Raw genomic sequence first — 288,358 nt, forward strand, 5'->3', positions numbered from 1 at the left:
GTTTGTAAAGCATTTTATTATGCAGACTGTACAGTACAGAAGCTTAAAGGATAATTGAACTGAAACAGCTAGTTTGAGACTATGTTGGTAAGCGGGTTCGAATAAGATCCCCTAAGTGTAAGTGAGGGAGTGAGATCACCTCTGAGTAGAGGGGGTCTGTTATAGAGTCCGTACCTTCTGGGAACCCCACTGTGACAGGGGTCTTGGGAACAACCTTCCTGTGTTGGAGAAAGGAAGGTTGAGGAGAGGACACCAAAAATAGATGAATGAGCAGAAACAACAGGAGGGGGAGAGAAACAAACAAACACAGGGCTAGCCTTACATCCACCTGCCCACAGGCCACTGACCCTACATCCTAAACCGTAAACCTTACACAACCCCAGTAAATCTAGAGCTACTAGCTGTAAATGCATGCGTACTCACCTCAATCACCAAACCAGATCTAAACTGTTAAAATCCACCGGAAATGTGTTTGACTCAAGGATTCATTATTTCAATAAGAAAGAGTTTGCTTCTTGCCAAAGATACTCATGCATTTAAACTCCTTGGTATATCAAAGCAGACTGTGAAAAGAGTTATCAGACCTTCAGGGCTTTGAGTCTTCACATCACACACACTGAGACAGTAACTCTAAGATAAGAGTTCATTACTAAAACTTTCTTTATGAAGGTCAATTGATTTGTTTTCTCCAAATTTCATTACAGTTTAAAATGTTCAATCAGTTTAAAAGGAAATGTACATTATTCAATACATCATTAAGGTAAAATTCGAAATAATAAACAATTCAAACAATAAGTAATCAATCCAACTTAGGCTAATCAAATGGTAATTCAATCAAAAGAAAACTAAGAACAAAAAAACGAATGCAATCAATGAAAACAAGAAATATAGTGGAGTAGCGTAGTTGACGGTGTATGTGTCTTTCTGTTCTGTGTGTCTTTCTGATACAAAAACTCTGAGATAAGAGTTAATTACTAAAACTTTCTTCATGAAGACACCATCGGTTATTAGGGCACCATGCTGCTACAAAGAGAACATTAGGAGTCTCTTCTGAGTGTGCGTTGACGCGGGCACTCATACACATTCACAAAAGTCATTGATTAGGCTGTTATCAGAACACTAGACTACAAAGTGAATAGGGATAACACAAACATTCCATTGATATAGCTGTGAAAGAGACCCAATGCAGCACTTGCTTCTTTGTTTACACTCCCACTCATCGACAGTATCAGTCCTGTCTCAAAAATGTTAAAGAACCCCATACCCTTCCTCCAACCTCTCTCCTACCCTCTCTGAATCTACACTGAACAAAAATATAAACGTTAACATGTAAAGTACTGGTCCCATGTTTCATGAGCTGACGTAAAAGATCCCAGAAATGTTCTATACACAAAGAGCTTATTTCTCTCAGATTGTGTGCCCACCTGACAGGTGTGGCATATCAAGAAGCTGATTAAACAGCATGATCATTACACAGGTGCACCTTGTCCTGGGGAAAACAAAAAACTAATTCTGATTGGCTGAGCCTGGCTCCCTGTGGGTGGGCCTATGCCCTCCCAGGCCCACCCATGGCTGCACCCCTGCCCAGTTATGTGAAATCCATAGATTAGGGCCTAATTAATTAATTTCAATTGACTGATTTCCTTATATGAACTGTAACTCAGCAACATCTTTGAGATTGTTTTTAAAAATGTGATTCTACTGCTTGCATCAGTTACCTGATGTGTAATAGAGTTCCATGTAGTCATGGCTCTATGTAGTACTGTGCACCTCCCTTAGTCTGTTCTCGATTTGGGTATTGTGAAGAGACCTCTGGTGGCATATATTGTGGGGTATGCATGTGTGTCCAAGCTGTGTAATAATAGTTTAAACAGACAGCTCGGTACATTCAGCTTGTCAACACTTCTTACCAAAACAAGTAATGATAAAGTCAATCTTTCTTCCACTTTGAGCCATGAGAGATTGACATGCATATCATTAATGTTAGCTTCCCAAGTACTTTGTGCTGCCCTGTTCTGAGCCAATTGTAATTTTCCTAAGTGTTCCTTTGTGCCACCTGACCACACGACTGAACAGTAGTCAGGGTGCAACAAAACTAGAGCCTGTAGGACCTGCCTTGTGGATAATGTTGTTAAGAAAGCAGAGCAGTGCTTTATTATGGACAGACTTCTCCCCATCATAGCTACTGTTGCATCAATATGTTTTGATCATGACAGTTTACAATCCAGGGTTACTCCAAGCAGTTCAGTCACCTCAACTTGCTCAATTTACACATTATTCATTCCAAGATTTAGTTGCGGTTTAGGGTTTAGTGGATGATTTGTCCCAAATACCATGCTTTTAGTTTTAGAAATATTTATAACTAACTTATTCCTTTCCACCCATTCTGAAACTAACTACAGCTCTTTATTAAGTGTTGCAGTCATTTCAGTCACTGTAGTAGCTGACGTGTATATTGTTGAGTCATCTGCATACATAGATACAATGGCTTTACTCAAAGTCAGTCAGTCGCATGTCGTTAGTAAAGATTGAAAAAAGTAAGGGGCCTAGACAGCTGCCCTGGGGAATTCCTGATTCTGCCTGGATTATGTTGGAGAGGCTTCCATTAAAGAACACCCTCTGTGTTCTGTTAGACAGGTAACTCTTTATCCACAATATAGCAGGTGGTGTAAACCCATAACACATATGTTTTTCCAGCAGCAGACTATGATCGATAATGTGAAAGCCGGACCGGACCAAAAATAATCGCCCATGGACATTGAAATCAAGTCCAGATTGCACTAAAAAAGACAAAAATAAGACTGAGGAGTAAAACAAATATGGAGTATGACAAAAAAGACATCCAGAAGACGTCGCCTAACATCAAATGCTTAGTGGGTATACATTACATCCCCCCCAACAAAAAAATACAGCACCCCTGGAGCAAATTCAGGTTTAAATGCCTTGCTCAAGAACACATTAACAGATTTTTCACCTTGTCAGCTCGGGTGTTCATACCAGTGAACTTTCGGTTTCTCTAACGCTCTAACTGCTAGGCTATCTGCTCTAACTTCTAGGCCACAGATGGCCCCGAGTATAGAGGAGGAAAGAAGGAGAGGAGGAGCTGGTGGAGGCATGGTGGAGAGAGACAGAAACATGGCTGATAAACAACATGTAGCCTGCAGTGCATGGCTGAATCTGTGGAGTGCAACCCAATCCAGGTCCTGGGTGGTCGAGAATGAAGAATGGCTTTTGTTTTACTTGAGTCCTTTTAGAAAATAAACGGCCTGTAGATGTGATCGGCGGAGGAGATCGCATTGCATATCAAACACTAGGCTAGAATCTAGCTAAATAGTTTGTTTCTAGCAAGCCTGCCAATATGACAAACAAATTCAAAAATAGCAGTTGCTAGAAACAGCTAGTCAAACTAGAAACATGTGGGAGGATTTGACAGCATAGCGCCTCTTGCGTCATGACTGCAACAGTAGGGCCTCGAGAAATTCATGTTCATTACTCACCACGTTAGGTCATCAGATGCTCAAAAAAAATATGTCTCTGCAAAAACAAATAAATGCTAGCTAGGTTTTTCCTCGTTGGACCTGCGTTTACAATGTATCCAATTTCAGTTTGTGTGGTTGTTCGTTTAGCTTTCTGTAACTTTGTCGCAAGTATGGTCTGCATGTGTTGGCGCATATTGCGTCATAATTGCAAAGTGTCCGATATCTTTTCCAAGTGGCTCAAATAGCCACCCAACGAGTCTGTTACCAACCCTTAGTAAAGTTTTGGCAAAAAATGTTTGACCAGATAGAATGCTATTTTACAGTAAACAAATTGACAACAGACTTTCTGCACGCTTATAGGGAAGGGCATTCAACAAGCACAGCACTTACACAAATGACTGATGATTGGCTGAGAGAAATTGATGATAAAAAGATTGTGGGGGTTGTTTTGTTAGACATTAATCGATCATAGTCTGCTGCTGGGAAAAACTTATGTGTTATGGCTTTACACCACCTGCTATATTGTGGATAAAGAGTTACCTGTCTAACAGAACACAGAGAGTGTTCTTTAATGGAAGCCTCTCCAACATAATCCAGGTAGAGTAAGGAATTCCCTAGGGCAGCTGTCTAGGCCCCTTACTTTTTTCAATCGCTACTAACGACATGCCACTGGCTTGGAATAAACCCAGTGTGTCTATGTATGTGGATGACTCAACACTACACACGTCAGCTACTACATTGACTGAAATGACTGCAACACTTAACAAAGAGCTGCAATTGGCTAAGAACAGGGCAGCACGGCTGACCCTTGGATATACACAGAGAGCAAACATTAATAATATGCATGTCAATCTCTCCTGGCTCAAAGTGGAAGTGATATTGACCATCACTACTTATATTTCTGAGAGGTATTGACATATTGAAAGCACAGAGCTGTCTGTTTAAATGACTGGCACACAGCTCACACACCAATGAATACCCCACAAGACATGCCACTAAAGTTCTCTTCACAGTCCCCAAGTCCAGAACAGACTATGGGAGGCGTACAGTACTACATAGAGCCATGACTACATGGAACTCTATTCCACATCAGGTAACTGATGCATGCAATAGAATCAGATAAAAAAAATATAAAAATACACCTTATGGAACAGCGGGGACTATGAAGCAACACAAACATAGGCACAGGCACATGCATACACTCACATGATAACATATGTACTATACACACACATAGGCATGGATTTTGTGTTGTAGATACAGTGCTTTTGGAAAGTATTCAGACCCCTTGACTTTTTCCACATTTTGTTAGGTTACAGCCTTATTCAAAAATGTATTAAATTGTTTTTTTCCCCTCCAATCTACACACAATAACCCATAATGACGAATCTAAAACAGGTTTTTAGACATATTTGCTAATTTATTCAAAATAAAAAACTGAAAAACCACATTTGCACAAGTATTCAGGCCCTTTACTCAGTACTTTTTGTAACACCTTTGGCAGCGATTACAGCCTTGAGTCTTCTTGGGTAAGAAGCTACAAGTTTGGCAAACCTGTATTTGGGAAGTTTCTCCCATTCTTCTCTGCAGATCCTCTCATGCTCTGTCAGGTTGGATGTGGAGCGTTACTGCACAACTATTTTCAGGTCTCCAGAGATGTTCGATCGGGTTCAAGTCCGGACTCTGGCTGGACCACTCAAGGACATTCAGAGACTTGTCCCGAAAGCCACTCCTTCGTCGTCTTGGCTGTGTGCTTAGGGCCGTTGTCCTGTTAGAAGGTGAACCTTTGCCCCAGTCTGAGGACCTGAGCGCTCTGGAGCAGATTTTCATCAAGGATCTCTCTGCACTTTGCTCTGTTCATCTTTTTCCCTCGATCTAAACTAGTCTCCCAGTCCCTGCCACTGAAAAACATGCCCACAGCATGATGCTGCCACCAACATGCATCACCGTAGGGATGGTGCCAGCTTTCCTCCAGACGTGACGCTTGGCATTCAGGCCAAAGACTTCAATCTTGGTTTCATCAGACCAGAGAATCTTGTTTCTCATCGTCTGAGAGTCTTTAGGTGCCTTTTGGCGAACTCCAAGTGGGCTGGCATGTGCCTTTTACTGAGGAGTGGCTTCCGTCTGACTCTACCATGAAGGCCTGATTGGTGGAGTGCTGCAGCGATGGTTGTCCTTCTGGAAGGTTCTCCCATCTGCACAGAGGAAGTCTAGAGCTCTGTCAGAGTGACCATCGGGTTCTTGGTCATTCCCTGTACAAGGCCCTTCTCTCCCGATTGCTCAGTTTGGCCAGGCGGCCAGCTCTAGGAAGTCTTGGTGGTTCCAAACTTCTTCATTTTAAGAATGACGGAGGCCACTGTGTTCTTGGGGACCTTCAAAGCGTCAGACTTTTTGGGGTACCCTTCCCTAAATCTGTGCCTCAACACAATTCTGTCTCTGAGCTTTACGGACAATTCCTTCGACCTCATGGCTTGGTTTTTGCTCTGACATGCACTGTCAACTGTGGGACCTTATATGTGTGCCTTTCCAAACCATGTCCAATCAATTCAATTTACCACCCGAACGGAGTCCGATCAAGTTGTAGAAACATCTCAAGGATGATCAATGGAAACATGATGCACCTGAGCTCAATTTCGAGTCTCATAGCAAAGGGTCTGAATACTTTTGCAAATAAGGTATTTCTGTTCTTTAGTTTTAGAAATTTCCAAACATTTCCAAAAACCTGTTTACGCTTTGTCATTATGAGGTATTGTGTGTAGATTGCTGACGACTTTTTTGTATTTAATACATTTTAGAATAAGGCTGTAATGTAACAAAATGTGGAAAAAGTCAAGGGGTCTGAATAATTTCCAAAGGCACTGTATGTGGTAGTGGAGTAGGGGCCCGAGGGCACATGTTTCTAAAATTGTATAACTACCTTAATTTTGCATGACCTGCAGGAAGAGTAGCTGCTGCCTTTATGGGGATCCATAATAAATATAAATACAAACAAGTACAAATACAACTTTCCCGTTTTCTGGTTGTAATGTCAATTTTAGAATGTCCTTTTAGCCAATCAGAAACGAGTATTCAACAATGCTGTGGTATAATGTAGTGTTAACGGAGGGAACCAACCATGCCATGGGCCAGGAAGGTCTGTTTCTGGAGATTGAGTCACTGCAGGCTAAAAGCCTTTCCTTTCTACCACCCCATATCTCCCAATTTAATATAGCCCTGTAACTCATCACATCAACGCCGAGGCTTATAGAACCGTTCGTTATAAAGAAAAATCCCACAAAACAATTATTACCTCTGCACTGTTTATTGTGTCAACATTCTGGTTGGGGACCTTTCTCAAGACAGATATAGTTCATAGTCCCCCCAAATTTCTAAAAGATCAACTCATACAGTTAAGATTAAAGCTGGTTAGTTACATTAATATTAGCTTTACTGATATACAGCTCTCCTGACATTGTGTCTTAATTAGAATTAGAAAAACGTTATTGTCCACGCAATGTGGACAGTTGTCTTAAAGCAGACATTAAACACCATCAGGAGCACAGCATCCTCAAGATCATTAAATCAAATCAAACCAAATCACATTTTATTTGTCACATGCGTCAAATACAACAAGTACGAACTTTACAGTGAAATGCTTACTTATGAGCCCATTCCCAACAATGCAGATAAAAAGAAGGACAATTTGCAAATAGATAAAAAGAAAATAGTAACACCATAAAGTAAAATAAAGTATATAAAGCACAAAAGTGCTACAGTGCAAGTTCAGTTTCAAGTTAGTATACATTTCATCATTGGTCGAAAAACGATACTTATTTAAAAATACATCATCGCCAAGATTGAAGGGCACCTGGTTATCTACATGATTCAATAATTCCTATGTACATACAGTACATCATGATCCATGAACATTATAAGCACCTATGCTAATGAAAATTGGGACAAATGACTTTTTATAGATATTCTTAAAGGTCCTCGGCATCCTGAACTGCCTCCCAAAGGGGAGCATTTCAAACTCTGGGAATAGGGGATGAGAGGGGTCATTAGCAATAGTTAGTGCATTCCGCTGAGTGCTCGGCACATACAGTACATGTTACTGAGCAGCCTTTGAGATTTACCAACTATCTTGCTGCCCATATATACTACTCTGGACAGTTTTGTCCTGTTCTTGGCACTCAGGTTGCTGTAACATGTGGTCATGTTGAAGTAAAGAATACTATTTCAAGAATATGATGGCTCACACCAAAGCTGTTTAACTTCCTGAGCAGAAAAAATCACTGCATTGACTTCTTAAAAATATAGTCAGTGTTCACAGTAAAATTCAAAGAGTTGTCAAAAAACAAGTAGTATTTAAACGGTCAACAGGTTGACATTTTACCAGATGCTCTTATCCAGAGCGACTTACAGGCGCAATTATGGTTAAGTGCCTTACTCAAAGGCAAATCGACAGATTTTTTACCGAGTCAGCTCAGGGATTCAAACCAGCGACCTTTCAGTTACTGAAATACGGGAACTCAAGTCCTTTTGTTCTCCCCATCTAGAATACTTCACTATCAAATACCGACTGCATTACCTCCCGAGAGAATTCTCTTTGGTCATCGACGGCTCTCAAGTATCTACAATGGACTTTGTGCAAACTGGAAACCGCATATCCTGAGGCTGCATTTATTGTAACTGGGGACTTTATGAAAGCAACTCTGAGAAAAATGCTACCGAAGTTTTATCAACACATTGCCTGCGCTACTCGCTCATCAAGAAATTTTGACCTTTACTACTCTCCCTGGCTACAAGGCCCTCCCCCGCCATCCCTTCAGCAAATCAGATCACGCCTTTATTTTGCTCTTTCCTTACTATAGGCAGAAACTCAAACAGGAAGTACCTATGGTAAGGACTGTTTAATGTTGGTCTGACCAATCAGGAAGTGCATAGAGGATGTTGTTCTCACTCTGAAGATTAGAATTTACCCAAACCAAAAAACGTGGATAGATGGCAGCATTTGCGCAAAACTGAAAGCGGGAACCACCACATTTAATCACGACAAGGTGACTGGGAACATGGACGAGTAAAAATAGTCCAGCTAGGCCATCCGTAAGGCAATCAAACAGGCAAAACTTCAGTACAGAGACCAAGTGTAGTCGCAATTCAACGGCTCAGACACAAGGTGTATGTGGCCTGGACTCCAGACAATCACGAATTATAAATAAAACCAGCCATGTCGTGGATACCGACGCCTTGCTTCCGGACAAGCTAAACACCTTCTTCGCCCGCTTTGAGGAAAACCAGCGCCGATCACGAGGACGTGTTAACCCTCGAAAAGGCTGCCGCTCCAGACGGCGTCCCTAGCCAGGTCCTCAGAGCATGTGCAGACCAGCTGGCTGGCGTGTTTACGGACATATTCCATCTCTCCCTATCCCAGTCTGTTGTCCCTACATGCTTCAAAATGTCCACGATTGTACCCAAGAATGCAAAGGTAACTGAACTAAATGACTATCGCCTCGTAGCACTCACCTCTGTCATCATGAAGTGCTTTGAGAGACTAGTCAAGGATCATATCACCTCCACCTCCACCTTACCCGAAACTCTACAGCCACTAAAATGTGCATAAGCCCCAACAGATCCACAGATGATGCAATCGCCATCACTGCAAACTGTCCTATCCTATCTGGACAAGAGACTACATCACAGTCTTCAACATTTTAGCGCCTCCAAGCTCATCACTAAGCTCAGTGCCCTGGGTAGGAACCCTGCTTTGTGCAACTGGGTCCTGGACTTCCTTCCTGTTGTAGGTAGGCAACAACACCTCGACTACGCTGATCCTCTAAATGGGGGCCCAACAAGGGTGCGTGCTCAGCCCACTCCTGTACTCCCTGTTCATCCATGACTGTGTGGCCATGCACATCTCCAACTCAATCATCAAGTTTGCAGACGACACAACAGTGGTAGGCCCGATTACCAACAACGACGAGACAGCCTACAGGGAGGAGGTGAGAGCCCTGGCGGAGTGGTGCCAGGAAAATAACCTCTCCCTCAACGTCAACAAAACAAAGAAGCTGATTGTGGACTTCAGGAGACAGCAGAGGGAGCATGCCCCTATCCATATCGATGGGGCCTCATTGGAGAGGGTGTAAAGTTTCAAGTTCCTTCGACGTACACATCACTGACAACCTGAAATTGTCCATCCACACAGATAGTGTGGTGAAGAAGGCGCAAGAGTGCCTCTTCAGCCTCAGGAGGCTATAGAAATTCTGCTTGACCCACACAAACTTCTACAGATGCACCACTGAGAGCATCCTGTTGGGCTGTATCACCACCTGGTATGGCAACTGCACCGTACGCAACTGCAGGGCTTTCCAGAGGGTGGTGCGGTCAGCCCAATGCGTCACTGGGGGAACACTGACTGCCCTCCAGGACATCTACAGCATCCGGTGTCACAGGAAGGCAAAGAAGATCATCAAGGACCTCAGCCACCCGAGCCATGGCCTGTTAACTACGCTACCACCTAGAAGGCGGAGACAGTACAGGTGCATTAAAGTTGGGACCGACAGACTGAAAAACATCTTCTATCTCCAGGCCATTAGACTGTTAAATAGTCACCACTAGCTGGCCTCCGCCCAGTACCCTGCCCTGAACTTTAGTCACTGTTACTAGTCGGCTACCACCCTGGACCTTAGAGACTGCTCCCCTATGTACATAGTCATTGAACACTGATCACTTTAATAATGTTTAGATACTGTTTTACCCACTTCTTATGTATATACTTCATTCTTGTGAAGGGTCATCCTATATAACTACTGCTGTACATGCGTTTTCTATTCATAGGTAAAGTATGTCACGTCTGTAATATGTTAATGTAGCTTCAGCTACTCACTAATATTACGTAGGCCTTAAATAAGACGGGCTGTTCCATGTTGATTTTGTCACACTCACTTAAATGCAAAGAATGTTCAAACTCATTCAAAATCATCTCCAAACAACCCAATAAAATATGCACATCATTGACATTTTCCAGAGGAGCAGTTACTTTAATTTCCTCATCCCAACCACCCGAGAATTAAGGTTCTTGGACAGAAGGAGCTGTCGTTCAGTACCATGGAAGCTACGTCAGGGGGCCTCCTTAAAGATTATATTCCCATCTTAGGATCCGCCCCTTTTTTCCCAATTTTTGCCTAAAATGACATACCCAAATCTAACTGCCTGTAAGGCCCTGAAGCAAGGATATGCATATTCTTGGTACCATTTGAAAGGAAACACTTTGAAGTTTGTGGAAATGTGAAAGGAATGTAGGAGACTATAACACAATAGATCTGGTAAAAGATAATACAAAGAAAAAAACAACTGTTCTTTTGTATTTTTCTGTACCATCATCTTTGAAATGCAAGAGAAAGGCCATAATGTATTATTCCAGCCCAGCAGTGATTTAGTTTTTGGCCATTAGATGGCAGCAGTGTATGTGCAAAGTAGTAGACTGATCCAATGAACCATTGCATTTCTGTTCAAACTTTTGTATCAAGACTGCCCAAATATGCCTAATTTGTTTATTAATAACTTTTCATGTTCAAAACTGTGCACTCTCCTCAAACAATAGCATGGTATTATTTCACTGTAATAGCTACTGTAAATTGGACAGTGCAGTTAGATTAACAATAATTTAAGCTGTCTGCCAATATCAGATATGTCTATGTCCTGGGAAATGTTCTTGTTACTTACAATCTCATGGTAATAGTATTAGCCTACGTTAGCTCAACCGTCCCGTGGAAGGGACACCGATCCCAAAGAAGTTTGTTTCTGTTGACCACCTGCACTGTACCCAATTCATGGAAACTATCCAATATTATACCTGTACCAAAGAAGCCTGGAGCTACTCTTGAATGATTTTAGACCAGTGGCACTCACCTCCATCCTGAACAAACGCATGGAGAACTAATCACCTTACAGCTTCTGTGGATAATCCAGGTTGCTTATTAAAGTCACAGAGGTTCATATGATGCAACTCTAACATTATGCAATACTCTGGCCAAACATCTCCAGCAATCTAAGGCTTATTATGCCAGAGTTGTATTCATACATTTCAGATCTGCTTTTAATGCCATGAAAACACATTTTCCTGCAAAGACTCATTGAATGATGGGTTTACCTTAAACCTTAACGGTTTACCTGCTGCTGCCTCTGCTCTTCCTGCCTACCTGTAATCATCACGGCAACACCTCCATGATCTAAAGGTCACAGGTCACAGCAGGTTTAGGTTGGATCAAACCCAAACGGGACCAGGACATGTGATTCAGAGGGGTTGGGTTAAATGCAGAAGACACATTTCAGTTGAATGCATTCAGTTGTACAACTGACTAGGTATCCCCCTTTCCCTTATCCATGCATCCTCATACTTCTCACCAGGAATACTTCAATCAACTGCAGCTGGAAACATACAGTTTAAGTCGGAAGTTTACATACACCTTAGCCAAATACATTTGAACTCAGTTTTTCACAATTCCTGACATTTAATCCCAGTAAAAATGCCCTGTTTTAGGTCAGTTATGATCACCACTTTAGTTTAAGAATGTGAAATGTCAGAATAACAGTAGAGACAATTATTTATTTCAGCTTTTATTTCTTTCATCACATTCCCAGTGGGTCAGAAGTTTACATACACTCAATTAGTATTTGGTAGCATTGCCTTTAAATTGTTTAACTTGGGTCAAACGTTTCGGGTAGCCTTCCACAAGCCCAATAAATTGGGTGAATTTTGACCCATTCCTCCTGACAGAGCTGGCGTAACGGAGTCAGGTTTGTAGGCCTCCTTGCTCGCACACGCTCTTTCAGTTCTGCCCACAAATTTTCTATAGGATTGAGGTCAGGGCTTTGTGATGGCCTCTCCAACACCTTGACTTTGTTGTCCTTAAGCCATTTTGCCACAACTTTGGAAGTATGCTTGGGGTCATTGTCCATTTGGAAGACCCATTTGTGACCAAGCTTTAACTTCCTGACTGATGTCTTGAGATGTTGCTTCAATATATCCGCATAATTTCCCCTCCTCATGATGACATCTATTTTGTGAAGTGCACCAGTCCCTCCTGCAGCAAAGCACCCCCACGACATGATGCTGCCACCCCCGTGCTTCCCGGTTGGGATGGTGTTCTTTGGCTTGCAAGCCTCCCCCTTTTTTACTCCAAACTTGAAGATGGTCATTATAGCCAAACAGTTCTATTTTTGTTTCATCAAACCAGAGGACATTTCTCCAAAAAGTACGATCTTTGTTCCCATGTGCAGTTGCAAACCGTAGTCTGGCTTTTTTATGGTGGCTTTGGAGCAGTGGCTTCTTCCTTGCTGAGCAGCCTTTCAGGTTATGTCGATATAGGACTCGATTTACTGTGGATATAGATACCTTTGTACCTGTTTCAACCAGCATCTTCACAAGGTCCTTTGCTGTTGTTCTGGGATTGATTTGCACTTTTCGCACCAAAGTACGTTCATCTCTAGGAGACAGAACGCGTCTTCTTCCCAAGCGGTATGATGGCTGTGTGGTCCCATGGTGTTTATACTTGCGTATTATTGTTGGTACAGATGAACGTGGTACATTCAGGCATTCGGAAATTGCTTGTGGACTTGTGGAGGTCTACAATTATTTTTATGAGGACTTGGCTAATTTATTTTTTCCCATGATGTCAAGCAAAGAGGCACTGAGTTTGAAGGTAGGCCTTGAAATACATCCACAGGTACACCTCCAATTGACTCAAATGATGACAATTAGCCTATCAGAATCTTATAAAGCCATGACATAATTTTGGGGAATTTTCCAAGCTATTTAAAGGCACAGCCAACTTAGTGTATGTAAACTTCTGACCCACTGGAATTGTGATACAGTGAATTATAAGTTAAATAATCTGTCTGTAAACAATTGCTGGAAAAATTACTTGTGTCATGCACAAAGTAGATGTCCTAACCGACTTGCCAAAACTATAGTTTGTTAACAAGAAATTTGTGGAGGGGTTGAAAAACAAGTTTTAATGACTCCAACCTAAGTGTATGTAAACTTCCAACTTCAACTGTATGTACGTCTGGGTAGACGGAGGGTGCAGATAATTACGATTAGTCTGTTTGGTGTTACTGTGTAACGCCCTGGCCATAGAGAGGGGTTTTTGTTCTTTATTTTGGTTAGGCCAGGGTGTTACATTGGGTGGGAGTTCTATGTTCCTTTTTCTATGTTTTTGTATTTATTTGTTTTGGGCCGCGTGTGTGGCTCCCAATCAGGCACAGCTGAAGTTCGTTGTTGCTGATTGGGAGTCACACATAAGGAGCATGTTTTTCCTTTGGGTTTTGTGGGTAATTGTTTCTGTTCAGTGTGTTTCCTGACAGGATTGTTTCTGGTTGTTTTTGTTTAGTTTTTTTGTAAAGTGTTCTCTTTTTTTAATTAAAATTCTAATGATGAACACATCCTCTGCTGCACCTTGGTCTAATTCTGACGACAGCCGTTACATACTAGCCGAGGATTAGGTGAGGGAATAAAGTCTGGCTGTTGACTGGTAGTTTCTGCAGGGGGTGTACATGGGTTGGTGAATGCTGTTTTAATGGGGTGCAGAGTCTGGTGTTTGACAAGGTGTGTGTGTGTGTGTGTGTGTGTGTGTGTGTGTGTGTGTGTGTGTGTGTGTGTGTGTGTGTGTGTGTGTGTGTGTGTGTGTGCGCGCGCGTGTGCATCCCTGTGTGTGTGCGTTTGGTTGCCAGGTGGGTGGGTGTTAGGTTGTGGTGGCCGGTTGTTCAGGGAGTCCAGTTTGCAGGGTCCATATAAATGCAGAGAGAGGAGGGAGGGGGAGGGGGAGGGCGGCGGATAGGAAGTCCTCTCACATCACTTCCTGTCTTTGTTCCAACCACTCTATTTTCAAGGCTTGGAATGTAAATCCTGTCAAGAGGTGAAGGAATTTAAAACAAGTTCATTATCTCCTATGTCGGGAGTCAGGGGTGGGGGTGGAACAGGCTTCTGAATGTATCTGTGTGTGTGTGTGTGTGTGTGTGTGTGTGTGTGTGTGTGTGTGTGTGCATGCGTGTGCGTGCATACATACGTGTGTGTATGTGGTACGTGAATGTATTTGTGTGTGTGTGTGTGATAGAGAGAGAGAGAAAGAGAGAGACAGAATGGGAATGGTCTGGTATCACACCCTTTCTGTATCCTGTACCACCCCTTCTGTCCTTGTGTCTCAGGCCAGGGCACTGAGGCATGCCAAGCCCCACAGTCCCACAGCGCGCTAATATAAACACCCCTAAAAAAAGTGTGTGTCCCTTAAAACATGTAAAATTGGTAGTTTCACATGTGAAATAACCATTTTCACATGTTGAGCTTAAATTTCTCACGTTAACACCACTTTTTCACATGTGAGGAGAATAAAATGTTTTCACATGTTAAAACTTTCACGTGAAAATCGGATATGCAGTTTCACTTGTGAAAAACATTTACAGGTGAAAATCTAATTTGCAGTATGCCATGTAAGAAAATCTCACTTTCACATGTGGTTTTGCAGATTCACATGTGGATACATTGTAAACGCAGGTCCAACGAGCAATGTTTCCACCAGTGGAATTAAGAGCGGCCAAATGTGGGACAAGGGAATGATTTTGCGGGACTTTTGCAGAACAGTGGACAGAATACATTTTTTGGGGGCAGGTTAATGGAACACGTTCAAATGACGACATATTTCTGCTATATGAAGGTCACTGCCTGTTATTTAAGAGGCAATGCTTAGTTGCTACATCCATTTTTTTACCTATAAATGTATGATATGTACCCACTGATTCTTGAAGAAAAGAACCTATAAATACCTTATGACCTTAGTTCAACTGTTGTACCCCATCAGAACCCAAAATATACGCTTGTTGTACTCCAAGGTAGGACTGCTCTCCTACTGTATGATTAGGGGGTTTTAAGTGGGTTTGTCTCCTCTGGGACGTCTGACAGGGACCTGTCTCGGGGATGAGGCTCGGCGCTCGACAGAGGACAGATTTCCGGTAATCCTCCACTCCTCTACAGAAAGACTGCTGTCTTTCAGCAGCACAGGGATTTGTGATTTGAGGCGGGATACATGGATATACTTTTTCCAAGTTCAGTTCACATTGTGGGAGAATGTGTGTTTTGTGTGTGTGCCTGTGTACCATGTGAATTTGCTCAGCATATTGTGTATGCATCCAGTGTGTGTGAGTTGTAGTCATGTTCTTCTATTTTAAGTGCATTGTAATATATGAGCATTTTTGACAGTGCTTATTTTCTATGTGAGTATGTGTTTGACTGTGTGTGTGTGTTTGTTTGACTGTGTGCAGGGCTCTAAAGTGCGACCACTGTGGTCGAGTATGGTCTTCAATATTTTGCTGTGCGACCTGACATTTTAATTTGGGAGCACCAGTGCGACAACAAAAAAATCGGCCTAATTTTTGTAATGATTAGGCTTCGCCGTACCTCTGTTTCCGAGTGCCCTAGATACATTTTTAGCGCAGATTCGTTACCGTGGTGGTTGCACCATTACTACTGAGAAAACAGCTTGTCTGTAGCCCAAACCGTTCAAAAGTTGTTAGCATATTACCACCGCTAAGCTTTAAAGTGGTTACTTTACCAGTATGTCCAAACATTTGAGGGCACATAAAGAATGGTAAAGGTATACCTTCTTCAGGAGATCAATGATCATAGCGATTAATGAATGACGAATTTGCATGTCATGTCAACACACACAAATGTAACACTCTTAAAAAGACAGTGTACAATTTTCAACACTGCTTTTTACTCAATGTAGAAACCTAATATTCCACAAATTACTTTATAATTTCAGTGGCAGGTATTTGTATAAACATTTGAGCTTTTATAATAAACAAATGTCTTGACAGAGTTATATATTAGTTTCTAGGGCGCAACATAGTAGCTAGAATTCATATAGGCCCAATAAAGTCTGTATCTCAATCAGTACAAAAATCTTATTTGATGGTGCTCCTAAATTTCATGTGGTGCTCCTAACTTTTTTAGGTCTGGAGCCACCAGTGCTACCAATGAAAGGCTTTAATCTCTACCATAAGAGCAATGACTGTGTGTGTGACTGATATAGCACGTGTTATGACCCATGATTTCTGTAGGATTAATAGTCCCTCGGGTGAACAACCCCACATGGAAAAAACCCTGTGGATTTAACAACAGCTGATGGCTTGTTGTTCTTACCTGTGGGAGTCAATCAGCCTTCCCTTGTTTTTACCTCCTTCCCTCCATTATCTATGCTCCCTCCTTCCCTCGCTTCCCAGCCCTCGCCCTTTTCCTCCCCCATTTCCTCCCACTCTTCCTCCCCTCCACAGTGTGCTCGCTAACAGCCAGCGTTTGGTTGTTGAGGTGTATTTGTTGACAGCCTGTCACTCACACACTGTGGGCGCATTAGGCCCAGGCTGCTAATGTCTTTGACATGTTTAAGAGAGCGCCTTGCCCCATAAACGGACTGAGTAGCAGGCAGCTCTGGTCAGGACCATGGCCATGACAAAGAAGGCCATTTGTCAGGCATGTTTTCCAAGGTGTTTTGCTACTGTGTACACAGCCAGGTCATCTACTTTAACAGTCCTACCCACTGACTGACTCAAGGTCTTTAGGCTCTGTGTGTCAGAGAGGCCTTTTCTTCTCCACCAGAGAAGTCATGGGGGTACCGCCTGAAAGGGCACTATTTCTAATTTATAGTGTACTGTTGACCTGGGCCTGCATAGTGCTCAAAAGTAGTGCACTATATAGGGAACAGGGTACCATTTCAGATGTTGTCTGCATCAGCAGTACCCTCTGCTCGCTTTACTTTACTTTACTACAATAGTCATTTACAACATTAACATTTATTGATCAATTTGATGTTATTTTAATGGACAAAAAATGTGCTTTTCTTTCCAAAACAAGGACATTTCTAAGTGACCCCAAACTTTTGAACGGCAGTGTATATTATTATTATTATATACTGAACAAAAATATAAACTCAACATGTAAAGTGTTGATCCCATGTTTCATGAGCTGAAATAAAGATCCACAGTATATTTTACATTAATTAACTTTTTTGTTTGTTTATAGTCCAACCCTTCAGCTACCCTCAACCCCTTCCATCTATCTCTGAAGACCATCCAGTTTTTATTTCTAATTGCAATATATTTTTCCATTGTGCTGTTTCACAAACGTTCTGAACCTTTCTTTTCTCATTGTTTCTACAGATTGTAAATTAAAGATAGTAAATTAAAGATAAACATTTTTACTTAGAGTATTATTATATTATTGATCGATTGACTATGACTTTTCAAATCACCTAGCAGTGCTATTTGCAGAGTTAGCTCCTGGTAAATTCTTCAGCCATTCTTGAACCTGAGACCAGAAGCAAGCTACATATGGGTGGTACCAAAACAAGTGATCTAATGATTCTGTCTCTTCACACCAAAATCTGCAGAGCTCAGATGGCTGTATCCCCATATACAGTATATATAACATTCTATTGGTTGCAAGAATTTTGTATAAACATTTAAATGGAAAACCTCTTAAGTTTTGAATCTGCTGTCATTTTGTGTATCAGTTCATAAACCATGTGCCATGGAATCTCTTCCCAACTTTTTTGCTACCTGTATGGCACAGCTGTCCATTTTTTGGTCCTTAAATTAAACTAGTATACTTTTTTATTTATCATAATTTTCTTTAACCAATTTTGGTCTTTAATGCAGGGCCGACAGACAAGTTCCTTACCTCCTCCCCTTTCCACTTGCCTCCTCCATTTTTGCGGTAATGCTGCAATCAGTTGGTTGTCATTTTGGATAGAGCAGACATTTCACTATATTTTTGTTAATTGCATGTGTGACATACTGTAACTCCACCAGTCCTATTTATGATATCATTTACAAAGATTATACCATTTTTTTAAAATAATCTAAAAAAATTATGTTTTTTTAATCAATTAGTATATTTGAGTTTCACCATAATATTTGTTGTAATATTTCTTCTATATTTTCTGGTGGATTAACCTGAAACTGCAACCAGCTTTCTATGGCTTGTTTTAAAAATAGCGATATTTTGGAGATTATTTACAGTGAGGGAAAAAAGTGTTTGATCCCCTGCTGATTTTGGTACGTTTGCCCACTGACAAAGAAATGATCAGTCTATAATTTTAATGGTAGGTTTATTTGAACAGTGAGAGACAGAATAACAACAAAAAAATCCAGGAAAACGCATGTGAAAAATGTTATAAATTGATTTGCATTTTAATGAGGGAAGTAAGTATTTGACCCCTCTGCAAAACATGACTTAGTACTTGGTGGCAAAACCATTGTTGGCAATCACAGAGGTCAGATGTTTCTTGTAGTTGGCCACCAGGCTTGCACACATCTCAGGAGGGATTTTGTCCCACTCCTCTTTGCAGATCTTCTCCAAGTCATTAAGGTTTCGAGGCTGACGTTTGGCAACTCGAACCTTCAGCTCCCTCCACAGATTTTCTATGGGATTAAGGTCTGGAGACTGGCTAGCCACTCCAGGACCTTAATGTGCTTCTTCTTGAGCCACTCCTTTGTTGCCTTGGCTGTGTGTTTTGGGTCATTGTCATGCTTGAATACCCATCCACGACCCATTTTCAATGCCCTGGCTGAGGGAAGGAGGTTCTCACCCAAGATTTGACGGTACATTGCCCCGTCCATCGTCCCTTTGATGCGGTGAAGTTGTCCTGTCCCCTTAGCAGAAAAACACCCCCAAAGCATAATGTTTCCACCTCCATGTTTGTCCATGTGGGATGGTATTCTTGGGGTCATAGGCAGCATTCCCCCTCCTCCAAATACGGCGAGTTGAGTTGATGCCAAAGAGCTCCATTTTGGTCTTATCTGACCACAACACTTTCACCAGTTGTCCTCTGAATCATTCAGATTCTCCAAAATTAAAATAGCCCAGGCATTTATATATAAATTCCAGTCGTACTTTAAGGCCTTTTTAAAGTCAGCTATTAATACCGGACCTGATTTCCCAGATTTTTCAGTGTTCTATTGTTATCTCCAATGTATCGTCCATGTAAAAATCCTGTCTGATTAGGATGAATAATATCGGACAATACCTTTTTAATTCTATGCGCTTTGCATTTTGCAAAGAAAATTCACAACACTGAAGTGTAAAGGGTCTCCAGTTTTTTAGGTGGACTGGATCTTTATATTTACCAGCTGGGTCCTGTTTCAGTAATAGTGAAATCAGACCTTCTTGCTGAGTATCTGATAGTTTACCATTTTTATAGGAGTATTTAAAACATGTTAATAACGGACCTTTGAGTACATCGAAAATATTTGATATACCTCAACTGGTATGCCATCAAGCCCTGGAGTTTTCCCAGACTTGAAGGCTTTAATTGTATCTAGAATTTCCTGACTCTGTAATTAGGCCTTTACATGAGTCTTTCTGTACAGCTGTTAATTTTACACTTTTAATAAAAAAATCTTTACAATTAACTTCAGTTAGTGGAGATGGAGGAGACTGAAATGAAAACATATAATTAAAGTACCTTGCTTCCTCTTTCAAATGATCATTTGGTGACTGCTCACTTTAGAATGACTGACATTGGACAGGGAGAAAAAAAAATTATGAACCACTTTTCTGTAAATGGCTCCAGATTTCAGAGGTATCTGAGACGTCCCATGTCGGATCAATCATCAGGTTCATTGAAATCTGGCACAAGTTCTTCTTTCAATAATAAGTACAGTTGCATAATCTAATTTAGAGGCAATGGCGGATGGGGGCCTGGAGACTATTGCGTAACTGTCGCTCGGGAGACAAGACGCTTGGTTTCTAATTGTGGTTTGGCGTAAATCTCTTTCTGAGTGTCTCCAACTGTCTGCTGTGGATGTGTGCGTGGATGTGTGTGTGTCCTAACCCATCTGTCCTTAGTTAGAGATCCAGGCTAGACAGTCCACTGACGAGGGAATAATTAAGACATTGACAGACTGTAACAGCATCAGGCTGGTTGGTATTCTCTCATCTACACACTGAAGCTGCTAAACTAACACAGCGCCTCATCTAAATACACTGATCCCAACTGAAATCAGGCTGTACAGTAAATATTTCTGGGAGTATGCCGGGTCTATGTAATCACTGGCGCAGCTGTATACAATTAGGATCCTATGCTGCCAGACTGTCCCCTCCAATAGACCGACTCTTATAGCTTCTATAGATAAGGTGGAGGAGTTAGCACATTATTATGCCAGACAGCAAGCATTCATTCCACTGTGTCACAGACTAGGATACAGTTGCACTAAGATCAGTCTTGTGTTTACTCCCCTAATGGTTAAGGTTACGATTAAGGGAAAGTAAGCTAATCCTAGATATGTGCCTAATTGTTAAGGCCCAATCAGAGGTAGACCTGAGAAATGCCCCTAGCTGTCGCTCTATACTCTCTCTGTAACAGTCGTCAGTCCCATGGTCAGCTCAGGCAGAAGAGATGCAGCACTGTACGGCACGTAGCTGCAGTATAATAAAATCTCATCACCAGCAGCAACCCCACTACTCCTCTGACAGTCAATCCTGGGTCTACAACATACTCTCCTGGAGGATCCATTAGTTTAGACTCTGGCTTCAGCGCTAGTTACTATCATTACAGTCTGAGTGGAGTGTAGAGTTCCTCCTGTCTAGTGGAAACTACTGATGTGCATCTCTGGACACCTTATCTCGTTACTCCAAACATGTTCCATTAGTCATTCTTCAACTACTGCCCAGTCTCTCCACATAACTGCCACCAAACCTGTATCTATAAACCATAACTGAACATATCAACTACCTATCTGGATTTGATCTCTAGCCTATACATATACAGAACCCCTCTTTGCTACACCTGCCATTGATTCACAACAGCTTTTCTATTCTTACTGCCCCCCCCCCCACACACACACACACACAAACATTTCCTGTAAAATGTACACGAACTTACTGGCAGAAACTGACCAGTAGGTTACTGTAATGTATTTTACAGTGCAGCTACTGTAATCCATTTTACGGTATTCCATTTTACGGTACCACACATTTATAATGTAATCTAATGTACAGTATATTACTGGAATTACCCAGTGTTCTTTTCATTTTTACATTTACATTTTGGTCATTTAGTGGGCGCTCTTGTCTTTAGCAACTTACAGTCAGTGCATTCAACCAAGTTTGATTAAAAAAAAACATATCACAGTCATAGCAAGTAAAACGGTTATGTTACCGATACTGAAAATGTTGTTCTAGTTAAGGATACATTGGTCTTCAAAATAATTGTAATTACAACAATTTTATGATATATCTCTGACTATCTGGTTAGTGCCAATACAATACTACAAACACAGTACAATACAGTAAAAGTGACAAATTATTTCTACAGTATTTTACTGTAAGTACAAGGGATTAGAGCAAGCAGGTTGGCTCTGTGCATTTCCATATTAATCAATACTAGGTGTTTTATATCACTTGCACATCTAGAGGAGAGTGGTTGACAGTGTATGTGTCTTTCTGTTGGGGGAGGGGCGGGGGCTGCCAGTTGCTGAAAGGAGGTGACAGTTGTGGTTTGTCGGTGCTGTGTTCAGGTTTGGTGCTGGTGTTGGGGCTGGAACTGGGAAAACCTGGGTTGGTACTGATGTTGGGGATGAGACTTCAAGTCGTGCTGGGACCGGGACTGGAGACCAGGGGCCGGATTCACAAAACCTTCTTAAGAAGACATTTCGGCCATTCTTTCCTGAACTATAGACTTAAGAAGAAATTTAAGCAAAGTTGCTATTTCTCATTAAAGCTATTGGAAATGTTCTTACGTTTTTTCCTGTTTCTTCCTAAGAAGAAAGTTAAGAAGAAATGGGATTCTTGAAAATAATGCTTTAAGATTTCTTCTTGGAAATGTACTTAACTTTAGGACAGCTAAACCCTTCTCTTGTGCAGACTGGGCCCAGGGGGTGAGCATTTTAAAAATACATTATAACTAAAAACATCAATGTAAACCTTAATTTGAAAAGCTTTTAATAACATATTTGACGATAATAAATATTATAATAATATTTTTTGAAATGGTCATAAAATCAAATGATGACAAAGCTAAATGTATTGATTAGAAAAGTTATGAAAATAACAATAGTCAAAAAACAGAATAATCAAACAGGAATATTTAGTGATTGAAAGCTTACCATGACACTGTACATTAAAAGATGTCAATTCTTTGGGTAGCTGCTAGAGAGAGGGAGAACCCACAGAGGCCTCTCAGAGATCGGATGGATCCTCTACATGTCCCTGACCATGTTCTACTGAGGCAATATTGACTACCACAACACTCTATCATGTACTTGGCTGACCTTTTAAATGGAAACTTAAAAATAAAGACCATGAGATCTTGCCCTCTTTCAATCATCCTGCAAATCATGATTGCCCTGAGATTCCTAGCATCGGGATCCTTTCAAGCCTTGCTTGCAGGGACAGTGTGAGTTAGTCAGTCCTCTGTGAGTCGGGTGGTTTGTGCAGTGTGTGATGCACTGTGTCATCATGTGCAAAGATTCATCAAGTTCCCATCAACTGCTGCTGAACAAATAAGCACCAAACATTTTTTTTTTGTTGAGGTGGATAACTTCCCCAATGTCCTTGGTGCTTTGGATGGGACCCATGTGACAATAAACGTCAGTGATGATGACTAGCTTCAGTCAAAACATGCACCCGACCAGAATGTATTATTTCAGTAGGCTTTATAAGTATCTGATGTAGTCTTACCATTTATCGTGATAGGGTCCATGTGATGAGGAAGAAATGTATGATAATCGAAAGTACTTCCACTCTATCAATGTGCAAGTAGTCTGCAATGCCACACTAGCCTTCACAAATGTTATTGCCAAATGGCCCGGGAGCAGGCATGACTCCTTCATTGTATCAAATTCAGCCCTGGGAATCAAGTTTGAGGAAGGTCAAATTCCTGATGGATGGCTATTAGGTAAAGAAATCACTAACCCTTTCTTTTCTTTACCTGACACCTGTGGAATTGTTTTATGGTCCACAGCACACTTAAAATAGTGTTGCTTCTTAAGATATCAATTTACTACTTTGTATGTTTGGGGTTTTAGGTGATAGTGGCTATGAACAAAAAAACATTGCTCATGACACCAATCCTACACACTAACAACGATGCAGAAGAGAACTACAACCACGCTCAGATGAAAACGAGGAGTTTAGTAGAGAGATCTATCGGAGACCTAAAATCCAGATTCAGATGCATTGACCACTCTGAGGGAGTTCTTTTATACAGCCCAGAAAAAACATGCAAGATCATAACCTCAGCATGTATCTTGCACAACATCTGCATACAAAACAGGATGCCACATCCCAATATACCTGACATTACACCAGCTGTACCTGACCAGGATGTTGCCGCTGATCACAATGCTGCTGGTAGATGCAATGCTGGCCTACAAGCAAGAAATTACCTCATAAGGAGGAGATTCACATGAAAAAAATTGTATGTTTGTATATCGAAACAGATTTATTTTAGAATTGTAATCTTCAAGTCTTTTTCGCTTCTCCATGGCAAACTTTTCCTTCTCCAGGGCTAACTTTTCCTTCTCCAGGGCTAGCTTCTCCTTCTCCAGGGATAATCTCTCGCCTTCCGCAGCTCCTCCTGCACCCTGCGCAGGGCCGTGACCTCCCCCCAGGAGCGTCCTCTGGACAGCCACCATCTCCTCCACACCAGCAAGCCTCCTTGCCCGTGGTGGCACTGGCTCGTACATTGAGGTGTCATGATGGATAAGGATCTGAAACAGGCACATCTCCTCTGTGTCTTCAGTGATGATCTGTTGAGAAAATACAATGAATCTGTTATGGGAATGATGTGTTGTAGGCCTATTATAGAATAATATGGATGGTGGATCTGGTTCACTTAGGAGCAGGGGGAGGAGTCAGGGACAGTAGGGGGAATGGGAGGGGTGTTATGGGCAAGTGGCGGCGGGAGAGGGGATCAGGAATGCGTCCTTTTTATCCACGCCAGACTTGGTGCAAAACTATGCCCACAAGAAACTTAGCAACTTTCAAAGCTGTGCTGATTGGTCAGAGTTCGGTTGTTCACTGTGAAAAGTAAAGGCACGCGAAAGAAGAAAGAACGCTAGAGACAGAATCCCCACCAAAACAAAACATTGCCATCCCATACCTTGTATTTTCCCGAATTTGGATATGAAGTTGCATTAAACTATGTAGCTTTTTAGTGAGTGGCTGCAGCTAGCCTGACTGACCAACTGGTTAGCATTGACATCATGGATAGTTGCATTGTTTTTGGAGGTAAGTAAGCTGTGAATTATATCAAGTGTTATCGCTATTTAACAACAGCAATTGGGATTAAGCTGTTTATTAGTGTGTGTCTGTCTATTAGTGTGTGTCGTCTAGCGTTAGCTAAGTGTGGTTATCTACATGTTTAGGAAAGGACTATTGAGATACTTACCTACATGGCGTTTGTGCTAGTTGGCAACTAAAAGAGATGCTGCATAGCTAGCTCTAGCTGTATGTGCAAAGCTAACTTCATTGATTCACTATTACTGACAATCATGTAATGTTAGCTATCTACAGAGTCACTTGTTTCTTGCCTTTCGTTTAGATAATTTCAAAAGAGGCCACAAAAATGAACTGAAAACGTTCGCGGGGATTCCCTCTCTAGCATTCTTCATCTCTCACTTCGTTACAGGGAACTTCCAAACTCTGACCAATCAGTACGGCATTGTATGTTGCTAGATTACTTTTGGCATCTGTAGAAGTGCCCCTCCCCTTTGCACAGGTTGCAGGGTAGTAATCGTTTGCATTCTGATGTGGGGTGGTTGCCTTTGCAGTTTTTACAGAGGATGGCGAAGCAGGCACTGCGGCCAGATGGTCCAGTTAGCCGCAGTGCCTGCACAGCTTGGGCATACCGCAGTAGTGGATGGAGCCCCTGTTGTTCCTCAGCGTGATGGTGCTGGAGTTATGTTGGTATAACTGAACAAGCCATTTTTTTGCCCCAGTCCAGAGAACTCCAGGACTCTCCTGGCCGTTGATTTGATAAGGGCAAACCTGCCGAGCCAAACCTGGATGTCAAAGTCTTGAACACATTCGTTATGGAGTTGAACAGTGACTACCTTGTTTCCTGTGTCTGAGAGAGGGTGTACTCTGAATTTGTTAATCGTGGGTACATTTTTGAAGTTCCTAAATGCTACCCAAAATTAGAAACTGCCCATACCTCTCTGGAGAACTGCCTTGCTGAAGCCAGGAGGGTCATGCTGTTTCCTGGTCTGTTGGTTCCGGTTGCCGCTGTTTCTCCATATCCGTTTGTGGTGGACTGTGGCACTACCCTGTGGCCTGCACGGTCGTGAAGTAGATTTGTTTCTTTGGGTCCTTCCTCCGCGATTGTAGCTGGGTCTGGTCTTGGGGGTTGTCTAGTCACTGGTCTACTCCGTTCATGCAGGGGGAGGAAGGACAACCTCAGAGTAAGCAGTCACACCTGGTAGCCCATGACCCGGAGGTCAATGGCGGATCTCCCCTGTGGTCTGCTTGCTCCAGGTGTAGGTTGGTGTCTTTGGTCCTTCCTCTGTACCTTTGGTTCTGGTGGTGATTTGGTCTGGTCTGGTCTCTCCTGTTGGTCTGCTCTGGGTGGTTGGTGGTCAGCTGGTCCTGCTGGAGTCAGGCCGGACCGTGGTCAAGCCACTGTTATCCTTCCAACTTCCCCAGTCCTTCCGGCGATTCCGACCTTGTCTGCTGGACCAGAGAGAGACAGCGCCAGCCACGGTCAAGCCATTGTTAGTGTTGCTGTCTCCTGGGTCTGCCCAAAGAAAAGGCTAGTGAGAAAAGAGGGTAGAGAGTGGGACACAACCCTGGAAAATCTCCAGCGCACAAGCCGTAATGAAGAGAAACCAGAGTTAAATATCTTTAATTACATTTTTCCTTTCATGGCAGAAACATTAACATACATACAGGGAGTCATGCAACAAGGCAATAGGTACATGAACTAACATTCATTGACTTGGGGGCAGTTACTGTCTATCATTCAGACATTGACATATGTGTAAACACTAAGAAATCTAGAAACAAAGAAACAAAGAGCAGGGAGGGTATGAGTTTCAGATGGCTTCTTAAGGAGGGTGCAGGTTCTAAGGAAAGACAACACAACATAATACAACACTACATATACGATATTAACTGGGGTTTATAAATGGGGTGGCATTATGTTGGTAGGTCAAATTGCGGGGGCAATAGTCAAGCAATGGTCTATTGGGGGAAGAGAAAAATAAAAAAGTATTTGTGTCTGATGGAAAGGGGCGGGTGAGGCTACATTGTTCCATACTGTTGTGCTTTGATCTGTGTTCAGTGGGGGGGGATGATGGTGACTGTGTCCCTGTCTGTGATGTGCTTTCTGAGGGTTTTGAATGACCAGTACTGGCTTGTGTGTGTGTGTCTGGAGCTGTAGGGAGGTGATGACTTTTTTTAAGGGCTTTGTAGTGTTTCGGTGAGTCCCATGAGTAAGGGGTCCTATGGTCAAGGGTACAGAGCCCTAGTGGTCTGCTCATGGTGGAGAAGTAGAAAGTGTTGAAGATGCTGGCCTTACTGTGTTTTTTTCTGTATTTTGGAGATAATGTAGCTAAGGCCCTGTACTGCTACCATGAGTGGGATGTTAGGTATCCCCTCAAAATGCATACTGCCTCCAGCTCATTGCAAAGTTGTTTGTGACGCGCTGATAAAGCCTGCCTTCCGTTGCCTATGCATTTGCTGTTTGAGATGCTGTAGTAGCAGCTCAAAGGCTCTGTATCTGTATGCTATGAGCTACACGTGTGATACATAGGATAGGCCTACATAACGAATATACTGCACACAATTTAATTCCAGTAAATTATACAAATTAACCTATAGACCGGCATTACTAGTCAAATGTACACTATTTCCATCGACTGCTATTTTCATCAATGAATAGGCTAAAAAGCCTTATTTGGCAATGGGATTTTTTCTTGCAATTTTATTTATCAGCTTTTCTATTTTTTCCATCTGCCAAAAGCCAGCTATTCTCGGCTAATGGAAACTCTGGTCTGAGCCCAAGAGACTGATACGTCACCAGTTCTTGAGCTCAGTAGCTTCTCCCTTTCCCTTGTACAGGAGAGTGCAAGCTAACCATCCCTGTACATGCTACTGTAAACTGTCCCCAGACTGACTTAGAGGTGTTTCCAAAATGCTACGTAAAACTCAGTAGGGAGCCCAACTGGACCTGGTGTCTTACCTTTGTTTAATGAGTGCACAGCCCGGATGAGCTCATCCAGCGACAGGCCCATTTCCTCCTACAAGTCGTGTTGTGGGATTGGCGCTATGTGGCTGTGGCTGAGGAGTTAGTCGATCAGTGTGTCATCTTTCGTCTTAGGTGAGTACAAATTACTGTAGAAGTCTGTAATGATGTTATTGATGGCCTGATCGTCAGTAGTGTCTGTTGGTCATCTTTCAATGCATCTATTGTCTGTTTCTTTCATCTGATTTGTTTGAAAAAGTATTTGGTGCATTTCTCTTCCTCTTCTAGGTGTTGGATTTTGCTTGTGTGTTTGATTTTCTGCTGTTTCTGCCTGTGTAAGAGTGCGAGTCTGTGTTTGGTGTCTGCTATTTCGGGTGCCAGATCGAAGCCTGCTTGCTGTAGGTGGGATTGGCTTGTAGTCGTTGGTTGAGTTTGTTCAGTTGTTCTCTTTTTACCTTTTGCTATTGTTTTGCCTGCCTTGATGTAAAGGTGTTTAGTTCTCCTCTTGACCATTTCCCACCACTCGATGGCGGAGTCCAAAAGGTCAAGGAGAGAGGTCCAGTTCTTCAAATGCGTGATGCATTGGTTGTTGAATCTGGTGGTCAGTAAAGTGGTGTTCAGTTTCCACAGTGCCTTTCCTATAACAGTCTGTGTCGCTGGGAGGTGTCTGTGGTCTGAGAAGAAAGTGGCTGATGTGGTACCTGATGCTGTGGGGGTCTGGTCCAGGAGGAGGAGGTAAATCCTGGAGTATGACTGGTCGTCAGAGCTCACCCAGGTGTAGCAAGGCACCAGGTCCTTGCCCAGATCTTTTAGTTGGTACTCATTATAGACTTCTACAGTAAGTCCAGAACAGACTATGGGAGGCGCACAGTACTACATAGAGCCATGACTACATGGAACTCTATTCCACATCAGGTAACTGGTGCAAGCAGTAGAATCAGATCTAAAAAACAGATAAAAAATACACCTTATGGAACAGCAGGGACTGTGAAGTGAAACCCACACAGGTACAGACACACACTTACGCACACACACGCTAGCACATGCACTCTACACACACGTACATTGTAATATTGTTGTATGGTGGTATTATACATTTTCTATTGTAGTCTATTGGTGTAAAACTGTTATATGATGTACTGTTTTCTTTTGTTTTATGTGTGATGTAAGTGCCTTAATTTGTTTGAACCCTAGGAAGAGTTGCTGATGCATAGACATTAGGAAATGGGAATCCCTAATAAATACAAATACAAACTTTTACATTTTCCCACAATGCACCATCATTAATACTGTAAAACAGATTTATGGTATTTTACTGTGCATTCTACAGTGTTTTACTGTTGAAATTACAGAAAGGTCTTACAGTGTACTGTAAAGCAAATGTATGGTATTTTGCTGTATTCAGTTCATACAGTATCATACTGTTGATCAATACAGTACATTACTAATAAAATGACAAAAAAGGCCAACAGTGCACATACACTGCACAGTCTTTCTAATGAGTGGGTTTGTAAACAATGGGATACACCTCCTGGAAATAATAACACAAAGCTGTAGAGTGCCAGATATTATTGATGACAAACCACTACAAAAGTTGACAGACAATGGAATATTGAATAGCCAACAAATACTGTATGTCTTTATGTAACTTCATATCTTGCCTAGGGGCCTTAGTGTCTCATAACAAATATTTGAACAAAACTATACATTAAGTAATTATTCATCTGAACTAGAAGAGATCATTTAGGACTATTGTGGTGTGAATGTCCACACTTCACACAGCCTCCTGAAACAACTTTGGGGAATGTTTTGGCTCAAATTCAAGATGGCTGCCACTGTTCCAAACGCTAGCCTCATTGAGAGAGAATGGATTACTATGGTAAATAAGCCTATCACTGTCACATGTGTTTCTGAGGGAGCAGTTTGGGAGGAATGTGTATAAAATTCCATCTCTCCCTGGCCGTCGATGACAGTTTCTGACGAGGACCGTTGGCAACGGCAACAAGGGGAAGAAATGTGAACGGGACGGGAGGGAGGCCATAAAAAGGCATGTTTAAAATATGTGCTCACATTCTAGCTATGCACAGAGCTAGGGACTAAATTAGTCAAGGCTATTTTCATGTATTTGTATGAGGTCTAAGCATTTTTACTGTAGGGGTCCTAGGCATGAATGGTAAAACCAACATTGCAACTGAACATTGATACACTACTGACAAACTTCTCCATAGTACTACTTCACCGGTTTACTAGTTTCCCTCACCCTATCCTAAAGACGACAGAGAGGAAGTAAGATGGATAAATGAGGGTACTTCTACACTCAAAAAACTGCTGGGTTAAAACAACACGGTACTGGGTAAATAGTGGACAGAACACACATTGGATTAATTTTGACTCAGCCAGTTGAGTCACAGTTGGGTTATTGAGCTCATCGAGTCAGATCAGAAGACTGGAGGCGTGGCTTAGTAAAGGTGTGGCTTTCAGATGGTTCCTTTTGGCCACCTGTGAGAGTAAATGTCATTCTGGTTCATCTGTTATTTTGTATTGTCTACACCTGTTAAGGTTGAGCTGTCACGTTTGACTTGGACTGGCGGATAGGTGGAATCAAGTGCAGGAGACAGAGGTGCTGGAGGTGAGTGTCTTTTAATGATCCTACTCACACACACGCCGAAAAGCACAGGGTGCTATACAAAGTTCCAGTAATTAGTTAACTGCGCCCGTACAGCACAAACAAAATATACTTTCTAAGGCAAGGAGCGCAGCCCGGTAAATCCTTCCACAAAAACAAACTGTCGATCACACAACGTGGACAATAAACAATCCCGCACAAAATCCCAACTGAAAACACACATTAAATAAGTCCCCACTAATGACATACACAAAACAGGTGCGGAACAGACAGACAAAACTAAACGACACAGAAACAACGATCGGTGGCAGCTAATAGGCCGGCGACGACGACCGCCGAGCACCGCCCGACCGAGGAGGGGCGCCACTTTCGTTGGATCCTGTGACAGTACCCCTCCCCCGACGCCGGCCTCGGGGACGGCCCGGAGGGCGAGGCGCCGGCCGATCCGGTCGGCGACGGTGGAAGTCCAGCAGCATAGAGGGGTCCAGAACGTCCGCCGCCGGAACCCAGCACCTCTCCTCCGGACCGTACCCCTCCCAGTCCACGAGGTACTGCAGGCCCCCTACCCGACGTCGGGAGTCCAGGATGGCTCGGACTGTGTACGCCGGGCTCCTCCCGATGTCCAGGGGGGGCGGGGGGGCCTCCAGCACCTCACTGTCCTGCAGCGGACCAGCTACCACCGGCCTGAGGAGAGACACATGAAACGAGGGGTTAATACAGTCATACGAAGGAAGTTATAACCTGTAACACACCTCGTTTATCCTCCTCAGGACTTTAAACGGCCCCACAAACCGCGGACCCAGCTTCCGGCAGGGCAGGCGGAGAGGCAGGTTCCGGGTCGAGAGCCAGACTCTATCCCCCGGGTTAAACACGGGGGGCGTCACTGCGGTGGAGGTCAGCGCTCTCCTTGTGCCGTTCGCTCGCCCTCCTTAAACATTCCTGGACCGCGTTCCAGGTCTCCTGAGAGCGCTTGACCCATGCCTCCACCGCAGGAGCCTCTGTCTGGCTCTGTTGCCATGGCACCAGGACCGGCTGATACCCCAGCACCACCTGGAAGGGTGACAGATTAGTGGAGGAGTGGCGCTGAGAGTTCTGGGCCATCTCGGCCCATGGCAGAAACTGCGCCCACTCCCCTGGCCGGTCCTGGCAATACGACCGCAGGAACCTGCCCACATCCTGGTTGATGCGCTCTACCTGCCCATTACTCTCGGGGTGGAACCCCCAGCCTCTCCATAAACGATTTCCATACCCTGGACGTAAACTGGGGACCTCGATCAGATACGATGTCCTCGGGCACCCCATAGTGCCGGAAGACGTGAGTGAACAGGGCCTCCGCGGTCTGCAGGGCCGTAGGAAGACCGGGCAAAGGGAGCAGACGGCAGGACTTAGAGAACCTGTCCACAATGACCAGGATCGCCGTGTTCCCCTGAGACGGCGGGAGATCCGTAAGGAAATCCACCGAGAGGTGAGTCCAGGGCCGCTGTGGAACAGGGAGGGGCTGTAATTTCCCTCGAGGTAGGTGCCTAGGAGCCTTACACTGAGCGCATACTGAACAGGACAAGACATAACGCCGGACATCCTCAGCCAAGGTGGGCCACCAGTACCTCCCCTTCAGGCCCCGCACTGTCCGTTCCACCCCAGGATGACCCGAGGAGGGTAGAGTATGGGACCATCGGATCAGGCGATCGTGAACACCAAGCGGAACGTATTTCAGGCCCACGGGACACTGCGGCGGAGTAGGTTCTGATCGACCCGCCCGCTCGATGTCCGCATCCACCTCCCATACCACCGGTGCCACCAGACAGGAGGCGGGAAGTATGGGAGTAGGATCGATGGTCCGCTCCTCGGTGTCGTAGAGACGCGACAGTGCGTCAGCCTTCTGGTTCCGGGAACCTGGAATGTACAAGAGAGTGAAGTTAAACCTCGTAAAAAACATGGCCCACCTCGCCTGACGGGGATTAAGCCTCCTCGCTGCCCGAATATACTCCAGGTTACGGTGGTCGGTCCAGATGAGAAAAGGGTGACGTGCCCCCTCAAGCCAATGTCTCCACACCGTCAAAGCCCTGACCACGGCTAACAGCTCCCGGTCCCCCACATCATAATTGAGCTCTGCCGGGCTCAGCTTCTTAGAAAAGAACGCGCATGGGCGGAGCTTCGGAGGAACGCCCGAACGCTGCGACAGCACAGCTCCTACCCCAGCCTCGGACGCGTCCACCTCCACTATGAATGGCAGAGAGGGGTCCGGATGCGCCAGGACAGGTGCATTGGTAAACAGAACCTTCAGACGATGGAAGGCTCTGTCCGCCTCTGCTGACCATCGTAGCCGCACTGGCCCCCCCCCCTTCATCAGTGAGGTAATGGGAGCTGCTACCTGGCCAAAACCCCGGATAAACCTCCGATAATAATTAGCGAACCCCAAGAACCGCTGCACCTCCTTCACAGTGGCTGGGGTTGGCCAATTACGCACAGCCGTCACGCGGTCACACTCCACCTCCACCCCGAGGTGGAAATGCGATATCCTAGAAATGAGACGGCTCTTTTGAAGAACTCACATTTCTCAGCCTTGACGTATAGGTTATGCTCCAGCAGCCGCCCAAGCACTTTACGCACCAGGGACACATGCTCGGCGCGTGTGGCGGAGCAGATCAGGATGTCATCGATGTACACCACCACACCCTGCCCGAGCATGTCCCTAAGGACCTCGTCCACAAAGGATTGGAAGACGGTGGGAGCATTCTTTAACCCATACGGCATGACGAGGTACTCATAATGGCCAGATGTGGTACTAAATGCGGTTTTCCACTCGTCTCCATCTCGGATACGCACCAAGTTATACGCACTCCTGAGATCCAATTTCGTGAAGAAGCACGCCCCGTGAAATGACTCTACTGCCATAGCAATGAGAGGTAAAAGGAGAGCAAAGGAGAGCTTAGTATGCGTCTCTGTGTGTGGAGTTTTTCCTGTTTCCGTGTTTCCTGTTTCCGTGTTTCCGGTCACAACTTGCAGACTTGTTTACGCTGCTGTGCGTTTTTGTTGCCGATCTTACTTTGATACCTGACGGTTTTTTACTTTTTCATTACCGTATATTTTTACTTTTTCCCTCACTCAACTTTTTTCATTCAACTTTTTCACCCCGGAGGTTTTATCTGGACATGGTTCGTCAGGACTTCAAACAGCCGAAGCTAAGTAACATTAACATGATGCCTTCTAATTGCAGTCGTTGTACTTATAATATACAGGAGAACGATCGCCTTACGGCAAGGATAGCTGTGCTGCAAGCCCAGCTTCAGACGCGATCGTTAGGCAAGGTTAATTTCAGTGTAGGAAAGGATGAAACAGCGTCTGTGCCACCAGTAAGTACAGATAGTAACGTTAGTATAAACCCCCTCGCACGGTCCCCGCAGCCGGACATCTTTCTCATGGCTTCTGGAGGGAAACGCTGTAGGAATGCTCAACCGGTGTCGCTTATTCAGCCGACAGAAACTTTCAACCGGTTCTCCCCATTAAGCGAGTCAGAGTCGGAGGCCGAGACTTCTCTGGTCTCTACTCCTCCCGTTGTGGGGTCTGAGACGCCGACGGCTCCCACCATTAGCTCTGACAAATTGAAAACCCTAGTCATTGGCGACTCCATTACCCGCAGTATTAGACTTAAAACTAATCATCCAGCGATCATACACTGTTTACCAGGGGGCAGGGCTACCGACGTTAAGGCTAATCTAAAGACGGTGCTGGCTAAAGCTAAAACTGGCGAGTGTAGAGAGTATAGAGATATTGTTATCCACGTCGGCACCAACGATGTTAGGATGAAACAGTCAGAGGTCACCAAGCGCAATATAGCTTCAGCGTGTAAATCAGCTAGAAAGATGTGTCAGCATCGATTAATTGTCTCTGGCCCCCTCCCAGTTAGGGGGAGTGATGAGCTCTACAGCAGAGTCTCACAACTCAATCGCTGGTTGAAAACTGTTTTCTGCCCCTCCCAAAAGATAGAATTTGTAGATAATTGGCCCTCTTTCTGGGACTCACCCACAAACAGGACCAAGCCTGGCCTGTTGAGGAGTGACGGACTCCATCCTAGCTGGAGGGGTGCTCTCATCCTATCTACGAACATAGACAGGGCTCTAACTCCTCTAGCTCCACAATGAAATAGGGTGCAGGCCAGGCAGCAGGCTGTTAGCCAGCCTGCCAGCTTAGTGGAGTCTACCACTAGCACAGTCAGCGTAGTCAGCTCAGCTTTCCCCATTGAGACCGTGTCTGTGCCTCGATCTAGGTTGGGCAAAATTAAAAATGGCGGTGTTCGCTTTAGCAATCTCACTAGTATAAAGACCTCCTCCATTCCTGCCATTATTGAAAGAGATTGTGATACCTCACATCTCAAAATTGGGTTACTTAATGTTAGATCCCTCACTTCCAAGGCAGTTATAGTCAATGAACTAATCACTGATAATAATCTTGATGTGATTGGCCTGACTGAAACATGGCTTAAGCCTGATGAATTTACTGTGTTAAATGAGGCCTCACCTCCTGGTTACACTAGTGACCATACCCCCGTGCATCCGGCAAAGGCGGAGGTGTTGCTAACATTTACGATAGCAAATTTCAATTTACAAAAAAAAACAACAATGACGTTTTCGTCTTTTGAGCTTCTAGTCATGAAATCTATGCAGCCTACTCACTCACTTTTTATAGCTACTGTTTATAGGCCTCCTGGGCCATATGCAGTGTTCCTCACTGAGTTCCCTGAATTCCTATCGGATCTTGTAGTCATAGCAGATAATATTCTAATTTTTGGTGACTTTAACATTCACATGGAAAAGTCCACAGACCCACTCCAAAAGGCTTTCGGAGCCATCATCGACTCAGTGGGTTTTGTCCAACATGTCTCTGGACCTACTCACTCCCACAGTCATACTCTGGACCTAGTTTTGTCCCATGGAATAAATGTTGTGGATCTAAATGTTTTTCCTCATAATCCTGGACTATCGGACCACCATTTTATTACGTTTGCAATTGCAACAAATAATCTGCTCAGACCCCAACCAAGGAGCATTAAAAGTCGTGCTATAAATTCTCAGACAACCCAAAGATTCCTTGATGCCCTTCCAGACTGCCTCTGCCTACCCAAGGACGTCAGAGGACAAAAATCAGTTAACCACCTAACCGAGGAACTCAATTTAACCTTGCGCAATACCCTAGATGCAGTTGCACCCCTAAAAACTAAAAACATCTGTCATAAGAAACTAGCTCCCTGGTATACAGAAAATACACGAGCTCTGAAGCAAGCTTCCAGAAAATTGGAACGGAAATGGCGCCACACCAAACTGGAAGTCTTCCGACTAGCTTGGAAAGACAGTACCGTGCAGTATCGAGGAGCCCTCACTGCTGCTCGATCATCCTATTTTTCCAACTTAATTGAGGAAAATAAGAACAATCCGAAATTTCTTTTTGATACTGTCGCAAAGCTAACTAAAAAGCAGCCTTCGCAAATGGAGGATGGCTTTCACTTCAGCAGTAATAAATTTATGAACTTCTTTGAGGAAAAGATCATGATCATTAGAAAGCAAATTACAGACTCCTCTTTAAATCTGGGTATTCCTCCAAAGCTCCATTGTCCTGAGTCTGCACAACTCTGCCAGGACCTAGGATCAAGGGAGATACTAAAGTGTTTTAGTACTATATTTCTTGACGCAATGATGAAAATAATCATGGCCTCCAAACCCTCAAGCTGCATACTGGACCCTATTCCAACTAAACTACTGAAAGAGCTGCTTCCTGTGCTTGGCCCTCCTATGTTGAACATAATAAACGGCTCTCTATCCACCGGATGTGTACCAAGCTCACTAAAAGTGGCAGTAATAAAGCCTCTCTTAAAAAAGCCGAATCTTGATCCAGAAATTATAAAAAACTATCGGCCTATATCGAATCTTCCATTCCTCTCAAAAATTTTAGAAAAAGCTGTTGCACAGCAACTCACTGCCTTCCTGAAGACAAACAATGTATACGAAACGCTTCAGTCTGGTTTTAGACCCCATCATAGCACTGAGACTGCACTTGTGAAGGTGGTAAATGACCTTTTAATGACGTCAGACCGAGGCTCTGCATCTGTCCTCGTGCTCCTAGATCTTAGTGCCGCTTTTGATACCATCGATCACCACATTCTTTTGGAGAGATTGGAAACCCAAATTGGTCTACACGGACAAGTTCTGGCCTGGTTTAGATCTTATCTGTCGGAAAGATATCAGTTTGTCTCTGTGAATGGTTTGTCCTCTGACAAATCAATTGTAAATTTCGGTGTTCCTCAAGGTTCCGTTTTAGGACCACTATTGTTTTCACTATATATTTTACCTCTTGGGGATGTCATTCGAAAACATAATGTTAAATTTCACTGCTATGCGGACGACACACAGCTGTACATTTCAATGAAACATGGTGAAGCCCCAAAATTGCCCTCGCTAGAAGCCTGTGTTTCAGACATAAAGAAGTGGATGGCTGCAAACTTTCTACTTTTAAACTCGGACAAAACAGAGATGCTTGTTCTAGGTCCCAAGAAACAAAGAGATCTTCTGTTGAATCTGACAATTAATCTGGATGGTTGTACAGTCGTCTCAAATAAAACTGTGAAGGACCTCGGCGTTACTCTGGACCCTGATCTCTCTTTTGAAGAACATATCAAGACTGTTTCAAGGACAGCTTTTTTCCATCTACGTAACATTGCAAAAATCAGAAATTTTCTGTCCAAAAATGACGCAGAAAAATTAATCCATGCTTTTGTTACTTCTAGGTTAGACTACTGCAATGCTCTACTTTCCGGCTACCCGGATAAAGCACTAAATAAACTTCAGTTAGTGCTAAATACGGCTGCTAGAATCCTGACTAGAACCAAAAAATTTGATCATATTACTCCAGTGCTAGCCTCCCTACACTGGCTTCCTGTTAAGGCAAGGGCTGATTTCAAGGTTTTACTGCTAACCTACAAAGCATTACATGGGCTTGCTCCTACCTATCTTTCCGATTTGGTCCTGCCGTACATACCTACACGTACGCTACGGTCACAAGACGCAGGCCTCCTAATTGTCCCTAGAATTTCTAAGCAAACGGCTGGAGGTAGGGCTTTCTCCTATAGAGCTCCATTTTTATGGAATGGTCTGCCTACCAATGTGAGAGACGCAGACTCAGTCTCAACCTTTAAGTCTTTACTGAAGACTTATCTCTTCAGTAGGTCCTATGATTAAGTATAGTCTGGCCCAGGAGTGTGAAGGTGAACGGAAAGGCTGGAGCAACGAACCGCCCTTGCTGTCTCTGCCTTGCCGGTTCCCCTCTTTCCACTGGGATTCTCTGCCTCTAACCCTTTTACAGGGGCTGAGTCACTGGCCTACTGGTGTTCTTCCATGCCGTCCATGGGAGGGGTGCGTCACTTGAGTGGGTTGAGTCACTGACGTGGTCTTCCTGTCTGGGTTGGCGCCCCCCCTTGGGTTGTGCCATGGCGGAGATCGTTGTGGGCTATACTCGGCCTTGTCTTAGGACGGTAAGTTGGTGGTTGGAGACATCCCTCTAGTGGTGTGGGGGCTGTGCTTTGGCAAAGTGGGTGGGGTTATATCCTGCCTGTTTGGCCCTGTCCGGGGTATCATCGGATGGGGCCACAGTGTCTTCTGATCCCTCCTGTCTCAGCCTCCAGTATTTATGCTGCAGTAGTTTATGTGTCGGGGGGCTAGGGTCAGTCTGTTACATCTGGAGTATTTCTCTTGTCTTATCCGGTGTCCTGTGTGTATTTAAATATGCTCTCTCTAATTCTCTTTTTCTGTCTTTCTCTCGGAGGACCTGAGCCCTAGGACCATGCCTCAGGACTACCTGGTATGATGACTCCTTGCTGTCCCCAGTCCACCTGGCCGTGCTGCTGCTCCAGTTTCAACTGTTCTGCCTGCGGCTATGGAACCCTGACCTGTTCACCGGACGTGCTTGTTGCACCCTCGACAACTACTATGATTATTATTATTTGACCATGCTGGTCATTTATGAACATTTTAACATTTTAACATTTTGACCATGTTCTGTTATAATATCCACCCTGCACAGCCAGAAGAGGACTGGCCACCCCTCATAGCCTGGTTCCTCTCTAGGTTTCTTCCTAGGTTTTTGGCCTTTCTAGGGAGTTTTTCCTAGGGAGTTTTTCCTAGCCACCATGCTTCTTTCACATGCTTTGCTTGCTGTTTGGGGTTTTAGGCTGGGTTTCTGTACAGCACTTTGAGAATATCAGCTGATGTACGAAGGGCTATATAAAAATAAATTTGAGGTAGCGGGTAACTGAAACCCACTGTGATAGCATTTAGACCTCTATAGTCAATGCACGGGCGCAGACCTCCCTCCTTCTTCTTCACGAAAAAGAAGCTCGAGGAGACGGGGGATTTAGATGGCCGAATGTATCCCTGTCTCAAGGACTCAGTGACGTATGTATCCATAGCCATTGTCTCCTCTTGAGACAGAGGATACACGTGACTCCTAGGAAGAACCACGTCAGCCTGGAGGTTTATCGCACAATCCCCTCGTCGATGGGGTGGTAATAGAGTCGCCTTTGTCTTACTGAAAGCGATAGCCAAATCGGCATACTCTGAGGGAATGTGCACGGTGGAGACTTGGTCTGGACTCTCCACCGTAGTCGCACCGATGGAAACTCCTATGCACCTACCTGAGCACTCCCTCGACCACCCCGTTAGAGCCCTCTGCCCCCACAAAATCTGGGGGTTGTGTGTGGCTAGCCAGGGGATTCCCAGTACCACTGGGAACGCTGGGGAGTCAATGATGAACAGGCTGATACGCTCCACATGACCCCCCCACGTCTGCATAACCAGCGGCACTGTGACCTCCCCTACTTGGCCTGACCCTAGCGGTCGACTATCTAGGGCGTGTACGGGGAAGGGGTGGTCCAGCTGAACCAGGGGAATCCCTAACCTCTTCGCTAACCCATGGTCCATAAAACTCCCAGCTGCACCTGAATCGACTAGCGCCTTATACTGGAAGTGAGGGGAAAAATTAGGAAAACAAATGGAGGTGTACAAGTGTTCGACAGGGGGCTCTGGGTGTGGCTGGTGCGGACTCACCTGGGGGGCCGAAGCAGTGCTCTGCCTGCCCTCCGAACTCCCGGAGGGACCTCTCCAGCACCGGTCCACAGTGTGTCCTCTGCGTCCACATCGGGTGCAGGAGAGACCCCCCCTCCGGTCCTCCTCGGTGCAGCCCCCCCTATCTCCATGGGCTGTGGAGTGGGAGGACTGGTAGGCGGAACGAACAGGCCCCGACTGGAACGTCCCCGGGCAGCCAGCAGGTTGTCCAATCTAATGGACAAATCCACCAGTTGGTCCAGAGTGGAGGTGTTGTCCCTACATGCCAGCTCCCGGCGGACGTCCTCGCGAAGGCTGCACCTATAGTGGTCTATCAGGGCCCGCTCGTTCCACCCCGATCCAGCGGCGAGAGTCCGGAATTCCAACGCGAAGTCCTGAGCGGTCCTCGTCTCCTGTCTCAAATGGATGATCGAAAACCGCCCGGAAGAGGCGGGTGAACTCAGGGTAGTCACCCCGGGCCGAGTCTGGACCATCCCAGACCGCATTGGCCCATTCCAGGGCTCGACCCGTGAGACACGAGACGAGGACGCTCACCCTCTCTTCGTCGGAGGGGGGGGGCGGACGGTCGCCAGGTACAGTTCCAGTTGGAGGAGGAACCCCTTGCACCCAGCGGCCTCCATCAGTTTCGGTGCGGGATTCTGTCACGTTTGACTTGGACTGGCGGATAGGTGGAATCAAGTGCAGGAGACAGAGGTGCTGGAGTGTCTTTTAATGATCCTACTCACACACACGCCGAAAAGCACAGGGTGCTATACAAAGTTCCAGTAATTAGTTAACTGCGCCTGTACAGCACAAACAAAATATACTTTCTAAGGCAAGGAGCGCAGCCCGGTAAATCCTTCCACAAAAACAAACTGTCGATCACACAACGTGGACAATAAACAATCCCGCACAAAATCCCAACTGAAAACACACATTAAATAAGTCCCCACTAATGACATACACAAAACAGGTGCGGAACAGACAGACAAAACTAAACGACACAGAAACAACGATCGGTGGCAGCTAATAGGCCGGCGACGACGACCGCCGAGCGCCGCCCGACCGAGGAGGGGCGCCACTTTCGTTGGATCCTGTGACATGAGCACCGACACTTTGTAGTTTAACGCTGGGCTGTAAAGTCTCCTGTTTAGGAGACCTGCTTGGTTCTGTTTCTGACTCACATTTTTGCTTATAAATCAATCTGTGGAAATCCGTAGATCCAAATGGCTTGCATTGAGCGATAGCCCTGGTTCCCACGGACACAGAGCCTGTGTGACGTAGGATGTGAAATCTGAAACCACTTGATGCTGGGATGTCCCTCCTACCATTTTCTTCGCTCTTCCGACTATCCATTAACTCCTGGCTGAACCCTATGTCACAGCCACTGACAATCCTTACATCGTAGCGCAGCAGGAGAGAGTGGTTTCATCTCTATAACACATTCAGAGATCAATTTATAAACAAAAAACACTTTCTGTTTGTCATAGATGGACTAGATTAATATGAGATGAAAGGTGAGTTCCTAGCGATTTCAGGAAGCCAAGCTAGAGCTCTGTGTGATGTTCACAGCGGTGGGGCCAGATGTTTTGATCAAGAGAGACATTTAGAAAATATGCAAATTTTCTCTAACACTAAACATACAAATATGTATTCTACAGTTATATAATTGAATAATGATGTAATTAATTGTAGTGATGTTACGATTGATATCGGAGCTCCAAGGCAAGTGTCGAAATCTCTAAGCAGCTAACTTCGAAGCAGTGTGACAATGCATGTATCACTTTATCAGAAGTACGTCGTCAATGACGTCCGAAGCTTTGTTTGATTGCATGCTTTTTATAACCGTGTGTTGCAAAATGCGAGATCACACTGATTTCAACGTGGTTCCGTTGGTTTCTTTGATTCCAAGCTGGTTTCAAACACCAACCTCTACTGGACAACGTACTTACAAATATAGTTAGGATTTTGTATATGTAGTTTCACCTGACCGGTAGCTTAGCGGGTAGAGGAGGGAACTCAGTGACGTGAGGATATGAGGTCAAATCCTGTCGAAGGCACACTGTTTAGAAAATTGTGAAACCACACTTTCTGCACTGTTGTTGAAATCATTTGTTTCATTTAGTATTGTATAAACATCTGTCTTAAGCATCCTACATAATGCCGTAGATTCCATTTTAGAAATATAGTCAACTTGAAGGCAAAAAAGGGAAGCATGATGTAAGATGCAAACCTGGTATTCCAACTGTATATAGGCTATTAAAGCCAACAACTTACCATTGCGCCACGGCGTTCTAATGAAAACAGTGGAGAGAAAAAAAACGTCTATCTGATAATCGCACTCAGCTATTTATTCTGACCAGCAGACCTCACTAATGTGCATTGTGAACCAATAATGAACCACTTTTCAGCACAATTTGGTGAAAGCTCCAAAGCCTTCAGAAAGCCTTGGTTTCCTATCACTAATTAATTGTAAATTAAAATATTTTACGTGCAAAAAATGATGAACATGAATTACATTTACTCTCACCCGTGGCCAAATATACCTATCTGAAAGCCACAACCCAAATAGGCCATGCCTCCTGAAAATAACCTATGGATTACATTAAAAAGACCCATCCCTGGGTCAACCCAACATAATAGTTAATAAAACCTCAACTGATGGTTAAATTAACCCATGTTTGGGTAATCCAAAGGTGTGGCCTATTGGGGGCATGGCTTTCACCTATATATCCGTGAGAGTAAATATCATTCATGTTCATCATTTTAAGTTTGTAAACTGCAAACTTCAAATTTCTTTCAATGTTTTTGCACATTACATATTTTAATATACAGTTGAAGTCAGAAGTTTACATACACCTTAGCCAACTACATTTAAACTCAGTTGTTCACAATTCCTGACATTTAATCCTAGTAAAAATTCCCTGTCTTAGGTCAGTTAGGATCACCACTTTATTTTAAGAATGTGAAATGTCAGAATAATAGTAGAGAGAATGATTTATTTCAGCTTTTATTTCTTTCATCACATTCCCAGTGGGTCAGAAGTTTACATACACTCAATTAGTATTTGGTAGCATTGCCTTTAAATTGTTGAACTTGGGTCAAACGTTTCAGGTAGCCTTCCACAAGCTTCCCACAATAAGTTGGGTGAATTTTGGCCCATTCCTCCTGACAGAGCTGGTGTAACTGAGTCAGGTTTGTAGGCCTCCTTGCTCGCACACACTTTTTCAGTTCTGCCCACACATTTTCTATGGGATTGAGGTCAGGGCTTTGTGATGGCCACTCCAATACCTTGACTCTGTTGTCCTTAAGCCATTTTGCCACAACTTTGGTAGTATGCTTGGGGTCATTGTCCATTTGGAAGACCCAAAATGTAACTTCCTGACTGATGTCTTGAGATGTTGCTTCAAAATATCCACATACTTTTCCTCCCTCATGATGCCATCTATTTTGTGAAGTGCACCAGTCCCTCCTGCAGCAAAGCACCCCCACAACATGATGCTGCCACCCCCGTGCTTCACGGTTGGGATGGTGTTCTTCGGCTTGCAAGCTTCCCCCTTTTTCCTCCAAACATAACGATGGTCATTATGGCCAAACAGTTCTATTTTTGTTTCATCAGACCAGAGGACATTTCTCCAAAAAGTACGATCTTTGTCCCCATGTGCAGTTGCAAACCGTAGTCTGGCTTTTTTATGTTCGGTTTTGGAGCAGTGGCTTCTTCCTTGCTGAGCCGCCTTTCAGGCAATATCAATATAGGACTCGTTTTACTGTGGATATATGCTTTTGTACCTGTTTCCTCCAGCATCTTCACAAGGTCCTTTGCTGTTGTTCTGGGATTGATTTGCACTTTTCGCACCAAAATACGTTCATCTCTAGGAGACAGAACGCATCTCCTTCCTGAGCTGTATGACAGCTGTGTGGTCCCATGGTGTTTATACTTGCGTACTTTTGTTTGTACAGATGAACGTGGTACCTTCAGGCATTTGGAAATTGCTCCCAAGGATGAACCAAACTTGTGGAAGTCTACTTTTTTTTCTGAGGTCTTGGCTGATTTATTTTGATTTTCCCATGATGTCAAGCAAAGAGGCACTTAGTTTGAAGGTAGGCCTTGAAATACATCTACAGGTACACCTCCAATTGACTCAAATGATGCCAATTAGCCTATCAGAAGCTTCTAAAGCCATGACATCATTTTCCAAGCTGTTTAAAGGCACTGTCAACTTAGTGTATGTAAACTTCTGACCCACTGGAATTGTGATACAGAGAATTATAAATTAAATAATCTGTCTGTAAACAATTGCTGGAAAAATGACTTGTGTCATGCACAAAGTAGATGTCCTAACCGACTTGCGAAAACTAGCTTGTTAACAAGAAATTTGTGGAGTTGTTGAAAAATGAGTTTTAATGACTCCAACCTAAGTGTATGTAAACTTCCGACTTCAACTGTAAGTGTTTGTAAACTTCCGACTTCAACTGTACATTTAGAAACATTCTTATTTAAATATTATAACATCTGTAACTATTCCAACATTGGGATATTCATAGGCACTTAAGGAACTCATATTCTTGACTTATTAAAGCTACAAAAAGTGTGAGGGTTCAACATTAACATGCATTTACAATATGACAGAACAGATTAACTGGAATGACATTTACTCTCACACCACTAGTACCTCACTAGCTTTAAGCACCAGCTGTCAGAGCAGCTCACAGATCACTGCACCTGTACAAAGCTCATCTGTAAATAGCCCATCCAGTCTACCTCATCCCCATACTGTATTTATGTATTTATCTTGCTCCTTTGCACCCCAGTATCTCTACTTGCACATTCATCTTCTGCACATTCTACCATTCCAGTGTTTAATTGCTATATTGTAATTACTTCGCCATCATGGTCTATTTATTGCCTTACCTCTCTTATCCTACCTCATTTGCACATGCTGTATATAGGTTTTTCTACTGTATTATTGACTGTATGTTTTGTTTATTCCATGTGTAACTCTGTGTTGTTGTATGTGTCGAACTGCTTTGCTTTATCTTGGCCAGGTCGCAGTTGCAAATGAGGACTTGTTCTCAACTAGTCTACCTGGTTAAATAAAGGTGAAATAAAAAAATAGTAAGCCACACCTCCAGTCTTTTGATCTGACCCGGTGGATCATAGCTCAATAACCCAGCATCAACAACCAATCTTAAAGAAAACAATGGGATGTTTCTGACCCAACTGGCTAGGTCAAAACAACCCAATGTTTGCTCTGTCTAATATTTACCCAAATTGGGTTGTTTTTAACCCAGCATTTTTTTTTTTTGAGGGGTTTAAGGCCTTGGATGCAGGACGTCCTGTTTGGCTTGACTGAATGGAAAACATGTCATCACTGTGGTAGTGGTGGAGAGATGTACGGAGCACAGGGAGAGGGGGTTTAAGTGTGTGTTTGTGTGTGTGTGTGTGTGTGTGTGTGTGTGTGTGTGTGTGTGTGTGTGTGTGTCTGTGTGAAGGTGGGGCTATATGAGGTTCCCAGAGAGACTCTTCCTCCTATCTTCCTTTCTTCTTACTCATCCTCTCTTCTGTCTTATCTAAGCAACACACATTGTCATGACGTGTGTGTATGCAAGAATTAGTGTGAAGGATGTGTGGTTTTATAACAATGTGTGTATGCATGATTGAATAGGGATAATAGGTGTGCGTTTGCAACTTTGCACATATCTGTCTCCTCCACACATGCTCGTAAGCCTTACAGTACAAATCTCCACAGCATCCAGTCTAGCCTCATCATTCTAGTGTCAAGCATGTAGACAGACAGACATACACTACATGACACCCCTTTGCTGCTATAACAGCCTCCACTCTGGGAAGGCTTTCCACTAAATGTTGGAACATTGCTGCGGTGACTTGCATCCATTCAGCCACAAGAGCATTAGTGAGGTTGGGCACTGATGTTGGGCCATTAGGCCTGGCTCGCAGTCAGCGTTCCAATTCATCCCAAAGGTGTTCGATGGGGTTGAGGTCAGGGCTCTGCGTAGGCCAGTCAAGTTCTTCCACACCGATCTCGACAAACCATTTCTCTATGAACCTCGCTTTGTGCACGGGGGCATTGTCATGTTGAAACAGGAAATGGCCTTCCCCAAACTGTTGCCACAAAGTTGGAAGCACAGAATCATCTACAATGTCATTGTATGCTGTAGCGTTAAGATTTCCCTTAACTGGAACTAAGGGGCCTAGCCCGAACCTTGAAAAACAGCCCCAGACCATTAATCCTCCACCACCAAACTTTTCAATTGGCACTATGCATTGGGGCAGGTAGCGTTCTCCTGGCACCCGCCAAACACAGATTCATCTGTCGGACTGCCAGATGATTTAGCGTGATTCTTCACTCCACAGAACGCGTTTCCAATGCTCCAGAGTCCAATGGCGGCAAGCTTTACACCACCAGCCGATGCTTGGCATTGCGCATGGTGATCTTAGGCTTATGTGTGGCTCCTCGGCCATGGAAACCCATTTCTTGAAGCTCCACACAAACAGTTATTGTGCTGACGTTGCTTCCAGAGATTTGGCATCCTATGACGGTGCCACGTTGAAAATCACTGAGCTCTTCAGTAAGGCCATTCTACTGCCAATGTTTGTCTGTGGAGATTGCATGACTGTGTGCTCGATTTTATAAACCTGTCAGTAACAGGTCTGGCTGAAATAGCCAAATCTACTCATTTGAAGGGGTGTTCACATACTTTTGGCCATGTAATGTACTGTACATACATTATGAAACCCCATTGCCCTATGTACACTATTGAAAATACACATGAAATGAGTTGCAAAATGAATAGGAAATCTAGTCAAGACGTTGACAAGGTTATAAATAAGGATTTTTAATTAAAATAATAATTGTGTCCTTCAAACTTTGTTTTCGTGAAAGAATCCTCCATTTGCAGCAACTACAGCCTTGCAGACCTTTGGCATTCTATTTATCAATTTGTCAATTTGTTGAGGTAATCTGAAGAGATTTCACCTGATGCTTCCTGAAGAACCTCCCACAAATTGGATTGGCTTGATGGGCACTTATTACGTACCATACGGTCAATCTGCTCCCACAACAGCTCAAAGGGGTTGAGATCCAGTGACTGTGCTGGCCACTCCATTATGGACAGAATACCAGCTAACTGCTTCTTCCCTAAATAGTTATTGCATAGTTAGTTTGGAGTTGTGCTTTGGGTCATGTTCCTGTTGTAGGAGAAAATTGGCTCCAATTAAGCGCCGTCCACAGGGTATGGCATGGCGTTGCAAAATGGAGTGATAGCCTTCCTTCTTCAAGATCCCTTTTACCCTGTACAAATCTCCCGCTTTACCACCACCAAAGCACCCCCAGACCTTCACATTGCCTCCACCATGCTTGACAGATGGCGTCAAGCACTCCTCCAGCATCTTTTCATTTTTTCTGCATCTCACAAATGTTCTTCTTTGTGATCCGAACACCTCAAACTTAGATTCGTCTGTCCATAACACTTTTTTCCAATCTTCCTCTGTCCAGTGTCTGTGTTCTTTTGCCCATCTTAATCTTTTCTTTTTATTGGCCAGTCTGAGATATGGCTTTTTCTTTGCAACTCTGCCTAGAAGGCCAGCATCCCGGAGTCGCATCTGCATTGTTGACGTTGAGACTGGTGTTTTGCGGGTAATATTTAATGAAGCTGCCAGTTGAGGACTTGTGAGTCATCTGTTTCTTTAACTAGACACTCTAATGTACTTGTCCTCTTGCTCAGCTGTGCACCGGGGCCTCCCACTCCTCTTTCTATTCTGGTTAGAGCCAGTTTGCGTTGTTCTGTGAAGGGAGTAGTACACAGCGTTGTACGAGATCTTCAAGTTTCTTGGCAATTTCTCACATGGAATAGCCTTCATTTCTACAAACAAGAATAGACTAACGAGGTTCAGAAGAAAGGTCTTTGTTTCTGTCCATTTTGAGCCTGTAATCAAACCCACAGATGCTGATGCTCCAGATACTCAACTAGTCTAAAGAAGGCCAGTTTTATTGCTTTACACTGTATTTATGATCAATTTGATGTTATTTTAATGGACAAAAAAATGTGTTTTTCTTTAAAAAACAAGGACATTTCTAAGTGACCCCAAACTTTTGAACGGTAGTGTATGTAAATGCTATAATTACAAGACACATGACTTCCCACTTGCAATTTGCCAAAAGGCACCTAAACCAACATTTAACTCTTTGGCCTGAATACCAAGTGCCACGTCTGGAGAAAACCTGGCCCCATCCCTACGGTGGTGAAGCATGGTGGTGGCAGCATCATGCGGTGGGGATATTTTTCAGCAGCAGGGACTGGGAGACTAGTCAGGATAAAGGGAAAGATTAACGGAGCAAAGTACAGAGAGATCCTTGATGAAAACCTGCTCCAGAGCGAAGGTTCACCTTCCAACAGGACAACGACCCTAAGCACACAGCCAAGACAACGCAGAAGTGGCTTCAGGACAAGTTTCTGAATGTCCTTGAGTGGAAATAAAATAAAATAAGCTTTTTGTGCATATGGAACATTTCTGGGATCTTTTATTTCAGCTCGTTTATGTTTTTGTTCAGTATAAGATAAGGAAGAAATGGAGAGTGAGGGAGAAAGAAAGAAAGAGAGACAGAGAGCGATGGAAGAGAGAGAGAGATTTTATTTTTAATCAATGCTCCGTTTAAAGATTCATGGTTTTAAAGATAAGCATATCAGTGGTGGATCGAAGAGCCTGCAGGCACAAAGACAGCCTGCAGGCACAAGATCTGTAAACACACTTGTGATGCCATCAATACTTAGTGACAGGGAGGGAGGCGTTCACTATATCAGTAGCCAGAGAGAAATACATTCCATCTGAGTAAACACACACATGCTGGCGACACACACACGACAGCCCGCCCGTACAACGTACACACACACTTGCACAATCAATGCTTTCTACATAAACACACTCCTATGCTTTTGTGTAGACAGACAATGAACAAGAGGCGGTACGCGGTGGGAACGCTCCAGACCTATTTGTTTGTCAGCCACAATAATATTTACTGTATGGTATGCTCTCCTCTACCCTACCTCCACCCCCCCTCTCTCTCTCTCTCTCTCTCTCTCTCAGCATTCCCATTCTTTCCATCTCTACCACCTATCACCTTGCTTTCCCTCTCTCTTATGATACTTTATCTATAACTATCTCTCACCCTATCCTCTCTCCTATACTCGCACCTCTCAGGGCTCATCACGAAAGTTAGTTCATGTTTCATGGCATTCTTCAGACCATAGCATGGGCACAGCGACCCTTCTCTCATACCCTCTCCAGGGTCAGTGCTTCAACCCTTTAGCCAAATCTGTCAGGTTCCATTTTGACGCAGGTCCGCTTCCTGAACAAGTGAGATTTTAATTGTTTCAAGGGACCCGACTCCAGAATCTCACTTCCACAGCCATTTCCTGCTTCCTCTCTGGCAGGAAGTGCTGCTTTGCTTCAGGTTTTTTTTTGGTCTCAGCAATCGGCATCTTTTCCTGGGCCAAATCTGCAATATGCCAGACTACAAAACTTTGCTTGCCTTGATTTCAAAGAAAGAAAATAATTCCTGTCTGAGAGAAACAGACACACACTCACACACTTGTACCTTTTGCGTCTCACGTTCCTTTAACCTTTCCTGCCGCTCACCCTTGACAGAATGACCTGAGTGTGTGTTGGTGTGTGTGGTCACCTGCGACCCCCAGCCATGGTGCTACAGCACGTAGGCTTCTCTGTTATCTCAGTAAAGGGTCACATCGCTAGGCTAAACCCCCAATTCACTGGGCCTTTAAACTTACCTCAGGAATAAAAACATGGCTAACCCTAGCAAGTTTGGTCTTTTCATTTAACTAATATGTTATTCTATTACTCTGGTGGTTTTGTAACATATCTGTAAACCAATATAAAATTATTACCAGAGAAAATGTGAACCAAATGTTAACCTCTGAACAAATTTTAAATGTACCTTTGATGTAAAAAAAAAAGGTACAAATAATCTATTCAGCATAGATAAAGACTGAGTAATTCAAATTCATGGGTTTTTACAGTCTTAGCAGCCAGTAACTAGCCTATGGTCTCTACTGAGTTTATACCCAGTCAGTGTGTATGACACGGTGACAGATGAAACACACACTCTCTTTCTTTTCTGGTTCATTGCAGCCACTCTCAATAGCTTTAGCCACATGTTGTGAGTACACATTATGAGTAATTGTTCAGAGTATTTATGTGCAGCGTGTGTGCATGCGTGCGTCTGTCATTTTGTACACTTAGCATGACAAATGAAGACTGGATGTCAAACTGACTAATCATAATCTCATCTTCAAAGGAAATAGATGAGAGTGCTCCATCTTTAACATGCTAATGACACACACTTCCCATTTACCTCCAAAAAGTTCTGGACCACATCAAATGAACATTAAATACCGTGTTTCCTCTCCCTCTCAGGCACACATTTATCTGAAAAACACATCTCAGATCCCATAACTCTCTCACACGTCCTCATCCACCCAGTTGGGAGTCAAAGTCAAACATGATGAAAATCAGCAAATTCACCACGAAATCTAAAATAGGATTCATAGACTACATTATGACACGTTTAAGGCAATACAAAATAGAAAGCAATGGAGAGTCCTCATGTGCTCCTAACACCTAATAAGAATATCAGTGAATACAGTACTCAGCTCTTGCCAGGATGAACGCAATTGTTTTCACTCACTATAATTCAATGTTTATTTTTTGTGTGTCGTTGTTTCCATATTTCTGTGTTATACTGTCCTCTATTTTATGTATCGCTGTGCTGATGTGACGATATGTTTCGGAGGTTTTGAGAGTGACTGTACAGTATGTTTTGGAGGTGTTGAGAATACTACAATCACAACTTATAAAGACCAATCCAAATCCAAATAAAAGCACAATAAAAATGTCCTAAAATGACACCCTCAATGCTTTTGCTTTGATTCGACTTGGAGCAAAAGGTCTCCTGCTGCATAAGAGGGCCTAAAATGTACATTTTAACGATAAACAAATTTTGATGGATTATGGTTGCACTGGGACTATTCATTGGTTGTCATTCCATGTTCTCTGCAACTCTGAACACGAATTGTCTGTATTTTCAGTAGTAATGTTGCTATACCTTTGTTGTAATGTAATAAAACATCTTGTGGGTTAAAATCTGATGGCTACAGTCCAGGGAGCCAATTCAGGAAGTAAACTGAAATGCAGTAATTGAAACAATGTAATATATTTGCAATGGTTTCTTAATTATTAAACAAAAGTTGAAGCTGTAAATTGAAATCACTTCATTGGACGCTTTTTCTTGTCGCCTCAAAACTGTCCGTAGGCAGAGAATTCTAAAAAAGGTGATTCACATAGCAGTTTGAGCAGGATGGAGAGTGTTTGTGCAGTAGAAGGGTTTTATCAGCGCGAAACACTCACAGGAATTCCGGTTTGGGATTGTCCATCCAATTCCTGCGTTCCACAGGAAGCTCTGCATAAAAAGCAACTGAAAAACGCCCAAAGGCATTCCACTTTTCGTCAGTCGGTTCACGGGGAACATCTAGAAATTAACCGTTGAGGTTTTGTTCTAATAAAAAACCGTGGGTACGAGTTTAAAATAAATTGTGTAACGATGGAAGATTATTCTAAACTGCCTGCCAAGTGGTCGGGGTTGGTTCCTATGGCAGCCTCCATTCATCGCGCACGCAGAGACTCACAACCACATGACCTCATACTGAGGGGGTAAGGAGAGTTTATTTTTTCATTGATCTAAAAAAGCAGAATTTATGATAATTTAATTTACTTTTGAAGAAAAAATATATACATATTTAAACTTGTGTGATTGAATGGTTTAATTGAGCCATCCTTACTGCCAGCAGTAATATGACATTCAGGCCTATTTGGATGTAGCCTGATATTAGACATACATAACCTAACCTTACCCTGGTTCAAAGATGCCACGTAACTCCCATCAGGGCCGGCTCTAGCCTTTTGGGGGCCCTCAGCGAGAGTTGGTTGGGGTGCCCCACACCTCACTGCAAAACATTTCATTAGCGCCCCCCCCCCCATGATGGTGGAGTAAAAACATTTCTGCAATTCTACACATTTTGCCATGGGGTGTAAAGAAAATGTTACAGTTTTAAAGGTGCAATATGCAGAAATCGCTCTGACATTTCCTGGTTGCTAAAATTCTAATAGTTTGCCTAATTTCCGTTTTTGTGGCAAAACAGGCAATTTATAGTGTAGAGAGTCATTGTACCCTCTAAAATATTGTATTTTCAGCTGTTTGAAGCTGGTGTAAAACATATAAAGTAAAAGATGCAAAAACGAAACTTAAGAAAGGGAAACATAGAAATAGTGCACATAGAACAGATTTACTGCTTCTTAGACTTGCTTTCAATGAGAATGACAGGTCTATAACTCACATTTCTATGTGAATTTGGTAGGGTCGCCAAAAAGTAACCTATTGCAGCTTTAGAGCAAGTTTTCTGCAATTCCACAAATCTTGCCATGGGGCGAAGAGAAAACGTTGCAATTTTACAATGTCCTGCGCTCTCTTTCACTTCAAATTTCATGCAATTCTACTCATTTTGCCATGGGGAAGAGAGAAAATTTTAGCAGTTTAACAGCTAATTTCCTGCAATTCTACACATTTTTCCATGGGGTGGAGATAACTTGATGCAGTTTTAAAGCTAATTCCCTGCAATTCTACACATTTTGTAATGACTTATGCCACGTTGATATGATGTCTGAGTGAGAATGACAAACAAAATCAATGTGGGCCCCCTGGAAGTCAGGGCCCTTGGTATTCAGCCATTATTACTACAAGTTTAGATAGCTGGCTAGCTAGACTAATGCTGCGTTCACATGCTATAAATTATAGGAAGCTCCTAGTTCCCAGTGGGACATTTCACTTGAACTACCAATCTAGAAATGTTTAACTGGCATGGCTAATTGAGTGACTGTCAGTGACTGACATAACAAGTGGAAAAACTGCTGGTGCGCAACCAAATTTCCAAATTGCACCTGGTGTATTCTACTATTCTTACTCTCACCAGTAAATTGAGCCCCCGACTGAGTTTTATGCCTAAAACCGCTTATGACTGGAACCGGCCCTGACTCCCATAGCAATGGAATCCATTCAGATCAAGCCACAGCCAACTATGATAGAATTCTAAACTATCCATTCACACTAACCATATTAGGCTAGGCTACTTTCTTGGCATGCATGAAAATTATATTTGTCATATTATTGATTATCAGCTGATTGCAAAATATATAAATGCTTTTGTTAAATGCCTGTTGTAGTCAAAAACGTGATTGTCATCGGTTTTATATATATATTTCCACACTATGAGGTTGGAATAATACTGTGAAATTGTGAAAATGATTATAATGCCCTTTTGGTGTAAAATCTGTTTGAAACGACTGCCTGAAATTTCAGCCTGTTTTGGTGGTTTGAGTTTTGGCCTTCCGTGGTGACATTACTTTGCGGTTAATAGACCAGTAAAAAAGGGAGTTCCAACCCTCTCTGCCAATAACACCCAATTTTCACCTCCCCACTCAGACAACTCCCAGACAGTCCTAGCACAATTCTTGCTTGAGAAATTGCCCTTTGCTAAGCAGCAATTTAATTTCAATTAAAAAAAAAACTGAAATCACAGTACGGTACTTAATTGTTACCCAGAAATGATTTGATATTGAGATCTCCGTATGCTGACGTCACGAAAGGTGCCCCCCTCAACCCGTCGTGGGACACCCAGCTGGTTCGAGCTAAAGGAGGTGCTGTTTTGGATAGGCTACCTACCCCTAATACGCGCTTTAACGTTAGGCTACTCATAGAGACCTAACCTGCATGTGAGCTGACTGAGTGAGATATTACTACTAGGCTATTAACACAAGACGACTCATATGGGATGCTTACTACTCAAGCGAGTGGAATATAAAAGGCACCATAACTTTCTGTTGAGGATTTCGTCTTATACCGAAAGGGTTTTCTGTTTTGCTGGAAATTTCACATTTTGGTAAAGGGAACAGTGCGTTGCTACTAGGCTGCACATGGAACAGTTGTGAGTTTTGTGATTGGATTAGACAACATTTTACAAAAAAGCTCAGTGGAATAAGTATTCAGAGAACTTGCTTGTGAGTTGCACGTTTTTATTTATTTTCAGTCCATTACGCACATTCAAAACCAGTATGCATGCACTCACCTCAATTTCGTTTTGATATGCTGCATGCTACAGATTTTTTAGGGTAATAATTTAGTTGCACTGTGACTATTAATCAATATCGATAACTTTAGCTTATTGTTGTATTGAGAAGAGGATAGGATGTCATTCTCTCTCTCGCTCTGTGTGTGTGTGTGCGTCTGTGCCCACGAACGAAAGAAAGAAAGAAAGAAAGAAAGAAAGAAAGAAAGAAAGAAAGAAAGAAAGAAAGAAAGAAAGAAAGAAAGAAAGAAAGAAAGAAAGAAAGAATCTCTGGCTGAGGCAAGTTTGCGGTGTGTGATCTAATGATTAAAGTATTGTAAAACACTGCCGTCTTTTGGCCACTGTAAGAAATGTGCCACTTGTGCCAACTGCTTTATTATCATGATGCATTGACTATACCAGGGCAATGAGGGCGCATGCTCTATCCATTTACTGTGTTGGCATAGCTGGTCTTGAATTTGACTACCGATCTCATTTGCAGCAATAACACTATTTTAATTTCTCAGCTAGATCAATATTTAACTGAGCTCAGGGCACTTGATTATCCCATTCATCAGTCCAGGTATAGCTATTTTGTTCGGTTTGGCCATGTCTGATTTAACTCAGAGTAGTGTGTTCTCGGCTAGGTATAGTTTTGGTTAGATGGTGCTTTGTGTGAACTGAGATTCAACCTACATGTGTATTTTAGGGCTCCATTCAGTCAGGGCAGGGAGATACAGACTTTATCAGTCAAGAGTCAAGGGCTTTGAATTGCTGTAGGATTCTGCCAGTTTTAAATCCCCACCTCATGCACTCACACACACATCCCCAGGGTTAATGACATCAACCTCTGAAATAATCCATTCAGGAAGGTAGAGGTATGTGCTCTTCAACCTACAACTCACGCACTTTTTTCACAGTACCTGGAAACGGCAGTACATTTTTTTGTGCTGCCCTTGTCCTCCCCACCCTTCCACTACCATCCCCTCTCTCCACTCTGAGGAGAGACCCTCAGACACAGTGGTGGTAGTCTGTCTTCCCACCCACCCCACCTCCATAGTCCCTCCTTTGGCCCGACAGGCACATTGTGTAAGCTGATCCTACTGTCTGGTCTGTAGCCATTAGAGAGATATCCTCCCCTCTACACAGGGCTCCATAGAGCCTCACCCCTTTTCAGACACACACTTAGACAGATAGACAGACAGACAGACACAGCCTCCAGGTCTTCTCTGCACTCCACTCTCAAACACTATCATCATCTGTCTGTCTGTCAGCATAGACCTCATTGCACCCTCTCTAGCTGGGTGGGGTCACCTGGGGCTGGGACACACCCAGGACGAGAGAGATGGAAGGGGGCACTGAGATATTGGGCTATGTATGGTGGAAAGGGAAAGTGTTTTTTTAATGGGGCTTCATTGCCTGGATGACTTTCCCATGTAGTTCTTTATCACCTGTGGAGTGGAGTGTCATGTTGAGTCTGTTGTACAGGTAGAGTGAACCCAGGCATTAGCTGCTTGGCTCAGTATATTTCTAGAGAGGATTATGTTTGTAAAAAGTATTGTATGGAAGAGCCAGAGTTGTGGATTCAATTAATTAATCCCCAAAATCCCTCTTTGGCTTCCAAGCAAACAACTATTTCTTCAACCGGTGTGACACCCATTCTACCAATTTAAAGTCAGCAAAGATATACACAGATATACAGTATCAGTCAACTTTGGACACACCTACTCACACCTACTCATTTGTCTTTATTTTTTAAAATGTTCTACATTGTAGAATAATAGTGAAGACATCAAAACTATGAAATAACACATATGGAATCATGTTGTAACCAAAGAAGTGTTAAACAAATCAAAATATATTTTATATTTGAGATTCTTAAAAGTAGCCACCTTTTGCCTTGATGACAGCTTTGTACACTCTTGGCATTCTCTCTTCCACAACTTAACTATCTTCTGTATACCAACCCTACCTTGTCACAACACAACTGATTGGCTCAAACGCATTAAGAAGGAAAGAAATTCCACAAATTACCTTTTAACAAGGCACACCTGTTAATTGAAATGCATTCCAGGTGACTACCTCATGAAGCTGGTTGAGAGAATGTTGAGAGTGTGCAAAGCTGTCATCAAGGCAAAGGGTGGCTACTTTGAATAATCTCAAATATAAAATATATTTTGATTTGTTTAACACTTTTTTGGTTACTACATGATTCCATATGTGTTATTTCATAGTTTTGATGTCTTCACTATTATTCTACAATGTAGAAAATAGTAAAAAATAATGAAAAACCCTTGAATGAGTAGGTGTATCCAAACTTTTGACTGGTACTGTATCTCACCCAGAGAGGTTGTTACTGTATATGTCCTGTACTGTATTCCCTTTAGGGAGTGAGAATCAGACTATTGGAAGCAGTAACCAGTCTCAAAGCCTTACATTACCTACAACCTAATCATCAGCGTTACGGCCTGCCAGCAACAAGGCAAAGCTGTGATAGCTGCACACCCTAAGGTCTTCTTTGATACTTCAGAATTTCATTGATCTACTCTAAAGATAAGGGACACACACACACAAAGATAAGGGACACAAACACATGCATGCACACACACACACACACACACACACACACACACACACACACACACACACACACACACACACACACACACACACACACACACACACACACACACACACACACACACACACACAAGCCCCTGTCTCCCAAAGTGCCCCCCTGCAGAGCAGACTGGAGTTATTGGCGAAACAGGGATTGTAACATACTCTGTTTCACGGAAACATGGCTCTCTCGGGATATACTGTCTTTGACCATCCAGCTAGCTGGACAGGAATAATTAACTCTCAGGGAAGAAGAAAGGAGGGGGTGTATGTTTCATGGTTAACTACTCATGGTATGATTGTGATAACAAACAGAAACTCAAGTCCTTTTGTTCACCCGACCTAGAATTCCACACAATCAAATTCCAACTGTATTACCTCCCAAGATAATTATCTTCGGTTATAGTCACAGCCGTGTATATTCCCCCTCAAGCCGATACCACGTCGGCCTGCAAAGATCAACACTGGACTTTATGCAAACTGGAAAACACATATATTGTAGCTGGGGATTCTAACAAAGCAAATATGAGGAAAACACTACCGAAGTTCTACCAACACATTGGCTGTAGCACTCGCTCTGAGAAAACATTAGACCAAATCAAATCAAATGTATTTATATAGCCCTTCTTACATCAGCTGATATCTCAATGTGCTGTACAGAAACCCAGCCTAAAACCCCAAACAGCAAGTAATGCAGGTGTAGAAGCACGGTGGCTAGGAAAAAGGCCAAAACCTAGGAAGAAACCTAGAGAGGAACCAGGCTATGAGTGGTGGGTGGCCAGTCCTCTTCTGGCTGTGCCGGGTGGAGATTATAACAGAACATGGCCAAGATGTTCAAATGTTCATAAATGACCAGCATGGTCAAATAATAATAATCACAGTAGTTGTCGAGGGTGCAACAAGTCAGCACCTCAAGAGTAAATGTCAGTTGGCTTTTCATAGCCGATCATTGAGAGTATCTCTACCGCTCCTGCTGTCTCTAGAGAGTTGAAAACAGCAGGTCTGGGACAGGTAGACCACTGCTACTCAGCTTTTCGAAATGCCTACAAGGCCCTCCCCAGCCCTCTCTTTTTCGCAAATCTGATCACGACTCCATTTTGCTCCTCCCTTCATTATGTTTGGAGGAAAAATGGGGAGGTTTGCAAGCCGAGGAACACCATCCCACCCGTGAAGCATGGGGTGGCAGCATCATGTTGTGGGGGTGCATTGCTGCAGGAGGGACAGGTGCACTTCACAAAATAAATAGCATCATGAGGCAGGAAAATTATATGGATATTTTGAAGCAACATCTCAAGACATTAGTCAGGAAGTTAAAGCTTGGTCACAGATGGGTCTTCCAAATGGACAATGACCCCAAGCATACTTCCAAAGTTGTGGCAAAATGGCTTAAGGAAAACAAAGTCAAGGTATTGGAGTGGCCATCACAAAGCCCTGACCTCAATCCTATAGAAAATCTGTGGGCAGAACTGAAAAAGTGTGTGCGAGCAAGGAGGCCTACAAACCTGACTTAGTTACACCAGCTCTGTCAAGAGGAATGGGCCAAAATTCATCCAACTTATTGTGGGAAGCTTGTGGAAGGCTACCTGAAATGTTTGACCCAAGTTAAACAATTTAAAGGCAATGCTACCAAATACTAATTGAGTGTATGTAAACTTCTGACCCACTGGGAATGTGATGAAAGAAATAAAAGCTGAAATAAATCATTCTCTCTACTAATATTCTGACATTTCACATTCTTAAAATAAAGTGGTGATCCTAACTGATCTAAGACATGGAATTTTTACTAGGATTAAATATCAGGAATTGTGAAAAACTGAGTTTAAATGTATTTGGCTAAGGTGTATGTAAACTTCCGACTTCAACTGTAGACTTTAAATCAATGGCCACTTTAATAATGGGACACTAGTCACTTTAATAATGTTTACATATTTTTGCTTTACTCATCTCATATGTATATACTGTATTCTATTCTACTGCATTTTAGTCTCTGCCACTCCGCCATTGCTCATCCTAATATTTATGTATTCCTTAATTCCATTCTTTTACTTTTAGGTTTGTGTTTATTGTGTGTTTGTTGTGAATTGTTAGGTCTTACTGCACTGTTGGAGCTACAAACACGAGCATTTCGCTACAACCGCAATAACATCTGCTAATCATGTGTATGTGACCAATACGATTTGATTTGATTTGATACTCTGCCATAGCTGTGGCGATTTGTGAATGAACACAGGCTGAGTGAGGTTTGCCTGTCGGCTCTCTGGGCGTGGAGCCAGTAGAGGATCAGAGAGACATGCACACTGTCAGCCAGGGCTTTGCGGCACTTCCAGCCTAACCCTGCATCCCAAATGGCACCCTGTTTCCTATATAGTGCACTACTTTTGCCCAGGGCTCATAGGTTTGTCGTAAAAAGTGGTGCACGGTGCACTGTATAGGGAATATTTGGGACACAGGCTAACTCATTGTTACGTGTCAGGCTAGCTGCTAGCCCAAGCCCAAGGCTAAGAGCAACCCTTCAGGGTAACATTTGTATAATGCTATAGGCTAGAACAAAACCCAAGGCCCCTGCCTATAGGATCAATTCCAGGTTAACTGTAGTGCCATCGTACTACTCTCTTAGAGGCTAAATCAACTTTCAGAGTCAGAGTACCACCTTCTCTTCTGAAGGTTAACCAAACTCCTGCTATAGCTCGCCGTACATCTAACGGAGTAAGGGAGCAAGGAAGAGAGTATGGGCCAGAGCTGGAGGGAGACCTATCTTCACTTTATGTTCTGAGAGACGACTCAGTGTGAGTTCACCCCGCCTCACACAGGATGTATGTGTGTGTGTGCGTGTGTGGGTTGGTTCGTGCTTATGTTTGTATGTGTGTGCATGTTGCCTTGGTGAGGGTGTGGGTCAATAGACAATATAACAGAGCTATAAAAATGTACTGGGTAATGGGGGGGGGGGTTAATGCACCCATGATGCCACCTCTCTCCCTGTGGCCCTGGCTGTGGTGTGGCGTGACGGATAAACGGTCCTCTAATGACAGGTCATCATTCTGCGACCGTAGGGGTCCAGCGCCAGTCTACATAATGGGGGTTAGCAGGGAACGTTAACATTAACCCAGCAGAGAGAAAGGTCAATGTTTACACACACACACACACACACACACACACACAACCTACCGCCTTGAGCATCCGACAAACAATCTAGCTCAGACGCAGTGCATAAAGCACAAACATGGCTCATAGCATCTTTACAGTCAGTCGTGAACTGTGTTCTGAGTAGAGGGGGTATAGCAACCAAAGTGCTAAATCTGGTTACTGTACCCCCTACTGCTACCTATCGTCTGAACTCCTTGACTTTTACGCCATGTTTAAAAGCAACCACCAAGGAAGCACACTCAAATCTATTTTAACCAAAGCTCGGGGGGTCGTTATACGTCAATAACTGGGTTGATTACGTTAAGCTTTTCAAGATGAGGGGCTCTGTCGTTCATACAAATAGCTGTGGTAGGGAGACTAGAGTCACGTAACAAACGGGAGAGAAAATACATAGCTACATGTTATGAATACAGTGAAAATGTGACCTGTGTGAATGTAGTGAATGTTGAACGAGTCATTTGAAGTCAAGTGAAATGAATTTCAGTGCTGGTATGTTAATCACTGCCACATTTTTTATAATACAGTGGAGTCTTACTGTTCCTCTGAGTCTCTGACTTTACCTCTCTCTTTCTTTCTCTCTCTCTTTCTTTCTCTGCGTGTGCGTTTGTGTGTGTGTTTGTCCAACCCCATTCCATTACAACGTTATAATGTAGTAACAGAGTCATACTCTTCACTGCAGATTCAAACTTTGCATAGTATTATAACAGTATGTGTATCAGCTGTTTTAACGTAAAGTATTAAATTGTCCACTTCTGTCCATGTTACACTATCACTCCAGAACTTTATTTGAGGTGCAAAGTCAAGCAGTAAGTCTGTAACTTTGCAACGTTCTCAACCCTACCTGCCCTTTAAAGCTAATTGTTTATGACTAAGCTGTGTAGAGGAGGGTTGAAATCTGGACTTTGAGACTGTTTAATGTCCTCTATCCGGACCTTTGGCTGCAGCACTTCATCTAATGGTCTTTAATGCTTTCTAACTCAGGGTAGCTCGGGGTAAAGCTCTTGAGATGTGGAGGAGTGAGAGGGGAGGAGGAGGAGGGTGACTTTAGTGCTCTCGCTGACACGACACAGCTAACAGCATGACAGCGTTCATTGGTCAGAGTGAGTCTATCTCAAGTGGCCCATATGCTGCTATAGAGATACAGTATGCTTGCTGGAATGGTGTGGGAACTGATATTGGGTGTGTTTTTAGGAGATGGATTACCATGAATTTCACATGTGATCACATGCGGAGTGTTCCAAAAACACGTTTTCATGCGATCACGTGATCTTATGCGAAGTTAATGTGATAATGTGACGTGTCAAGAAACGTGGTTACATGGAACTACACGTGAAAACGTGATCACGTGAAAACGTGGTTTTGGAACACTTGTGCTCATTTCACATGAAATATTGTGATTTTCCCACATGTGAAATCATGTGGTTTTTCCGTAAAGGTGTGTTTGCGTATGTCTGTGGGGGTAACACTGAAGTCTTCCACATGAGATATGAGAGTGGAGAAGTAAGCTAGTCGTGTCTCTGAATGTATTTCTAACATGGTTTCTTTCAAATGTGCAAAATGTTACTATGACCAACTGGGATTCAAACTAGTCTTCTGTGCATCACAAGTGGAGTGGAAACATCAAGTGGAAATGCATGAAAAAAAGTGAACGGAAGTTACTCTTCTCTTTCTAACACCTAACCTCTGTGTTTGTCTCTCTCTCTCTCTCTGTCGCTACAGGTAGCTGCCATCATCCTCCTGGAGATCAACACAAGGACCCGTAAGATCAGAGAGATAGGAAGCCCTGCCACAGCCATTCTCCCCTCCTCCTCCCCCTCATCCTCCCTTCTTCTCCCATCAGACTGACAGAGAGAGAGAGTGAGGAAAAGAGTGAGGGAACGTGGGAAAAAAGAGGGAGACATGTACCAAACACTCCTCCTCTCTTCCTCTCTCTTCCTCCTCCATGTCACGGCCATTCCACAGTTCCACGGTCATCACGGGTAACTGCTCCCTCATTCCACTTCCTATGCTTGTTATTGGCTGTCACTCATTGGTCGGTCAGCTTTGGTCCTTGGGACGGCTCGGCTACATGGGTGGCTAGCTTCAGTTACAGACTAACTACTTACTTAATTGGGAGATATTTATTTTTAAATGTTATTTGCTTCTCCTGACATTCTTACCCTGAGTAAATGTGTACTGATTGGCCAGATAACAGTTCTTAGATTATTAGACTTAGGTCAACTCTGACGAGATGCAGGTTCTATTTTTGAGATCTCAGTGGATTTTTATAGAGACCAAAACAAAATAAAGCCCTCACGAGAGGTCAAAGGGCGGTGAAAGGTCAGAGGTGACTCTCAACTCTGACACCTTCAGTGGCGATTACATCGGCCAATCAGCATCAATTACATGTCAGCTAACCTCCACTGACACATAGAGACCTCAAGGTCACGCCATCAATTGAGAGTTAAAATGCTTGATGGACTGTTTAGTTTCCAGACTGGTTAGGAGACCACATAGACTGGTTCAGATAGCATATAGTAAGATTGAAACCCAGTCTTAATTAAACTGTCCCCTGATGCAGCACAATCTATAGGTGAATGCTTCAGAGGTAATAGTGTAAGTGGTGTAATTTCACATTTAAACCATGAAGATTCCTGTCAGTAATTTAACTACCAACATTATATAAATGGTTAATTTGATGTAAAATAATTATGATTATGATGAATTTCATGACTTGGTGTGGAGCTAGCTGTTACACTAATACAGTGACAGACTGATTTAACAACAGAGACAGTCCTCATATGTCCCAAAGAATACCTCTCCAGTGTGTGTGGTTATACCTGTGTGTGTGGTCTCACCTATGTGTTCCTACGTGTGTGTGCGGTTTAAGGAGGAGGGTGTGTGGCAGAGATGTCCGTCACAGCAGTGTAGTCACGACGACAGAGTCGTTCGTCCAGCCCGTTCACAAACCCTACATCACCCTGTGTCAGGGTCACCGCTTCTGCAGCACCTACAAGTAAGAGACATAGCCATGACTGTCATGATCACGATCACTGTTACTATCGCTGTCACTGCAAACATGGTAGCTGACTCTATAGCCACTCCTATCTGTCATATCTTTAATCTGAGCCTAGAGGAAAGTCTTTGTCCTCGGGCCTGGAGGGAAGCCAAAGTAATTCTGTTACCCAAGAGTGGTAAAGCTGCCTTTACTGGTTCTAACAGCAGACCTATAAGCTTGCAGCCAGCTCTTAGCAAACGGTTGGAAAAATGGTGTTTGACCAAATACAATGCTATTTCTCTATAAACAAATGAACAACAGACTTTAAGCTTGCTCATAGAGAAGGGCACTCAACACATACTGCACTGACACAAATGACTGATGGTTGGTTGAAATAAATTGATAATAAGAAGATTGTGGGAGCTGTACTGTTAGATTTTAGTGCAGCCTTTGATATTATTGACTATAACCTGTTGTTGAAAAAACGTTTGCGTTATGGCTTTTCAATCTCTGCTATATTGTGGATTCAGAGCTATCTATCGAATATAACTCAAAGGGTTTTCTTGAATGGAAGCTTCTCTAATGTGAAACATGTCAAGTGTGGTGTACCGCAGGGCAGCTCTCTACGCCCTCTATTTTCTATTTTTACCAATGACCTGCCGCTGGCGTTAAAGAAAGCATGTGTGTCCATTCATGCTGATGATTCAACCATATACACATCACCAACCACAGCTAATGAAGTCACTGAAACCCTTAACAAAGAGTTATAGTTTGTTTTGGAATGGGTGGCCAGTAATAAACTGGTCCTGAACATCTCTAAAACTAAGAGCATTGTATTTGGTACAAATCATTCCCTAAGTTCTAGACCTCAGCTAAATCTGGTAATTAATGGTGTGGCTGTTGAATAAGTTGAGGAGACTAAATTACTTGGTGTTACCTTAGATTGTAAACTGTCATGGTCAAAACATACAGATTCAATGGTTGTAAAGATGGGGAGAGGTCTGTCCATAATAAAGAAATACTCTGCTTTTTTGACACCACACTCCAAGAAGCAAGTTCTGCAGGCTCTAGTCTTGTCTTATCTTTATTACTGTCCAGCTGTGTGGTTGAGAGCTGCAAGGAAAGACCTAGTTAAGCTGCAGCTGGACCAGAACAGAGCGTCACGTCTTGCTCTTCATTGTAATGAGAGGGCTGATATAAATAATATGCATGCCAGTCTCTCTTGGCTAAGAGTTGAGGAGAGGCTGGCTGCATCACTTATTTTTATAAGAAACATTAATGTGTTGAAAATCCCAAATAGTTTGCAAAGTCAGTTTACACACAGCTCTGACACACAGACTTACCACACCAGACATGCCACCAGGTTTTTTTTTCACAGTCCCCAAATCCAGAACAAATTCAAGAAAGTGTACAGTATTATATAGAGCAGATATTGCATGGAACTCCGTTCCATCTCATATTGCTCGAATAAACACCAAACTTTGTTTCAAAAACAGATAAAGCAACACCTCACGGCACAACGCTTTCTCCCATATTTGACCTAGATAGTTTGTGTGTATGTATTGATAAGTAGGCTACGTGTGCCTTTAAAAAAATGTATGTAGTCCTTGAGCTGTTCTTGTCTATTAATGTTCTGTATTATGTCATGTTTCATGTTTTGTGTGGACCCCAGGAAGAGAAGCTGCTGCTTTTGCAACAGCTAATGGGGATCCTAATAAAATACCAAAATACCAATACCTAATCTTATCATAATACCATGCTAATTCCACCACAAGGTCCATATCACTTCCCATTCAACTCTGCCCAAACTACCAAACTGCCAATACATAACCTATTAACTGCACGAGCAAGAGCCAAACTTCTGGTCTGCTCCCAGCTGTACCATATTTAGCATTGGGTCTATACAGTCTTGCCTCAGCCAACCTCATGCAACACATTCATCTCTGAGACAGATGCTACAGTTTATAAAATGTTATTCAATGTTTATTTGTTAGTTGGGCTACACTCTAAAGAAGGTAAAGGGCTCCTAATGTGTTTGACTGAGAGTTGATGAGCAGAGTAGAGGAGCCTTACCCATCCAGCAGAAGACAAGGCACTGTCCTCTCTCATTCTCTGATTTTGTCTCTCTCTCTCTCTACCCCCCTGTCTCTATTACGCTCTTTCTTTCTCCCCACTCTCTTGTTCTCTCTCGCTCTCTCTCTCCCCGCATGAACAAATACTACAGTCTACTATATAATACTACAGTTAACTGTAGTATACTGTAGAATACTATACTACACACTGTATTATCCATCGATCATGTGTAGTACTTACTATATAATTGTGTAGTATAATGTAGTATACCATAGATACTACAGATACTACAGACTAGGGTTGCACATTTTGGGGAATATTCAGAGGTGGAAACTTTCTGTGAGAATTAATGGGAATATATGGGAATTAACAGGAATATATGGGAATTAGTGGAAATATATGCAAATTAATATTAATACCATTTAAATGTAGATGTTTTTTGCAATGGATATATTTACCATATCATATGGAGATAGAAACATAAACCTTTTACCTTATCATAAGTAGACATAATTGCAAATGATTAAATCCTTCCAATATAATTTTTTTTTAACTATTTATGAATTGAACATTATAAATGAGTTGACTCTTCACATGGGATGATTTCACTCAACAACAAAAGAAAGGGAATATTGAATGATCCCCAATGATCTATTGCATTTCCCAAAAACGTTTTCAACATACATCTGTAAAATTATAGTCTAGAAATTAAAGCTTTGGTTGTCTTCCTCTCAGGCTTCCATGTCTTCTCCCTGGACCTACTCAATGTCCACCTCTTGAACATCAGACTGAGGCCTCATCTTCACTGTCACTTTCCAACCTTGTTGAGGATGGCTCGTTGTCAGGCTCGAAAAGCCCAAAATTTGCCCAGATGATCACCGATTTTTCAACCCTTGTATTGGTCAGCCTGTTGCGTGCTTTGGTGTGTGTGTTCACAAACAAGGACCAGTTGCGCTCTGAGCAGCTGATGTTGGTGGGATTTGGAGGATGATGGAGGCAACCGGGGAAAGAGCCTCAGATCCACAAAGTCCTTTCCACCAGGTGGCTGATAAAATATGTTGGCACGACTGCCATATTGCCTCTCCATCCCAAAGCCCTTGCTTGGAAGTGTACTCTGCCAGACTGCCAAGAACCATGCCCTCATCCAGGCCAAGGTGGCGAGAAACGGTAGTGATGACACCATAGGCCTTGTTGATCTCTGCACCAGACAGGATGCTTTTGCCAGCATACTTGGGGTCCAACATGTACGCTATGGTGTGTATGGGCTTCAGGCAGAAGTCTTCACGCTTTTTGATGTATTTCAGAACGGCAGTTTCCTCTGCTTGGACCAACAGTGAAGTGGGCAGGGCAGTACGGATTTCTTCTCTTACATCTTTAAGCAGAGTATGGACATCAGACAGGATGGCATTGTCTCCCTCAATCCGTGCAATGGCTACTGCTAAAGGTTTCAGGAGTTTCAGGCTGCTTACCACTCTCTCCCAAAATACATCATCCAGGAGGATCCTCTTGATGGCGCTGTCCATATCGGCAGACTGTGATATGGCCATTTCTTGGAGAGACTCCTTCCCCTCCTGGAGACTGTCAAACATGATGCCAACACCACCCCAATGGGTGTTGCGTGGCAGCTTCAATGTTGTGCTATTTTTCTTCTCACTTTGCTTGGTGAGGTAGATTGCTGCTATAACTTGATGACCCTTCACATACCTAACCATTTCCTTGGCTTTCTTGTAGAATGTATCCATTGTTCTTAGTGCCATGATGTCCTTGAGGAGTAGATTCAATGCATGAGCAGCACAGCCAATGGGTGTGATGTGAGGGTAGGACTCCTCCACTTTAGACCTAGCAGCCTTCATGTTCGCAGCATTGTATGTCACCAGTGCAAATACCTTCTGTGGTCCAAGGTCATTGATGACTGCCTTCAGCTCATCTGTGTGTCTGTTGTCCCTTGTGTCTGTGTTCTTGTAGAATAGTCGTTGAGGGGTGGAGATGATGTAGTTAATTATTCCTTGCCCACGAACATTTCAACCACCCATCAGAGATGATTGCAATACAGTCTGCTTTCTCTATGATTTGCTTGACCTTACCTTGAACTCTGTTGAACTTTGCATCCAGCAAATGAGTAGATAAAGCATGTCTGGTTGGAGGGGTGTATGCTGGGCGAAGAACATTCAGAAATCTCTTCCAATATACATTGCCTGTGAGCATCAGAGGTGAACCAGTTGCATACACAGCTCGAGCAAGACATTCATCAGCATTTCTATGACTACGTTCCTCCATTCTGTCAAAAAAAACTTCTGATTCCAGGAGGACCATGAGCTGTTGCTATCGAAAAGGTGTCTGATTCATCATTTTCACCTCGAATAGAAGTGGAGGGACTTTTGTCAGAGGTTGCTTATGGTGAACGCTGAGGGAACTTTATGCACTTGGTCAGATGGTTCTGCATCTTTGTTGCATACTTCACATATGATTTGGCACAGTATTTGCAAATGTACACAGCTTTTCCTTTTACATTAGCTGCAGTGAAATGTCTCCACACATCAGATGTGGAGACATCAGAACCCATTACTCCTGCCAATAGTCGACCAATCAGTCTACTCCCTACACTCAGTAAGATATTGGAGGGTATTGTGAGTAGACAAATATGGGAGTACATGGAAATGAAGGATCTGATTACGGCCAATCAGCATGCTTATTGCAAAAACCATTCCACTACCACTGCATTGGTTGACATGACTGACCAGTGGCTCAATGCTATGGATAATGGCAAGTTTGTGGGTGTACTATTTTTAGATTTCAGTGCAGCATTTGATTTAGTGGATCATGAAATAATTTTGACAAAATGAATGCATTATGGTTTTAAGGAGGTAGCATTGAATTGGGTACAGTCATATCTAACTGACAGGAAACAGTCCACCTATATCAATGGTTCATTTTCTTCCCCTCGTGTTAAACTGTGGAATACCGCAGGGCAGCTGCCTTGGGCCACTTCTTTATTTAATATATACCAACGACCTTCCCTATGCCTTAGCTGAAACTCAAGCTACTATATTTGCAGATGATACTGCAATTTATGCAGCAAGACAATCGGTTTAACAGGTACAGCAAGCTTTACAAGGAGATTTGGAGAATATCAGGGAGTGGGTTTGCCAAAGCAAACTTGTTTTAAACAGCAAGAAAACCAAAGTTATGTTGGTCTGTTCCACTAGGAAAAGGCCAAAACAGCATGGGATACAATTAAGTATGGGAGGAGTACTAATTGAAGAAATGGCAGAAACCAAACTATTGGGAGTGCAGCAAATAACTAATCTATGTAAAAAAATAAAATAAAACAGCATGCATAATCAGAAGGATAGCTAAATATTTACCAGGAAAAATTCTTCAGCAAATAACACAAGCATTAATTGAGAGTCAGGTGAACTACTGTTCTGTGGTCTGGAGAAATGCATCATCAAGTGAAGTTAGGAGGCTGCAGATTGCACAGAACAAAGCAGCAAGAATTGTTTTAAGGTGGAGATGTGGTTCTTCTGTTGCAGTCATACGCAATGTTCTTGGTTGGTCATCAATCGACAAGATAATTGAAAAAAAAACATGCTTATTTTATTTCATAATATACATCATTTAAAACTGGCAATTTCTATTCACAATGGTATTCAGTTGGTAAGAGACAGAATTCCGTAAATACTAGGAATAGATTGTCCACCATCTATGCGTTATCCAGACAGAAAAGAGAAATAGGCAAAAGAACATTTAAATTTAGAGCAATAAAGAAATTGAATAAATTAACTGAGCAAACCAGAAACCTTTCAATATATAAATGTAAACATTATTTTAAAACGATTTAAATATAATACATAGAAATGTTGTGGGACTGTAGTAGATGAAGAATCAATATTTTTTAGATTGAGTATTTATTGCTTCATTATGTAAGTATATTATGTATGTTTGTAATAGTGTGTTATATGTGAAAATGTGTTCGTATTATAAATTGTATTTTAATGTTTAAGGACTCTTAGAAGATTAGTCCAAAAGAGATCCAAATCAAATCAGATAGTGCCCGTGGCATTTTCCTGTAAAGATTAGGAAAGAAATGAGTAAAAAAATATATATATACATTTCCACGTACAGATAAATGGTTAAGCAGTTAGATTTAAACAACTCCTTTGTAAGATAAATGTTTTAAAATGAAACATGTATGGAAACAGGTGAATTAACACTCCTCAGTTAGCAGGCTCAAGAAAGCTAAAACCCACATGGTTGCAAAAACTAACTAGAAGAAATTGTTAACAAGTTAGAAATTATTTAAACACACTTTGCTGTAGGCTACTATTTACTAGTTAACAAAAAATCATGTATGTCATATAAAATACATTCACCCCGCCCAGTATTGTAATCCAAACTTACCAGAAAGTATGTAGTCCTTAGCTCAAACAGTGTAGTAGTGTGGGCTCAATACCATCTCGTTAGTGTGCAAGATCTTGAGAATCAGCTGTACATGGATGGAAGAGTGCAGTGCACATGTGATGGAGGAATGCACTGTGCATGCAGCGGGTTGCAATTCCATTGAATTGGGGATAGTTTAACCAAAATATGCCAGCAAAATTCCCAAAATTCCCGGGCTTAACTTCCCATGGAAAATTTACGGAAATCTTCCATAAATTTACCGGAAAGTTTCCGACCCTTTGCAACCCTACTACAGACCGGAAAAACGCTACAGTAAATACTACAGTAATGTCCGCAAAAAATATTCACAAAAACACTAGTAAATACTACAGTCCGCAAACATTACTATATTATATAATTACTATAGTATATACTTCTATATACTTTTTCGTATGTATTTTTAACTACAGTATTTATACTATACTAAACTGTAAATACTACAGTATACTACAGTAATGTCCACGAAAATACTACAGTGAATAATGCAGTAAAGTCCTCAAATACACTACAATGAATACTATAGTATTTATACCATAGTACACTATAGTATTTTTTCATGTGTGATCACTCTCTTATATCATACTCATACACAGAAGTGGGTCACCTCACATATTTTGGTGGAATTCAAATATCAAGCACTTTGTATAACTACGTGAAATGACCAGCCAGCCCACAGAGCCCACTGCTGTGTTTATCTTGGACAACCTCTCCCTCCGTACTTACGCACTCTTTCTTTCATTCTTTCCCTCCTACATTTCTCTCTCTTTCTTTCTCACTCTCCCATTCCCTTGTTCTCTCTCTCTCTTTCTCTCTTCCTGCACAGTAATGTTCCCACATTAAAAAATACTATACTATGATATAAATACTAAAGTATTCACTGTAGTGTTTTTGCTGACTTTAATGAAGTATTCACTGTAGAGTTTTACTTTACTGTAGTATTCACTGTAGTGTTTTTGCGGACTAAAGTCAGCAAAAACACTATGGTGTACTATGGTGTACAGTATACTACAACATTCTATAGTAAGCACTACACATGATGTGGGTGGGCAATGCAGCAGACCTCTCATAGCCAACAACTATAATTATAAACTTTCCTTCCCACCATGAGGCTGTTATGAATTAATGTGTTTGAGTCATCTTTTGTGAGGCAATTGTTCTCCTTTCCTCCCTCTTTCCCCCTCCTTCCCTCTCTCCCTCTGATGTCTGTGCCCGCACACTGAGGACAATGCCAGGAAACATTTCAGCAGATTTCAGTGAAACAGCTGAACCGGAACTGGCTTGGTGTTACCCCTTCTTTCTCTCCCCCCCCCCCCCTCCAGCACTTGGTAACCAGGGGTCCATGGTCTAGCCTAATATTACAGTGAATTCCCATTATCTCATCTACACATACAAAAGTATGTGGACACCCCTTCAATTTAGTGGATTCGGCGATTTCAGGTGTATTAAATCGAGCACACCGCCATGCAATCTCCATAGACAAACATTGGCAGTAGAATGGCCTTAAACAAGAGCTCAGTGACATTCAACGTGGCACCGTCATAGGATGCCACCTTTCCAACAAGTCCGTTTGTCAAATTTATGCCCTGCTAGAACTGCCCCAGTCAACTGTAAGTGCTGTTATTGTGAACTGGAAACGTCTAGGAGCAACAACGGCTCAGCCACGAAGTGGTAGGCCTCACTAGCTCACAGAATGGGACCGCCGAGAGCTGAAATGCGTAGCGTGTAAAAAATAGTCTGTCCTCGGTTTCAACACTTGCTACCGAGTTCCAAACTGCCTCTGGAAGCAACGTCAGCACACAAACTCTTAGTTGGGAGCTTCATGAAATGGGCTTCCATGGCCGAGCAGCTGCACACAAGCCTAAGATCACCATGCGCAATGCCAAGCATCGGCTGGAGTGGTGTAAAGCTCATTGGAGCAGTGGAAACGCGTTCTCTGGAGTGATGAATCATGCTTCATCATCTGGTAGTGCGATGGACAAATCTGTGTTTGGCGGATGCCATAAGAACGCTACCTGCCCAAATGCATAGTGCCAATTGGAAAGTTTGGTAGAGGAGGAATAATGATCTGGGGCTGTTTTTCATGGTTCGGGCTAGGCCTCTAAGTTCCAGTGAAGGGAAATCTTAACGCTACAGCGTACAATGACATTCTAGACAATTCTGTGTTTACAATTTTGTGGCAACAGTTTGGGGAAGGCCCTTTCCTGTTTCAACATGACAATGCCCCCATGCACAAAGCAAGGTCCGTACAGAAATAGTTTGACGAGATCGGTGTGGAAGAACTTGACTGGCCTGCACAGAGCACTGACCTCAACCCCATCAAACACCTTTGGGATGAATTGGAACGCCGACTGCAAGCCAGGCCTAATGGCCCAACATCAGTGCCCGACCTCACTATTGCTCTTGTGGCTGAATGGAAGCATGTTCCAACATCTAGTGGAAAGCCTTCCCAGAAGAATGGAGGCTGTTATAGCAGCAAAGGGGGGACCAACTCCATATTAATGCCCATGATTTTTGAAGGAGATGTTCGACGAGCAGGTGTCCACATACTCTTGGTCATGTAGTGTACATTCTTCTCAGGAGCTCATCACACACAACGTTGACAGATAGGGGAATCTGACCAAATGCTACTCTACAGTGTAACAGACCAGTCTTGATTTCTCAGGATCATTATTCACACCTAACTGACTCTATGTCGGCAGCACAGACCCTGTCTAACCTCTCACTCTCTTTTGTGTGTTTTCTTCAGGACAGTGTACAGGGTGGCCTACCGTCAGGTGACCAGAGCGCCGCCACTCTCACACTCTTATCCAGAATGCTGCCCGGGCTGGCGACAACTCCACTCACACAACTGTAACCAAGGTAACGGGGGCTAACGCTCTCCTAGCATCCCATATGTCGTGTGTGTGTGTGTGTGTGTGTGTGTGTGTGTGTGTGTGTGTGTGTGTGTGTGTGTTTTGTTATGCTATTTCTCTCTGTCCTAACCAGCGGTGTGTGTCCAGTCCTGTGTGAACGGAGGAACATGTTTAAGACCCAACCGCTGTGCCTGTCCTCTGGGCTGGATAGGACAACACTGCCAAACAGGTACACGCATACACACACCTACAGTGAAGGGGAAAAGTATTTGATCCCCTGCTGATTTTGTACGTTTGCCCACTGACAAAGAAATGATCAGTCTATAATTTTAATGGCAGGTTTATTTGAGCAGTGAGAGACAGAATAGCAACAAAAAAATCCAGAAAACGCATGTCAAAAATGTTATAAATTGATTTGCATTTTAATAAGGGAAATAAGTATTTGACCCCCTCTCAATCAGAAAGATTTCTGTCTCCCAGGTGTCTTTTATACAGGTAACGAGCTGAGATTAGGAGCACTCCCTTTAAGAGTGTGCTCCTAATCTCAGTTTTTTACCTGTATAAAAGACACCTGTCCACAGAAGCAATCAATCAATCAGATTCCAAACTCTCCACCATGGCCAAGACCAAAGAGCTCTCCAAGGATGTCAGGGACAAGATTGTAGACCTACACAAGGCTGGAATGGGCTACAAGACCATCGCCAAGCAGCTTGGTGAGAAGGTGACAACAGTTGGTGCGATTATTCACAAATGGAATGAAACACAAAAGAACTGTCCATCTCCCTTGGCCTGGAGCTCCATGCAAGATCTCACCTCGTGGAGTTGCAATGATCATGAGAACGGTGAGGAATCAGCCCAGAACTACACGGGAGGATCTTGTCAATGATCTCAAGGCAACTGGGACCAGTGTCACCAAGAAAACAATTGGTAACACTACGCCGTGAAGGACTGAAATCCTGCAGCGCCCGCAAGGTCCCCCTGCTCAAGAAAGCACATATACATGCCCATCTGAAGTTTGCCAATGAACATCTGAATGATTCAGAGGACAACTGGGTGAAAGTGTTGTGGTCAGATGAGACCAAAATGGAGCTCTTTGGCATCAACTCAACTCACCATGTTTGGAGGAGGAGGAATGCTGCCTATGACCTCAAGAACACCATCCACACCGTCAAACATGGAGGTGGAAACATTATGCTTTGGGGGTGTTTTTCTGCTAAGGGGACAGGACAACTTCACCGCATCAAAGGGACGATGGACGGGGCCATGTACCGTCAAATCTTGGGTGAGAACCTCCTTCCTCAGCCAGGGCATTGAAAATGGGTCGTGGATGGGTATTCCAGCATGACAATGACCCAAAACACACAGCCAAGGCAACAAAGGAGTGGCTCAAGAAGAAGCACATTAAGGTCCTGGAGTGGCCTAGCCAGTCTCCAGACCTTAATCCCATAGAAAATCTGTGGAGGGAGCTGAAGGTTCTAGTTGCCAAACGTCAGCCTCGAAACCTTAATGACTTGGAGAAGATCTGCAAAGAGGAGTGGGACAAAATCCCTCCTGAGATGTGTGCAAACCTGGTGGCTAACTAGAAGAAACGTCTGACCTCTGATTGCCAACAAGGGTTTTACCACCAAGTACTAAGTCATGTTTTGCAGAGTGGTCAAATACTTATTTCCCTCATTAAAATGCAAATCATTTTATAACATTTTTGGCATGCGTTTTTCTGGATTTTTTTGTTGTTATTCTGTCTCTCACTGTTCAAATAAACCTACCATTAAAATTATAGACTGATCATTTGTTTGTCAGTGGACAAACGTACAAAATCAGCAGGGGATCAAATACTTTTTTCCCTCACTGTACACACTCACACACTAATGCTAGCACACTTAAATAAACAACATCAGTGACTCTCTCCTCCCTCTCTCTATCAGATGTGGATGAGTGCAGTGAGCAGCAGCCCTGTTCTCATAAGTGTGTGAACATGGCAGGCAGCTACCGGTGTGTTTGTAGAGAGGGCTACAGGCTGGCAAGAGACAGACACTCCTGTGAGAGCCTTCCTCCTCCTCCTCCTACACCTCCTGCCCCTCCCGCCTCTCCCACCCGCCCCGGCCAGGCAGCAGCAAACGATTACAGACCCCCCTCCAGTGATACAGGTACACCTACCTCCTCTCACTATTCATCCACAGGCATAGTAATCAATCATGTACTGTATGTGTGTGTGTGTGTGTGTGTGTGTGTGTGTGTGTGTGTGTGTGTGTGTGTGTGTGTGTGTGTGTGTGTGTGTGTGTGTGTGTGTGTGTGTGTGTGTGTGTGTGTGTGTGTGTGTGTGTGTGTGTGTGTGTGTGTGTGTGTGTGTGTGTTCCAGCATAGCCTCCTATGGGAGTGAAGAGGAGACACGACAATAGCCAGGCTCGCTGTCCATTATTACTTTTGGTACGCGCTATGCCAAACTCAACTCGTACCGTGAGTAATAATGCACTGCGACTGGTACCAACTGCAAGTGGACCACATGCGCTCAACAACCAAGTGTGTGGTCATGTACAGTATGGTATGACCAGATGAACCATGCTGATAACTGCTGTTTCAACATAGATTGATGTAGACTTATCTTCCTTATCCTTTGCTTAGGAAAACGTCCCACATTTACAGAACTTTCGTTTAGTATTGAGTGAAGCGTCCTTCTCTCCCGCACTTTTGCACACTCGAGCGTTTCTCTAAACTGCTGCATATCACTCTGAAAAAAAGGAATAAACTGATTTTATGCAAGTGAAGTCATGCCGTATAAAAATAAATCACAACAACTGTGATGGAAACAGGTTTCGGTCCAATTTTATAAATACCGACAGATCATTTGTTTCGTTCGACATGGTGGGACTTTTTTGTTCTCGCATGATAAAATGTATTATTAACTTGGAGTAACGTGATGATATGTTGTGTGGTCCTCCCACTACGACTCGAGAAAGCATGCAGTTTATTAGGCTACAGATTAAATAAGTTATGAACTTCACAGGGTGGTGAAAGAGCAAGGTGATGAGCTTGATGCTCCTTTCCAATAAATATTGTGGTTCTTACTCTGGTGACATGATGATCGATGCTTGACAAATAAAAATATTCTCGCTATTATCCACAATAATCTCATCATGTAGACTAGCCTACCCGCACTGTATCTGAGAGCTGTTAGCTAGAATGCATGTGCCAAGACCAGAGTTGCACATTTGCAATTTAACACTAAGGTTTTTGTGACAAAACTATTGGTAGAGTGGAAAATGTATTTTGTGTACACTACGTCATCACGCACTGATTTATATCTGCAACAAATCAGTTTGGTGGAAACACACCACTGGTGGGAAAATGTGCATATTTTCTTTATGCACATTTAGAACATTCGCATGAAAATCTGTAGCCAATTGGATGGAAACCTAGATATAGATGTGCTTTGTTTGGCGTAACATAGCAACGAGCTAAAATAACCTCTTGTCTAGAAGTGTCTGGACAATACATAAGGAAATTCCCTTTCCTCTCCTCTGTGGAGTATGGTTAACATACCGTACACTCATAACCTCTCAAAAGACTAATCATGTCCCCCCTTTTCTCTCTCTAGACCAGTGTTTCCCAACTCCGGTCCTCGAGGACCCCACCAACAGTACATATTTTTGTTGTGGCCCCGACAAGCACACCTGATTCAACTAATCATAAAGCCCTTGACAAGATGAATCAGATGTTTTTGTCCTGGGCTACAACAATAAAAATGTGTGCTGTTGGGGGTACTCGAGGACCAAAGTTGGGAAACACTGGTCTAGATAGAGGGGAGATATACAGGAAAGGTTGTCTTCCATGTGTTAAACACACTTAAAGACATAAAAACTGGTAGTACTGTACATAAAGTAGAAGCGGCAGCGTTGCCAAACCAATGACCTCTTTCTCCTAACCGCTTTCTGTCCGTCTGTATTTGTGTCCAGAGGAAAGGAAAAAGTGGTTATGACCAAATTCACACAAGATGGCTCTTCTCAGCTAAACTTAGACAGGCTGTTCACCCCCCTGAGTGTGGCTGAGGGTGGATGTACGGTGGAGGGGCTTGTGTGTGCGTGCGTGCTTGTGGATGGATGAATAGGGGTTAGGGAGATCTTTTGCCTAATCAGCACAAAAGGAGAAAAACAGCAGGAAAAAACATATGACAGATCTCTGTACTTGGTGAAAGTGATGTGGGTGACGGGAAGTTAGTTGGGGGAATATGTGCAGGCTCAGGCTCAGTACAGAAGTGTTCTCCTTGGCCAACAGAGTGCAAGGCCAGCAGGCAGTCGCAGCAACAACATCAGTGTTGTGGTTAATGGCCCTATTATATCCATTAACTGTTTATATCCAGGCTGACGTCTGATGTTGATGAAGATCACCGAGATAAACATGGGAATAAATGCCCTGCTCAGACCGTAACAGCTCTCGTCTGACCCCCTCTTCCTCCCCCCTCCCTCCATTTCTGGAGCCTTTTTTCTTCCTTCTCTCTCCCTCTTCTTGGCTGGGACTAGCGCTCTCATTCCAGCTCCATCAACCTCGTCTGCTGGGGGTCATCGCTCCCCCCCGTCCTCTTGTCTCAATAATAGGCCACATCTGGGAGAGATAAAACTGTTCTCAGTTTGACCCTAGCTCCAAGACGCGGGTTCCTACCCCAGCTCTGAACCCCTAGCTCTGGGGACCTGTCGTGGGGAGCAGGGGGACACTTGGTGACTGGTTGGACTCCAGCCCAGCTCACCCCTCCTTGTCCTGTAACCGATAGGACGACACATGTTTAGAGAAGACATGATGGACTGTGTGTCTGTTCATAGTGCCCTCTGTCAGTTATATGGTGTGTGTCTGTGTCATTTTCCCATATTCTCAGACCCTTATGCAGGCTAATTTATGGATTTGTCACCGGCTTCACCCAAAGAACTGAATTCCCCAGCTAGCTTGTGGTTCTTCGGTTCTCTTCCCGTTTGTTTCATAGCTCTGCTTATTTATGAATCACTCTGTAGCAGGATCAGAGCAAGATGCTAGAGGCAATATCTATCTCAAAGACATGTCACAATTCCAAGCTTTTGATAGAATAGGAAGGATTAACAATTACACTCTTTCCCCCTCTGTTGAACCTGTCTGTAAGCTAACCCTACCGGGTCATATTCTGTAGGTTTCATCGTATCAAAACGTTTTGCAACAGAAAAGGAAATCATGTGTTCTTATCAGAAAAGTTCAGGCAGTACAATCCGTTTTCAAAACGTTTTCTCTCTATAAGCAACCTTGGTGTGCAGTTGGAGGGTGTTTTGCATAGTGGTGATCAACATTCTATTTTCGTGTGTGTGTGTGTGTGTGTGTGTGTGTGTGTGTTGTCTACAGGTGGAAGGGTCACAGAGGAGGTACAGAGCCTGAAGAACAGAGTAGAGCTGCTAGAGCAGGTACAACTGCACTCCTCTACCATCACATGAACACACACGCACACGCTCTCGTGAACGGGTGTACACACGGGTGTAAAGTCCCCCTTATAACCATTGCTAATGCCCCTCTAGCATCCACCACCCACCTTGACCCAGCCTTAGTCACACACTGCATGGTGTAATATCAAATACCACTCACGATGTAATCATGAAGCTTTGTTAATCGACAGAGAACACACACACACTCACAAAACCCAGCATCCTTTGAAACACCAGACTGGTAGTGACCTTTTAAAAGCCTTTATGAGTTTTTCATTAGAATTCATGTTGTTCATGCTCCGTGGATTACAGTAGAATGTAATATCTCTCCCCCCCTTCCCTCCAGAAGCTCCAGTTGGTCCTAGCCCCCTTCACCAGTCTGTTCCCCATGTCGCTGGACGAGGGCGTGTCTGAGAAGACCAGCTTCCTGTCTCACTCCTTCCAGCAGCTGGACCGCATCGACTCGCTCAGCGAACAAATCGGCTTCCTCGAGGAACGCCTCGGTACCTGTGAGTGGATAAACACACAGTTAAAAATGTATTTTCGTTGTACTCCTCTTGTTGGACAGGACAAATTGGCCATATAGAGGCTTGAAGTGGGTGTGAAATGATTTGACTATAGATAGTAACACCCCACTGGGCACACACTGGTTAAATCAATGATGTTCCCACGTCTTTTCAATGAAATTACGTTGAACCAAAGTGGAATAGACATTGAATTGGCATCTGTGCCCAGTGGGACTGATTTGTCCACTTTTCTGTCCTCACTACAGGTTCCTGCCAGGAAAATTAGACATGACTGGGTGAAAACCAACCTGACATCTGAACAGTCTGAATCCACAACACAATAACAATAGGAATGGAATGATTCCTCCTATGGTAGGAGGAAGAAAGTTAGCAGAACATAGGCCTACTCAACGTTTGTGCATTCATGTTCCTGTACCAGCCCAAAGACTTGCTCTCGAGAACCCAAGGCATTAACAAGGCATTCTGCCTTATCTCAAGGGTTCTCAGCTATAAACACTAGTTACCGGTAGCACCATGTGAACTACAATCCCAACGCTGTTTTAACATTTAGAAACGTCAATAATCATCGCTTCCGATACGGTTTCTGAAACATAGAAAATGTATCTTTCATATCAGCGGGAATTAATCTTTCAAATAAAAAAAATACTTACTGAAACAGGTTTGCCCAGATCCTTACATCTGTGTGCCTCCAGCCGTCAAACTACACTTCCTCCCCAGTTACGCTTACACACAGGTGTTCGAACACACTCTAGATAGCTAATTAGCACAGGTGGTCGTCTCTGTCCACCATCTGTCTTCCGTAAACAAGCGCTGTAACATAGGGATATTGCCGTGTGCATGGGAACACTAACCCTAACCATATAAAAGGTGTAGTAATTTAACCTTTTGTTTTTTTTACAATTATTTCTCGCAGATATGAAAGATACGTTGCTTATGTTTCCAAAACCGTACCGCAAGCAATGCTTGTTAACGTTCAGAACGAGCGTCGGGGCTCTTAACAAAACCACCCTGGCCAGAAGATACCGCCATGAATAGATGCTAAAGGTAGTTTGTGTATATGTTTCAGGGTTCCTTGAGTGGCGCAGCGGTCTAAGGCACTGCATCGCAGTGCTAGAGGCATCACTACAGACCCGGGTTTGATCCCGGGCTGTATCACAACTGGCCGTGATCAGGAGTCCTATAGGGCGGCGCACAATTGGCCCAGCGTCACCTGTGTTAGGGGAGGGTTTGGTCGGGGGACGCCGTCATTGTAAATACGAATTTGTTCTTAACTGACTAGTTAAATAGTTAAATAAAAGTTAAAATAAATAATAATAAAAAATTTATGAATGATCTAGCCAAAGACTAGCTCTATGATGGGCAAACCTGTCATGTGCTGAGTCTCTTTTCTCTCCCAACAGCATAATTTCATGTCTTTACATTGCTGTTTTACCGAAAGACAGAATAGTGTAACATCACTACCTGTGACAGGGTTACTGGGGCCTCGTTCTCCCATTACCACATTACTGGACAATCTGAGAGTTTAAGGTCAAACAGCCATTTTGACTATGATGTATCTGGTTTCCGTGTTTTAAGTTCACATCAGTGCAGCTGGTTTCACTGTCAGAGCCCCCATGGTGGGTCTCGCATGGACATCTGTATTTATCTATTTAAGTTATAATTCCTTGTGCTTATCTCAGAGTTACAATAGACAGTTGGCTTTTTTTATATATTTTTTTTTACATAGCTTTGTAACTTTTTGTAATAAAATGGATCAATTAAAAATGTCTAGTAGAGGATTTATTGTGCGAATATAGAATTTTATGTGAAGCTACTTGGAAGAAAAGTAACTATACAGATCGATATCTCAATTTGACCATTCAAACACATTCCTATACTGAACAAAAATATAAACACAACATGAAGTGTTGGTCCCATGTTTCATGAGCTGAAATAAAAGGCCCCAGAAATGTCCATATGCACAAAAAGCTTATTTCTCATATTTTGTGCACAAATTTGTTTACATCCGTTAGTGAGCAGTTCTCCTTTGCCAAGATAATCAATTCACCTGACAGTTTTGCATCTCAAGAAGCTGATTAAACAGCATGCTCATTACACAGGTGCACCTTGTGCTAGGAACAATAAAAGGCCACTCTAAAATGTGCAGTTTTGTCACAACACAATACCACAGATGTGTCAAGTTGAGGTAGCGTGCAATTGGCATGCTGACTCCAGAGCTGTTGCCAGGGAATTTAATGTTCATTTGTCTACCATAAGCCGCCTCCAATGTCATTTTAGCAAATGTTGCAGTACGTCCAACCGGCCTCACAACCGCACACTACATGTAACCTCGGCACTCAGGACCTTCATCTGGATTCTTCACCTGCTGGATTGTCTGAGACCAGCCACCCAGACAGGTGATGAAACTGAGGAGTATTTCTGTCTGTAATAAAAACCATTCTGGGGGGAAAAAAACTAATTTTGATTGGCTGGGCCTGGCACCCAATCCATAGATTAGGGCCTCATGAAGATATTTCAATTGATTGATTTCTTTATATGAACTGTAACTCGATAAAATGTTGCGTTTATATTTTTGTTCAGTATAGTTCCAATGTCAATTCAATGGAGAGTTAGGGAAAAAATATTGCCGGAGCCATCCTAAATCTCATCTGCAAAGCCTGAGTGTCCGAGAATAAAATTATATTTTAAAATGAAATAACACACACACACACACAGCAATAAAGTAACAGCTCTTTAAGAAAAAAATGACATTTATTTATCATTTCCCAAGGCATTCTTCAAACATCACACACAGAAGGCTCACCAAGATGTCATAAGACAAGACACTTTGGCCAGTTCACTTGTACATAGTTATCTTAAGCTACGAACAGATTACATTTTAATAGCTTTGGTGAAACTCATAGAATATTTTAAGATCATTTTTATATAACCACCCAAACTCACCATGAAGTGCTTAATTAATTTGGAATATTTTAAATTTCTCCAATTGAATTGTTAAAAAAAAAAAAAAACACCAGATCAACCAACAAGGCTCTCTAAAGAAGTGTTGCAGAGCCTGTCGAGTTATCACGGTCATCGAGTCGATGACGCTTTTAGCTGACACACTAGGAAGTTGAGCTACAAAACGTCCATGAAAATAATCATAGGCTAACTCTTGACCATTGTCTAAAATCATTGACAGTTTACATTTGGTTAGTGCCAAATTGGAAGCATCTCTGAACATTGAAAACATCTTTGTTGCAGGATTTCAAAAATGTAACACCACCACATGAGGATAAGCAAAACAAATAAAATAAAAATACTCTCATAAATATGCTCTCCTGTGAACAAAAACAGATGTCACAGATTAATTTTATGTATTGGGACCGACTGGCGTATGTATTTTACTTACATGGTGTTACTGGTCTTAAATAAGAAAGATGAGGAAAGCCCGAGTGCCGAGTTGATTTACTCCTAGGAGCCAAGTAAACCAAGAGTCCAGCAGGCGACACTAAAGCTCCTGCAGCCACTTGACTATGAAGAGGCGTAGTAGTATACAGGTTTATTGCCAGACGAAACACAATGTTTTCACTCCTACAACGTGAGCAATTTATCAATACCATTTCAATTCAGTCATTTCAGGAAGTAAACTGAAATTATAATTCCATATTTGTCTTATAGAAGAATTGAGGAAAATTGGATTTGGAAATTCAATTTATTTTCTGAATTGATTGACCCCAAACCCTGCTCCTCAGGAAGTTTAGGTGCACAAGAAATACAAATGGATTCTGGAGGTTAACGAATTTAACACTTAATTTCAAATAAATACATTTCATCAGACACATTTTGTAGTGTCAGAAACCAACGTTATGCAAGATAACATTCTATTGGAATATGTTATACTTGAAAAAAAAAAAAATGTTACATGCAATTAGGCTGCATATACACAGGTAGCGCAATTCTGATATATTTTTACTAATTGGTCTTTCAACCAATCAGATCAGCTTTTGCCAATAATTGGGCATAATATAAGAAGTGGGCTGCCTGTGTAAACGCAGCCAGAGTAGTACACAAAGAATCATGAATGCCGAAATACATTCTCACACTGGCGTTTGACAGGCAAAAAGCTGCAAGCGACATTTTTAATCAAACTGTAAAGTAAAAGCAGTGAATACAAAAATGTCAAGATCTGTATGCAAATGATAAACTATTGCCATAAATAAAAAAGTATCAGTAATTTACTGTAAGACGTCATCTGTCTAATTACAAAATATAAAACCTCAAGTTTAATTACTTCACAATCCTAAATTTGATGATTACTGTACCACCTTTTGACATAAGGCTAAAACGTCACAAATCTCAGCCAATTCCTTTTTTAAATAGCCCAAGCCTTCTAAACTGCAGTCAGACTTTACATATCATACACCGATAAAATAAAAAGTATTTTTAGTTTGGTTTTGCGTATCATAAATTGGTCAGAAAACTACAGTAGGTGTTGAGACATTCCCGTAACACATATCCCTATTCCTCATTAATCTATAGTATAAACAGGACCTGTTTCTCAAGTATAAAGCTAAGGTAACCACTCGGACAGCAGCCCTCCTAGTTACCAGGTACCAATAGGGAACATTTGGCCAAGCAAAAGATTTACAAGAGTCGTTACTGTGCTGTTACGATGCCAAGATTGCTCTAAAACATTTGACAATTGCTCAATTTATTAGGCTATATTTTACTTCTTAACTACGGGTATCACAGGGGTTACCAAAATACAGGTGTGGTGTTCAGTTTGAGGAGCATTTGATTCCTATTTCACCTCTAAAGATTTGTATTTTTTGGGCCAGGCTGAAACAAGCAGGCTTTATTAGTAGTTAGTTATGGTGCTTTTCCATTAAGACTTAACCCCCACACCAATGGGTTGCCAGTGTTGGTTAAATGGAAGCTCTAGTGTAATTGTGTTTACATCAAGAGTGACTTTGGATGTGCAGAATCAACATCTGCATCATTCAAGACAGTTGCTTTGTGGGAAGGTGTTACATTTCACAGTTAACCATTGCTATGTAAATGCCAGCTGAAAAGTTCCCAGGGCCTTGCCTCCAAGTTAGAGCAGGTCCGCCAGAGCCATGGCCCAGTGAGACAGGTGCTGGCCCATGTAGATAGAAACCGAAAAGTGTGAGCCTTTTGGGTAAATCACTGGGGAAAATCCTCATTGGAAATGCACCATTAGTAAAAAAAAAAATATTAAAAAAATCTAGTTAAGAGGACCATAAAAACAACTTAATGTCAAACATTCGATTTGAAATGTGAAACCTGGCGACTGGCTCTACCGTCATCACCGCAGTGCAGCGAGGACTAGTAACAGATGATTTTTCATTGGAAACCATGAAAAACGAGCCATCACTAACAGGTCACTTGTTACATTTTAAACACTTCCCTCAGAACACGTTGTACTGTAACATCTAGATCACTCCCCAGTGTTAGGTTTAAAAACACTCCCGCTCAGTAAAACCTCTCTCCACTGTGTAACGTTTAAAACACTTGCACACCGACATGGCACAAAACGGAATCTTGAACTTCATGAAATCACCTGACACTTCTTAAATAGAGAAGAGATATTTGATAAGACAAAAAAAAAAGTGGAGTCAAATTTATGCCATTTAGCAGACACTTTTACCCACAGCGATTTAGTCATGGCTGCATACATTTCCCGTACGGGTGAGGAATCAAACTCACAACCCTGGTGTTACAAGACCCACCCTCTACCAACTGAGCCCGTTGTTTTTTTAGTTTTTTTTTACAAACAAGCTAAATAAACTATCATATGATGTAGAAATAAATATAAAGCAAAATATATAACACAGCTGAAGAAAACACTTTTTTCACAATGTTATTTCTAAGCTGTTGGGAAGTAAAACAAGACAACGTAGTAATAATAATTTGGTGGGTGCTTTTATATATGTCCTACTTCACACATGTACAATGTGTATTAATACATGTGTGAATGGGAAATGTGTATTTTTGCATATGCCAACTCCCCGAGACACCCTCAGAGAGTGAGGTCACGGCCAGGGCCTGCCATTATCAACGGAGCAATTAGGTTTAAGTGCCTTGCTCAAGGGCACAGACAGATTTTTCACTTTGTTGGCTCTGGAATTCAAACTAGCGACCTTCTGGTTACTGGCACAATGCTCTAACCACTAGGCTACCTGCCAGGCTAGTACACCAACAATGTACAGTGTTTGTAAATCGTTGAGTCCACTAGAGTCCATGAATTCACTGATGATTGTTCTCGTTGTACTTTGTTTCTTTGTATAGCTTGTTTGGCGTCGTCACAGTATGTCATTGAGCTATTTTGATCACATGGATTGAGAAGCAAGTGTGGTATGTACAGTGCATTCAGAAAGCATTCAGTCCCCTCGACTTTTTCCACAGTTACGTTACAGCCTATTCTAAAAACGGATTAAAAAAATTATCCTCATCTACACACAATTCCCTAATTGTGACAAAGTGAAAAACAGGTTGACATTTTTGCAACTTCATCAGAAATGGCTTATTTACATAAGTATTCAGACCCTTTGATATGAGACTCGAAATTGAGCTCAGGTCCATCCTGTTTCCATTCATCATCCTTGAGATGTTTCTACAACTTGATTGGAGTCCACCTGTGGTTAATTCAAATGATTGGACATGATTTGGAAAAGCACACGCCTGTCAATATAAAAAGGTCCCACAGTTGACAGTGCATGTCAGAGCAATAATCATTCCATGAGGTCGAAGCAATTGTCTGTAGAGTTGCGAGACAGGACTGTGTTGACGCACAGATCTAGGCAAGAGTACCAAAACATTTCTGCGGCGCTTTATTTTTGTCAATAAATGCAAACATTTCTAAAAACCTCTTTTTGCTTTGTCATTACGTGGCATTGTGTGTAGATTGAAGGGGAACAAATGATTTAATCAATTTTAGAATAAGGCTGTAACGTAACAAAATGTGGAAAAAGACAAGGGGTCTGAATACTCTCCGAATGCACTGTATGTAACGATAGAGTTGATTGCACTGAGACACAGCTAAAGAACAAGTCCCTGATCAACTACTGACCTCTCCTTTCGCTCTGTCGCCCTCCATCTCCCCTCAAGACCCATGGTCCAGACCCTGGTTCCCTACTCCTTCAAAAAGAGGCTGGTATGCACAACAGAACAGGAGAGGATATACTGGGGGTGGGTGGGGTGTTGGGGAAGGGGGTACTGTGGTGTGTTGTGCGTGTGTGTTAGCGGTGGGAGTGGTTTGCGTGTGTTAAAAGCAGGGTAGTTGTGTGCTGTGCGTGTCTTTTATAGCACATTAAGAAAAAAATTTAAGGCAGCACCAGAGGATCAGTATAAATATCCACCGTCAACATATGAAATAACAAAAAAGTTGAGCCGGAAGGAAGGGAAAAAAGCGAAAGTACAACCACTGGCTGGTAAAATAAAAAAATAAAGAAAATTCACACAATAACAATAAAGCCTCTTTTAAAAAAGGTGGAGGTAGAAAAAAAAGGGATCCCAAGCATGCATGATGAACGCACATTAATCATGTTCCGTTTTACTTGCCGTCCGTCCGTCACTCTACTCATAACCTGCAGAGCCAACAGGTCTTCTGTAGTGAGAAGTCAGGACTGCACTGTATGGGGGCTGGGTCGGAGCAAGAGCCAACCAGAACCAAACTGTACCCGGCCAAAACAACAGATGAGTTCATGAGAGAGGCCTGGTGTGTGTGTTGTATCCTGATACAGATGTGGTTAAATATATTGGCACCCCTGCACAATTCTCTATTTCTTCAAAAACAAGTTGAAATTAAACTGTGTTTACAACTGCAGATTTCAAAGAAAAATGTCCTGGACTCTTGATTGGAGGCAATATAATTTGGTTAGAGGCAATATCTCGTTTACTGTGTCATTTATCTCACACCTGTGGTAAATTGCAGGTGCCATTCAAATAGTTTTGAAAAGATAAAATGGAACATTCTGCGCCATAAGGGTGCCAATATATTTGACCTAATCTGTAGGTACCGTAGGTAGGGAGCTGGGACGATTGGGGGGGGGAATGTTCAGTGGTTCGAGGGGGCCCGTTGCTCTGGGTTATGGGGGCGAAGCCAGAGATGCCCAGGAAGACTGAGCGCATGAGGTCGTAGGACTTGTCGGCGAGGCCGGCCACGTCGTCTGACGTCATGCCCTTCGTCTCGATCTTTGGAAGGATCTTCAACTTGATGGTCCCTGGTTTGAGCATAGCATCATCAGTCCAACCATCATTATCAGCACATCACTCATTCATCATCAACGTGTTTGCATGAAACCAAAAGACATCTTTCTATACATGTCATGAGCAGTTCATTTCAAGAGTAGCTGTGTATGATTATTTCACTATGAAATTACACACAGTATTTCACTATGAATTAAAAACGTGATCGGTACCCGAGTTGAACAGCTTTTCTTTCTGTAGGTAGAAGTTACTGTAGGAGGAGAACACAATGGGGATGATCGGAGCCTAGAACAGAGAGCGCGAGAGGGGGGAAGCGAGAGGAAGAGAGTGAGCAAAGCGAATTGGGAGGGAGGGAGAGAGAGAGTTACCATGACAGTTCGTTCCACATTCGATTCAAGCCCTGGGTACCTAAATACCATTATTTTCTCCAAGATAAGTTTAATCTTTTCAATGATCTTTTCCTTCCCTCAGGCAAGACAAAGACAAACATGAACAATCAGATCCAGACAATCACATGCATGGCTGACCCAGCTACACACAGACTGTCTGTACACATATCTTCCTCTCCTCTGTCCACCCCTCCCTCCCTCCCTCCCTCCCTCACTGACTGGCGCTGAGAGACGAGAGCTTGAACCATAGTGTAGAGAGAGACATCCGACCTTCAGTACAGACAGCAGCCTTTGAACTGAACTGAGAGATTAGTGCTGCTTCTTCTGGACCAAGCCTTCAAAGACTAATCCTTTGTGTATCCCCTACTCTTCTCACCTCAGAAAACCTACCTGTGCCTTTCTCACACCAACACTCATCCCATCACCCTCTCTCGGTTACCTCAAACCCTTTTCATTACGTCTCTCTCCCTCTGACTCTCTCCATCCCTCTCTCTGTCCCCCTTTCTTTTTCTCTCACAAAGGTAGTGAAAATATTCCCTGAAAATCAGATCATGTTCATTCAGTAACCACGTTAGGTTGTTAGCTCCCCCTTGTGTCCTAAATAGGTATAATACCCACGACCCCATACTACCAGAGCCCCCCTACTTCGTAAACACCAAAATCTAAATCCAGATCACCACACACACACACACACACACACCAACTCCCTCCAAATAGAGTGACCACTGAAATAGAGGCATGGACATAAACGGATAGAGCCATGTGGCTCACCTGTGCCTGCACTGCCAGGTGGAAGGCTCCCTTCTTGAAGGGCAGCAGGTCGCCCCTCTGGTTCCGTGTGCCCTCAGGGAACACCCACAGCCGGATCTACCGGGGGCAAAGGTCAGGGGTCAAAGGTGAGGCCCATGAGGAAGCATGGACACAGAATGTCAATATCAGTGGTGGAGATTGACCAAGATACTCAGCTAGAAATTACAATAGAAAAACACAAATATCAAGTATTCAAACTTGAATGGGTTAAGTTTCAGGATATATTGGCTTGGGAATGTTATAAATCAGTGGCTCAAAGTCTTACGCTCCATCTCACCATCTGGCATAATTGCCAAATCAGTTTGGAGTTAATCATGACTTTGGCATGGCCCAGAGTACAGCAGAGGGCTACATGTATAATCATGCGGTCCCATTGATTAGTCCTGTAGAAATACCTGGTCTTCCAGCATGGTCTTGGCAGCGTCGGCCATGACACTCTTGGCATCGCTGGTCTTCTTGCGGTTGATGAAGATGATGCCGCCCAGCCAGGACACGATGCCCACCGTGCCCGCGTACACCAGCTCCTTCTTGGCAATCATGGTGCAACGATCTGGGAGAACCTCCATTAGACCTGGGGATTGGAGAAGATCTGTTAGGATCCGTTACAGGATCTGGTAGGATCTCCATTAGACCGGGGGGTGAAAAGGATCCGAGAGGATCTGTTAGTGGATATCTAGCCCATTAGATCCTTTAGAGGATATTTTAGACCTGATAACTGGGATATTATATGTTCTGTATGAACTCAGTCATGTGGGGTTGAATCTAACGGAGTTTTCACACGATTCCATTGACAACACTGAATGGTTTGGAATGAGACTTTAGGACATTTTTGTGACCTTGAATGGTGCACAGCGTCTCTCTCCCGGGGCCTCATTTGTAAACATTGTGTAAATTTCACACTAAATATCTGTGTGCACTCTGAAAAAAAACATTGAGATTTCTTAACCTGACGCACATTTGTCGTGCCAGATAACGCGACGACGGCCATCTTCAATGATAACTCGCAAACACTCATGGGATATCTAAAGAAAAGTTTGGCCACAATATGCTGTCCTGGCATTTGAAAATGTTACCAAGGCAATGATATTGTCCACTCAACTCCCTTTCTTCATCAAAAATAACCTGTAGCTGATATTGAAGTTTATCATCACCTATTCTACATCTAGCTAAGGTGTTGTAGTGGTAGAATCAGTATTTATGAAATTGGAAATTTGCACAAAAATGTAGTGTCTGCTTGCTGGCTGGACCAGTATCAAATCAATCCATATGAAAAGGCAGGCATGCTAACAATGCCAGTTCACTCACTCAATGCTGAACACTCCCTCTAGCTAGTGTAGTGAAGTGTTAGCTAATGCACAAATGAGTTACAATATCTGTTCTGTCGTGATTAGTGCGCAGAGTTCTAGAGCGCAGCTAATTGCACTCTGATGTTACAAAGTAGGGAGGCACAGTGCCAGCTGTCAGAGTCAGACACAAGCTCATTTCTGAAAACAGTCCCATAACTTGTGTCATAGCTTGTTGATGAAGTTCTGGCAAACTAGCTACAGTATGGCCATTCAAACAAGCTAGCACTGGGTTGCTAGCACTGGGTTGCTAGCTGGAGCATGGTTTGCCGTAGTAGCCACTGCGTCAGAGAGCTGAGTGATTTTCAGAAATAGGAACTAGTGTACGGAACCCAAACCGGCTGCGCACGTGCGCCATCATACATAAATATTTTTTGTCCCCCTACACCAAACGCGATCACGACATGGAGGTTAAAATATCAAAACAAACTCTGAACCAGTTACATTAATTTGGGGACAGGTCGAAAAGCATTTAATTTTAACTTGCTAGCTAATTTGTCCTTTATTTCCAATTTGGAACTATTGGAATTAGGCCACAGTCATTTCAACAACAAAAAAACTAAAAAAAAATTATGGCAGATTTTATCAAAAATGTTTTTGGATGTGTTGGCAGAAAGCAAACATTATGCTGGACCTGTCAGCAGAACGTTTGAATTCAACAATGTTTAGCATCGACTTTTGCCCCCAACCTAAATGCTGGACTGCCCCGAATTCTGAAATACTGTAGGCTACACAACAACAAAAATATTACAGTAGGTGTACTTAGTGGTAGTGTAACCGATGTGAAATGTCTAGCTAGTTAGCAGGGTGCGCGCTAATCGGGTTTCAAAATCGGTGACGTCACTCACTCCGAGACCTTGAAGTAGTTGTTTCCCTTGCTCGGCAAGGGCCCATTGCTTTTGTGGAGCGATGGGTAACGATGCTTCGAGGGTGGCTGTTGTCAATGTGTGCAGAAGGTCCCTGGTTCAAGCCCAGGTAGGGGCGAGGAGAGGGACGGAAGCTATACTGTTACAGTAGCTTCAATGTTAAGAACCAACCGTCTTTTCACCTGTTCAGTTCTACTGTGTATTATAAATGTGCTTACACGTGGTCTAAATTTTGCATGGAGGTAAAAGACATTCAACTTTTGCGGGAAAACTGGCACACGCATATTTTGGGGTATATTTTCTTAGTAAACAATGTTTATAAATGAGGCCCCCTGATCTGTTGTTCTACTCAAGACAATTTCATCATTACTGTATCTGGGATGAGCTTTGGCCTGTTACGATCTTATCTCACACTGGCCTTGCGAAGGGAAAGCTAGTGAAATACGTCATTTATTTGTGTGGTGGCTGAAGCAATCCGTAATGGTATTTGGTCCTGGGTCAGGGAGCCATGCCTTATAGTGAGTTGTATGTAGAGTTGAAGTTGGAAGTTAACATACACCTTAGCCAAATACATTTAAACTCAGTTTCACAATTCCTGATATTTAATCCTAGTAAAAATGTCCCGTCTTAGGTCAGTTAGAATCACCACTTTATTTTAATAATCTGAAATGTCAGAATAATAGTAGAGAGAATGATTTATTTCAGCTTTTATTTCCATCACATTCCCAGTGGGTCAGAAGTTTAGTATTTGATAGCATTACCTTTAAAATTGTTCAACTTGGGTCAAACGTTTTGGGTAGCCTTCCACAAGCTTCCCACAATAAGTTGGGTGAATTTTGGCCCATTCCTCCTGACAGAGCCAGGTTTGTAGGCCTCCTTGCGCCTTTTCAGTTCTGCCCACAAATTGTCTATAGGATTGAGGTCAGGGCTTTGTGATGGCCTCTCCAATACCTTGACTTTGTTGTCCTTAAGCCATTTTGCCACAACTTTGGAAGTATTTATTTTATTTCACCTTTATTTAACCAGGTAGGCTAGTTGAGAACAAGTTCTCATTTACAACTGCGACCTGGGTCATTGTCCATTTGGAAGACCCATTTGCGACCAAGCTTTAACTTCCTGACTGATGTCCTGAGATGTTGCTTCAATATATCCACATAATTTTCCTTCCTCATGAAGCCATCTATTTTGTGAAGCGCACCAGTCCCTCCTGCAGCATTGCACCCCCACAACATGATGCTGCCACCCCCGTGCTTCACAGTTAGAATGGTGTTCTTCGGCTTGCAAGCCTCCCCCTTTTTCCTCTAAACATAATGATGGCCATTATGGCCAAACAGTTCTATTTTTGTTTCATCAGACCAGAGGACATTTCTCCAAAAAGTCCAATCTTTGTCCCCATGTGCAGTTGCAAACCGTAGTCTGGCTTTTTTATGGCGGTTTTAGAGCAGTGGCTTCTTCCTTGATGAGCGGCCTTTCAGGTTATGTCGATATAGGACTCGTTTTACTGTGGATATAGATACTTTTGTACCCGTTTCCTCCAGAATCTTCACATGGTCCTTTGCTGTTGTTCTGGGATTGATTTGCACTTTCTGCATCCAAGTACCAGAACGCGTCTCCTTCCTGAGCGGTATGACGGCTGCTTGATCCCATGGCGTTTATACTTGCGTACTATTGTTTGTACAGATGAACATGGTCTGAGGTCTTGGCTCATTTCTTTTGATGTTCCCATCATGTCAAGCAAGGAGGCATTGAGTTTAGGCCTTGAAATGCATCCACAGGTACACCTTCAATTGACTCAAATTATGTCAATTAGCCTAACAGAAGCTTCTAAAGCCATGACATCATTTTCTGGAATTTTAAAAGCTGTTTATAGGCACAGTCAACTTAGTGTATGTAAACTTCTGACCCACTGGAATTGTGATACTGTGAATTAGAAGTGAAATAATCTGTCTGTAAACAATTGTTGGAAAAATTACTTGTCATGCACGAAGTAGATGTCCTAACCAACTTGCCAAACTATAGTTTAACAAGAAATTTGTGGAGCGGTTGAAAAATGAGTTAATGACTCCAACCTAAGTGTATGTAAACTTCCGACTTCACCTGTAAATCAGTAGTGTATTGCAGGACTCCATTTAGTCACATTGAGACATTTTGACTTGGCGTGCACGTAAAAAATGATTATTATTATTAAATAGTTCATGTCGGTGCAAGCTGCACAGTCTACATAGTCACTTCACTCAAAACCATGATTAGGAGGCTGAAACCAATCATTACCATGATTCCTGTAACGAAAGTGTCTGCCTGCCCCTGTATTCATTTCGCTGGGGACTACTGCTGTGTCAAGCGAGCTACTCTCGCTCTCCTTCCGAGGAAAAAATCAAATTAAAATAAATAAATTAAGAAATCAAATTGACGGGAAACACACAGCTATCCTGTTGAGTTTGGGAGATGTTCTCAGCTTTCTGTAGGTATACTTTTCATTTCTCAACTCTCAATAGCAACTATTTTACAAACAAGACATTAGATTTAGCTTTGCGATATGGAGCATGCAAAATGCACATTGGCCATTGAGAGTACATAGGCTTTAACATTTACTGTTAGATTAATACATGGCTACCCAAGAGGGTACTATATTTAGAGTTAGCACTCTAGCTAATGTGTTTTTTAGTTTCCGCTTACTCGGGTGGTGAATTAGCCCATGATATTAGAGCACATAAAAATATGCAGGCAAATTCATTCCATTCTGCAGCCCTATTTTAACAATAAAATAAAAATCACAACTGTCTACCCAAAATGCATAACAATCACTGGATTAGGTTGCACATAAATATATTTAGAGTCACATGAAAATATTTAACTTATTTCTTCAATATCTAGTTTTTCTGGATTTATGTCAAGTAATGTAAGGGAGAAAAAAAAGAAAATGGCACAGCAGCCATTTTGGGAGGGGGTGTGGATGAGCACACACCATAGCAGTCATCTTTTTAGTCTATTACACTTTATTAAAGCACTGTGAATGGCTTTATAAGACCAAAAAATAAATTGCGCGACGCCGCAGAAAACTAAATCATGGGCTGGTGCCACCAAGGAAACATGTTAGTCTGGAGCCCTGTATTGATCTTTTTAGCGGTTCTAATCTATTTTGTTGGCTGGTTGTTTTGGTGTCCTGTCAGCCCAGCCAGGTGAGAATAGCTGGTTTGATGTGGGACAAGGTGGGCGGTGTGAAGGACGCAGGGTAACACTTGACTCCTCTCTGTGTGTGTGTGTGTGTGTGTGTGTGTGTGAGAGAGTGTGTAAATGAGATGGAGTGACCTGTGCTTCCCATTTCGCAGCCAACAAAGTGCTCTTTGAGGGAAGGGGGCAAAGAGAGAAGCTAGGGCAAAAGGCCGGGGCTGTTCATTACAGGATTGGGATCAGCAGGTGGAGCAGTAGTTCATATCTATCATGGGAGGTTGGTAGGGATGTGCTTTCCCTTTAACCTGTCTGGGCTAGGGGGCAGTATTTTCACGGCCGGATGAAAAACGTACCCAATTTAAACAGGTTACTAATCTGGCCCAGAAACTAGAATATGCATATTATTAGTAGATTTGGATAGAAAACACTCTGAAGTTTCTAAAACTGTTTGAATGGTGTCTGAGTATAACAGAACTAATATGGCAGGCAAAAACCTGAGAAAAATCCAAGCAGGAAGTGAAAAATCTGAGAATTGTAGTTCTTTTGATTCTCTATCGAAGCAACAGTGTCTGTGGGGTGACGTTGCACTTCCTAAGGCTTCCATTGGCTGTCTAAAGCCTACAGAAAGTGGTTTGAGCCTTCTCCTGTCACTGGGCAGAGTATAGGAGCTCAGTTGCTGAGTGGTCTGCCTGGCAACAAAGGGATTGGATATGCTCGGTCCCGCGAGCACCCCACTCCTTTTTCTTCTTGAATGAATATGCTATTGTCCGGTTGGAATATTATCGCAATTTTACGCTAAAAATACCATAAAGATTCATTTTAAACAGCGTTTCACATGCTTCTAAGTACGGTAATGGAACATTTTGACTTTGTCTCTCGTTCCGCGCTCGCCTTTGGATAAATGATCTGTACGCACGAACAAAACAGAGGTATTTGTACATAAATATGGATTATTTCGAACAAAAACAACATTTCTTGAGGAAGTAGCAGTCATGGGAGTGCATTCTGACGAAGATCAGCAAAGGTAAGAGAATATTTCTAATACTAATTCTGAGTTTAGGTTGCCCCGAACTTGGCGGGTGTCTGAATAGCTCACCGTGATGGCTGAGCTATGTACTCAGAATATTGAAAAATGTGCTTTCTCCGTAAAGCTATTTTAAAATCTGACACAGCGGTTGCATCCAGGAGTAGTCCATCTATAATTCTTAAAATAATTGTTATATATTTTGTCAACGTTTATGAGTATTTTTGTAAATTGATATGCACATTCACCGGATGTTTTGGTGGGAATACATTTTCTGAACATCACGCGCCAATGTAAAATGCTGTTTTTGGATATAAATATGAACTTTATAGAACAAAACATACATGTATTGTGTAACATAGTGTCCTAGGAGTGTCATCTGATGAAGATCGTCAAAGGTTAGTGCTTTATTTAGCTGTGTTTTGGGTTTTATAAACACATGTCCTTGCTTGGAAAATGGCTATGATTATTTTTGTCTATGTACTCTCCTAACATAATCTAATGTTTTTCTTTCGCTGTAAAGCCTTTTTGAAATCGGACAATGTGGTTAGATTAACGATAAGTTTATCTTTAAAATGGTGTAAAATAGTTGTATGTTTGAGAAAGCGCTAGCGTCCCACCTAGCCCATAGACGTTAAAGACGATTTTATAAACATCTAGATACATATGCTGCTGATGGAGCTCATGAGCTGGACCTCTCTCTCTCTGTGTGAGAGTGATTCAGGGTGTGTGTATTTTATGTATATATATATAAATAATATAAACTGAGTGTACAGAACATTAGGAACACCTTCCTAATATTGAGTTGCACCCCCCCTTTGGCCTCAATTCATTTGGGCAAGGTGTTAAAAGCGTTCCACAGGGATCCTGGCCCATGTTGACCCCAATGCTTTCCACAGTTGTGTCAAGGTGGCTGGATGTCTTTTGGGTGGTGGACCATTCTTGATACACAGTAAAACCGTTGAACGTGAAAAACCCAGCAGCGTTGCAGTTCTTGACACACTCAAACCGGTGCGCCTGGAAACTACCACCATACCCCGTTAAAGGCACTTAAATATTTTGTCTTGCTCATTCACCCTCTAAATAGCACACCTGATGGCAGCGCCGGAGGGTAGGGTATGATGGCGCCAGAGGGTAGGGCTGCAGTCTTATCGGCTCTTAACCAACCATGCTATTTTGTTTGTTTTTTCGCATTGCTCGTAACTTGTTTTGTATATAATGATGCTGCTACCGTCTCTTATGACCAAAAAGAGCTTCTGGACGTCAGAACTGAGATTACTCACCTCAAATTGGACGAGGAGTTCTTCTTCAATGAGTCAAAAGCTACGGATATACTACGGACACCCGACCAGGCCCAGATCCCTGTGATTGGCTGGAAAAGGAAACGTAGGTTTCGCGGAAAGAGATCAGGATGCCTTGTGAGGATCAAGCGACGAGTGGCTAATCTGCTCTTGCCTTCCGTTCTGCTAGCTAACGTTCAATCGCTGGAAAATAAATGGGATGAACTGAAAGCACGCATGTCCTACCAACGGGACATTAAAAACTGTAATATCTCATGTTTCACCGAGTCGTGGCTGAACAACGATATTAAGAATATACAGCTGGTGGGTTAAACACTGTATCGGCAGGATAGAACAGCAGCCTCTGGTAAGACACGGGGTAGGGGCCTATGCATACTTGTAAACAGCAGCAGGTGCACAATATCTAAGGAAGTCTCAGGATTTTGCTCACCTGAGGTAGAGTATCTCATGATAATCTGTAGACCACACTATCTACCTAGAGGGTTTCTGTATTTTTCATAGCTGTCTACATACCATTACAGACCGAGGCTGGCAATAAAACCGCACTCAATGTATTCCGCCATAAGCAAATAGGAAAACGCTCATCCAGAGACGGCACTCCTAGTGGCCGGGGACTTTAATGCAGGGAAACTTAAATCAGTTTTACCTCATTTCTATCAGCACGTTAAATGTGTAACCAGAGGGGGAAAAAAAATTCTAGACCACCTTTACTCCACACAGAGTACAAAGCTCTCCTTCGCCCTCCATTTCACAAATCTGACCATAACAATATCCTCCCAATTCCTGTTTACAATCAAAAATTAAAGCAGGAACCACCAGTGACTGTCTATAAAAAAAGTGGTAAAATGAAGCAGATGCTAAGTTACAGGGCTGTTTTGCTAGCACAGACTGGAATATGTTTAGGGATTCTTCCGATGGCATTGAGGAGTACACCACATCAGTCACTGGCTTCATCAATAAGTGCATCGAGGACGTCGTCCCCACAGTGACCGTACGTACATACCCCAATCAGAAACCATGGATTACATGTGCAACATTTGCACTGAGCTAAAGGGTAGAGCTGCCGCTTTCAAGGAGCAGGACGCTTATAAGAAATCCCACTATGCCCTCTGACGAACCATCAAACAGACAAAGCATCAATACAGGACTAAGATCGAATTTTACTACACCGGCTCCGACGCTCGTCGGATGTGGCAGGGCTTGCAAACTTCTACAGACTACAGCCGAGAGCTGCCCTGTGACACGAGCCTACCAGACGAGCTAAACAACTTTATACTCACTTCGAGGCAAGAAACACTGAAACATGCATGAGAGCATCAGCTGTTCCGGACGACTGTGTGATCACGCTTTCTGCAGCCGATGTAAGACCTTTAAAACAGGTCAACATTCACAAGGCCGCTGGGCCAGACGGATTACCAGGACGTGTACGCTGAGCCTGCGCTGACCAACTGGCAAGTGTCTTCACTAACATTTTCAACCTCACCCTGTCCGAGTCTGTAATACCAACATGTTTCAAGCAGACCACCATAGTCCCTGTGCCAAAGAACACCAAGGTATCCTGCCTAAATGACTACCGACCCGTAGCACTCACATCTGTAGCCATGAAATGCTATGAAAGGCTGATCATGGCTCACATCAACACCATTATCCCAGAAACCCTAGACCCACTCCAATTTACATACCGCACCAACAGATCCACAGATGATGCAATCTCTATTGCACTCAACACTGCCCTTTCCCACCTGGACATAAGGAACACCTATGTGAGAATGTTATTCATTGACTACAGCTCAGCATTCAACACCATAGTGCCCTCAAAGCTCATCACTAAGCTAAGGAACCTGGGACTAAACATCTCCCTCTGCAACTGGATCCTGGACTTCCTGACGGGCCACCCCCAGGTGGTAATGGTAGGTAACAACACATCTGCCACGCTGATCCTCAACACGGGGGCCCCCCAGGGGTGCGTGCTCAGTCCCCTCCTGTACTTCCTGTTCACTCATGACTGCACGGCCAAGCACGACTCCGACACCATCATTAAGTTTGCCTATGACAACAGTGGTAGGCCTGATCACCGACAACGATGAGACAGCCTATAGGGAGGTCAGAGACCTGGACGTGTGGTGCCAGGACAACAACCTCTCCCTCAACGTGATCAAGACAAAGGAGATGATTGTGGACTACAGGAAAAAGAGGACCGAGCACGCCCCCATTCTCATTGACGGGGCTGTAGTGGAGCAGGTTGCGTCTATAGCCAGACGAGTCGCATCTCAGGTGGTTGCTTAGGCTACTTAAGGTATACGCTTGTGAATTCTATGGTTTTTACTAGATTACTTGTAGTTTTTCATGTTGTTTGTCTGTAAAAAATGTTTTTAAATTTTTGTAATGACTTGGTGCTGCCCATCTACGCCAGGACGCTCGTGAAAAAGAGATTTTAAATCTCAATGAGCCTTTCCTGGTTAAATAAAATAAATAAAAATTTTCAACAGTGCATTTGATCAAAATAACCTAACAAATTAAACGTATTAGTTTATTGAACTAATAAAGCCTAGTATTGCGCAAGCCATTTTACAAACATTTGAAGGTGCTGAAGGTGACACGCAGCCTACCTCGGTCAGCACGCAAAGTGGTGCACCGGTTGACTAAGCTACTGATAATGTCTGGGTTGTTCAGCATTGTAAAATGACTTGTTGATCAATGGCTGTCAACAGTTACATGCTTAGTTCGACACTGAAGGAGAGGACGCATCAGTTGTCACAAAAGATAAGAGGTATTTTCAGAAAGTAATATGAGTAAAAAAATGTATACAATAATAGTGAACCGGCCATTCCTAAATTTTGAATTCATTATCTGACCCGATGCATACTACATTTGGATCGGTTTGGGGTCCCAACGATGGATGCACTTGCATCTATGCATATAAGTGAATCGTTACATCCCTAGCAGTTGGTATGGTAACTCTGAACCTAGATCAGCCTCCTTCTGTTTTCTCTCAGCTCTAATTAGGCACCACATCTTTCACATTTTAGCAGACGCTCTTGTCCAGAGCGACTTACAGTTAAGTGCATTCATCTTAAGATAGATATGTGGGACAAGTACATGTTTCCTCAATAAAGTAGCAATCAGCAAAAGTCGGAGCTAGTAAGGGGAGGAAAAAAGTACAGTGCGAGTGTTAGTTCACAATCTCCTTCTCCCTTCCACGCTATCCATCCCTCTCCCTACCCTCCCGCTGTCAGTCTCCTGGCTTGCAGCCTGCTTATGTCACTCAGTCATCACCCAGACACACACCAACTCCACCAGCCAGCAAAGGAAAAAACACAGAGGCCAAATTAGCAGGCTCACGAAAGAGATTTAGGGGGTATGCTGACAGACGAGGCGCACACACAAGTAGCATAACCTAGACCCTATGGGAATCCAGTAGTAGACATGTTAAGAAATTCTCTCTTCCTCTGCTCACAGACACGCAGGGAGAATGACTTTCCAACTCTGAACAACAGACAGCTCATCACGTACTCTCCAAAGAAGTTTCATTCAAAAGGACTACAATATAAACAAAATCTCCCATTAGGGGAAAACAAAATCTGCACTCAATACAGCCAGTCAGCCACTTCCAGGCACTATTTAGGGCTAGTGCTGCATTAATCCACTGGTGCAAAGTCCTCTCTTTCGTATTGTCTGAGATCCCTAAAGATTGGAAAGCTGCCGCGGTCATCCCCCTCTTCAAAGGGGGAGACACTCTAGACCCAAACTGTTACAGACCTATTTCTATCCTACCCTGCCTTTCTAAAGTCTTCAAAAGTCAAGTTAACAAACAGATCACCGACCATTTCGAATCCCACCGTACCTTCTCCGCTATGCAATCTGGTTTCCGAGCGGGTCATGGGTGCACCTTAGTCACGCTCAAGGTCCTAAATGATATCATAACCGTCATCGATAAAAGACAATACTGTGCAGCAGTCTTCATCGACCTGGCCAAGGCTTTCGATTGTGTCAATCACCGCATTCTTATCGGCAGACTCAACAGCCTTGGTTTCTCAAATGACTGCCTCGCCTGGTTCAACAACTACTTCTCAGAATTCAGTGTGTCAAATTGGAGGGCCTGTTGTCCGGACCTCTCGTAGTCTATGGGAGTGCCACAAGGTTCAATTCTTGGGCCGACTCTTTTCTCTGTATACATCAATGATGTCGCTCTTGCTGCTGGTGATTCTCTGATCCACCTCTACGCAGACGACGCCATTCTGTATACTTCTGGCCCTTCTTTGGACACTGTGTTAACAAACCTCCAGATGAGCTTCAATGCCATACAACACTCCTTTGGTGGCCTCCAACTGCTTTTAAATGCAAGTAAAACTAAATGCATGCTCTTCAACCAATTGCTGCCTGCACCCGTCCTAGCATCACTACTCTGGACGGTTCTGACTTAGAATATGTGGACAACTACAAATACCTAGGTGTTTGGTTAGACTGTAAACTCTCCTTCCAGACTCACATAAAGCATCTCCAATCCAAAATTAAATCTAGAATCGGCTTCCTATTTCGCAACAAAGCATCCTTCATTCATGCTGCCAAACATACCCTCGTAAAACTGACTATCCTATCAATCCCTGACTTCCTCAATGTCATTTACAAAATAGCCTTCAACACTACTCAGCAAATTGGATGTAGTCCATCACAGTGCCATCCGTTTTGTCACCAAAGCCCCATATACTACCCACCACCTGTATGCTCTCGTTGGCTGGCCCTCACTACATATCCGTCGCCAAACCCACTGGCTCCAGGTCATCTATAAGTCTCTGCTAGATAAAGCCCCGCCTTGTCTCAGCTCACTGGTTACCATAGCAGCACGCTCTCCAGCAGGTATATTTCACTGGTCATCCCCAAAGCCAACACTTCCTTTGGCCGCCTTTCCTTCCAGTTCTCTGCTGCCAATGACTGAAACGAATGGTAAAAAATTCATTAAAATAAATAAATAAATAAATACAAAAAAAATGTTAATACATTTCTGAAGCTGGAGACATATCGCCCTCTAACTTTAAGCATCAGCTGTTAGAGCAGCTTACCGATCATTGCACCTGTACACAGCCCATCTGTAAATAGCCCACCCAACTACCTCATCCCCATATTGTTTTTTGCTCCTTTGCACCCCAGTATCTGTACTTGCACAGTCATCGTCTGCACATCTATCACTCGTGTTTAATTGCTAAATTGTAGTTATTGCGCCACTATGGCCTATTTATTGCCATACCTCCCTAATATTACTACATTATCACACACTGTATATAGATTATTCGATAGTGTTATTGACTGTACGTTTGTTTATCCCATGTGTAACTGTGTTGTTTGTGTCGCACTGCTTTGCTTCATCTTGGCCAGGTCGCAGTTGTAAATGAGAACTTGTTCTCAACTGGCCTACCTGGTTAAATAAAGGTGTAATTAAAAATTAAGAAGCATCATGCATTTCATATTGATCCTGGCTTTTCGCTTCAGTCAAATACAACCTTTAGTATGAAATAATACACAGTCTTAAAATAGTGCTGTTGATTGATTACATGCACCAGTCTGTCCTAGAGTTAGGCTACAGTCTCCGTTGGATTTGGACTAACTTCCTTAGACAGCCATGTCAGTGATCACATCTTGTGTGATGCTATACCAACTGACAGTTGTCAGTCTGTACCCACTGAAACCATGAGTGTAGCCCCATTATACTGTTCTCTCAGAATAGAGTGCCCTGTGACTGCACTCAAACCATTTCTAGAGGATTCCCTTAGGACGTGAGCTATGGAGGGTAAAGTGAAGTTAGTGGGAAGGGAGACAACCAGCACTTGCACTTCTATGCCTGTGATATGTAGTTGTCCCACCTAGCTATCTTAAGATAAATGCACTAAGTGCAAGTCGCTCTTGATAAGAGCATTTGCTAAAAGACTAAAATGTGAAATGTAAATGTGTGTATCGGCGTATCAGTGCATATGTACGTCTGTGTGTGCAGGCACACCCATCTGTGTGTGACTGTCGGCAGGACCGCCCGTGTGCGTGCGTATGCATGTGGTGTGTGCGCACGTCCGTCCTTGCCGTCTGTCTGCTTGTGTGGCCAACCGACCGTGTGTGTGTGTGTGTGTGTCCCATACCCAGAACGTCCAGGGAGCTCTGGTGGTTGGAGATGATGACGTAGGGTCCCTCTGTCTGCAGGTGTTCCAAGCCACTCACATCGAACCTCAGACCCAGGAAGTACTTAACATGGCGAACCAGAGCACGGACCACCCTGGAGACAGGAAAGAACACAGCAATGTTCAATTCAATCTTGATCTGAAATAAAAAATAAAAAAATCCTTCTGGATCGGTTTTAGTTTTTAGTTCCTTATTTTAGTTCCAGAGGAAATTGTGTATATACAGTGGGGGGAAAAAAGTATTTGATTCCCTGCTGATTTTGTACATTTGCCCACTGATAAAGAAAGGATCAGTCTATAATTTTAATGGTAGGTTTATTTGAACAGTGAGAGACAGAATAACAACAAAAATATCCAGAAAAACACATGTCAAAAATGTTATAAAATGATTTGCATTTTAATGAGGGAAATAAGTATTTGACCCCTCTGCAAAACATGACTTAGTACTTGGTGGCAAAACCCTTGCTGGCAATCAGAGGTCAGACGTTTCTTGTAGTTGGCCACCAGGTTTGCACACATCTCAGGAGGGATTTTGTCCCACTCCTCTTTGCAGATCTTCTCCAAGTTATTAAGATTCGGTCTTTCACCATTTGTGAACAGGGTGGTGTACCTAAAACTGGCCTAATACAACTATATTCAGTCAACAAAAAAACAATTGCCATTTAAGATTAATTTATTGAAACGTAACAATTATATTGTGTAACAATCTTCAAAAAGGCAGTTATCGCTGCAGTGGCGCCTGCTTGTAGAAACCTATGAATGTGTAATGGCATAGCCTTGTATTTTTAATTTAGCAGATGTAACGCTCTTATTTCCTGAGCCCTTATCGCAGTCAAGACACCCATTTTATAGAAAAAAAACTGTTGTAGAACAGAATATTTTCCAAATGAAATTTTTTGTGCCAGTGCGAAGTGATGCGTGTCTGGAACAGTTTTTGAAACGGGGCTTAATAACAAAATGCCTTATTTTTGATATAGGCCAACAGATTTAGTTTATTCTGTCTGTTCTGTGGAATTTTCTAAGTGGATTAATAATTCCACATTGAACACTGCACAGTGATTAATTACAGCCACGGCATTTGTTGGATGAGTTATAGGCCTAAACCGAATGATTCTGATGTTTTATTTATTAAGTTGACAGTTATTTGTAAGTAACTTGTGTTGAGGCGACCCTCAGATAAGGAAAATGTTCCTGATATTTTTTTTACCTTCTCAGATAAGTGAGCATGTCATTGGAAACACTTACTTTTTTCCCCCCTTCTAAAGTTCTTTAGACATGCATTTCTGTAGGCCTAATGGGAGCTTGTGCGTGAACTCGGCATGTGTGTGTGTGAGGGAGCGGTCAGAACACAATTGAGTGACAGACATGGAGAGGAAAGGGAATTTAGGGAGAACTGTGTGATGCTTGCCTTGGCTGTACTAATGGAACACTAGAGTCAAAACAAATTAATGTTTAAGACAATTTATTTTCCTCCCAGAACAAGCCACAAGCGCATTCCACCAAAATAGTTTCACAGAATTCTCTTTTTTTTTTTTTTAAGATTAGGTACTCAAAACAAGTGACAAAACTATTACTCATGCTCATCCCTACAATAACGTAGCTAGAACATTGCCTGCTGGTGGCATCACATGTACCATTACATTCAATAACATGACTAGAATGTCTGCTGTTGGCATGACATTCAAAACATGTGTAGGCTAGATGTAGAACATTGTCTGCCGTTCTTACCCAACCACAATAAGGGGAAGGAAATGGCTCTCTTTGGGTTAGGCTCTCTCTGTGCCCTGTCAGGAAAGCAATAAAATCATGGCCGCCAATCCCAAAAATGTCATTTTTATTTATTGAAGATTACACAAATGTTTTAACTTAAATGACTAAAACCAGATATAAAGTATGTAGAAAATATACATGTTTAAATGAGCTCATCTTTGGAGAACCACCCGAATAAAAACTAGACAGAATCAACATTTCCAAAGACGTCATGACATGGGGCCTCATTGATTTTGTTTTAACGTTTGAGACATTCCAAAAGAATAAGAACATGGCATACGCCATGGCAAAATGTGTAGAATTGCAGGACATTAGCTTTAAAAAAAAGTGTCCAGTGTTTTCAGATTCTTATTAAATATGACCTATAATTAATGGTAAAAAAAAAAAGGTAATGAAGTGTCAAAATGCAGCTTTTCTGTGTTTATTTGTACCGTAATTTCCAGACTATAAGCCGCAACTTTTTTCCCACGCTTTGAACCTCGCGGCTTAAACAATGACGCGGCTTATATATGGATTTTTCCCGCTTTCAATTTTTTCTTTCCAAAAAAAATAAATAAAACATTGTGACGTGCTCAGTTTTTTGGCGGCATGAAGCTTTCATTAGACCATTGAAATTGCCGAACGGGTTAAGGTCAAACAACTTTTTTGTTTACTGTTTAGATTAAATCAAGCGCTCTCAAACTTCCCATCATTCTGATTACGGTAGTCATTTTGTCACCCTCATCATGGCAAAGACACGGAGAAATGCATATGATGCAGCTTTCAAGTTGAAGGCGATTGATCTGGCTGGTTAATAGAGCTGCTGCACGGGAGCTTAGTATTAATGAGTCGATGACAAGCCGTGTTTCGTTAAAGCCTGTGTAAAGTTCATTTGTTTCAATGTACCGGTAGGCACCTGCGGCTTATAGACATGTGCGGCTTATTTGTTCAAAATAATATTATTATTTTTTTTTTTATTCAGTGGGTGCGGCTTATATTCAGGTACGCTCAATAGTCCGGAAATTACGGTACTCCATTAGCTTTTACAGAAGCAGCAGCTATTCTTCCTGGGGTCCACAAAACATGACAAGTAACAAAACACTGGTAGACAAGGACAGTCACATTAAAATACAAAAGAATTATACAAACAATACAACTCAAAAATAGTGTTCGTGTGTGCACGTGTCCCCTCACAGTCCCAGCGTTCCATGAGTTGTTTAAAAAATATATATTTTTTACAAAAGGTACTTTCGCTGTTTGGTTGAGTAATTGGAGATGGGAGTTCCATGCGATCATGGCTCTGTATAAAACTGCATTGCCGTGAATTTGTTTTGAACTTCAGGACTGGAAAAATAAAAACCTGGTGGCATGTATGGGTGTCTGAGCAAAATGTTTTTTTGATCACGCAATTGAATTTGTCACAGTAATACTAAAACAAAACAAAAATAGAAGCGGTTACTCTCTCTTCAACCAGAAAAGCCTGGCATGCATGTTGATGTTAGTTCTGTATGTGCAGTTAAGGGCAAGCCACGCTGCTCTGTTTTGAGCTAGCTGAAGCTTTGCTACCTCTTTCTTTGCTGCAGTTGACCATATTACCAGACAGTAAATCAAGATGAAACAAGACCAGAGCTTGAACTACTACAGTTTTTATAACAGATATACCCTTCCCCCATCTTCACAACAACTCTTGTCAATATGACTTGACCAGCCAATGTTATACCTAGGAGTTAAGCTTTCTGTTGGAATGGTGTGGGCGTATATAGGGTCGTGGTGTCATGAAATTTTGTCCGCCAGTAATTATAATGCAAATGACTGCCAGTCTCACGGTAATTGACCGTTAATTAACAAACATGTTTAGCATCTCCGGGCTTCCATGCGCCCTAGGAACACCTACATTTTAAAAAGTAGAATAAATCAATTTCATATAGCCTACACGTCACAATAAAATCCATTATTTATTTAGTTGTGATAGGCCTAGAAACTTCATAGAAATCAAAACATGAGGGCTGTATGGTGCGACTATATTGAGGATTTGGGAAAAGTTTCAATGCAAGGTGGAATTAAAAATGAAATGAGAATGAAGAGCCAGAAGGTAGGTTGCTATTTACATTATAACCTGAATGGAGTTGTGTAGGCTAAATGTAGGACGGTGAAAAGCGCAGTAACGTTATTGCTAGCCTCAATTAGCTAGCTTCTCTGTTTGATGCAGTCAAGATAAATAACTTATCATCCCATCCGGTTACATAGTACCTATCAAGAAGTCTAGCAAGAAATAAATGGTTGCGGTCTCTCCCACCGTGCCTGCGCTGGTGCTTTGAGCTTTCCATGTCTTACGCACATGCACCGCACAGCCGTCACTCCCTAATAACCTTCAGCTGATCGCTCTGTGCCTCTCCCCCTCTCTCCATGGCTCCAGTTTAAAAAAATAAAAATAAAGAAATGTGCTTTTTGCCACTTCCCTCACTTGGATCGAACCGTTTTTTTTTTTTTAGCATTGTTGGAGTTACACCAGACAAAGGTGTAAAAGTTCCAATCTAACTGAACAATCAGGGGTTTGTTTGGACAAGGCTGTAGCAGGCGTGGAAACAGGAGCAGGCTGACAGGGGAGGGGGATTTGAGTCTATTCAGGAGGAGAGAGTTTTAACATAACCCAGTGAGAAGGGTTGACAGCAGCACGTCATGGTTCACTAACACACCGACAGGTCTGTAATACTGTTGGCACTTCATAAGACACTCCCCTTGAGCAGCTAGGAGACTGGTTAGTTAGGGTCTAAATCTTATGTTTGTTTTCATCCCAAACTCAGTGTGAAAATTCATGATGGAATCTTGGCGACTGTTGACAGCAGCATTACGATTCCATTTGTTTGGAACGTCAGACGGGAAATCAGACAATTCCATCCCTGTTCCGGCTGAGGCTGAAGTGACACTTCAGTTCGCTTCAATGTTTGCTGCGTTGCGTGATGGTTTGTACTGAATGACAGTTTTCCACAAAACGGTGCACAATGTTCTTCAACAGCCTTTGAGTTACGTTTAAACCGGTTTGGTGGGTGTGGCAAGGTAAATCCTGATCAATATGGGTGACCATCTGAAATCGCAACACACCATATGGCAGGGATCATCAACTAGATTTAGCCGCGGGTCGATTTTTTTTCTTTAGCGGGTGGTGGGGGGGCTGGAAAAATATTACAAATAATTGGTAGACTGCAAATTGACTGCAAGAAACCCAAACGGATATATTTGACCAAAACAATTTCAAACCTTGCTTACATTTATATAGGATCACGTCTCTCTATTATGCGTGGGAATACTTCAGAACAGATTTATGGGGTCTATTTCACACCATATGTATCGAATTCAAAATTAAATCATGAATAAGTTGAGAATGTAAACATTTGAGGACGGGTCAAATAATGGATGTTAAAATCAAAAGTCAAACAATTGAAAGCATAATGTATAGAACTGTTAAAAAAAATAAGACATCAAAAGCAAAACTTGTAAGCAAAACATTTTAAAGCGAGAGCAAAACTGACAAATGATTAAAAATATATATTTGAAAAGGAATGCTACTCGTTTCTTTGCTTTCACTGACAGTCTTTTCAATTGCGAGTTTTGGCATAATTTTTTCCATGAAGGGCGGGGTTTAGAGGAAGGCGTAGACAATGAGTCTGCTTTGGTGCGCTAGTTTTGGAGCGACGATTCATTTAAAAAAAACCTGCATCATGTTAATTGATTTGGTTTTCTACTGCTTGCTTAAGTAGACAGTCTGATGTCACCACTACACGCGAAAATGTTTCCCCCTGTGCACACATGTTCTGAACATGGTGAACCAGTTACCAACACTTGCGCCGAACATTGTCCAACAGGTAATTAATATGTTTACCTAAGTAGTTAGAAGGGTCAGAGCCAGTGACACGTCAAATTGTTGATTGGGATAAGACGAACCGTCACTCCAAAACTAGCAAACCAAGAGACTCATTATCTACGCCTCCCTCTAAACCCTGCCCGTCGCAGAAAAATAATGCCAAAACTCGCACTCAAAAAGACTGGCAGTGAAAGCAAAGAAACATACATCGAAAGCAACGATACGAGTAGCGTAACCAAAAGGTAGTACATGCAGGAAAGATCGTAGGCAAAATGTATTCAATAGGATTGGTTGCTGAGAAAGTTGAACCGAAAATGATTTTTGCATCCGTTTTTAAATATATATATATTTTATCATTTGTCATAGAGTTTTGCTCTTGCTTTAAAGTTATTTGCTTCCAAGTTCTGGGGTTTTGCTTTTGATGGCTTATTTTTGTTTACAATTTTATACATTTTGCTTTCATTGGTTTGTTTCTTTGATTTCAACATCCATTATTTCATCCGTCCTAAAAAATATAAAATGTTTACATTCAACTTTATTTTTCATATTCACTATTTATTTTTATTTTGAATTCAATACATATGGCGTAAAATTGACCCCATACAGATTTCCCAAATTAAAATCCCGGAGCGGATTTCCTGGTGTCAAAAAATAAAAAAATTGGTGAACTCTTTCTAATATGGCCTGCCCCCCTCTGGGTCACTGTGTCTGGGTCCCTATCGCTTTCTCTTCATCTTGCACACTCACTCTCCATCTGTCTGTCTCTCTCTCTCACACAACACACACGTTAACGACAGTGAATAGGGTCCCACGCCAGACACCCTTTAGGGTAAGAGAGAGAATGCTGCCTGGAGCAACATGACACCACTGCCAATACTACTGATCTGCACACCTGGCTGTGAAACAGTTCAGTTATTCCAAGAGCACTGAGTCTGAGCCAGGTCAGTCTGCCTTGCCCTGTGTTATCGCTGAACTAACAAGGACAACAGGTAGCGGCAGGCTGGGGGAGGCCATCCATTGATTTCTAGGGGACCTTCCGGAAGACATAACCAGTCGATAACATGACCCCAACCAGGGGGGATATTCAGTTCTATCTGACCCCCATTCCTCTCTGAGTAATTATCCGATAATATAGCCACTTGTGTCCAATAAGCCGTGTCTCTGTCCACAGTACAATACCCAATCCCTCTGGCCTGCTGACAAGTGGACTGAGTGACACAGATGTAGTTTAACTCCACCAAGGAAAGTATTAGGTGGAAGTTGACCTGGTAAGAAGAGAGAGGTGTACAATGTACGTTTCTTGGGTAGGGAATTTTCCTAAATTAAATAGCCAGTTGGAAATTGGCAACCATCCAAAACACTGTAAAATGATTTAATTATCGATTCCAACACGGAAGTGGTATTGGTTTCATTTAGACTAAAATCATTGACATTTTGATTTGCTTGCATTAGCCTTCCACAATAATTTGCCTGAATGGCAATTTCATAGACATGTCTAATATGTGGGGCTAGCCTAAAGACTCCAACGTTACGGTCACTGTAAGTAGGCTACATCTTCCCTGTAAGGTCAGAATGACAGGCTGCCATGATCAGGACGCCGCAGGGCCAGTGTGAGATATTGCTCAGAAAACGTATCTCAATCCAGGGATGGGAGATAGCGATTTACTCTTAATTATCCCATATGATACATCGAGAAGATTGAAATACAGCTAGTTTTTAATTAAAAACGGCCTTTTTAACAGTATACTAGGCTAGCTAAAGAAACCCCTTGGAGTCGACTAGACTTCCAGTAGTTAACCACCCAAACGCTAGGTATCACATTTTCATGGAATCCAAATGGGCTGCTATAGCATCAGCTAGCCTAGCACGCTGACAAAAACAGCAGTTACATTTTTTTTTCTTAACGAGTAGTACTCCAATAGTCTCGATTCATCACTCAGGAATAATGAGTAGAGCGACATATTCCATTCCTGGATTGAGGTACATTTTCCAAGCCATATAGCGCGCCGGGCTCCGATGTCCACATTCTGGCATAGAAACATTCCTACAAATCACGAAACATGGCGATGTCTTCAATTGTGTAGGCAACGCCATGTACATTTACATAGGAAACACCTAAACGTCCCTTGTCTGTCATTAATGTTGAATTAAAGTATATTTCGACTTACTCTGGCCAAATGTCAGCTTTTGAGAGAATTTGAATAATTATCCACTGGAAAAAAATATTAAACTGACATGGGTCTGTGTGTGTGGCAATCAATAAGCGTTTGCTCATGACCAAAGGCATGTGCACAAGACTGAAGTACATACACACTAAAAAAGGTGTTTACATGGTTTTATGCATGTGGCGGGTGATTTAAAAAATATAAGTTGGGTAAACATTTCTGTGGATATTTGGTATTAAATTTCGAGCAGCTGAATGACAACTGGTAGAGTAAGTTGAATAAAATTACATTCAAACATGCTGGCTTGTAAGGAAAATGTCCACAAAAGTGCAGTGGTTTGTTTGATTGTATACCAATAATTGGTATCAAATACAAAAAGTCTTTAGACTAGGCAATGTTCCGAATAGCGAGAAGAAACTAACGAAAGTCGGATTATTATGGCTAGTATGGGCCATGACTCTAAACTAAAGGAATTCAGTTGACATTAAACCAACTGATGAAACCAAACATCCTCTTTTCTTGGTCCTGTTTAGACTTGAAACATTGACACACAATCTATGCAACAACAACAACAAAAATGCATAGATTAAAGTGGCATTTTCTGCAATCTATTGTTGGTTTACATCTGTGGGAAAAAAAACACACGCCTGTTGGATATGTTGTTCCAAACCGGTTCACAGCGACGAAAATGTCGGGCCCAGAGGCCATGTCCGGATGCGAGGTGAAGCTAACGTTAGCAAGCTAGCTAGTATTAGCCGCCTGGTTTTGAAAGTCCCAAACATCTGGCAATGCATTTGAAGCTAGCTAGCTAAATTTGCTTTATTTCCAACCCCTGGATAACCACCTCGCATTTCGTTATAAAAATGTTGCAACCAACCGGTGAAAAATATCAGTAAAATGGCTTATGATAAATGAGGGTAAAGCCACAGATTGATGTTATGTTTAACATTTCAAGATTTGGCAAGCTAGGCATCTTCCATTCAAATGAGCAAACGGAACGTTCCCTAGCAAAGCACGGCTCGCGCTGTTGTACAACCTGGAACTTACCTCATGTTTTCAACGTCTCTGCCTCCGCATTTCAGAATACTAAGCGGAATCGCAATCGCACCCAAAACCATCATATAAGCCACGTAGAAACACTTTTTGAAATAAAAAACAAAGGTGCTGCTAGTCCATAGCAGAAGTGGGACAAGCAGCATTAGGAATACCCAGAGCGCATCCATACTGATTCCTGCGAGAAAATTGGCAGCAAAAGCTGACGTTACTGTAGCTAGTGAGCAAGCGTGAGCGGCACTGTGGCACCGGCTGACATTTCAACTTCCAAGGTGCACAACTCGTTCTCTGGGTTAAAATAACGCGACCGTGAACAACAAATATGACTAAACTTTTCAGTCGACGATGGTGCAGGCAGCCTCATGTAGGTTCCGATATGAAATTCAATGGTTTCCGGTGGCACAAGCATTAAGTTCCTCTGCAGAGATGGGCAGTATAAAGCCCCACAGTGGAGTTGTAATAATACCCATAAAAGCTAGCGGGCAATTAGGGAAATGGTTCCAATCGTTTTTCTACCATTAATTTTTCCCATAGGGAATTTTAGAAACACTTAAAATAAGGGCTGTGTTTCGTGTAGACTTACCCTGGCGTGACGTTTTGATAACCATGTAAGTCTCTCTCAGACAACGTGACTTTTAACAATCTATTCAGCTCTATTTACACTCAGATTCAAAAATGCAAATTAGCATCAAAGTAGACATCATGCAAGACTACAAATCCCTGCAAGCTCCTGCACATCATCTCCAGCTGACACTTTTGATAACATGGATTGTGTCAATTGAAAACTTGCACAAGACAGTTCTCAGAATTGTCAATAAAAAAATGTTTAAACAATTTATTCATGACAAAATGTAGCTAACGTTAGATAGTCAATGCAGAGATTCTAACCTTTACCTTGATTTGGCAGTCTCGTCCAGTTCATCACGGTATTAGTAGTTGCGGACGTTACTTCTGTTTATTTTGTCATTCAAGTTACACTGGGCTGAATTATACTCCAATGTATTTTCAAAATACTGTAATTTGTATTTTCAAAATACAAACTACTTTACTATTAAAATGTTTTACAGCAGTTCAGATTTTGTGGTCCACCTTTCAAACTGCATTGGTATCAGAAGTCTGATAGTACTATGGATCGGTGTGATAAGAGCATCCGCTAAAATAAAAAATATAAAAGTACGTGTACAAATGTTGATAAATATTTTGTTGAATGTAGTTAATATGTACTGAATGTACTTAATACGATTGTTATATTTTGTTGTCTCACCTAGCTATCTTAAGATGAATGCATTAATTGTATGTCTCTCTGGACAAAAACGTCTGCTAAATTACTCAAATGTCTACCCGGACTATTTGCATTGTGTGCCCCCCCAACCCCTCTTTTACGCTGCTGCTACTCTCTGTTCGTCATATATGCATAGTCACTTTAACCATATCTACATGTACATACTACCTCAATCAGCCTGACTAACCGGTGTCTGTATGTAGCCTCGCTACTTTTATAGCCTCGCTACTGTATATAGCCTGTCTTTTTACTGTTGTTTTATTTCTTTACCTACCTATTGTTCACCTAATACCTTTTTTGCACTATTGGTTAGAGCCTGTAAGTAAGCATTTCACTGTAAGGTCTACACCTGTTGTATTCGGCGCACGTGACAAATAAACTTTGATTTGATTTGAGTGGATTTGAAATGGAAATGTGAAAATGAACAATTTCAAAGCAGTATTATTATAATGAATCCCCCCCCCCATTTTGTCAGTGGTGTAAAGTTCTTAAGAAGTGAAAAAATATTTTTAAGTACTACTTAAGTAGTTTTTGGGGGGAATCTGGAATTTACTTTACTATTCATATTTTTGCCTACTTTTACTTCACTACATTCCTAAAGAAAATAATGTACTTTTTACTCCATACATTTCCCTGACACCCAAACATACTCCAATGGACACACTTATCAAGAGAAAATCCCTAGTCATCCCTACTGCCTCTCATCTGGAGGACTCACTAAACACAAATGCTTTGTTGGTAAATTATGTCTGAGTGTTGGAGTGTGCTCCTGGCTATCCGGAAATAAAAGAAAACAAGAAAATTGTGTCGTCTGTTTTGCTTTATATAAGGAATTTGAAACGATTTATACTTTGACCATTGATTCTTATTACTTTTACCCATTTTTCTCCCCAATTTCGTGGTATCCAATTGGTAGTTACAGTCGTCTCATTGCTACAACTCCCGTACGGACTCAGGATAGGCGAAGGTCGAGTGCCATGCGTGCTCCTAAACACAACACAGCCAAGCCGCACTGCTTCTTGACACAATGCCCACTTTATACGTAAGCCAGCCGCACCAATGTGTTGGAGGAAACATCGTACACTTGGCAACCGTGTCATCGTGCATTGCGCTGACACGGCTGACATAGGCTGCTGAGTTCAGTCTCTAAAGATTTTGTGAATAAAGATTCGGTTAATTCTGTGTTTATTAGGCATGTGTTTCCAAAACAAAGCAGCTGCCAACAATTTCTGATTTGATTACAAATATATTTCCAAAGCAAAACATAGCGGCACAATGAAAAATGCATTATTGCTGTTGATGCCTGGGGCCAAAATCAGGTTCAAACTCAAGTTATTTGTGATCCTCTTAACATATTCATAAGATATTTGTTGGGCTGTGAAGCATCTTATTCTCTCTCCCTTTCCTGTTCTCTCTCTCTCTCGTGGCTAGTGGTGACTGTTTAACAGTCTGATGGCCTGGAGATAGAAGCTGTTTCTCAGTCTCTCGGTCCCTGCTTTGATGCACCTAGATGGTAGCGGGGTAAACAGGCTGTGGCTCGGGTGGCTCTGTAGAAGTCCATGAGGGTCTTAGGCAAGAACCTCACAAAGCCAAAATTATTCTCCTGAGGTTGAAGAGGCACTATTGCGCCTTCTTCACCACGCTGTCTGTGTGAAGGGACCATTTCAGGTTGTCAGTGATGTGCAAGCCGAGGATCGTGAAGCTTTTGACCCTCTCCACTGGAGCCCTGTCGATATGGATAGGGGCATGCTCTATCTGCTGTCTCCTGTAGTCCAGGAGATACATACAGTGCATTTGGAAAGTATTCAGACCCCTTGATTTTTTTCCACATGTTATTACATTACAGCCTTATTCTAAAATGGATTAAATTATTTTTTCCCCTCATCAATCTGCACACAATACCCCATAATGACAAAGTGAAAACAGGTTTTATACATATTTGCTAATTTATTAAAAGTAAAAACAGAAAAAAATATTTGCATAAGTCTTGAGACCCTTTGCTATGAGACTCGAAATTGAGCTCAGGTGCATCCTGTTTCCAATGATCATCCTTGAGATGTTTCTACAACTTTATTGGAGTCCACCTGTGGTAAATCCAATTGATTGGACATGATTTGGAAAGGCACATACCTGTCTATACAGTGGGGGAAAAAGTATTTGATCCCCTGCTGATTTTGTATGTTTGCCCACTGATAAAGAAAGGATCAGGCTATCATTTTAATGGTAGGTTTATTTGAACAGTGAGAGACAGAATAACAAAACAAAAAATCCAGAAAAACGCATGTCAAAAATGTTATAACTTGATTTGCATTTTAATGAGGGAAATAAGTATTTGACCCCCTCTCAATCAGAAAGATTTCTGGCTCCCAGGTGTCTTTTATACAGGTAACGAGCTGAGATTAGGGAGTGCTTCTAACCGCAGCTTGTTACCTGTATAAAAGACACCTGTCCACAGAAGCAATCAATCAATCAGATTCCAAACTCTCCACCATGGCCAAGACCAAAGAGCTCTCCAAGGATGTCAGGGACAAGCTTGTAGACCTACACAAGGCTGGAATGGGCTACAAGACCATCGCCAAGCAGCTTGGTGAGAAGGTGACAACAGTTGGTGCGATTATTCGCAAATGGAAGAAACACTAAAGAACTGTCAATCTCCCTCGGCCTGGGGCTCCATGCAAGATCTCACCTCGTGGGGTTGCAATGATCATGAGAACGGTGAGGAATCAGCCCAGAACTACACGGGAGGATCTTGTCAATGATCTCAAGGCAGCTGGGACCATGGTCACCAAGAAAACAATTGGTAACACACTACGCCATGAAGGACTGAAATCCTGCAGCGCCCGCAAGGTCCCCCTGCTCAAGAATACATATACATGCCCGTCTGAAGTTTGCCAATGAACATCTGAATGATTCAGAGGACAACTGGTGAAAGTGTTGTGGTTAGATGAGACCAAAATGGAGCTCTTTGGCATCAACTCAACTCGCCGTGTTTGGAGGAGGAGGAATGCTGGCTATGACCCCAAGAACACCATCTCCACCGTCAAACATGGAGGTGGAAACATTATGTTTTGGGGGTGTTTTTCTGCTAAGGGGACAGGAGAACTTCACCGCATCATTTGACGGGGCCATGTACTGTCAAATCTTGGGTGAGAACCTCCTTCCCTCAGCCAGGGCATTGAAAATGGGTCGTGGATGGGTATTCCAGCATGACAATGACCCAAAACACACGGCCAAGGCAACAAAGGAGTAGCTCAAGAAGAAGCACATTAAGGTCCTGGCGTGACCTAGCCAGTCTCCAGACCTTAATCCCATAGAAAATCTGTGGAGGGAGCTGAAGGTTCGAGTTGCCAACGTCAGCCTCGAAACCTTAATGACTTGGAGAAGATCTGCAAAGAGGAGTGGGACAAAATCCCTCCTGAGATGTGTGCAAACCTGGTGGCCAACTACAAGAAACGTCTGACCTCTGTGATTGCCAACAAGGGTTTTGCCACCAAGTACTAAGGCATGTTTTGCAGAGGGGTCAAATACTTATTTCCCTCATTAAAATGGAAATAATTTTATAACATTTTTGACATGCGTTTTTCTGGATTCTTTTGTTGTTATTCTGTCTCTCACTGTTCATATAAACCTACCATTAAAATTATAGAATGATAATTTCTTTGTAAGTGGGCAAACGTACAAAATCAGCAGGGGATCAAATACTTTTTTCCCCCACTGTATAAGGTCCCACAGTTGACAGTGCATGTCAGTGCAAAAACCAAGCCATGAGGTCAAAGGAATTGTCCTTAGAGCTCCAAGACAGAATACCAAAACATTTATGCAGCACTGAAGGTCCCCAGGAACACCGTGGCCTCCATCAGTATGGAATCACCAAGACTCTTCCTAGAGCTGGCCCTGGCCAATTTGAGCAATCGGGGGAGAAGGCCCTTGGCCAGGGAGGTGACCAAGAACCCGATGGTCACTCTGACAGAGCTCCAGAGTTCCTCTGTGGAGATGGGAGAACCTTCCAGAAGGACAACCATCTCTGCAGCACTCCACCAATCAGGCCTTTATGGTATAGTGGCCAGACGGAAGCCGCTCCTCAGTAAAAGGCACATTACAGCCCACTTGGAGTTTGCCAAAAGGCACCTAAAGGACTCTCAGACAATGAGAAACAAGATTCTCTGGTCTGATGAAACCAAGATTGAACTCTTTGGCCTGAATGCCAAGAATCACGTCTGAAGGAAACCTGGCACCATCCCTACTGTGAAGGATGGTGGTGGCAACATCATGCTGTGGGGAACTTATTTCAGCAGCAGGGACTGGGAGACTAGTCAGGATCGAGGGAAAGATGAACGGAGCAAAGTACAGAGTTCCTTGATGAAAACCTGCTCCAGAGCGCTCAGCCAAGACAACTGAGAATTGGCTTTGAGACAAGTCTTTGAATGTCCTTGACTGGCCCAGCCAGAGCCTGGACTTGAACCTGATCGAACATCTCTGGAGAGACCTGAAAATCTCTGTGCAGCGACGCTTCCCATCCAACCTGACAGAGTTTGAGAGGATCTGTAGAGAAGAATGGGAGAAGCTCATCAAATACAGGTGTGCCAAGCTTGTAGAAGACTCAAGGCTGTAATCGCTGTCAAAGGTGCTTCAACAAAGTACTGAGTAAAGGGTCTGAATACTTATGTGATATTACATTTTTTATAAATTTGCCAACATTTCTAAAAATCTGTTTTTGCTTTTTCATTATGAGGTATTGTGTGTAGATTGATGAAGGAAAAAATACTAATAATCCATTTTAGAATAAGACTGTAATTTAACAAAATGTGGAAAGAGTCAAGGGGTCGGAATACTTTCCAAATGCACTGTACATACAATATCTATAGTAAACAATGCATTAGACATGCATACAATGTTATGCATTTCCTCTCATACAGAAACATCTACTTTGATTTTGATCTAAGGATGACTCATGTTTGACTCACACATTTAGGACTGAGCTGAGGACACTCTGAAATGCATGTTGGTGGACTCCCTACCAGCACTCAATACATTCAGTGAGGTGGACCTGATGGTTTGAGGTCTTCAGTACAAAGAGGTAAGCAAAACATTTTGATATTGTTTGTTTCGCTTGTACAATAAAATCCTTGTCAACTGGGGTCTAAGCTTAACCAGATTTCATCATTTCTGACCGTGAAGAGACATGTTATGTTTATCCCTCTTATAAATCAAGTTGTTCAGCAGTCAATATGCCAGATTTAGACTACAGATATAACGGGATTAGTTGTGATAATCTAGGAGTGTAATCCAGCCCTGCCCTGCCCGGCACCTCAGATCTCAGACCAGTGTATCTGCTGTTTCTTATACTAGAAGCTTTGGACCGATGCCAGATAATTAATCCCTGAGTGACTGCAGTGTTGTACCACTACTACTGTTCTACTCAATCAAAACCTGTAGTTTTTGACTGAAGGTTTTGATTGAGTGGTGCAGCAGTCTAAGGCACTGCATCTCAGTGGTTGAGGTGTCACTACAGACACCCTGGTTTGAATCCAGGCTGTATCACAACCGGTCGTTGTGATACAGGGCGGTGCACAATTGGCCCAGCGTCGTCCGGGTTTGGCCTTCATTGTAAATAAGAATTTGTTCTTAACTGACTTGCCTAGTTAAATAAACTAGAAAAATTAAAAACAGCAGTTTCAGGAGTAGTCAACACAGCATTGATTCATTATGATTGTCTTTCACTGTCATTATTTACAGTCAACATTGTATTGTTTTTATAAAATCAGTAGGTGCAGTAACCTGATGTAAATAGTGGAAGAAACCTCACAGAAACTATATGGCTGATTTATATTTAGGGATACTATACTACCTGCCGCCCCACGCAGGTAGCCTAGTGGTTAGAGCATTGTGCCAGTAACCCGAAAGGTTGCCAAATAGAATCCCTGAGCTGACAAGGTAAAAATATGTCGTTCTGCCCCTGAACAAGGCAGTTAACCCTAGGCCGTCATTGTAAATATGAATTTGTTCTTGCCTAGTTAAATAAAAATACAAAATAGTTGTATGGTTTTGGACAAGAGCCCAAAGATTTCCGTATCACGGTGTTGCTTATGCATCTATCAGTTTTGGACATATTGAACTGAGCTGTGATTCCATTATCTTTTCCAGCGTCTTCTCCTCATATACAAAATGGGGGGCGGTGGCGTCTATTTATACCGGCGGTCTAAAAGCTGCGAAACCAGATGAGATTTGTAACTTCCCCTTTTAAGATAGCGCTGTAACGAACGAGCGTTGGTCGGTGGAGTCGGAAGGTGTAGCAGCGTAGCATATTATAAGAAGGCTACTATATTTGGAAAACGGGGTATCTAACTTTATACATTATTTATTTGTTGAAACAGAGGAGTGGGACATGCTTTTTCTGCTGTCCTAATCGATGACGCCTCGGCAGCTGAAAACGTGTGGCCAGAATGTCATTCTGCATGATCTGAACGGAATATCGCTGCACTTTGTATTTTTCCCCAAGGACGGGTGAAAGCCTTGGATCGGTTATTATTTTCTGCAAAAATAATGGCGTTCTTGTTGAATAGGATTATGAAACGATGCCCTCTGTCTCGCTGACCTGACTCATCGCCGTCGCTCTGGACTGTTTATTATTTTGTTTTCAATTTTCACAAAAGATCTTTGCCCCTCATACAAATATCGCACGACAAAGGCGCATAATACTGAATGCTATGGGGTTGAACGAGTGATGTCAGTTTATTGTGCTCAGACGGGAAATGCTGATCTCAAGGATTTTATTGTGCTCAGACGGGAAATGCTGATCTCAAGGATGTGACTCGACGGGAATACGGTTCAGCGATTTGCCATCCCAGCCCGAGCGCGTCCTAATCGCCCATGATGCACAGAGGTTTACGGAGACTCGTGCACCTGGTGCTGTTTTGCCCTCTGTCGAAGGGGCTGCAGGTGGGACCAGTACCTGAGATTTGGCTGCGTTTTTGTGCCTTAGGCCATCAGATAATCACCAATTGAGAGCTCTTTCTGTATAATTAGGTCGGCCTAATAACACCATAAACCAGTGTGTGAATTTTATTTTGGTTGAACAAATGTGAAAACAGGTTATTTGCCTTATGGACAATGAGGTGCTATTGATTATCAATGTGGAAAGATTTGAGTGATATAAATCTGTGGTATTCATTTTGAAGATGGATGCACAAGCCTCCGTTTTTGGCTGCGGTCATGGCGCCGAAACTGAATGGTGGCTTGGCAAATTGCATGAAAATCGAGACAAGTTACTACCCCCACAGCATATGGGCTGCACATAGCCCTACTTCACTTATGTATTAAAAGTTATTGTTCATATGTCATATTCATATGACAATCAACCCGTTTGAGGAGTAAAAGAATGGTGCCAGAAATGGCATGGCTAGTTTCACGTTTTTTATGTCACCTGCACAAGTACAGTGAAATGCCTTTCTTGGAAGCTCTAAACCCAACAATGCAGTAATCTTTAACGCTGTAATACTACAAATAACAAGGTAGAACAAAAACACGAGAAATAAAAATAACAAATAAGGAACATGAGTATGCAAGTAAGCATACTATTTACAGGGGCAGTCAGTTTCAGGTCAATTTACTGTGTGTGTGTGGGGGGCGGGGGGGTTTAAGGTGACGAGCCATCGTGAGTGCGTGTGTGTAGAGCCATTATTAATGTATGTGCATATTATGTGTGTGTGTTGGAGTGAGTGTGTAGGGCCCTGTCAGTGTGCATAAAAACAGTGCAAAAAAAATGTTTGTAAACTCAGTCCGTGTAGCCATTTTGTTAGCTATTTAACAGTCTTATGGCTTGGGTGGCTGCAGATTTCTTTGCACATGAGATGGTTCAACAACAGGAAATCTGTTAAAAATAATGTGTACTTTGTTAATATCCCACTCTGGCACGGCACTACAGATAACAGTAAATACAGGTGCCAATGGCCCAGTAAGTTAGAGCATGCTGCTGGCAATAAGTTGATTCCCGCGTGCGCCACATACAATGCTGACACTTCTGTAAATTGCTTTGGATAAAAGCATCTACTGAATGACCATGGTGTCTTCCTCTCTCCCATGTAGAGTCGTCTCCCGGTGTTAAAGGTGAAGTACCTGCTGCTGGCCTGGTTGGGTATCCTGGTGGCCAGCTGGGTCCTCTACATGCAGTATGCCTCCTACTCCGAGCTCTGCCGAGGACATGTCTGCCACATGGTCATCGTAAGTATGAGTGTGCTCACAAGATTGGATAGCTTACTTTCTAAATGTAATCCATAACAGTTACTAGTTACCTGTCCAAAATTGGAATCAGTAATGTAACTTCTGGATTACCTTCTGTTACTTTTAGACTACTTTCCCTGAAAGAGGCACAGGTTAGTATCTGACACAGCAACAAAGTTATAAAATCAGATTTTAAACCTAACCCTAACCACGCTGCTAACCCTAATGCCTAACATAACCTTAAATACTGTAACGACCCTGGGTTTATAAGCGCGGAAATCAACTCTGCCGCTTGAGCATGCTTTTGCGGCACAGTCGATAGCGCGCCGAACCCTCGACCTTCAAGCCCGAAGTCCGGCGCGCTATCGACTGTGCCGCAAAAGCATGCTCAAGCGGCAGAATCGATTTCCGCGCCTATAAACCCAGGGTCATTACAATACATTTTTGTTTTCATACATTTTTACAATATAGCCAATGCAAGTAGTCTTACTCCCATCGGCTACGGAGAACGTGATCACAAAGTCGTCCGGAACAGCTGATGCTCTCATACATGCTACAGTGCTGCTTGCCTCGACACGAGCATAGAACTAATTTAGCTCGTCTGGTAGGCTTGTGTCACTGGGCAGCTCATGGCTGTGCTTCCGTTTGTAGTCTGTAATAGTTAGCGAGCCCTGCCACATCCGACGAGCGTCGGAGCTGGTGTAGTACGATTCAATCATAGTCCTGTATTGACGCTTTTCCTGTTTGATGGTTCGTCGGAGGGCATAGCGGGATATATTATAAGCATCTGGGTTAGAGTCCCGCTCCTCGAAAGCGGCAGCACTACTCTTTAGTGCAAATGTTGCCTGTAGTCCATGGCCTCTGTTTGGGTTATCTTTAAAAAAATATATATCTATTTAACCAGGTAGGCTAGTTGAGAACAAGTTCTCATTTACAACTGCGACCTGGCCAAGATAAAGCAAAGCAGTGTGACACAAACAACACAGAGTTACACATAAACAAATGTACAGTCAATAACACAATAGAAAAATATATGTACAGTGTGTGCAAATGTAGAAGATTAGGGAGGTAAGGCAATAAATAGGCCATAGAGGCGAAATAATTACAATTTAGCATTAACACTGTGGTGATAGATGTGCAGATGATGATGTGCAAGTAGAGATACTGGGGTGCAAAAGAGCAAGAAGATAACTAACAATATGGGGATGAGGTGTGCTATTTACAGATTGGCTGTGTACAGGTACAGTGATCGGTAAGCTGCTCTGACAGCTGTTGCTTACAGTTAGAGAAGGAGATATGACTCCAGCTTCAGTGATTTTTGCAATTCGTTCAAGTCATTGGCAGCAGAGAACTGGAACGAAAGGCGGCCAAAGGAAGTGTTGGCTTTGGGGATGACCAGTGAAATATACCTGCTGGAGCGCGTGCTACGGGTGGGTGTTGCTATGGTGACCAGTGAGCTGAGATAATGCGGGGCTTTACCTAGCAAAGACTTATAGATGACCTGGAGCCAGTAGGTTTAGTGACAAATATGTAGCGAGGGCCAGCCAACGAGAGTATTGGAGGCTATTTTGTAAATGACATCGCTGAAGTCAAGGATCGGTAGGATAGTCAGTTTTACGAGGGTATGTTTGGCAGCATGACTGAATGAGGCTTTGTTGTGAAATAGGAAGCCGATTCTAGATTTAATTTTGGATTGGAGATGCTTAATGTGAGTCTGGAAGGAGAGTTTACAGTCTAACCAAACACCTAGGTATTTATAGTTGTCCACATATTCTAAGTCAGAACCGTCCAGAGTAGTGATGCTGGGCGGGCGGTTGCGGGCAGCAATTGGTTGAAGAGCATGCATTTAGATTTACTAGCATTTAAAAGCAGTTTGAGGCCACGGAAGGAGTGTTGTATGGCATTTAAGCTAATTTGGAGGTTTTGTTAACACAGTGTCCAAAGAAGGACCAGATGTATACAGAATGGTCTCGTCTGCGTAGAGGTGGATCAGAGAATCACCAGCAGCAAGAGCGACATCATTGATATATAAAGAGAAAAGAGTCAGCCCAAGAATTGAACCCTGTGGCACCCCCAATAGAGACTGCCAGAGGTCTGGACAACAGGCCCTCCAATTTGACACACTGGACTCTGCCGATAAGAATGCGGTGATTGACAGAGTCGAAAGCCTTGGCCAGGTCGATGAAGACGGCTGCACAGTACTGTCTTTTGTCGATGGCGTTTATGATATTGTTTAGGACCTTGAGCGTGGCTGAGGTGCACCCATGACCCGCTCGGAAACCAGATTGAATAGCGGAGAAGGAACGGTGGGATTCTAAATGGTCGGTGATCTGTTTGTTAACTTGGCTTTCGAAGATTTTGGAAAGGCAGGGCAGGATGGTTATAGGTCTATAACAGTTTGGCTCTAGAGTGTCTCCCCCTTTGAAGAGGGGGATGACCGCGGCAGCTTTCCAATCTTTGGGCATCTCAGACGATATAGAAGAGGTTGAACAGGCTAGTAATAGGGATGGCAACAATTTTGGCGGGTCATTTTAGAAAGGGTCCAGATTGTCTAGCCCAGCTGATTTGTAGGGATCCAGATTTTGCCACTCTTTCTTAACATCAGCTGTCTGATTTTGGGTGAAGGAGAAGTGGGGTGGGGGCTTGGGCAAGTTGCTGCAGGGGGTGCAGAGCTGTTGGCCGGGTAGGGGTAGCCAGGTGGAAAACATGACCAGCCGTAGAAAAATGCTTATTGATTATCGTAGATTTATCAGTGGTGACAGTGTTTCCTAGCCTCAGTGCAGTGGGCAGCTGGGAGGAGGCGCTCTTATTCTCCATGGACTTTAGTGTCCCAAAACAATTTGGAATTAGTGCTACAGGATGCAAATTTCTGTTTGAAAAGCTAGCCTTAGCTTTCCTAACTGACTTTGTATATTGGTTCCTGACTTCCCTGAAAAGTTGCATATTGCGGTGGCTATTCGATGCTAATGCAGAATGCCACAGGATCTTTTTGTGCTGGTCAAGGGCAGTCAAGTCTGGGGTGAACCAAGGGCTATATCTGTTCTTAGTTCTACATTTCTTGAATGGGGCATGCTTATTTAAGATGCTGAGGAAAGCACTTTTAAAGAGCAACCAGGCATCCTCTACTGATGGGATGAGGTCAATATCCTTCCAGGATACCCGGGCCAGGTTGATTAGAAATGCCTGCCTGCTGAAGTGATTTAGGGAGCGTTTGACAGTGATGGGGATGGTCGTTTGACCACGGACCCATAACGGACGCAGGCAATGAGGCAGTGATCGCTGAGATCCTGGTTGAAGACAGCAGAGGTGTATTTAGAGGGCAAGTTGGTCAGGATGATATCTAAGAGCGTGCCCATGGTTACGGATTTAGGGTTGTACCTGTAGGTTCCTTGATATTTTGTGTGAGATTGGGGGCATCTAGCTTAGATTGTAGGACGGCCGGGGTCTTAAGCATATCCCAGTTTAGGTCACCTAACAGTACGAACTCTGAAGATAGATGGGGGGTGATCAATTCACATATGGTGTCCAGGGCACAGCTGGGGGCTGAGTGGGGTGTATAACAAGCGGCAACGGTGAGAGACTTGTTTTTCTGGAAAGGTGGATTTTTAAAAGTAGAAGCTTGAATTGTTTGGGCACAGACTGGGATAGTATGACAGAACTCTGCAGGCTATCTCTGCAGTAGATTGCAACTCCACCCCCTTTGGCAGTTCTATCTTGTCAGAAAATGTTGTAGTTGGGGATGGAAATTTCAGGATTTTTGGTGGCCTTCCTAAGCCAGGATTCAGACACGGCAAGGACACCAGGGTAGGCGGAGTGTGCTAAAGCAGTGAATAAAACAAACTTATGGAGGAGGCTTCTGATGTTAACATGCATGAAACCAAGGCTTTTACGGTTACAGAAGTCAATAAATGAGAGCGCCTGGGAAATGGGAGTGGTGCTGGGGGCTGCAGGGCCTGGGTTAACCTCTACATCACCAGAGGAGGTTTAGGGTACGGCTAAAGGCTATAAGAACTGGTTATCTTGTGTGTTCGGAACAGAGAGTAAAAGGAGACGATTTCTGGGCGTGGAAGAATAGATTCAAGGCATAATGTACAGACAAGGGGTGTCTGTAGGATGTGACTACAGTGGAGGTAAACCTAGGCATTGAGTGACGATGAGAGGTTTTGTCTCTTGAGGCACCAGTTAAGCCAGATGAGGTAACCGCATGTGTGGGGGCTGGGACAAAAGGGTAATCTCAGGCATATTGGGCAGGCCTGGGGGCTCTACAGTGAAATAAGACGATCACTAACCAAAACGGCAATAGACAAGGCATATTCACATTAGGGAGAGGCATGTGTAGCCAAGTGATCATAGGGTCTAGTGAGTAGCAATAGGTGAGTCAGGGTGCCGATTCAGTAGTCGCTACTACGCTAGGCGAGCAGGAGACCCAGCGATTCAGACAGCTAGCGGGCCGGGGATAGCAGATCGGCCTTTGGCGATGTCGCAACGGAAGAGCCTTTTGAAACCACCTCGGACGATTACGTTGGCAGACCAGTCGTGATGGATCGGTGTAGCTCCGTGTCGGCAGTGAAGAGACCTGGCCAATTGGCAAAAGAGGTATTGTAGCCCAATAATTAGCTGGCGGACCTCTTTGGGAAGCCGGAGATGGGCCTAGCTCGAGGCTAGCTCAAGGCTAATTGGCACTTGCTTCAGGACAGAGACGTTAGCCAGGAGTAGCCACTCGGATTGCAGCTAGCTAGCTGCGATGATCCGGTGTAAAGGTTCAGAGCTTGCGGTTGGAATCCGGAGATGTGGTAGAGAAAAAGGAGTCCAATATGCTCTGGGTTGATATAGCGCTGTGCAGACTGGGAGGTATTGACCGAGCTGAGGCTGGCTGGTGTCCGAGTTAACGTTGAAGACCGCTAGCAGTGGCTAGCTAACTATAGTAGCTAGTTAGCTGGCTAGCTTCTAATGGGGGTTCCGGTTCTAAAGTATAAAAATCGCAGATCCGTACCACATTGTGTGAGGCGGGTTGCAGGAGAGTATGTTCAGTCTGTAGATGGAAAGTGAGATTAAAATATATATGGGAAAAAAACGAGGAAAACGGTATTTACACGGGACAGGACCTGGCAAGACAAACACACGTCCGACTGCTACGCCATCTTGGAACTCTGCACTATGTACGTACAATCACTGTGGGGACGACGTCACCGATGCACTTATTGATGAAGCCAGTGACTGATGTGTACTCCTCAATGCCATCGGAAGAATCCCAGAACATATTCCAGTTTGTGCTAGCAAAACAGTCCTGTAACTTAGCATCTGTGTCATCTGACCACTTCTTTGTTGACCGAGTCACTGGTGTTTCCTGCTTTAGTTTTTGCTTGTAAGCAGGAATCGGTAGGATAGAATTATGATCAGATTTGCCAAATGATGGGCGAGGGAGAGCTCTGTACGCGTATCTGTGTGGGGAGTAAAGGTGGATGCACATTTAACAGGCTGGTAGAAATGAGGTAAAACTGATTTAAGTTTCCCTGCATTAAAGTCCCCGGCCACTAGGAGCGCCGCCTCTGGATGAGCGTTTTCCTGTTTGCTTATGGCCGTATACAGCTCACTGAGTGCGGTGTTTGTGCCAGCATCGGTTTGTGGTGGTAAATAGACAGCTACGAAAAATATAAATGAACTATCTTGGTAAATGGTGTGGTCTACAGCTTATCATGAGATAGTCTACCTCAGGTGAGAAAACCTTGAGACTTCCTTAATATTAGATTTCGTGCAACAGCTGTTTACAAATATACACAGTCCCCCACCCCTTGTCTTCCCGGAGAAAGCTGTTCCATCTTTCCGATGCAGCGTAAAACCCCGCCAGCTGTATGTTATTCATGTCGTCGTTCAGCCACGACTTGGTGAAACATAAGATATTACAGTTTAATGTCCCGTTGGTAGGATATTCGTGATCGTAGTTCGTCTATTTTGTTATCCAATGATTGTACGTTGGCTAATAGGACTGATGGTAGAGGCAGATTACACACTCGCTGTCGGATCCTTACAAGGAAATCGCTCAATTGCACTGTCTCTTAAGGACAAGACTTGTCAACCTGCTTAAGATGCATTAGAAGAAGACTAAAATTAGTATTACCAATTTAATGACATCTATTGCAGGATACATCAATGTTAGAGGTTACATAACTGGCCATAAATGGATGTTGCCTTTTACTTTATGGGTTGGTTATGGAGGCTTCTTTAACCCATTGCTTTCTACTACAGATAGTAATACCGTTAGGAAATATTTTTACATAAAAATCAATAAAAAACGGTCAGATTTCCAGTCATTCCAATTAATTTAATACCCCTTGATCTTTAAGAGTAGGACTTGGAAATATAGATTAGCTAAATTGTTTTACCTGAGGATAACCCCAAAACCAATGATTAATTAGCCTTATCTTTTGTAGTGATTTGTAATTGTCATGGAGGACTGATTGGGCTCATTGCTTGTAGTTGGAAAAATAAACGCTGGTTTTGTCTTGTTTTGTGCTGTTTGCGTCCGTAAGGATACGCCCCTTTTTCCAAAACAATTTTTGCCTAAAATGACATACCCAAATCTAACTGCCTGTAGCTCAGGCCCTGAAGCAAGGATATGCATATTCTTGGTACCATTTGAAAGGAAACAAGTTGAACTTTGTGGAAATGTGAAAGAAATGTAGGAGAATATAACAGAATAGATCTGGTAAAAGATGATACAAAGAAAAAACCAACCGTTCTTTTGTATTGTTTTTGTACCATCATCTTTGAAATGCAAGATAAAGGCCATAATGTATTATTCCAGCCCAGGTGCAATTTAGATGTTGTCCACTAGATGGCAGCAGTGTATGTGCAAAGTTTTAGACTGATCCAATGAATCATTGCATTTCTGTTCAAAATGTTCTATCATGACTGCCCAAATGTGCCTAATATGTTTATTAATAACTTTTCATGTTCAAAATGATGCACTCTCTTCAAACAATAGCATGGTATTCTTTCACTGTAATAGCTATTGTAAATTGGACAGTGTAGTTAGATTAACAAGAATTTAAGCTTTTTGCCAATATCAGATACAGTGAGGGAAAAAAGTATTTGATCCCCTGCTGATTTTGTACGTTTGCCCACTGACAAAGAAATGATCAGTCTATAATTTTATATTATATTTTATTTACAAATATTTTTTATATAAAAAAAAATCTTTGGTAAACATAATTCCACTTTGATGTTATGGGGAATTGTGTCGGCCAGTGACCCAAAAAAAAATTGGGCTGTAATACAACGAATTATGAAAAGTCAAGGGGTGTGAATTCTTTCTGAAGGCTCTCGGAAGTGGTTGGGAGTGCTTGTGTTTGTTGCTCAGCAGTCAGCACACATATTCAAGTAGTGAAGGATCATGAGAGAAAAAGAGGCGAAGTGTGAAGATTAATGGACAGCCTGAGGTGGTCCTGTTTTGGTTTCTCTATCTTTGTATTGTGATCAATACGGCAGCACTGTTGTGCCCAACTCTTCTTTGTGCTGCGAGAGGGAGGCAGGCTCTCTGGACTTACAAGACATTGAAAACAGTGTCTGAGAGAGGAGAGTAAGGGAAGGAGGATTGTTCTGCCTCAAAGCACAAAAAATAGGATTTCGACACCCACCATCTCTGATTGTGCTGAATTTGTTTCTGTAGTTCGAAACGTAACATTAGTATTCTTGAAACAGTATTTTGTTGCAATGTAATTTGATCTCTGTGAAATTAAGCTAATTAATTGCACCCAAATTGCCCATTTTAATTTATAAGATTCATATAATCTTCAATAAATATAGTACCTAAAATCCGATTTGGAACAATTCTTCCTATCAATGAGTAAGGCATGCGGAATCCAATAAAATGCTCAAAAGCCACTCACGGAGCCTCCATACCCCACGCTAATCCCACCCCAATTGATATTAGATCGAAGAAGTTTACACAAGGGAACTTTACACAAAGTAGTGTGGTGCTGCAGCTTGGAGTATTGCTCTTTCATCCTATGTAATGTATTCCCTGTGAATGTCTTTTTTCGCCATTCAGAGAAATTTGCCATTGAAGTCGCTTGCATTATTTACCATAAATTAGTGTGAAAGTACTAGGTTTTGCCCACTATATGCCGCTGTTTGTGCTATTGCCACATCCTTTTCCATTTTGCTGGTCTCTTGTGTTTATTAAATGGATACCTCTACCCAACATTGAGCAGAAAACCAATAGCTTTTTCTCATGATGAAAATAAGTTGTGGTCATCCTTACAATTCAAGCCAGTCCTCCATGAAAGCAATTCAGTTTGTCTTTCTCTTAGGTTTAATCTGTGTCAAGGAATCGGCCCCTCTGTGTGGTTTTTTCCCTTCAAAAAGATCTGGATTAGTTAGACCATCCCTGGTGAACAAGCAAACCATTAACCAAACCAACCAGCAGTTGTAAGTACATTTACATTTTAGTCATTTAGCAGATGCTCTTATGCAGAGTGACTTTATGGATCAATTAGGGTTAAGTGCCTTTCTCACCTGGGTACTATATTATGTGAATCCTAAAATGTATTTTTTAAATAAGGAAAAATAAGCATACTGTCTTAATAAAAGCACAATTTTCCACCACCATGCTAGAGTGGCTAATGGTACTTCCTGATGTTCAACCAATCAGGTTGCAGCAGTCTATTGTTTGCCCCTGGCTTTACCCCGTGTGCATTTTTTTGTTCGGTGGCTCGCCAATAAAGCTAGTTAAGGAGGAAATTGACGCCTTTGCAGCCTGAATGCAGGATGTTTTAACCCTGTGTGCATTTTTTTGGTTCGGTGGCTCGCCAATAAAGCTAGTTAAGGAGGAAATTGACGCCTTTGCAGCCTGAATGCAGGATGTTTTATGTACGAGCCTGTCACCAGGGGACACAAGTGTATAGCTGGCTGCATACATTCCAGTTGTATGCAGATGACAAACAACGTAAAAGGAATAATAGCGCCATCTACCGACCGGTTGGGCTACTTGACTTGAATGATGCAATTCATATTCCACTTTCAAAAAATATAACATAAAATTCTAATGAACAAATCCCCCTGTCGTTTTATAAGATATAAACCACAGTAACATTTAATTTGGGAGGTATTTCATGTTTTACATGTGTGAAATCTGACAAACAAATGCACGTAATTAGGCACGCTTCTCCATTATTTTGTGTGAAATTGCGCAAACTCAAAAATAACAGTCCTGGGATTCCATTTTGTTCTGAAGCTGGCAGCTTTGCTGGCTCGGTCTGAGTTGTTATTGGAGGGTCTAATTATCCCCTACACCCTCCCTAATTTTCACTCCCTTAGCTTTGTGGACACTTGTGCATATGGCGGAGGCGAGGGCCGAGGATAAGGAGGTAATTTGGGATTCTGTGTGTGTAAGAGAGTGTTGGCAATGTTGTGTACTCCCAGGGTAATCTGCACATTACTGTGACATTAAGGACAATAGAGTAGCTGGGCCTGCAGAATTACCCCCCCCCAAAAAGGAAGATAAACAAATAATTTAAAAAAGTCCTTTAATTGGTTGGCTCGCAATCCATAGTGTCCATAATTAAGTCATATTACCATAGCAACCACCATACAGTGGAGGAGGAGGTCACAGCCTATAGTCTTAAGTATTTTTGTTTGGTATGATTCATACTGTTTGGCTGGATCTCATTTTACTGGAGCTAGCTCTTAGAACAGTGGAGTTAGCTCCAGGCTGGCAGGGTGCCTGGATGTTTCCCAAGCAAGATTATCTCACACCCCAAAAGCATGCTATTTTATGCTGTGGTTAGGGTTGCAAATGGTCAGAAACGTTCCGGTAAATTTCTGGAAATTTTCCATGGGAGGTTAAGCCTGGGGATTTTGCTTAAAACCTCTTACATCTAGACGTTCCGCTAGCGGAACACCTGCTCCAATATCCAATGATGGGCGTGGCGCGAATTACAAATTCCACAAAAATCCCAAAACTTCAATTTTTCAAACATATGACTATTTTACACCATTTTAAAGACAAGACTCTCCTTTATCTAACCATACTGTCCGATTTCAAAAAGGCTTTACAGCGAAAGCAAAACATTAGATTGTCAGCAGAGTACCCAGCCAGAAATAATCAGACACCCATTTTTCAAGCTAGCATATAATGTCACAAAAAAACAAAACCACAGCTAAATGCAGCACTAACCTTTGATGATCTTCATCAGATGACAACCCTAGGACATTATGTTATACATTACATGCATGTTTTGTTCAATCAAGTTCATATTTATATCAAAAACCAGCTTTTTTTACATTAGAATGTGACGTTCAGAACTAGCATACCCCCCGCAAACCTCCGGTGAATTTACTAAATTACTCACGATAAACGTTCACAAAAAACATAACAATTATTTTAAGAATTATAGATACAGAACTCCTTTATGCAATCGAGGTGTCCGATTTTTAAAATAGCTTTTCGGTGAAAGCACATTTAGCAATATTCTGAGTAGATAGCTCGCCATCACGGCTAGCTATTTTGACACCCACCAAGTTTGACCCTCACCAAACTCAGATTTACTATAAGAAAAATTGGATTACCTTTGTTGTTCTTCGTCAGAATGCACTCCCAGGACTTCTACTTCAATTACAAATGTTGGTTTGGTTCAAAATAATCCATAGTTATATCCAAATAGCGGCGTTTTGTTAGTGCGTTCAAGACACTATCCAAGGGTGACGAAGGGTTACGCGCCCGACGCGTTTCGTGACAAAAAAAAATCTAAATATTCCATTACTGTACTTCGAAGCATGTCAACCACTGTTTAAAATCAATTTTTATGCAATTTTTCTCGTAAAAAAGCGATAATATTCCGACCGGGAGTCGTTGTTTTCGTTCAAAGAAGAAAGAATAAAAACATGGGGTCGGCTCGTGCACGCGCCTCAGTCTCATTGTACTCAGATCGACCACTATCAAAATGCGCTAATGTTTTTCAGCCAGGGGCTGCAAAGACATCATTCAGCTTTTTCCCGCCTTCTGAGAGCCTATGGGAGCCGTAGGAAGTGTCACGTTACAGCAGAGATCCTCAGTTTTCAATAAAGAGAGTCAAGAAGCCCAAGGAATGGTCAGAGAGGGCACTTCGTGTACAGAATCTTCTCAGGTTTTGGCCTGCCAAATGAGTTCTGTTATACTCACAGACACCATTCAAACAGTTTTAGAAACTTTGGAGTGTTTTCTATCCAAATCTACCAATTATATGCATATCCCAGCTTCTGGGCCTGGGTAACAGGCAGTTTACTTTGGGCATGCTTTTCATCTGGACGTGAAAATACTGCCCCCTACCCAAGAGAGGTTAACCAAAACATGCCACAAGACCTAGAATTGCCTTATGTGTATCCCACAACAAAGGTTCACTGTTATACGCTAACTTTTTTGATGAATTTAACCTGTTATGGATAGGGGGCAGTATTTTCACGGCCGGATAAAAAACGTTTCTAAAACTGTTACAATTATGTCTGTGAGTATAACAGAACTGATATGGCAGGTGAAACCCCGAGGACAAACCATCCCCCCCCAAAAAAATCAGCCTACCACTGTTTTCAATGGCTGTCACTTTTATTATAAGGCGAAATCCTCCCAGATTGCAGTTCCTAGGGCTTCCACTAGATGTCAACAGTCTTTAGAAAGAGTTTCATGCTGGTTTTTGGAAAAGTGAGCCAGAAATTGTAGTTTTCTAGGTGGCTCCCATTTTGGAGTGCCAACAGAAGAAGATCATCAAAGGTAAGGCATTTATTATATCGCTATTTCTGACTTTCGTGTCGCACCTGCCTGGTTGAAATATGTTTTTCATGGTTTTGTATGCAGGGCGCTGTGCTCAGATAATCGCATGGTGTGCTTTCGCCGTAAAGCCTTTTTGAAATCTGACACAGCGGCTGAGTTAAGCTTTATTTTGATGTATTACACTTGTGATTTTATGAAAGTTAAATATTTATAATTCTGTAGTTTGAATTTCGCGCTCTGCAATTTCACCGGATGTTGGCCAGGTGGGATGCTACCCTCCCACCTGCCCATAAGACCCACCTGCCCCTCCCCATTAAACTATCCCCAATTCAATGGAATTGCAACCCTTTGCGTGCACGGTGCATTCTTTCATCACATGTACAGCTGATTCTCAAGATCTTGCACGCTAATGAGATGCTATTGAACCGACACTACTACACTGTCTGAGCCATGGACTAAATGCTTTCTGGTAAGGTTTTGATTACAATACTTTGTGGGGTGAATGTCATAAAAAATATACATTATTTTTTGTTAACTAGTAAATAGTAGCCTACAGCAAAGTGTGTTTAAATCATTTCTAACATGTTAACAATTTCTGGCAGTTAGTTTTTGCTACCATGTGGGTTTTAGCTTGCTTGAGCCTGCTAACTGAGGAGTGTTAATTCACCTGTTTCCATACATGTTTCATTTTGAAACATTTATCTTACAAAGGAGTTTTTAATCGAACTGCTTAACTATTTATTTGTACATGGAATTGTATTTTTGTTTTTTTTACTCTTTTTTTTTCTAATCTTTACATGTGGAGACATTTCACTGCAGCTAATGTAGAAGGAAAAGCTGTGCACATTTGCAAATACTGTGCCAAATCATATGTTAAGAATGCAACAAAGATGCAGAATCATCTGGCCAAGTGCATAAAATTCCCTCAGCGCTCACAACAAGCAGTCTGACAGAAGTCCCTGGAATCAAAAGTTTTTTTTGACAGAATGGAGGAACGTAGTCATAAAAATGCTGATGAATGTCTTGCTCGAGCTGTGTATGCAACTGGTTCACCTCTGATGCTCACAGGCAATGTATATTGGAAGAGATTTCTGAATGTTCTTCGCCCAGCATACACCCCTCCAACCAGACATGCTTTATCTACTCATTTGCTGGATGCAAAGTTCAACAGAGTTCAAGGTAAGGTCAAGCAAATCATAGAGAAAGCAGACTGTATTGCAATCATCTCTGATGGGTGGTTGAAATGTTCGTGGGCAAGGAATAATTAACTACATCATCTCCACCCCTCAACCAGTATTCTACAAGAGCACAGACACAAGGGACAACAGACACACCGGTCTCTACATTGCAGATGAGCTGAAGGCAGTCATCAATGACCGTGGACCACAGAAGGTATTTGCACTGGTGACAGACAATGCTGCGAACATGAACGCTGCTTGGTCTAAAGTGGAGGAGTCCCACCCTCACATCACATGCATTGAATCTGCTCCTCAAGGACATCGTGGTACTGAAAACAATGGATACTCTACAAGAGAGCCAAGGATATGGTTAGGTATGTGAAGGGTCATCAAGTTATAGCAGCAATCTACCTCACCAAGCAAAGTGAGAAGAATAAGAGCACCACATTGAAGCTGCCCAGCAACACCCGTTAGGGTCGTGTTATCATGTTTGACAGTCTCCTGGAGGGGAAGGAGTCTCTCCAAGAAATGACTAGATCACAGTCTGCCGATATGGACAGCCCCATCAAGAGGATCCTCCTGGATGATGCATTTTGGGAGAGAGTGGTAAGCAGCCTAAAACTCCTGAAACCTATAGCAGTAGCCATTGCATGGATTGAGGGAGACAATGCCATCCTGTCTGATGTTCAGACTCTGCTTACAGATGTAAGAGAAGAAATCCATACTGCCCTGCCCACTTCACTGTTGCTCCAAGCAGAGGAAACTGCAGTTCTGAAATGCATCAAAAAGCGTGAAGACTTCTACCTGAAGCCCATGCATGCCATAGAGTACATGTTGGACCCCAAGTATGCTGGCAAAAGCATCCTGTCTGGTGCAGAGATCAACAAGACCTATGGTGTCATTGCTACTGTGTCTCGCCACCTTGGCCTGGATGAGGGCAAGGTTCTTGGCAGTCTGGTGAAGTACAAGGGCTTTGGGATGGCGATGCAATATGGCAGTCTTGCCAACATATCTCATCAGCCAACTGGTGGAAGGGACTTTGTGGATCTGAGACTCTTTCCACTGTTGCCTCCATCCTCCAAATCCCACCAACATCAGCCGCCTCAGAGTGCAACTGGTCCTTGTTTGGAAACACACACACCAAAGCACGCAACAGGCTGACCAATACAAGAGTTGAAAAATTAGTTGCCATCCGGGCAAATTTGAAGCTTTTTGAGCCTGACAAAGAGCCATCCTCAACAAGGTTGGAAAGTGATAGTGAAGATGAGGCCTCAGTCTGACGTTCAAGAGGTGGACATTGAGGAGTTCCAGGGAGAAGACATGGAAGCCTAAGAGGATGACAACGAAAGCTTTAGTTTCTAGACTATCATTTTACAGATGTATGTTGAAAATGTTTTGGGGAGATGCGATGGATCATTGGGATCATTCAATATTCTCTTTTGTTGTTCAGTGAAATCATCCCATGTGAAGAGTCAACTCATTTAAATAAAGTTAAATTCTAAACTAAATTGTTTTTTAAAATGTATATTGGAAGGATTTAATAATTTGCAATTGTCTGCTTATGATAAGGTGAAAGGTTTCTGTCTCCATATGATATGGTAAATATATCCAATGCAAAAAACATCTACATTTAAATGGTATTAATATTAATTTGCATATATTTCCATTAATTCCCAAATATTCCCGTTAATTCCTACGGAAAGTTTCCACCTCTGAATATTCCCCAAAATGTACAAACTTTCTTTTAGAGATCTTTTTAGTGTGTGTGTGTGTGTGTTACATCACTAAAGTGTCAACAATGAAGCTCAGTCCTGGGACGACTACATATGGACGGGTTTGTTGTTTAGCAACAAAACCAACTTGTGTGCAACTATGGGGTAAAATAGACTGGGTTGGCTTAGATTGTTGTAAGCTATGTTTAGTCTCCAGTGTTTATTGAAAACATAAATAAATGTGCACAATGAGCACTTGTCTCTCAAGTACATTGTTAGAGTTGTTGCTTAGCAAATGTTTTGCTATATTAGCATTGACATGAAATCAGTGAAAACACCTCAAAACAAGACATAAAATAAAACATTACATTTTATTGGGCACATGCGCCAAATACAACAGGTATACAACAGATATATTTGTATAAATAAAATTATCTTCTTTATCTCAAAATCATTGTAAATTGAAGAAAAAAAATTATTCAAATCTAAAAGAAGAATTAAATTAAACCAACGAGCGTGCGCACTTAGATCGCGGGAAAAGGCCGCACTTGAATCACAGTGAATCGCTAGGCCTGCTACGCTGCTGCAAAATGGACCACCATCGGCTAGTGGGATAGAATGGTGGGCTTTTGCACAGAGTCGGCTCCATTTATGGTGGGACAGTGGTCAGGCCTCTGCACTCTAGTTATGCATTTGTCTCCCTCTGCCATATGGACGCATTGTATGATACACCAAGAGCGAACCGCATCCACTGTGTGCACGCCTGCTTGCAAAACTGTGTGGAGATATGGGATCAGAGCATGACAATTTGCTATTTCACACCGAGGCTCATATTTTGTTAATTGAGGAACTGTTGTCATTCACAATGGATGTAAAAAAAAAAAAAAAAAACGGACTTTGTTGACGTTTTGTGTGATGAAAAGAAAATGTGTCTCCTTGCCTATGTAACAGACATATTTGGGAAACTGAACGCAAGCATGCAGGAGAAATACAAAAACATTAAATAGATGAGTGACCAAATCAGTGGATTCTGAGGAAAGAGTGTCCCACACGAGTGATGCCCGCTCACCTCCAACGTTTGGAAGAGCACTTTGGGACCTAAACTCAGCAAAAAAAAGAAACGTCCTCTCACTGTCATGGTTGAGCAGGGAGTACAGGAGGGGACTGAGCACGCACCTCTTGGGCGGTATGCGAATTGTAGTGGGTCCAGGGTTTTCTGGGATGATAGTGTTTACTTTGAATACTTTCGCAAGCCACTGTACGTATGGTCACTGTGGGGACAACGTCGCCGATGCACATATTAATGAAGCCGGTAATTGATGTGAACTCCTCAATGCCATCGGATTAATCCCTGAACATATTCCAGTCCTGTAGCTCAGCGTCCACTTCGTTGGACGACTTCCGTATTGAGCACGTCACTAGTACTTCCTGTTTGAGTTTTTGCTTGAAAGCTGGAATCAGGAGGATAGAGTTATGGTCCTCTGTATGCATCTCTGTCTGTGGAGTAAAGGTGATCTAGAGCTTTTATCCCTCTAGTTGCACAGGTGACATGCTGGTAAAACAGATTTCAGTTTTCCTTTGTTAAAATCACCGGCCGCTAGGAGTGCTGCCTCTGGATGAGCATTTTCTTGTTTGCTTATGGCCCTATACAGCTCATTGTGGTCTTAGTGCCAGCATCGGTTTGTGGTGGTAAATAGACAGCTACAAAAAAATACAGAAACTCTCTTGGTAAATAGACATGGTATCAAGAACAAGATGAAATGAGCTGAAACGAACCACTTACGATTCCCCAGTTGTCATTCTTGCTAGCATTCAACGAGCCACTTACGATTCCCCAGTTGTCATTCTTGCTAGCAATCAGGCCATTCAGAATCACAAAAACACGCTGGCTTCTGCCCCATGGAAGCACAGCTAACCCATTCATAACTCACTAGAACAGATAGGATTTTTTCTATTTTCACCCCGTGAGATTCGAACTTGACATCTATGTGGGGAATCTTGAAATTCCCAATTGACATCTACAGTATACATGACTTGTTTGCGGGTGGGATTTGGGCCATAGTACATATGAGCAAGAGATTGTAGGATCCTTGGGTCCTCTTCCTGTTGATTAATGTATTTCTGGTTTCATGTCTGTCTGTGCCAGTGTGACCACTACAGAAGCGGCATTGTCTCAGGGTCGTCCTGCAAGGCCCTATGCGAGGAAAGGACTCTGACCCTGCAGCGATGCATGTCCACCTCTTCCACACATCAGGTAATACGCACACACACAGCCCAGTGATTACACATGCACGCATACCACTTGACAAAACCCCACACACTACCTAATGACTGTCTACCTGAGGTGGCAGGTAGCCTAGTGGTTAGAGCATTGGACTTGTAACCGAAAAGTTGCAAGATCTAATCCCTGAGCTGACATGGTAAAAATCACGTTCTGCCCCTGAACAAGGCAGTTAACCCACTGTTCCTAGGCCGTCAGTTCAACTGACTTGCCTAGTAAAATAAATAAATGACGAAAAAAAATCTGTGTTTTGTAGGTGTACAGTGGTGTGTGGAAGGAGAGGCCTGTGGTCATTAAGTGTGGTCTGGAGGAGCCTCTGAAGGGAGACGTTGCTCCTGACTCTGTTCTGAGACAAGAAATGACTCTGTTTGACAAGCCCACCCGCGGGACCTCCATGGACGAGTTCAGAGAGATGCTGCACAGCTTTCTGAAGGTCTGGCTGCTCATTTCCCTTCATCTCAGTCCTCACAGTTAGATATAAGAACTTTCCACAATGGAACTGTTTTTTGGTTATGTTAGGCAGTATTACAGACAGGCACATTTGAATACAATACCATCACACAAAATATGTTACTTGTAGTATTATGAGAAATTTTACAGATTTAAAAGATGTACTGTAATTTACACATTGACCGCGGGACCAATAATAGAAAAGTGAGGTGAGGACCATAATTGGAAATTAGTTTGACTTTGTGGCGGAGGGAAATTAGGGCATTTTGATACAGTATATTGAGTCGGAAGCTAACATTACATTGTAACTGATAATCACAGTGAAGCTGAGTCTCTCTGAGGGACGGTTCCTCTGTAGACAGGCTTCATGTAGCTGGTGCTGGAAATGAACAAAAGGCAGGGCAGAGTGACCTTATTACTAGTGTGTGTGCTTTCAGAATGCTGCTGGCTCCCCAGAGAGAGAGAGGAAAAGAAAGAGGGAGGAGGGGTTAGTGTGCGATGGAAGGAGGCAGTAGACATAGGGGGAGAATCTCAATTGCATACTCCTCGTGTCCTCTCTTCTCACCTCATTCTCAAACCCCATTGGAGGAGAAGGTCAGAGGGTAGGTACCTCTGGCTTTCTCGTCCAATGGGTTTTGAGAAGAAGGCGAGGAAAGAGGACACGAGGCGTATGCAATTGAGATTCTCCCAGGGAGTGTGCGTGACGGAAGGAGGCGGTAGGGGGAAGTGAGAGAAAGAGCAGGAAGCTAAGGGTTACAGCCCTGTGCCAAATATAGTGCAAGACAAGGTGCTGAAATAGCAGTCATTTTTCAGCACAATGGATCCACCCAAATGTAGTGAGATCGAATCATATTAGTGTCCCCCCCTGCCAATTATCTAATGGAAGTCACATGGAAGAAATCCAGCACATTTCAATCATTCCACAGTCTTGTTTTAATTATAGTGTGTATGACTATATGAACTAAAAAGTGACCTGTTGTTTAGTTTCTCTTTACATAGCATTATATACAATGAGTGTATAAAACATTAGGAACACCTGCTCTTTCTATGACAGACTGACCAGGTGAAAGCTCTGATCCCTTATTGATTTCACTTGTTAAATCCACTTCAGTCAGTGTAGATGAAGGGGAGGAGACCGGTTAAAGGATTTTTAAGCCTTGAGACAGTTGAGACAAGGATTGCAAATGTGTGTCATTCAGAGAGTGAATGGGAAAGACAAAATATTGAAGCGCCTTTGAACGGGGTATGGTAGTAGGTGCCAGGCGCACCGTTTTGTGTCAAGAACTGCAATGCTGCTGGGTTTTTCATGCTCAAAAGTTTCCCGTGTGTATCAAGAATGGTCCACCACCCAAAGGATATCCAGCCAACTTGACACAACTTGGGAAGCATTGCAGTCAACATGGGCCAGCATCCCTGTGGAACGCTTTTGACACCTTGTAGAGTCCATGCCCTGATGAATTGAGGCTGTTCTGAGGGCAAAAGGGGGTGCAACTCAATATTAGGAAGGTGTTGTAATTTTTGTACATTCAGTGTATATTTCAACTTGTTTTCTAGTCTTTACTGGCTGATACTTACCCCCCCTTGCGTAGTTGACGGAAAGTTTAACATTAGCTATGCAAGGTTTGAACATTACTCACCTGTAAACATTTCCTCACTTCCTATTTTCTTCTCCCCATCCTCCCTGCAGTCTAAACTAGGGGAGCAGCCCTCTCTCACCACCTTGGTAGGGCGTGTCATCACCCTGGCTGACGTCAACAAGGACGGCAAGGTGTCCCTGGCCGAGGCCAAGTCTGTGTGGGCTCTCCTCCAGATTAACGAGTTCTTGCTGATGGTGGCTCTGCAGGAGAAGGAGCATACCCCTAAACTGTTGGGCTTCTGCGGGGACCTGTACGTGACTGAGCGCGTGAGCCACAAGTGAGGACCACTTTGGAATCAGAAAGCTTAATTACAATGCAACAAATATTGTTCCGGTTTTTCTCTTGGCTTTGTAACCAACAGTCAAATCCAATCGTGTTTTCATTTATGCTTTCAAGTGATATCCTCTGGGATCAAATGCACATCTTGTTTATATAGACCCATTTCCCGGCCGCATCGTCAAAAATTGCACTCGCAGTTTCGAATCAAAAAGGGTTTTGTTTACATTCATGGTGAGTGGATACAGAATCCTCTGACTTCAAATGCAGCTCATGCAAGTTAACAAACACGTAATCCGATGGTTATTGTCTACATACATCCCGATGTCATCGCAGGGTTGATTACCTAGCAAATTAGCAAGCCAGCAAGGTACAATATCACAAATAGAGCTAGATAAAGCCAGGAGAATAATATACCTGTTGAACATAGCCATCAGACGTGCGTGTTTTCATGGTCATCACTAACTCACTGCTAAGTTTATCAAGGTCCCGACATCAGTTAGCTATGCTGCTAGAGCATCTTTGGTGTAAGGATGTGCATGCATCACTCGAACTTAACATTTGCTTGTAAACAAAAGAATTCTCTATATACAGTACCAGCCAAAAGTTTGCACACCTACTCATTCAAGGGGTTTTTCTTTATTTTTACTATTTTCTACATTGTAGAATAATAGTGAATACATCAAAACTATGAAATAACACATGTAGTAACCAAAAAAGTGTTAAACAAATCAAAATCTATTTTAGATTCTTCAAAGTAGCCACCCTTTGCCTTGATGACAGATTTGCATTATCTCAACTAGCTTCATGAGGTAGTCACCTGGAATGCTTGTCCAACAGTCTTGGAGTTCCACAGATGCTGAGCACTTGTTGGCTGCTTTTCCTTCACTCTGCGGTCCAACTCATACCAAACCATCTCAGTTGGGTTGAGGTCAGGTGATTGTGGAGGCCAGGTCATCTGATGCAGCACTCCATTACTCTCCTTGGTCAAATAGCCCTTACACAGTCTGGATGTGTGTTGGGTCATTGTCCTGTTGAAAAACAAATGATTGTCCCACTAAGTGCAAACCAGATGGGATGGCGTATCACTGCAGAATGCTGTGGTAGCCATGCTGGTTAAGTGTTCTATGAATTCTACATAAATCAGTGTCACCAGCAAAGCACCCCCACAACATCACACCTTCTCCCCAATGCTTCACGGTGGGAACCACACAAATAAAATGTTATTGTTCACATACACATGGTTAGCAGTTATTGCGAGTGTCGCAGAGATCATCCGTTCACCTGTCTCACAAATTTGGACTCATCAGACCAAAGGACAGATTTCCACCTGTCTAATGTCCATTGCTTGTGTTTCTTGGCCAAAGCAAGTCTCTTCTTATTATTGGTGTCCTTTAGTAGTGGTTTCTTTGCAGCAACTTGACCATGAAGGCCTGATTCACAGTCTCCTCTGAACAGTTGATGTTGAGATGTGTCTTTTACTTGAACTCTGTGAAGCATTTATTTGGGCTGCAATCTGAGGTGCAGTTAATTGCTGATTTCTGAGGCTGGTAACTCTAATGAACTTATCCTCAGCAGCAGAGGTAACTCTGGGTCTTCCTTTCCTGTAGCGGTCCTCATGAGAGCCACTTTCATCATAGCGCTTGATGGTTTTTGCAACTGCACTTGAAGAAACTTTGAAAATTCTTGATATTTTCCAGATTGACTGACCTTTATATCTTAAAGTAATAATGGAATGTCGTTTCTCTTTGCTTATTTGAGCTGTTCTTGCCATAATATGGACTTGGTCTTTTACCAAATAGGGCTATCTTCTGTATACCACCCGGTGGGTAGACTAGTGGTTAGAGAGATGGGCCAGCAACCGAAAGGTTGGGGGATCGAATCCCGAGCTGACAAGGTAAAAATCTGTTGTTCTGCCCCTGAACAAGGAAGTTAACCCCCTGTTCCTAGGCTGTCATTGTAAATAAGAATGTGTTCTTAACTGACTTGCCTAGTTAAATAAATACCTTGGCACAACACAACTTGATTGGCTCAAACGCATTAAGAAGGAAAGAAATTCCACAAATTAACTTTTAACAATGCACACCAGTTAATTCAAACACATTTCAGGTGACTACCTCATGAAGCTGTTTGAGATAATTCGAAAAGTGTGCAAGGCTGTCATCAACTCAAAGGGTGGCTACTTTGAAGTTTCTCAAATATAAAATATATTTTGATTTAACACTTTTTTGGGGGGGTTACTACATGATTCCATATGTGATATTTCATAGTTTTGATGTCTTCACTATTATTCTACAATGATGAAAATAGTAAAAATAAAGAAAAACCCTTGAATGAGTACCAAACTTTTGACTGGTACTGTGTGTGTGTCTGTGTGCGTTTTTCTTTAAAACATTTTTTTTTACCCAAAATAACATTGAATTCACAGCTCCCTCTACAGGCTGGAGGTCCCCAGCTACCTGCAAGCGTTAGTCCCGGAGGCCCTAAGCTCCAGCATGAACCAGTGGCTGGCCCCGGCGTGGCCCCGGAGGGCCCGCATCACCATCGGCCTGCTGGAGTTCATAGAAGAGGTAAAGATAAGATACTGACCGTGTCTGAATGCCCATATACCGTACTACATACCATGTACTCAACATCGCACACTATTTAGCACGTACCATTTAGTAAAAAGTATGCAATATGCCACGGCTGAATAAACAGCATGATCATTACACAGGTGCACCTTGTGCTAGGGACAATTAAAAGGCCACTAAAATTAGAAGTTATGTCACAACACAATGCCACAGATGCCTTTTAGTTTTGAAGGAGTGTGCAATTGGCATGCTGACTGCAGGAATGTCCACCAGAGCTGTTGCTAGAGAATTGATTGTTCATTTCTCTACCATAATCCGCCTCCGTCGTTTTAGAGAATTTGGCAGTATGTCCAAACGGCCTCACAACCGCAGACGACGTGTATGGTGACATGTGAGCGAGCGATTTGCTAATGTCAACGTTATGAACAGAGTGACCCATAAGTTACGGACATCTAACACAATTGCATTTTATCAATGGCAATTTGAATGCACAGAGATAAAGTGACGAGGTCATGAGGCCCATTGTCGTGCCATTCATCCGCAGCCATGTTTCAGCATGATAAATCATGGCCCCATGTCGCATAGAAAATGGCATTTCTTCCATGGCCTGCATACTCACCAGACATGTAACCCATTGAGCATGTTTGGGATGCTCTGGATCGATGTGCACGACAGCGTGTTCCAGTTCCTGACAATATCCAGCAACTTCGCACAGCCATTGAAGAGGAGTGGGACAACATTCCACAGGCCACAAACAACGGCCTGATGAACTCAATGCTAAGGAGATGTGTCGCACTGCATGAGGCAAATGGCGGTCACACCAGATACTGTCTGGTTTTCTGATCCACGGCCCTACCTTTTTTTAGTTTTTAAGGTATCTGTGATCAAAGGCCTGTTGTGTCAAGTCACTCTGGTTCACACTGACCGTGTGACATGCCATAAGAATCATAAGCTTTAGCCCCCACCCGAACTCTGACCATTTTACTTGCCCTAGCAGAGCTGGTTAGGCTGTTTTCATGTTATCCAAAGCGTTGGTGACTAACTGTGCTCCTGGCAACAATTGAATTATGCTTTTTTGCTGCACATTTACTGACACCGGCGATATTCAACCGGTGTTGAGCCTTCGTAAATACATCTGTTTTTCTGCGCTCTGGCACACTGACAAGAGTGCTCTGAAATAGTTGTTGCAGTGACATTCTATTGAAATGGATACTTGCATAGTGGAGTCTTTTGTTTTACTACGCGATACATTTCATAAAAAGCATCGTTAAGACATGATTACCTACACATACTGACCAGCTTAAATAGACAGAAGCGTGCTATATGGCAGACCAATCCAAATTCATCTCTCAGCATGTCCAGCCCAATCATGGCTAGCGGGAAGGTTGCTCACTTTGTGGTTTAATTTAACCATTTTATTCATATTTACAGATGGCATACAAGTATTATTTATTATTATTATTTTACCCCTTTTTCGTGGCATCCAATTGGTAGTTAGTCCTGTCCCATAGCTGCAACTCCTGTACGGACTCGGCGAAGGTCGAGAACCGTGCGTCCTCTGAAACAACCCAGCCAAGCCGCACTGCTTCTTGACACAACACCCGCTTAACCCGGAAGCCAGCCGCAACAATGTGTCGGGACGAAGCACCTTACACCTGGCGACTGTGTCAGCATGCATTGCACCCGGCACAGGAGTCACTAGTGTGCGATTGGACCCTCCCCTAATCCGGATGACGCTGGGCCAATTGTGCGCCGCCCCAGGGGTCTCCCGGTCGCGGCCGGCTGCGACAGAGCCTGGACTCGAACCAGGTTCTCTAGTGGCACAGCTAGCACTGAGATGCAGTGCCTTAGACCATTGCGGCACTCGGGGGGGGTCAAAATCCAAAAGTAACAGTCAATGCAGTTGGTGGCCACACCAGATACTAAGTACTGCAGTGCATCTCCTCCTCATGGACTGCACCAGATGGGCCAGTTCTTGCTGTGAGATGTTACCCCACTCTTCCACCAAGGCACCTGCAAGTTCCCGGACATTTCTGGGGGGAATTGCCCTAGCCCTCACCCTCCGATCCAACAGGTCCCAGACGTGCTCAATAGGATTGAGATCTGGGTTCTTCGCTGGACATGGCAGACCACTGACAGTCCTGTCTTGCAGGAAATCACACACAGAACGAGCAGTATGGCTGGTGGCATTGTCATGCTGGAGGGTCATGTCAGAATGAGCCTGCAGGAAGGGTACCACATGAGGGAGGAGGATGTCTTCCCTGTAACGCACAGCGTTGAGATTGCATGCAATGACAACAAGCTCAGTCCGATGATGCTGTGACACACCGCCCCAGACAGAGTCAGTAGAAAGGCCTCTCTAGTCTCCTAAGTTTTCATAACGGTGACTTTAATTGCCTACCTTCTGTAAGCTGTTAATGTCTTAACGACCGTTCCACAGGTGCATGTTCATTGAACAAGCATGGAAAACAGTGTTTAAACCCTTTACAATGAAGATCTGTGAAGTTATTTGGCTTTTTACAAATTATCTTTGAAAGACGGTCCTGAAAGACGTTTGTTTTGCTGAGTTTATTTTACTAGATGAAGAGCCGAAATGAGTATACATCCGGGCATTTAAACCATACTCCGTTTTCAAACATTCACATACTATGAAGCTTTCTATTTTCGCATACTGGTAATGCACAATTGCGTTGTTTCCCGTTATTCGATGATTTCAGTAGCGCATCCCCATATCTTGTTGATCAACTGTTGTCAGAGCCGAAATCAGTATGATATCTGGCATTTTAAAGTATACTAGATTTTCACATACTCAAACGGCCTACTATTTAGTATAGGTATTCGGATGCGACCACTGTGTTATCCCCATGACATTTTTGTTTTGCAGCTTTGTGCATACAGACAATTACAGAGACTGAATACAATCATTGGGAATAGAAAAAGTTCAGTTAATGTGTGATTCAGTTACCTAATTATATACCACATTATCAACAGGTGTTCCACGGGGCATATGGCAGCTTCCTGATGTGTGATGCCAGCCCGCGCCACGTGGGCTACAACTTCAAGTACGACTGCAAGATGGCCGACCTGCGCAGTGTGGCGTCTGAGACGGCGGTCCGCGGGTTCCTGCGGGGGCGTCACTGCGAGACCAACGCTGACTGCACCTTCGGGAGTGACTGCACGGCAACCTGCGATCGGTTGGTGAAGCAGTGTAACACGGAAGTGGTCCAGCCCAACCTGGCCAAGGTGTGTGTGTTGCTACAAGACTACCTGCTGTTCGGGGCGCCCCAGGACCTCCGCACAGACCTGGAGAAGCAGCTCCGCACCTGTGTGACGCTCAGCAGCCTGGCCAGCCAGATGGAGGTGCACCACTCATTGGTCCTCAACAACCTCAAGACCCTGCTGTGGAAGACCATCTCCAACACACAGTACTCCTGAGGACCACAGAGATACTAGGATCCTGCCTCAGACCTGGGTCATATTCATTAGAAAACTTGACTCAGGGGTAGACGTAACATTCATTTGTGGATGTCCATCTATTTCATGTTACAAATTTCAATTTGTGGCCAATGTTAGCTAGGCGGCAGTTATGCTAAGTAGTTGGACATCAGCATTATACACACACCCAGCTACCTTGTTTTTTTGCCTGGCGTGTCCCGGATTTGTTTACTGTTACATCTAGTCAGGCACGCTGCGCTCCTGAGTGGCGCAGCATCTGTGCTGGAGAGGGGGTGTCACTGGGCAACCTGGTTGGAGTCCAATGGGGCGGCACACAATTGGCCCGTGTTGGCTGTCATTGTACATAAGAATTTATATAAAGCTAATTTGACTTGATGTTGATAGTGTGCCCTGATGAATAAAACCCTGGAGTCCCCCCCAAATAGAACTTCAACCAGGGAAAAACTACAGGACCTGCCGATAAGTGAAGCATGTCCAAACTACGTCATTTACTCTAGAGGTACTTGTACTTTTCTTAGAGCTATGCTGGAAGGTTGATGTATGCTCTGGGCCTTGCGATGATCATTTTAAACTACTCTACTTTAAGAGAAGTAATACTGAATAAACTAGTGCCATGAAAAGATGATGTAACTGTATGGTGAGTTTTTATACATTTCCTGTCCGGAACATGATCCACTCAGACAGCCAGGGGCATGAAAAAGGATTTCTCATGGGGAGATCCCGTAACCAATCTCATGAACATATCTGGAACAAGTAGACTGCACTCAAACAACGGCCACATACAGCCACTTATGGGGAAGTTTGAAAGCCATCCTGTTGAGGTCGACTGATTATGATTAATGCCGATTAAATCGGGCCTTTTATTTTGTAATAATGACAATTACAACACATCAATAAATTATACCTCAAATAATGCAAGTGTTGGAGAAGAAAGTTAATGTGCAATATGTGCCATGTAAGAAAGCTAAAGTTTAAGTTCCTTGCTCAGAACATATGAAAGCTGGTGTTTCCTTTTAACATGTCTTCAATAGTCCCAGGTAAGAAGTTATAAGACTCTATACGTGTTGTATTTCATATACCTTTGACTATCGGATGTTCTTATAGGCACTTTAGTATTGCCATTTTAACAGTAGCTTCCGTCCCTCTCCTTGCTCCTACCTGGGCTTGAACCAGGAACACATCAGCCACCCTTGAAGCATTACCCATCGCCCTTGCAGAGCAAGGGGAACAACTTCAAGGTCTCAGAGCAAGTGACGTCACGTAATTGAAGCGCTATTAGCGTGCACCCCACTAACTAGCCATTTCACATCGGTTACACCAGCCTAATCTCGGGAGTTGATATGCTTGAAGCACAGCGACGAGCTGCTGGCAAATGCACAAAAGTGCTGTTCGAATGAATGCTTACGAGCCTGCTGCTGCCGCCTACCACCACTCAATCAAATACTTAATTATAACACAGAAATACAAGTCTTAGGTCATTAATATCGTCAAATCCCGAAACTATCATTTCAAAAACAAAACGTTCCTTTCAGTGAAATACGGAACCGTTCCATATTTTATCTAATGGGTGGCATCCGTAAATTTAAATACCCTGACTGTTGCACAGAACGAAAGAAAAGTGACAATTTCCCTAGTTAAAACAACTTAATGTTAGCAGGCAATATTAACTAAATAAGCAGGTTTAAAAAGATAGTGTGCATTGTTTAGGTACACATTGGTGCAACGACAGTGCTTTTTTTGCAAATGCGCTTGTTACTCATTTGGCGAAGTATTCAATGATAAATTAACAGGCAACGCAGCACAAACTAGTAATAGCAACCATGTGTTGTTAACTAGTGATTATGTTGAGATAAAAAAAAAAGATATGTTAAACGCTAGCTAGCACCTTACCTCCTTGCTACATTCGCATAACAGGTAGTCAGCCTGCCACGCAGTCTACCCGTGGAGGGCAATGTAACCGGCCATGATCGGTGTCCAAAAACGGCGATTGTTATGAAACTTGAAATCAGCCCCAATTAAGTCGGCCATTCCGAATAATCGGTCGACCTCTAATCCTGTTGCTATCGGTGTGTATTTTGTCCCTCCATTTCACAGTCAAGGCATGAAGGTCACACTGAAACCATGCTCAACTTAATTTCCATCCATTCCAGCAGACCTGTGACTTCACACTGGTTTGTCAATTCAATAAGTTCACATCAACAACTTTCAGGTCTCTGTAGTTGTCATAGTGAAGGGCATCTGAAGAAAAAAAGCTTAAATTTCAACCAACCACTGAGACCAGCTTTTGTTTATTTCAATTATCTTGAAAGCAATACATTTATTTAAATCAAACAGGCCAGGTACATTGTTTAATTAGTATTTGTTGAGCCAATTACACCAAGTCAAAAGGGTTTTCGCATGATGAGCATGCTGTGGTAAACGGCATCTAAAGGCTATAATAGTGGCAGCTGCATACACATAAAAATCAGATGGCACCCTAGTCTAGGACCGGCAACTGAACAATCTGCTTTCTTCTACTAAGGTACAACCCATTACTGCCACCTTACATCTTCAACTGAAACGGGTCACAATCTTCATTTGTTCTTCAGCACCTCTCCGATCTATCAATGAATCAGGAAGTGGGTGAGAATTAATGCCAAAAAAACCCTGCAACCTTAAGTGACCAAGTCCCAAAACCTCTGGTTAGTTGAATCAACTAAGTATTGGCCCAATGGCAATTACCTGTCGGTAATAAAATTGGTTTTGGCAAAACAAGATCAAGTACCTCAGTTTAAAACAAGCACTCAGACACCTGTTCAAGCACTATAAGATAACATTTGTCTACGGGTCTCAATACAGCCAAATATCGGTGCCATGATCACGCCAAGTACCCACTGTTCTGGGTCCTTGGCGTAGACATAGCCCTGTCACTCTCCGCCCCTCATGACACAGGCTCAACACGTACAGTCGGACTGCAACACCTCAAGGGGCAGATTTCGTTGAGACCAATATACATTCAGCCAGTGTGTAACCGAATGAGGCGGACTTACAATGACTTGCGGCTCCATGTCAACCCCACTACGACCAGTGTGCACTGCTACACCTCCAGACCATCTGAAAATAACAGATGTTACAGTTAAGTTTGAAAAGCCACAGATCAAGGCAACAGCATACATATTAAGTAGTGGGTCCAAATACATTGATGCTAGTTCTAGAGTATTGCACCACTAACAAACGTGATTAATAGGTTAGTACACTCTGCCCTCCTGGCGAGGGTCTGGGTACCTGGAAGTGTTCCGTACCCGCTTCCCACTAGAGGGCAGTCAAGTCATTGTGGGTCAGTTTGTCATGCAATGAGCAGGCAGACAGTGGCATTGGAGCCACAAGTACATCAAGGGGTAGGAAACACCATTAATACATGTGCTGAAAAACAAACCTATTAAACATTGGGGCCTACATGGATTCTCCATTGAAAGAGCTTTAGTCCATGAGTAGGTTTAATCTATAAATTCAAAATGTCATAGTTTAGTCACAAGGAAATCAGTCAATGGTACTAAATTCATTAGGCCCTGATCTATAGATTTCACAAGACAGGGAATACAGATTTTGGTCACAGATAAAGGCTCGCACGACAACCATTTACCTCAATCATCACAACATCTTCACGAGTGGATCAGATGATTGAGTGTGGCCTGTTCCACTTAAATGGCTGTGTGAAGTTGCTGGACATTGCAGGGAGACGCCATCATACACTTCGATACAAAGCATCATAAACATGCTCTGGTGAGTATGTAAGCCATGGAAGAACCGGGACATTTCAGCTCACAGGAACTGTGTACAGATCATGGCGACATAGGGCCATGCATTAGCGCTGAAACACGAGGTGAGGCAGATGGCGGCACAACAACGGGCCTCAGGATCTCATCACGGAATCTCTACATTGAAATTGCCATCGATAACATGCAATTGCGTTTGTTGTCCATAGCTTATGCCTGCCCATATCCTAACACCACAGGGCACTTCACAACTTTCCCTGCCATCTACCCGGTACAGTTAAAACTGGGATACACCTGTGAAGGGCACACTCCTCCAGCGTGCCAGCAAAGCTGAGCATTTTGCTGCTAAAGACACCGAACTGTAGTCAGGTCAAGACAACGATCGTCCTGAGACTGTTTGACAGCAATGAATGTTGCGCAAACCCAGTTTCAGCTGTCCGGGTAGCCGTCTCAGATCCTATAGGTGAAAATACGGCAGTCCTGACAAATTCTAAAACGTCGGGAGGCTGCTTATGGTAGAGAAATGAATATCCAAATCTGGCAACAGCTCTGGTGGACATTCCTGCAGTCGGCATGCTAATTGCACTCCCTCAGCTTGAGAGATCTTTGGCATTGTGTTGACAAAACTGCATATTTTATTGTCCACAGCACAAGGTGTACCTGTGTAATGATCATGCTGTTTAATAATGACGCTTATGTCATATCAGGTGGATGGATCATCTTGGCAAAGGAGAAATGCTCAAAGAAGTTCGTGCAAAACAGAGAAATAAGGTTCTTGTGCACATGGAAATTTCTGCAATCTTTTATTTCAGCTCATGAAACCAACCCGTTCATTTGCTCAGTAGCATTAACAAGCTTTGAGAATTTGTAACCATGTCTCTGCAGGCCTCAGATAATGTGGTAGAGGTTATCCATCACAAGTTCAGCGTGGTGCATGATTTCTCATCACAGACCTATTAGACATTTATTTTAAGACTTAGTTAAAATGCCATGGATGTTGTTTACCGTTATGTGCACACTGCACAGCATTCTTTCAGGAAGGAAAGGCAGCAATTATTTTGCTACTTCCAGGTTACATCCGCTAGGACAGGACACCAATCAGTGGTACTCCAATTTCTCATTGGCAGCTTCACATCTGAAGGACAACCAGAGAAAACGGGACATTACATGTATGATATGAACCCCAGTCATTTAGCCGTATTACATTTCATATACTGTTGCTGAGCCGTATTACATTTCATATACTGTTGCTGATGTTGGCGCTATGATCACTCCAAGTACCCACTGTTCTGGGTCCTTGGCGTAGACATAGCCCTGTCACTCTCCGCCCCTCATGACACAGGCTCAACACGTACAGTCGGACTGCAACACCTCAAGGGACAGATTGCTAGGGGAATACATTCAGCCAGTGCGTAACCAAACAAGGCAAGGACTTACCATGGCTTGTGGCACCATGTCATGACCCACTATGACCAGTAAGTCAGCACTGCTGCACCTCCAGACCATACTTTAGCTGAAAAGATGGTAAAAGTTAGGGCAACAAAGCCAACAAATAGTCAAAGTGTAGATATAATAAGTAGTTAGTCCAAGTAGATAGCTGCTAGTTCGACAGCCCTCAAAGTCTGGACCTCAAAGCCACTTCTGAGTTTGTTTCCTCTAAAATCAGGGACTGATTTAGAACTGTGATCCCAGGTGGGTCCAATAATCAGGTAGAACAGAACACCAGCAGGCTCCAGACCTCAAAGGGTAGCGTTTTTTCTTCACCAACAGAACTGATTGAAACTAGCAAAGCTTGATTAGTTGATTATTTAAATCAGCTGTGCTTCGACAAAAGCAAAACCAGCACCCCTTGGGGTCAAGAGGGCAGTTTGGGAAACCCTGTCTTAGGGCAAGGGTTGAATACCCCTGTTCTAAAGCGTCAGCCATATCAAGATCAAATGTGCTTGACTAATAGGTCAGACATCCTTTCCTCCCGGTGAGGGGGTGATACCTGGGCCTACCAGGCCTGGTTCCATGCCCACTGAACAGGGCAGCCGTGCCATCGTTGGTTAGTTTGTCTGCCCGCTCAGTGTAACAGTGGCATTGTAGGCACAGCTACATCGCAAAGGGCAACAACCACCAAGAGGTACCATTAGTAACTGGTCTTCTGAAAAACAATCCCATTAAACTGTTAGGGGCCTATGTGGATTCTCCACTGAAATAGCTTTAGCCCAGAAGTAGGCTTAATCAATGTCTGGGAAACCCGAACCAAGCATTCACAACCCAGCCTTATGAATTAGCATTTATTTGTAACCACGTCTCTGCAGGTCTCAGATTATGTGGTAGAGGTTATCCATCACAAGTTCAGCGTGGTGCATGATTTCTCGTCACAGACCTATTGGACATTTATTTTAAGACTTAGTGAAAACGCCATGGATGCTGCTTACCGTTAAGTGCACAGCATTCTTTCGGGGAGGAGAGGCGGCAATCACTCTGCTACTTCCAGGTTACATCCGCTAGGACAGGACACCAATCAGCAGTATGCCAATTTCTCATTGGCAGCTTCACATCCGAAGGACAACCAAAGAAAACAGGACGTTACATGTATGATATGAACCCGTCATTTAGCCGTATTACATTTCATATACTGTTGCTGATGTTGGCGCTATGATCACTCCAAGTACCCACTGTTCTGGATCCTTGGCGTAGACATAGCCCTGTCACTCTCCGCCCCTCATGACACAGGCTCAACACGTACAGTCGGACTGCAACACCTCAAGGGGCAGATTGCTAGGGGAATACATTCAGCCAGTGCATAACCAAACAAGGCAAGGACTTACCATGGCTTGTGGCACCATGTCATGACCCACTATGACCAGTAACTCAGCACTGCTGCACTTCCAGACCATCCTTTATCTGAAAAAAACAAGATGGTAACAGTTAAGGAAACCGATCTAGGCAACAAAGCCAACAAATAGTCAAAGTGTAGATATAATAAGTAGTTAGTCCAAGTAGATAGCTGCTAGTTCTGCAGCCCTCAGTCTGGACCTCAAAGCCAGTTCCACTGAGTTTGTTTCCTCTAAAATCAGGGACTGATTTAGGACTAGGACCCCAGGTGGGTCCAATAAATCAGGGAGAACAGAACACCAGCAGGCTCCAGACCTCGAAGGGTAGCGTTTTGGTCTTTGCACCAACAGAACTGATCCAAATTAACAAAGATTGATGATTAGTTGATTATTTAAATCAGCTGTGTAGTGCTTAGACCAAAAACATGCACCCCTTGGGGACAAGAGGACATTTTGGGAAACCCTGTCCTATAGCAAGTGTTCAATACCCCTGTTCTAAAGCATCAGTCATACCAAGATCAAATGTGCTTGATTAATAGGTCATAGACATACACTCCATGCCATCATTGGTTAGTTTGTCTGCCCACTCACTAAGTGGCATTGTAGGCAGTTACATCACAAAGGGCAAGAACCCCCAAGAGGTACCATTAGTAACTAATCTTCTGAGAAACAAACCCATTAAACTGTTAGGAGAGGCCTATATGGATTCTTCAATGAAATAGCTTTAGCCCAGAAGTAGACGTAATCCATGTCTGGGAAACCAGAACCAAGCATTCACAACCCAGCCTTATGAACCAGCATTTATTTGTAACCAGGTCTGTGCAGGTCTCAGATTATGTGGTAGAGGTTATCCATCACAAGTTCAGCGTGGTGCATGATTTCTCATCACAGACCAATTACACTTTACTTCTTTAGACTGGACAGAGTTCCAAATGCCACCTGGTGTAACTTACCACTATATTAGATTTTTTCAGGGAGAAAAGGCAGGCATTACTGCTACTTTCATGTGCCATCTGCTTGGCTAGTGACACCAATAGATTATGGCGGTATCTAATGTTCCCCTTAGTACTCTTCACCTCCGAGACAACTATAAAAAAAGAACACAGGACATTAGTCATTCTTTACCCTTAAAAAGAGCAACTCCGCCACAAACATTCACAATCTCCAGCACTAAAACAGTCTACATATGTGGAAACGGCACAGTTACGTTATAGCCGATAACAAAACTAGAAATCGTAAGGACTGATTTTCAAACACTGATATTCGCGGGTCATGGGGAGCAAGAAAATAGACTCCCTCTGGTTAAATGCTATTATATCGTTTTTTGGGTTTTTTTTTTAAACAGTTTCTTACTTCTAAGCCTACCGTGATGTCAGAAGCATTTAGGACCTTTATCTTAACCACAGAAACGCAACGTTTTCGCACATGTAGACACTGGTTTGGTGCTGGAGATAATGAGTTTGAAAAGTGGAGTTGCCCTTTAGTTTACATATACATAAAATGTAGACAAATCTATGAGGGCCCAGGTGGCCGCCGCAATCGAAAAAACGGAAACGCCACAAACCGAGCCTGCAACGCCTCTAATTAGATAACATTTTAAAGAAATAAGGCATAAAAAGCATGCATACCCCGCTAGAAATGAAACGCATACGACGTGAGTGACTGGCAGTCAGTGAGCTCCTTTTGCTAGCCGCAATTGCCAACAGCCAATGTCAGACTAAGTTACATGCGTTAATTTGAACCAGCAACATGTTACTTCGAATATTTATCAGACGCTCCAGAAACATCGTTGCCAAACGTATCAGAAACCGTCTGTACAGTACTACAGTAGGTAGGCCTGAAACTAAAAACACGTAAACCAACATGTGCTACTCACCATACTCAGACCTCTGAGTGAGAACAGAAGACAAGAGAACGAGAAACCGGGAGGTATCTATTTATAAGGATCACCTACGGAATCTTTGAAGGACAATTTAAGGCAAGCAAATATGCGTTCGAGTGGTTTCATTCAATCGCATACAGGTCCACTAGCTAGGTTTCCATTCAACTGGCGGCAGGTTTAAGTGAATACTCCAGAATAAGCAAAAAGTAAATATGCGCCTTTTCCACACCAGTGGGGTTTCAACCAAATGTACTTTTTGCGGATCAAAACCAGTGCGTCGTTAAGTAGTGCACACCAAATGTACGTTTTCGCGTAAGTCTTCATGTACCCAATAAAAGATTATAGTTCAATATGTTTCCATCGCATTTTCAACTCTACTGATAATTTTGTCACTAAAACTGTTGCATTAATTAAATAGCAAATATTCCTACTCTGGCCTTGGCATGTGCACTCTAGCCCAAGGTTTCCCATAGTCGGTCCTGGGCCCCCAGGTGCATGTTTTGTTTTTTGCCCTAGTACTACACAGCTGATTCAACTTACCAACTCATCAATCTTTGATTGTTTGAATCCGCTTTGCAGTGCTTTTGCAAAAAACAAAACGTGCACACAGGGGAGGGGGGCCCCAGGACCGACTTTGGGAAACCCTGCTCTAACCAACAGCTCACAGTGCTGGTAGGCTGTAGACGCAGTGGCCCAAATGTATTTATTTTTTAGGAACTGTCTGGGTCTCAACCTACTGTTGAGAGTTAGCATAATAGAATACACAAGGTGCCATTTCGAAATTTGGTTGCGCATCAGCAGTCACTCGATTAGCTCGTGTCAGCTAAATGTATTTAGATTGGTAAATGAGTCTAGAGGCCAGCTATCTAAACTTGTAGTATCATGGTCGAATTACTGACCAGGGTGTGGCCCATTGATCGTCAGTGACCATATTAAAAGCTGCATTTTTTCTATCCGCTCCACGGCAAAATTAGTAGAATTACAGCAAACTTGCTTTAAAACGGCAACATTTTCTCGACGTCCCATGGCAGAATTGTTTTCTCTTCGCTGGCACGAGGGGGGCCTATAAAATGTTTTGCTCGCAGAGGGGAGGGCAGGGGTGGGGTACGCAGAGCCACTGCAGCCCCCATGATTTCCCATTCCTGATCTACATGAGATTATGGATAAGAGTGAGAATATTTGTGTTTGTCAAACGGCAGTCAAGCATCAGTCATCGTCACCAGAATAAGACCCAGGATATTTTTTGGAAAGGAGCATGAAGATCACAGTGCACCTTCACCGTCCTGTGAAGTTCATCATTTACAATATTTAATCTGTAGCCTAATAAACGGCATGGTCTCCCGAGTCGTAGTGGGAGAAACACACACCATGTTATCACGACTCCAAATTTACTACGATAGGATGGTTATATCAATATTTGCGCATAAAGGCGTTTCCACTGCCATTTCACACATAATGAACTTTACAGACACAAAAAGATCACACCATGAACGAACAAATTATTTGTCCTCATTTATAAAATTCAACCTAAATTTCCTGTTTCCATAACAGCTGTCCTGACTTTTAAAAAAATAAGATATGACTTTACTCACATAAACTGTAGATGGAAACATGGTTAAAGTTGATCCAAAATAGAAGCTACGATGAAGACATCTGATATGTTGATTGCTATACAGTGGGTGCAATAGAGTCACCATGATCACTCTCCTTGGTGTAAGTGTCATGTTTTCATATGTAATAATAAATATGCCATAGCTATACATTTTATTGGCACAATGATAAGGATTAGATAAATTTAGTCATTGCCAAAGTAATTGTTTTTTATACTAGTTGGACATGAACACTTTTAGCCCAGTATTAAAATCCACGAAAAAGTGTGCGTGAAGACAAATGCTTACAAAAGAAGAGACCAAACAAATTTAGTGAAAATAAAATGTACTTGATAAATAGAATGAGTGTAGTGCATTCATGTCATTTGATACAGAAATGCTATTATTTCATTGAATTTGACCAGACAATGAAAAACAAACTGAGATTTAGCAATAATCTGGAAACATGCTGATCAAATCTGGATCATTTGATGGAACAAACATAGGAATTACACATTTTGTACACCTCAGCTTCTCCAGATACATCTAGAAAAAGAGCAACAATTCTGTACAAATTCCCCAAATCTGTTGCTGAAACATGATGCTTCAGAGTATTTTAGCAGTAATGTCCTTGTCCCTGTTCAAATACTGAAAATTAATCCTCCATCTTCTCTTCTTTGTCATAAATCCATAATCTGATATCCATGTGTTGGGGCAAACTAATAAGTGGAACACTTGCCTCCAGATACTACTCTCTTAGCCAAAAGGTAAAGATTTCACCTATCCTGTTACTTTAGATCAGGTATTTCTTCAAGGAAGGGAGTAAAGAAGAATGCATTTTCAAAGAACTCAAACAGGGGCCCTTCATTCCCCCTTGTTGATGCTCACTAAGAGCCTGGTGTGAGGCCCACTGCCGATAGACGCTCCATCTGTCTCCTTTTGTCCTTGGCTCGGTTGATGGTCATCTTGAACAGGCGGCAGTACAACTCCATAGCGGCTGGTGTGTCATCATTCCAAGTCACCAGGCTGGGGTTGCAGTTAAGAGTCCACCAGCCCCACTGTGGGTATATTCATCTTGGCCGCGTCACGGACCCCCACGTGCTGCTGGAAGACGTTGTTCAGCATTGAGAGGAAGACGATGAGGTCAGGCAGCCGAACCCCAGGGCCATACTGGATGGGTGCGTTGGTGAGCAGGCCGCCCTGCCAGTAGCGTGTGTGGGCATATTCTCCGCAGTCTTACGCCGTGCTCTCCACCAGGTGACCAAACTGGCGGCGGCGGGAGACGAAGCGGATGACGCCGCCACGGTAGGCGATGTGGGCGGTAAAGTTCAGGGCGCTCTGGAGGTGCTCCACTGTCTGGTCTAGGTCGATGATGTCTTGGTCCAGACGACTGCCGAACATCTAGGGCTCCATCAGCCTACAACAGAGGGAGGTAGAAAGAGCGGGAGCAAAGGAGAAAGCGAAACCAGAGATTGATTGTTTGTGTGGGAACGTCATTCTGTTTATACTTACATGTTGTCTCTAATATCTGAAAGCTGAAACATTTTGCCCAATGGAGATTCTTTATTCTACTCGTCTAATCCAAGATGGTAGAGAAGAGTCATAAGTCTAATGTGAACCACAATGACAAGTTGACAAAAAAAAATCATAGTGCAACTGTTAGATGAAATATGGAAATCATAGTCAACACACCTGTGTCTGCAGCCTTTCTTGTGGCCGAGGTGAACTCTGGCATCGAATAGATCTTTCAAGGAGAACAGTTCTGACAAGCGGAAGAAATCTGGCATTTCAACAGGAAGGTTCAGGATCTTGTCAGTGACATCTACAAAAAAAAAAAAAGAGAGAAGAGATTATCGCCTTGTGATGGTGGAGTAGAGAATGTTTATGAATGCGTGTAAAACTTAATATCCATACCTATAACTAATGTAAGATAGCTAAATGTACGTGTCGCTGACAACTGCCTACCTGTGCTGTCAGTTTGCAAGGGGAGTGTTTTGACGGCCGCAGCAGTCGCACAGAGCGGTCCAATACAGGAATATCCGGCTGCAACAAGCCAGGGGTGGTGGAGCCTGCACAAACCTAAGAAACACACCAGCATCAAGTTAGCTAGCAGTCATAAAATTACAACAGTAGCTAACTACAACATATCAGCGATTACATTGTAGCGCTGACTATCCAACTTGATTTGAATGTGTGATGTAGAGGGCTGCATTCCCGATGGACCCGACAGAGATTATTGCGGTGCGCCAGGAGCGGGAAATCAAACAGATTACTTTGGCATTCAAATATTTGTTGTCCCGCAGATTATTTGAAAATGTTTGTCATGATGCTTTGCATGCATTATTTTAAGCCTACCTATTGTATTAAAAGCATAATTTTTTTGGCATAATTCACACATAATTCACTGGTTCAACTTCAGTAGCCTACCTCTCCTCTATAGTTGGGTATGTAAGTTCAAGTGTGCCTAGTATGTGTGGTCTCATTGAAATAGAGTAGGCTGCCTACATGGGCAGAGAATCAAGTGGCAGTTAAATATGAAATTAACTACATATGATTAGACTGTTGTTTACTACCGTGTCTGTAAATAAATATTGATAACGGAAAAAAGTGTAGGGAGCTCAACCAACGTGAGCCGAGGTGCAGTAAAAAATACATTTAAAAAAAATCATTAAAAATGAAAAGGCTGCAGTGCATTCAGAAAGTATTCAGACCCCTTGACTTTTTCCACATTTTGTTACGCTACAGCCTTATTCTAAAATTGATTAAATCGTTTTTTCCCCTCAATCTACACACAATACCCCACAATGACAAAGCAAATACAGGTTCTTAGCAAGTCGCCCTAAATCTTGTGAGATGCTAATAGCCAGCAAATAAATGTACTGAGTAAGAGCAAACGTAGCTAGCTAATACAGCCTGATAATACCAGTGATGGTGTAGACCTAAATCCACATGTTGTTTGTGCAACAGTATCTTCTAAATCAAAGAGGAATATGCAAAGCAAGAATATGTTAGCTACATTAAGTAGCTAAGAGAAAACATGCAATGTAGCCAAAGCTTATAGTGTCCACTAGAAAACACTTATCAACACTTTAGTTCCTACCATGTCACAATAACTCCTCCCTGGCATTTTTATTTATTGTCATCTCAAACACTGTATTCAAAGTGTTCACTATTATAACAATAGAATTAGAATGACTATTCTATTTCCATGATTCCAGCAGTTTTGCTCTAATTCGCAAGTCAAATCACAATTGCAACATTTGGTTAAAAATAAGTCCTCGATTATTTGCCCATGTCGTGCAGCGCTACGTGGCAGTGTGGAAATTCTCTCAATTGAGCAGTGGCATAAAGTACTTAAGTAGTACTTGAAAGTATTTTTTACTTAAGTCGTTTTTTTTTTTGTATCTGTACTTGACTATTTTTGACAACTTTTACTAAACTACATTCCGAAAGAAAATACTGTACATTTTACTCCATACATTTTCCCTGACACCTAAAAGTACTTGTTACATTTTGAATGCTTAGCAGGACAGGAAAATGGTCCAATTCACACACTTGTCAAGAGAACATCCATGGTCATCTACTGCCTCTGCTCTGAAGGACTCACTAAACACAAATGCTTTGTATGTAAATTAAGTCTGAGTGTTGGAGTGCGCCCCTGGCTAGCAGTAAATAATTAAAAAAAGAAAATGGTGCCATCTGGTTTGCTTAATAAGGAATTTGAAATTATTTACACTTGTACTTTTGATACTTAAGTACATTTTATCAATTACATTTACTTTTGACACTTAAGTATACTTAAAACCAAATACTTTTAGACTTTTACTCAAGTAGTATTTTACTGGATGACTTTCACTTGAGTAATTTTCTATTAAACATATCTTTACTTTTACTCAAGTATGACAATTGGGTACTTTTTCCACCACAGCAATTGAGTGCAGGAAATGCAGAAATGATAAGTGCTGAAATTTGTTTTGGTTGAATTGAACAGTATAAAACAATCAGAATGGAGAAAGACTCACTGAAATCACTTAGATTGTATGTGTTGCCACCCTAGGATCACTCACTACTCATAAAGCAAATGTACAACTTTCACTATTCAAAAACTAAAAATACCATCCAATTAAAAAAAAAAAATACTGTGATATAATATTTGGGCCATATTACCCAGCCCAACTGAGGAGTGACTTCCATCTGGCCACTCTACCATAAAGGCCTGATTGGTGGAGTGCTGCAGTGATGGTTGTCCTTCTGGAAGGCCCTTCTCCCCCGAATGGTCAGTTTAGCGGGGCGGCCAGCTCTAGGAAGAGTCTTCGTGGTTCTAAACTTCTTCCATTTAAGAATGATGGAGGCCACTGTGTTCTTGGGGACCTTCAATGCTGCAGAAATATTTTGGCACCCTGCCCCAGGTCTGTGCCTCAACACAATCCTGTCCCGGAGCTCTACAGACAATTCCTTCGATCTCATGGCTTGGTTTTTGCTCTGACATGCACTGTCAACTGTGGGACCTTATATAGACAGGTGTGTGCATTTCCAAATCATGTCCAATCAATTTAATTTACCACAGGTGGACTCCAATCAAGTTGTAGAAACATCTCAAGGATGATCAATGGAAACAGGATGCACCTGAGCTCAAAGCAAAGGGTCTGAATACCTATGTAAATAATGTATCTTTAATTTTGGGGGGAGTTGTGTATAGATTGAGGGGGGGAAAAGAGAGAATGTAATCAATTTTAGAATAAGGCTGTAATGTAACAAAATGTGGAAAAGGGGAAGGAGTCTGAATATTTTCCCAAATTTTAATGATATCCTATATGCAAAACGTAGCAAGTGTTGCTGTCATCATTCTTGTTGCTTTAAGTTCAGTAGCCATACGTGAGAGTTTAGGTGCGCGTGTGGTCTCAATTAAGTAGAGTAGGATATAGCCTATGCATGGGCGGAGAAGCATGGGGCAGTCATCTTTCCAAGGAAATGTACTTTCTCCTAAATATGATTAGGCTATAGTTTACTCCGTCTGAAAATCTTCCCACTCCTAAAAGGTAGGCTATGAAAATAGCTCAAGAGAAAGTGCAAGTCTCCAACTCTGCACTCTTCAAACTACATCTACAATATTGTCTGATATAAACTCAGCAAAAAAAATAAACGTTCTCTCACTGTCAACTGTGTTTATTTTCAGCAAACTTAACAAGTGTAAATATTTGTATGAACATAACAAGATTCATCAACAGACAAACTGAACAAGTTCCACAGACATGTGACTAACAGAAATGGAATAATGTGTCCCTGAACAAAGGGGGGGGGTCAAAATCAAAAGTAACAGTCAGTATCTGGTGTGGCCACCAGCTGCATAAAGTACTGCAGTGCATCTCCTCCTCATGGACTGCACCAGATTTGCCAGTTCTTGCTGTGAGATGTTACCCCACTCTTCCACCAAGGCACCTGCAAGTTCCCGGACATTTCTGGGGGGAATGGCCCTAGCCCTCACCCTCCGATCCAACAGGTCCCAGATGTGCTCAATAGGATTGAGATCTGGGTTCTTCGCTGGCCATGGCAGAACACTGACATTCCGGTCTTGCAGGAAATCACGCACAGAACGAACAGTATGGCTGGTGGTATTGTCATGCTGGAGGGTCATGTCAGGATGAGCCTGCAGGAAGGGTACCACATGAGGGAGGAGGATGTCTTCCCTGTAACGCACAGCGTTGAGATTGCCAGCAATGACAACAAGCTCAGTCCGATGATGCTGTGACACACCGTCCCAGACCATGACGGACCCTCCACCTCCAAATCGATCCCGCTCCAGAGTACAGGCCTCGGTGTAACGCTCATTCCTTCGACGATAAACGCGAATCCGACCATCACCCTTGGTGAGACAAAACCGTAACTCGTTATTGAAGAGCACTTTTTGCCAGTCCTGTCTGGTCCAGCGACGGTGGGTTTGTGCCCATTGGCGACGTTGTTGCCTGGATTTCTGGTGAGGACCTGCCTTACAACATGCTTACAAGCCCACAGTCCAGCCTCTCTCAGCCTATTGCGGACAGTCTGAGCACTGATGGAGGGATTGTACGTTCCTGGTGTAACTCGGGCAGTTGTTGTTGCCATCCTGTACCTGTCCTGCAGGTGTGATGTTCGGATGTACCGATCCTGTGCAGGTGTTGTTACGTGGTCTGCCACTGCGAGGATGATCAGCTGTCCGTCCTGTCTCCCTGTAGCTCTGTCTTAGGCGTCTCACAGTACGGACATTGCAATTTATTGCCCTGGCCACATCTGCAGTCCTCATGCCTCCTTGCAGCATGCCTAAGGCACGGTCATGCAGATGAGCAGGGAGCATGGGCATCTTTCTTTTGGTGTTTTTCAGAGTCAGTAGAAAGGTCTCTTCAGTGTCCTAGGTTTTCATAACTGTGACCTTAATTGCCTATCGTCTGTAAGCTGTTAGTGTCTTAACAACACTTCCACAGGTGCATGCTCATTATTTGTTTATGGTTCATCGAACAAGCATGGGAAACAGTGTTTAAACCCTATACAATGAAGATCTGTGAAGTTATTTGGATTTTTAGGAGTTATCTTTGAAAGACAGGGTCCTGAAAAAGGGACGTTTCTTTTTTTGCTAAGTTTATGTGCAGACAGAGCTCCCTGCCTACCAGGACCTCTACATCATGCGGTGTGAAAAGTATACCTGGAAAACTGTCAAAGACCCCAAGCCATAGACTATTCTCTGTACTGCAGCATGGCAAGAGGTACCGGTGCATCAAGTCTGACACCAATATGCTCCTGAATAGCTTCTATCCCCAAGGAATACAACTGATAAATAGCTATAAAAAAAAGTTTCAAAAAGAGCTTCACGGACTGTTTACCTTGTATCTTTATTGACCTTATTTCAATATTTGCGCTGTCTCTATGCACACTCACAGGGCCCTACACACTCACTGTCACTCCAACACACAAAGACTCACTGCATAATTTGCTCACTCACACATAATATTCACATACATTTATACAGACTCTACACACCCACTCACATACAAGCTGCTGCTACTGTTCTTATATCCTGTTGCCTAGTCCCCTTACCCCTATACATGTCTACATCCATCACTCCAGTTTCCCTGCACATGTAAATATGGTATTGGAACGGACTTTTTAAATATTTCCTGTATATTGTATGCTTGCTTACTTTGTGTATTTCATATTTTCTATTCCTCGTGTTTTTTTCTAGTAATAGATTGTTATTGATTATTGCATTGTTACTTATTATTACTTGTACATGTCAAATACTAGTATACTGTAGCCCAGTAATACAGATAGCCTAAAATAATGGGCCACCTGAGAATCTCTGGTAAATTAACCTATTTCTTAAATTATTTTTGCACATTTGATACAGCCTATAGGGGGAAAAATTGCTGGGACTAGGTCGGGTTTTGGACAATTCTTGCGGTTGTGGGTGGGAGTCGGACAGAAAGGCAGAGGGTGCGGGCGGGCGGGAGAAAGACGAAGAAATCAGGCCCAGGCAGACCTCTAGTGTGACGCTACTGCTAGCTAGCCAGTATGCATTGGTTGTGTAATGGAATTATCGGCCTATCAAACGAGCAAAGGTTGTACAGTTTTACAAGGTAGCAAAATAGATTTATAATCTATTTTCTTTAGAAACATAACCAACATACATAAATTGATTATATCATTTAAATAAACTGTACCTTTGGTAAAAACTCCGGCTGCCATGTTTGATTGGGCTCTGTACCCTCCCACTGAAGGTCAAATAAAAATGTGACTGGGTAGTTGTAGTCCATTGGCTGTTCCGTGGGCGCTAGATCAAGCGTCAATAATTTATATTGGACCACAACTCCCATGAACATTCATTAATTTGAATGTTTATTCAAAAACTTTATTGAAATGTAATACAAAATAAATGTACAGGTAACTGCCAAAATAAAGGAAACACCAACATAATGCGTCTTAAATTGGGCGTTCGGCCGCCACGAGCCGCCAGAACAGCATCAATGCGCATTGGCGTATATTCTACAAGTGTTTTGAACTCCATTTGTGAGATGTGCAGTAGCGGTGTCTGTATAAAATCACTGGGGAAGTCAAGCTTGTAAAAAAGCCATTTAACAAGTTAGTTTGTGATAACTGTGTTGTTTGCTCTATAACCCATTCCTTCATAAGCCACCGTGATATAGCCTAAAATAAGGCAGAGACAACAAAAAGACAACTGGCACACAGTGGCGGAATAAATTGAACGACACATACCTTTGTTTAATCACATAACCTGAGAGCAATCTGTCAGTTGAAGTCCGCAAAACAAATATTGCATGTAACAAACAGTTAGACCAACAGCGTGGAAAAACAAGTTAATGTTTTTGACAGTTTCCTAAACAACCATACTGAACAAAAATATAAACGCAACATGTAAAGTCTTGGTTTCATGAGTTGAAATAAAAGATCACAGAAATGTACCATACACACAAAAAGCTTATTTCTCTCAAATTTTGTGCACAAATTTGTTTACATCTCTGTTAGTGAGCATTTCTCCTTTGCCAAGATAATCCATCCACCTGACAGGTGTGGTGTATCAAGAAGCTGATTAAACCGCATGATCATTACACAGGTGCACCTTGTGCTGGGGACAATAAAAGGCCACTTGAAAATGTGCAGTTTTCCCACACAACACAATAGCACAGATGTCTCAAGTTTTTCTATTGGCATGCTGACTGCACGAATGTCCACCAGCGCTGTTGCCAGAGAATTGAATGTTAATTTCTCTACCATAAGCCACCTCCAACGTGGTTTACAAAAATGTGGTAATACTTTCAACCGGCCTTACAACCGCAGACCACGTGTAACCTAGTCAACCCAGGACCTCCACATCCAGCTTCACATCCAGCTTCTGAGACCAGCCACTCAGACAGCTGATGAAACTAATGAGTATTTCTGTCTGTAATAAAGCCCTTTTGTGATGAAAAACTAATTCTGATTGGCTGGGCCTGGCTTCCCCAGTGGGTGGGGGCCTATGCCCTCCCAGGCCCACCCATGGCTGCACCCCTGCCCAGTCATGTGAAATCCATAGATTAGGGCCTAATTTATTTATTTCAATTGACTGACTTCGTTATATGAACTGTAAATATATTTCTAAACTGTAAATAATATATTTAAATGTATAAAATCGTTGAAATTGTTGCATGTTGCATTTAGATTTTTGTTCAGTATAGAACCACCGAGTTAGCACAAAGACAACAGGAGCACTGCCTCCACTATTCCAGCACCATTTCAACATCATCAAATCAACTAGGCTACATATCATTAGTTTAATACCGCGAAAACAAAATTAAATATACCAAAAACGATTTAGTCCAATCAATGTTGCTAAATATAATGTGGCTGTCCATGGTAATGATTTGTTTCGTGCTCAAGAAATAAAAAACAAAAACAAGTTGACTTTTATTTTTATTTTTTATTTCACCTTTATTTAACCAGGTAGGCTAGTTGAGAACAAGTTCTCATTTACAACTGCGACCTGGCCAAGAAAAAGCACAGCAGTTCGACACATACAACAACACAGAGTTACACATGGAATAAACAAACATACAGTCAATAATACAGTAGAAAAAAGAAAAATGTATATACAGTGAGTGCAAATGAGGTAAGATAATGGAGGTAAGGCAATAAATAGGCCACGGTGGCGAAGTAATTACAATATAGCAATTAGACACTGGAATGGTAGATGTGCAGAAGATGAATGTGCAAGTAGAGGTACTGGGGTGCAAAGGTGGAAGATAAATAAATAAATACAGTATGGGGATGAGGTAGTTGGATGGGTGCAGGTGCAGTGATCTTTGAGCTGCTCTGACAGCTGGTGCTTAAAGCTAGTGAGGGAGATATGGGTCTCCAGCTTCAGTGATTTTTGCAGTTCATCCAGTCATTGGCAGCAGAGAACTGGAAGGAAAGGTGGCCAAAGGAGGAATAGGCTTTGGGGGTGACCAGAGAGATATACCTGTGTGCTACGGGTGGGTGCTGCTATGGTGACCAGTGAGCTGAGATAAGGCGGGGCTTTAACTAGCAGAGACTTGTAGATGACCTGGAGCCATTGGGTTTGGTGACGAGTATGAAGCGAGGGCCAGCCAACAAGAGCGTACAGGTCACAGTGGTGGGTAGTATATGGGGCTTTGGTGACAAAATGGATGGCACTGTGATCGACTGCATCTAATTTGTTGAGTAGAGTATTGGAGGCTATTTTATAGATGACATCGCCGATGTCGAGGATCGGTAGGATGGTCAGTTTTACGAGGGTATGTTTGGCAGCATGAGTGAAGGATGCTTTGTTGCGAAATAGGAAGCCGACTCACTCTACTTCTAGACTAGTTGAACGCCAATGCCATCCTCTTCTTTCATGTTGGCAAAACGGTCTATGGCTCTGTCATACAGTACACTTTTAGTTTTTGTTGTCATAGGCTACGAAGCTAAAATGCTTGCTAGCCTAACTTCTTCGCATGGGCAATAATGAACAAGCTATGTTAACTAGCTAGTTATGTGAGCCTACTAGGCTACATCTATGCTACATATTGAACTTCAATCATCTCAAGCCAACATTAATTCATGATTAGATCAGAATCGCCATCATAATCATTTTCCTGTACAGATAATTAAGTCAAAACCACAAGTCCAAATCCCCATCTCCATCGAAGGCTTAGAAAAGGGATTATTTAGCAAGCTAGCTACTGCAGGATATCAACACAAGCAGACCAGAAACAGACACGTTATTCTGACAATGTGATGTGATTTGATTGTTGTGAAGCCAAATCCATACTAGCCTCCCTTGGGGGATTGCTGCCGCAGGACAACCCACAGTTGAGCTCAGTGTGTCCAAACGTTTGACTGGTACTGTATATATTTTTTAATTAGTCTAATATTTGGTGAAGCCTGGCTTTCCTTGACATCCATGAATACACACCACTGGGGATGCAACACCATTCATCCACAAGAAATTCCATCCACTTGATATTTTGTTGATGGTGGTGGAAAATGTCTCAGGTGCTGCTCTACAACCTCCCATAAGTGTCCAATTGGGTTGACATCTGGTGACTGACATACGTTTGTTTTACTATACTTTGAGGACCAACAATTGATTCCCATTAAAAATAATTTTCCCTAACCTTAACCCCAAACCCTAAGCTAAAGTAGCTTTTTTCCTTGTGAGGACCTGCAAAATGTCCTCACTTGTCAGCATCTTCCTTGGTTTACAATTGTGAGGACTTCTGGTACTCAGCAGTATAGTAAAATGCACGTACTTTAAATCCCCTATGCACCTTTGAGACCCCTCGTTCAAAGTCATTGAGATCTCTTGTTCTAGCCATGGTAGCCAAAATAATGGGTAGCTGGGCATATTTATACATGACCCTAAGCATGATGATATATTAACATGCTTAATTAACTCAGGAACCACACCTGTGTCAAAGCACCTGCTTTCAATATACTTGGTGTCCCTCATTTACTCAAGTGTTTCCTTTACTTTGACAGTAACCTGTACATTCCTCTTTCTTGTCAAATTCTAGCCAGATTTTCCAGATCTGTTGATTTCATAACCTTGTTTTTACCAAAAGTGTCAAGAAATTATATTTCAACATTAATATGAACATGATGTAGAAGAAAATTTATTGGCATTTAAAACATTCAACAACTCTCAAAATGTTAATATTTAAGATCAATGGCCTAATCAAAATAGCCTACTATGCAAATACGAAACAAGTATAAATAATACAAATATTGTTGAACAAACCAACAAAGAGCTGAAGTGCAATTTCAACACAACTAACATACTCCCCAATCAAACAATTCAACCAACGATAACAGTTCAACATTTCATTGTTTGATAAGAATTCTTGAAGATGTGCTTCACTTCCAAGTTGATTCATTTTTCCTGCAAAGCAGAATCATTTATCATTACACTCATTTTTTCTCTCTGCATTGTTGGGAAAGGCCCATAAGTAATCATTTCACTGTTTGTTGTTAACTAAGCAGGTGACAAATAAAATTTGATTGGACTCAAGGAACCCCTTAAATTCTAATCATGTAATTTCCTACTCCTTTATTTATCTCCTTATTGTACTATTGTGTTATCAAGTATGGTAAATGTGACAAGATGAGACTGACAAAATGTACCTGGATAGTGGTAGAAATTGGAGCATTCTCTTGACAGGTTTTTTAATCTTGATCTAATGAAAAAAAGCAACCGAAAGATTCCATTGTCAACAAACCCCAATTCATCACAAACCTATTCCAGACAAATCAGAACACACCCTAAAGCTCCTTGCACAATGCCCATACAATACCCAACACGTAGACACACCTAGCCAACTCAGTTTCTGTTGGTGTTTGTTTGGCATTGTATGGGCAGTGTGCAACAGGCTTAACTGTTCCTGTATGTCACTGTACCTTTGGCTGCTTTACAGCGACTGCTTTATACATCAATCCTCTCCTCTTGCTCCTCTCCTCTGTGTTCAGTGCTATGTAAGGGCTGAGGTCGACACCAGGGTCAATGGCGCTGGATAGAGACCTGGGGCAAGGTAGGGGAAGTAGCATCAGTGCATGTTTAAGACTGGCTACATTGCAGCCGGCAACAGCAGACTGACTGACCTACACGTCACCCTACGTCTTAAATGACTACTCATTATAATTTGGAGATTAGACAATCTGCTCAAGAATAATCGAACACAGCCTTATTTCCATACTCCTTAAACAGTGACTGCTTATGCACTACACGTTATGAAAAGTATGATCATATCATTCTCAATCTCAACATTAGAGAAATCTAAATAGTCAGGCCGCAGAACAGAGTTACATGCGGTTACCAGAGGGAGATGTTAAGAGATCAAGCAGAGACCTTGGAGTTTCTCATTCATGTCTTCCAATCAGTCTGTCTGATAAAATGTATCTGGGCCCAAGGTACTGCTGAGTAACTTTGATTTGATACAATAATGAAAGGAGAAGTAGGAGACTGAGGCCTTTAACATTAGCTAAATGAGTCATGTACATGGACAACATAGCAAGGGTTACATACAGTGCCTTCAGAAAGTATTCGCACCCCTTGACTTTTTCCAAATTTGGTTGTGTTACAGCCCTTATTTAAAATGGTTTACATTGATATTGTTTGTCACTGGCCTACACACAATGCCCCATAATGTCAAAGTGGAATTATGTTTTAATGTCTACACATTAACTAAAATTAAAAAGCTGAAATGTCTTGGGTACAATAGGTATTCAACCCCTTTGTTATCGCAAGCCTAAATAAGTTCAGGGGTAAAAATGTGCTTAACAAGTCACATAATAAGTTGCATGGACTCACTCTGTGTGCAATAATAGTGTTTAACATGATTTTTGAGTGACTACCTTATCTCTGTACCCCACACATAAAATGATCTGTAAGGTCCCTCAGTCAAGCAGTGAATTTCAAACACAGATTCAACCACAAACACCAGCAAGCTTTTCCTATGCCTCGCAAAGAAGGGCACCTATTGGTAGATGGGTAAAAAAAAGCAGACATTGAATATATCCCTTTGAGCATGGTGATGTTATTAATTACACTTTGAATGGTGTATCAATATACCCAGTCATTACAAAGATACAGGCGTCCTTCCTATCTCAGTTGCCGGAAAGGAAGGAAACTACTCAAGGATTTCACCATGAGGCCAATGGTGACTTTAAAAAGTTATGTAGTTTAATGGCTGTGATAGGAAAAAACTGAGGACGGATCAACAACATTGTAGTTACTCCACAATACTAACCTAATTGATAGATAGAAAAGAAGGAAGCCAGTACAGAATAAAAATATTCCAAAACATGCATCCTGTTTGCAACAAGGCACTAAATTAATACAGAAACAAATGTGGCAAAGCAATTAACTTTTTGTCCTGAATATAAAATGTTATGTTTGGGGCAAATCCAATACAACACATTACTGAGTACCACTGCATATTTTCAAACATACTGGTGGCTGTATCATGTTATGGGTACGCTTGTAATCCTAGAGGAAAACCTGCTTCAGTCTGCTTTCCACCAGACACTGGGAGATGAATTCCCCTTTCAGCAGGACAATAACCTAAAACACAAGGCCAAATCTATACTCAAGTTGCTTACCAAGAAGACAGTGAGTGTTACTGAGTGGCCGAGTTACAGTTTTGACTTAAATTTGCTTGTAAAATCTATGGCAACCTGAAAATGGTTGTCTAGAAATGATCAACAACCAAGTTGACAGAGCTTGAAGAATTTTGAAAAGAATAAATGGGCAAATGTTGCACAATCCAGGTGTGAAAAGCTCTTAGACTTAAGACGTCAGCATGCTTCAGTTCGGCTGGTGTCTAGCCGAACGGAACGAGTGTGCTCGCATACTCCCTTTAAAGACCTTTACTTGTATAATGAGAAAAAAGTGGCAATAGTACTTTGTCCGTCCATTTTGAGAAGCGGTAAACAGTACACACTTCCTCAAAATAGTATGTATTAATCTAAGATAACTCAAGAAATATGTCATTACTTTCAACACTTTTGCCAAGGAGATTTTAGTCACGCAATTGTACATCTAAAATGTTTGGTGCAGGACCGTAGACTTCAGCTCCAAACTTTGTCTTGCCTCCACCCAAATAATTGTGGGCTTGAACAGCCGAAAAAACCCTCACCAAAACAAAACAAACAAAAAAAGTCACAAAATGTCATCATAATATACACATGAACTCTTCCTAACTGTTTCGGCTGGGAAGCATGCGGATGCCTTTACCCAGAAAGACTCACAGCTGTAATCGCTGCCAAAGGTGCTTCTACAAAGTATTGACTCAGGGGTGTGAATACTTAAGTAAATTAGATATTTCAATAAATTTGCTAAAATTTCTAAAAACATTATGGGGTATTTTGTGTTTGAATTCAGGCTGTAACATGTGGAATAAGTCACAAGGTATGAATACTTTCTGAAAGCACTGTAGATATTGTTGTTTAACAGCAATTCACATTCCTCGAGTGGCAAGTGTCCTGAGGAGTAACAGCTGGTGGGTACATCTTGAAGAGCTCTTCCATTGAGGCTTCCATTTAATTTTAAACTATATTAAAAATACAATATGATTGTCTTTTGACATTTTCTCATTGGTTCACAAATACATGCGCACATACTCATACTGACCATATCAATCTTGAATTGTTAAATCAGATAAGAGGCACCACTGTTGTTGAAATTCACTCTTTATTATACAGTTGCACTTTAAAGATACAGTCAAAGTATCCTTCCTCTGACAGGGAAAACCGGTGAAAGTTCAATATTTGCAAAATATTTATGAAAACTGGCGATGCACAGCATGTTCAGTAAGTATTTTTTCCTCCTTTTATTTTCCATAAACAAAAATAAATAACATTCTTTTCACATATGAAAATTCAAGAAAAAACTACTGGAACATAAAACAAGCAAACAAAGAAAGAAAAAAACAAAACACCAAATGGCAAGTGGAGAAATACGAAGAGCCCGATGAGTTTGTGTGTGTGCTGTTGACAGTTTGTGAGCGGGAAATGAACCATTGATATGGGCAATGTGCCTATGATTGTAAAGAAGACAATCTCTTCATGATAGGCCACAAATTCAGAAAGTATTTGTATATTTTCAGAGACAAAACAGAGCAAACATACAAAAAGCATGTGTAAAAACAGCATCTGAACGGGTGTTGGTCGCTTTTGCTAATTTAACCGCTGCTGACAGAATCCTTCAGAACAGAAACGTAGCTTATGATAAGGGCTTGTTATGAGAATGATACTTTATATTTTTTTTTCATGCGTTTGTGTCATTAAATGGGGAAGACTGTTAGAATGCACAGGGAAGATTTTAGTCTATTAAAACATTACAAAGAAGGGAACACAGACACACACGGCAATATTAGGCTAGTTGAATGCAGAGTTTGAAGTATTTGCATTATAAAAAGGAGTCCCTTAAGCAACTCATCCATGGAGCTACAAAACACTTCTACCTCACTGCTCCCTGTTAAAATGTCTTTATAATTCTGTATTTTACCTAACATTTTATAGTACTAGTGTAGTATTTTAGGGTGGTTAGGTTTATATATTTGATAGGGTTTGAAAGTTTAGCTTTTTTTTTTTTTAAATGTCAGTGAGACAAAAAAGACCAGTTCCTGTATTAAATGACCAGACACACACAGCTGTGCATTGGTGGTATGAACCTTCATGCACTAGGCTTGTTGTTTCAGGGTGGTGATTGATATTGCTTTTAAGAGCTTGAACGATAAGAATGTAACAGAAAATGGAATCTCAGAGCACAAATGAAAAAACAAAAAAAGGTAGGTTTGTCTTAAATTCTTGATGACATTGTGTTATAGTATTTTAAATAGATGTATAAAATGTACAAACATATAAAAATAAGCTTTGTACTATGCTCATTTTGTGTATCAACAACAAACTATCCCTTGGAACCGTCAAATGAACAAATGTACATGATATCCACTAGGAAGGAGGGCACACTCAATAGGTTGACTAAAATAAAGGCTATGTGATGCTACTATGTGAAGTTACAAGGAAAAAGCCTGAACTTACAAAGTAGGAAAGCCCTGCTTCTTCTCTGGGCTCGTCCTCTCGTCTGACTCGCTGACATCTGTCTCATCTACACACTCCTCTCCTCGTCTTTCTATCTGCTCTCCTCCTCTCTCCTCTGGCTTTCTGCTCTCCCTTTCGCTTTCCTTCTCTCCTGCTGGCAAGTCACTTCTCCTTTCCTTCTTTCCCTCAATCACTGTCACCTCCCTGCTCCTGACCTGTACATGGTTGGTCTTGTTCTCGGACAGTTCGACAAACGTGGTCTGGTTCTTGGCCACGTGTACCACGCTGCTCTCCGACAGCCCTGGGGTCAGAGTTGGAGGTTGACCCCAGCGGCTGCCCGGCCCTGACCCATGACCCTGGAGGAAGTACCTCCCTGACGGCCCAGTCTCCACAGGTCTCCTGGTTAGGCTTGGGAATGGAGAGCTGAAGACGACGGCCGTCTCTGAGGATGAGGGGCAGTGGAAAGGAACCAGTGGTGATTTGATGATGCTCCCAATCCGTACAACATCAGGACAGGTGGAGACAGGTGTGTCCAATGCAGGTGCAGGCTCAGCTCTCCTCCTATGTTGATAGATACTGACTGGTACTCCACACTGATACGCTGGCGTGGTGGCTGTCTTCTCACCAAAACTAGGTGAGCTGTACTGGAATGGGTTCCGGTTATGGATCTTCTCTTTTGTCTCAGTGGGGGGGAACACTTGGCTCTTAAGCCACTGCTCTGAGTCAGTCCTGGGCAAGGGGGTGCTGGGGCTGGGAAATGACCTGTGGCTGTGACCCCTTGCCATCTCTGAGCTGGCATACTGGTGGGCATCACCACTTCCTGAACCCGAACTGGATCTCCTCCTCTTGTCAGCTCTGGCAACCCCAGCGCCATCAGCAGGCTCCAGGGCTGTAGGATAGGAGCTGGGGGTGAGGGCTGAAAGGAGGCACGATCCCCTGGCTGTTCCTAGGGTGGAGGTGGGGTTTCCTGGGGGTGTGTTGGGAAAGACTCCTCTGTCTGGAACTCCTCTCTGCTCAGAACTGCTCTGACGAGGCGGGTCAGGGAATTGGGTAACATCCATTCTTGGAATTTCAGCCAGCTGATTTTCCATTTTGATGCGTTTCTCTGTGAGAGGGACTGTAGTTTTGCCCTTGCCGATCTCCTTTCCATCTCCTGTTTTCCCTGCGGTAGTAGAAACTTTAGCCTTTTCCGCCAGGAACTTTCTGATCTCCTGTTCAATGCTGTCATCGCTGTCCACTGAACTACTATCTTCCTTTATCTGAAACACCCCTGGGTTAACAACTCCCGACAGGCATTCTACACCTTTTGTCCCTTCAGATCGGTCTCTCTCATATGCCTGGTGAAGGGGCTCTTTCTTCTTATTGCTCTGTGGATGCTTTGACACATTCTTACTCACTTTGCACTTCTCTCTGTTGTCGTTCCCACTCTGGGCTGTAGTAGTAGTGACTTTAAGGGTTGTTTTCAAAAGCCTGGTGGTCTTGGGCTCAGGCTCCGTTCTGAGCTTCTTTAGCGGTGATGCTGTTTTTCTAGACAAATACTCATCATCCTTGAGGCCCTTCCTTGACTTCAACTTCATATCTCTAGTCTTCTTTTTCAACTTCTTCTTTGTCTTGAGCAAGTCTTTTATTGCAGTGTCCAGGTCTTCGTCACTGTCCAGTGAGCTACTCTTCTCTCCACTCTGTTCCCTCCTCCTCTCTGAGCCCTTCACTGATTTCAGTGGAGCTTTCTTCAGGGATAACACGGATGAGCTTGACCCTCTGTCATGCTCAGTCAAGGGTTTTGGGACTGCCTCTTCTTTCATCTTGAGATCAGTCTCTCGTTCCTCCTTGGAACCGTTCCTGCTGCCGCCTTCCTCTCTGCGCTTTCTTCTCTGCGTCAAAGACAGCCTCAGTGTTTTCTTCTGGGCCAGACTCAGTTTGGTGTTTTTATCTGGTTCAGTCATAGTGTTAGTTCCACCCTGACTTGTAGTACCAACAGCTGAACCAGGCAACAGTTTGTGCATTTGGGCCTTCTGCTCGAGAAACTTCCGGATTTCCTGTTCGATCCCCTCCTCACTGTCAACGGAGCTCTCATCATCACTTTTATTATTATCATCAGGACAGTTTGTGGAGATGAGGAGGGAAGTGGTGGTGGTGGACTCTGTGGAGCTGCTGTTGATATTGATAAGGTCTGCTGCGTTAGGGTTAAAGGCCTCTGGAATTTTAATGACAGCTTTAGAGATGTCCAGAATGGCCTCAGCACACATCAGCTCAGCTGTGGTGGTAGTGATGGTGTTCACCTTCAGGGTGGCTGGGCCTGGGGTGGTGTGCTGCTCCTGCTCCCTCTCTCGCAGGGGCTCCACATGAGTCAACAGGAGGAGGCCGTTCCCTTTGGGACTGCTAGCTGCTAATCTCTTCTTGATAAGAGAGAGTGAGGAACCTGGAGTTTGTGAGGGTAGATAGGATTTTACATTCCTAGTCTCAGGTTTATTTTTTTTATTTTTAGACAGTTTGTGTTTTTTCATGGCCCCTGCCGGAGTGCTGATGCTCTCTGGACAGCACAGGGAAGTGGCTGCTTTACTCACTTGCTTATGTTTGGGGGGTAGAGATAGAGAGAGTTTGGGTACACTCTTTTTCTCTTTCTGCTTCTCCAGCTGGTAGTGGCGGATAGCCTCCTCAATTCCGTCATCGCTGCTGCTGGAGTCTGACTCCTCTTTGAGGAGAAGAAGGGGCTTGGAGGACTGTCTGCCTCCTCCTTCATGTCTCTCTTTCTTCTTCTCCTGCTGGTAGCGTTGAATAGCCTCCTCTATACCGTCATCACTACTGCTGTCACTGTCAGACAAGTGTTCCTCCACTGCTTTCACCAAGGGACACTTCAGTTTGTCAGAAAGAGGGTTCGAAATAGAGGGGCCTCTCTTCCGTTCGAAAGAGGACAGTTTTTTGACCACTGCTGCTTTGCTTGTTGTGCCCAATTTCTTAAAGGGATTCTCCTTGCAGGTGGGTGTCTTACTTTTTGCACGTTTTTTCATGGGTTGTGGTGTGGTGTTTTGCGTTTCTTTTTTGACAGTTCTCGGGACCTGGTTGCTGGCAGTTAAAACCTTATTGCTGTCGGATTGTGGTTTGGGAGATTCTGGAATGGTTAGAGGAGACTTCCTCCGCGGCATCTTGGGTGGCTGTAGAATATTAGTGGATGGCTCTGGCTCGGCCTTGCGTTTGTGGTCGTCCTTTTCCTTCAGGTACTCCTGTATGGCCTCCTCGATCCCTCTATCCACCGAGTCATCGCTGTCAGAACTCTGGCTCTCCGAATCAACATTTGAGGAAACTTCTGGCACTGCCAGCAAGTTATTAATGTGAGTGGCAGGAAGAGGTCCTCTGAATTTGGGCTTGGGCCCCATCACCACAGGAGGCCCCCTCCCGGCCTTGAAGCCCTGGCCCTGGGAGCCGCGGGCTCCGACATCCTGTCCTGGTTGTCCTGACAGCACCTGGTTCCCCTCTGTCTCATTGCCCATGTCGAGTGAGGAATGGGTGCTCCTTAGGCTCTCTATGATCATCTGGACCTTCTCTGGGATGGGTGTTCCAGTGGTGGACAAGTCGCTGTCAGAGTCATTGAAGCAGATGGGCAGACCGCTAAAGCCTCCGGGCGGACCGCCGCACGATGACTTCCATTCTGTGTGAATAGCCGCGACTGGAGGCACGTTCATCAAGTACATTCTAGTGTGGTGCTGGGGTGGGTGGGAGCATGGGAGCACATCTGCCTCTGGCAATACTCACATTTTTACATCTGAAACAAAGAGAGAAATGAGAGGGGGTCAAAATACAGCTTTTGTATGCATATCATACAACATTCTTTATGTACAGCTGAAGTCGGAAGTTTACTTACACCTTAGCCAAATACATTTAAACTCAGTTGTTCACAATTCCTGACATTTAATCCTAGCAAAAATTCTGGTCTTAGGTCAGTTAGGATCACCACTTTATTTTAAGAATGTGAAATGTCAGAATAATAGTAGATAATGATTTATTTCAGATTTTATTTCTTTCATCACAGTCCCAGTGGGTCAAAAGTTTACATACACTCAATTAGTATTTGGTAGCATTGCCTTTAAATTGTTGAACTTGGGTCAAACGTTTCAGGTAGCCTTCCACAAGCTTCCCACAATAAGTTGGGTGAATTTTGGCCCATTCTTCCTGACAGAGCTGGTGTAACTGAGTCAGGTTTGTAGGCCTCTTTGCTCGCACACGCTTTTTCAGTTCTGCCCACAAATTTTCTATAGGATTGAGGTCAGGGCTTTGTGATGCCCACTCCAAAACCTTGACTTTGTTGTCCTTAAGCCATTTTGCCACAACTTTGGAAGTATGCTTGGGGTCATTGTCCATTTGGAAGACCCATTTGCGACCAAGCTTTAACTTCCTGACTGATGTCTTAAGATGTTGCTTCAATATATCCACATAATTTTTCTTCCTCATGATGCCATCTATTTTGCGAAGTGCACCAGTCCCTCCTGCAGCAAAGCACCCCCACAACATGATGCTGCCACCCCCATGCTTCACAGTTGGGATGGTGTTCTTTGACTTGCAATCCTCCCCCCTTTTCCACCAAACATAACAATGGTCATTATGGCCAAACAGTTATATTTTAGTTTCCTCAGACCAGAGGACATTTCTCCAAAAAGTATGAACTTGGTCCCCATGTGCAGTTGCAAACCGTAGTCTGGCTTTTTTAATGGCGGTTTTGGAGCAGTGGCTTCTTCCTTGCTGAGCGGCCTTTCAGGTTATGTCGATATAGGACTCGTTTTACTGTGGATATAGATACTTTTGTACCCGTTTCCTCCAGCATCTTCACAAGGTCCTTTGCTGTTCTTCTGGGATTGATTTGCACTTTTCGCACCAAAGTACGTTCATCTCAAGGAGACAGAACGCGTCTCCTTCCTTAGTGGTATGGCGGCTGTGTGGTCCCATGGTGTTTATACTTGCGTACTATTATTTGTACAGATGAACGTGGTACCTTCAGGCATTTGGAAATTGCTCCCAAGGATGAACCAGACTTGTGGAGGTCTACAATTTCTTTTCTGAGGTCTTGGCTGATTTCTTTTGATTTTCCCATGATGTCAAGCAAAGAGGCACTGAGTTTGAAGGTAGGCCTTGAAATACATCCACAGGTACACCTCCAATTGACTCAAATGATGTCAATTAGCCTATCAGAATCTTATAAAGCCATGACAATTTTCTGGAATTTTCCAAGCTGTTTAAAGACACAGTCAACTTAGTGTATGTAAACTTCTGACCCACTGAATTATAACTGAAATAATCTGTCTGTAAACAATTGTTGGAAAAATTACTTGTGTCATGCACAAAGTAGATGTCCTAACCGACTTGCCAAAACTATAGTTTGTTAACAAGATATTTGTGGAGTGGTTGAAAAACGAGTTTTAATGACTCCAACCTAAGTGTATGTAAACTACCGACTTCAACTGTATGTTGTTCAAATAGTCACTGTAAACTATAGGCTATCCATCATCGCATTTCGATTATGGACCTATAAAGGACTACATCACATTAATGCTGAAATGCTCCTTTATTGAATATCATGATTATTCCAATGCTTTTTAGAGCTACAGCAATGCAGTAAGGGCATAGGCCTAAATTGGCCAAAATACAAAATCTGCCAGAATATGAATTGCTTATAATTTACTAAATCACTCAACCAATTAGGGTTAATCTACAGAGACTATGGCATGCACGAATACACTGTATTAAACTAGCAGCAGGTGGAGGGGTGGTCATGTGTAGCGCGATACTCAAACCCGCCATACTGTATCTCCACTGTCTGAAGCCTACCAATGAGAGTGATCAACAACGTTGCCGACTTTCAAGGCTGCAGTAAACCGCCGAGGAAGGGCCGCAAGCTCGGAGAAGACCATGCCTAGGCTACTGTTTCATTCAATAATACTTCACAAAAACGCCAATATCATGTGATACACGAATAGAACGGGATATGAGTCAATGTACATGTACAGCCAGTGTATGACGGTAGAAAGTCAAACTAGACGACAATCTGTCCAAATAGCCATCATCATCATACATAATTTAACCCGAGAACGACTTCACACTGGATCCAAAAATGATTTGTTAAAATTGAACTTTACCTGTGACAACATTAACATAGTCTGCATAAGGCTATAGCTGATAAATAGGACGGTTTTCTTTCCAACAAAATCATTCACGTACGTCGAGGACATTCTCTCCGTACCTCAATGCATCGGTTGTCGCAACGCCACCCCCGGCAGTCCCCGTATCCCTCTAGCGGCCCAGGCTGCACTTATGGCCGGTGTGTATCACTAGGAGACACCGCAGACCAACCAATGTTCCTTCGCTACCCGGCCACTGATCATCCAAACCCTCACTTTACGTTGTCATCTTCTCAAAGGACACGGGTTGCTCGACAATATGTTTTAATCACTAACAACAATATTAAGTTAAATGTATAAAACAGGCGGGATTGGGAAATCTCATTGAACCTTATCGTTGTCTTGAGAAATAAGATACTTGCGGGCCTCTTCTGTACAACCGGCATTTTTTCTGCGAAGAAAACCTTTGTATTGTGCTCCTCAACCACCTCTATAGTCACACAGAACTGTAGTGTCGGCACAAGATATATCAGAACATCAACTTAGCTCGATTTACCTGGTTATGGTTGAATCGCTCGTACGCGTTAAATGTCCACCAGTTTCGCTGGTTTTCCTAGTAGCTAATTCTATAGATTTCAGCAGTATTCACACACAGAACTGACACAAGCAAACAGCGCACGGTCTCTAGCACCCCTTCCTCTCCACCTCGGTCAGCTATTTTTTTTTAAAGGAACATAACCTAACTCTCAAAGTTGACCAATGACCGTAAGGACTATGTTAGCTTATGTAACAGCTCCAACCTGATATTAACCTACAAACCTTTTCATATTCAGATTTCATTGATATGGACAGATATGTTAGACATTAAACAGGGAGGCCGCAGCCTAATTTAATTATAGTAGCCTATGATTTTACAAATCATGTCCACAGAGGGGTTGGCTGTTTAGCGTGCACAACTATGGTGTGAAACTTATGGCGTTGGCTTGGGTTGTTGACAACATGCATGCTATATTTTGTCTCCAATGTTTTTTGAAAACGTAAATAAATTGGCACGATGAGCACTTGTTGACTTCGAAATACATCGTTAAAGTTGTTGGTTAGCTAGCTAGAACATGTTTTGCCATATTAGTATAGACTTGACATCAGTCAAAACACCTAAAAACAAAACATGGTAAATATCAATAACAAGATAAAACGGTCTGAAACGAGCCACCTATGATTCCCCACATTGCACATTTCTGTAATTGTTGCTATCTGTTGCTATCATCAAGAATCACAACAACAACACGCTGATTTCTACCCCATGGATGAGTGCACGATGTACTTACATTTTAAGAAATATTGTGGCTAATTATATTTTGTAATAATTACACCTTATTCAATGTGAAAAGCACATCACAACACCTCAAGTTAAAAAGTAAATAATCACAATAGTATGATAAATTGATTCCACTTTTATTCCAACAAAGCTGCAGGGTCAAACATTATACAGTTATACATTTAGTGCAGTTCAAAGTAGTAATAGTAGCCTAATAGAAAGTAATAGTCAAACCTTGATGTTTATAATTCATAAAAATTGAAATATGTATTGTCTACTATGTTTCATGCATTTACTGTAGGTTGATGAAGATACAGTAGGTAGATGAATACTACATGGCTATACTATACATATTCTGTATCTCCAGTTGTTTCAAATACCACAAGATGGTGCTATATGCAAACATAAAACATATATCTTATTTTCTTCTCATCCGCTCCCCTCTCCTCACCTCTCCCCTTCGTCTCTCTTTTCTCACCCTCTTCTCACCCCTCTCTCTTTCGCTCTCTCCTCCAGCTCTTCTCACCTCCCTCTCTTCCCACCTTTCCTCATATCTCCTCTGTTTTTCTTACTCCATCTTCTCACCACGCTCTCTCCCTCAGGTGCAGTTTCACCTCATGTTCAAAATACTGATTCTTCTTGTCTCCTTTAGCTTCTTTCTGCTATTTCTTAATGTCTGTCTGCTTGTCTTTCTCTCTGGGTGCGTCCCAATAATCTCTCCTTCTTTGTGAAGTGAACACTTGTTCACTACTCTGCACACATTTAGAAGCATTTGATTGGTGTAGGCATGGTCTAGACTAGGGGGACTTCCCATACCAGTCATTTACTTTAAAATCCACGAAGGTAAGCGAACAAGTGCATACTTCAGGAGAAAATAGAGATTATGGGAACAACCCCTCTCACCTTCTATCCCCTTCCTCCCTCCCTCCCTCTTTATTAATGATTCACTGGCTGGATACTACTTGCAAAGGAAGGCAACTCTTCCTTGTTGTTTACAAAATGAAAATACAAAAATAAAAAACATTGCTATCACCCCTTTGGGAATGGGAATAGGACCATCGAGGATATCATGTTACCAAAAGGTGTTCGCTACTCCAAAAATCCCACTCCTCCCACGTGCAAGCATGCACGTAGATCAACAGAGTGGAGCTTGTAGTAACCTTAACAGGCTTCTATCACAGTGATTCTCAGTGGAGTCGGTCACTTTCTCTCTTCCTCTGTAATTAATCACTGTTGTGTCCTAAATGGCACCCTATTCCCTACAAAGTGCACTACTTAGCCCTCTCGTCAAGTAGTGCACTTTGTAGGGAATAGGGTGACATTTTTGAGGCAGACACTATCTCACACACCAGTTTAAAATATCTTAAAGCTACAGTCTGGGATCTGGGAATCTTTACAATTCTTAGCCAAAACCCATTGATTCTTGAATAATATAACTAAATATATGCCTCATGACTCATGAGATTAGCACAGTCTTTGGATCTAGAGTGATGTCTTTGAATTTGAGAAGGCTTACATTTCCCACCTAAACCCCTTCTCTCAGATGAATACCAAAATAAGTGGTAAGCGGCGCTGCTATTTGGCTGAAATACGAATCCCAGATTGTATCTTTAATGACGACAAATTCCGATTGGTTCCCAGGAACTCAGTAGTGAGAGTATATGTGTTCCAAATGGTAACCTATTCCTTATATAGCGCACTACTTTTGATCAGGGCCCATAGGGAGTATGGTGACATTTGGGAAGAAGAGGGCCTGATTAGGGAGTTGGGAGCAGTTTTCTATTTTTAGGCCCAGTATGAGGAATGTTTCATATTCAGGTCGAGCAGTTTCTTGAGTTGCACTGTTAGTATCTCCATTAAAAACTTCTCAAAGTCTCTCACCGCGCCGAAAACTTTTCCCCCTTCTGTATATTTTCCCAAACTGTGTGTGAGATCCACCAAACATTGTATTGATGCAGCCTTAAATAACGAATGGGTACTCTAATACCAAGGCTCATGAATGTTCAGGAGGATGAGTCTTAGTATTAGAGTACCCATTCCTTATTTAAGGCTGCATCAGTACAATGTTTGGTAGGCCGTCACATTGGCTGTAGTAGTGAAGAGGCAGACATGTTTTACAAAAAATCTGCCCTTAGGCGAGGCTGTTATTAACAAAAGTGCAAAAATAAATAGGCACCAAACATCCAAACATAGGCTACTACTTACAATATTTACAAAATGATAAACAGGATGAAGAGCAAAAAGTCATAGCACGGACCTAATCCAGGCCTCAGTAATGCATTTGACCCGTAATGCATTTCACCATCGGATATTCCATTAGGCATAAATTAGCAAGAACATCAGTGAATGAAAATATAAATATTAATATAAACTTCCGGCAATACACATAAGCTTACATACCAATAGCACACACTTCAATCAAGGTGCTAAACCATGCTTTAATAAGCTGCACATTTCAACGTTTTCCAATCACACCTGGAGTAGCATGGTGGTGATTTAGTCAAATTTGCATTTTTCTCTGCTCTGAATGGGATTTAGTTAAGGAGTTGTTGCTGTGTTTATAAGAATGCAACACACACATTGTTGCAATTTCCATTATTTGTTAGTGTGACACCACAGAAATAATATTTATGAGGATAGCATGCCACCAGCATTAATGAATTAATTATTAATTAAACGTATAAATGACATAATGATTAGTTAAAAAATGTTTGCTCCTGCGGACATGTCATTGTTTGTTGACAAGAACGCCCTTGAAAATCCTTGATGGCCGTTAGTGAATTAATGAATTTGCACATCGAGCGAGAAAACATACATTTATTTTCCTCTCTGGTGGACAGATGACTTTGTTGTAGGTCACGCAGAGACAGATGTGAGAAGGGCTGATTTAGCGAAGTTCCATTTATTTGCCCAAAGTTTGCAAATAAATTGTCAAACACACACACACACACAAAAGTGACCCTTGGCTGGCTGTGAGGATAGTTTCATGTCAGATAAGAGGCAAAGTGTCTCTTCATCCCACTGTGTGTGTGTGTGTTTCAGCCCACGGCCCTCTCCTTATGGCTCCTCTCCCAGTCCACTCCCTGCCCCACAGTGTGATATTGATCGTTGGAGAAAATACAATTAATATCTCTCACAGCAGGTTGTCTGTTGTGGCCAACTGTCCTTGAGGCCCCCATTTGACTTATTTTAATAGAATATTACAGAGAGAGAGGGAGAGGGAGGAAGAGATAGGGATAGGGAGGGAGGGAGGGAAGGAAGGAAGGAAGGAGGGAGTAGGAGAGTGAAAAAAAGGGAGAGAGAGAAAGGCAGAGAGAGAGAGAGAGGGAGATATGCCCCCTAAAAATGTTACTCTCCAGTGGAAATATTGAGTTGATGGGTTTCTGTCCAAAAAAGTAATGATGCACTTTGCAGTGTATCCAAGACGGCGTAGCAGTCGGATGTCTGTTTTGTTTGTCTTGTCCCGTCCCGTGTATATATTGCTTTTCTTCGTATATATTTCATATATTTTTAATCTCAATTTCCATCTACCGACTCAACATACTCTCCTGCTACCCGCCTCACCCAATGTGGTACGGATCTGCTATTTTTTATACTTTAGAACCGGAACCCACTTCAGAAGCTAGCCAGCTAACTAGCTACTAGCTAGTAGTCAGTTAGCTACTGCTAGCGGTCATCACCGTTAACTCAGACATCTGCCAGCCTCAGTCAATTTCTACCAGTCTGCACAGCGCGATATCAACCCAGAGCATATCAGCCTGCTTTTTCTCTACCACATCTCCGGATTCCTACCGCAAGCTCTGAACTTTTACTCCGGATCATGGCAGCTAGCTAGCTGCTATCCGAGTGGCTACTCCTGGCTAACGTCTCTGGCCCGAAGCAAGCACCAGTTAGCCAGGAACTAGCCTCCCTCTAGGCCCATCTACTGGCTAGCCGAAGAGATCCATCAGACAATTCCTGGGCTTCAGTACCTCTTTTGCCAATTGGCCTGGACCCTTGACACGGAGCCCCGCCGATCCATCACGTCTGGTCTGTCGACGTAACCGTGCGAAGGGGTTTCAACAGACTCTTCAGTTGCGACGTCCCGCTGAGGTCCATCTGCTAGCCTGCGATCCCCGGACAGCTAGCCTGCTAGCCCCGGCCTGCTAAATGTCTGAATCGCTGTGCCTCCAGCTCGCCTAGCTACTCACTGGACCCAATGATCACTCAGCTACACATGCCTCTCCCTAATGTCAATATGCCTTGTCTATTGCTGTTTTGGTAAGTGATTTTTGTCTTATTTCACTGTAGAGCCTCCAGCCCTGCTCAATATGCCTTAGCTAGCCCTTTTGTTCCACCCCCCACACATGCGGTGACCTCACCTGGCTTAAATGGTGCCTCTAGAGACAAAACCTCTCTCATCGCCACTCATTGCCAAGGCTTACCTCCACTGTACTCATATCCTACCATACCCGTGTCTGTACATTATGCCTTGAATCTATTCTTCCGCGCGCAGAAATCTGATCCTTTTATTCTTTGTTCCGAACGCACTAGACGACCAGTTCTTTTAGCCTTTAGCCGTACTCTTATCCTACTCCTCCTCTGTTCCTCTGGTGATGTAGAGGTTAGCCCAGGCCCTGCAGCCCCCAGCATCACTCCCATTCTCCAGGCGCTCTCATTTGTTGACTACTGTAACCGTAAAAGCCTTGGTTTCATGCATGTTAACATCAGAAGCCTCCTTTGTTTTATTCACTGCTTTAGCACACTCCACCAACCCGGATGTCCTAGCCGTGTCTGAATCCTAGCTTAGGAAGGCCACCAAAAATCCAGAAATTTCCATCCCTAACTATAACATTTTCCGACAAGATAGAACTGCCAAAGGGGGCAGAGTTGCAATCTACTGCAGCGATAGCCTGCAGAGTTCTGTCATACTATCCAGGTCTGTGCCCAAACAATTCAAGCTTCTACTTTTAAAAATCCACCTTTCCAGAAACAAGTCTCTCACTGTTGCCACTTGTTATAGACCCCCTTCAGCCCCCCTTCAGCTCCCAGCTGTGCCCTATCTTCAGAGTTCGTATTGTTAGGTGACCTAGACTTGGACATGCTTAACACCGTCCTACAATCTAAGATAGATGCCCCCAATCTCACACAAATTATCAAGGAACCTACCAGGTACAACCCTAAATCCATAACCATGGGCACCCTCTTAGATATCATCCTGACCAACTTGCCCTCTAAATACACCTCTGCTGTCTTCAACCAGGATCACAGCGATCACTGCCTCATTGCCTGTGTACGTAACGGGTCCACTGTCAAACGACCACCCCTCATCACTGTCAAACACTTCCTCAAGCAGGCCTTTCTAATCGACCTGGCCCGGGTATCCTGGAAGGATTTTGACCTCATCCCATCAGTAGAGGATGCCTGGTTGCTCTTCAAAAGTGCTTTCCTCACCATCTTAAATAAGCATGCCTCATTCAAAAAATGTAGAACGAAGAACAGATATAGCCCTTGGTTCACCCCAGACTTGACTGCCCTTGACCAGCACAAAAACATCTTGTGGCATTCTGCATTAGCATCGAATAGCCCCCACGATATGCAACTTTTCAGGGAAGTCAGGAACCAATATACAAAGTCAGTTAGGAAAGCTAAGGCTAGCTTTTCAAACAGAAATTTGCTTCCTGTAGCACTAATTCCAAAAAGTTTTGGGACACTGTAAAGTCCATGGAGAATAAGAGCACCACTTCTCAGCTGCCCACTGCACTGAGGATAGGAAACACTGTCACCAGCGATAAATCTACAATAATCAATAATTTCAATAAACATTTTTCTACGGCTGGCCATGTTTTCCACCTGGCTACCCCTACCACGGCCAACATCTCAGCACCCCCTGCAGCAACTTGCCCAAGCCCTCCCCCCGCTTCTCCTTCACCCAAATCCAGACAGCTGTGGTTCTGAAAGAGCTGCAAAATCTGGATCCCTACAAATCAGCTGGGCTAGACAATCTGGACCCTCTCTTTCTAAAATTATCTTCCAAAATTGTTGCAATCCCTATTACTAACCTATTCAACCTTGCTTTCGTATTGTCTAAGATCCCCAAAGATTGGAAAGCTGCCATGGTCATCCCCCTCTTCAAAGGGGAGACACTCTAGACTCAAACTGTTATAGACTTATATCCATCCTGCCCTGCCTTTCTAAAATCTTCGAAAGCCAAGTTAACAAACAGATCACTGACCATTTCAAATCCCACCGTACCTTCTCCACTATGCAATCTGGTTTCCGAGCTGGTCATGGGTGCACCTCAGCCACGCTCAAGGTCCTAAATGATATCATATCCGCCATCGATAAAAGACAGTAGTGTAGCTGTCTTCATCGACCTGGCCAAGGCTTTCGACTCTGTCAATCACCGCATTCTTATCGGCAGACTCAATAGCCTTGGCTTCTCAAATGACTGCCTCACCTGGTTCACCAACTACTTCTCAGATAGAGTTCAGTGTGTCAAATCGGAGGGCCTGTTGTCCGGACCTCTGACAGTCTCGTGAGGGTGCCACAGGGCTCAATTCTCGGGCCGACTCTCTTCTCTGTATATATCAATGATGTCGCTCTTGCTGTTGGTGATTTTCTGATCCACCTCTACTTAGACGACACCATTCTGTATACATCTGGCCCTTCTTTGGATACTGTGCTAACAAACCTCCATACTTTTTCCACATTTTGTTACATTACAACCTTATTCTAAAATGGATTATATATATATATAAAACTCTGCAATCTACACACAATACCTAATAATGACAAAGCAAAAAAAGGGTTTTAGAAATGTTTGCAAAGTAAAAAACAGAAATAGCTTATTTACATACGTATTCAAACCCTTTGCTATGAGACTCGAAATTGAGCTCAGGTGCATCCTTTTTCCATTTATCATCCTTGAAAAGTTTATAAAACTTGATTGGAGTCCACCTGTGGTAAATTGAATTGATTGGACATGATTTGGAAAGGCACACACCTAGGATTGCAAAAGGTTGGAAACTACCCAGTAAATTTCCGGAATTTTTCCTCAAAAAAGTTAGCATACAACAGTGAACCTTTTTGGTGGGATACACATAAGGCAATTCTAGGTCTTGTGGCATATTTTGGTTAAACTATCCCCAATTCAATGGAATTGCAACCCTCTGCATGCACTGTGCATTCTTCCATCACATGTACAGCTGATTCTCAAGATCTTGCACACTAATGAGATGCTATTGAGCCCACACTACTACACTGTCTGAGCTAAGGACAACATGCTTTCTGGTAAGTTTTGATTACAATACTGGGTGGGGTGAATATATTTTACTTGACATACATTATTTTTTGTTAACTAGTAAATAGCAGAGTGTGTTTAAATAATTTCTAACTTCTGCAAGTTAGTTTTTGCTACCATGTGGGTTTTAGCTTGCTTGAGCCTGCTAACTGAGGAGTGTTAATTCACCTGTTTCCATACCATGTTTCTTTTTAAAACATTTATCTTACAAAGGAGTTGTTTAATCTAACTGCTTTAACTATTTATCTGTACATGGAATTGTTTTGGGGTTTTTCTTTACATTTTTTTCTAATTTTTACAGGAAAATGCCACGGGCACTATCTGATGTGTGGAGACATTTCACTGCAGCTAATGTAGAAGGAAAAGCTGTGTACATGTGCAAATACTGTGCCAAATCATATGTGAAGAATGCAACAAAGATCCAGAAGCCGATATGGACAGCCCCATCAAGAGGATCCTCCTGGAGGATGTATTTTGGGAGAGATTGGTAAGCAGCCTGAAACTCCTGAAACCTATAGCAGTAGCCATTGCATGGATTGAGGGAGACAATGCCATCCTGTCTGATGTTCAGACTCTGCTTACAGATGTAAGAGAAGAAATCCGTACTGCCCTGCCCACTTCACTGTTGCTCAAAGCAGAGGAAACTGCTGTTCTGAAATACATCAAAAAGCTTGAAGACTTCTGCCTGAAGCCCATACACGCCGCAGCGTAGATGTTGGACCCCAAGTATGCTGGCAAGAGCATCCTGTCTGGTGCTGAGATCAACAATGTCTATGGTGTTATCACTACCGTGTCTCGCCACCTTGGCCTGGATGAGGCAAGGTTCTTGGCAGTCTACATTTACGTCATTTAGCAGACGCTCTTATCCAGAGCGACTTACAAATTGGTGCATTCACCTTATGATATCCTATATCCAGTGGAACAACCACTTTACAATAGTACATCTATATCTTTTTTTTTGGGGGGGGGGGGTTAGAAGGATTACTTTATCCTATCCCAGGTATTCCTTAAAGAGGTGGGGTTTCAGGTGTCTCCGGAAGGTGGTGATTGACTCCGCTGTCCTGGCGGCGTGAGGGAGCTTGTTCCACCATTGGGGTGCCAGAGCAGCGAACAGTTTTGACTGGGCTGAGCGGGAACTGTGCTTCCGCAGAGGTAGGGAGGCGAGCAGGCCAGAGGTGGATGAACGCAGTGCCCTTCTTTGGGTGTAGGGACTGTTCAGAGCCTGAAGGTACGGAGGTGCCGTTCCCCTCACAGCTCCGTAGGCAAGCACCTGGAAGCTGGAAGCCAGTGGAGTGTGCGGAGGAGCGGGGTGATGTGAGAGAACTTGGGAAGGTTGAACACCAGACGGGCTGCGGCGTTCTGGATGGGTTGTAGGGGTTTAATGGCACAGGCAGGGAGCCCCGCCATCAGCGAGTTGCAGTAATCCAGACGGGAGATGACAAGTGCCTGGATTAGGACCTGCGCCGCTTCCTGTGTAAGGCAGGGTCGTACTCTGCGAATGTTGTAGAGCATGAACCTACAGGATCGGGTCACCGCCTTGATGTTAGCGGAGAACGACAGGGTGTTGTCCAGGGTCACGCCAAGGCTCTTAGCACTCTGGGAGGAGGACACAATGGAGTTGTCAACCGTGATGGCGAGATCATGGAACGGGCAGTCCTTCCCCGGGAGGAAGAGCAGCTCCGTCTTGCCGGGGTTCAGCTTGAGCTGGTGATCCGTCATCCACACTGATATGTCTGCCAGACAGGCAGAGATGCGATTCGCCACCTGGTTATCAGAAGGAGGAAAGGAGAAGATTAATTGTGTGTCATCTGCGTAGCAATGATAGGAGAGACCATGTGAGGATATGACAGAGCCAAGTGACTTGGTGTATAGCGAGAATAGGAGAGGGCCTAGAACTGAGCCCTGGGGGACACAGTGGTGAGAGCACGTGGTGCAGAGATGGATTCTCGCCACGCCACCTGGTAGGAGCGACCTGTCAGGTAGGACGCAATCCAAGAGTGAGCCGCGCCAGAGATGCCCAACTCGGAGAGGGTGGAGAGGATGATCTGATGGTTCACAGTATCAAAGGCAGCAGATAGGTCTAGAAGGATGAGAGCAGAGGAGAGAGAGTTAGCTTTAGCAGTGTGTGACACAGAGAAGAGCAGTCTCAGTTGAATGACCAGTCTTGAAACCTGACTGATTTGGATCAAGAAGGTCATTCTGAGAAAGATAGAAAGAGAGCTGGCCTAGGACGGCACGCTCAAGAGTTTTTGGAGAGAAAGGAAAGAAGGGATACTGGTCTGTAGTTGTTGACATCGGAGGGATCGAGTGTAGGTTTTTTGAGAAGGGGTGCAACTCTCGCTCTCTTGAAGACGGAAGGGACGTAGCCAGCGGTCAAGGATGAGTTGATGAGTCTAGCAAAGTACACTTCCAAGCAAGGGCTTTGGGATGGAGAGGCAATATGGCAGTCGTGCCAACATATTTTATCAGCCACCTGGTGGAAAGGACTTTGTGGATCTGAGGCTCTTTCCCCTGTTGCCTCCATCATCCTCCAAATCCCACCAACATCATCCGCCTCAGAGCACAACTGGTCCTTGTTTGGGAACACACACAGCAAAGCACGCAACAGGCTGACCAATACAAGGGTTGAAGAATTGGTGACCATCCTGGAAAATTTGTGGCTTTTTGAGCCTGACAACGAGCCATCCTCAACAAGGTTGGAAAGTGACAATGAAGATGAGGCCTCAGAGTCTGATGTTCAAGAGGTAAGCATTGAGTAGGTCCAGGGAAAAGACAAGGACACCTGAGAGGAAGACAACCAAAGCTTTAGATTCTAGACTACATTTTTGGGACGTGATGGATCGTTGGGTATCATTCAATATTCCCTTTCTTTTGTTGTTCAGTGAAATCATCCCATGTGAAGAGTCAACTCATTTAATTAAAGTTACATTTACAACTAAATTGTTTTTTAAATTTCTATTGGAAGGATTTATTAATTTGCAATTATGTCTACTTATGATAAGGTAAAAGGTTTATGTTTCTGTTTCCATATGATATGGTAGATATATCCAATGCAAAATACACCTACATTTAAATGGTATTAATATACATTTGCTTATATTTCTGTTATTTCCCATATATTCCTGTTAATTCCCATATATTCCCATGGAAAGTTTTCACCTCTGAATAATCCCCAAAATGTGCAACCCTACACACACCTATCTATATAAGGTACCACATTTGACAGTGCATGTCAGAGCAAAAACCAAGCCATGAGGTCGAAGGAATTTTCTGTAGAGCTCCGAGACAGGATAGTGTCGAGGCACAGATTTGGGGAAGGATACCAAAACATTTCTGCAGCATTGAAGGTCCCCAAGAACACAGTGGCCCCCATCATTCTTAAATGGAAGAAGTTTGGAACCACCAAGACTCTTCTTAGAGCTGACCGCCTGGCCAAACTGAGCAATCTGGGGAGAAGGGCCTTGGCCAGGGAGGTGACCAAGAACCCAATTGTCACACTAACAGAGCTCTAGAGTTCCTCTGTGGAGATGGGAGAACCTTCCAGAAGGACAACTATCTCTGCATCACTCCACCAATCAGGCCTTTATGGTAGTGTCCAGACGGAAGCCACTCCTCAGTAAAAGGCACATGACAGCCCTCTTGGAGTTTGCCAAAAGGCACCTAAAGACTCTCAGACCATGAGAAACAAGATTCTCTGGTCTGATGAAACCAAGATTGAACTCTTTGGCCGGAATGCCAAGCGTCATGTCTGGAGGAGACCTGGCATGATCCCTATGGTGAAGCATGGTGGTGGCAACATCATGCTGTGGGGATGTTTTTCAGCAGCAGGGACTGGGAGACTAGTCAGGATCGAGGAAAAGATGAATGGAGAAAAGTGCAGAGAGATCTTTGATGAAAACCTGCTCCAGAGTGCTCAGGACAACAGACTGGAGCGAAGGTTCACCTTCGAACTGGACAACGACCCTAAGCACAGTTTGAAGAACCCTACATAGAGGGTTCCAGATAGAACCCTCTGCAAAGGGTTTTACCCAGCACCAAAATGGGATCCTCTATGGGGACAAACCTAAGAACCATGTATGGTTTTACTTTGCACCTTTTTTTTCTAAGAGTGTAACATTCACAATGGCAGCCTCAGGTATCTGTTCCACAACAACAACAACAACAACAGGGAAACACTGATGTATTTTCAACACCAGGAATCCTCTGAACCCATCTCCCCAGGTTCCTGGTGAGAGTTCCTGGGAAGGAGAAAGACATTGGACGACCTATGACAGTGATCTTCCCTGTCTCACTCTTCACCAGAGACTCATTTCAAATATCTGGATTAGGGATATCCAAGTCTTGTCCTTGAAAGTAGAAAGTAGAAGGAGGAAACAGGGATGAAGTGCAATTGAGAGGCAAGAAAAAAGCAGAAAAGGAAAGTTGAGATAATAAGAGGAAGTAAAAAATGGGGAGGCGATATCAGCAAGGTAGAGTGGTGTTGGAAAAGAATGGAAGGCTATTTTTGGGTCACCAGTGTGTTGCAGCTTGTGAAGCACCAGCAGCTCACATCCACTTCATTCACACTCCACACAAAGAACAAGCCAATCTATTTCAGTCATCTCCACTGTAGGCTAGTCTGTAGCTCCTCTCAGCCTCTGACAGCCCTTGTGTGTGTGTGTGTGTGTGTGTGTGTGTGTGTGTGTGTGTGTGTGTGTGTGTGTGTGTGTGTGTGTGTGTGTGTGTGTGTGTGTGTGTGTCCTTGAATAGGGAAGCTAGTTGGACTTCATTATAACTGCCTTGTTCTTGTTGACTGAACTTCGGAACTCCAATAAGATGAAGGACTTGGAGAATAGGTCAACAACGTCATAACAGTAAACTTTTACGTGGAAGTTAAAGTAATGGTGTGAACGTCCTCACATCGCATTTGTCTCCTTTAATACATTTATATTTGTCCCATCCCTCTCTCTCTTATTGGTCAAGGGAGAAAAGCATCCAATATCTGGATGAGCTTTGGAAAGTCCAGGGGTAATAGAAAAGTTTCTAAATTACGAAACTCCCCTGCCTCCAGTTCTAAAACTACCTTGAAAATGAAATCGATCAGTTATTTTCCAACTAGTTTCATAGCCTCATCATACCATTTTTTTCAATCTCTCCTCATTTTCCCATCTTGATTGACATCTTGAAGTCAATATTTAATTTCAGAAGTCAGTGAGAATATCAACTCTCTGTTGGTGTGGCATTTCACACACAGCAACTGTCTGATCCTTTATGACGGTTGCTGTATAAATGGCAGGATTAACATTGATGGAAGTTTATGGCACATCCTGCTGAGTTCTCGGCAGTTGAGAAGAAAATGTTTGCGTATTCGATGTGACTTTTACCCAGAATAACCCCATGGGGTTCAGAGATGGGATCAGAGTGAAAGGTTGTCTATAAAATATGCATGCTACGGGAGGGAGGGCCTGAAGTAAAGTGTGTGTGTGTTTGCGTGCGCACGTGCTTCTGTGCATGTGTGCATGTGTTTCTGAGTGTGTGTTTGCATGCTGGCATGTGTTTCTCTTTGTGTGTGTGTGTGTGTGTGTGTGTGTGTGTGTGTGTGTGTGTGTGTGTGTGTGTGTGTGTGTGTGTGTGTGTGTATATGAGAGGCAAGGAGACTTCCATAACGAGTTATACTATGAAACTGATTTAAAAGGGCTTTCAGAGGTGCACTTAGCCAAAGCCTGAGAGCTAACTGCTTATGTCATCCACAATTGGCCACTGGAACTAAAATATAAAACACTCTTTAGTCTGTTAGCAGAACCACACACAGCACTGACAGGAAGGTTCTTACAGGAAAACAAAGAGATCCTCACCTGACTTGAACAACACATCTGTGGTTCTCACTATTTGACAAAGTGGTAACATACAGACAGTAAACGAACCATGCATTGCATTACAGTGTTTTAGAGCATTGATGTCTTCAAAAGTGAATGTAAGTTTGAAATGACAGTTTTGGTTTGGTGTACTATATATAGGCTACTTGGTATTGAAAACAGACTACTAAATCAATGAGCTTCGGTTAGAACCGCTTACTAGCATAATCTTTTTTTTTGATGAATACTGGCTAGAAAACATGCATTTGTGACTACTAGTGTAGTCTAGAGTAGCCTAGGAGGTAACTCGTTAGAGTATTTAGCAGGAACGTCAGAGAATGATACTGTGATGTGTACCACCGCCTATCACTGGTTATTTGGTTCAAAGTTCAGAGTGTTTCGGGCTCTAAGCAGGTCCAAAGGAGGGAGGAGGGGGACTTAGAGAACATCAAATAAACAAATTAAATGACACCCTATTCCCTATATAGTGCATATAATCCTGGTCAAAGATACACAGGGAAAAATATCCTGTAATTTTTACAGTAAATTACAGGCAGTACGTTAGCCAGTAGGTTACTGTAAATTTACAGTAAAATACTGGCAGCACAAAAGCCAGTAAAACTAGAGATTTACAGGACCTTTACTGAAACACAAATTTAAAGCATATTAGTCTAACACCTGACTACAGTGACATACTCTATTTCTATAATTTTCAGTGCATTACTGGTAGCACAGCGGTCAGTAAACTGTTGCAAAATTACAGTGCATGTAGCATAGCATCAACGATGGGCAGTATTTCTGTTACATGGATTTCATGTAGGTATTTCGGTCCCACTTTATTTGAAGTGCACCTTCATATAGGCTTCATACGTAACTACATAGATTCTTCACAAATCATCTACAAACATATATCATGCTCGATAAATTTTAATAATGTGGTATAACTGTGTAACATAACCATCAATTTATTTGTTCACATGAATTAATATTTTATAGAGCATGAAATACGGTTATAGATGATTTGTGACCCATTTATGCAGTGCTTATAAAGCCTATATGAATGCTTTATGAAGCCTTCATAAGATGCACTTCAAATAAAGCGGGACCAGTATTTCAATAGTTTTAATTCCTATTTTGTAATTTTACTGACCTGCAGTACAGTTAATGTATTTTGTAATCAGTTTAATTATATATTGAACAAAAATATAAACGCAACATGCAACAATTTCAGCGATTTTACAGAGTTACAGTTCATATAATGAAATCAGTCAATTTAAATGAATTCACTAATCTATGGATTTCACATGACTGGGCAGGGTCACAGCCATGGATTAGCCTGGGAGGGCATAGGCCCACCCACGGGGGAGCCAGGCCCAGCCAATCAGAATACATTTTTCCCCACAAAAGGGCTTTATTACAGACAGAATTACTCCTCAGTCTCATCAGCTGTCTGGGTGGCTGGTCTCAGATGATCCCGCAGGTGAAGAAGCCAGACGTGGAGGTCCTGATCTGGCGTGGTTACACGTGGTCTGCAGTTGTGAGGCTGGTTGGACGCACTGCCAAATTTTCTAAAACGACGCGGGAGGCAGCTTATGGTAGAGAAATTAACATTCAATTCTCTGGCAATAGCTCTGGCGGACATTCTTGGAGTCAGCATGCCAATTGCACGCTCCCTTAAAACTTGAGACATCTGTGGCATTGTTGTGTGACAAAACTGCACATTTTAGAATGGCCTTTGATTGTCCCCAGCACAAGGTGCACTTGTGTAATGATTATGCTGTTTAATCAGCTTCTTGATATGCCACACCTGTCAGGTGGATGGATTATCTTGGGAAAGGAGAAATGCTCACTAACAGGAATGTAAACAAATGTGTGCAAAACATTTGAGAGAAATAAGCTTTTTGTGCTTACGTAACATTTCTGGGATCTTTTATTTCTGCTCATGAAACATAGGACCAACACTTTACATGTTGCGTTTATATTTTGTGCAGTATAATACATTTAATTCGTATTTTCTAATACAAAAAGACGCTTGCAAGTGGCCCACTTAACTACAACAACATTCTCGGTAATGGTAACGTAATCTTTCTATTTGCTATGACTGTGATATGTTCTTGTTTATCTACCTTAGTTTAATGCACTGCTAAATGACCAAAATGTACATGTAACAGTTATATGTACATATCACAGTTATAGCAAGTAAAACGTTTTTTTTGTAACCGTTACTGAGAATGTTGTTGTAATTAATGACACATTGGTCTTCAAGAAGTTTTGTGTAAAGATACAATTTTATGTATCTTTTCCATTGCTGGCTAGTACTAAATATGTTACTGGATTATTCATGGGAACTTGCCACCAGCTTCCTGTAAATTAGTGATGTGGAAACAAAGTTTCATGAAGCATTAATGCTTTCCAGCCAATAGTGTCAGAAATATGTTCATTCACACTCCACACATTACAAAAACCAATACCAAACCAATCAGGTGGTTGTTCGACAAAACGAAGCTACCGACGTCATTGATCATGTGCTTCTGATAAAGTGATACAGGCATCAGCACACTGCTTAAAAGTAAAGGGCTTAACGATTTCAACGCATGTCTTGGAGCTCTGGTATTAAACGTAACATCACTACTGTAAGTTACTGTTGTTTCAGAGCAATGATTAGACTACTATACTGTGAGAAAGTTAATGCTACTGTAATCATAATACTGCTATTTTACAGTATTCTACAGTAATTACATGGGATTGTGGGATTGGTGCAAGCAGGTTGGCTTTTATGTATTTGTATATTACAGGATATTTATTAATATTTTGTGTTTTATATCACTTGCACTGCAAGATGCCTAAACATAGGTTTTCAAACTGGACGTGATTACAGAGCAAATCACCATAAAGTTTTAAGATCATTTTATTAGGGATTTTTCTCAAGTCAATAGAAGGTTCACATTTCAGTTGTTAAAAACAGTGTAATCAATCAGTTCAAGAAATGTTAAAATAGTCAATAAATCATAAGCTATTAATCAAACAGTTCTTAACTCAACACTAAATTACATTTTAGTAATTTAGTAGACGCTCTTATCCAGAGCGACTTACAGTAGTGAATGCATACATTTCATTAAAAAAAAATTGTACTGGTCCCCCGTGGGAATCGAACCCACAACCCTGGCATTGCAAACACCATGCTCTACCAACTGAGCCACAAGGACCAACAAAAGTAAACTACATATGGGGAAGCAAAAATTATCATTCCTTAAACAACAAAGAAAGACAAAACAAAACTACACATAAAAATACATTCAAAATCTTAATCTTACTGTCCATAATTCGTTTATCATTTTATTTGGTTATTGCCAAATTCAGTACAAGTTAAAAAGTTCAATCAGTTTAGTTAAAATTCAAAATAATACATACAGTGCCTTGCAAAAGTATTCATCCCCCTTGGCGTTTTTCCTATTTTGTTGCATTACAACCTGTAATTTAAATGGATTTTTTTTAGATTTCATGTAATGGACATACAGTCCAAATTGGTGACTTGAAAGGCAAAAAAATAATTTGTTTAAAGAAATTCTAAAAAATGAAAAACGGAAAATTGGTGCGTGCATATGTATTTGCTATGAAGCCCCTAAATAAGATCTCATGCAACCAATTATCTTCAGAAGTCACATAATTAGTTAAATAAAGTCCACCTGTGTGCAATCTAAGTGTCACATGATCTGTCACATGATCTCAGTATATATACACACCTGTTCTGAAAGGCCACAGAGTCTGCAACACCACAAAGCAAGGGGCACCACCAAGCAGACAGCACCATGAAGACCAAGGAGCTCTCCAAACAGGTCAGGGACAAAGTTACGGAGAAGTACAGACTAGAGTTTGGCTATAAAAAAATATCTGAAACTTTGAACATCCCACGGAGCACCATTAAATCCATTAATTAAAAAATTGAAAGAATACGGCACCACAACAAACCTGCCAAGGAGAGGGCTGCCCACCAAAACTCACAGACCAGGCAAGGAGGGCTTTAATCAGAGAACCCTGAAGGAGCTGCAAAGCTCCACAGCGGAGATTGGAGTATCTGTCCATAGGACCACTTTAAGCCATACACTCCACAGAGCTGGGCTTTATGGAAGAGTGGCCAGAAAAAAATAAGCAAACATGTTTGGTGTTCGCCAAAAAGCAGGTGGGAGACTCCGCAAACATATGGAAGAATGTACTCTGGTCAGATGAGACTAAAATTGAGCTTTTTGGCCATCAAGAAAAACGCTATGTCTGGTGCAAACTCAACACCTCTCATCACCCGAGGACCACATCCCCACAGTGAAGCATGGTGGTGGCAGCATCATGCTGTGGGGATGTTTTTCCATCGGCAAGGACTGGAAAACTGGTCAGAATTGAAGGAATGATGGATGGTGCTAAATGCAGGGAAATTCTTGAGGGAAACCTGTTTCAGTTTTCCAGAGATTTGAGACTGGGACGGAGGTTCACCTTCCAGCAGGACAATGACCCTAAGCATACTGCTAAAGCAACACTCGAGTGGTTTAAGGGGAAACATTTAAATGTCTTGGAATGGCCTAGTCAAAGCCCAGACCTCAATCCAATTGAGAATCTGTGGTATGACTTAAAGATTGTTGTACACCAGCGGAACCCATCCAACTTGAAGGAGCTGGAGCAGTGTTTCCTTGAAGAATGGGCAAAAATCCCAGTGGCTAGATGTGCCAAGCTTATAGAGACATACCGCAAGAGACTTGCAGCTGTAATTGCTGCAAAAGGTGGCTCTACAAAGTATTGACTTTGGGGGGGTGAATAGTTATGCAAGTTTTCATTTTTTTTGTCTTATTTCTTGTTTGTTTCACAATAAAAAATATTTTGCATCTTCAAAGGGGTAGGCATGTTGTATAAATCAAATGATACAACCCCCACCAAAAAATGTATTTTAATTCCAGGTTGTAAGGCAATAAAATATGAAAAATGCCAAGGGGGTGAATACTTTCACAAGCCACTGTAATTCTAAAAATAATTTGTCAATCTAACTTAAGCTAAGCCAATAAAAACATTTATTGTAAACAAATGTATTCAATAAAAAAAACATATCCATAATGAGTCAATTAGTAGAACCCTGGGACCGGGAAAACCTGAGTTGGTGCTGGGTCTGGAGCTTGGACTGGGGGCCTGGGAGAAACAGGAACCAGGAACTGGGAACTAAGACAGGGTCAGGGTTGGGATCTGGGTCTGTAGAGGGGAGGAAGAACAGATCCAGAGGTCAATAGTGGTACTTCCCTATGTCCTGCTCACTCTGGGTGAAGATGTGGTCTTTGGTCCCTCTTCCGTGCCTCTTCTGGTGGTCTGGTGCTGTGACTGGGTCAGGTGCTGGAACTGGGATTGGTGTTTGATCTGCAGAGGGAAGGAAGGACAACCTGAGGAACTAGCAGACACACCTGGAAGCCCAAGACTTGGAGGTCAGTGATAGTACTCCCCTGTGGCCTGCTCTCTCCGGACATAGGTCTTGATCTTTGGTCCTTCCTCCACGCCACTTCTGGTGTGGTGATGAATGGTGCCTGGTTCTGGTCTGGTTCTGGTTCTGTGAGAGGGATAAGTGTAGAGGGAGGAATGGGGAAAGTGATGTAGAGGGAGCAGGGGGGTAGGTGTGATGGAGGGTATGTCCATCGGCCTGGGCTGGTGTTGGAGGAGGAGTGAAGTGGTGGCAAGGGTGGACGCTGGAGGGAACAAACAGGGCCCAGACCCACTTGGTCACAGAGCACAAACAAACAGTTGGTGGGTGAGTTCAGTGTGAGTGCCTCCATGAGGGCAGTTCTCTGTACGTACCTTGTGCCATCGATAGATGGATTTCCTAGTGGGAAGGCAACCATGAACAGATGTCTGAGCAAAATCCTTCTGTTCGGAGTGTGTTGTCAGGGTCATGATGATGGGTTATTGGGTAGGTCCAGGTCTTATCATTTCATTGCAGAGGGCCTCTAGCAGGTGGTTTGTGTTGTTGGGTGGTTCTTGGCTGTTCACAAGTCTTGAGATGCCTCCCCACTGACTGCCTGGTGGCCCCCTGTACTGACTTGGTATTAGACTGGGGTGCGGGAAGTGGTGAAGGTGGTTTGGAGTGTCCGGGGGGTCTGGACTGAGACTGGTTGGCTTGCTGCAGAGTGGGATCATTGGCAGGGAGGGCTAAGGGGGGTGGATCTGCATCGGTAAGGATCAGGGAGGAGGAGTCAGGGGAAATAGGCTGTATGGTAGGGGGGTCAAGGGCAGTTGGTGGTGGGAGTGAGGAATCAGGGACAGAGAGGAGCGATCAGAAGAAGTAATGGACGGACGGACGGACAGGGGTGGGGGGTGGTATGGTGAGGGGTCTAGGAGGGTGAGACGGTTTCTGCACAGTTGGCCGCATTTCCTTCACAGTTTGGGCATGCCGTAGTGGTGGACTGAGCTCTGTTGTTTCGCAGTGTGATGGTGCTGGGGAGGTGTTGGACTCCGCCCACTCCGATTGGGTCAATCCCCAGTCCAGATGTTGTCTTTGTCCAGGACCCTCCTAGCCGCTGACTTGAGGGTGGCGAACCTGCTTAACCAAACTTTTATGTTGTAGTCCTGGATGCATTCATTGTGAAACAGTACTGTAACTGCCTTGGATTCTGTGTCAGAAAGGGGGTATCTTTGCCCTTTCAGAATTTTTACCAAAACTGTTCGAGTAACTGGGGGGTCTTGAAACTGGCTTCAAATGATTCCTGTGGCCCTCGGGGTTTCACCAGTCAGTTCAGGTCAGACGGCACAAACCCCATACCTCTCTGGAGAACTGCCCTGCTGAATTCCATGTGGGTCATGGTTTCTGGTCTGGCGGTTGTTGTTCCTCTTGCTGCTCCTCGGCGATTGGTGTCTCTGTCTTCGGCAGCCTTCTCGATGGGGATTAGCGTCAGCCTCACCGCGTTGTTACGGTGCATCACTCCTGGGTTCTTCCAGGTGATCTTGGTCAGGTGGAGGGGTGGTTGTTGTTTTGGGTCTTGATGATATCTGGTCTGGTCGTTAGTCTGCTCCGGTTCTGCAGGGGGAGGAAGGAAAAACCTCAGAGCGAGCAGACACACCTGGAAGCCTGTGACCATAGGTCAATGGAAGCACTCTCCTGTGGTCTGCTACCTCTAGGCATATGTTGATGTCTTTGGTCCTTCCTCCGTGCCTCTGGTTCTGGTGGTGATGCTGTCTGGTCTGGTATCTCCTTCTGTTGGTCTGCTCTGGGTGGTTTGCAGTCTGCTGGTCCTGCTTTGGTTGGTGGTGGCCTGAGGAGGGCAGATGGGAAAAAAGGCAGGGGAGGAGGGCTGCAGGCCAAGGGTAGAGGGAGTAAGGCTCACCTTGGCAGCACTCTACTAGCCTCGATGGCCTGCAGTCCATCGTCTCCTCCTCAGGCAGTTGCTCCAGTACTAGTTCTGGATGCTGAGGGGGTGTTTGTGTGGTCCATGGACTGGGGAGTCAGATCGGGCCACTGTTACCCTTCTGTGTTCCCCAGTCCTTCGGCGGTTCTGACCTTATCCGCTGGACCAGAAAGACAGCGCCTGACGCTGTCAAGACATTGTTACCGTTGTTGCCTCCTGGTCCGTCCAAAGAAAAGGATAGAAGAGAGAGGGTAGAGAGAGTAGAGAGAGGGACACAACCACAGAAAATCTCCACCATGCAGGGTTGTGTGTAATAAAGAAAAAACTGCGTTGTTGGTACTGATTTGTTAATGAGCAAGCGATTCTTCCGCCCCCAAAAATGTTTTACACAATGCACCATCATTTACGGAACGCTTCTGTAAATATGCAGCAAAACATGTAATACAATACTTTCTGTAAAATTGTATTGTAACATTTGCAGAATGCCACTGAGCCCCCATAATGCATTTCTCTTTACAGTACTGTACATTTAGAGTAGCTAACTGTAATTTTGTACTGTTTATTTACAGAAATTTGTTACAGTGTAGTGCACACTATATATTGAATATGGTGCCATTTCAGACCCTCTATAGACTTCAGAAGATGGAAGCTTAGCATGGAGGCTATTTATACCATTATTTTTCACACAATCTGCACTGGGTACAAGTGGGAAGTGAACTCTGAAACACCTAGCTATTTCTAGGTTTAACAACCGACATGCAGGGGAAATGAAAAAGCAAATCTAATCAAATCTACAATGAAAGAGCAATGGTTGTAAGATTTATTATGATTGTGAGAGAGAGAGAGAGAGAGAGAGAGAGAGAGAGAGAGAGACGCAGTGAGCCATAAATCCATTTTCCTTTTCCATTTACATCCTTTTCCATTCAAATGGTACATTATTGAACCCATGTATGCTGTGAGAGAAGTATGACTCTCCCACTGCCAGTAACCCAATTTTCTCAGAAACAACAGAACACAACAACCGCAAAGACAGAAACGAACATTAGAATGGCACTTTGAAGTACACAGTAAATCAAGGAGAGTGGAAATCACAGAGTAAAAACATTTAGAGTTAAATTGAGTGTTGATAACTTAAGTTGATTGGGACTGAGTACTTTTAAATCCATTAAGAGTAAACAGAGACAGTGGCCGTGTCCGAATACCAATACTTGTGTCCTAAATAGTAAGCTGTTTGAGTATGCGAAAAAAGTATGTGACATTTTCTAAAATCAAATATACTTTAAATGATGTTATACTGATGTCATACTGATACTCTGACAAAAGCTAATAATCCTATATGGGGATGTGCTACCGAAATTAACTCATAACTCGAAAACGACATTCTCTCTGAGCCTCTTTACTGTGTCGCCACCATGCTCGATGCGAGGTACATGGACCGCTACTTTGATGCAGACAAGAAACAGGGTTTACGTGAAATGTTTCATACACAGCTGGACAAGATGTAAACAGACACAGTGACAGTGCGCACCGATTAAGAGAGGCCACGGACAGACAGAGCTGAAACTTCACTGCTTGACATGTATGATGAAATCCTGGTTGAGACTGAACAAATGAACAACGAAACAGCATAGCAAGTAAAGAAAAAGGTTTTGATTATGTTCTACTGGTAATGGGGACATACGTAAATGCCAACAAAATAACTTTTTGGTCAGTGTGGTGTGTGTGTGTGTGTGTGTGTGTGTAACCTTTATTTAACTAGGCAAGTCAGTTAAGAACAAATTCTTGTTTACAATGGCGGCCAAACCCGGACGACGCTGGGCCAATTGTGGGCCGCCCTATGGGATTCCCAATCACGGCCGGATGTGATACAGCCTGGAATCTAACCAGGGACTGTAGTGACGCCTCTTGCACTGAGATGCAGTGCCTTAGACCCCTGTGTCCATGTGTGTGTGTGTTAACTATTTAACTGTACTAGAATGCTTAAATATCAGTTATCGGTATAGTTTTATTTGGCAAGGAAAATATTGGATATCGGTATCAGCCAAAAATGTCATATCGGTGAAACCCTATTTAGAATGCAATTAGTGTCCTGTCCTCCCAGGCTGCCGGCCTGGTGTAGTATCAGATAGGGCCAAGTAGTGGAATAGTGATTTTACAGGGTGAAGGGTTAGTCGTTTTTTTCCCCTTTTCCACTTCTTTTTGCCTTCCCTTTTTGTGTCACAAACTGTAATGAATTTACCCTCCAGAACAGTAGGTGGAAACACAGGGCTAAAAAAGAGAAATTGATAAATAGGGAGGTGTGACACTACAGTACCGTAGGTAGCGATGTATCCACCTCTCGTTGCAATCTGCCAATACAAATTTAAAGAATAAGAAGAAGTACTCTCCTCTGTTCTGACATGCATTCTAAATGTAAGTTGTGTGTGATGTAAAATTGCTGGACAATCCTCCCTCTTAAATGGATACCAATAGAGATTGGATAACACACTGCAAGCCACCTTAATATGACACATTAAGGAATACATAAGTGACTTCACACCTTTAAATATAAACCCCAAAATAGTGATGAGTTTGACTCCACAGGAGTTGAATTAACTCTTGCGATTATATTGTGAGAGTAAACATTACTCTAAATAATGAACTCTGGAATACTGAACAACACAGCAGAGAGTTAAAAAAAAGTAAGAGTTATTATCAATTAATACTATACAGAGTGAAACGCAATTATGCAGAGTTAAATATCAAATTATGAAAAAAAATAACTCTGTAGCCAGAGTACGTTTTACTCTTTTTAGACTGCATGGGGCCAAATGTTATCTGTGGCAGAGCAACATTTTCTTCAATTAGAGTAAAATTTCCTCTGTAATTTGTACTGTGTACCACCACTAACAGAACAATATTTGGTGATTGGTTGCCAGCAGAGATTCTAGGGGCACTAGACAATTTAACTATTACAGACTAAATCATTCTACTAGGACAGTCTTACTTCTCTGTGGAAGCTGTATTACCTTGCCATGGTTGCTAGGAGACTACAGGGCCTCAGGTATCTAGGCTCTACTTTCTGTCATTCTGGAGGCCTCCTGACTTCACCAGGGGAATTAGAGCTAAAAGTCTGAATGTTGTAAGGACTGATTCCAGAATTGAACTGCAAGAAAATCTGCTTTCCGTCAAATATGTGCAGCTGCTGAATGGATAATTTAGTACTATAACATTATTTGGTTCAAGTGTTGGAATGAATGTGTAATTTACTTGGGATTACTACTTAGAATAGATTATCCAGCACCCGCTCATCCCAGTCAAAGCTGTTCTCTGTCCTGGCACCCCAATAATGGAATGAGCTTCCCCTCATGTTATGATAGCAGAGTTCCTGTCCATCTTCCAAAAACATCTGAAAACCTACCTCTTCAGAAAGTATCTTGATTAAATCCCACAAAAAAGGAAATAACACGCACTTCTCTTATCTTACTAGCACTGACTTTGCTGATGTCTACTTTATTGAGTAAAAATGTACTTACTATGACTATTGGTTAGAGCCTGTAAGTAAGCATTTCACTGTAAGGTCTACCTGTTGTATTCGGAGCACGTGACAAATAAACTTTGATGTGATATGTGGTTGTCTCACCTAGCTATCTTAAGATGCATGCACTAACTGTAATTCACTCTGGATAAGGGTGTCTGCTAAATTACTAAAATGTCAATGTAACATTTTGATTTTACATCTGAACGTATGTACATTTCGTAAGTGGTTTGAGGAAAAGAGAAGAGAAGAAGAAGTTTAGGATAGATGGAGGAGATGGAAAGAGAAGATTGAGTGAGTAAAGAGTGACTAGAGAGGAGAGCCACCTAAGAATAATTTCTGCTACATGTTAGATTTGCCTGGTCTATTGTTTCACAGCAGTTCAGATCTCAGCCAGACAGGGCCAGTAGTGTTCTGTCTCTCAGTTTTCCCCATTGAGCACGGCGTTACCCTCACCTCACTTCTCTCTCTTCTCCTCTTTTCTCATATCTTCTCTCCTTTCTTCTATTCTCTTCTCTTTCTCATTATAAGGTTTCTACATCTGTGAACAAAGACGATGACAGTTTAGTTTTACCCCATACATAATCCTAAATAATGTATTTCCAAAAGGGGAGCCAATGAAATGGATTTGTAGTGCCCATGTAGATTATCCGACATGCTGGTCCGATCGATCCCAGACTCCTTCGCTTCGCAAAAGGCCTTTGGCTCGTTCATTAAAACTGGAATTGGTGGTACGATGGAAACCTGTGAAAGAGACAGTGTGCGTGATGTCAGACAGACGGTAGAGGATAAAAACACTCCTCTTATGTCTCTCTCTCTCTCTCTCTCTCTCTCAATTTCTGTCTTTTGCCGCGGGGCATTTTTGTTTTTAGAGAAAGGTGTCACCTACCTGGCCCCCTGTGTAATACTGTATCTGGTCTGCAGCCCATTGGTTGAGGGCTCAGGAAGGGCTCCGGTGCCTCGGCAGGCGATGCTTAAGGCTGAGAAAAGGTCTTGTTGGCACCTCCTGTTCCCTCTGCTGTGTTGGGACTTGCTACAGGAGACTTTCTAGCAGAGGCACCATGAAAAAGCTGCTCCGAGCTAATGACCTATTCATTTTGTGGTGACAGGCAGAAGGGACGTGTCTGGACTTTGACCATCTGGTCTGCTTTAGTTCTGTGTGGCCCGCTAGTCCTGCTTTTTCTAGAGGGAAATAATTAAAATATACGTTATCCCTGAAACATACTGATTTGAATGTTTTAGAGCCCTCAAACTCAACTCTAGACCTCAAAGCCAGTTCCAGTGTATTTTGTCATTGTTCCCCTCTAATCAGGGACTGATTTAGACCTGGGACACCAGGTGTGTGCAATTAATTATCAAGTAGAACAGAAAACCAGCAGGCTTCAGACCTCGTAGTGTAAGAGTTGAATACCCCTGTTTTAGAGCACTCACATCTATGATGTAATACCCCACTACCTCTAGCTGTGATATAATATTCCTGTATATGTCAGCGTCGGCCTAGCGCGCCTCTTTGAAGCTCCTCTATAACGCCACCAGCCATATAACACCCCTGTATGTATAGTGAACAAAAATATAAAAGTAACATGTAAAGTATTGGTCCCATGTTTCATGATCTGAAATAAAGATTCCAGAAATGTTTCATATGCACAAAAAGCTTATTTCTCTCAAATTCTGTACACAAATTTGTTTACATCTCTGTCATTAAGTATTTCTCCTTTGCCAAGATAATCCATCCACCTGACAGGTGTGGCATATCAAGAAGCTGATTAAACAACATTGATATCTTTCTTGTGATGTGCTTCACAGCAGCTGACGGATATGTTGACTTGACAACTGCGTTGGAGTTTTTAACGACACTTCCCATCCTTTTGTTCCATGTTGGCTGAAGACCTAGCTAGCCAGTAACTAGCAAACACCAGACACAGATGAAAGGGGAAACATACAGTATCGGTATCCATAGATGAAAAGGGTAAACCTTTAATTATATTTGCTGACACCTACAGTTACATTTTGGCACCAGTAGAGTAGCTATCTAGTTATATAAACCACGTCCCTCTGCAAACACACCTTCTCCGATGTTGATTACAAGGCAATACTTACTTAAATTAGGTAAGAGAATATCATGTTACCATTCATTTTGTTAATGGGTTCCAAAGTATTCCCACGCAGAATAGAGAGATATGCGTGACGGTATAAAAATGTAAGTGAGGTTGAAATTATTTATTTTTTTGTCAAATATTATATCTGTTTGGGATTCTTGCATCAATTTGCAGTGTACAAATTATTTGTAATTATGTGCCGGCCCGCTGACCATCTGCTCAAGGCTGAATCTAGTTGATGATTCCTGCGTTATTAGTTACCTGTCAATAATTGTAATCAGTAAACTAACTTTTGGATTACCCAAACTCAGTAACAATCTGATCTCACTCCAATATATTTTAGCAAAAATAGTTAGCAAAAATAGATAAGATCTTGCTACCATGGAAAGGAAAATACCTGTCTATTTGTGGAAAAATCCCCCTGATTAACTCTTTAGTCATATCCCAGTTTACCTACAGTATTTGCTTATGGTCTTGCCTACACTTAGCGAACAGTTATTTAAATTATATGAGAAAATAATATTCAATTTTATTCAGAACGGCAAGCCAGACAAAATTAAACGGGCCTATTTATAAAATTAATATGAATTTGGAGGGCAGAAATTATTCAATATTAAAGCATTAGACCGCTCACTAAAGGCTTCAGTCATACAAAAGTCATACTTAAATTCGAATGGGTTCTCTAGCAAGTTAATACGAATGTCTCACCCTGTGTTCAAGAATGGCCCTTTCCCTTTATTCAGATTACAACCTCACACTTTCAGTTATTTGAAAAGGAAAGCATCTCCCCAATTACTGCTATTTTTAAAACAAGCCATAGAAAGTTGGCTGCAATTTCAATTTAATCCACCAGAAAACAAAAACAAATAATACAACAAATATTGTAATTAAACTCAAACATACTAATAAATAAAAAAAACATTTTTTGAAAAAATGTTTAAAAAAGGAATAATCATTGGAAATGATATCATTAATAGGACTGGTGGAGTTACAGTTGAAGTCGGAAGTTTACATGCATCTTAGCCAAATACATTTAAACTCAGTTTTTCACAATTACTGACATTTAATCCTAGTAAAAATTCCCTGTCTTCGGTCAGTTAGGATCACCACTTTATTTTAAGACTGTGAAATGTCAGAATAATAATTGAGAGAATGATTTATTTCAGCTTTTATTTCTTTCATCACATTCCTAGTGGGGCAGAAGTTTACATAGACTCAATTAGTATTTGGTAGCATTGCCTTTACATTGTTTAACTTAGGTCAAACGTTTTGGGTAGCTTTCCACAAGCTTCCCACAATAAGTTGGGTGAATTTTGGCCCATTCCTCCTGACAGAGCTGGTGTAACTGAGTCAGGTTTAAAGGCCTCCTTGTTCGCACACGCTTTTTCAGTTCTGCCCACAAAATGTCTATAGGATTGAGGTCAGGGCTTTGTGATGTCCACTCCAATACCTTTGAATTTGTTGTCCTTAAGCCATTTTGCCACAACTTTGGAAGTATGCTTGGGGCATTGTCCATTTGGAAGACCCATTTGAGAACCAAGCTTTAACTTCCTGACTGATGTCTTGAGATGTTGCTTCAATATATCCACATAATTTTCTTCCTCATGATGCCATCTATTTTGTGAAGTGCACCAGTCCCTCCTGCAGCAAAGCACCCCCACAACATGATGCTGCCACCCCTGTGCTTCACGGTTGGGATGGTGCTCTTCAGCTTGTAAGCCTCCCCCTTTTTCCTCCAAACATAACAATGGTCATTATAGCCAAACAGTTTCATCAGACCAGATGACATTTCTCCAGAAAGTATGATTTTTGTCCCCATGTGCAGTTGCAAACCGTAGTCTGGCTGTTTTATGGCGGTTTTGGAGCAGTAGCTTCGTCCTTGCTGAGGGGCCTTTCAGGTGATGTCGATATAGGACTCATTTTACTGTGGATATAGATACTTTTGTACCTGTTTCCTCCAGCATCTTCACAAGGTCTTTTGCTGTTGTTCTGGAATTGATTTGCACTATTCGCGGCAAAGTACTTTCATCTCTCGTATGACGGCTGCGTGGTACCATGGTGTTTATACTTGCGTACTATTGTTTGTTCAGATGAACGTGGTACCTTCAGGCGTTTGGAAATTGCTCCCAAGGATGAACCAGACTTGTGGAGGTCTACATTTGTTTTTCTGAGGTCTTGGCTGATTTCTTCTGATTTTCCCATGGTGTCAAGCAAAGAGACACTGAGTGTGAAGGTAGGCCTTGAAATACATCCCCAGGTACACCTCTATTTGACTCAAATGATGTCATGGGTTTAGAAGCTTTTGATAGGCTAATTGACATCATTTGAGTCAAATAGAGGTGTACCTGGGGATGTATTTCAAGGCCTACCTTCACACTCAGTGCCTCTTTGCTTGACATTTTCTGGAATTTTCCAAGCTGTTTAAAAGGCAGAGTCAACTTGTTTAAAGGCACAGTCAACTTAGTTTATGTAATTTTCTGACCCACTGGAATTGTGATTTAGTGAATTATAAGTGAAAAAGTCTGTCTGTAAACAATTGTTGGAAAAATTACAAAGTAGATGTCCTAACCGACTTGCCAAAACTATAGTTTGTTAACAAGAAATTTGTAGAGTGGTTGAAAAATGAGCTTTAATGACTCCAACCTAAGTGTATGTAAACTTCCGACTTCAAGTGTATATGCTGCCGCTTTCCCCCCTAACTTGAGCAAGGGCCAGTGATAACTGTTAAATGGCTTGGCTATGGATATTGGATCATTACACACGATGCCCACAGGCTGGGAACAACACTGAGAACAAGATATATCTCAAAGTAATGTCTGGATTGCCATAAAATTTGTTGTGCACAATCAAGACACCAAGTGGAAGAAACCTATTGACTTGGTGACCACTTGATCTTTCCTCTAGCGTCATCAGGCCATCAGGCCTTTTCATTTCCATGTTGTTTTCCATTTTCCATTTCCACTTTTACAGCTGCTTATTTTCTAGTTGGTATATATACTTAGTTCAACAATCTGCTGCTGATTTTATTATTTTGTTTGTTATATCATCCTATAGATGATAATGTTCATTTAGTTTCATTGAAGAGGTTAATGTATATTTAAATTATATTTATTTTAAGTTAATTATTAATGTTAAGAGAATTCCATTCCATTCAAAAATTGTAACATTAAACTTACATTTAGACTGTCAAAGATGGCCTTTAGCACATTTCTTATAGAGGGTATCAGTCTTGCATCAAATAGTGAATTCCACTGTATGCAGAATGTTGCATTCAGGTCTGCACAGTGTTATATTTTCACAGCTCACTGTCAGTAAATATCGTACAGTAAAAATTGGACTACAAGAGAGTTGCAAGCCTGCAAAGGTAGAGTTATTTAAAGCTTTGCATGGGTTGATTGGGTTCTGGAAGTGTGGTTACAGCAATTGCACAGGGTTGGTGTGGCCTGTGGTGGTGGGGCCCAATGTGATATCTTTTCATGGGGTCCAAAATCCCTGGCGGCGCCCCTATGCACAAGTAATGTAATATTAATCAAACAATAACTTTATTGGAAGAATACGGTTAGGGGAATACATTGTCTCATTCCCCTTATGGAAAAAAACACATGAATTTCACAAGTGAACACGTGATCTTGTGTGATCACCCTATATTATTATTATTATGATCTCATGTGAAGTTAACGTGACAACATGTGAAGCAACATGTGACAACATGTGAAGCAAGATGTGATAACAAAACTACACATGTGAAAACATGATCCCATGTGAAATAAATGTGACTACATGGGGATGCAAAATTTCAACAAGGTGATTTCAACACTTCACATGTGACAACATTTGAGCACGTGTGAAAACCCAGGTGTCAAATGCAATTTAGAATATTTTACTTTGAAAGGCATAATTTACATTGATTCAATTTAAACAGTCATGGTCCCCTGCAGGGTTTGTCTAGTTCCCAGTTTGTTCCAGGGATGTCCCCAAGGACATTTTTAGGACTTTCTTAGAATGTTGTGTCATGGTCCCCTGGAGGTTTATGTCTAGTTGCAGTGAAAATATGGTAAATCTACAGCTAAATTCAGGTGTTAAAGTACAGTATACTGATCACTTCAGACTCAACCTCACTTGGGATTTGAACTTACAACCTCATGGTTGCAAGCTACAGTGCATTCGGAAAGTATTCAGACCACTTGATTTCTTCCACATTTTGTTACATTACAGCCTTATTCTAAAATGGATTAAATAACACATTTCCCTCATCATTTTACAAACAATACCCCATAATGACTAAGCGAGAACAGGTTTTAAGACATTTTAGCAAATGTATAAAAAATAAAGAACAGAAATACCTTATTTACATAATTATTCAGCCCCTTTGCTATGAGACTCGGAATTGAGTTAAGGTGAATCCTGTTTTCATTGATCATCCTGTGGTAAATTCCACCTGTGGTAAATTCAATTGATTGGATATGATTTGGAAAGGCACGCACCTGTCTATAATAAGGTCCCACAAAAACCAAGCCATGAGGTCGAAGGAATTGTTCGTAGAGCTCCAAGAGAGAATTGTGTCGAGGCATAGATCTGGGGAAGGGCATCAAAAAATGTCTGCAGTATTTGAAGGTCCCCAAGAACACAGTGGCCTCCATCATTCTCAAATGGTAGAAGTTTGGAACCACCAAGATGCTTCCAAGAGCTGGCTGCCAGGCCAAACTGGTCACTCTTAAAGAGCTCCAGAGTTCTTCAGTGGATATGGGAGAACCTTCCAGAAGGACAACTATCTCTGCAGCATTCCACCAAATAGGCTTTTATGCTAGCGGCCAGACGTAAGCCACTCCTCAGTAAAAGGCACATAAAAGCCCGCTTGGAGTTTACCAAAAGGCACGTAAAGGACTCCCAGACCAAGAGAAACAAGATTCTCTGGTCTGATGAAACCAAAATTGAACTCTTTGGCCTGAATACCAAGCATTACGTCTGGAGGAAACCTGGCACCATCCCTATGGTGAAGCATGGTGGTGGCAGTATCATGCTGTGGGGATGTTTTTCAACGGCAGGGACTGGGAGACTAGTCAGGATCGAGGGAAAGATGAATGGAGCAAAGTACAGAGAGATCCTCGATGAAAACCTGCTCCAGAGTGCTCAGGACCTCAGACTGGGGCCAAGGTTCACCTTCCAACAGGACAACGACACTAAGCACACAGCCAAGACAAGTCTCTGAATGTCCTTGAGTGGCCCAGCCAGAGCCCGGACTTGAACCGATCAAACATCTCTGGAGAGACCTGAAAATAGCTTTGCCGCAAGGCTCCCCATCCAACATGGACAGAACTTGAGAGGATCTGCAGAGAAGAATGGGAGAAACTCCCCAAAGGTGTGCCAAGCTTGTAGCATCATACCCAAGAAGACTTGAGGCTGTAATCACTGCCAAATGTGCTTCAACAAAATTACTGAGTAAAGGGTCTGAATACTTATGTAAATGTTATATCAGTTAATTTTTTTTATGTCCTAAAAAAATCAAAAAAACATTTTTTGCTTTGTCATTATGGGGTAAAGTGTTGAGGGGAAAAAAACACTTTAAATCCATTTTAGAATCAGGCTGTAACATAACAAAATGTGGAAAAAGTCAAGGGGTCTGAATACTTTCCAAATGCACTGTACCTGATATTCCTGCTGTACCACCAGGTCTGGGGACATAATAGAGATTGGCACAGATACATTTCTGCACTTGCCTGAAGTTTCAGTAAAAATCTAAATAAATGTATTCAAAAACTTTGTGTAATTTCTATAAAATCACAGTAAGCTGCTGTATTCTGATTTAAATTAGTGTGAACAATCTTGTTTATTTTTGTACTGTGACCACACTTGGGACTCAGCATTAAATGGGATTTGCACTCATAACCTCTTGGTTGCTAGTAACCTGAAATATCCCATACAGTGCAGCTACACCACCAGATCTGTGATCATGAAAGATATATGGCCAAATATTTATTTGCAAGAATGCATTTATGTACTTTGCTAAAAGTTGCCCAGAATCAAGTAAATAATTATCCAATTATCACCACCAACTTAACACTAGAAGTGCTCAAGGACACTTAACACAGAGTATACATTAATTATTTGAATGTGCAACCTCTTGGTTGTGAGAGCAGTGATGTTTCTACAGTGCCACCAGGTTCATACATATTCATATTATATTCTCCAGTAGAATTGCATCAGACCTCAGTGAGTTATAACGAAGCCTGTATGAGATGATACCTATGTAGTCAATGAATAGTTGTCTTTTTTATAATTTCACGGTATCGGTACACTAAACCTCCACATTCCTCATTCTTTCCCTCCCCCTAACGTTGAGTGAACCTCGAGACCATGCAGGAGCTCCAGAAACCTCCTACAACTCAGCAACCCTGTGAGAATCCCAGGTAACGACCAACATACTGTACAGTGTATACAAACTGTTTTAAACCAAGTACATTACAATGACAGAATTTGAAAGCGGTTTCATTTAGTTTTTCACTACAGAATTCTTTGCCCCTCACAGTAACAATAGTTTTTTTTCTGTCTTATCTTTTGGAATACGTCTCTAGATGGACTAAGACCCCTGCTGCTGGACTTCTCTAAAGACCCCTCTGAAGCCTCCACTATCAAGCAACTAGGGGGAGACCTCCCTGCCTGCCTCCCAGTCCCAACCTCAAAACTGATGCAGCACTTTCTCCATGTACCAGGCCACACACACAGACTGGTGACAGGAACATACACAGGGATTGCTCTATGGCTGGCTGGCATGGTGAAGGAATGAGATTAAATTAGCATTGATATAATGATGTGCGGAGGGGCCTACAGTGCCAGACCATTTCTATAGGTTTACTTTTCTCTGTAACCTTGGCCTTACTTTTGAGATTGCATTACTTACCATTATCACGTGATCACCCCATTCAATTTGCCAAGCAGCTCCTTCTAAAAGGCTCTTCACAAAAAGTGACATCACACATCCCAACTTGCGAACGAATCATTGGTTTAGAAGACAAAATAAGAGTGGCAACGTGATTCTAGCCTATTGAAACAACACAGAGCAGACCATCCCCTTCTCAAACCCCTTGCTTTACACCTGAACCTTATTTTGATTTAAATTGTGGTCGGTGGTGTACGTGAGGTCATTTGAATGGGGTGATCACGCTATGACAGTGGGCCTTTTAACAGTTAGTTCAGATTAAATCTATAGAGGTCTTTACACAGCTAGAACCATTGATCATCCTATACTGCTATGTCTTTCCCGGACCACCTGTCAGCCATAGCTCTATTAAAATATATTGTTGGCCTCTTTACCCTCCTCTAATCCTCCCATCCCTGTGTTCATGGGGCTCTACCTGCCTCTAGGGGTCTATATTATTTCTGGGCTGACACACACATCTTTTATTTCTTGTTAGGTGACAAGTGACAGAAGGTTCTGCATCATAGGTGTTTTTGATCTGGTTATATTTTGAGTTTCTGTTTTAGTCATTTATCAGTTGACCATTGTTCTTGGTAGTTAAGGGTTAACTTGCGTTTGATCATGTTCACATTGCATCTTAACTCCTTAAAGCTGGAATCGGCGAGTCGTCTGCGACCCCTAGGACGCAACTCTTTTGTAATTTCATTTGTAACAAAACCCAACACTGACCGCTTTTTCTCACTTCTCTTTTCGGCTCGAGTTGATCCAGATCCAATACTAATGATGATGACGCTTGTTCAGTAGAACATTTCTGAAACACGTTGTCCCTGCAACCACAACTGTTTATCTACAACTAGCTAGCAGCTGACTACTTTGCTGTGTACATTCTAGCTCTCTAACACACGCTCGTGCACTCTCCCTCATGCCCAAGCGCTCTCTCTCGCATCTGTGCGTTCTCCCACTCTCTCACAACCATATATTGTATATATAAACAATACAAGAAGCAGGGGGAAGTCTGGGGTAATGGTCCCTGACCACAACACTTCCTCTCTCTGTCTGTAGGAATCCCCCATGCAGTTGCCACAGGTGCAGCAAGGTGCACCTGATACATGGCCAGGTGGTGGATCATCATTCCACCACCGGTAAATCTCGAGGACATTAAAAACCAACCCTGGCTCTCATTGAAACATCAGCCTCACCGTCTCCCTGTTGTCTGCATCATCCAGCTCCCTGATGAGGAATTCCTGAAGGAACAGATGCACACATAGCATACTATCAGTAAGGCTGAATGTGATATTTCTCTCCACACCCCACTAAAGGTATTTCTCATATGTGTTGCTGTGGAAATTCTTACACATGGACACTCGAAGTCAATCTTAAATGAATCACTGTTTATTGTCAGTGCGCTGGAGAGGTTACAACAAACTTAATGCACTATAGTGAACATCTGTCAGAAGCTCTGCTGGGGCAGTCCCAGCAGTTGTCTTGTATACGGCTATTCAAAGACAAGTTATATTTGAATGATTTAGCATAATTATTTAATCATTACCATTTTGTTTCATTCATGTGACTGAATACTACTGCTTCATAACATGTGACAGACCAATACCTCATAGACTTGAGATATCTTTCGTTCTCAAAACAAGGCCTGGGCGTACTGCCAAATTGCAGATACTCAGGATTCGTTCAATCAGTTACTTGCATGAACACAGAAATTGGTTATTAGAACAGCACATGAATAGAACACAGAAATTAGTTAAAGAAAAGCACATGTATAAAATGTCCATCACATTCCATCCTCTAAGCATTTAGATATGAGCTTCTATATCAGAATTTTCTATATACCTATTAAAGTAAGGGAAGTCAACACAGAAAACCCCCAGAAACTTCATAATTTCAAACCCTTCATTCTGGGCTGTACAATCCAATTTGTATGGTAATACTATAACCATAATAAAAGTTATACTTCTATTAATGGTAGTGAGTATCAAAAATACACAAGGGATCTGTAGATTCAGAGGTGAATAACTCTCTCAATGTAACCATTATTTCCATATCTTACCAAAATTGGGTTGGGTGTAAATAGTCCGGTAGCCATTTGATTAATTGTTCAGCAGTCTTATGGCTTGGGGGTAGAAGCTGTTAAGGTGCCTTTTGGTCCTAGACTTGGAGCTCCAGTGCTGCTTGCCGTGCAGTAGCAGAGAAAACAGTCTATGACTTGGGTGACCGGAGTCTCTGACAATTTTATGGGCTTTCCCCTGACACCGCCATCTCAATTCCAAGATGGCGTAGCAGTTGAACGTGTGTTTTGTCTTGTCCCGTGTAATTATCGTTTTCCTCGTTTTTTTCTCTCGTATATATCACGTATATATTTTAATCTATGGACTGAATATACTCTCCTGCAACCCGCCTCACCCAATGTGGTACAGATCTGCTATTTTTATACTTTAGAACCGGAACCCCCATCAGAAGCTAGCTAGCGAACTAGCTACTAGCTAGTAGTCAGTTAGCTACTGCTAGCGGTCTTCACCGTTAACTCGGACACCAGCAAGACTCAGCTCGGTCAATACCTGCCAGTCTGCACAGAGCGATATCAACCCAGAGCATATCGGACTGCTGAATTGGCTCCGACTCACCTATTGCTACTGATTGGACCCTATGATCACTCAGCTACATATGCCTCTCCCTAATGTCAATATGCCTTGTCTATTGCTGTTTTGGTTAGTGATTATTGTCTTATTTCACTGTAGAGCCCCCAGCCCTGCCCAATATGCCTTACATAGCCTTTTTGTTCCACCCCCCACACATGCGGTGACCTCACCTGGCTTAAATGGTGCCTCTAGAGACAAAACCTCTCTCATTGTAACTCAATGCCTAGGTTTACTTCCACTGTACTCACATCCTACCATAAGCTTGTCTGTACATTATGCCTTGAATCTATTTTTCCACGCCCAGAAATCTGCTCCTTATTCTCTCTGTTCCGAACGCACTAGACGACCAGTTCTTATAGCCTTTAGCCGTACCCTTATCCTACTCCTCCTCTGTTCCTCTGGTGATGTAGAGGGTAACCCAGGCCCTACAGCCCCCAGCACCACTCCCATTCCCAAGGCGCTCTCATTTGTTGACTTCTGTAACCGTAAAAGCCTTGGTTTCATACACGTTAACATCAGAAGCCTCCTCCCTAAGTTTGTTTTATTCACTGCTTTAGCACACTCCACCAACCCTGATGTCCTAGCCGTGTCTGAATCCTGGCTTAGGAAGGCCACCAAAAATCCTGAAATTTCCATCCCTAACTATAACATTTTCCGACAAGATAGAACTGCCAAAGGGGGCGGAGTTGCAATCTACTGCAGAGATAGCCTGCAGAGTTCTGTCCAGGTCTGTGCCCAAACAATTCGAGCTTCTACTTTTAAAAATCCACCTTTCCAGAAACAAGTCTCTCACCGTTGTTTTAGACCCTCCTCAGCCCCCAGCTGTGCCCTGGACAGCATACGTGAATTGATTGCCCCCCCATCTATCTTCAGAGTTCGTACTGTTAGGTGACCTAAACTGGGATATGCTTAACACCCCGCCCATCCTACAATCTAAGATAGATGCCCTCAATCTCACACAAGTTATCAAGGAACCTATCAGGTACAAACCTAAATCCGTAACCATGGGCACCCTCTTAGATATCATCCTGACCAACTTGCCCTCTAAATACACCTCTGCTGTCTTCAACCAGGTTCGCAGCGATCACTGCCTCATTGCCTGCATCTGTTATGGGTCCGTGGTCAAATGACCACCCCTCATCACTGTCAAATACACTCTAAAACACTTCAGGGAGCAGGCCTTTCTAATCGACCTGGCCCGGGTATCCTGGAAGGATATTGACCTCATCCCGTCAGTAGAGGATGCCTGGTTGCTCTTTAATAATGCTTTCCTCACCATCTTAAATAAGCATGCCCCATTCAAAAAATGTAGAACTAAGAACAGATATAGCCCTTGGCTAGCTTTTTCAAACAGAAATTTGCATCCTGTAGCACTAATTCAAATTTTTTAGGACACTGTAAAGTCCATGGAGAATAAGAGCACCTCCTCCCAGCTGCCCCCCGGCGAACAGTTCTGCACCCCCTGCAGCAACTTGCCTGAGCCCTCCCGCTTCTCCTTCACCCAAATCCAGATAGCTGATGTTCTGAAAGAGCTGCAAAATCTGGATCCCTACAAATCAGCTAGGCTAGTCAATCTGGACCCTCTCTATCTAAAATTATCCCCCGAAATTGAAGCAACCCCTATTACTAGCCTGTTCAACATCTCTTTCGTATCATCTGAGATCCCCAAAGATTGGAAAGCTGGCGCTGTCATCCCCCTCTTCAAAGGGGGAGACACTCTAGACCCAACCTGTCCATCTTGCCCTGCCTTTCTAAAATCTTTGAAAGCCAAGTTAACAAACAGATCACCAACCATTTCCAATCCCACCGTACCTTCTTCACTATGCAATCTGGTTTCCGAGCTGGTCATGGGTGCACATCAGCCACGCTCAAGGTCCTAAACAATATCATAACCGCCATCGATAAAAGACAGTATTGTGCAGCAGTCTTCATCGACCTGGCCAAGGCTTTTGACTGTGTCAATCACCGCATTCTTATCGGCAGACTCAATAGCCTTGGTTTCTCAAATGACTACCTCGCCTGGTTCACCAACTACTTCTCAGATAGAGTTCAGTGTGTCAAATCGGAGGGCCTGTTGTCCGGACCTCTGGCAGTCTCTGTGGGGTTGCCACAGGGTTCAATTCTTGGGCCAACTCTTTTCTCTGTATATATCAATGATGTCGCTCTTGCTGCTGGTGATTCTTTGATCCACCTCTACGCAGATGACACCATTCTATAAACATCTGGCCCTTCTTTGGACACTGTGTTAACCTCTTTGGGCAAGGGGGCAGTATTTTGACGTCCGTATGAAAAGTGTGCCCAAAGTAATCTGCCTTTTACTCAGGCCCAGAAGCTAGGATATGCATATAATTGGTAGATTTGGATAGAAAACACTCTAAAGTTTCTAAAACCTTTAAAATAATGTCTGTGAGTATAACAGAACTGATATGGCAGGCGAAACCCCGAGGACAGACCATCCAACAACAAAAAAAGGTTCAGCCTACCACTGTTTCCAATGGCTGTCATGTTTATTATGAGGCGAAATCCTCCCAGATTGCAGTTCCTAGGACTTCCACTAGTTGTCATCAGCCTTTTGAAAGAGTTTCAGGCTTGTTTTTGGAAAAATGAGCTAGAATTTGTAGTTTTTCTAAGTGGCTCCCATTTTGTCTGTAGTGTTTTCATGCGCGTGAATGAGAGCACGTTCTTTGTTGTTTATCTCCGGTAAAGACAATAACGATTCTCCGTCTTAAATTTGATCATTTATTTACGTATTAGGGTACCTGAGGTTTGATTATAAACATTGTTTGACTTGTTTGGAGAATTTTATTGGTAACGTTTGGGATTCATTTTGTATACATTTTGAAGGAGGGAAACCGGTGGATTTTTGAATGAAGCGCTCTAAACTGAGGACATTATCTGCCTTTCCTGTGTTTGTGATGCTCGTTGTTTGGTGCAACGCAGGCAGGTTGGTGTGAATGGTGAAACACGAGTCGTTGTCTGTCATTTAGAGTTTTGATGTTGAGTCTTTGCCCAGCAAAGGGATGTTAGTTATCTCGTACAAGCTTTTGTGACGAATACATTACGCTGTTACAGGTGTTAAGGTTATGGGCATGTGGCAGCAGTGTGTAGGATGGAGGTTCGTAGGTGTGAGAATTGTGCAGAAGGGCATGAGACAAAGGAATGTATTGCATTGGGGAAAAGTAGTGGTATGTGTTAATTGTAGGTGTGCCCATGGGGCTGGGGATCAGAAATGTCTGGTGCGAGTGAGGCAGGTTGAGGTTTCCAGGGTTAGAGTAGTGCAGAAGTTGTCATATGCTGAGGCAGTGAAGAAAGTAGAGGAAGATGGGTCAAGGGGGAGGGATCCTGAGAGGAGTGGTGTGAGTAGTAGAACTGTACCAGTACAGAAGGATAGGCCAACAAGTGATATATGTTTCAGTAAGATTGGATTTTTTGCTTTTATAGCAATGGTTATCAATTGTACTGCAGGGATGGAACGTAAGTCGCAGAAAATTTAGGAAGTGGTGACAGCTGCAGAGAGGTATTTGGGTGTGCGAGACTTGATGTCAGAAGAGTTACAGGGTGTGTTAAGTGGTGGTGTCCCATCCTTTCAGGCTGTTGGCCTGAAGTAAGAATAATTTGATTTAAATAGTGGAGTAGGGTGGTGGGTTTTTAGTGAGTGTAGGGTTAGATGGTAGGGTATTTGTTGATTTATTTTGTATTATTATTTTTCAAGCAAAGTATAAGGGAGTTATACTCCCGTCTAGTAGGTATCAGTAATGCAACATTTATTGGATGCCAACCACTGTTAAACCTCATTGAAGAAGAAGAAAATGGTTCATTTGATGCTGCAGCCACAGGGGGGTGACTCTCCCCTACTCAATCTGACAGGATATGACCAACATTGGCAGCTCCATCATTCAGATTTGGACAAGAATTTCAAGGTAAGAAACTGTCATTTGTTTTTATGTTGGTAATGATAATATCAACATTTTCAAGTATTTTTTTCGATTGATGAGATGAGTCTGTGAAATCAACTTTTGAAGCCTGGGTGAGCTAACTAGCTACCAAGCCAAGTAGAATTAAAAAGTAGAATCATCTTGAAAGTGAGTTGACAATTTCTGAGGTAAAAGTTAATATTATCTGATCAATGACATCAATATTTCTAAAGTACATGAAAAGCTCTATGAAGTGAATCAGAGATGATAAAAAATCTCCTCACATAATGCTAGCTATCTAACTAGATTGCTAGCTAGCCACCTAGCTAACTATGATGGTTAGTTAGCATGTGTTGGTCAAGTCAGTCACCCAAGACGGAGCAAGGTAGCCTACTTGATTTAGCTCTTGTCTTGTCTTTTTGATGTAATGTTTTCTTTGGTAACTGTACAAAATAAAATGCATTTGTCATTAGGTATTAGAGCTAAAAACAAACTGGCCAGTGATTATATTTAGTCTCTAGCTAGCCAGCCAAAATAGAGAAGGGTGCTGTGAAGGAAAATTGGATGGCTATATTTTACTAGCTAGTCATATCCACTCGCTAGATGACTACATGGCTATATCTCATTAGGTGTCTGTTTATATGTGATATGATTCCTATGAAATATTAAGCATTCTGGCTGTTGATTGCAAGAATTAATGTAACGTTATAGCTTAAACCTTACGATAAAAACTTATAAACAATGACTTTGTGGTGGTCAGCTTGGTAACTAAATTATCCCGGTCTAGCTGGTTTGTGATTTTGCTACTTACAGACAGATTATTTCAGTTATGGATTATCAGATATGCAATTGATAACTTGTGGATACACTATTCACTTTCATTGATGATTCTCATTTTTATGTACTGAAGTGTATTCTGAATATAACTTTGTCACTCTTGGGCTATTCTTTGGAGGGGTTGTCACTGGTTTACATTTGAAATGTTCATTTTCATGCTTTATGTTTTAGAAATGGACAGAGGAGACCAGTACCAAAGGATAATGCAGTTCCTGTCCTTGAGGAAGAGGATACTGACAGCAGATGAGCTACGGGTCATTGCTGCGGAAGGCCTGCAGGATGAGGAGGACCATGAAGGCATGGCCTTCTTAGAGGAAGATGCCTTTGAGGTTGAGTTACTCTGAGAAGACGAGGATGAAGAAAATGAGATCAAGGAGCCAGGGGAAACCACCTGAGGCCTCTCAGCCAAGCTCTTTAACTGGAAGTAAAACGCACATGACAGCCCGCTTGGAGTTTGCAAAAAAAGGCACCTAAAAGACTCCCAGAAACAAGATTCTCCGGTCTGATGAAACCAAGATTGAACTCTTTGGCCTTGATGCTAAGCGTCACGTCTGGAGGAAACCTGCACCATCCCTACAGTGAAGCATGGTGGTTGCAGCATCATGCTGTGGGGATGTTTTTCAGCGGCAGGGACTGGGAGACCAGTCAGGATAAAGCGGAAGATGACCGGAGCAAAGTACAGAGAGATCCTTGATAAAAACCTGCTCCAGAGCGCTCAGGGCCTCAGACTGGGGCGAAGGTTCACCTTCCAACAGTACAACGACCCTAAGCACACAGCCAAGACAACGCAGGAGTGGCTTCGGGACAAGTCTCTGAATGTCCTTGAGTGGCCCAGCCAGAGCCCGGACTTGAACCTGATCGAACGTCTCTGGAGAGACCTGAAAATAGCTGTGCAGCGACGCTCCCCATCCAACCTTGACAGAGCTTGAGAGGATCTGCAGAGATGAATGGGAGAATCTCCCCAAATACATGTGTGCCAAGCTGGTAGCTTCATACCCAAGAAGACTCAAGGCTGTAATTGCTTCCAAAGGTGCTTCAACAAATTACTGAGTAAAGGGTCTGAATACTTATGTAAATGTTATATTTAAGTTTTTATTTTTAATAAATGTGCAAAAATGTCTAAAAACCAGTTTTTGCTATGTCTTTATGGGGTATTGTATGTAGATTGATGAGGGAAAAAAACAATTTAATCAATTTTATAATAAGGCTGTAACGCAACAAAATGTGGAAAGAGTCAAGGGGTCTGAATACTTTCTGAATGCACTGTACATACACAGAAATCAGTACCATGGGCAGCCACATCACATTTAAGTTACGTTGATTGGACAAAATCGTTTTTGATATCTTTTAGTTGTCACTGTATTAGCATAGGTGATTAGATGATGTTGAAGTTGAAATGGTGCTGGAATAGTGGAGGCAGCTCCTGTTTTCTTTGTGACTTGCGGTAACTCGCCGTGGTTCCAAATCAATAGTTGTTTAGTAGTCCAAAAATGACTGAAAAATGACCTTGCTTGACCATGCTGTAGGTCATGTAACTGTTTGTTACATGCAATATGTTTAGTGGACTTCACCGAACAGAGGTTGCTCTCCGGTTTTGTAATGAAACAAATATGTGGTTGAATTTATTCTGCCACTGTGTCTTCTCATCGTCTCGGCGTTAGGCCTATATATCAAAGTTTCAAGGCATATGAACTAACAGGTTATAGAGCAAACAACGCAATTATCACAACACATTGGTTGTAATATGGCTTTTTTTCTGGATTGGCTGCCCCAGTGATTTTAGCCACACACTATTACTGGTTACTTGATACACTGATAAACTCTGTGCCGTATAGTTTAGGACCCAAAGTTTTTCGCTAAATACATGTCCTGACCAGGAAACACTCTGGGCCCTAGTTATAGATTATTATATTGTCGTCCAGTTTTTCCTGGCAGTAGGGCACTACCATCTCCATGTTCGGCCCCCAGCCAGCTCCATTCAACATCCTTTAGTACCCTCACAGGGAGAGTCTGGCCTGTGCCACCAGTCCCCCTATCCCCCAGTCAGAGGGCAGTCTGTAGTGGGCCTGGTATAGTAATAGAAACATACTGGTACCTACTCCAGTGTGTCCCCATTGGCTCAAAGCCTCATTAAGGCTGCTCAGGGCTCAAAGGCCTGTCACACTGCATCTCTCTGCCCATTTGTCTGACTAGCACTCAGGCCTGGGTATGTGGGTGTGCGTCTGTGTATATATTTGTATGAGAGGTCAGTATGCCAAAGGAACAATTTCTCTGTCCCTCCATTTCCCTCTCTCCCACTTTGGTGTCCTATTTCATTCAGATAGTGGGATTCTGCTTGGCTATGTGAGGCTGCCTATAAATGCATGAAATACAAACTTACATAAAACACTGCTATGTTTCAACAGCAAGCAGCTGGCAGAGCAGGTAAAAAAAAACAAGTCCATGTTGAAACTGTTGCTAAAGGCGGATAAATACCCTAATTTGGAAACCTGACAAGAAATGCTGTTTATTTTCAAATGGTAGCTTTTGATACTGCCCTGCAGGGCATCTCTCTCTCACACACACGAGCCAACTCTTGTACATGGACAGAATGTCAAAGATAAACACAATATGGCTGTGCATGGCAATTAACACTTGAGGCACACTGGAGATTCTGTGTTGTTTGTGTGTGTTTTCTCTCCCAGCTATCTTAAAGTCGCTGCCACTCATTAGAATTCCCTGCAGGCGTAATCCAAAAACAGCCCTGTTCTCAGGTGCATCATATTCAGCTGTCTGTCACATCTCTGCTATGAGTGAGTGAGAGTGAGAGAGGTTGAGCAATGTTCCCTCCAATTGTTTTTCTAGCTCTGAGCAAAATGTACCCGCTTTCCTCTTAGATGTAATGGCAAAATGTAATTTTCGCCTAAATAGACATACCCAAAAGTAACTGCTATTCATGTCTAATTACATGATTCTGACATGCCAAAACTTGGTATATTTAGAAAGAAGACATCTGGGAGATTATGAGGAAATGATCAGAAGATAGATAGGAGTATCATAGTTCAGAATACACAAGATCAAGCACACACAAAATAATTTTGAAAGTAATCTTTCATTGACAAGCTATAAGTAAATTATTGATGCCCATAGCTGGAAACGCATCAGATGGCTTACACAACATGTGAACAATATCAGAACAGACCTAACAACTAGAAATGGGCAGATGTTTTAGTAAGTGGTGTCAGGTGTGGTCACTGGATGTTTCCAAGTGTCCCTAAACCTCTCCAAAGTGGCATATGTCTGTAAATTAGATAATTCCAGTGCTACATATTTGTAATCCCTAAATGCTATTTGTTCAGTATAAAAACACAATTTCTACCATATCAACCTCACTCAAACATTGTGGTGGTGTTATGGGGTATCCAGGGTACATTCAAGTGTCCCTTTAACCTCTCCAAAGTGTCCGAATGTGGTAATTGCACTGTTTTTGTACACTGGATGTGCTTAAAAGTTATTGTTCACTATAAAAACATTTCTACAACACCAACCTCTCTCAAACATTGTGGTGGTGTCGGGGGACATACAGGGGATATCTGTCACGCCCGGACCTTAGAGATCCTTGTTATTCTCTATGTTTGGTTAGATCAGGGTGTGACACGGGTGGGAAATTCTATGTTTTCTGTTTCTGTTTTTGGGCCTTGTGTGGTTCCCAATCAGAGGCAGCTGTCTATCGTTGTCTCTGATTGGGAATCATACTTAGGCAGCCTGTTTTCCACCTGAGTTTGTGGGATCTTGTTTTCTGTTTAGTGTCTGACACAACTGTTTGCTTTCGTTTTGTTGCTGTAGTTATTTTGTTTTAGTGTTTGTTGAATAAATTTATCATGAACACTTACCACGCTGCGCCTTGGTCTACTTCTACCACCAACGAGAGCCGTTACAATATCCAAGTGTTTATTATATTTTTCATGTGCGAAGATATAGTCACTTGGTGGACATTCGATGTTGTCATACATCATCAGATAACATTGGCAATAGGCTAGATTTGTTCCTACCAACCAATGGGTTAATTTTATATGCCCCATGTAGCTATAGCTCAAACACAGACCACCTTGAAAGATGTTTGCTGTTTGATGAAAACATTGTGTAAAATAAACATTTTGACTCTTGGGGCTGGTGATCAATAATGGTAGGTCACCGGCAGACAAATAAGACATGATCTGTGGGGTCCCGGCTTGTGAATCAAAGTATTACGTGTTTATTTTGTTTATGTTTCACAACGCTAAGCGGAATGTAGGTAGCAGCCATCTTGAAATGAGGTCATCGGATCGGCCTGCCCTTATACATTCGTATGCCCATTGATGGGTTCCGGAACTCCAATTTGAGCAGCAGCAGCTGAAAAATGAGCTCCTACAAATATTTAAATTTACATGGTTTTTAGAGTGAAGTACATCGGAAAAAAGCAAAAGAAAACTGCAAGACTGAATAGGAGAAAAAACAAGGAACAAACAAAGAAGATAGGCTTTTGAAAAATAACTATTTTTCATAAAATTGTAGTTATCTTAGCTAGCTGAATTGTTTACCAGTTGCTAAGCAGTTGCTAGGGACTCTTTTGGAAGAAGCTAGCTAGCTAACGAAGAACAACAAAGAATATCTAGTTAACAGAAGAAAAGAAAGAGAAAATCAGGACAGAAGAAAAAGGATATCAAAGTGAAACAGTTCTCTAAAGACACAAGAGACAATAATACAAGAAACAACACTTCTGTAGCTTGTCAACTATGTGTCTGTCTATCCCTGTTCTCTCCCCTCTGCACAGGCCATACAAACGCTTCACACCGCGTGGCCGCTGCCACTCTAACCTGGTGGTCCCAGCGCGCACGACCCACGTGGAGTTCCAGGTCTCCGGCAGCCTCTGGAACTGCAGGTCTGCAGCCAACAAGGCTGAGTTCATCTCAGCCTATGCTACCCTCCAGTCCCTAGATTTCCTGGCGCTGACGGAAACATGGATTACCACAGATAACACTGCTACTCCTACTGCTCTCTCTTCGTCTGCCCACGTGTTCTCGCATACCCCGAGAGCATCGAGCCAGCGGGGTGGTGGCACTGGAATCCTCATCTCTCCCAAGTGGACATTCTCTCTTTCTCCCCTGACCCATCTGTCTATCTCCTCATTTGAATTCCATGCTGTCACAGTTACCAGCCCTTTCAAGCTTAACATCCTTATCATTTATCGCCCTCCAGGTTCCCTTGGAGAGTTCATCAATGAGCTTGACGCCTTGATAAGTTCCTTTCCTGAGGATGGCTCACCTCTCACAGTTCTGGGTGACTTTAACCTCCCCACGTCTACCTTTGACTCATTCCTCTCTGCCTCCTTCTTTCCACTCCTCTCCTCTTTTGACCTCACCCTCTCACCTTCCCCCCCTACTCACAAGGCGCTTGACCTCATCTTTACTAGATGCTGTTCTTCCACTAATCTCATTGCAACTCCCCTCCAAATCTCCGACCACTACCTTGTATCCTTTTCCCTCTTGCTCTCATCCAACACTTCTCACTCTGCCCCTACTCGGATGGTATTGCGCCGTCCCAACCTTCGCTCTCTCTCTCCCGCTACTCTCTCCTCTTCCATCCTATCATCTCTTCCCTCTGCTCAAGCTTTCTCCAACCTATCTCCTGATTCTGCCTCCTCAACCCTCCTCTCCTCCCTTTCTGCATCCTTTGATTTTCTCTGTCCCCTATCCTCCAGGCCGGCTCGGTCCTCCCCTCCTGCTCCGTGGCTCGACGACTCACTACGAGCTCACAGAACAGGGCTCCGGGCAGCCGAGTGGAAATGGAGGAAAACTCGCCTCCCTGCGGACCTGGCATCCTTTCACTCCCTCCTCTCTACATTCTCCTCTTCTGTCTCTGCTGCTAAAGCCACTTTCTACCACTCTGAAATTCCAAGCATCTGCCTCTAAGCCTAGGAAGCTCTTTGCTACCTTCTCCTCCCTCCTGAATCCTCCTCCCCCTCCTCCCTCTCTGCGGATGACTTCGTCAACCATTTTGAAAAGAAGGTTGACGATATCCGATCCTCGTTTGCTAAGTCAAATGACACTGCTCACACTGCCCTACCCTGTGCTTTGACCTCTTTCTCCCCTCTCTCTCCAGATGAAATCTCGCGTCTTGTGACGGCCGGCCGCCCAACAACCTGCCCACTTGACCCTATCCCCTCCTCTCTTCTCCAGACCATTTCCGGAGACCTTCTCCCCTACCTCACCTCGCTCATCAACTCATCCTTGACCGCTGGCTACGTCCCTTCCGTCTTCAAGAGAGCGAGAGTTGCACCCCTTCTGAAAAAACCTACACTCGATCCCTCCGATGTCAACAACTACAGACCAGTATCCCTTCTTTCTTTTCTCTCCAAAACTCTTGAACGTGCCGTCCTTGGCCAGCTCTCCTGCTATCTCTCTCAGAATGACCTTCTTGATCCTAATCAGTCAGGTTTCAAGACTGGGCATTCAACTGAGACTGCTCTTCTCTGTGTCACGGAGGCTCTCCGCACTGCTAAAGCTAACTCTCTCTCCTCTGCTCTCATCCTTCTAGACCTATCTGCTGCCTTTGATACTGCGAACCATCAGATCCTCCTCTCCACCCTCTCCGAGTTGGGCATCTCCGGCGCGGCCCACGCTTGGATTGCGTCCTACCTGACAGGTCGCTCCTACCAGGTGGCGTGGCGAGAATCTGTCTCCGCACCATGCGCTCTCACCACTGGTGTCCCCCAGGGCTCTGTTCTAGGCCCTCTCCTATTCTCGCTATACACCAAGTCACTTGGCTCTGTCATATCCTCACATGGTCTCTCCTATCATTGCTATGCAGATGACACACAATTAATCTTCTCCTTTCCCCCTTCTGATAACCAGGCGGCGAATCGCATCTCTGCATGTCTGTCAGACATATCAGTGTGGATGACGGATCACCACCTCAAGCTGAACCTCGGCAAGACGGAGCTGCTCTTCCTCCCGGGGAAGGACTGCCCGTTCCATGATCTCGCCATCACGGTTGACAACTCCCTTGTGTCCTCCTCCCAGAGTGCTAAGAACCTTGGCGTGATCCTGGACAACACCCTGTCGTTCTCCACTAACATCAAGGCGGTGACCCGATCCTGTAGGTTCATGCTCTACAACATTCGCAGAGTACGACCCTGCCTCACACAGGAAGCGGCGCAGGTCCTAATCCAGGCACTTGTCATCTCCCGTCTGGATTACTGCAACTCGCTGTTGGCTGGGCTCCCTGCCTGTGCCATTAAACCCCTACAACTCATCCAGAACGCCGCAGCCCGTCTGGTGTTCAACCTTCCCAAGTTCTCTCACGTCACCCCGCTCCTCCGCTCTCTCCACTGGCTTCCAGTTGAAGCTCGCATCCGCTACAAGACCATGGTGATTGCCTACGGAGCTGTGAAAGGAACGGCACCTCCATACCTTCAGGCTCTGATCAGGCCCTACACCCAAACAAGGGCACTGCGTTCATCCACCTCTGGCCTGCTGGCCCCCTACCTCTGAGGAAGCACAGTTCCCGCTCAGCCCAGTCAAAACTGTAAGCTGCTCTGGCACCCCAATGGTGGAACAAGCTCCCTCACGACGCCAGGACAGCGGAGTCAATCACCACCTTCCGGAGACACCTGAAACCCCACCTCTTTAAGGAATACCTAGGATAGGATAAAGTAATCCTTCTAACCCCCCCCTTAAAAGATTTAGATGCACTATTGTAAAGTGGTTGTTCCACTGGATATCATAAGGTGAATGCACCAATTTGTAAGTCGCTCTGGATAAGAGCGTCTGCTAAATGACTTAAATGTAAATGTAAATGTAATGGGTTCTGACTTCTAAACTTGAAAATTTGAAATATCCTTATTCATGTCACTGAGAGAGAGAAGGGAATGTAGAACGTTTACATTCTGTCAGAGCATGTTATTGTTAGACATCAGGGATCCTATGGAAAGTAGAAGGGCCACAGTCTGGTACAAGTCAACAGGACAGCCGTGAGTTGGGGAGGAGTGAGGAATTTGGGACGAGGTCAGTTCAGATGAAGTGAGGAAGAACAGATGTCACTAAAGTTCTGTCTAGCAACAGAGGTGTATTGGCTGTTCAGATGTGTAAGGAGGAGACTCAGCATAGGAGAAAGGGTTAAATACCAGTGCTTGTGTGAATATGTCTTTGTCTGTTCATCTGTCTGACCCTTTGGGTGAATAAACTTGATTTGAGCTTTTCATAGTTGTCCGTCAGTTTTTACCCTATTATTTAGAACCTAACACCATATATGATAGTAAGTCACACCAAAGATTTTATTAAGGCACAGATCAAAAGCCTAGATACTCAGCTTTCCGCAGACACTCTGCTTTTGCAGAAAGGGGCTACTGTTCTCATACCAGACTGAATTGAAAACAATAAATCAAATAGGGTCCCCAAGAGGATTTAAGTTACAGTTTTAACAGTGGCCAAGTAGGCTACTGTGGCTATTTGATCAAAATGTAGACCAACCAGAGTGGCCTATCATCAAAAAAGAATGGAGAAAATGGAAAATGCATCCATAACATTTTAACATGGAAAGAGCTATTCTATCATTCAGCCTAAAGCAGCAGCCAATATGTGGTATTCAATGTAGGCCTACATTCCATGAGACTTTTGAAAAAAACCTTCAGGGCTTGACATTAACCTGTTTATCCACATGTCCTTCAGACAAGGAGATGGCTGAAAATGTTGTTGTGTTTGATGCAAGAAACCACTTTACAAAATAATGGTTTTACATACCATTAATACAGAGAATAAGACAAATTATGCTACCCTCTGCCTATTGGCTACTTAGCCTATTCAAACCTGTCTCAAAATACACCACTGCCCCTTTAAGAAAAAAACAGCTCTTTACCTAACTTGCTTTTCAAAGATGTCTCGAAATGTACACGTTTTGTGCTCTTGTAGGAAGCAATCACTCCTCTATTGCTGACTACAAATTATATATAACTGGGCCAATAACTCACTAACTAGCAAAGGATATGAACAAAATACGCACATGTGGCTACATGCAGCCCTTGCTGTGATCTCAAAACAAGCGCACCTACTCACGACCACAGATGTAAACACAATCCAGTTCAAAGTAAATGGCACAGATCCATATATGGCAATGGTCTATCTGCAAATAGGCCTCCGGCAGCTCCTGCAACAAAATTGAAAAACAATATAACTGGGAATCAAAATGGCATGCCCACACTCCAACATTTCACAATAATATCTTGCAATCTGGAGGGCGGCCTTTTGCATCCCCCCCAATGGGTCCAAATGTGGAATCCGTACCCTTGCCAATATCATGGGCAGTAATTGTATGAAAACATTCCAAGATTTGAAAGACTCATACACATTACGAGGCAAATCCTTTTTTCTATTTACAACTTAAGTCAACTATGCTGGCCTATGGAGTCCCTTAGGAAACCCAACTACCGAAACATCCACTGATGGGATTTTAAAATAAATTTAAAATCTCTATAATATATAAATAACTTGCAGAAAGCTCATATTCTGAGCTAGCCATAACAAAAATGGTCCACAGATCTAAGTGAATGTGAACAACCCTTTAACTGAACAGAATATGGAAAAATATGAACTTGGAATCCCATAATCCGAACCATCAATTTATACATTTTAACTTTGTTCACAGTCTGTGTTAAACACCAAGGAAACGTTTTACAATGAAATTGTATGGGAGACGTTAGAAAGTTGGCTGTCAGAAGTATTACAATGGAAATTAACTTTCAATCTGTCTTTTTGCATATTTCAAGATATGGCATATAAGGGTGCAGTGAGATACCCTATGGGTTGGACAACACTTTTATTGTCAATCATCTTGAAAAATAATATATCATAAAAAATGAAAATCAACCAATGTCAGCCTTTAAATGCTTTATTATCCAAATGTTGAAAGTAAGTGAAACAAAATGGTGCAGTTTGAGACTATGTGGCGGATAGTGATGCAGGCGCTGGAGATGGGGGTGTGAGCAGGTGGATCTGGGCAGGTGTGATGTAGTTGTACTTTGTATGTATATATTTTGTATTGTCTAAAAAAATGTAATCTTACAAAAAATACAAAATAAAGGAAAAATAACAAGCTTGCAACACGCGTCTGATTATTCATTATGAATTGGATTTATTTGATTTATTTCGGTTACATTCTTTATTGTAACCACAATGTCACAAATATTTGAACATGTACACACACAACATGAGCAGATTAACTTGGTCAAAACATTTATTTATTAAAGACAATCAGAAAGAATGTTGGTACTTATTTAATTTGATCTAAATCCACAAATGGATAGTCACTGAGCTTCATGCTGATAAATATAGCTTTATTCTGCAAAATAGCCCACTAAATATGCCAAGCCTAAACAAATATATTACATTGACTAAATAAACTAGTGTATTTCATAAATAAAATAAATAAATTAAGTAACTCAGGTCTCAACTCAGAAATATGGGCAACCTTTTTCCCCTCCCTATCCTTGCTGGACTCTTTCATTTAGTTTCTTCTTCACATCAGCAAAGAAGGACTCCGTGTTTCAGAAACTCACTTGAAACAGTGCATTATGGAAATGATTCAGACCGTCAACTTTTTCCACATTTTGTTAACCTGTTGGGTCTAGGGGGCAGCATTTGCACGTCTGGATAAAAAAAATGTACCCGATTTAATCTGGTTACTAATCCTACCCAGTAACTAGAATATGCATATACTTATTATATATGGATAGAAAACACTCTAAAGTTTCCAAAACTGTTTGAATGGTGTCTGTGAGTATAACAGAACTCATTTGGCAGGCAAAACCCTGAGACATTTTCTGACAGGAAGTGGATACCTGATGTGTTGTATTGACTTTAAACCTATCCCATTGAAAAACACAGGGGTTTAGGAATATTTTGGCACTTCCTATTGCTTCCACTAGATGTCACCAGCCTTTACAAAGTGTTTTGAGTCTTCTGGAGGGAGATCTGACCGAACAAGAGCCATGGAACGGTGATGTCCCATTAGACACCTGGCGCGCTACTTCATGTTGGGTACCCTCGTTCCAATACGTTATAAAAGGCTATGCATTCGTCCACCTTGAATATTATTCATGTTCTGGTTAAAAAAGGCCCTAATGATTTATGCTATACAACGTTTGACATGTTTGAACGAACGGAAATATATTTTTTCCCCTCGTTCATGACGAGAAGTCCGGCTGGCTTACATCATGTGCTAACGAGACGGAGATTTTTGGACATAAATGATGAGCTTTTTTGAACAAAACTACATTCGTTATGGACCTGTGATACCTGGAAGTGACATCTGATGAAGAGAATCAAAGGTAATGGATTATTTACATAGTATTTTCGATTTTAGATCTCCCCAACATGACGTCTAGTCTGTATCGCAACGCGTATTTTTCTGGGCACAGTGCTCAGATTATTGCAAAGTGTGATTTCCCAGTAAGGTTATTTTTAAATCTGGCAAGTTGATTGCGTTCAAAAGATGTAAATCTATAATTCTTTAAATGACAATATAATATTTTACCAATGTTTTCTAATTTTAATTATTTAATTTGTGACGCTGACTTGACTGCCGGTTATTGGAGGGAAACGATTTCCTCAACATCAATGCCATAGTAAAACGCTGTTTTTGTATATAAATATGAACTTGATAGAACTAAAAATGCATGCATTGTCTAACATAATGTCCTAGGAGTGTCATCTGATGGAGATTGTAAAAGGTTAGTGTATCATTTTAGCTGGTTTTATGGTTTTGGTGACCCTGTCTTTGACTTGACAAAACATTACACACAACTCTTGTAAATGTACTGTCCTAACATACTCTAAATTTATGCTTTCGCCGTAAAACCTTTTTGAAATCGTAAAACGTGGTTAGATTAAGGAGATGTTTATCTTTCAAATGGTGTAACATAGTTGTATTTTTGAAAAATTTGAATTTTGACATTTATTTGGATTCAAATTTGCCGCTCTTGAAATGCACCTGCTGTTGATGGAGTGCACCACAGGTGGCACGCTAGCGTCCCACCTAGCCCCAAGAGGTTAAGTTACAGCGTTTTTCTAAACTTGATTGAATAGTTCTTTCCCCCCATCATCAATCTACAGACAATATCCCATAATGACAAAGCAAAAACAGGCTCTGCGTTGTCTTGGCTGTGTGCTTAGGGTTGTTGACCTGTTGGAAGGTGAACCTTCGCCCCAGTCTGAGGTCCTGAGAGCTCTGGAGCAGGTTTTCACCAAGGATCTCTCTGTACTTTACTCTGTTCATCTTTGACCCCGATCCTGACTAGTCTCCCAGTCCCTGCTGCTGAAAAACACCCCCCACAGCATGATGCTGCCACCACCATGATTCACCTTAGGGATGGTGCCAGGTCTCCTCCAGACGTGACGCTTGGCATTCAGGCCAAAGAGTCTTTAGGTGCCTTTTGGCAAACTCCAAGCGGGCTGTCATGTTCCTTTTTCTGAGGAGTGGCTTCCATCTGGCCACTCTACCATAAAGGCCAGATTTGTAGAGTGCTGCAGAGATAGTTGTCTCCACAGAGGAACTCTAGGGCTCTGTCAGTGTGACCATCGGGTTCTTGGTCACCTCCCTGACCAAGCCCCTTTCCCCCCGATTGCTCAGTTTGGCCGGGTGGCCAGCTCTAGGAAGAATCTTGGTGGTTCCAAACTTCTTCCATTTAAGAATGATGGAGGCTGTAGGGGTTAGGGTCTCATCTATTTATATTCATTTTGGAGAAGTAATTCAATGACAATTACCTAAATACTAGTTATTTTGTTTTTAGAGAGGTGATTCAGCAATAATCATCTATTTATTTTGTGAGGTAATTCAGCAACAATTACCTGAATATGAGTTATTTTGCAGAGGTGGTTTGATGAGGCTGCCTGAATTGGATTGTGTTTGAATATTGTACTGTGTTTTATTTGTTTGCTCTTGCGGATTATGGTGGTTTTATTGGGTAATGGCGCAATGGTGGAATAAAATGTTAGGAGTGGGACAGAAGTTATTTGAATAAAAGGTTGAATATATTTGTTAGTGACACTTTCCTACCATAGGACAGTATAGGAAATGTACAACCTTTAGTATATCAGTAAATTATTACAAGGAAATTGTGTTCTGTAGAGATTTTCATAAAAAATTACTTTGTGACGCTATCACCAGGGGCACTGGTGAATATAATATTACTGTTACTCTACACCCTTAAGATATAATATTAGGAATTGAAGTCTATCATGCGGTTGTCTCTGTGAGGCACGTGTGTGAAAAATATTTGAGTTTAGTAGAACCATTTACTATAGCCTGGATTAATAATTGTCTTAAGTCTTCCAGGCAAGTGAGAAGACTAAGTGATAGTAGAATGAGGATTTCAGTATCACCCACTGTTGTTTAACACACACTGAAAGGAGATAGAGAATAATTTATATAGGCATATTCATACATATTACACCCACTGTAGGATAACCCTATAGAAATTGGAAAACACATCACACGCAGACTATCTAAATAAAAAGCCGGAGCACCATGGCACAGTCAAACCAGAATGAGGAGATAGGAGCAATGAAGCCTGTCACGCTTGTTGAATATATGCAAAAGAAGTTCTCTCCCCAGGAGTCGCCAATGCCCTATGGACAAGGAGGACAAGTTAATGACAGAGGACAGCCATGGCCAATGGGAAATCAGAACACCAACAGTTCTTATTTCCCTCTGAATCAATAATAAAGGCACCCGACTCCCCTGCTCCAGTGTCCCCAGTATGAATTCAATAATAAAAGATAAGTGCCAATGGTTACTCTTAATGTTAATGGACATGACCTACCATTTCTAATAGACACTGGAGCTCACTGTTCCTGTTTAGGCAAACCTGGACAAGTTGTTTGGGCTTCTCTGAGCAAATCATCAGTAACAGTAACAGGGGCATCTGGACAGCCCAGGAATGTGTACTGGACAAAGACTTGTTTGATGAACCTCTGCTTGACTCTGACATGGTGCTGTTCGTTAATGGTTCTGCTTATATAGATCAAAGTACAGGTAAAAACAGGTAGGATTTGTTGTAGTATATGTGGAAGGTGATATTGAGGTTATACAGCCCCTACCAGAAGATTTATCAGTGCAACAAGCGCTCTGTAAATTAGCTCTGTAAACAGCTTGTGAATTGGGGGAAGGGAAGGCCCTTACTGTCTACTCAGACTCAGCATATGATATTGGGGTTTGTCTGTCCTGGTGTGGAGTATGGAGAGCAAGAGGGTTTACTAACACCACAGGAACACCTCTTACATCTAGACGTTCCGCTAGCGGAACACCTGCTCCAATATCCAATGATAGGCGTGGCGCGAATTACAAATTCCTCAAAAATACAAAAACTTCCATTTTTCAAACATATGACTATTTTACAGCATTTTAAAGACAAGACTCTCCTTTATCTAACCACACTGTCCGATTTCAAAAAGGCTTTACAGCGAAAGCAAAACATGAGATTATGTCAGGAGAGTACCCAGCCAGAAATAATCAGACACCCATTTTTCAAGCTAGCATATAATGTCACAAAAAACAAAACCACAGCTAAATGCAGCACTAACCTTTGATGATCTTCATCAGATGACACTCCTAGGACATTATGTTATACAATACATGCATGTTTTGTTCAATCAATTACATATTTATATCAAAAACCAGCTTTTTACATTAGCATGTGACGTTCAGAACTAGCATTCCCACCAAACACTTCCGGTGAATTTACTAAATTACTCACGATAAACGTTCACAAAAAACATAACAATTATTTTAAGAATTATAGATATAGAACTCCTCTATGCACTCGCTATGTCCGATTTTAAAATAGCTTTTCGGTGAAAGCACATTTTGCCACTTACCAAAGGCGCTAATGTTTTTCAGCCAGGGGCTGCCTCGACATCATTCAGCTTTTTCCCGGGTTCTGAGAGCCTATGGGAGCCGTAGGAAGTGTCACATTACAGCAAAGATCCTAAGTTTTCAATAAAAGAGTCAAGAAGCCCAAGGAATGGTCAGAGAGTGCACTTCCTGTACAGAATCTTCTCAGGTTTTTGCCTGCCATATGAGTTCTGTTATACTCACAGACACCATTCAAACAGTTTTAGAAACTTTAGGGTGTTTTCTATCCAAAGACAATAATTATATGCATATTCTAGTTACTGGGCAGGAGTAGTAACCAGATTAAATCGGGTACGTTTTTCATCCGGCCGTGTAAATACTGCCCCCTAGCCCTAACAGGTTAACATTTAAAATCGTAGACTGAAATTAAGACCAATGTCTCCGCTGGTACTGCCCCCCCAAACCTCTCATTCCACAGGAAACACTGAAGACTAAATAGTCACTTTGTTTCTACTCCCTCATTTAGAGTAGTAGTAAAAGTTGCATTTATACGGAAACACTATTTCAATTTGTGTACTTACCACCCAACTGTTTATCCTCTGGGTGTCACGGCTGTCGTAGGAGAGAGAGGACCAAGGCGCAGCGGGTTGCATGTTCATCATTTTAATTTATTATGTAAATGTGAACACGGAAAAAACAATAAACAAAGAACGACAGACAGCAGTTTCACAGGCTACGACAACTAGCAGTGCGAAATACAACTACCCACAATTAACCTCTATGGGCTAGGTGGGACGCTAGCGTGCCACCCGCTAGCGTGCCACCGACAGTACATTTACAAGAGTTGTGTGTAATGTTTTGTCAAGTCAAAGACAGGGTCACCAAAACCATAAAACCAGCTAAAATGATGCACTAACCTTTTACAATCTCCATCAGATGACACTCCTAGGACATTATGTTAGACAATGCATGCATTTTTAGTTCTATCAAGTTCATATTTATATCCAAAAACAGCGTTTTACTATGGCATTGATGTTGAGGAAATCGTTTCCCTCCAATAACTGGCAGTCAAGTCAGCGTCACAAATTAAATAATTAAAATTAGAAAACATTGGTAAAATATTATATTGTCATTTAAAGAATTATAGATTTACATCTCTTGAACGCAATCAACTTGCCAGATTTAAAAATAACCTTACTGGGAAATCACACTTTGCAATAATCTGAGCACTGCGCCCAGAAAAATACGCGTTGCGATACAGACTAGACGTCATGTTGGGGAGATCTAAAATCGAAAATACTATGTAAATAATCCATTACCTTTGATTCTCTTCATCAGATGTCACTTCCAGGTATCACAGGTCCATAACGAATGTAGTTTTGTTCAAAAAAGCTAATCATTTATGTCCAAAAATCTTCGTCTTGTTAGCACATGATCTAAGCCAGCCGGACTTCTCGTCATGAACGAGGGGAAAAAATATATTTACGTTCGTTCAAACATGTCAAACGTTGTATAGCATAAATCATTAGGGCCTTTTTTAACCAGAACATGAATAATATTCAAGGTGGACGAATGCATACTCTTTTATAACGTATTGGAACGAGGGTACCCAACATGAACTCGCGCCAGGTGTCTAATGGGACATCATCGTTCCATGGCTCTTGTTCGGTCAGATCTCCCTCCAGAAGACTCAAAACACTTTGTAAAGGCTGGTGACATCTAGTGGAAGCAATAGGAAGTGCCAAAATATTCCTCAGCCCCTGTGTTTTTCAATGGGATAGGTTTAAAGGTAATACAACACATCAGGTATCCACTTCCTGTCAGAAAATGTCTCAGGGTTTTGCCTGCCAAATGAGTTCTGTTATACTCACAGACACCATTCAAACAGTTTTAGAAACTTTAGAGTGTTTTCTATCCATATATAATAAGTATATGCATATTCTAGTTACTGGGTAGGATTAGTAACCAGATTAAATCGGGTACATTTTTTTTATCCAGACGTGCAAATGCTGCCCCCTAGCCCGAACAGGTTAATGGAAATCATGCTTGTTACTGTATTCATGATTAAGCGACAGGAATACAGTATGCTAGTTCTGGGAATGCTAGTTCTGAACGTCACGTGCTAATGTAAAAAGCTGGTTTTTGATATAAATATGAACTTGATTGAACAAAACATGCATGTATTGTATAACATAATGTCCTAGGAGTGTCATCTGATGAAGATCATCAAAGGTTAGTGCTGCATTTAGCTGTGGTTTTGTTTTTTGTGACATTATATGCTAGCTTGAAAAATGGGTGTCTGATTATTTCTGGCTGGGTACTCTGCTGACATAATCTAATGTTTTGCTTTCGCTGTAAAGCCTTTTTGAAATCGGACAGTGTGGTTAGATAAAGGAGAGCCTTGTCTTTAAAATGGTGTAAAATAGTCATATGTTTGAAAAATGGAAGTTTCGGATTTTCGAGGAGTTTGTATTTCGCGCCACGCGCATCATTGGATATTGGAGCAGGTGTTCCGCTAGCGGAACCTCTAGATGTAAGAGGTTTTAACCAGATGGCAAATAGTTAAGTAATTAGCAACTAATACGTAGTTTATAGACGGAAAGTGTCAGGTTGATATAGGTTATGAGACATTAGCTTATTGTCTTCCCTTTCCAGTTAATGCAGGAATGATGTTAGCTAACAAAATTAGAATACCAGTATATCATTAATGATGACGTTAATTACTTTAAACCAAAAGATAGTGCAAGCAAATGAAACTAACGTTAAAACCTCTTGGGGCTAGGTGGGACGCTAGCGTGCCACCCGTGGTGCACTCCATCAACAGCAGGTGCATTTCAAGAGCGGCAAATTTGAATCCAAATAAATGTCAAAATTCAAATTTTTCAAAAATACAACTATGTTACACCATTTGAAAGATAAACATCTCCTTAATCTAACCACGTTTTACGATTTCAAAAAGGTTTTACGGCGAAAGCATAAATTTAGAGTATGTTAGGACAGTACATTTACAAGAGTTGTGTGTAATGTTTTGTCAAGTCAAAGACAGGGTCACCAAAACCATAAAACCAGCTAAAATGATACACTAACCTTTTACAATCTCCATCAGATGACACTCCTAGGACATTATGTTAGACAATGCATGCATTTTTAGTTCTATCAAGTTGATATTTATATCCAAAAACAGCGTTTTACTATGGCATTGATGTTGAGGAAATCGTTTCCCTCCAATAACCGGCAGTCAAGTCAGCGTCACAAATTAAATAATTAAAATTAGAAAACATTGGTAAAATATTATATTGTCATTTAAAGAATTATAGATTTACATCTTTTGAACGCAATCAACTTGCCAGATTTAAAAATAACCTTACTGGGAAATCACACTTTGCAATAATCTGAGCACTGTGCCCAGAAAAATACGCGTTGCGATACAGACTAGACGTCATGTTGGGGAGATCTAAAATCGAAAATACTATGTAAATAATCCATTACCTTTGATTCTCTTCATCAGATGTCACTTCCAGGTATCACAGGTCCATAACGAATGTAGTTTTGTTCAAAAAAGCTCATCATTTATGTCCAAAAATCTCCGTCTCGTTAGCACATGATGTAAGCCAGCCGGACTTCTCGTCATGAACGAGGGGAAAAAATATATTTCCGTTCGTTCAAACATGTCAAACGTTGTATAGCATAAATCATTAGGGCCTTTTTTAACCAGAACATGAATAATATTCAAGGTGGACGAATGCATAGTCTTTTATAACGTATTGGAACGAGGGTACCCAACATGAAGTAGCGCGCCAGGTGTCTAATGGGACATCACCGTTCCATGGCTCTTGTTCGGTCAGATCTCCCTCCAGAAGACTCAAAACACTTTGTAAAGGCTGGTGACATCTAGTGGAAGCAATAGGAAGTGCCAAAATATTCCTAAACCCCTGTGTTTTTCAATGGGATAGGTTTAAAGTCAATACAACACATCAGGTATCCACTTCCTGTCAGAAAATGTCTCAGGGTTTTGCCTGCCAAATGAGTTCTGTTATACTCACAGACACCATTCAAACAGTTTTGGAAACTTTAGAGTGTTTTCTATCCATATATAATAAGTATATGCATATTCTAGTTACTGGGTAGGATTAGTAACCAGATTAAATCGGGTAAATTTTTTTTATCCAGACGTGCAAATGCTGCCCCCTAGACCCAACAGGTTAACGCTAAATTGTTGCCCATATTGAAAAGCTTAGTTACGTTAATCTTAGCTTACCTAGCTAAAATGGTAGACAATGACTGACACCGTCGATAATTTAGCTTCGCTGTCTTTGGCACCCTTTCTATTTATTTTCTATTGTCAATAGAAAGGGCGCCAAAGACGGCGAACCTAAATAATCAACGTTGTCAGTCATTAGGGCACATTTACACGTTATTAACACTATTTCTGGCAATAAAGCACTATCAATCCAACCAAAGATCAAGTGTTTTCAACGAATGGCCATTCGTGCAGTTATTTACTGCTAAAAGTCAATGGTACCTAGTTAAAATTAGCATGCTAACTTGGTTTGCCAACTTTCCAATTCAAATGAACGTTAGCTTGCTAAGGAGAAAGGTAGACGGTATAAACAATTTAACATTACCTTTTAATTCTGCGGTTGATATATGATCCATGCCCGGATGTGTTATCCATCCATCTTTATTCATGGTGTTAGATGACTCAAAGATTTGGACTGTCTTTGACTTTCATTTATAGGCCTCCCTTATATTGTGATGAACGTACGTCAGTTAAGTAATATAACATGAGAGGGAGCGCTGAATAGGTACGAGGCCGCAGGCCGAGTGCTGAAGATAATAATTTTCAGTTTAACAGCACGACCTCGAGTGTGATATTGCTTTTATACAACAGTTCTACAAGAGCCATTTATTAGTTAACAGTAATGAGCGACAACAGATTATGATTTGTTTATTTATTTAATCATTTATTTGGATCCGCCAACACACATAGTTCCACAACTGGACTGGACTGTTGCTAAGCACCACAAACATTTTCCTGCACACTATCTTGCTACTTTGTGTAGGTCTACATGCTACCGTCCTCTCCTGACGACCATTAATAATTTAACTCAAATGTTATTTGTTTAAATATGTTCATCTTTGCGGTGCGAAGCTTGTTACAATCTAAGATAGATAACGATCGTTAATGTAATTAACGGTTATTAGAACACCTGTAAAACGGAGTGATACATGTATAGTTAAAAGTCCCAGTGCTGTTATACTCTACTCCAATCAAATTTCTTGGTTGTATTATAAAAACATCATTTTCAGTTCTTTCCGCCCTTTTCATCGAAAGCAGTGGGAACATTTTACTTGCGTTTGCTTTTAGTAACGTTCAAGATGCTTTGGCAGTGCGTTATCTGCTGCGTTTATATTACTTTTTAATTGAAACTGTTATTGAGCCATATCAATAGATTGCACAGTCGCAGCCCTGATTTCTGGTTGCTCTGTGGTATTGACAGATGCACTGAGGAATATAGAGTGTACAATTCCTTCTATCATCATGTAAAGAGATGACACCTTCAACACCTACTTCAACCAGGTGAACAGCTATCGGAGGAAAGCCAAGTACCACCGGAACAAGTAAGTAGATAGATAGTATTTGTTTTTGTTTTCTGGATTTTAAAAAATGTAATGATCTGACGATGTGTAACCGATGTGAAATGGCTAGTTAGTTAGCGGTGGTGCGAGCTAATAGCATTTCAATCAGTGACGTCACTCGCTCTGAGACCTGAAGTAGGGTTTCCCCTTGCGTTGCAAGGGCCGTGGCTTTTGTGGCGCGATGGGTAACGATGCTTCGTGGGTGTCAGTTGTTGATGTGTGCAAGGGTCCCTGGTTCGAGCCCAGGTTGGGGCGAAGAGAGGGACGGAACCTACACTGTGACAGATACACGGACCAAAGTCATACTGTCCATAGGCTATTCGGTAATTTGAGCTATAATGACTCTTATGGCTAAAGCTGGGTTAATGTGAAAATAATCAATGATAAATAGGAATAAAACACTTAAATAGCTCTATTGGTGAAACTAAATGTAATTTCAAATAATAATCTGTTTCTTTGATATGTGGTACACAGGACAACATTCAACCCGATCAACATCTAGCAAATTCCAGCATCACTGATCAACAACTCCATACACCTGACTCAGATGAAGGGCAAAGGGGCATTGACCAACATGGAGTTGTCACAGTGCAACAAGTAAGTTACTCAGTTGGTGGCAATCTACTGAAATTGACCATATGTTTTTCTAGTACTTAGCTATACTAATAGAATTCATTGTCAGTCTTCGCAAACACTTCTGTCACAAACATTATACTTGTCATGAACTAGTAATGTCCAGCCTGCACATGTCAGGATACTACATTCAATATCAAGTTTTTTTTAGGATTTGACAACACATGCCACTGCTTTTGTGATGAATGCCAGAGCCAAGTATTGTCTCTCACAGGTAAGATGCTTTTTCTGAACAGAGCACAGCATTTGGTTAGTTACATTATGCAGAGCATGTTGTAGTGGTTCAGTGATGGTTGAATTCATTCTTAGTGCTAGGTTGTCCATCTTACTATTGTTGATCCCTTATGTCCTTATGTCAATGAATATGTCATAATCAAAATCTTTATATCATAAGTAGAGGTCGACTGATAATGATTTTTCAATGCCGATACCGATACCGATTATTGGAGGACCAAAAAAAATCCGATACCGATTAATCGGCCGATTTTTTGTTTTTGTATTTTATTTATTTGTAATAATGACAATTACAACAATACTGAATTAACACTTATTTTAACTTAATATAATACATCAATAAAATCGATTTAGCCTCAAATAAATAATGCAACATGTTCAATTTGGTTTAAATAATGCAAAAACAAAGTGTTGGAGAAGAAAGTAAAAGTGCAATATGTGCCATGTAAAAAAGCTAACGTTTAAGTTCCTTGCTCAGAACATGAGAACATATGAAAGCTGGTGGTTCCTTTTAACATGAGTCTTCAATATTCCCAGGTAAGATGTTTTAGGTTGTAGTTATTATAGGAATTATAGGACTATTTCTCTCTATACGATTTGTACTTCATATACCTTTGACTATTGGATGTTCTTATAGGCACTTTAGTATTGCCGGTGTAACAGTATAGCTTCCGTCCCTCTCCTTGCTCCTACCTGGGCTCGAACCAGGAACACATCGACAACAGCCACCCTCGAAGCAGCGTTACCCATGTAGAGGAAGGGAAACAACTACTCCAAGTCTCAGAGCGAGTGACGTTTGAAACGCTATTAGCGCGCACCCGGCTAACTAGCTAGCCATTTCACATCGGTTACACCAGCCTAATCTTGGGAGTTGACAGGCTTGAAGTCATAAACAGCACAATGCACTGCGAAGAGCTGCTGGCAAAACGCAGTAAAGTGCTATTTTGAATGAATGCTTACGAGCCTGCTGCTGCCTACCATCGCTCAGTCAGACTGCTCTATCAAATCATAGACTTAATTATAACATGATAACACACAGAAATACGAGCCTTGGGTCATTAATATGGTCGAATCCAGAAACTATCATCTCGAAAACAACACGTTTTTCCTGTCAGTGAAATACAGAACCGTTCCGTATTTTATCTAACGGGTGGCATCCCTAAGTCTAAACCTTCAATGTTATGTCGTAATTACGTAAAATTCTGGCAAATTAGTTCGCAACGAGCCAGGCGGCCCAAACTGTTGCATATACCCTGACTGCGTGCAATGAATGCAAAATGACACAATTTCACCTGGTTAATATTGCCTGCTAACCTGGATTTCTTTTAGCTAAATATGCAGGTTTAAAAATATATACTTCTGTGTATTGATTTTAAGAAAGGCATTTATGTTTATGGTTAGGTACAGTCGTGCAACGATTGTGCTTTTTTCGCAAATGCGCTTTTGTTAAATCATCCCCCGTTTGGCGAAGTCGGCTGTCTTTGTTAGGAAGAAATAGTCTTCACAGTTCGCAACGAGCCAGGCGGCCCAAACTGCTGCATATACCCTGACTCTGTTTGCAAGAGAAGTGACACATTTTCCCTAGTTAAAAGAAATTCATGTTAGCAGGCAATATTAACTAAATATGCAGGTTTAAAAATATATCCTTGTGTATTGATTTTAAGAAAGGCATGGATGTTTATGGTTGGAGCAACGTGTACCTAAGCGATTATATGCAACGCAGGACAGGCTAGATAAACTAGTAATATCATCAACCATGTGTAGTTAACTAGTGCATCTGATTGATTGATTGTTTTTTATAAGATAAGTTTAATGCTAGCTAGCAACTTACCTTGGCTTCTTACTGCATTCGCGTAACATGCAGGCTCCTCATGGAGTGCAACGCAAAGCAGGTGGTTAGAGCATTGGACTAGTTAACCGTAAGGTTGCAAGATTGAATCCCCGAGCTGACAAGGTACAAATCTGTCATTCTGCCCCTGAACAAGGCAGTTAACCCACTGTTCCTAGGCAGTCATTGAAAATAAGAATGTGTTCTTAAGTGACTTGCCTAGTTAAATAAAGGTCTTTTAAAAAAAAAAATCTGCCAAATCGGCGTCCAAAAATACAGATTTCCGATTGTTATGAAAACTTGAAATCGGCCATTCCGATTAATCGGTCGACCTCTAATCATAAGTATCCATGATGGATGTGTTCCAACCTCCATCATTCTTTGACTTTGACACTCTCTCTCTCTAAGGCGTGAATGACATTGCTACTGGTGTACCGCAGTAGCAATCATCACTATTGGACAACCTCAGGAAGCAAATGGAGGGAGTGCTAAAGAAGCATTCAGGCAGCACATCAGGTCAACTTGAAAAAGATGCAATGGATATATTTGACAATTGCATTGACCCTTTTGCTGGCATTGCAACAACATTTCAACAGGACAGTGTTATTAAGAAGCTGTTTGGACGCAGAGGAAATTCTAATTGCTAGAACCAAATGCAGGATGAAATGTGAAGGATCAAAATACTTTTCATCAAAGACAAATTATTTCATTATGTACCATTAGTCAAAAGTCTAGAACAGTTCTTATCACACAAGGATTTTGTATATGGTTGAAAAGGGACCCCAGATGTGCAGGGAAAGTTTTTTTCATGACATTGTTGATGGTGCTCTTCTAAAATCATATCCCTTAATTTCAGAAAAGCAAAATGCATTGCAGATTGTTCTGTACACGGATGAAATAGAGATCTGTAATCCACTAGGATCCTTTGTATCAAAAACAAGTTGTTAATGGGGTTCTACACCCCAGGAAATATACATCCAAAATACAGGTCTAAACTGGCTGCTATCAGGCTACTTGCCATGGCTAGATCAGCAGACCTCTGTCAAATCTGGTGTAGATGTAATATTGAGTAGAATCAAGGAAGACATGGATGCATTGTACAGTGGGGTTAAAATAAACTATTAACGGAGAAAAAAACGATATATGGTGCCATGGTCTCTCTCTGTGGAGACACACACCCTGGCACAACATGAACTAGCAGGGTTCAAAGAGGGTGTGGGCTTTGCCTACAGTAAGTGCAGACACTGAGTGTTCTTTTGAGGACACTTCAATGAGGATGCATATACTAAAAGGACATTGGAGAAGCATGTCAGAAAGTGTGATGAAATAGAAAAGGCAAAGATGGACTTGCTTCGCAACAGCCTGAGAACTGTTACGTTCGTCGTATGGAGTAGACCAAAACGCAGCGGGAATGTGTATACTCATATTGTTTTATTTAGAAGGAAACCTGAACACTTAACAAAATAACAAACACCGACGAAGCCAGTCCTGTAAGGCAACACGCTACACACGGAACAACTACCCACAAACACAGTGACAAAAACCCCTTACTTAAATATGGCCTCCAATTAAAAGCAACGAAGAACAGCTGCTTCTAATTGAAGGCCAAACCAAAAACCCTGAACATAGAAATAGACTAAATAGACACAGACATAGAAATATACTAACATAGAACATTGCCCAAAAAAAACCCGAAACACACTAAACAAACACCCCCTGCCACACCCTGACCAAACTACAATAACAAACAACGCCTTTTACTGGTCAGGACGTGACAAGAACAACATATGGGATCCATAGAAGGAGCAAGTTAGTTGAATTCCCAGCCTTTGATATTAGACAACAAATCCGCAAGATATTATGCATGTAATTCTGGAGGGCATAGCCCCATTGGAAATCAAATGTGTTTTGAATCATCTTGTTGTGTCAGGACAGATTGATCTGGACTGAAGAGTGAATTCTTGGTTTCTTGGTATCCCCTCCTGATAAGGATATTCTAGAGGCAAAAGAAACACACACCTATTTAGGCGAGGTGCTGGCTACCGGAGTGGAACACTTAAAAAAATAAAGGAGAGCCACACACTGTAGGAGCTCAGATGCAAAAATGTAATGTCCAACGTTTTGACAGACAAGCTGTCTTCATCAGGGTATAGATTTTTGCATCTGAGCTCCTAGAGTGTGCGGCTCTCCTGCTAAGGATATTGCCATTTGTTTTGGAGAGTTTGGAAGTCAATATATATATACACAACTGATAATTGAGCTAATAGAGATTGTACAGATAGTATTTGCACCTGTTCTTTCCATTGTGACTGTGTCTAGGTTGAAGTTAGTCATTGAAAATCATTTGAAGCATTGGAAGGAGCTTTTTCCAGACCGCAATGTTACACCTAAACAGCATAATATGATACATTTGCCATCACAGATAAAGTGATTGGGTCCAATATGTGCATGCGGTTCGAGTCTAAACATTGTTTCATTAAACAATGGGCTTCCAAGCTCACTTTTTTAAATATTTGGAAGTCTGATTAATCAGAACCAAATATATAAAAGCTGCCAAAATGTTGACAGTTCAATGCACCCATTTTTCTCAAATGAAAGGGAGATGGGACCTGTAGAGGTTAAAGATCTACAATATTTATGTGGAAAATTGAGGGACTTCCTAGGTTTCAATGAAGTAAACCATGCTGTATCAGTCAAGGCTTGTGATAAATTGTAATAAATGCCAAGTACTGAATGGTAATATGCCAGAATGTGGAGTGGTCAAAAACATATTTCTTGTTGATTCTAGGCTTTATTGTTTGGAATATCAACCATTTCAAACTATACGCTTTGATAGAGTTAGTGGATGCTGAGAAGCTGGTTGATTTGATCTCTTATTACACAATTAGCAACAAGAGCCAAACTTATGTATGTACAAGTCAAATACCATCTTGTGGATGTAATAGAATTGTACAACAGTTCAAATGACTCATAGTGTGTTCCCCAGATATGAAAAGTGTACTGTCTTTGTTCTGTACTGTATTTTGTCTACATGATTGCTGTGCTGTGTGTAAGATTGACAATAAAACAGTGAATTCCATTTGGTCATTATCTGTTCTTAATATGTGAAGAGATGAAAAGGATAAGATGCTTGAAATAAGAAATTCTTTGACAAAGCAGATTTGTACTTGTCAGTGTTGATCGAACAGCTTTGTAATTATGGTAATTCTAGTTTCAAGCATTACGTTACTCAGAACCAGTAATCCATCTCGTAACAAGTTATATTATATTAATAAGATACAAGTGAAATGTGAAATGCTCTAACAAGTGCTCTAACATAAAAAATGCCTGGTAAGGAGAAATAGCTTGTCAGACAAAAGACAAGCATATATTACCTTGATTTAAGATATTTAATCTTACTTAGATTTCAATTTTTGCAGTGTAGTACCGGAGGCTATCTAGTGCCCACATTATAGCCAGGCACTCCTTCTCGATTGTTGAATACCTGGTTTCCCTGGGCAACAGCTTCCGACTCAGGTACAGCACGGGGAGCTCTTCTCCTGGCTCCCCTTGAGCCAGTACAGCTCCAATTCCCACAGCCGAAGTGTCCACCTGTCCTAGAAACCTCTTCTGAAAATCCGGGCTCTGGAGAACGTGATGAGCACAGGCGTTTTTTCAGCATCATGAAAGCATCCTAACACCTCTCAGTCCACTTCACAGGGATGCTAGCCACCTTTGAAGTGAGGATGGTCGAGAACTGCGGAATGAATCTCCGGTACCACCCGGCCAGACCTAGTAAGTACTTCACCTGTGTCTTGGTTCTGGGTTAAGGGCTGTTCCTGATGGACTCCACTTTGTCCACCTGAGGCCGAACTTCACCCTTACCCAGCTGGTAACCTAGATACTTTGTCTCCTGTTTTGCCCACTCACACTTCAGGAGGTTAAGCGTGAGGCTCGCATCATGGATCTTCCCCAGGACTCTGCTAAGATGCTGTATGTGCTCCTCCCAGGAGTGGCTGTAGATCACCACGTAGGCAGCACAGCAATTGTCATAGACCTGGAGGACCTTGTCCATCAGTTTATGGAAAGTCGCAGGAGCCCCATGAAGGCCAAATGGCATAACCTTGAACTGGAACAGGCCCATCGGCGTCCGGAAGGCAGAGTAGGCCTTGGATTGTTTGTCCAGGGGCACCTGCCAGTACCCTTTGCGGAGATCCAATGTGGTGATGTAATGAGCTCTACCTATTCTCTCCAGTAAGTCGTCAATGCGGGGCACGGGATAGGCATCAAACTGGGAGATGGCATTCACCTTATTGAAGTCCATGCAGATGCGCAAAGAGCCATCCTTCTTTGGGACAATGACAATAGGGCTGCTCCATTCACTTGAAGATGGCTTGACAACATCCATCTCTATCATGGTGTGGACCACTTCCTTGAGGGCTACCACCAGCCTCTCAGGCACACGGTAAGTATGCTAGCGGACAGGGTTCTGGTCAGACTTCAAACGGATGACGTGTTCCAGGACTTTGGTTCTTCCTGGCCTCTGACTGAAGAGGGACAGATATTTGCTAAACAGCTGCTTCAGCTCATCTTGCTTGCCTTCTTCCAGGTGAGCCAGTATGACCTCTGCTCATCCTTTCCATGCCTCTGTGACCCCCTCCGACTCGTCCTCTTCTTCGACTCTGCGGACCAGAAAGGATTGCTCTTGGAGAGTTCCTCTCTCTCCTCCCAGGCCTTGAGCAGGTTCACATGGTAGGTTTGCTTCTCCTTACACTTGTCCATGTGCAGCACCTCTCTCTGGCGAGCGTGCTGGTCATACCCTCTCTTCTGGGCTTGCTGAAGGTTTACCCTAGCTTCCTTTCGGTACTGCTCCAGCCTGTCTCGCATCTGGAGGACGTACTGGACAATCCCCTTCCCGAGGTAGCTACTGGGGGACCCTCCCAGCACTTATTCAGCAGGTCCAGTGGTCCCTGCACTGGCCCCCCATAGAGGAGTTCGAATGGCAAGAAACCTGTCGAGGCCTGAGGCACCTCCCTGTAAGCAAAAAGAAGAAAGGGTAACCACTTATCCCAGTCTTTACCAGTGTCGGGCCACAAACTTCCTCAGCATGTTCTTGAGCATTTGATTGAACCTCTCTACGAGCCCATGCATTTGGGGATGGTAGGGAGTGGTCCTCAAGCCATTGATTCCCAGCTTTTGGTGGAGTTGGACCATCAGTCACAAGGTAAAGTTTGTCCCTTGGTCCATCAGGATTTCATCTGGGATTCCTACACGAAAGAAGAGCTGAACAAGAGCACTGATTCTTTTTGGAGTGGTTATGGAACAGAGTGGGAAAGCTTCCGTGAACCGGGTGGCATAGTCACAGATCACGAGTATATCCTCGTAACCTGCGCTACTCTTCTCCAAGGGTCCAACAATGTCCATTGCAATTCTCTTAACTTCTTGGGGCTATGTGGGACGCTAGCGTGCCACCCGTGGTGCACCCTATCAACAGCAGGTGCATTTCAAGAGCGGCAAATTTGAAACCAAATAAATGTCAAAATTCAAATTTTTCAAAAATACAACTATGTTACACCATTTGAAAGATAAACATCTCCTTAATCTAACCACGTTTTACGATTTCAAAAAGGTTTTACGGCGAAAGCATAAATTTAGAGTATGTTAGGACAGTACATTTACAAGAGTTGTGTGTAATGTTTTGTCAAGTCAAAGACAGGGTCACCAAAACCATAAAACCAGCTAAAATGATGCACTAACCTTTTACAATCTCCATCAGATGACACTCCTAGGACATTATGTTAGACAATGCATGCATTTTTAGTTCTATCAAGTTCATATTTATATCCAAAAACAGCGTTTTACTATGGCATTGATGTTGAGGAAATCGTTTCCCTCCAATAACCGGCAGTCAAGTCAGCACCACAAATTAAATAATTATAATTAGAAAACATTGGTAAAATATTATATTGTCATTTAAAGAATTATAGATTTACATCTCTTGAACGCAATCAACTTGCCAGATTTAAAAATAACCTTACTGGGAAATCACACTTTGCAATAATCTAAGCACTGCGCCCAGAAAAATATGCTTTGTCTGTATAGCAAACGGCCATGTTGGAGAGATCTAAAATCGAAAATACTATGTAAATAATCCATTAACTTTGATTCTCTTCATCAGATGTCCCTTCCAGGAATCCCAGGTCCATAACGAATGTAGTTTTGTTCAAAAAAGCTCATCATTTATGTCCAAAAAGCTCCGTGTTGTTAGCACATGATCTAAGCCAGCCGGACTTCTCGTCATGAACGAGGGGAAAAAATATATTTACGTTCGTTCAAACATGTCAAACGTTGTATAGCATAAATCATTAGTGCCTTTTTTAACCTGTTAGGGCTAGGGGGCAGTATTGACACGGCTGGATAAAAAACATACCCGATTTAATCTGGTTACCACTCCTACCCAGTAACTAGAATATGCATATACTTATTACATATGGATAGAAAACACCCTAAATTTTCTAAAACTGTTTGAATGGTGTCTGTGAGTATAACAGAACTCAAATGGCAGGTCAAAACCTGAGAGATTCCTTTACAGGAAGTGGCCTGTCTGACCATTTCTTGAACTTCTTTTCCATCTCTATCATTTACTAAGGATCTCTGCTCTAACGTGACACTTCCCACGTCGTCCATAGGCGCTCAGAGCCCGGGAAAAAACAGAATGTCGTCATTCCAGCCCCAGGCTGAAACACATTATCGCCTTTCTCAAGTGGCCGATCAAGGGACACTGAGCTTATGCGCGTGACCCCGACCGCCCCGTCTTTGGGATTTTTTCCTCTGTTTGCCGAAAAGGAGATTCCCTGTCGGAATATTATCGCTTTTCTACGAGAAAAGTGTCGTAAAAATTGATTTTAAACAGCGGTTGACATGCTTCGAAGTACGGTAATGGAATATTTAGAATTTTATTGTCACGAATTGCGCCATGCGCGCGACACTTCTTTACTATTTCGGATAGTGTCTGGAACGCATCGAACAAAACGCCGCTATTCGGATATAACGATGGATTATTTTGGACCAAACCAACATTTGTTATTGAAGTAGCTGTCCTGGGTGTGCATTCTGACGAAGACAACAAAAGGTAATCAAACTTTTATAATAGTAAATATGATTATGGTGAGTGCTAAACTTGCCGGGTGTCTAAATAGCGAGCCCGTGATGCCTGGGCTATGTACTTAGAATATTGCAAAATGTGCTTTCACCAAAAAGCTATTTTAAAATCGGACATATCGAGTGCATAGAGGAGGTCTGTATCTATAATTCTTAAAATAATTGTTATGCTTTTTGTGAACGTTTATCGTGAGTAATTTAGTAAAATGTTAGCGAATTCCCCAGAAGTTTGCGGGGGTATGCTAGTTCTGAACGTCACATGCTAATGTAAAAAGCTGGTTTTTGATATAAATATGAACTTGATTGAACAAAACATGCATGTATTGTATAACATAATGTCCTAGGTTTGTCATCTGATGAAGATCATCAAAGGTGAGTGCTGCATTTAGCTGTCTTCTGGGTTTTGGTGACATTATATGCTGGCTTGAAAAATGGGTGTCTGATTATTTCTGGCTTGGTACTCTGCTGACATAATCTAATGTTTTGCTTTCGTTGTAAAGCCTTTTTGAAATCGGACAGTGTGGTTAGATTAACGAGAGTCTTGTCTTTAAATGGCTGTAAAATAGTCATATGTTTGAGAAATTGAAGTAATAGGATTTTTAAGGTTTTGAAAATCGCGCCACAGGCTGTCAGTGTCTGTTACGTAGGTGGGACGCAACCGTCCCACCTAGCCCATAGAGCTTAACCAGAACATGAATAATATTCAAGGTGGACGAATGCATTCTCTTTTATAACGTATTGGAACGAGGGTACCCAACATGAACTCGCGCGCCAGAGTCTAATCGGCCATCACCGTTCCATGGCTCTTGTTCGGTCAGATCTCACAGTAAAAGACTCAAAACACTTTGTAAAGGCTGGTGACATCTAGTGGAAGCAATAGGAAGTGCCAAAACATTAATCAACCCCTGTGTGTTTCAATGGCATAGGCTTAAAGGTAATTCAACACATCAGGTATCCACTTCCTGTCAGAAAATGTCTCAGGGTTTTGCCTGCCAAATGAGTTCTGTTATACTCACAGACACCATTCAAACAGTTTTAGAAACTTTAGGGTGTTTTCTATCCATATATAATAAGTATATGCATATTCTAGTTACTGGGTAGGATTAGTAACCAGATTAAATCGGGTACGTTTTTTTATCCAGCCGTGAAAATACTGCCCCCTAGCCCCAACAGGTTAACCTGTTATGGATAGGGGGCAGTATTTTCACGGCCGGATAAAAAACGTACCCGATTTAATCTGGTTATTACTCCTGCCCAGAAACTAGAATATGCATATAATTATTAGCTTTGGATAGAAAACACTCCAAAGTTTCTAAAACTGTTTGAATGGTGTCTGTGAGTATAACAGAACTCATTTGGCAGGCCAAAACCTGAGAAGATTCCATGCAGGAAGTGCCCTGTCTGACAATTTCTTGCCCTTCTTGATTATCTCTATCCATTACAGAGGATCTCTGCTGTTACGTGACACTTCCTACGGCTCCCATGGGGTCTCAGAAGGCGGCAAAAAGCTGAAACGTGGCTTTGCAGGCTCTGGCTGAAAAAAAGTAGGGCGTTTGGATAGTGGCTGGTCACAGTACTGTGAGACTCAGGCGCGTGCCCGAGTCGACCCCATGCTTTGCTTTCTATCATCTGTTTACCTAAACGCAGATTCCCGGTCGGAATATTATCGCTTTTTTACGAGAAAAATTGCATAAAAATTGATTTTAAACAGCGGTTGACATGCTTCGAAGTACGGTAATGGAATATTTAGAAATCTTTTGTCACGAAATGCGCCATGCTCGTGACCCTTATTTACACTTCGGATAGTGTCTTGAACGCACGAACAAAACGCCACTGTTTGGACATAACTATGGATTATTTTGAACCAAACCAACATTTGTTATTGAAGTAGCAGTCCTGGGAGTGCATTCTGACGAAGAACACCAAAGGTAATCAAACTTTTATAATAGTAAATCGGAGTTTGGTCAGGGCTAAACTTGGTGGGTGTCTAAATAGCTAGCCGTGATGGCTGGGCTATCTACTCAGAATATTGCAAAATGTGCTTTCACCGAAAAGCTATTTTAAAAATCGGACACCTCGATTGCACAAAGGAGTTCTGTATCTATAATTCTTAAAATAATTTTTATGTTTTTTGTGAACGTTTATCGTGAGTAATTTAGTAAATTCACCGGAGGTTTGCGGGGGTATGCTAGTTCTGAACGTCACATGCTAATGTAAAAAGCTGGTTTTTGATATAAATATGAACTTGATTGAACAAAACATGCATGTATTGTATAACATAATGTCCTAGGTGTGTCATCTGATGAAGATCATCAAAGGTTAGTGCTGCATTTAGCTGTGGTTTTGTTTTTTGTGACATTATATGCTAGCTTGAAAAATGGGTGTCTGATTATTTCTGGCTGGGTACTCTGCTGACATAATCTAATGTTTTGCTTTCGCTGTAAAGCCTTTTTGAAATCGGACAGTGTGGTTAGATAAAGGAGAGTCTTGTCTTTAAAATGCTGTGAAATAGTCATATGTTTGAAAAATTGAAGTTTTTGTATTTTTGAGGAATTTGTAATTCGCGCCACGCCTATCATTGGATATTGGAGCAGGTGTTCCGCTAGTGGAACGTCTAGATGTAAGAGGTTAAATGGGGTAGAGATCACTGGCAGTGAACAGAGGAGCCTGGTCAGACCTAGGGACAGCACTGTATTTTTGGCATGTGGGGCATATTTTCCATGTGCTTGTACATCAGTATACATGGAGGGCCAAAAGAAATGGGAGCCTGAGATAGGTCTTATGTTACCCTAAATGGCCTGCCCATGGAACTGTATGTGCAAGGTTGAGAACAAGTGGTCTACAACTAGTCGGCACCAGTAACTTCCTGCTATCTACTTCTGACCCAAGGTCTACTGTGTCTGCTGTGTAAATCCCCCCGCATGAAGATTGGCTGTCCCCAGCTAAGGCCTTGTAAAACAAAAGTTAAGGTTTAATCAGACTTCTGAAGTGTAGCAACATTTTGTGTAACATCCCATTGCACCTCTAACCCAGACACATCAGCAACAGGTACAGGGGTCCCCAAATACTTCTCAAGATGCCGCTGGCGGCGTGACTTTCTGGGCGCTTTGGTTCCCCCCTCTCACGGACTATCACACAAGTTAGGCAGAGGTTGTAAACCAGCTTTGACCTGGGCACGAGTGACAATTGAGCATGACATATGAACATCAGACTGGTAAACTGACTGCTCATATAGCTGAACCCCCACACTTTCCAACAGTTCAGAGAGTATAGGCACATCCCTCCCCAAAATCATCTCAAAAGGTAGCTTCTCCATTACCCCAACTTTGAGGAGGTATTTCTGACCCTGAATCTCAACAGTGAGCTCAGCTGTGGGCTGCTGCGAGTGGTCACCGTGGACACATTGGATCAGTGTCTGGTGACCAGAATCAATGCCATTAACTTCTATGGGCTACGTGGGATGCTAGCGTCACCTGGGGGACACAGCCTGTGAAATATCAGGGTGGCAAATTCAAAAACAACAAAATGTCATAATTCAGCTTTCTCAAACATACAACTATTTTACACCATTTTAAAGATACACTTCTCCTGAATCGAACCACGTTGTCCGATTTCAAAAAGGCTTTACAGCGAAAGCAAAACATTAGATTATGTTAGGAGAGTACAGAGACAAAAATAATCACACAGCCATTTTCCAAGCAAGGACATGTGTCAATAAAACCCAAAACACAGCTAAATGAAGCACTGACCTTTGACGATCTTCATCAGATGACACTGCTAGGACATTATGTTACACAATACATGTATGTTTTGTTCGATAAAGTTCATATTTATATCCAAAAACAGCATTTTACATTGGTGCGTGATGTTCAGAAAATGTATTCCCACCAAAACATCCGGTGAATGTGCACATCAATTTACAAAAATGTTTCATCATAAACGTTGACAAAATATATAACAATTATTTTAAGAATTATAGATAGCCTACCCCTGGATGCAACCGCTGTGTCAGATATTAAAATAGCTTTATGGAGAAAGCACATTTTTCAATATTCTGAGTACATAGCTCAGCCATCACGGTGAGCTATTCAGACACCCGCCAAGTTCGGGGCAACCTAAACTGAGAATTAGTATTAGAAATATTCTCTTTCCTTTGCTGATCTTCATCAGAATGCACTCCCAGGACTGCTACTTCCACAAGAAATGTTGTTTTTGTTTGAAATAATCCATATTTATGTACAAACACCTCCATTTTGTTCGTGCGTACAGATCACTTATCCAAAGGCATAACGCACGAGCGCGGAACGAGAGACGAAAAGTCAAAATGTTCCATTACCGTACTTAGAAGCATGTCAAACGCTGTCTAAAATCAATCTTTATGGTATTTTTAACGTAAAATTGCGATAATATTCCAACCGGACAATAGCATATTCATTCAAGAAGAAAAAGAAGGAACGGCGTGCTCGCGTGACTGCGCATATCCAATCCCTTTGTTGCCAGGCAGACCACTCAGTAACTGAGCTCCTATACTCTGCCCAGTGACAGGAGAAGGCTCAAGCCACTTTCTGAAGGCTTTAGACAGCCAATGGAAGCCTTAGGAAGTGCAACGTCACCCCACAGACTCTGTAGCTTTGATAGAGAATCAAAAGAATAACTACAATTCTCAGACTTTCCACTTCCTGCTTGAATTTTTCTCAGGTTTTTGCCTGCCATATGAGTTCTGTTATACTCACAGACACCATTCAAACAGTTTTAGAAACTTGAAGAGTGTTTTCTATCCAAATCTACTAATAATATGCATATTCTAGTTTCTGGGCCAGAGTAGTAACCTGTTTAAATTGGGTACGTTTGTCATCCGGCCGTGAAAATACTGCCCCCTAGCCCAGACAGGTTAACCTGTTAGGGCTAGGGGGCAGTATTGACACGGCCGGATAAAAAAATGTACCCGATTTAATCTGGTTACTACTCCTGCCCAGTAACTAGAATATGCATATAATTATTGGCTTTGGATAGAAAACACCCTAAAGTTTCTAAAACTGTTTGAATGGTGTCTGTGAGTATAACAGAACTCATATGGCAGGCCAAAACCTGAGAAGATTCCATGCAGGAAGTGGCCTGTCTGACAAATTGTGTTTCATCTTGGCTCTTTTTATTGAAGACTGAGGATCTTTGCAATAACGTGACACTTCCTACGGCTCCCATAGGCTCTCAGAGCCCGGGAAAAAGCTGAACGATATCGAGGCAGGCTCTGGCTGAAACACTTTATCGCTTTTGGCAAGTGGCCGATCAGAGTACTATGGGCTTAGGCGCGTGCCCGAGTCGCCCGAATGCTTTATTTTCTTTCGTCTGTTTACCTAAAAGCAGATTCCCGGTCGGAATATTATCGCTTTTTTATGAGAAAAATTGCATAAAAATTGATTTTAAACAGCGGTTGACATGCTTCGAAGTACGGTAATGGAATATTTAGAATTTTTTGGTCACGAATTGCAAATCCGGAAGAAAAACAACAGTACTGCCAATCAAAAGTATACATTATGGGGACAGATTAAAAACAATGCTGCCCCATCAACAGCTAAAATCCAAAATGGTCCCCCTTTTGAACTGAAAGAGAGGCTCCTTTTGTAGGGGAAGTCCCTCCCATCAGAACATAATTCATTAAGCAATTACCATCATCAAAGCCTATATTTTCCAGTCAGCTAAACATAATGAATTATATACATTGCACCTTTGCGATCCGTTTGTCATGATACAATATACATTTACATTTAAGTCATTTAGCAGACGCTCTTATCCAGAGCGACTTACAAATTGGTGCATTCACCTTATGATATCCAGTGGAACAACCACTTTACAATAGTGCATCTAAATCTTTTAAGGGGGGGGTTATAAGGATTACTTTATCCTATCCTAGGTATTCCTTAAAGAGGTGGGGTTTCAGGTGTCTCCGGAAGGTGGTGATTGACTCCGCTGTCTTGGCGTCGTGAGGGAGCTTGTTCCACCATTGGGGTGCCAGAGCAGCGAACAGTTTTGACTGGGCTGAGCGGGAACTGTGCTTCCTCAGAGGTAGGGAGGCGAGCAGGCCAGAGGTGGATGAACGCAGTGCCCTTGTTTGGGTGTAGGGCCTGATCAGAGCCTGAAGGTATGGAGGTGCCGTTCCCTTCACAGCTCCGTAGGCAATCACCATGGTCTTGTAGCGGATGCGAGCTTCAACTGGAAGCCAGTGGAGAGAGCATGAAGTGTCGTATTGTTAGATAATTCCTTTTTCATATGGTAAAAAGGTTCATATAGCATGGACAATCTGGAATCTGAAAATCTAACCCTAAACGTTGTTTCAACCAGTCAAATCACGTTCGTATTTATTCCTCAGAGATCCTAGAACGTAACCAGACTTCACTATATCATTAGGAGTGTAGTATATCCTATAGGACATCAAATTTGGTCAGAGAGCAACGCCTTCATGGCGCACCGATGACGCGGGCGGTCTTCACTTGATTGACTGTAACTTCGAGGTCAAATAAAGCTAGCTAGACAGCCAAAGAGCTGGGCTTTACGGGAGTATGCTGCTAACCTTGTGCGACAGCAAGCCTTTTCCTTTTGGACAAAAATATGGAGAATATGGAGAGTTATGAAAACTGGGTGTTTTGCAAACTTTGAACTTACAATATGGCTACTATTACGGGAAAAGCTAAACCAAGGTCCAAGTGAACAGATTTGACGTTATTCTTGCAGAAAAATGAAATGTAAATGTCTCCTTCACAATTTGATTTACAGAGGGTTGAATGCGGTGGTTTTACCTAACTGCAGGTTGTTTAAATCAAACCACTTTTAGGGTGAATTTAACCATTTCCGGTTGCTCCAGGAAGCTTAGAATCAACACAGGTGGCCTGATGGATTGTCATCGAAGACAGTTTGATATGGAATTCATAACCCACATAGGCTTCAGGTTGAAGTTAGGGGAGCAGGCAATGTATTCCTATGGGGAGAGATGTCATTGTAAACTGTTAGATGAAAACAGTCTGTTTTCACTGTTAAGGTTAGGCTGGTGCAGATTGGGAGGACCTTAGGAACGTTCCTGTGGTTGAATTGTGTTTCTAGCCTCAACGGTTCTGTCGCTGTCACCCAAAAGCACCTCAAATTTAGGTCAGGCTTCATTTTGGGCCTCCTTTTTTGCACGGTAAATGCGGTCAGACCGAGCAAGCTACGGTCAAGTGGGGCATCTCGTTGAACTCAACACGGCCTAGAGACTATGGTGATGTCATTTGTTTCCCTTTTCTGTGATGATTTCAGCCCTATTTGATGGTAAAGTTCACATTTCCCCTTTAGGATATGAAGGGGACAATTCAATCTTCTCATGTTGATATCTGTAGAGGTACAGGTGACCCTGAACACGCGGCAAAAGGAATTTTTAAAATGGCCTGCACAGAAGCAGAGTTAGAGCATAACCTGTAAACCCATGTTATCCTTAGGGAGAAACTCGGATGTGTCAGACTACATGAACCGGTGCACGTAGCTAGAATAACTCTGTGGCTTGTCCACCCCAACCTCTCCCCGATGAGCCCATCGAAAATGGCGTGTCTCTGTGTGACCCAGAGGCCGCAATATGTCCAAAGCATCATTAAATCACTACTAGTCAGTCTTCATTCCGGGCCTGCTATTTGCATGGTCGCTACGGTCAGACAGAGCGAGCACGGTCAAGTGGGTCATCTCTTTAAACTCAGCACGGCATAGAGACTACAGTGATGCCATTTGCCAACAGTTTTAGTGTCATTTTGGTGATGGTTCATCAAGTCAGCGTCCATCAGTCAATAAGATATCCTTCTGACACCAAACTGATACATACTGACACCAAACCCACTTTGTTCAACTCGTTTAGAAGCCAACTATCACATATTTCAGGGCAGGCCCAAAATTCACAGCGCCTTCTATTTAAACCATAATAAAAACTTAAAACACGTAGTCAGGTTCTAGCTGCGGGTCCAGTTCTGACATTATGTGTAGGCCTAGCTGAGGCAACCCCAAATTTCAGCTCGATAGGTCATTCGTAGCCCGAGCAGCGACCTTAATTAGTGCTGAAAGCCACTTTTTTCAGGCGTTGCTACGGGGTCCCTGAATAAGCTATCGGACAGAAACGTTAGGGTCCATCGGTATGGACCGAGGTGGGTTCAATGCACCTAGTCTTGTGACTCTGGGACTTTTCTAAATATTGTCATTTTCGCGATGGTCAAAATGAATTGAAGTCATTGCAAATGTATGAGGCTGTTTCTCGGCCTGAGAACCTTCTAGAGCCACATAACTCACCGTACACTATCGACTTAAGCTCTAGAACATGTATATAAAGTTTCAGAGCTCTAGGTCTGTCAGTTCTTTGATAGTTCGAAAGCAGGTAGCTATTGCAGGCTCTGTGTGTATGTAAGCCTCACACTGTGTCACTCCCCATTGACTGTGTGTGTGTGTGTGAGTTTAGAAAATCACAGAAATCACATAGAGCTCCGAAACCCGCCTTAACGGATTAGTCTGAACACACCGCAACTGGATCTATCACTTTTTTAGGGATCTATAACTTGTTTTTGCTGACACTTGTGGCTGCTTCACATGATGTATTGTTGTCTCTACCTTTTTGCCCTTTGTGCTGTTGTCTGTGCCCAATAATGTTTGTACCATTTTTTGTGCTGCTACCATGCTGTGTTGTCATGAGTTGCTGCCATGATGTGTTGTCATCTTCAGTCTCTCTTTATGTAGTGCTGTGGTGTCTCTAGTCATGATGTGTGTTTTGTCCTATATTTTTATTTTTAATCCTGGCCCGCATCCCCACAGAAGGCCTTATTCCTTTTGGTAGGCCGTCATTGTAAATAAGAATTTACTTGCCTAGTTAAATAAAGGTTAAATACAAATACAAAAATAATCACTGGGGGGGCCTCCCAAGTGGCGGATCGGTCTAAGGCACTGATCAGTGCTAGAGGCGTCACTACAGATCCGGGTTCCATCCCGGGCTGTGTCGCAGCCGGCCACGACCGGGAGACCCATGAGGTGGCGTACAGTTGGCCCAGCGTCGTCCGGGTTAGGGGAGGGTTTGGCCGGCTGGGATGTCCTTGTCCCATCACGCTCTAGCGACTCCTTGTGGCAGCCGGGCGCATGCACACTGGCTTCAGTCGCCAGCTGTACGGTGTTTCCTCCGACACATTGGTGGAGCTGGCTTCCGGGTTAAGCGAGCAGTGCGGCTTGGCGTGGTCATGTTTCGGAGGACGCATGGCTCTCGAACTTCACCTCTCCTGAGTCCACATGGGAGTTGCAGTGATGGGACAAGACTGTAACTACCAACTGGATATCACGAAATTGGGGAGAAAAAGGGGTAAAAACCACAGGTCGTGGGTGCTGGTTGGGACCGGGTATCGATGTTTGAGAGACATGGGCTCTATCCAGCTTCACACATTCAGCCTTAGTATCCATTTGTAGGTAGCCAGGAATGCATTCCTCTAAGAATTTAACTGAACGTATCCTTTCAGTATTTTCCGGGAGACCCAACTCAGGGATATTGCATCTGCGTCCTTGAATATCCAAGTCATCAATGTGCTCTGCAATTTTGCGCACTTGTTTCTCAAGTGCCTTTATCTTAGTGTCCATTCACATAGGAGTAGCAATTCTTCCTTCCACCTCATCAACATGCTTGAGAACCTCCTGTAGTTCGGCTGAATGGCCTGCTATTGCTTCCAAGACCATTCCTATCTTGACATCGATCACTTTAGTAATGTTATCAGTCATCTTTTGAATCAGCAGGTCCATTGTGCCTGGATCCGCAATGGTGTTAGCTTCGCTAACATTAGTTAGCTCATCCTGCACATCTACAGGGGTGGTGGTTTTGGTCGAGTTCTCAGTAGTTCTGCTGGGCATGTTGTCGGAAACTTTAGTGAAATAGCCATCAAGGCTCATTGTAGGGTAACTTATTTAGCAATTTTTACCACTTTTTCAAGCAAAAAAATGTATATAAAGAGAGAAATTAACGAATGATACCGGAGCTCGCTGTTAAACAGTGTTCTCTCTACGGTGCCATTTTGCCCCCCCCCCCCTGCAAGTGCTGTTACTGTGAAGTGGGAACATCTAGGAGCAACAACGGCTCAGCCGCAAAGTGGTAGGCCACACAAGCTCACAGAACGGGACCGCCGAGTGCTGATGCGCATAGCTCCTTAAAATTGTCTGTCCTCGGTTGCAACACTCACTAGCGAGTTCCAAACTGCCTCTGGAAGCAACTTCAGCACAAGAACTGTTCATCTGGAGCTTCATTAAATGGGTTTCCATGGCCGAGCAGCCGCACACAAGCTTAATATAACCATGATCAATGCCAAGTGTCGGCTGGAGTGGTGTAAAGCATGCCGCCATTGGACTCTGGAAAAGTGGAAATGCATTCACCATCTGGCAGTCTGACGGACAAATCTGGGTTTGGCGGATGCCAGGAGAAGGCTCCCTGCCCCAATGCATAGTGCCAACTGCAAAGTTTGGTGGATAGCAATAATGGTCTGGGCTGTTTTTCATGGTTTGGTCTAGTTCCCTTACTTCCAGTTAAGGGAAATCTTAACCTTACAGCATACAATGATATTCTAGACGAGTCTGTGCTTCCAACTTTGTGGCAACAGTTTGGGGAAGGCCCTTCCTGTTTCAGCATGACAATACGCCCATGCACAAACCGAGGTCCACACAGAAATAGTTTGTCGAGATCGGTGTGGAAGAACTTGACGAGCCTGCACAGAGCTCTGACATTAACTCCATCGAACATCTTTGGGATGAATTGGAACTAAGACTGCAAGCTAGGCCTAATCGCCCAACATCAGTGCCTGACTTCACTAATGCTCTTGTGGCTGAATGGAAGCAAGTCCCCGCAGCAATGTTCCAACATCTAGTGGAAAGCCTTCCCAGAAGAGTGGAGGCTGTTGTGGCAGCAAAGGGGACCAACTCCATTTTAATGCCCATGATTTTGGAATGAGATGTTTGACGAGCAGATGTCCACATACTTTTGGTCATGTAGTGTATGAGTGGTTTAGGTTAATTTCCCATCCTTTGTGGGCTCTGCCAATATATACCAATATAACACATTTACAAAATCCCATCCCTACTGCCACGGTGTCTTCCAATATGCCCATTCACATGAACGAGTCATTCAGGACAGGCACTAAAAGAGCCAGGCCAATTGCCGTAGCTCTGGTCCTTATCCCAGCATACCCGGAAGCTACAGAGACGGAGAGAGAGGAACAGAACCAGACAAACAACGCGCTCATCCATAACATTGATAAGTACAATAAACGTTGCTTAAATTAAACATGAACGCTTGTCTGCATATTCTTTATACCATAAACTGTTACTGACGGGAGGTAAGAATAAGATGTGTAATGTATGCACTAAGATAGCGAAGTTAACCTGTGTGTCAAACCACATTGCTAACGTAGCTCATAACGGAGCAGGGAGGGGTGATGAGTGTGTGTGTGTTAGTGTACCAAACGCTGCCCGCGGACAGTGATGGACTTCTCCGTCATAGTATAATATACCATTTTGTTGTTTTGATTCTCTATTTTCATCCAATGTAAAAAACACAGTTTCAAATGTTACTACTTAAGACAGAATCTAGGCTTTCGATCACATTTTGACCCAGCCAGTTGGGTCATTAACAACCAAGAGTATTTTTTTAAGTTGAGTTGTTGATGTTTGGTTAATGACCTATGATCCACAGGGTCAGATCAGCAAACTGGAGGTGTGGTGTAGAGGGGTGTGGCTTTCAGATAGTTATTTTTGCCACCCGTGAGAGTATATGTCATTCTGGTTAACCTTAATCTGTTCTCTTGTATTGTCAAAACATGCTGATTTTAAGCAGTGACACTTTTATAGCTTTATTAACAAGGCCTATACAATAGTATGAGTTATGGATCTGCCCCTTTTTTAAAATTTTTGCCTAAAATGACTTACCGAAATCTAACTGCCTGTAAATTAGGCCCTGAAGCAAGGATATGCATATTCTTGATACCATTTGAAAGGAAATACTTTGAAGTTTGTGGAAATGTGAAATTAATGTAGGATAATATAACACAATAGATCTGGTAATAGATAATACAAAGAAAAAAAACCGTTTTGTATTTTTATGTACCATCATCTTTGAAATGCAAGAGAAAGGCCATAACATATTATTTCAGCACAGGTGAAATTTAGATTTTGGCCACTAGATGGCAGCAGTGTATGTGTTTTAGACTGATCCAATGAACCATTGCATTCCTGTTCAAAATGTTGTATCGAGACTGCCCAAATGCACCTAATTTGTTTATTAATTACTTTTTATGTTCAAAATTGTGCACTCTTCAAACAATAGCATAGTATTATTTCACTGTAAGAGCTACTGTAAACTGGACAGTGCAGTTAGATTAACCTGTTGGGTCTAGGGGGCAGCATTTGCACGTCTGGATAAAAAAAAATGTACCCGATTTAATCTGGTTACTAATCCTACCCAGTAACTAGAATATGCATATACTTATTATATATGGATAGAAAACACTCTAAAGTTTCCAAAACTGTTTGAATGGTGTCTGTGAGTATAACAGAACTCATTTGGCAGGCAAAACCCTGAGACATTTTCTGACAGGAAGTGGATACCTGATGTGTTGTATTGACTTTAAAGCTATCCCATTGAAAGACACAGGGGTTTAGGAATATTTTGGCACTTCCTATTGCTTCCACTAGATGTCACCAGCCTTTACAAAGTGTTTTGAGTCTTCTGGAGGGAGATCTGACCGAACAAGAGCCATGGAACGGTGATGTCCCATTAGACACCTGGCGCGCTACTTCATGTTGGGTACCCTCGTTCCAATACGTTATAAAAGGCTATGCATTCGTCCACCTTGAATATTATTCATGTTCTGGTTAAAAAGGCCCTAATGATTTATGCTATACAACGTTTGACATGTTTGAACGAACGGAAATATATTTTTTCCCCTCGTTCATGACGAGAAGTCCGGCTGGCTTACATCATGTGCTAACGAGACGGAGATTTTTGGACATAAATGATGAGCTTTTTTGAACAAAACTACATTCGTTATGGACCTGTGATACCTGGAAGTGACATCTGATGAAGAGAATCAAAGGTAATGGATTATTTACATAGTATTTTCGATTTTAGATCTCCCCAACATGACGTCTAGTCTGTATCGCAACGCGTATTTTTCTGGGCACAGTGCTCAGATTATTGCAAAGTGTGATTTCCCAGTAAGGTTATTTTTAAATCTGGCAAGTTGATTGCGTTCAAAAGATGTAAATCTATAATTCTTTAAATGACAATATAATATTTTAACAATGTTTTCTAATTTTAATTATTTAATTTCTGACGCTGACTTGACTGCCGGTTATTGGAGGGAAACGATTTCCTCAACATCAATGCCATAGTAAAACGCTGTTTTTGTATATAAATATGAACTTGATAGAACTAAAAATGCATGCATTGTCTAACATAATGTCCTAGGAGTGTCATCTGATGGAGATTGTAAAAGGTTAGTGTATCATTTTAGCTGGTTTTATGGTTTTGGTGACCCTGTCTTTGACTTGACAAAACATTACACACAACTCTTGTAAATGTACTGTCCTAACATACTCTAAATTTATGCTTTCGCCGTAAAACCTTTTTGAAATCGTAAAACGTGGTTAGATTAAGGAGATGTTTATCTTTCAAATGGTGTAACATAGTTGTATTTTTGAAAAATTTGAATTTTGACATTTATTTGGATTCAAATTTGCCGCTCTTGAAATGCACCTGCTGTTGATGGAGTGCACCACAGGTGGCACGCTAGCGTCCCACCTAGCCCCAAGAGGTTAAGAAGAATTTAAGCTTTCTGCCATTATCAGATATGTCTATGTCCTGGGAAATTTTCTTGTTACTTACAACCTCATGCTAATCGCATAAGCCTAGGTTAGCTCAACCATCCCGTGGAAGGGACACCGATCCCAAAGAAGTTGCCTATGTTGGGAAAGTTGGGATAGTTACCACTTTCTTATAATATTTAATATTAATGTTGCTCACTTTATATTACAATATGTAAAGTGCAAAAATATTGATGGAACATTTTGATTTGCAATGTACAAACATAACACAAATGACATTTACTCTCACGGGTGACCAAAAATAAATATCTGAAAGCCACGCCTCCAATAGTATCTCTTGACACATTCACGAAAATAGTCATGGCCTGTAAACCTTCCAGCTGCATACCGGACCCTATTCCAATAAACTACTGAAAGAGATACATCCTGTGCTTGGCCCTCCACTGTTGAACATAATAAATGGCTCCCTATCCTCCGGATGTGTACCAAACTCACTAAAAGTGGCAGTGATAAAGCCTCTTTTGAAAAAGCCAAACCTTGACCTGGAAAATGTAAAAAACGAATCGGCTAATATTGATTCTCTCATTTCTATCAATTTTTTTTTTTAAAGATGTTGCGCAGCAACTCAATGCCTTCCTGAAGACAAATAATGTACAGTGCTTTCAGGAAGTATTCAGACCCCTTCCCCTTTCCCATATTTTGCTACGTTACAGCATTATTCTAAAATGGTTTAAATATTTGTTCTTTCTCATCAATCTACACAAAGTACCCCATAAGGACAAAGCAAAAACAGGGTTTTAGACATTTGGGGAAAAGTATAAAAAATAAGAAACAGAAATACCTTATTTACATAAGTATTCAGAACATCTGCTTTGATACTCTAAATTGAGAGGTGAATCCTGATTCCATTGATCATCCTTGAGACATTTCTACAACTTGATAGGAGTCCACCTGTGGTAAATTCAATTGATTGAACATGATTTGGAAAGACACACACCTGTCTATATAAGGCCCCACAGTTGACAGTGCCTTTCAGAGCAAAAGCCAAGCCATAAGGAATTGTCTGTAGACAGCTGAGAAAGAATTGTGTCGAGGCACAGATCTGGGGGAGGGGGTCCAACAAATGTCTTCACCATTGACGGTCCCCAAGAACACGGTTTTGGAAAAACCAAGACTCTTCCAAGAGCTGGCCGCCCTGACAAACTAAGAAATTGGGGGTGAAGGGCCTTGGTGAGGGAGGTGACCAAGAACCCGATGGTCACTCTGACAGAGCTCCAGAGTTCCTCTGTGGAGATGGGAGAACCTTCCAGAAGGCCTTTATGGTGGAGTGGCCAGACGGAAGCCACTCCTCAGTAAAAGGCACGTGACAGCCTGCTTGGAGTTTGCCAAACGGCACCAAAAGATTCTCAGACCATGAGAAACAAGATTCTCTGGTCTGATGAAACCAAGATTGAACGCTTTGACCTGAATGCCAAGTGTCATGTCTGGAGGAAACCTAGCACCATCCCTACCATGAAGCATGGTGCTGAAACCATCATGCTGTGGGGATGTTTTTCAGAGGCAGGGATTGGGAGACTAGTCAGGATCGAGGGAAAGATGAATGGAGCAAAGTACAGAGAGATCCTTGATGAAAACATGCTCCAAAGTGCTCAGGACCTCAGACTGAGGCGAAGATTCACCTTCCAACGACCCTAAGTACACAGCCAAGACAACACAGGAGTGGCTTCGGGACAAGTCTCTGTATGTCCTTGAGTGGCCCAGCCAGAGCCCGGACTTGAACCCGATCTAACATCTCTGGTGAGACCTGAAAATAGCTTTGCAGCAACACGCCAAATCCAACCTGACAGACCTTGAGAGGATCTGCAGAGAAGAATGGGAGAAACTACACAAATACAGGTGTGCTAAGCTTCTATTGTCATACCCAAGAAGACTGAGTAAATCATCTGAATACATATGTAAATGTGACATTTCAATAATTCGTGTTTATATATTTTAGCAACATTTTCCAAAAATCTATTTTTGCTTTGTCATTGTGGGCTATTGTGTGTAGATTAATGAGGGGGAATTTAAAGAAAATCTGTTTTAGAAAAAGGCTGTGTGAAGGTGGTAAATTACCTTTCAATGGCGTCAGACCAAGGCTCTGCATCTGTTCTTGTATTCCTAGACCTTAGTGCCGCTTTTGACACCATCGATCACCATTCTTTTGGAGAGATTGGAAACCCGAATTGGTCTACATGGACAAGTTCTTGCCTGGTTTAGATCTTATCTGTTGGAAAGATATCATTTCGTCTGTGTGTATGGTTTGTCCTCTGACAAATCAATTGTAAGTTTCGGTGTTCCTCAAGACTCTGTTATAGGACCACAATTGTTTTCACTATATATTCTACCTCTTGGTGATGTCATTCAGTAACACAATGTCATCTTTCACTGCTATGTGGATGACACACAGCTGTACATTTTGATAAAACATAGTGAAGCCCCAAAATTGCCAAATTAGCCTGTGTTTCAGACATAAGAAAGTGGATGTCAGCAAATGTTTTACATTTAAACTTGGACAAAACAGAGATGCTAGTTCTAGGTCCCAAGAAACAAAGATATCTGCTGTTGGAACTGACAATTCATCTTGACAGTTGTACAGTCGTCTCAAATAAAACTGTGAAGGACCTCGGCGTTACTCGGGATCCTTATCCCTCTTTTGATGAAAATATAAAGACTATTGCAAGGGCAGCTTTTTTCCATCTTTGTAACATTGCAAAAATCTGAAAAATGTTGTCCAGAAATAATGCAGAAAAGCTAATCCATGCTTTTGTCACTTCTAGATTAGACTACTGCAATGCTCTACTCTCCGGCTACCCAGATAAAGCACTACATAAGCTTCAGTTAGAGCTAAACATGGCTGCTAGAATCTTGACTAGAACCAAGAAATGTGAACATATTACTCCAGTGCTAGCCTCAAAACTGGCTACACTGGCTTCCTGTTAAGAATAGGGCTGATTTCAATATTTTGCTGCTAACCTACAATGCATTAGATACAGTTGAAGTCGGAAGTTTACATACACCTTAGCCAAATACATTTAAACTCAGTTTTTCACAATTCCTCACATTTAATCCTAATAAAAATGTCCTGTCTTAGGTCAGTTAGGATCACCACTTTATTTTAAGAACGTGAAATGTCAGAATAATAGTAGAGAGAATGATTTATTTCAGCTTTTATTTCTTTCATCACATTCCCAGTGGGTCAGAAGTTTACATACATTCAATTGGTATTTGGTAGCATTGCCTTTAAATTGTTTAACTTGGGTCAAACATTTCGGGTAGCCTTCCACAAGCTTCCCACAATAAGTTGGGTCAATTTCTGCCCATTCCTCCTGACAGAGCTGGTGTAACACAGTCAGGTTTGTAGGCCTCTTTGCTCGCACACACTTTTTCAGTTCTGCCCACAAATTTTCAATAGGATTGAGGTCAGGGCTTTGTGATGGCCACTCAAATACCTTGACTTTGTTGTCCTTAAGCCATTTTGCCACAACTTTGGAGTATGCTTGGCGTCATTCTCCTTTTGGAAGGATGCTTGGGGTCATTGTCCTTTTGCGACCAAGCTTTAACTTCCTGAGTGATGTCTTTAGATGTTGCTTCATTATATCCACATAATTTTCCTCCTTCATGATGCCATCTATTTTGTGAAGTGCACCAGTCCCTCCTGCAGCAAAGCACCCCCACAACATGATGCTGCCACCCCCATGTTTCACGGTTGGGATGGTGTTCTTCGGCTTGCAAGCATCCCCCTAACGATGGTCATTATGGCCAAACAGTTCTATTTTTGTTTCATCAGACCAGAGGACATTTCTTCAAAAAGTACGATCTTTGTCCCCATGTGCAGTTGCAAACTGTAGTCTGGCTTTTTTATGGCGGTTTTGGAGCGGCCTTTCAGGTTATGTTGATATAGGGCTCGTTTTACTGTGGATATAGATAGTTTTGTACCTGTTTCCTCCAGCATTTTCACAAGGTCCTTTGCTGTTGTTCTGGGATTGATTTGCACTTTTCACACCAAAGTACATTCATCTCTAGGAGACAGAATGCGTCTCCTTCCTGAGCGGTATAACGGCTACGCGGTCCCATGGTGTCTATACTTGCATACTATTGTTTGTATAGATGAACGTGGTACCTTCAGGCATTTGGGAATTGCTCCCAAGGATGAACCAGACTTGTGGAGGTCTACAATTCGTTCCTGAGGTCTTGGCTGATTTCTTTTGATTTTCACATGATGTCAAGCACAGAGGGACTGAATTTGAAGGTAGGCCTTGAAATACATCCACAGGTACACCTCCAATTGTCAGTTCGGCTATCAGAAGCTTCTAAAGCTATCATTTTCTGGAATTTTCCAAGCTGTTTAAAGGCACAGTCAACTTGTTGTATGTAAACTTCTAATGAATGAAGTTGACAGCGACCGGAATAATCCTCCTCTCGCATATTGCATGGTCTGCTGTTTCATCGTTGTGTACAGTACATGAAAGGTAAGTTTGCGTGCATGATATCATACAGGCTACGATTTTTTGAGATGGCTAAATAAGATTTTTTACTGACTGTTTAAAAATGATTAATAGCCAGGATAGTGATGTTTCACTCTGAAGCTAATATTGCATTAGAGCTGCTGTTTTTTCTAATGAGTAGGCTTGCATTGTGATTAATTCATAGAACTATCAATAGATAAGCCTAGGCTACCTCATCCTAAGGTAAGCTAAATGCATTGGATACAAAACAAATACAGGCATGTGATAAAGGATATAATTTCCAATATAATTATATAAATGCATATCAAACAGGAATATACACTGAGTGTACCTTCCTATTATTGAGTTGCACCCCTTTTTGCTCTCAGAACAGCCTCAATTCGTCGAGTCATGGACTCTAAAAGGTGTCGAAAGCGTTCCACAGGGATGCTGGCCCATGTTGACTCCAATGCTTCCCACAGTTGTGTCAAGTTGGCTGGATGTCCTTTGAGTGGTGGACCATTCTTGATACACAAGGAAAACTGTTGAACATGAAAACCCCAGCAGAGCTGCACTTCTTGACACACTCAAACCAGTGCGCCTGGCATTTGACAGGTGACGTCAATAAGGTATCATAGCTTTCAGCTGGATTCACCTGGTCAGTCTCATGGAAAGAGCATGTGTTCCTAATGTTTTGTACACTAAATGAATACAGCATTGTAATAGTATTGATGTCCTTCTCTCTCCTTGCAGGGGATTAGACAGATGAAATGCAGTCACCAGATGCCCAAGCCTCAAAACCAGAAACATTTAATTTTGAATAAATGTTAACCAATGCAAATGTTTTCCTGTGCATGAGTCCTTAAACACAAACAGTTAGTTGTACAAAGTAAGTATTTCCCAAGTGAGGTACATCTCAAGGAGATACATCTCCAACATTCATAAACTTGTTCAATACATGAGGGCAAATTTATTCAGGACAGCCACAGGTTGTTTTACAGGTTTTTGTTCCAGCCCTTCACTTCCACCTAATTCAACTAATTGTGGGCTAAATTGAAGACTTATACACAGTGCATTCCCCGGGGATAGAAATCACGTCTGTATTTTAAAATGAGTTTCATAAGTTACAAAGTCCTGACTAATCTACATGATAAATAATAACAGTGGTGAATATCTATGTTTATCTAACATTGTGATGTTGCACAATCGTGAATAATATCCTGGGATATGGTGATTATCCTGGTGGCTAGGAGATTCACAACAATTTCTTTACATCTGCAGGGCGTCAGGGTGGGATGTCTTTAAACCTGGAACAAGCAGAGACAAGGGGGGAGAAATGAACCTCAATGCTCAAATTTCCAGTTGATGAAGCCACAACTACCTTTATTAATGTGCAAACGTTTTGTTAAAAGTTTTGCATATTTTTAGGCTTATGTAAGTTGTTTACAGTAACAGTAATTTTAACTAGTAACATCAACCCCAATAGTGCAACAATAGGGGAAGGGAAAGTGGCAAGAGAAAGTTAGTTAACGTTAGCTACAGTGCCTTTAAAAAAAAGTATACATACCGCTTTACTTATTCCACATACGTTGTTACAGCCTGAATTCAAAATGTATTATTATTTTTTCCTCACCTATCAACACACAATACCCCGTAATGACAAAGTGAAAACATGTTTTAAGAAATATTAGCAAATTTATTGAAAATGAAATGCAGAATTTTTTCATTTACATAAATATTCACAATACTTTGTAAAAGCACCTTTGGCAGCGATTACATCTCTGAGTCTTTCTGGGTAAGTCTCTAAGAGCTTTCCACACCTAGACTGTGCAACATTTTCCCATTATTCTTTTCAAAATTCTTCATGCTCTGTCAAAATGGTTGTTGATCATTGTTAGACAACCATTTTTATGTCTTGCCATAGATTTAAGTCAAAACTGTACCTCAGCCACTCAGGAACATTCACTGTCTTCTTGGTAAGCAACTCCAGTGTAGATTTGGTCTTGTGTTTTAGGTTATTGTCCTGATTAAAGGTGAATTTATCTCCCAGTGTCTGGTGTAAAGCAGACTGAAAACAGGTTTTCCTCTAGGATTTAGCCTGTGCTTAGCTCCATTCCGTTTTCTTTTTTGTTAGGAAGGACGCCTTTATCTTTGTAGTGGCTGGCTGTATTGATACAACATCCAAAGTTGTATTAATAACTTGCTCAAAAGGGATATTCAATGTCTGCTTCTAAAAATGTTATCCATTTACCAATAGGTGCCCTTACTTGAGAGGCATTGGAAAACCTCCCTGGTCTTTGTGGTTGAATCTGTGTTTAAAAATTCACCGCTCAACTGAGGGACCTTACAAATTGTAGGTGTGGGGTAAAAAAATCATGATAAACACTGTTATTGCACAACTTATTATGTGACTTAAGCACACTTTTACTATGGAACTCATTTAGGTTTGCCTTCACAAAGGGGTTGAATACTTGTTGACTCAAGACATTTCAACTTTTCGTTTTTAAATAATTAGTAACTATTTAAAAAAAAAAACATAATTCCACTTTGCCATTATTGGGTATTGTTGATCACTGGCCAACACACAATCTCAATTTAATCCATTCAGTCTGTAACACAACAAAATATGGAAAAAGTCAAGGGGTGTGAATCAATTCTCAAGGCACTGTAGCTCAACAGACACTGCATGCAGCTAGACTCATCAACACAATGAACAAATAACTTGGCTGGATAGCAAGCCTAGATTGAATAGAACACAGGACTGTTTTCAACTGCCAAGCCAATGCAATGGAGTGAAATGCGATCATGTGCCCACTTTAGTCCCTGAAAACAAATCGGGGAAAAACGATTTGCTACATGTTTTTAGCTGCTTAGCACCAATTCATGACTTAAAAACTGTCAGGGTCTTCACATTTTACATATTGCTGAATCCACAATTAATTTGTTTAGTTGTTCATCTTTAAACAGCTGATAAGCAGGATGAGATCGCCTGCTAGCTAGCTATCGCGTCTGATGTGTTAGTTAGCTAGCACAGGATGATAAACACCAGGTACTCAACATTTAAATTCACAATTCATATGAAAGCAATTTGGTGAAAATTTGAACATGTTTTGGTGAATAAATAAATGTTACTTACAATTCCCAAAGTTATTCCTTATTCTTCTGGAAAATGTTATCGCAAGTGGGGATTTCTCTCCGCTACTAATTCTGAATTATTATTATTTTTTGCTACACTGCAAGGTGTTATGGGATGTGAAATGTGACAGTTTATAAATGTAAAATGGAATATTAATGAAATAATACTATAAGCCATGTTTTGTTATCTACTAATGTCTCAAACTCAGAAACCAACTTGGGTTTTCTGCTTAACTAAGATTGCCAACAAGATGGCATTGATGATGCTTGCCTTGTTAATAGCTCCTAGCCAACTCTGCATCCTTTTGCTTATTTTTGTGTTATTTTTTTACTTTATTTGCACAGAATGTTTCTGGCATTATTTCCTATGACTGAAACTCTTCTGGACATCAGATTGGTGGTTACTCACCACAAATTCTACTTTCCAGACCCGGATCCTTTGTTTGGATTATCCAAAGCAGTTTCATTCCTCATGGGTGCCTTACCAAAAAGATTTTGCTGGAGAAAAGGAAGGAGGGCAAACCACCCACTGCTTCCTTGTATATTACTTGCAATAAGTTAGAATAACTGAAAACTAGCTGTTATTAGCAGAGATGTTTGGAACTATCTTCCTTTTTTATTTCAAATAAAGCCCTTTTTACATCAGCAGATGTCACAAAGTGCTTATGCAGAAACACAGTCTAATATCCCAAACAGCAAGCAATGCCGATGTAGAAGCCCTTTGGCTTGGAAAAACTAGAAAGGCAGGAACCTAGGAAGAACCAGGCTCTGAGCAGTGACCAGTCTTCTTCTGGCTGTGCCAGGTGGAGATTATAAAATGACGTGGACATTAGGGTGTGGAGGAAATGAATTAATTACACACTATGCTATTTAATTAAACATTCTATGCTCTTTTTTACTTAAAGAATTGTCCATTGTTATATGCTAGTATTTTTTTACTGATACAAACTTGTCTTGTGTGACTTAGTCATAAATCTGAGCGTACAGATTTATGAGCCATTTGGGTGCGACTGTTTACAATCGGCAGGAATTTAGCTATGTGGGAATTGTAGGGAGGAACAGAGAATGGTGGTGATATCATCTATCTTGATCTACACAGATGAGCTAAACTCTGTTCCCCTGCCCTGTTTTTGCACATCTGCTAACTGTCCCATAGAAAAAAGTATAATTTTTATAAAAGGAGAGAGACAATTCTGTTCTTTGGGCTTTTCAACTCAACTATTTGAGTGATTGTTGATTGCTCCATTTTTGCAAATCCTACAATAAGTTGCTGTTTGAAAAAATCTACAGTCTCTCTTCTTTTGGTTAGAATTTCAACCCCCAAAGGCCAGATTGTTCTTCAAGATGTTCAAATGTTCATAGATGACCAGCAGGGTCAACAAATAATCACAGTGGTTGTAGAGGTTGCAACAGGTCAGCACCTCAGAAGTAAAGTTCAGTTGGCTTTTCATAGCCGAACATTCAGAGATCAAGACAAAAGGTGTGATGGAGAGATGGGGGGGGGGTTAGGGTTAGGGTTAGGGTTAGAGTCGAAAACAGCAGGTCTGGGACAAGGTAGCATGTCCGGTGAACAGGTCAGGGTTCCATAGCCACAGGCAGAACCTGGAGCAGTAGCACGACCAGGTGGACTGGGGACAGGTGGACTGGGGACAGAGAATTACACCAGATATAACAGGCTGACCCTACCCCCCCGGCAAATAGACTATTGTAGCATAGATACTGGAGGCTGATACATGGGAGGTCAGGGAACACTTTGGCCCATCCGACGATACCCCCAGACAGGGCCAACCAGGCAGGTTATAACCCCACCCACTTTGCCAAAGCATAGCCCCCACACCACAAAGGGGATATCAACAGACCACCAACTTGCTACCCTGACAAAAGGCTGAGTATATCCCAAGAAAACCTCCACTGTGCGAGCCCGGGGGGGACTCAACCCACTCAAATCCAGTATAGTGCAAAAAAAGCCTGGCATGACGTGACGCACCCCTCCTAAGGATGGCATGGAAAAGCACAAGGAAGGCAGAGATTCCCAGTGGAGAGAGGGAAGCTGGCCAGCTAGAGACGGCAAAGGCGGTTTGTTGCTCCAGTGCCTTGCCGTTCACCTTCGCACCCCTTGGCCATACTAGCCTCAATCATAGGACCTACTGAAGACATGAGTCTTCATTAAAGACTTAAAGGTCGAGACAGAGTCTGCGTCTCTCACATGGATTGGTAGACCATTCCATAAAAATTGACCTCTATAAGAGAAAGCCCTCCCTCCAGCTGTTTACTTAGAAATTCTAGGGACAATAAGGAGTCCTGCATCTTGTGACCATAGCGTAGGTATGTACGCCAGGAAACAAATTGGAGAGATATTTAGGAGAAAGTACACTGTTGAAGTCAGAAGTTTACATACACTTAGGTTGGATTCATTAAAACTCATTTTTCAACCACAAATTTCTTGTTAACAAACTATAGTTTTGGCAAGTCGGTTGGGACATCTACTTTGTGCATGACACAATTTTTCACATACAGACCATTTCACTGTATCACAATTCCAGTGGGTCAGACAAGACTCTCCTTTATCTAACCACACTGTCCAATTTCAAAAAGGCTTTACAGCGAAAGCAAAACATTAGATTATGTCAGCAGAGTACCCAGCCAGAAATAATCAGACACCCATTTTTCAAGCTAGCATATAATGTCACAAAAACCCAGAAGACAGCTAAATGCAGCACTAACCTTTGATGATCTTCATCAGATGACACACCTAGGACATTATGTTATACAATACATGCATGTTTTGTTCAATCAAATTCATATTTATATCAAAAAACAGCTTTTTACATTAGCATGTGACGTTCAGAACTAGCATACCCCCCGCAAACTTCCGGGGAATTTACTAAATTACTCACGATAAACATTCACAAAAAGCATAATAATTATTTTAAGAATTATAGATACAGAACTCCTCTATGCACTCGATATGTCCGATTTTAAAATAGCTTTTTGGTGAAAGCACATTTTGCAATATTCTAAGTACATAGCCCAGCCATCACGGGCTAGCTATTTAGACACCCGGCAAGTTTAGCCTTCACCAAAATCAGATTTACTATAACAAAAATGTTATTACCTTTGGTGTTCTTCGTCAGAATGCACTCCCAGGACTGCTACTTCAATAACAAATGTTGGTTTGGTCCAAAATAATCCATCGTTATATCCGAATAGCGGCGTTTTGTTCATGCGTCCCAGACACTATCCGAAATGGTAAATCAGGGTCGCGCGCTTGGCACAATTCGTGACAAAAAAAAATCTAAATATTCCAATACCGTACCTCGAAGCATGTCAACCGCTGTTTAAAATCAATTTTTTATGCAATTTATCTCGTAAAAAAGCGATAATATTCCGACCGGGAATCTCCTTTTCGGCAAACAGAGGAAAAATCACAAAGACGGGGGCGACCAGTGCACGCGCCTAAGCCCACAGTCCCTTGATCGGCCACTTGAGAAAGGCGATAATGTGTTTCAGCCTGGGGCTGGGATGACGACATTCTGTTTTTTCCCGGGCTCTGAGAGCCTATGGAAGACGTAGGAAGTGTCACGTTAGAGCAGAGATCCTTTGTAATTGAATGAGATGGCAAAGAAGTTCAAGAAATGGTCAGACAGGCCACTTCCTGTAAAGGAATCTCTCAGGTTTTGACCTGCCATTTGAGTTCTGTTATACTCACAGACACCATTCAAACAGTTTTAGAAACTTAGGAGTGTTTTCTATCCAAAGCCAATAATTATATGCATATTCTAGTTAATGGGCAGGAGTAGTAACCAGATTAAATCGGGTACGTTTTTTATCCAGCCGTGTCAATACTGCCCCCTAGCCCTAACAGGTTAAAATGGTGTAAAATAGTCATATGTTTGAGAAATTGAAGTAATAGCATTTCTAAGGTATTTGAATAACGTGGCACGGGATTCCACTGGCTGTTACGTAGGTGGGACGAAATCGTCCTACTGGCCCTAGAGAAGTTAAAATCCTCCTGCTGCAGGATTATTTTTCTCATGCTACGAAATGGGTCATATTAAGATCCGACATCTGTACATGATAATGTAGGCCTGTAGGTTATTTGAGGTAAGGAATTTATTAGAAGCCTTGCCTCTTAACACCTGTTAGGGACAGACGTTCCGCTAGCGGAACGCCTCACCAATATCCAATGGTATAGAGTGGCGCGAATTACAAATACCTCAAAAATGCAAAAACTTAAATTTTTCAAACATATGACACCATTTTAAAGACAAGACTCTCCTTTATCTAACCACATTGTCCAATTTCAAAAAGGCTTTACAACAAAAGCAACACATTAGATTATGTCAGGAGAGTACCCAGCCAGAAATAATCACACACCCATTTTTCAAGCTAGCATATATGTCACAAAAACCAAAACCACAGCTAAATGCAGCACTAACCTTTGATGATCTTCATCAGATGACACTCCTAGGACATTATGTTATACAATACATGCATGTTTTGTTCAATCAAGTTCATATTTATATCAAAAACCAGCTTTTTACATTAGCATGTTTTGTTCAGAACTAGCATACCCACCGAAAACTTCCGGTGAATTTACTAAATTACTCATGATAAACGTTGACAAAAAACATAACAATTATAGATACAGAACTCCTTTATGCAATCGAACTCCTTTATGCAATCGCGGTGTCCGATTTTAAAATAGCTTTTCGGTGAAAGCACATTTAGTAATATTCTGAGTATATAGCCCGGCCATCACGGCTAGCTATTTTGACACCCACCATGTTTGGCACTCACCAAACTCAGATTTACTATAAGAAAAATTGGATTACCTTTGCTGTTCTTTGTCAGAATGCACTCCCAGGACTTATACTTCAACAACCAATGTTGTTTTGGTTCCAAATAATCCGTAGTTATATCCAAATAGCTCCGTTTTGTTCGTGCGTACAAATCACTATTCGAAGGGTGACGCGCCGGCGCGTTTCGTGACAAAAAATGTCAAAATATTCCATTACCGTACTTTGAAGCATGTCAAACGCTGTTTAAAATCAATTTATGCGATTTTTCTCATAAAATAGCGATAAAGAAGAAAATGGAGTCGTCACATCCACACCAGTGCCATTGTTCTCAGAAGTACCACTTTCCAAAACCCCTGCTGTTTTTCGCCCAGATTCTGCAGAGTTTTCATTCCACGTTTTGGCGCCTTCCTAGAGCCAATGAAAGCCTTAGAAAATGTCACGTTACAGCAGAGATCCTGTATTTTCGATAAAGAGGCTACAGAAGGCCAAGAAATGGTCAGACTTCCCATATAGAATCTTCTCAGGTTTTGGCCTGCCATATGAGTTCTGTTTACTCACAGACACCATTCAAACAGTTTTAGAAACTGTCGGGTGTTTTCTATCCAAATCTACTAATTATATGCATATTCTAGTTTCTGGGCAAGAGTAATAACCAGAATAAATCGGGTACGTTTTTTATCCGGCCGTGAAAATACTGCCCCCTATCCCAAACAGGTTAAGGCCTTCATCCAAATGAGACAATGCCAGTTCAGTTTTTCATTGAAAACAACAGATCAAACATTATATATTTGTATGAATTTCTCATTTAATTTACGTAGTAGTGAATTTACGATACTATGAGATTCATCTCACCCCATTTCATCACTTCTTGTTGTAGGATTAAAGAAAGCATTAATTTGACGGATAGCAGAATCTATTTTGTATTTAACAATTTTTTGCAACCTGGTTGTTTGTTCTTTGCTTGTTATTTTCTTTATATTCCTCAAACATACATTGCATTTCCTGTAAGTCCCCTGCTTTCTCCTCGATTCTTTTTCTTAACTCCTATTTCCTTCTCCATCTTTTCTCATACATCCCTCTCAAATTCCTCCATACTTTTTCTTTCAGATTTCTCAAAGTCCACTCTTTCCTCTTCCATCTTTTTTCTTTGAACCCTAGAAATTAGCTTTAGTGGAGCTTAGCATCTTTCTTCAGCAAAAGCGTTGGCAATTTTGACCAGTTCTGCTTTTAGATGGGCATTTGTCTGCACCAAGTTATTCTCCTCTAAGATGATTCTGTACAGCTCTCTCTAGTTGGGAATTGCAAAGACGAACATCACATCAACAGTAACCAGGATAGTCACAAAGCCATAAAGCTGAAAGAAGTCAAGTAAAAGTATGGTAACCTATTAAAATAATAATTAGCTTTAAGAGATATCCTCACCTGGGATAAAAAAAGTTTTTAGCTCAGAGACGATTCCACTTTCCTCCAAACTGAGATGATTTATTTTTCGTATGGAAGACTTGTTTGCTTTAACGGAGAAACTATTCATGCAGCAAATTAACCAGTTTCTGTCGATCAACACAGAAGCAACCCACATCAAACCTACAGACCACACTACATACGCTCAAACACAAAACACACACACGCATATTGATGCCACACACACATAGACACACTTTCAAACGCTGCTGCTACTGTTTGTTATCTATCCTGATTGCCAATTCACTTTTACCCCTACCTTCATGTACATATTCCCTCAATTACCTCATACCCTTGCACATTGACCGGGTACCGTTATATAGCCCTGGTATAGTTATTTTATTGTCTTATTTCCTTTTTTTGTGTTAATCTTTTCTTACTTTTTAACTCTGCATTGTTGGGAAAGGGCTCATATTTTTGGTGATTTGATTCCACAAAACAGGTCCGAGTCCACACGAGTTTTAACAGAATGTAACTTTTTTTACACTCCCTACTTTCACATATGGAATGTAAACGTATTATTAAAACTGATAATCCTGCAGGAGCACAAGTATGGTAATGTCATGTAAGCAGCACGCTGACCAGGGCTACCCCCTGGAGTACAGACACATTCAAAGTCTGTATCTTAAACAAAGTGGAACACAAAAACGGTAATGGTGATCAGTGTCTCAGTCTCCCTTTTGTTTAGTTTGTTCAAACCTTTGAAAGGCACACTGAAAAAATATAATGCTTCTTAAATGTTTTTTCCTCAGCTCTTAAGGTTCCTTGGAGAACTCTGGTCTGATAAAGAACCTTTGAGTTAAATGTGGGGTTTTTGATGTGGCATCTTCGGTGATTAAGAATTCTTAACATGTATGGAAGCCTGCAGATATGTCCCTTTCATAGTGCACAGTGAATTGGCCAGTGTTAACTAGAGTTGATTTTTCACTGTAACGTTTCTAGTGTTGAATCAAGAGTTAACACTGTAAAGTGCTAAATTAACACTCAGTGGTGTAAAATAACCCCAGTGTTGGTTTTAATAACCAGTTGAACAAAACCACACCCATCATAATCATATTTCCCAGCATGCTCTATTGCAGGTTAATTGTTTAATTCCAGTCTTTCCTTCCAGAATTTAAACATTTTTATTTATTTCCTGCACTAATGTGTTATCAGTTACACACTGTAACCAGGTCTCCATCCAACCTTTTTTTGCAAGTAAAGTACATGTGACAGACCTGATGGAAAAATAACATCTTTTAGTAAACTTTTCAAATGTCGACAAAACAAAATACGCTAGACAAGGTGGGTTCTTTTTTGTGTCTGTAAAATGAATTATGCAAGAAATGTTGGTGGAAACGCTTATGCACAAATATTGATATAATAACCCTCATATCGAAGTAAACTTGGGAGTCACACTTTTTATGTTGTATGGTCCTCCCACTACAACTAGTCAAGAAAATGTTTTGTTTATTAGGCTACAGATTAAAACATTTAGGATTAATTTTACAGGGTAGTGCACCTACAAGGTGATGAGCTTGATGCTCCTTTCCAATAAACATTGACGGTCTTATTCTGGTGACATGATCATCGATGCTTTGCTGCCGTTTGACAAATACAATTATCTCGCTCTTTAGTCCATAGTGATCTCATCATCTAGGCTATACGTGTGCTCTAGCCAACAGCTTGCAGAGACAGTACATCTACTAAGCTAACATATGGAATTTTTTTAAGATGGTCATACCATGGATCATTTAGCTATTTGATTTTGAATTTTAGGACCCCCTGTAGGTATCCCCATATATTGAATTTGGCCTTTACTACTATAGCATATAGAAACACATTGAATAACACATTCATAAATGGCAAAACAGACAGTCAAAAAATAAATCAAAGAATAAGGTTTTGAAGTGTCTTTCCTATATCTAGGAGTGAAAGATTAGTGGAATCTGTGTGGGTAGCTGGACAGGTAGGATGACTGACAGTGAGGGTGAACAGGTGGTCACGGGTCAGGTGACAGAGGAATGGATGAGACTGAGGCAGGAATTCCTTTAACCATAAAGTGGTATATTTACTGAGTAGTCTGTGCTGCATAACAAAGGAAACAGAATAACGTGTATCCAATCAAATCCATCATCACAAAGATCTAATCATAACAATCTTTCATTATTAACATCATTTAGGGAATTCAACAATCCAGTTCATTAATAAGTCAATAGGAATCGTGGGTGAGTAATGTAGGCTCGTAACTATTTATCATAAATCATGAAAGAATAATACAAACAGTGATCGGTTATTCAATCTATAAATCGCTATTATCAGTGCCGATTAGTTCAACAAACAATTACTTTCTTACTTCACCCTTTCAAGTGTCTTCATGTGTACACGGAATTTCATTACATATTAACCATACCAATTGCATAATTGGCCTATGATGATCCGTAGGGCCGGAATCATTGACCATTCACATTAAACAAAATGTTTGAAGCGTGCGCTCCAAGCCACGCGATAATAACTTCAAACAACAACTGATGGCCCACTCTCCCGATCGCAACAGATAGTTCAGATGAAAGTTCAGATGAAAGTTCAGATGAAAGGTAGCAGAGTCGGTGGACTTACGTGGATTCATGGACGCACAGAACTTCTGGATTTGACAGAGTGAAGGAAGAGAAAGCAGCGCGATCAGGCGATGGTGATTTCCTCCTTTTATGGAGTGGAGATCTGTCGGATATTTCCACCTGACCTAATTAAAGCGCCCCTGGCCCAGCTGAGTAAGTGGCAATGAATTATTCCACCAACTCCATGGGCTTTTTCTACAAGGAGATATAAGAAAGCTAAGGAAATATTTTTTTTGTTAGCCCAAAACTATCCCCATACTTCCATTATTATTTTTAAACTAGTACCTGTTACCTTCAGCCGAGTCCCATGACACTTTTGGGGGGGGGGGAGCAAAACGGAGAACACCATTCAGATGCTACAAACGTTTTTGTGAGAAGACCGATTTTTGGGATGTTTCATTGTCTGACATACATTGCAGTAGCTTGGCCACCTTCCACCGCAGTTGCGGAAGGTCGACATAGGCGGATGCGGTGGATTGAGAAGCAGCCCATACAAAAATGTATTTATCTTAAATTGATGGATTTTGATTTAAACCTAAGGAATAAACCTTGTAAACAATTTATGGTAATCTCGTAAACAATTCATTTAGACCCAGCCTTTATCTGAAACAAAATGTTTATTTGCTGAAATGTGTGCCGTTGTCTTGCTATTAAAAAGGGACAAGCAGCCAGGGGCGCAACTTTTATTGGGGACGGGGGTACATGACGACCCCCCCCTGTCCCCAATGGCTGTTTGGCGGGCTCAGCCGACTGGGTTAAGGACCATGCGGACACCACAGAGTGTGCGGACAGGCTGTTTGAAGGCAAAGCTTTTGAAAGGTTGACTTATAGGACCGGCAAGGGAAAGATGCTTGGAGGCAGCTGCTGTCTGTGTGTGTTGCGCTTTTTCTCAGAGTTGTAAAAGCAAGCAGAGCAGAAACTCATGGCTCTTTATTTGACTGATGTAGGCAAGGTAACTGCTGTTTAACTTAACATCATTTTTTTTATTCCCAGTGCTGAATTAGTAGTGTAACTGACATGCAATGTTAGCTAATGTTTTATCCCCTCTAGACTGAAGTTCTGTCTGAAGTGAATGAACTAGCTAGCTAGTAGCTACCACAGCCAGTTCAGTTCTAGCCTCTAGCTATCTGTCAGGTAGCAATATCTAACAGATGCTGTGTGTATGGAAATGTTTTGTAGCCTTTGTGTTGTCCCGTTTCAACAGAAGTACATTTACTTGTCTAGTTTTCACCAGTTGATATTGTCGTGGAAAGTCAGTACTGAGAGAGACTAATTTCTTCAAACAATCATCTTTATTTAATATGGATTATTTATTGCAATAATGAAGATAGTCAACCCAACACTTGACTGTTGGGCTGAGCAGCCTAACCTTTACAGAAAATGCTGGTTCTTATATGGTTGATGCTAAGAATGCGTAGTCATGGCTGGTTCCACCCCTCCTATACAGATTAGGAGGCACCATAAACCACTTTGGGTTCATCTTGTGGTCAGCTGCACCTGGTGCCATTTCCCAGATGCAAGAATGATTAGACGCAATAAGAGTTTTGTTCTATTCCTCTAGGCTCTCTCTATCTTGGTTACACCCACCACATCTTATCTATGGAATGCCAGCTGTAGGTTTTTAGGCTCCTCTCAGTTCACACAGACAGATGAGAAAGTACTATTCGATGCATAAACAGTATTATAACAATCTTGTAATCTTGCTCTCACAATATACCATTACAGCTAGCCAAAAGTTGGCTAATGTTAGTAATATGAATTTTTATTAGTCTCATCTGAGCAGGATCAGGTGGTGACAGGGGTCACAGCAGGGTCATGCAACCAGGAAAAACCAGTCTGTGATGGTGCTGAGGTGAACTATTGCAGATAGAACACTTTATTCTCTCTGTGCAGAAAACACTGGACAAGCCAGATGCTTCAAAGATTGAAACTATTTTAAGCCAGTCTGACAAACCTCTAAAGTTGATTTCCAAACTGTATCAAGGGTTGATAGAGGCTTTTCCCGATGACACAAAACATGTCAAACAAAAATGTGAGGAAGACACTACTGATGATGATGATAAATGGATACAGATGTGTTTGAATGCCCAGTCATGTTCATATAATCTCAGGTATAAATGAATGCAGTTTAAGACCATCAATAGAACGTAATATACTGTATACCAGTGAAACTGAATATCATGCACTCACCTCTACTGGATGTGTAACACACAAAAGGGGACATATTTGCATACAATATGTAATGCTCTTGTGAAGGCTGGCTGAATTATGGCAAAGATGATGTTATTTTTTCTCAGCATGGCTACAGATTCTCCCTTCCCCCTGTTTTTGTTTGCTTGGAAATGTTGATACTGGAGACTGTTATAACAAGAAACTGTGTAACCAAGCTTTAATAGTGGCTAAGAAGTGGTTATCCTCCCACAATGTCACAATGGATGGATTAGAATTACTACAAGATTAAGGTGCAACTTTCATAAAATCTGGATGCCTTATATGGAATACGGTATGATAAAAGGCATCTGTAATGAAAACATGCCTAAGTCAGGGGAGCTACCTATTTAGGCAATCCCTCGCTGCTGGGCTGCTCAGCCCTGGTCCTGGGGGTCTGCCGAACTGCTGGTTGTCACTCTGGCCTTGGCCTAACACACCTGAAACCAATAATGAATATTTCGCTAAGATCCTAAAGCTGAGTGGGGTGTGTTCAGTGATGCCAATTTAGCAATTTTGTTGCAAGATTAAGCAACTTTTCAGAATACCCTGGCAACCTTTTTTTCAAACAGCACCTAGCAACAAATTTAGCTACTTTAAAAAATGTATTTGGAACTTTCAGCAACTTTTGAACAGTGACTCAAACGCTAAAATGCACGCATTTTCCCTCTACACAAAAACGATTTTCTCTGTCACAACACACGTGCCTGGCTGCAAAAGTGCATTGTGAGTGACTACAGCAGTAGGTGCTCAGCTCGTTCACAGGCAGCAGTAGACCAGCAGCAATTTCAGCAAATTGCAAATCATTGTTGGCTGACTGCAGTAGCAGTAGTATGCATTCGACGAGACAAACCCAATGAATATAGTTGGTCACGAATGTTTGATCTTGAACAGAACTTACATCAAATCAACATGTCTCAATCAAAACTGTACAGCCAGAAGTACAGAAAAGAGTGGGAGTCTGTACCTGAATTTAAAGGGTGGCTGAAGCCAGTAATTGGGGATGATTGTCGGACATACTGTGCGTACTGCAAATCAGATATGCTTGCAAAAATGTATGACATCAAAAAACATTGTGCTACAGCAAAGTATATAAATAAATCAAAACCATACAACTCTGCAACGCAGTCTACATTACCACAGTTGGTTAAGAAAGTGGATACCTGCAAAAGCTCAGAAGCTACTATGGTAATGGCCATTGCGGAGCATTGTTCACTGCTAGCATGCGACCATTTAGGTATGGCTTGCAAAGCTGCCTTTTCAGATTCTGTGGCAGCAACAACTTCCAAAAGCACCGCACCATATGCACAGAAATGGTTAGGGGAGTACTGGCTCCTTATTTTCTCAAAAGGGTAACATCAGATGTGGGGGATGAGAAGTTCAGTCTTCTTTTGGATGAGTCCACTGATGTCAGTGTCTCTAAATACCTGGGTGTGGTGATTCGGTATTTCAGTGCTAAAAAAATAATCGTTGTGTCCACATTTCTCAGGCTAGTTGAATTGGAGGGGGGCGATGCCAGATCAATAGCAAAGGTGGTAGTTGAGTTTCTTGAGAAGTGTAACCTTAAAAAATAGAATATTCAGGGTATTGGCACTGATAATGCGTCCGTGATGACTGGGGTGCACAGGATTTTAAAGGAAAAATGTGCATTGACCAATTTGGTACTCATCCACTGTGTGTGCCATTCTTTACAATTGGCTGTTAGTGCAGCATCCAAAGAAACCATCCCTAGGAGTGTTGAGTACTTAATCAGGGAAACCTACAACTGGTTTTCGATTTCCACAAAACGGCGCACAAAGCAGTGTATGCCACCATTAGTTGTGGTCAGAAACCCCTGCAGACCACCAAAGTGTGTGCCACATGTTGGCAATCGATTGAGCCTGCGGTAACTTGTGTATTGAGCCAGTGGGAAGAACTGAAACTACACTTTGAGTTGACCAAGGCCAGTGAGCATTGCTACATGGCGGATGTCCGCCACGCCATGTACAAGACCAACTATGTCTACGTGACATTCTTGAAATCAGTCCTGTCCGACGTACAAGTTGCAGTGAAGTCATTTGAGGGAGAGCAAACAGATCCTCTCAAGCTTTTGGACAATCTGGTACACATCTTAACATCAATTTGCAGCAGGGTAGTCAACCCTATGTCAAAAATTGATGTCCTGAAAGATGCCATTGATGGACATCTCAGTCCATCATCATACCTTGGGTACCTTTTTGAGAGCACGGTGTACCAACTCAGTCTTGCGCCAGAGGACAAAAAGGTCATGCATCAACTACATTGTTGCTTTAAGCAAGGAGCTGCAAGCAAGGCTCCCAGACAACCTAGAAACCTTGCAAAACATGACCTTGTTCAGTGTTAAGGAAATGCTAAAGCACAATAAAAGCACAAACATCCATCTGTTTAGGTGGGACTCAACTGAAAATACAGTTGAGTTTTGGAGTGAAGTGAAATCCATTTGGAGAACTGTGCAAAGCTGCACTCGCTGCCCTCTCCTTGCCACACTCAAATGGAGGTTGAACGGCTGTTCAGCCAAATGAGTGTGGTCAAGCCAAAGTTAAGAAATAGAATGTCACTGCACACTCTCAACTCCATATTACTTGTGCGGTATGGATTGAAGCTGGCTGGTGATACCTGTTACCAGCACTCCATCCTCTTCTGCTGGTTCCAGCTCCATGACAATGCAGTTGGACAGTGAAGATGAAGAGGATTTCCTTGCCAATCTATGATTTATCATATTTACAGTACGTATGCAAGGAGTGGACTTTCTGGAACTGGCGGAGACACACAGCTGATGGTGGCAGTGTGCACTGCCGTGTGAGCGAGATTAGTGGCAATACCTGGAGGAAACCATTGAGCAGCTAGCCAGCCAAGCAGCACAACAACCTGGAGATAGCTGGAGAGAGATGCCTAGCGCACACATCAGTATTTGAGTTAAGTTGCTTGTTCAATAAGATAGCATATATACACACACACACACACACACACACACACACACCTTGTTATTAGCTTGTACCTATAATTGTTGATCAGTTAGGTAGCATGTTAACTACCAATACACTGCTTAATTCTATAATTGTTCAGAATGTGTAGGTTTACTAGTTAAATAGAAAGTAAATAAAATGTAATTGTTCAATAATGTGTAATTGTTCAATAGTTCAATGTGTTGTGTTTAAAAATATCTGATCGTATAAAATGTGTTGTGTTTATATTACTTTTACAAATAAAAATATGTGATTATAAACAAACAAATCTAAACTAACAAATGTCAAATCATATCTTTCGCCGAGTTGGCCAGTCAATTTGAGTAACGTTATGGTGTATTCTACGTAATGACACAGTTTTACGTTATTACGTAATGACATCATCACAATGTCATTTAGCAACTTTTAGCAACAAATCGACCTGCCTCTAGCAACTTCCCCTGAAAATGAGTTGGCAACACTGGGTGTGTTGGGTTGGGACAGTTCAGGGCAGTTGACCCCTAGAGGCAGGATGGGGCAATCCAGCTATTTTGTGTGCAAGTAGAAAGTGCTCTACAGTAGTATAAGGCCTATGATATGAACAGTTCCCTCAGTAATTATTGGGACAGTGAAGAAAAAATAAACACATCCAACTAATTTGTAGAGTCACAAGCTTGATGTTGTCATTGCGTGCTATGAATATGAGACCAAATACGTAACTTTTTACTACTTTAATAAACATAAGTGAATTTGTCCCAATACTTTAGCTCCCCTAAAATGAGTGTACTATGTACAAAAAGTGCTGTAATTTTAAACTGAACTTTAACCTCATAGTCATTGTTTGATTTCAAATCCAAAGCTTTGAAGTGTAGAGCCAAAAGAAGAAAACATGCTTCACTGTCCCAATAAGTATGGAGGGCACTTTACAGTGCATTCTGAAAGTATTCAGACCCCCTTGACTTTTTCCACATTTTGTTACATTAAAGCCTTATTCTAAAATTGATTAAATATTTTTTTGCCCCTTCTCAATGTACAGTTGAAGTTGGAAGTTTACATACACCTTATTCAAATACATTTAAACTCAGTTTCACAATTCCTGACATTTAAGCCTAGTAAAAATTCCCTGTCTTAGGTCAGTTAGGATCACCACTTTATTTTAAGAATGTGAAAATGTCAGAATAATATTAGAGAGAATTATTTATTTCAGCTTCTATTTCTTTCATCACATTCCCAGTGGGTAAGAAGTTTACATACACTCAATTAGTATTCGGTAGCATTGCTTTAAAATTGTTTAACTTGGGTCAAACGTTTCAGGTAGCCTTCCACAATAAGTTGGGTGAATTTTGGCCCATTCCTCCTGACAGAGCTGGTGTAACGGAGTCAGGTGATTAGGCCTCCTTGCTCACACATGCTTTTTCAGTTCTGCCCACATATTTTCTATAGGATTGAGGTCAGGGCTTTGTGATGGCCACTCCAATACCTTGACTTTGTTGTTCCTTAAGCCATTTTGCCACAACTTTGGAAGTATGCTTTGGGTCATTGTCCATTTGGAAGACCCATTTGCGACCAAGCTTTAACTTCCTGACTGATGTCTTGAGATGTTGCTTCAATATATCCACATAATTGTCCTCCCTCATGAAACCATCTATTTTGTGAAGTGCACCAGTCCCTCCTGCAGCAAAGCACCCCCACAACATGATGCTGCCACCCCCGTGCTTCACGGTGGGGATGGTGTTCTTTGGCTTGCATACCTCCCCCTTTCTCTTCCAAACATAGCGATGGTCATTATGGCCAAACAGTTATATTTTTGTTTCATCAGACCAGAGGACGTTTCTCCAAAAAGTATAATCTTTGTGCCCACGTGCAGTTGCAACTGTAGTCTGGCTTTTTTATGGCGGTTTTGAAGCAGTGGCTTCTTCCTTGCTGAGAGGCCTTTTAGGTTATGTTGATATAGGACTCGTTTTACTGTGGATATAGATACTTTTGTACCCGTTTCTTCCAGCATCTTCAAAAGGTCCTTTGCTGTTGTTCTGGGATTTATTTGCACTTTTCGCGCCAAAGTACGTTCATCTCTAGGAGACAGAACGCCTCTCCTTTCTAAGCGGTATGACGGCTGCGTGGTCCCATGGTGTGTATACTTGCGTACTATTGTTTGTACAGATGAACGTGGTAACTTCAGGCGTTTGGAAATTGCTCCCATGGATGAAACAGACTTGGAGGTCAACAATTTTCTTTCTGAAGTCTTTGCTGAGTTCTTTTAATTTTCCCATGATGTCTAGCAAAGAGCCGCTGAGTTTGAAAGTAGGCCTTGAAATACATCCACAGGTACACCTCCAATTGACTCAAATGATGTCAAATTGCCTATCAGAAGCTTCTAAAGCCATGACATCATTTTCTGGAATTTTCCAAGCTGTTTAAAGGCACAGTCAACTTAGTGTATGTAAACTACGATAGCGCGTTCCAGTTCCTGCCAATATCCAGAAACTTCACACAGCCATTGAAAAGGAGTGGGACAACATTTCACAGGCCAAATCCACAGCCTGATCAACTATATGCGAATGAGATGCACATATGGAATCACGAATTAACCAAAACAGTGTTAAGCAAATCAAAATATATTTTAGATTCTTCAGAGTAGCTACCCTTTGTCTTGATGACAGCTTTGCACACTCTTGGCATTCTCACAACCAGCTTCACCTGGAATGCTTTTCCAACAGTCTTTAAGGAGTTCCCACATATGCTGTGGTAGCCATGCTGGTGAAATGTACCTTGAATTCTAAATAAATCACTGACAGTGTCACCAGCAAAGCACCCCCACGTTCCATCACACCTCCTCCTCCATGCTTCACTGTGGGAACCACACACGCAGAGATAATCCGTTCACCTACTCTGCGTCTCACAAAGACATGGCGGTTGGAACCAAAAATCTGAAATTTGGACTCAGCAGACCAAAGGACAGATTTCCACCGGTCTAATGTCCATTCGGTCTAATGTCCATTGCTCGTGTTTCTTGGCCAAAGCAATTCTCTTCTTCTTATTGGTGTCCTTTAGTAGTGGTTTCTTTGCAGCAATTCGACCATGAAGGCTTGATTCACAAAGTCTCCTCTGAACAGTTGATGTTGATATGTGTCTGTTACTTGAACTCTGTGAAGCATTTATTTGGACTGCAATTTCTGAGGCTGGTAACTCTAGTTAACTTATCCTCTGCAGCAGAGGTAGCTCTGGGTCTTCCTTTCCTGTGGCAGTCCGCATGAGAGCCAGTTTCATCATAGCGCTTGATTGTTTTTGTGACTGCTCTTGAAGAAACTTTCAAAGTTCTTGAATTTTTCCAGATTGACTGACCTTCATGTCTTAAAGTAGTGATGGACTGTCGTTTCTCTTTGCTTATTTGAGCTGTTCTTGCCATAATATGGACTTGGTCTTTTACCAAACGGGGCTATCTTCTGTATACCACCTCTACCTTGTAACAA

The 288,358-nt window shown here is 42.2% G+C and overlaps 4 protein-coding genes, 1 long non-coding RNA gene, 3 other non-coding genes and 1 pseudogene across 9 annotated transcripts; 2 read left to right on the plus strand and 7 right to left on the minus strand.

Moving 5' to 3' along the window:
* Nucleotides 1-50,860: 50,860 nt before the first annotated feature.
* On the plus strand, nucleotides 50,861-79,436 carry LOC106562955 (epidermal growth factor-like protein 7). 2 transcript variants are annotated; one of them, XM_014128086.2, is made up of 9 exons: nucleotides 50,861-51,158; nucleotides 61,088-61,347; nucleotides 62,238-62,363; nucleotides 71,605-71,717; nucleotides 71,844-71,939; nucleotides 73,636-73,857; nucleotides 77,069-77,127; nucleotides 77,492-77,654; nucleotides 77,918-79,436. In XM_014128086.2, exons 2-9 carry the CDS (start codon nucleotides 61,268-61,270, stop codon nucleotides 77,935-77,937), a joined length of 879 nt encoding a protein of 292 aa, XP_013983561.2. In that variant the 5' UTR covers nucleotides 50,861-51,158; nucleotides 61,088-61,267; the 3' UTR covers nucleotides 77,938-79,436. The 2 variants fall into 2 exon arrangements, with proteins under 2 accessions (XP_013983561.2, XP_045545817.1); XM_045689861.1 differs by lacking the exon at nucleotides 62,238-62,363.
* Nucleotides 79,437-80,404: 968 nt separating this feature from the next.
* LOC106562956 (1-acyl-sn-glycerol-3-phosphate acyltransferase alpha) lies at nucleotides 80,405-110,207 on the minus strand. Its single transcript, XM_014128090.2, has 6 exons — nucleotides 109,775-110,207; nucleotides 100,913-101,046; nucleotides 87,478-87,653; nucleotides 87,044-87,139; nucleotides 86,096-86,168; nucleotides 80,405-85,897 (listed from the first exon to the last, which is right to left on the minus strand). Exons 1-6 carry the CDS (start codon nucleotides 109,948-109,950, stop codon nucleotides 85,587-85,589), a joined length of 966 nt encoding a protein of 321 aa, XP_013983565.2. The 5' UTR covers nucleotides 109,951-110,207; the 3' UTR covers nucleotides 80,405-85,586.
* A 7,114-nt stretch (nucleotides 110,208-117,321) lies between these two features.
* Nucleotides 117,322-145,216, plus strand: fa69b (FAM69B). Its single transcript, NM_001139836.1, has 7 exons — nucleotides 117,322-118,001; nucleotides 119,148-119,282; nucleotides 136,065-136,172; nucleotides 136,456-136,632; nucleotides 138,337-138,563; nucleotides 140,991-141,132; nucleotides 144,127-145,216. Exons 1-7 carry the CDS (start codon nucleotides 117,933-117,935, stop codon nucleotides 144,568-144,570), a joined length of 1,302 nt encoding a protein of 433 aa, NP_001133308.1. The 5' UTR covers nucleotides 117,322-117,932; the 3' UTR covers nucleotides 144,571-145,216.
* Nucleotides 145,217-146,849: 1,633 nt separating this feature from the next.
* On the minus strand, nucleotides 146,850-153,330 carry LOC106562957 (uncharacterized). Its single transcript, XR_001319149.2, has 8 exons — nucleotides 153,048-153,330; nucleotides 152,125-152,258; nucleotides 151,166-151,241; nucleotides 150,773-150,887; nucleotides 149,784-149,859; nucleotides 149,352-149,481; nucleotides 147,621-147,684; nucleotides 146,850-147,191 (listed from the first exon to the last, which is right to left on the minus strand). It is a non-coding gene; the product is annotated as an uncharacterized lncRNA (long non-coding RNA).
* Nucleotides 147,433-147,564, minus strand: LOC123725271 (small nucleolar RNA SNORA17). The gene has a single exon (XR_006757772.1). It is a non-coding gene; the product is annotated as a small nucleolar RNA SNORA17 (small nucleolar RNA).
* On the minus strand, nucleotides 149,599-149,730 carry LOC123725273 (small nucleolar RNA SNORA17). The gene has a single exon (XR_006757774.1). It is a non-coding gene; the product is annotated as a small nucleolar RNA SNORA17 (small nucleolar RNA).
* LOC123725272 (small nucleolar RNA SNORA17) lies at nucleotides 150,981-151,112 on the minus strand. The gene has a single exon (XR_006757773.1). It is a non-coding gene; the product is annotated as a small nucleolar RNA SNORA17 (small nucleolar RNA).
* Nucleotides 153,331-154,552: 1,222 nt separating the features above from the next.
* LOC106562958 (28S ribosomal protein S2, mitochondrial-like) lies at nucleotides 154,553-162,385 on the minus strand (annotated as a pseudogene).
* A 3,928-nt stretch (nucleotides 162,386-166,313) lies between these two features.
* LOC106562960 (protein phosphatase 1 regulatory subunit 26) lies at nucleotides 166,314-178,045 on the minus strand. The gene is made up of 5 exons (XM_014128091.2): nucleotides 177,872-178,045; nucleotides 171,209-174,968; nucleotides 167,066-167,186; nucleotides 166,793-166,845; nucleotides 166,314-166,550 (listed from the first exon to the last, which is right to left on the minus strand). The coding sequence occupies exons 2-5, from the start codon at nucleotides 174,895-174,897 to the stop codon at nucleotides 166,526-166,528; spliced, it is 3,888 nt and encodes a 1,295-aa protein (XP_013983566.2). The 5' UTR covers nucleotides 174,898-174,968; nucleotides 177,872-178,045; the 3' UTR covers nucleotides 166,314-166,525.
* Between the last annotated feature and the right edge of the window lie 110,313 nt (nucleotides 178,046-288,358).

This window comes from Salmo salar, chromosome ssa11 (assembly GCF_905237065.1).
Source record: "Salmo salar chromosome ssa11, Ssal_v3.1, whole genome shotgun sequence".
Lineage (NCBI taxonomy): Eukaryota > Metazoa > Chordata > Actinopteri > Salmoniformes > Salmonidae > Salmo > Salmo salar.

Excerpts from the sequence above, each read along its gene's own strand:
- LOC106562955 (XM_014128086.2), top strand. The coding sequence starts at position 61,268 with ATGTACCAAACACTCCTCCTCTCTTCCTCTCTCTTCCTCCTCCATGTC. Across the intron at positions 77,128-77,491 it reads GAGTAGAGCTGCTAGAGCAG|AAGCTCCAGTTGGTCCTAGC; the intron begins GTACAACTGCAC and ends CCTTCCCTCCAG. Across the intron at positions 77,655-77,917 it reads CGAGGAACGCCTCGGTACCT|GTTCCTGCCAGGAAAATTAG; the intron begins GTGAGTGGATAA and ends TCCTCACTACAG.
- LOC106562956 (XM_014128090.2), bottom strand. The coding sequence starts at position 109,950 with ATGGATGCGCTCTGGGTATTCCTAATGCTGCTTGTCCCACTTCTGCTA. Across the intron at positions 101,047-109,774 it reads AGAGACGTTGAAAACATGAG|GGTGGTCCGTGCTCTGGTTC; the intron begins GTAAGTTCCAGG and ends TCCTGTCTCCAG. Across the intron at positions 86,169-87,043 it reads ACCTGGCAGTGCAGGCACAG|GCTCCGATCATCCCCATTGT; the intron begins GTGAGCCACATG and ends TCTCTGTTCTAG.
- fa69b (NM_001139836.1), top strand. The coding sequence starts at position 117,933 with ATGATGCACAGAGGTTTACGGAGACTCGTGCACCTGGTGCTGTTTTGC. Across the intron at positions 118,002-119,147 it reads CTCTGTCGAAGGGGCTGCAG|AGTCGTCTCCCGGTGTTAAA; the intron begins GTGGGACCAGTA and ends TCTCCCATGTAG. Across the intron at positions 136,633-138,336 it reads TGCTGCACAGCTTTCTGAAG|TCTAAACTAGGGGAGCAGCC; the intron begins GTCTGGCTGCTC and ends TCCTCCCTGCAG.
- LOC106562960 (XM_014128091.2), bottom strand. The coding sequence starts at position 174,897 with ATGTACTTGATGAACGTGCCTCCAGTCGCGGCTATTCACACAGAATGG. Across the intron at positions 167,187-171,208 it reads AAGCAGGGCTTTCCTACTTT|GTCTCTATCCAGCGCCATTG; the intron begins GTAAGTTCAGGC and ends ACCTTGCCCCAG. Across the intron at positions 166,846-167,065 it reads TCGCTGTAAAGCAGCCAAAG|ATCAAGATTAAAAAACCTGT; the intron begins GTACAGTGACAT and ends TTTTTTCATTAG.